Here is a 253,551-nt window from a genome sequence, read left to right on the forward strand (position 1 = left end):
GAGGAGCAGGGTCAATGGCAGGAGGAAAGAGCCGCTGAAGGAGGCACCTTTCATGCCGAGCCCCAAGGCTATAAATAACCAGGCAGCTGCTCAACAGCTGGTTCAGAGAAAGGTCTGGGCTGGGGCCAGCGTTGGGGAAGAGTACCACAAGAGAGCCCCCAACTGGGTGCACCTTTGAGTGCCCAGGAGGAACCCTAGCTGGCCCTGGAGGGAGCTGCAGGCCGCCTCCTTACAGCTGGAGCCCGCAGCTGGTTTGTGACTGGACAAGAGAGACACAGGGTCTGCTGTGACCCTTTGCAGCTATGGAGACTGTCTGATGCCCTGACCGTGTTGTTAGCACATCAGCATTTGCTTTTAAAGAAAACAAAAAAACCTTTTTTTTTTTTTTAAATTGAGTCATAACTTACATCAGTGAAGCACACATAGCTCAATGAGTATTTACCCATTGATACACCTACAAAATTATCATCCAGATCAAGGTATAGGGCACTTTGAGAACCTCAGGGGACTCTCTTGTGCCCATGTAGTCAATACCCCCACCATCCATGGTTAACCATTTTGTCTCTGTCACCATAGATGTCCTCTTCCTTGTAACTTCATAAATGATTCTGGAATCTCACGGTAAGTCCTGTTTTGTGTCTGGCTTCTTTCACTCATTCACATGCCAGGGAGGTTCCTCCACACTGTGGGTAGCAGAACTTTGTTCTTTGTTATTACTGTTTAGTACTGCATTGTGTGAGGAGACCACGATTTATTTTTTTATTAATTTTTATTATCGAAAGTATTACAGATGTCCCCCCTTCTTGCCCCCATTGACCCCCCTCCTCTCTGCTTCTGTCTCCTCCCTGCCTTCACCACACTGATGACTGTGTCCACTGGTTGTACATATATGCATAAAAGTTCTTTGGTTTATCTCTTCCTGCCCACCCCGACCCCCTTCCTTCTGAGGTTTGTCAGTCTGTTCCCTACTTCTGTGTCTCTGGATCTATTTTGTTTATTATATTCCACAAATAAGTGAAATCAGGTGATACTTGTCTTTCTCTAATTGGCTTATTTTGCTAAGCATGATACTCTCCAGTTCCCACCATGTTGTCTCTTACATGCTGCTTAGTACTCCATTGTGTAAATGTACCACAGCTTTTTAATCCACTCTTCTACTGATGGGCACTCGGGCTGTTTCCAGATCTTAGCTATTGTAAATAGTGCTGCTATGAACATAGGGGTGCATATATTCTTCCTGATTATTGTTTCAGGCGTCTTAGGATATATTCCTAGAAGTGGGATCACTGGGTCAAATGGCAGTTCCATTTTTAATTTTTTTAGGGAAAAACCATATTGTTTTCCACAGTGGCTGCACCAGTCTGCATTCCCAGCAGTGTACTAGAGTCCCCTTTTCTCCACACCCTCACCAACACTTGTTTGATGTTTGTTGATGGCAGGTGTGAGGTGATGCTTCATAGTCATTTTAATTGGCATCTCTCTGATGATTTAGTAATATTGAGTGCATTTTCATATGTGTCTTGGCCACTTACATGTCTTTTTTGGAGAGATGTTGTTCAGGTCCTTTGCCCATTTTTTAACTGAATTGTTTTTGTCTTCCTTTTGTTGAGTTGTATGAGTACTTTACAAATTTTGGAAATTACCCCTTATCCAATGTGTCATTGGCAAATATGTTCTCCCATACAGTGTGTTTCCTTTTCATCTTGATGCTGGTTTCTTTTGCTGTGCAGAAGTTTTTTAGTTTTATGTAATCCCATTTATTAATTTTTTTCCACTGTTTCTCCTTCCCTAGGTGATTAATTGGTGAAAATTCTGCTACATATGATGTCTGAGATTTTGCTGCCTTCATTTTCTTCTAGGATTTTTACGGGTTCACGACTTACATTTAAGTCTTTTATCCATTTTGAGTTTATTCTTGTGTATGGTGTAAGTTGGTGGGAGACCATGATTTATTTATCCATTCTGTTGAGTATCCTTGGGCTGTTTCTAGTTTGGAGCAATTATGAATAATGCTGCAATGAGCAGTGTAGTCATTGTTGGCATATTTCAGAGTAAGTTTGGAAATAAATCCTGGAAGGAATCTAAACTGGTACACCCTCAATGGAGGGCAGTTTGACAATAGCTGTCAAAATTAGACAAGTATGTACCCTTCTGAGAATTTATTCTACAGATCTGCTCAAGCATGCAAAATACCTTCTGCACAGGGTTCTTCATTAGAGCATTTATTTGTAAAAGCTAAAGTTTTGCTGTTTCGTTGTTGTCAGTGTTCTTTATATATTCTGGATACTAGATGCTTATCAGATACATAATTTGCAAATATTTTTCCCATTCTATAGGCTGTGTTTCACTTTCTTGATAGTACCCTCTCATAACAGAAGTTTATCATTTTTATGAAGTCCAGTTCATTTATTTTTTTCTTTTGTTGCTGTGCTTTTAGTGTCATATCTAAGATTCTATTGCCAAAATTAAGGTCATGACGATTTACCCTATATTTCTTCTATGAGTTTTGTGGAACATAATCCCTTCTCATTAAGTGTGAGCTGCACATCATGATTTCTCTCCAAAGAGCACAGTGTGGAAAAAGGAATAAAGGAGTAACTTTACAGTGGAGAAGCCAGGTGATCGAGGTCAACATCAATAGTGATAAATTATATTGATAGCATGGACCCTTGATATGATGAGAATGGCACTCTCATGGGCTGAATCGTGTCCCCCTCCCCCAATTTATATGTTGAGTCCTAACTCCCATCACCTCAGAATGTGACTGTATTTGAAGACAGGATCTTTAAAGAGGTAATTGAGGTTAAATGAGGTCATAGGGATGAGCCCTGATCCAATATGACTGGTGTTCTTATATAAGAGGAGAGTAGCACACAGGCAGGCCCAGGGAAAACCATGTGAGGACACAGGGAGAAGACAGCCATCTGCAAACCAAGGAGAGAGGCCTTAGAAGAAACTGACCCCACTGACACCTTGATCTTGGACTTCCAGCCTCCAGATTGTGAGAGAATATTTTGTTGTTTAGGCCGGTCTGTGGTGTTTGCTATGGCAGCCCTAAGCAGACTAATACAGGCACTTTATCTCTGAGGTCTTCCTCTCAAAAACCCATAACCCCATTCCAATCATGAGAAGAACATACGACAAATCCCAATTAAAAGACAATCTACAAAATACCTGACAAATCCCCCTCAAAGCTGCTAAGGTTATCAAAGGTCACAGTTAAAAAAAAAAAGTCTGAGAAATTCTCGCAGGCAAGAGGAGCCTAAGGAGACTTGACAACTCTCTGTAATGTGGTGTCCTGGATGGGATCCTGGAACAGAAAAGGGTCCTAGGTGAAAACTAAGGAAATCTGAACAAAGTATGGATTTGAGTTAATTGTGACAAATGTACCACACTCTTGTGAGATACTAATAATAAGGGAAACTGAATGTGAGGGATGTGGAGAGTCTGTATTCTCTCTACAATTTTTCTGAAAATCTAAAACTAAAATAAAATTAAAAGTTTAGTTTTAAAATGAACAAAGGTTTGAATGGAAATTTCAACAAAGATGTACAAGTGGCCAATAAGCACATGAATAGATACTCAACATTATCATTCATTAGGGATATGTAAATTAAAACTACAATTAGATGCCACTTCATACCAATTAGAATGGCTATAATAAAAGAGAAATAAGTGTTGGCAGGGATGTGGAGAAATTAGAGTCCTTTTCCTGAGGGAAATTTAAAATGAAACAGCTACTTTGATGGAAAAAATGGACAGTTTCTTAAAATGTTAAGTATAAACTTATCATAAATATCCAGTAATTTCACTCTGATATACCTTCCAAGGAGAAATGAAAGTGAATATTCATAGACATGTTATTCATAATAACCAAAAAGTGGAAATAACCCAAATGTGTCATCAACTAATAACATAAATAGAAATGTGATATATTTATACAATGGAATATTATTCAGCAATAAAAAGGAACAAAGTTCTGATACATGTTACAATATGAATGAACCTTGAAAACCTGCTCAATGAAAGAAGCCAGATTATTAATTTCCATTAATATGAAATGTTCAGAAAAGGCAAATCTATAGAGACAGAAAAAAGATCAATGGTTGTGTAGAGTTAGGGATGAGAATGAGGATTGAGTTCAAATGGTCATGGGCAAAATTTGGGGAATAGTAGAAATGTTCAAGAATTGGATTGTGATGATTGTACAACTATAAACTCACTAAATATCATTGAGTTAGCCCTGGCCTGTTTGGCTCAGCGGTTAGAGTGTCGGCCTGCAGCCCAGAGAGACCCGGGTTTGGTTCCCGCTAAGGGCATGTACCTAGATTGCAGTTTGTCCCCGGCCCTGGTTGGTCATGTGGGTGGCAGCCACTCGATGTGTCCCTTTCACGTTGATGTTTCTCTCTCTCTCTCTCTGTCTCTATCTGAACAAAAAATGGAAAAAAATGTCCTCGGGTGAGGATAAAGAAAAAAAAACAAAAATCATTGAGTTATACATTTATAGTGGGTGCATTTTATGGCATGTAATTATACTTTAGTAACACTATAAAAAAAGAAATAGCAAATTGGTGAGGCATAGATGAAACAAGACTGGCAAAATGTTGATAATTTTGTAAGCTGAGTCACAAGCAGAGCGGATTCATTATATTATTCCTTTTTCTTTATTTATATTTGAAATTTTCATAATACAAAGTTAAAAAAATTAATGAATCATTCCTTTTGCTTCCCCTGAACATGTAGTGTTCCCTGAGCACGTAGTGTTGGTATTATGTACATACCTTCCTTTCTCCCCAATGGATGGTGAGTTTTCTAAGGATAGGGACAGTTTCCTATTTTATTATTATCATTATTATTATTATCATAATAATTATTATTATATTTCCAGGGTCTGACTCAGAGACTGGCAAATAAATATTAGTTGACAAAATTTTTCAAATAAAATGGGGAGGGAGAAAAGAAATAATTGGTAACAAAGGGAAAGACCCCTTTGCAAAAGCTAACTCAATTTTCTCAAAAGGAAATATTTTAAGTACTCAGGACTGCAAGATGACACTTTCAAAATGTGTTTAGCTGTTGGGCTTTCTGTGACATTCTGTGCATTAAGGAGGGCCAACATTAGTATAAACCCATCAGCGATAGGTCCATGGTTCTAAAATTGTTATAAAATATTTAAAACACTCTACATGAAATAACACTGAACAAAACTGGATCCTTTCCAAGTTGGGATTTTATAGTGACTCTGATTTCATTGTGACTTTCCTCACCCATCACGTGAGAGTAGAAAATATGTTCTTTGACCTTATTCTGATAAATTTCCTGTTTTTTAAAAAAATGTGATTTTCTTGCCAATCGACTGTCCTCTGAGACACGCACTGAGCAAGAAAACTTAAAGAATCTTCCAGATTTGCTAACAAAGAAGTGCAACTCGCTTGAAAAAAACAGGCCTACCTAGTGAGAGAAGGCAAGAAGAAAGGTAAGTGCCTTTGATTACATACTCTCTAGGGGCCAAGCAAGAGCTAGGTCTTGAGAAGTTATTGCACTAACCTGCCCTACAGTCCTGTGAAATAGGCGAGGAAACAGGGCCACACAAGGGGCCCAGAGCAGTAGGACCCCCAGGACTCCCCAGCGTCCCCAGCGCTCCTTCAGCCCCCGTGGCTCCGGCTCTCAGGTCCGGCTCTCAGGCGCCACCTAGCGTTGGCCGCGCCCGGAGTCGGCCCCTCCCGGCGGGGCTCAGCCCCACCGTCAGCAGTCTGGAGCACCAATGTCCTGGGTCCCGGCAAAAAGGAAAGCAGGAGGAACACCTGGATTTCGCAGCCAGCCCTGGCCTTAGCGCCCCTGTGTGCGGAGTCCTGCAGGCATTGCGGCACGCTCCCTCTGGGGTTTCTGGCGTCACGGTGCCTGGGGCGGGAAGAGCTGGACTGGGACGGGGGACAGGGTCCTAGTCCCGCCTCTATCTTCCCCGCCTCCGTTTTTTCTTGCGCAGCAGCAGGCGAGAACGGCCCTGAGCACAAGGGTGGCGGGGGTGGGAGGGACTTCAGCTGAAAGTCCGAGTCCAAGTGCAGAGAGTACCTGCAGCCCCAAATCCATCCTGCAGTCCCTTAACCTTGGTGGGTGATTAGAATCACAGGGAAACTTTTTAAAGAAAAATAATCTCCGTTGCACCTTAGACCAATTGAACGGGGGTGGGGAGCATCAGCATTTGCCACTTATGATGCTTCTATAAATAGAACAGTACTTCTACAGGCGAAGAACAGTCTTAACTTCGAGTAAGCCCCAGTTCCTGTTTGCACCGGCGTCACTCTCAATTGCTTCTTGTGTCACACCTATCCACCGCCTTCCTCCAAAACGTCAGCTCTTTGAACTAACTTACCCTGAAAAACACTTGGTGTCCAACTCTGGTGGTGTCCCCTCCTGTACTTTTCTGTCACCCTGGACACTGGTAGCACAAGAAGGAGGACAGAGAAGCATTTACCTGCCTTTGCACGGACTGAACACTGACAGAATCAGGAGAGGGTGAAGAGCAGAGAACAGCGTGGCCTGGGGCAGGGGCAGGGGCAGCCAGGGCACCAGCGAGTAGGGCCCTGGCTGTAGAGACCGGGTTTCAGAGATGCAGAGCGGTGGTGACGTGAGACCACAGGTATGCTGAGCCTCTGAGCCCCAAGTACACATCACAGTGTCCCATCAGATACAAAACATGAATTCAAAGATGAAGTTATGAAGAATTTCAACGTGTTGACAGCAGAACTTTGAACCAAGCTCTGGTTTTGACAGCAGAACTTTGAACCAAGCTCTGGTTCTACATGGCTACAGAAGACCCATGCCCATGTCTGGGAGCCTGGCTAAACATATGGATTCCTGTGTCCTGCCCCAGACCCAGGAATCAGAATCAGAATCTCCAGGTAAGATATTCAGGAATCTGTACATTTAAAGAGTTTCCTGGGAGGTTTTTATCAGGTAGCTTGGAACAGTGGTTCTAGATTTCCAAACCTGGCTAATCACTGAATTTCTGGCCCCCTCCCCCACCGACTAAAATAGAAAATTCCTAAATGCTACTCTTCTCCTTTCCATACCCCATAGAATTCTACTAGATTTTTGGGACCACTCTGAGTTCAGATCCCACCTCCATCATTCATTAGCTGTGTGAATATGAACACGTTTTTTAACCTCTCTGTGACACTTTTCTCATCTGTAAAATGGGATGGTTGTGAGGATTCAGTAAATTAATATACACAAAATGCTTAGAATAGTCGGCTACAGTAAGGACAAAATAATTAACCCTCATTATTAACAGTTGTTCTTAGCCCTGGGCTGCGGATGAGAAAAACATTTATTTTTAAATACCAGTGCCGAAATCTCTCTCCAGAACAATTCGGTTAGAATCCACAGTGATTCTGAGGCCCACTGATACTGTATTGAAATTTGCTATGCTAGTTCAGTTATGTGTGTTGGAGCTTCTTCATATGCAGACAGACAGGTCTACTATATTTGGTAGCAGATATACAGGTCTACTATCATTCTTTTAAACTCTATTTTGAGATAATTACCCCATCATTTCTAAAGCTGTGTTATTTCATGGCACAGACATGGCCTAATCTAGTTAATCCCATGTTAATAGTGTCCATCCATATATACAGGCCATGTTCTTAGACATTCCTATCCAAGATGGATCAAATCTGGATTCATCCTGTTATGGGCCAAATTGTGTGTCACAGCCCACCCCCCTGACCTCAAATACATATGTTGAAGTCTTAACCCCCAGGACCTCAGAATGTGGCTTCATTTAAAGATAGGGTCTTTAAATAAATGACTACTTTTAAATGAGGTCATTAGGGTGGGCCCTCATCCAATCTGACTTCGATCCTTAGAAGAGAGAGGTTCGAACAGAAGGAAGAGCATGTGAGGACACGGCAAGAAAGGGCCATCTATAAGCCCAGGGAAAAGGCCTTGGGAAAAACTAAATCTACCGGCATCTTCATCTTGAACTTCCAGCCTCCAGAACTGTGAGAAGATAAACTTCTATTGTTTAAGGAACCCAGTCTGCAGTAATTTGTTTTGGCAGCCCTAGCAAACAAATACATTCCCCACCCACCCCAACTCCTGGTGGTCAAGGATGAAAAGAAGCCCAGGAGCCCACTATGCACATCTTTTCTTTCCATCCAGTTGGTTGCCCTTTTGTGCAAACTCACCACAGCACCTGGCACATAGTCAGCACAGAGCCATTTTTAATACACACACAGTACCTGGATACAACAAGTGTATTCCCTCTCTCAAATCTGAGTGGCATCCCCATTCTTCAGATCAGGAAACTGAGGATTAAAAAGGATATGTAACTTGTCCAAGGTCACACAGCGTTTAAACTTTGGAGCCAGGATGAATGACTCAACCCCAAGTAGTTTGTTTCCAGATTTCATGCTCTTTTAAATTTGTTTAATTAAGTTTGCTGAGGTATAATTGATACATATTAAAATGCATAGATTTTATTTTTATCCTCACCCAAGGACATTTTTTGTTCAGATAGAGTGGGAGGGAGAGGGGGGGGAGAGAGAGAGAGAGAGAGACATCGACGTGAAAGGGACACATCAAGTGGCTGCCACCTGCACTACCAACCAGGGCCAGGGACAACTTGCAACCGAGGTACGTGCCCTCAGCAGGAACCGAACCCAGGTCTTTCTGGACTTCAGGCCAATGCTCTAACCGCTGAGCCAAACCGGCCAGGGCAAAATGCATAGATTTTAAGTCTATAGTCTGATGAGTTTTGACAAATGTGTGCCCCTACAGAACCACCATTTCAATCAGGCTATAAAACATCATCTCTCCAGAAAGTTCCCTCATCTCTTTTATAGTCAATTCCTCAACCCTTACCCCTGCTCCAAGCAACTACTGATCTAATTTCTAGTGCCTGTTCTAGAACTTTGTGTAACTGGAATCATTCATTATGTACGCTTTTGGGTCTCGCTTCTTTTGCTCAACATAATCTCTGAGATCCAATAATGTTTTTCGGTGTACAAACCGTTCTTTCTTTTTTATTGCTGAGTAGAATTCTGTCATATGGATGCATCACAATTTGTTTATCCATTCTTCAGCGGGTGAACTTTTGGGCTGTTTCTACTTTTTACCTATTATAAATAGTTTCTGCTATGAACATTTATGTACAAAGCTCTTTGTAGAACATATTTTCATTTCTCTTGGTAACTACCTAGTAGTGGAATTGCTGGTCATTGATAGGTGTGTTTAATATTATAAGAAACTGTCAAACCATTAAAGTGGTTGTACCATTTTACATTCCTACTAGCAGTATTGGAGAGTTCCAGTTGCTACACAACATCATCAACCACTTGGTATTGTAAATTAAAAAAAATTTTTTTTGACTGGCTGGTGTGGCTCAGTGGACTGAGTGTCATCCCATGGTTTGAGAAGCCCTAGTTCAATTCCCAGTCAAGGCACATGCCCAGATTGTGGGATCGATCCCCAATAGGGGGCATGCAGGAGGCAGCTGATGGATGTTTCTCTCACGTCGATGTTTCTATCTCTCTCTCCCTCTCTGTCTAAAAAAGCAATAAAAAAAAACAACACACACACACTTTAAAATTTTTAGTCATTCTAGTGGGCGTGAAGAGGTACGCATTGTGGTTTTAATTTGCATTTTCCTAACTCTAATGACTAATGATCTTAAACATCTTTTCATATGCATATTGGCTATTTATATTTCTTCTTTTGTGGATTGTCTGTTCAAGTCTCTTCCCCATTTTTAGAGTACTTTTTAAAAATTGAGATATACTTCACATAACAAAATTCACCATTTTACAGTGTACTCTTCAGTGGTTTTTAGCATATTCACTATGTTGTGCAACCATTACTGCTAATTTCAGAACATTTCCATCACTCCAAAGTGAAACCCCATACCTATTAACTTGTATTCATTTCTAACTGGGTTGTTTATACTGTGTTATTGGGTTACAAAGGATTTTATATATTCTGGATACTATTCCTCTGTCAGATATACATGTTGGAAATATTTTCTCCCAGTTCATGGCTTGCCTTTTCATTTTCATTTTCTTAATGGTGTCTTTTGAAAAGCAGGAGATTAAAATTTCAATTCTATTTTATCATTTTTTTCTGTTATGGTATCCTAAGAAATCTTTATTAACCCCAAGGTCATGAAGATTTTCTCCTATAAGTTGTATAGCTTTAGCTTTTATGTTCATGTCTATAATCCATTTTGAGTTGATCTTTGTATAAACTTTATTCTTTCCATTCTGATATCCAGTTATTTGTTGAAAGGACAAGTGAATTGCTCCATTAAATTGCCTTGGTACGTTTGTCAAAAATCAGTTTGCCAACATTAGACCAGTATCAGTTTCCTAGTTTTTATGTTATATAAGATATTACCATTGGGGGAAACTAGGTAAAAGTTACACAGGACCTCTCTCTATTAGCTTTGCAAATTCCTTACCAATTTGGATTCATATTATTTATTTTTTTTATTTATTTTTTTACCCTCACCCGAGGACATTTTTCCATTCTTTGTTCAGGTAGAGTGGGAGGGAGAGAGAGGAACAGAGAGAGAGAGAGAAACATCGATGTGAAAGGGACACATCGAGTGGCTGCCACCCACACGACCAACCAGGGCCGGGGACAAACTGCAACTGAGGTACGTGCCCTTAGCGGGAACTGAACCCGGGTCTCTCAGGACCGCAGGTCGATGCTCTAACCACTGAGCAAAACCGGCCAGGGCCATATTATTTATTTTTTTATAACCTATTGTAATGGCTAGGACTTCTAGTGAAACATTGACAAGAAGTAGTTAAAGTGAACATCCTCACCCTGAACCGAATTGTAGGAAGAAAAGATTCAGTCTTTCACCATTAAATTTGATGTCCACTGTAGGTTTATCATTTTGAGAAAGTTCCCTTTTATTCTTAGTTTGCTGAGAATTTTTTTCTCATGAATGGATGTTGAATTTTGTCAAATGCATTCTCTGCATCTACAGTATTGAGATGATCATATGACTTTTCTCTTTAATTCTATTGTGATGGATTACATTAATTGCTTTTCAAATGTTGAATTAGCCTTATATTCCTGGGATAAACCTCACATGGTCTTGTTTCTTTGAATATATTACAAGATTTTATTTGCTATCATTCTCTTGAGGATTTTTGTATTAGTGTTCATGAGGGATATTAGTCTGTAGGTTTTTTTTATATAATGTCTTTATCACAGAACCCTACTTCCTCCTTAAATAAAATGTGAGGGTTAGGGAAGTCCTCCCCACAGAGACTATTTCCAAGTCTAAAATTCTCCCCAGGTAGGGTCCTGCTCCCAGACAGGCCCTTTGTAATAACCAGCCAGTATTGATGAGATGAAATAAGCTGGCTAAGAGTCCCCTCTGAGTCTCTTAGTATGTATATTTGATGGGTTAAAATGGAACTAAGGTTTGAGCTTCTACTATACAGGCTCAAGAACTCAATTTTATCAGATCACCCAGAGGTGATAATTTTTAGGGAATTGCATCATACTGTACAAGCCTGTAGAGACTAAACAATTAGTTAAGAGTGTAATTTTATTAATATATAATGGAAGTATACCTCTCTTGAAATCTGAATATCCATGCCTTTTATTCAAGAAATCCACTCCCTGTCTTGATCTCTAAATACTCAAGAAACCAAACTCGGCCGGTGCGGCTCAGTGGTTGAGCGTCGACCCATGCACAAAGAGGTCACGGGTTCGATTCCCGGTCAGGGCACATGCCCAGGTTGTGGGCCTGATCCCCAGTGGGGGGCATGCAGGAGGCGGCCAGTCGATGTTCTCTCTCATTGATGTTTCTGTCTCTCTCTCCCTCTCCCTTCCTCTCTTTATAAAATCAATAAAGAAAAAAAATTCTTTTTTTAATTCTAGAAACCAGATTAGTCATGTGAAGACTTCTTAGCATGCCCAGAGGCAGAGCACAGGGAGCTGGGTATTCTCTGTTTGTTTTGTCCAGTTTGAGGTGGAACAAGGAGTCATCCCTGTTCCTGGCTGGTGATCCTCCAGTCACAGTGCCCCTCTGCCACTGTTAGTGCTGAATAAACAACAGCAAATTCTTAGTCTTTGGCAATCGTTTTCCCAGACTCAGTCCAGGTCACTCCCTTCCCTTCCCTTCCCTTCCCTTCCCCTCCCCTCCCTTCTCTTCCCTTCCCCTCCCCTCCCCTCCCTCCCCTCCCTCCCCTCCCTCCCTCCCCTCCCTCCCCTCCCTCCCCTCCCCTCCCCTCCCTCCCCTCCCCTTCCCTTCTCTTCCCTTCCCTTCCCTTCCCTTCCCTTCCCTTCCCCTCCCCTCCCCTCCCTCCCCTCCCCTCCCCTCCCCTCCCCTCCCTCCCTCCCCTCCCCTCCCCTCCCCTCCCCTCCCCTCCCTCCCTCCCTCCCCTCCCCTCCCTCCCTTCCCTCCCCTCCCCTCCCCTTCCCTTCTCTTCTTCCCTTCCCTTCCCTTCCTTTCCCTTCCTTTCCCTTCCTTTCCCTTCCCTTCCCTTCCCTTCCCTTCCTTTCCTTTCCCTTCCCTTCCCTTATGGCCTTTGTCATGTTACAGTTCATTAAACAACTGCTTATTTTACATTCTATTTCTTATTGTCTCTCTCATGAAGACTTAAGACACCCTGATTCTAAGTGTGGAAAACAAATATTCTTTATCTTTCAAAAACCATTGTGAAATATGACACCCATACAGAAAAGTGCACAAAACAAAGAAGTACTACCCAATGGTTATCATAAAGCAAACACCTGTACAACCACTACCCAAGTCAAGAAATAGAACATGCCAGCACCCCAGAACCCACTGCATGCCCTTTCCTGTTGCATTTGTTCTCTACTCCCATCCACCTTTCTAATCATTTCCTTGTGTTTACCTATAATTTCTCACCAAAATATGCACTTCTTTTTTTTAATCCTCCCCCGAGAATACTTTTCTATTTATCTTCAAATAGAGTGGGAGAGTGAGAGAGGGAAAGAAAGGGAGAGAGAGAGAAACATCAACGTGAGAGGGACACATTGACTGGTTACCTCCCACATGACCCCAACCAGGGCCAGGGATGAACCGCAACTGAGGTACATGCTCTTGGCCAGAATCGAACCCTCAACTCATTGGTCTGCAGGCCGACACTCTACCGCTGAGCTAAATCAGCCAGGGCCAAAATATGGATTTCTAAACCCTATGGCTGGGTGTGTGTATGTGTGCATGTGCGCAAACATCTGACCTCTTCTCGAGTCATTCATATGGTTGCACATTGCTAACTTATTTTCATTCCATCCTCTGGATATAACACAATTTATTTATCCATTCTATTGTTGGTAGACTTTCTAATCATTTCCATTTTCTGTTATCAATTTGTCAAGTTCTGTATTTGAAAAACTTTTGAGATTTTGGTTAGAATTGTATTAAATCTACAGGTCAGTTTTTTGAATTGATGCACTTATAGTATTAAGCCTTCTCATCCATGGATAAATATCACCATTTACTTAGGTCTTTTTAAAATTTCTTGCAGTAACTAGAACAAATATTTCAAAAGTTCATATGGAATCAAAAAAGACCCCAAATAGCCACAGCAATCTTGAAAAAGAAGGACAAAGTAGGACAAAGCTACTGTAATCAAAACAGCCTGGAGATGGCGGTGGGCAGGACCAGAGGGAGGGTGAGTGTGTGAGAGATTGAGCTAGTGCGTGAGAGTGTGAGTGGATGCAAAGGTGGACGACCAGACCCCTGCAGTGCAGAGACGTGGAGCAGAAGGTTCCTGTGCTGTGGACCGAGCAGCCGGCTACCGAGGTAAGAAGCCCTTCAGGGCGCTTCTCCCTGCGCCACAGGGAGGTCCCACCATTTTGGAAGATCCCGGGTATTCCCTGGGAGGAGACAGTGGGAGCAGCTAGAGCCCAGCAACCTGAGCCACCAGCACACCTGGCACCAGTGGACACTCTGTGTCAACACAGACCTGTGTACAGTGAGGGAGCTCCCAAGGTGCTGGTCATGGAAGCAGGGGACAGCCCTGAGCTCAGCATCATCCCACATAGTAGCAGCCCGATCAGAGTCTGGATATACCTCCAGCAACAGAGGCTGGGGAGCAGACATCCATCCCCAGACAACAGAAGCACAGACCAGCAGATGAGACCCATCCCCAAAATCTACAGTGAAAGCTGAGCAGGAGTTGAGCCCCACGGGGCAGCAGCACTCCCCAGCAGCGGGACCTGGGGCTCCACAGAGCCCTGTGCGGTCCAGTAGCTCACAAGTGCAGTGGGAAGCCAGAGCCCCAGAGAGACTGGTGTGATCCAGCTGCCTGCCCGTGGGAACTGCAGGGTACAGGGGCACCAGAGAGGCCTGTGAGACGCAGCAGGGACTGTGTGATCCAGTTTCCCACAGGACCTGTGGGGTGCTGAAGCACCAGGGAGGACTGTGCCATCCAGTTACCCGCGGGATCTGCAGGGTGTGGGGGCAACAGAAAGGCCTGTGCAACCCAGCTGCACACAAGATAGGCTTAGAGGATGTGAAAAAGGAGGCGGAGTGAATAGAAGCCATGCAGATGATTTCCCAGGACCAAAGGGGAATTACAACTAAAATAAAGACAAATCCTCAGAAAAAAAGCAACAGAAAAGCAGCAGATCAGGACCATATAACCAGGGACACTGGTAGGATCTGCAGAGGTGCGAGAGGGTGGTGGGCTGGGAGCCCACGGACAGCAGCAGTCTTAGCTGTGAGCAGTGCCCTTGGAGAATAAAGACCAAGCCTGCTCCACAGCCCAAAGAGCAAGAACAGAGTACTAAAATAGCCACAGCCACTCACCTAGGGGCTACGACAGAGGGAGGGCACACTGGGCTGAAATTCAGTGGGGACACCCGGGATTTGGAGGGCACTCAGAGTTTTTGCTGAGTTGCGGCCACAAAGGACGATGGCCAGTGTGCTCCTTCCCCGAGCTGTGGGGAAAAGCAGCAGCTCCCCCCGCCCCCTCAGAGATTCAGCCTTTCCCAGGTGAGGCAAAGAAATAAAAATTGAGGCTTATTAACAACCAGCATCTATCCCACTCTCTGGAAATCCCCTTAGGCAGAACACCAGGGCTACGTTCCAAGGCACTGAGTAACTGAGACTACTAGCCACCAGGAAAAAGCTAGAGGATAACTGAACCTTTCCTGGGCTTGCAAATCTACCCAGGAAAGTAAGACTTGACAGTGGTGTTTAACGTGGGCCCACCCAGGCTCATCCAAACCCAGTACAGGGAGCCACAAACAACAGAACACCAACACCTACAGGGAAAATTTGGCAGGCTCCAAAACCCACTGAGATAGCCAAAATGGTGAAACAAAGAAACAAATCCCAAATGAAAGAACAAGCGAACTCTATCAAAGATGAGATCAATGAAATGCAGCTAAGCAAATTATCAGAGGTAGCGTTCAGAGCCATGATCTTGAGGAAGCTCAATAGCATGAGTAAGGACATAAGCACCATGAGTAAAGATATAGAAACATTGAAAACCAACCAAGTGGAAATGAAGAATGACATAGCAGTAATTAAAACACATTGGAAGGACTAAACAGCAGAGTAGAGGAAGCTGAGGACCGAATCAGTGAATTAGAAGACAGGGTAGAAAAAATCAACCAATCAGAAAACCAAAAAAAAAAAAAAGATTAAAAAACAGGAAGATAGCTTAAGAGAACTGTGGGACAATTGAAAACATAATAACATTCGCATCATAGGAGTACCCGAAGAGGAAGAAAATGGGCAAGGGTTAGAGAATATATTTGAAGAAATAATGACAGAAAACTTTCCTAACTTGGTGAAGGAAGAAGGCATTCAAGTTCAAGAAGCACAGAGAGCCCCAAGTAAGAAGAACCCAAACAGCCCCACACCAAGACACATAGTAATCAAAATGCCAAAAATTAAAGACAAAGAGAGAATCCTAAAGGTAGCAAGGGATAAGCAACAGGTTGCCTATAAAGGAAACCCTATAAGGCTCTCAGCTGACTTCTCAACACAAACACTACAGGCCATGAAAAACAAAGATCTGAATCCAAGACTACTCTATCCAGAAAGGGTATCATTCAAAATAGAAGGTCAAATAAAGAGCTTTCCAGACAAAAAAAAAAAAAGGCTAAAGGAATATATTAACACAAATCAGCACTGCAAGATTGCTAAAAAAACAACAACAAAACAACCTGCTGTAATTAGTAGCAGAAATAGGAAGAAAAATGGAACCACAGTAAACAAAAATGGCAATAAATAAGTACATATCAATTATCACCTTAAATGTGAATGGTTTGAATGCTCCCATAAAAAGACACAGAGTAGCTGACTCTGTGTCCTCACCTGAGGACATTTTTCCATTCTTTATTCAGACAGAACAGGAGAGAGAGAGAGGAGAGAGAGAGAGAGAGAGAGAGAGAGAGAGAGAGAGAGAGAGAGAGAGAGAGATGAGTGGCTGCCACCCGCACACCCCAACCAGGGCCAGGGACAAACTGCAACCAAAGTAGATGCCCTTAGCGGTAACTGAACCCCGGTCTCTCTGGACCACAGACCAATGCTCTAACCGCTGAGCCAAACCAGCCAGGGCATTGACATCTTTTATTAGCTTCAGAAAGTTATTTATTCTTTCCTATGAGTTATTGTATAGGCATGTCCAGTTTCATCAAACACATTTTTTGCAAGACTTGAGATGATCATGAATTTTCTTTTAATTTATCAATGTGATGAATTCTATTATTGATTTTCTAATGTTAAATCAATGTGCATTCTTAGGATAAATTCAATTTGATCATAGTATATTGCTTAATTCAGCTTGTTTTATTTTAAGATTATTGCACCTATATTCGTTAATGAAATTGGCCTGTCTTCTCTTTCTAGTACTACTTTTTCATTTTTATCCTTACCCAAAGATATGTTTACTAATTTTTTTAGAGAGAGAGGAAGGAAGGGAGAGAAAAGAGAGAGAGAGAGAGACAGAGTCAGAGAGAGAACAAGAACATCGATGTAAGAAAGAAACATTGATCAGTTCCTTTTCATACACTCCCTGACAAGGGATTAAACATGCAACCTAGGTATGTGCCCTGACTGAAAATAGAATGTACAACTTTTTTAGTGTATGGAAGGATGCTCTGACCAACTGACCCATCCAGCCAAGGCTCTAGTACTATTTTTGTTGGGTGTTAGTATAAAAGTTATGCTAGCCTTCCAAAATTAATGGGAATTTTTTTCTGTTTTCTGGAAGATCTATATAAGAAGCCATCTTTCCTTTCTTCAAGCCATTTGGGTCTTGAATTTTGACCATCAGACATTTTTAAATTGCAGCTTTAATTTCTTTAATAGTGATAGGACTAAGATTTTTTGTTTCTTTTTTTGCTGGTTAGGTTGTATTCTTCTATTAATCTTTCCATTTTACCTACATTTTCAACTTTATTGGCATAAAGTTGTTAATAATATCCTCTTATTTTTGTGGTGAAGTTTCTTTTCATTTCTTATGATTGCTTTTTTGTGCCTTTTTCTTTTCATTTTATTTACTTTTTAAATTGTTGTTGTTGTTGTTACAGATGTTTCTCCTTTTTTACCCCATTGGCACCCCTCTCCCCATCTCCCCCACCCCCACGCCCTGTCCCTGGCTTTGTTGTCCATGTCCATTGGTTATAAGTTCTGTAGTTTATCTCTTCCCATCCCCCTCACCCCCTCTTCTGAGGGATGTCAGCTGTGCCCTTCTTCCATGTTTCTGGGTCTACCATATTCCTCAGACTGTTATGTTCATTATATTCCATATATAAGTGAGATCATGTGGTATTTGTCTTTTTCTGCTTGGCTTGTTTCACTTAGGATACTACTTTCCAGGTCCCTCCATGTCGTCTCAAAGGATAAGAGATCTTCCTTTCTTACAGCTGCATAGTATTCCATTGTGTATATGTACCACTGCTTTTTTATGCATTCGTCTACTGATGGACACTTGGGCTGTTTCCAGATCTTAGCTATTGTAAATAGTGCTGCTATGAACATGGGGGTACATATATTCTTTCTGACTGGTGTTTCAGGCTTCTTAGAATATATTCCTAGAATTGGGATCACTAGGTCAAATGGCAGTTCAATTTTTAATTTTTTGAGGTAACACCATAGTGCTTTCCACAGTGGCTGCACCAGTCTCCATTCCCACCAGCAGTGTACTAGAGTCCCCTTTTCTCCACACCCTCACCAACACTTGTTGTTTGATGATTTGTTGATGGCGGCTATTCTGACAGGTGTGAGGTGATACCTCATTGTTGTTTTAATTTGCATCTCTCTGATGATTAGTGACACTGAGCATTTCTTCATATGTCTCTTGGCCATTTGTATGTCCTGTTTGGAGAGGTGTCTAGTCAGCTCCTCTGCCCATTTTTTAATTGGGTTCTTTGTCTTCCTTTTGTTGAGTTGTATGAGCACTCTACATATATTGGACATTAACCCCTTATCTGATGTATCATTGGCAATGATGTTCTCCCATACAGTGGGTTGCCTTTCCATTTTGGTGGTCATTTTTTTTTTGCTGTGCAGAAGCTTTTTAGTTTGATGTAGTCCCATGTGTTCATTTTTTCCTTTGTTTCTGTTGCCTTAGGTGATGCAGCAGTGAAAATTCTGCTGCGTATGATGTCCAAAATTTTGTTGCCTACATTTTCTTCTAGGATTTTTATGGATTCACGGGTCACATTTAAGTCTTTTATCCATTTTGAGTTTATTTTTTGTGTATGGTATAAGTTGATGCTCTAGTTTCATTTTTTTTTTTTTTTCGCATGTAGCTGTCCAATTTTCCCAACACCATTTATTAAAGAGGCTGTCTTTACTCCACTGTATGCTCTTGCCTCCTTTGTCAAATATTAATTGAGCATATTGCCTTGGGTCCATTTCTGGTGTCTCTATTCTGTTCCACTGGTCTATATGCCTGTTCTTGTGCCAGTAGCAGGCTGTTTGGATTACAGTCGCTTTGTAATATAACGATATCTGGTATTGTGATCCCACCTACTTTGTCCTTCTTTTTCAAAATTGCTGTGGCTATTCGGGGACTTTTTTGGTTCTATATGAACTTTTGAAGAATTTGTTCTAGTTTTGTGAAATATGTCGTTGGTATTTTGATGGGGATTGCATTGAATCTATAGATTGCTTTGGGTAGTATGGATATTTTAATGATGTTAATTCTTCCAATCCATGAACAAGGTATGGGCTTCCACTTTTTTTATATCTTCCTCTATTTCTTTTTTCAATGTCCTGTAGTTTTCTGCAAGTAGGTCCTTTACTTCTTTGGTTAAGTTTATTCCTAGGTATCTTAATTTTTTTGCCGATGGTAAATGAGATTGTTTTTCAGTTTCTCTTTCTGTGAGTTCATCATTGGTATATACAAATGCTGTCGATTTCTTGAAGTTAATTTTGTATCCTGCTACTTTGCCAAATTTATTTATTAAGTCTAGTAGATTTTTGATGGAGTCTTTAGGGTTTTCTTTGTATAATATCATGTCATCTGCAAATAATGACAGTTTCACTTCCTGCTTTCCAATTTGGATCCCTTTTATTTTTTCCCCATGTCTGATTGCTGTGGCTAAGACTTCCAGTACTATATTAAATAAGAGTGGCGAAAGTGGACATCCCTGTCTTGTTCTTGTTCTTAATGGAAATGTTTTTAGTTTCTGCCCATTGAGTATGATGTTGGTTGTAGGTCTTTCATATATCGCCTTTATTATATCAGGATATGATCCCTCTATTCCCACATTGCTGAGCGTTTTTATCAGAAATGGATGCTGGATTTTGTTGAATGCTTTTTCAGCATCTATTGATATGATAATGTGGTTTTTATTCTTCATTTTGTTTATGTGGTGTATCACATTTATTGATTTGCGAATATTGTACCAGCTTGCATCCCTAGAATGAATCCCACTTGGTCATGGTGAATAATTTTTTTGATGTATTGCTGGATCCAATTTGCTAGTATTTTGTTCAGGATTTTGGCGTCTATGTTCATCAAGGATATTGGCCTGTAGTTTTCTTTCTTTGTAATGTCTTTTTCTGGCTTTGGAATTCGAATTATGCTGGCCTCATAGAACAAGTTTGGAAGTCTTCCTTCTTCTTGAATTTTTTGAAATAGTTTGAGGAGAATGGATGTTAGTTCTTTTTTGAATGTTCGGTAAAACTCCCCGGTGAAGCCATCTGGGCCTGGGCTTTTGTTTGCTGGGAGAGTCTTGATTACCTCTTCAATTTCCTTAGTTGTTATTGGTCTGTTCAAGTTTTCTGTCTCTTCCCAGTCCAGTTTTGGGATACTGTGTGTTTCTAGAAATTTGTCCATTTCACTTAGATTGTCAAATTTGTAGCCATATAGTTGTTCATAGTAGCTGTTAACGATCCTTTGTTATTTCTGTGGTGTCGCTTGTTACTTCTCCGCTTTCATTTCTGATTTTGTGTATTTGGGTTATCTCTCTTTGTTTCTTGGTGAGTCTAGCTAAGGGTCCATTAATCTTGTTTATCTTTTTGAAATACCATCTCTTTGTTTCATTGATCCTTTGAATTGTCTTTTTGGTGTCTATGTCATTTATTTCTGCTCTGATCTTTATTATTTCCTTCCTTCTACTTGGTTTGGGGTTTTCTTTTTGTTTGCTTTCTAATTCTTTAAGTTGTGAGGTTAGACAGTCGATTAGAAATTTTTCTTGCTTCTTGAGGGAGGCCTGTAGTGCTATGAACTTCCCTCTCAGAACGGCTTTTGCTGCATCCCATAGATTTTGTGTTGTTGTGTGTTCATTTTCATTGGTTTCCAGGATGTTTTTAATTTCTTCCTTGATTTACTCAGTAACCCATTCATTGTTTAATAACATGCTATTTAGCCTCCATGTGTTCAAATGTCTTTGCATGTTCTTGTTGCAATTGATTTCTAGTTTCATGCCATTGTGATCTGAGAAGATGCTTGATATGATTTCAATCTTCTTGATCTTGTAGAGATTTAGTTTGTGTTCTAACATGTGGTCTATCTTTGAGAATGTCCCATGTGCACTTGAGAAGAATGTGAATTCTGCAGTTTTGGGGTGTAATTCTCTGTAGATATCTATTAAATCCATTCGGTCTAGTGCTTCATTTAGAGTCTCTGTTTCCTTGCTAATTTTTTGTCTAGAGGATCTATCCAGTGGTGTTAACGGGGTGTTGAAGTCCCCTGCTATGATTGTATTGCTGTCGATTTCTCCTTGGAAGTCCTCCAGAAGATTTTTAATAGATTTTGGTGCTCCTATATTGGGTGCATATATCTTTATCAAGGTTATATCTTCCTGTTGGATAGATCCTTTCAATATTATGTAGTGGCCTTCTTTGTCTCTAGTTATGGCCTTCATTTTGAAATCTATTTGATCAGATATGAGTATTGCTACCCCAGCTTTTTTTTGCTTTCCATTTCCTTGTAAAATTTTTTGCCATCCCTTCACTTTCAACCTAGGTGAGTCTTTTGTTGTGAGGTGGGTCTTTTTAATCATTCTCACTGGGGGTTTTATCAATTTTATTAGTCTTTTCAATTTTGGCTTTGTTGATTCTCTCAGTTGTGTATTTTCTTCTATGTTTATGCTTTCAAATTATTTCTTCCCATCTACTTTTTAAAAAAAATCCTCACCCAAGGATATGTTTGCTGATTTTAGAGAGAGAAAGTGAGAGTGAGATTGAGAGAGAGGGAGACATTGATGTGAAAGAGAAACATTGATTGCTTGTCTCCCATATGCACCCAACTGGAGATTGAACCCACAACCTAAGTATGTACCCTGACCAGGAATCAAACCCACAACCTTTTGGTTGGACTACGCTGCAACCAACAGAGCCATCCAACCAAGGCTCTTCTTAAAGAAGAAACTTTAACATTTCTTGCAATACTGATTTGTTGGTAATGAACTTCTTTAGCTTTTCCTTGTCTGGAAAGCTCTTTATATATCCTTTGATTCTAAATGATAGCTTTGCTAGGTAGAGTAATCTTAGTCGTAGGTCCTTGCTTTTCATCACTTTGAATATTTCTTGCCAATCTCTTCTGACCTGCAAAGTTTCTGTTGAGAAGTCAGCTGACCATCTTATAGGAGTTCCCTTGTATATAACTATATAACTGCTTTTCTCTTGATCCCTTTAAGATTCTCTCTTTGTCTTTAATCATTTTCATTTTAATTATGATGTGTCTTGGTGTAGGCCTCTTTGAATCCATCTTATTTCCCGAACTTGTATATCTATTTCCTTCACCAGGTTAGGGAAGTTTTCTGTCATTATTTTTTCAGATTGGTTTTCAGTTTCTTGCTCTCTTTTCCTTCTAGCACCTTCATGATGCAAAGGTTGATATGCTTGAAGTTGTCCCAGAGGCTCTTAACACTATGCTCATTTTTTTTTATTACTATTGTTTTTTCTCTTTGTTGATCTGAGTGGTGTTTTCTGCTTCCTTCTCTTCCAAATCATTGATTTGATCCTCTGCTTCATCTACTCCACTTTTGATTCCCTATAATGTATTCTATATTTCTGACTATTTTTTTTTATGTTTTCTATCTCCATATTTGTGTTTTCTATCTCTTTGTTGAAGTTCTCACTGAAAGCATTGAGCATCCTTATAACTAATGTTTTGAACTCTACATTTGTTAGATTGCTTGTCTCTGTTTTATTTAGTTCTTCTTCTGGAGCGTTGGTCTATTCTTTCATTTGGGACATGTTTCTTTATCTCCTTATTTTGGCTGCCTCCCAGTGTTTATTTCCATGTTTTAGATAAATCTTCTATGTCTACTGGTCTTGGTAAAGTGGCCTTATGCAGTAGATGTCCTAAAGAGTCCAGTGGCACAGCTCCTGGTCACCCATGCTGGGTGCTCCAGTTGTACCCCCTCACCCCCATGTGGGCTGTGTGCACCCTCCTATTGTAGTTGAGCCTGAGTGCTATTGACACATCAATGGAAGGAATTTACCTCCTGGCCGATTGGCTGAAAAGACTGGCTGTGAGCAGTATAGAAGATCTTCTGTACAAGGGCCAACCCCACAGAACAGGACTCACTTCGGCAGGGCTCTGGTGCCCACTGAGTCTGCCCCTTGAGTGTGTCACTTGTGAAAGTGGTTGGGCGGTTCTTTTTTTTTTTATGCTCACCTGATGACATTTTTCCATTTTTTGTTCAGATAGAGTGGGAGGGAGAGAGAGAAAGAGAAACATTGACATGAAAGGGACACATTGAGTGGCTGCCACCCACACGACCCAACCAGGGCTGAGGACAAACTGCAACCGAGGTACATGCCCTTAGCGGGAACCGAACCCAACTCTCTTCGGACCACACGCTGACGCTCTAACCGCTGAGCCAAACCGGCCAGGGCAGGGTTGTTCTTCAGTGTGGTCTGAAGCTGTCCACCTGGGGCTCTGTCTCTGGGACCTCCTGAGAGGTACAGGCCAAGGACAGCTGGCACTTGTGCCCTGCCCAGGGCTACTGCCCTGTCCTGCCCTGTCATGAGTTAAAGAACAGTCTGAAGCCCTGGCCGGTTGGACTCAGGGGTTAGAGCATTGGCCTGTGGTCCTGAGAGACCTGGGTTTGGTCCTGCTGAGGGCTCATACCTCGGTTACAGTTTGTCCCCGGCCCTGGTTGGGTCATGCGGGTGGCAGCCACTCGATGTGTCCCTCTCACATCGATGTTTCTCTCTCTCTCTCTCTTCCTCTCTCTCCTTCCCACTCTATCTGTACCAAAAAAAAAAAAAAGGGAAAATGTTCTCAGGTGAGGATAAAAAAAAAAAAAGAAAGAACAATCTGCAGATGGCTGCTACTTATGCTGGGCTTGGAGGTGCCCAAGAGAGGCCAAGCTGGGAACCTTGGCCGGCCGCCTCTGGTGCCAGGCCTGGGGCCCTGGGTACACAGAAGCCAGATGTTGACTCTCTGAGAGATTTTAGGAAAGTTTGCAGCATGAGCCAAGTCAGGCCATTTTTATGGGAAAGCCACTGGAAATGGCCTTGGTGGGCTAGAAAATTGGATGGGGTGGGGTCTCAGGGAATCACCAGGGTGGGGTGAATAGTGTTAACCAGGTTGATAGAGACTCAGATACAGGGTCTGCCTGCTGGCTCTGTGGGAGGAGGACTCAGAAAAGGAACAATGGACTCTGTCAGCACTTCTGTCTTGGAGAAAGCACCCCCCATCCCAGCTCTTGCCCTGATACCAAACAATTCAGTTCCTTCCCATATGTCTCTGGCATCTTTCAAGATGCTTACCAGCGCTAGAGCTCAGAACTAGTGAGTCTGAATAAGTCTATGTGCAGGCCCTTTAAGAGGAATGCCTGGGCCCAGCTGGTGTGGCTCGGGGGTTGAGCATTGACCCATGCACCAAGAGGTCACTGGTTCGATTCCCGGTCAAGGCACATGCCCGGGTTGTGGGTCTGATCCCCAGTGGGGGGCATGCAGGAGATGGCCAATCAACGTTTTCTCTCATCAATGTTTCTGTCTCTCTCTCTCCCTCTCCCTTCCTCTTTAAAATCAATAAAGAGAAAACAATTTTTTAAAAAAGAGCAATGCCTGGGACCTCAGAGGCCTTCCATCTCACTCAGCTGCAATTTCCACTGGTTTTTATAGCCAGAAGTTTTGGGGATTTCTCTCCTCAGCACTGGAACCCTGGGCTGGGGAGCCAGGTGTGGGGCTAGGATCTCTGGCTCCTCAGGGAGAACCTCTGCAGCTAAGATATCCATCCCAACTTTTAACTGTCACACATGGGTGTGGGACAAGCCTGTTTCATGTCTCTGCCCCTCTTACCGCTCTCAACATGTGGCTTCTTCTTTATATCCTTAGCTATAGGACTTCTGTTCAGCTAGACTTCAGGCAGTTGTAAATAATGATTATTCTCTAGCTTAATTGTAATTTTGATGTGGTTGTGAGAGGTTCCAAGCAAGTATCATGTTTACCTATGCCATCATTTTGACCAGAAGTCTGACCATGTATTATTTTAAAGTGCATTTTGGAACATATTACTCAGAAGTGTAGTTTTGAAAGATATAGAGATATTCCAATTCTTAAATTCTTAGCCTATTTACAGTGTGGTTAGAGAACATATCTGTTATATATCAATCCTTTGAAGTTTGTTGGGACTAGTATTTTGGCCCAGCATATAGTCAAATTTGATAGTCAAATTTTAAAATGGACTGTATCGCCCTGGCCAGTTTGGCTCAGCGGTTAGAGCGTCGGCCTGGGGTCCGGAGAGACCCGGGTTCGGTTCCCGCTAAGGGCACATACTTCGGTTGCAGTTTGTCCCCGGCCCTGGTTGGTCATGCGGGTGGCAGCCACTTGATGTGTCCCTTCACGTCGATGTTTCTCTCTCTCTCTCCGTTCCTCTCTCTCCCTCCCAATCTATCTGTACAAAAAAATGGAAAAATATCCTCGGGTGAGGATAAAAAAAATAAAATAAAATAAAATAAAATAAAATAAAATAAAATAAAATAAAATAAAATAAAATAAAATAAAATGGACTGTATCTGTCCAGCCGGTGCAACTCAGGGGTTGAGCGTAAATCCATGCACCAAGAGGTCGCCAGTTTGGTTCCCGGTCAGGGCACATGCCCAGGTTGTGGGTCAGATCCCCAGGAGGGGGTGTGCAGGAGGTGGCCAGTCGATGTTCTCTCTCATCAATGTTTCTAGCTCTCTCTCCCTCTCCCTTCCTCTCTCTCTCTCACATCAATAAAGAAAAATAATTTAAAATAATAAATAAAATGGATTGTATCTTCAAGCCCTGGCTAGGTAGCTCAGTTGGTTAGAGTGTCATGCCTGTATGCCAAGGTTGCAGGTTCAATCCCCAGTCAGGGCACAACCAATGAGTGCATGAATGTGTGGAGCAACAAATCAATCTCTCTCTTTCTTCTTCCTCTTTTTCTCTAAAAATCAACAAATTAAAAAATAAAAATAGTCCTGACTGGTTTGGTTCAGCAGTTAGAGTGTCAGCCTGCGGTCTAGAGACACCCAGGGCACGTACCTCGGTTACAGTTTGTCCCCGGCCCTGGTTGGGTTGTGCGGGTGGCAGCCACTCAATGTGTCCCTTTCACATCAATGTTTCTCTCTCTCTCTCTTTCTTCCTCTCTCTCCCTCCCACTCTATCTGAACAAAAAAATGGAAAAATGTCCTCGGGTGAGGATAAAAAATAAATAAATAAAATAAAATAAAAATTAAAAATAAAGTGGATATATCTTCTTGAAAATAATGTATTCTGCAGTTGTTGGGTACATTGTTCTACATGTATCCATAAATTTGTTAATTACAATGTTTCAACTCTTCTACAGTATTTTTGATGTCTTGTCTACTTGTTGCACTAATTACTGAAAAAAGTGCATCATAATTTCCCACTACAAATATGGACTTGTCTATTCTTCATATAATTCTTTCTATGTATGCTCTATCATGTTACTATGTTCATATAAATTTAGAATAATATTTCATTATTGAGAATGACCCTCTTTATTCTAGTGATGTTTTGTATTTTAAAGTATGTTTGCTATTAGGATTGCTACACTAGTTGTTCTAATAGTATCATAATGGTACATAATTTTTTATAATTTTCCTTTCACTCTTTATCCCTATATTTTAGACATGTCTCTTGTCCTTAGCCTGTATCAGATTTTGTTTCTATTCAGTGTGATAATCTTTATCTTGTAGCTGGAGCAGTTGACCTTCTTACCTTTAATGTAATGATTGATCTTACTGTCTTTACCGTGATGGGCTTTCTGTGCATCTCCCCTGTTCTTTGTTCCTTTATTTCTTTATTGCCTTGGTTTAGTTTGGTTGAGTTTCTTTTTCTTTTCAACAAAAGACGAATATTTATAGAGCGCCTTTTATGTGCCAGGCACTGTTAGAGAACACCCCTAAAGAAAAAAGAGAGGCAGAAGATGCAGATTCTGAGGGAGAGGAAAGGGGCAGTTGAGGGAGAGAAGCCCTCAGGGGCGAGGCCTCAGGCCTCCTCTTCAGCCTCCTCACCAGAATCCTCCTCCTTTACTGGGGTGGCATCCTGGTACTGCTGACACTCAGAGACGAGGTCATTCATGTTGCTCTCAGCCTCAGGGAACTCCATCTTGTCCATGCCCTCACGTGTGTTACCCATGGAGGAAGGCCTTCTGGCAGAACATGGCAGTGCACGGCTCTGAGAAGCACCTGGACAGCTCTTCGTAGGCGGTGCTGTTGCCAGTGAAGGTGACCGCCTGGAGCGGAATGTCACAGACAGCTGTCTTGACATTGTTGGGGATCCATTCCACGAAGTAGAAATAATAATTTCCCTAATCTTCTCATTCCCCAATCCCTATGGTAGGTAATCTAGGTAACCACTCATCTACTTTCTGTCTCTATGAATTTGCCAGTTCTGGACATTTTGTGTAAATAGAAACATAGAAACATACAATATCTGTCCTTTTGTGTCTGGCTTCTTTCACTGCGCATCATATGTTCAAGGTCTATGCATGCTGTAGCGTTTGTCAGAATTTCATCCCTTTTAATGACTGACAGATATTCCCTTGTATGGATAGACCACATTTTGTTTATCCATTCACCAGCCTATGGACATTTGAGTTGTTTCCACTTTGGGCTATGATGAATAATACTACTGTGAACATTTGTGTACATGTTTTTGTGTGGATACAAGTTTTCATTTCTCTTTACCCAGGAGTGGAATTGTTGGGTCATATGATAACTGTATGTTTAACCTTTTGAGGAACTGCCATTTTGGCTTTCAAAGCAGCTGCACCACTTTACATTCCCACCAGCAGTGTATGAGGCTTCCAATTCCTCCACATCCTCACCAACACTGCTATTGCCTTGTTATTATTTTTTGTTGTTTTTTTATTGTGGCCATCCTAGTGGGTATGAAGGGGTATGTCAGTGTGGCTTTGATTACAATTCCCTGGTGATGAGTAATGCCCCCATATCCTGACCCGCCTGAAAGAGCAATACTGCCTTTGGTTGTTACTTCTGGTTCTGCGTCCAGCTTCCCTGCATCACCTTCATCCACCTGATGGAGGTGAACTGGCTGAACTTCTTCTGCAGGAAGAAAGAAGGACATTTCCAAATCTTTGTCAGCAAGACTAGCAAACGCTTAATCCCATCTTTGTTAGAATTTTCCCTCTATTTCAGCTTTCCCATTAGGGACAGGTTTCACAATGTTCTTTAATGCTCAGAGTCACTCACCTCCTTTCTTCCCCCCGCCTTCCCCATTAAACAAGGGCAACTTACCCAATTTATATATGATTTTTTTAAAAACCTCCCTGCCAGGGACCCACTGAAGATTAGCAAACACCATGTAGGCCCTCCGCTGAAGTCTCCTGTGGGCTCACCTCCTTGTGCCCCTCCCACACCAGGACAGGTTTTCCTAGTTCTATGAGCTGGCTTCCTCCCTGCCCTCTCCTGAGGTCTGGACTCTGGCCAGCAAGTTGACTTCCTGTATGCTGATTGATAGCATGTGGGCTTGGTGACTGTGCCCAGGGTTGTGCATGGCAGGGCCCCCATCACAAGCAGGTGAGGGTTGGCCCACTGCCAACAGCTCAGGGGAGGGAACACTCAAACATGTGCATTGTACCCCCAACAGAATTGCTTTCAGCTCCTCAGAAATATCTGGCTGAAACCTTCCCAGTTTAGGCAACCTTACAATTGAGTAGGAGAAGACCTCTCTTCTTTCTCTCCTACCTTTAGTGTGGTGCTAAGGAAAGGATAAAATGTCACAGCATTTTCATTTAGCACCATGCCCTTGGATTAAATCCCCTTTCCCTACTCTTTGTCCTACCACCTTTACAGCCAGTCAAGAAAGATTAAATATAGGGTATCCCCCAAAAACGTATACACAAAAAAGTGTAATTATAAAACCAGTGTTTATTAAAATACATTTCATTTTCAAAATGTAATAGAATCTACAGACACCCTGTATACATTCTGGGGGGACAAACACCCTGTATTTCTGGAAGGGAGGGGAATATCCCAGTAGAAGAGTCAAATAGAATGGCTAGAAAAATCTAACAGTGGTTTGTTTTTGGTCCGTGGCAATGCCAGCTGGCCAGGCAAACCCCACATGAAAACCCAGCCAAGGGGAAGCCATCAATGTGTTGTAGTTCATGTGTCACCTAGAACCAAATCAGAACAAGATTTCCTCCCCTCAGGACACTGGTGTTTCAAAATCTCTAACAAGAACCTTCCTGGATTATAATGATTATAATGCAGGTATGAACCGCTGTTAGAAAATTTGAAGGTGATTTGTTCCCTTTATAGAATGATTTGCCAGAGCATTCCTCATGAAGAAAGCTGCCCCCAGAGATTTCAAAAGGGCATCGGATTGATATTCAAAAAGCCATTTGGCTGACAAACGTTCATCTGAGTGTCTCTTGGGTGCTAGGCACCATTCTAGCTCTCAGAGTAAGCACGGCAGAGCTCTCCTCTTCAGGAGTGTCCATGCCAGTGTGGGCTTCAGTCAACAAAAAAGCCAATGGGTTATTTTAGCTGGTGATAAAAGGATAAAATAAGATAATGTGGTAGAGAGGACCTGGGGTGAGGCTGGGGTCCCAAGGAGGTGACACTGAGTCACACTCAAAGTAATGGAAAGGAGGCAACCTTGTGATGGTCTGGCAGGAGACTGTTCTGTGTGGAAGAAACAAAGTGGTTTTGCATGTTTGAGGGGCATGAGGAAGACAGGAGCTTGTAGCATAATAAATGGTTATGCAATGGAGGTGGGGTATATCACGAGTCTTATAGCTGGTAATGGGTTGGAATCCTTACTCTAAGGATAAAGGGAAGCTGCTGGGGGGGGGGGGGTTAAGTGAGAAGTGGTATGTACTGATTTACAGTTTGGGGATCCCAATTGTGTTTGTGTGCTGAGACCTTGGTATACAATATTGCCACATGATTTGGATGAAACTGGATGTCAACCAATTTCTTTGATCCTTGTATAAAAGAGAGAACAGGCCTTCCCCAGTGTGACAGCCAGCATCTCTGGTGGACAAGCCCTGGAGGCACATGGGGGGAAAAGAAGAGGAAGCTGGGGAACCTGGCAGGAGGGCTGGCCCCTGAATGAGTATAACCCACAGTCCAAACCTCAGTCCCCTGAGGAGAGGCTTGTTGAGAACTCAGAGTGGAAAGGAGATAATCAGACTGAGTGTCTGTCAGGCTTCTGGCCGTTCATGTATGTTATGTCTGTGAATCCTAACAAATACCTTGAAATGTGTGTTTCAGTTATCCATTGCTGTATAACAGATTACCCCCAAAATGTGATGACTTAAAGAACAAACATTTATTATGTCACAATTTCCACTGGTCAGAAATTTAGGAGCAACTTAATTAAGTGATTCTTGTCCAGGGTCTCTCATGAGTTGCAGTTGAGATGCTGGCCAGAGCTGCCATCATGTAAAGGCTCGACTGGGGCTGGAGGACCCACTTCCAAGATGGTGCCCTCACATGGCTGTTGGCTGGAGGCCTCAATTCTTCAGTGGGCCTCTCTTCATAACACGGCAGCTGGCTTTCCCCAGAGTAAGTGATCAAGAGCAAGAGAGGGAGCAGGCAGGAAGCCACAGCACCTTTTAGAACCAGTTCTCCAAGGTCACACACTATCCCTTCTGTTTTATTCTATCAGAAGTGACTTACTAAGTTTGGCCCACTCAAGGGAAGAGGAACTAGTCTCCACCTCGTGAAGGGAGGAGTATCAAAGAATTTGTAGACATACTTTAAAACCATTACAATAGCCCTGGCTGGTTTGGCTCAGTGGTTAGAGCGTCAGCCTGCAGACCAAAGAGTTGTGGGTTCAATTCCCGTCAAGAGCACATACCTCGGTTGTGGTTCATCCCCAGCCCTGGGGGGTTCGTGGGGGAGGCAACTGGTCAATGTGTCTCTTTCACATCGATGTTTCTCTCTTTCCCTCTCCCTCCCTTCCTCCTACTCTTTCTGAAGATAATTAGGAAAAATAAATAAATAAATAAATAAATAAAACCACTACAATAGGCAGCATCATTCCCATCCCAGGTTGAGAGTTTTGAATTAACTTGCACCAGGTCACACTGCAAGGAAGTGTCAGGAGTGGGACTGAACCCAGGTCTCCAGAGCCTGATGCCATGCTGCCCGGGGAGGTAGCCACAGCCCAGGTAGCTGCTGCACTAGTAGAGTCCACAGGCCTCACCAGTGCTCTCGAGGAGAAGTCCGTGTCTGCGAGAGTGCTCAAACAATTGGCCGCCGCTGTTCGCCAGGCCTTGTCTGTTCTCTCCAGGCATGGCAGCTGCTCTAATGGCCAGAGCAGTGGCTGTGCCATTTTATAGGATCAGCCAGCCACACATTTGTTTTATTTACGGTACATGTACCCCTCTTTCCCCCAGTTCTCTGGGTACCCCACACAAGTGCTGGGTGCCAGGCCATTTGACAAAGCCACCTGTTACAGGGTGGGCTTGCTGGGCCTGGTTCCTCCCTTCCTCGGGTGACTATTTTCCAGACCCACCAGCTCAACTTGCATTTCCAAAAATGTCAGAGTTCAGCCATGGGTCCAGTCTAAGACCAAATCTGGGCCCCAAACTTGGGTTTCCCTATGGGAAAATCAAGACAGTACAGTAAGGGCCAAAGGGAGTGTGTGCCCAGGGTGCCCACTGAGCTCAAACACAAACTCAAATCCAGATGCTACATATAGCATGGTGCCTGGGTGAGGGCTGGCTCAAGGCCTGAAGGGGCCAACCCACCAGGTAGATCTTAGGGCTCTCAGTGGAGTGAGGCTGGGAAGGTGGGACCGGCGGCCTCCTTTCTCTGCCCTTGGTCCATCCCGGGAGGTGCTTTGGAGTCTTGCAAGAGCCGAAGGGGATGTGGTGATGGTATGTGATAGAACTTGTTTGATCACTTCCAGCTATGCAATTAAGAACAGACTGATGCTGTGGGGAATCCGCGGCCAGCTGCCTCTCCACAGTACAGGAAAAAATGCTCTGACTTCTGAGCTTTAGATGATCCATTTATAAAATGGGAATAATAAGAACAGCATCTACTTCCCAGGGCTGTTGAGAGGATTAAACAAGATAATGTGTGGAAAGCTCTTAGCTTATCCTTGGCACATAGTAAGTGCTCAGAGGACAACAGCTGTCCGAGTTCATCGCGACCATTCAGCGGGGTGGCCTAGTTTCATACGCTTGTGTTGATGCTGGTCTAGGAATGTTTTTATGGGGCTGGCCTGCTCTCCATTAGTACTGTGCCTCATCAAGGAATGCCATGATCCCATCAATATCGACTCTTACTCTAATGGCCTTCAATTTGCCCTCTGCAAGTCAGACTCCTGAAGAGTCTGGAAGCAGAGGGAGGGAAGGAGTCAAGGCCCTGGTAGGAAGCAGAACAGGAGAGAGTGGGGCCCACCTGCATCAGACCTACCAACATCCAATGGCCGCTCGCGTCTACTTGCCCTGGAACCATTTTACACTTCAAGATGTGTCTATGTAAGTAGGTAAATATTGTTAGTGTGGGAGATTGTATATGTCACCATTTACCTGTGGGCTGGTTGGAAGTATTGAGTAGCAAAGGGAGGACAAAAGCACCCATCAAAGTTCATGACTGGATGCATGCTGGCATACATGGAGAGACAGAGGGAAGTGGGAAGAGGAACAGAAGTTGGTAAAGAGAAAGAAGAGGACACCAATTATCAGGACAGGGTGACCAAGGAAGCAGAAATTCTGGACCGTGGTCCTAGCTCCACCTCCTAAGAAGAAGTCAAGCCCCGGCACCTATAACTCTCAGCAGCTTTTCTACAAAGTAGCTCTGTTCTACCTGACCTCTTGAACAAATCAGCCTGCCAGCCTATATTTGGGGTGCCGAGGCTTATTGTGCACTTCATGGAATAAGATGTCAGCATTCCTATTAATCTGCTATTTGCCAACAAGCCTTTATTATTTACCTCAGAGATAGAACAGAGAGGCCATCACCTGTACAGGGATATATAAATGTACACAACCACATATGTGGCATTTAAAGGCTTCTATGTTTCATGAGTCATGTGGACCAAACATGATTCTGTCCCTTATTTAGAACCCTGCAATAGACAGGACTCCACAGTTTTTGCTGGGGCTAGCCTTAGGCACATCACTAAACATCCGTATGCCTCAAAGTGAGGAAAAGCCATAAGTACACAGTGAGGTAATGATCAAGGCATCCCTCACAGATTCCCAGCTCCACTCGGGCATCCTGAAGCCACCTTATGGCCACTCACACCAGGACACAAAGGCAGGAGTCCCTACTCTCATGAAATCCTACATAGAGTTCCAACTGTGTGCCAGGCTTTCTCAGTGGCTGCAATTTGGGGGAGGCTGACATGGGTGATGGGGTCTGTGTTTCCTCCCGCACACCCTGTGTTGCAATCAGCACCAGCTCTGTAAGCTAGTGGCAGGTGGGGCTATTCATGCCATCTCTGCTTCTGAGGGGCCCTTAGAAGCCCAGACACAATGCAGTAGAGATCCCTGTCCTCCGAGAGCTCACAGTTTGTTCTTACTATTGCCATAGAAATGGAAGCCTAGGCTGCTGCAGGGGTTCAGTTGGAGACTCCAAAAATATGTCCAGCCCTGGCCAGTTTGGCTCAGCGGTTAGAGCGTCCACCTGCGGTCCGGAGAGACCCGGGTTCGGTTCCCGCTAAGGGCACGTACTTCGGTTGCAGTTTGTCCCCGGCCCTGGTTGGTCATGTGGGTGGCAGCCACTCGATGTGTCCCTTCACGTCGATGTTTCTCTCTCTCTCTCTCCCTCCCACTCTATCTGTACAAAAAATGGAAAAATATCCTCGGGTGAGGATTAAAAAAAATATATATATGTCCACCTGGAATCTCAAAATGTGACCTTATTTGGAATAAAGATCTTTTCAGAAGTCATTAGAGTAAGGACCTCAAGATGAGATCATCCTGGATTATCTGTGAGGGCCCTGATTCCAATGACAAGTGTCCTGACAAGAAAAAAAGAGATATTTGAGACACACAGGGGAGATGGCCGTGTGAAGACCTGAAGACAGAGGCACGGATTGGAGTGATGTGGCTGCAAGCCAAGGGATGCCAGAGCCAACAGAAGGTGTAAGAGACAGGAAGGATCCTCTCCTAGAGCCTCTGGAGGGAGCATGGCTTTGCAACACTCTGATTTCAGATTTCTGGTTTCCAGAATTGCAAGACTGTAAATATTTGTTGAGTTAAGCCCAAAATTTCTGTTGTTTTAACCAAGTTGGTAAATTGTCTTGGCAGCCCCAGAAAACTAATGCAGGTGCTGTTATGGAAGGCTGGAGTCTCAGGGAGGCAGACTCTGAGATGGAGATGAGCATGCAGGAGGTATATTAGGAGTGCTCTTGTGGGGAAAGTAAGGAGGCAGGACTGGGCAGAGGGAGAAGTTCAGCTGGATGTCAGAATGGCACTTGAGTAGGGTTGGGGTGACCAGCTAAGCCTTCTACACCTGCATCTATTACCTAGGACACAAACTCCCTAGGAAGGGGATATGACCTTGGATGAGGCAAGTGTCCTCAGTCAAGGGAAATTCCCAGAGCATTCACACAGTTGAGGGACTAGATCCTTTAGGCCTGAAAAGGATAAGAGGTGTGTAGTCATGGAAGTGTCCCTGTAGCCCTGATCTCTTTTTGGCCAACAATGGGCAAAGGGCTCTCCCACTTCAGCAGAAAGAGGGCTGCCTCACTCTGATCTAACGCAACCTAGAATGCAGCATCAACTTTGTGACAGTCCCAGCCCAACTGTCAGTGTGAGGCTCCAGGATCACCTGGTTTATGGACATCCCCTATGAGGGAACCTGCCTGAATAACAGTGAGTTATAGTCACAGGGACACAAGAGGAGCCTCAGCACATATTCCTGATTCCCTGGCCTGATCCCTCTCCATAGTTGACTATGTAAACTCTTGGCCAACCTAGCAGTAATGTCACTAATTACATATGCTTGTCATGGATGCTGATGGTGCGTTACACAGTGAGGATTACTCATGGCACCAAGTACATGTCAGGAGAATCTTGTTAAAAATGTGTTTGCTCAGCCCTGGCTGGTTTGGCTTAGCAGAGAGCGTCGGCCCGAGGACCAAAGAGTCTGGGGTTTGATTCCGGTCAAGGGCACGGACCTCAGTTACAGTTTGGTCCCTGACCCTTGTTGGGGTCGTGTGAGAAGCAACCAATGGATGTGTCACTCTCACATCCATGTATCTCTCTCTCTCTTACTCTCTCTTTCCCTCCCTTCCTCCCACTTTATCTGAAGATAATGAAAAAATATCCTCTGATAAGGATTAAAAAAAAGTGTTTACTCACAACTTAACTTCCATCCACACTTGTTCTCCATCCACACTTGGTCTTTGTCGTGTGTTGTATGGTCATCTGTTCTTAACATCAGATGAAATTCCTGCTGATGGCTCCATGGGATCAGGTGGAGTCCCAGTGGTGGCTGAGCATCTTGACTCAACCCACTGCAGGCCTTGCCTGCACACAAGTCATCAGTAGGTGTCTAGGCGACTCCTTTGGCCTTTTCTTAAAGCTGATGATGTTCTTCAGTAGTTTGCTTGTTTTTTTAATGGGGTGGACCACAATTGAGGTATGTGTCCTTGACCAAACTGAACCCACGACTCATTGGTCCACAGGCCAATGCTCTAACTGCTGGGCCAAACTGGCCAGGGCTCTTCAATAGGTTTTAATCCTTCATTTAACGATGCTTCCTTTGGTCACTGGGTTTTTCTCATGAGTTTTAAAACCAAATCTTCTTAAATTGCTCAAGTGATACATGAATTTGTGTTTAGTCTTTTCCCCTTCTAGTTTTCTTTTTAATTTGTTCTTTCTTTATTGATTTGAGAGAGAGAGGAAGGGAGAGGGAGAAAGAGAGAAACATTGATGAGTGAGAACATCCATCAGCTGCCTCCTGCATGCCCCCCACTGGGGTTTGGGCCCACAACCTGGGCATGTGCCCTGATCAGAACCGAACTGGCAACCTCTTGGTGCCTGGGTTGACACTCAACCACTGAGCCACACCTGCAGGGCTCCCCTCTAGTTTTTGACCCAGACGCAGAGGACTAAGTGACTCGTGGTCTTCGGTTCTGGCTCCATCTCAGCAATGGTGTGTGCAAGGCCTCTCTTTCATGTTATAAAGACGTGGCCAGCATGCCCACGGCAGACTGCAAGGCCACCCGCCTGCGATGTGACCATTTCCGCTTTCCCCAGACAGAAAACGGGATGTGGGTGGCGGTCAAGATGGCGGCACCCGCCCCGCGGGCAGCCATGACCCGGAGCTTCTGGGGCAGGGGCCAAGCATGGAGGCCTGTTGCTAGGAAACAGAAATTCCCAGGCTGCCTTTCCTATGCAGACTCTGACTTGACAGATCTCTGGCTTCAGTTACTCCAGCCTGTGGAAGTGGCAGGCAGCAAGTAGATAGAACGCGGAGCCAGGCCAAAAATCCCAAATCTGGCAGACAAAAGTGGATGATTACTCATAGTCTACACTCTCTCTCATGCCAATAAGAAGCGGCCTGTTGAAGATGTGCAGCCTCCAGAAGGGCTATTCTCCCCAATACTCAACTCAGATGTTTCCTCAATGGACCACACAACCAGGGCTCTGAGAGAACAAGGGCTCTGGGACGTTCTTGCAGAGAGCAGAACCGGGGTAGGGGGGTGGACGTCGGAATGTACCTATGGTGGACTGGTGACCACTCTTTCCCAATCTCCCCTCTCCCAGTGAGAGTTATTTGGGGTGGTTTTCCTGACCCCCTTCTAGAATACCCTATTCATGTGCTGGGGTTGGTTGAATTCATCATTCAGCAATAGGTGGCCAGATCATGACGACTGGGATCCCAGACCTAGCAGAAAGGAGAGAAAATCACCCAGACATTACAGCCTTCGAGTAGGATACTGTGACTGGATAAAACTTTGACTTGTCTGCTCTGGGGGAGAGAATAACACATTTTATGTATATAAATGCATTTTTGGCCCTGGCCTGTTCGGCTCAGCGGTTAGAGCATTGCAGGCGGACCAGAGAGTCCCGAGTTCGGTTCCTGCAAGGGCCCGTACCTCAGTTGCAGTTCTCCCTGCCCCAGTTGGGGTCGTGTGGGTGGCAACCAGTCGATGTGTCTCTTTTGCATGGATGTTTCTCTCTCTCTCCCTCCCACTCTTCCTCCTGCTCTATCTGAAGATAAATGCAAAAATTCCCCTTGGTGAGGATTAAATAAATAAATAAATAAATGCATTTTTGTAGCTGTAAGGAAGGAGGGTGTGTAAAGAGAGAAGGTGTGTGTGGCTGCTAGGCATTCTGAAAGGGGTAGGGGAGAGCTGTGTTCCCAGACTTGGATCCCTTTGCTCATCTCTGGTTACTGATCTCTGATTTTCTTTTGCAGACCCACCCATCCTCCATTCCCAGCTCAGATGAGGCTGAGTAAGTGAATCAGGATGAAACCCATCTGGGTATTACACTCTCCCGGCAGGAATGATGGGTTCAGGAAAACACAAGGCCCATCAAAATTCAAGGAGGCTTTTGCTGGGACTTATGGGAAAGAGTCTTCAGCTACTAATGTTGCAGCTACCACCTCTGTCCTACCACCACATGAGACCTGAGACTGAAGTCAGCACAAGGAGGGCCAGAGAGGAGCCAAGCTTTGATTGTATTATTTGAAACCCTGAAGCCAAAGGCATCTGAAGCCAGATCTACTTACAGATTCAGGCCTGGCTGTATCATTTGCAGGGTCTGATGCAAAACAATAATATAGACCCCTTGTTCCAAAATCAGGAGCAAAGTGCCATTAAATGTACTGAAATATGAAGCTCTTGTCTCTCTCCCAGGGTTTCTCCCTCTCAACTTCTTGTGATATTATTATTACTAATATTTGCTATTGAATGTCATTCTAAATCAAAAGAAATTACAGTTGTAAATTATCAGCATGAATTTTGCCCTCATCTTTACATTGTACAAGACCAGTTTTAAATGCAGATATGAGCATTTAACTCATATGTGAAATTACTAAAATTGCATAATTTGTATTACATTGCACAGCACATGCATGCATTTTGTTCTTGCTAGAACAGTAGAAATACTGCTCAAAAGCTAACTCAACTGTTTTGTTTCACTTCTTGATTGGAGCACCCTCTATTCACACTCTCAACCTCCAGCTTACGGATTCATAAAGGAAGGATGGAAAGGAGGAGAAACCACAGCTGTACCTTTCCTTCTACATCCTCGTTTTCAGTGTAATTGGTTGGCAGGTGCAAGGATATGACATGCAATTATGGAAGGTAGGAGACAGTTCTTTGAGCATTCTGTTTCTTAGAATACCATTGCCTTCTTTCTGCATTTGAAGCAAATTCTGATTCAGAAGGTGTGGCCTCTTGGGGGTGTCAGTGCCACCGAATTACTCAGTCACGGATGTAAAATACCTTCTGCTCACTTTTAATCTTGCACCGTCCAGTACACCAGAAGTTTGAGGTTTCGATTCTAGGTCAGGGCACATACCCAGGTTTCATGTTGGATCCCTGGCTGGAGTGCAAACAGGAGGCAACTGATTGATGTTTATCTCTCACATCAATGTTTCTCTCTCTCGCTATCTCTATCTCTCTCTCTCTCTTTCTCTCCCCATTCCCCTCTCTCTCTCAAATCAATAAAAACATATCCTCAAGTGAGGATTTTAAAAAAGAAAGAATTGCCAGTGACAGCAGACCATTGCCCCAAGCACAGAGCCCTCTGACCCTCTGAGTGCAGGCTGCAGGCCTCTGAAGCCAGCCCCAGACTTTGCAGCTTATGTGAGACCATAACTTCTCTTTGGTTAAGACAGATGTGCTTTTAGTTACCTACAACTAAAAGAATCCTAATGGATAAGGATCTCTCAAACATAGCTTCTGTTTAACATTCATTCATTCAGCAAGCATTTTCTAACTGTCAGGCTTCACAATGAGGGCAGTCAGTGTGATGGTTGCAGTGAACTGGGGCAGCAGACTCCGGGCGGGATGCAGAGGCTTGGCCGCCTGGCTCTCCCTGAAGGATTTGCCTCACATGGAAGCAGATGCCACCTTAAACCTTTTTAAACCTGGGAGGTGGGGGAGGTGGGTAGGACTTTGTTGGGCAGGTGGAAAGGGGTAAGGGGGTGGGGGTGGGAGGAAGAGCAGCAGATGAACCTGGAGGAGGGAATGTGTGGTTTGGGGGAAACTGCAAATGGGGGCTGTAGCAGATGGTACAATTGCCACACAGCTTACTCGTAGGACAATGATTGTCAAGAACATCCGAAGACAGGTATTTAGGGCCTTATGTTCTGAACTTAAGATTTTCTTTTCTTCTGTTTTTTTTTGTTTTGTTTTGTTGTTGTTTTTTAGAGAAGAAGGAAGGAGAGGGAGAGAAACATCGATGAGTGAGAACATCAATTGGTCGCCTCTTGCATGCCCCCCACTAGGAATCGGACCCACAACCTGGGCATGTGCCCTGATCAGGAATCGAACTGGCGACCTCTTGGTGCATGGGTCGACACTCAATCAGTGAGCCACACCAGCTGGGCTGAACTTAAGATTTTATTCTATTTATTTTTTTATTAATTTATTTTTGTTACAGATGTTTCTCCTTTTGCTCCCCATACACCTTCCTGCCCCCTGCCCCCCCACCCCCTGCATTGTTGTCTATGTCCATTGGTTATGCATACATGCATATAAGTTCTTTGTTTCATCTCCTCCATCCCCCCTACCTCCCTACCCTGAGGTTTGTCAGCCTGAACCATACTCCTTTCTATGTCTCTGGGTCTATTTTGTTCATCAGCCCACCTTGTTCATTATATTCCAAAAATAAGGGAAATCATGTGGTATTTCTCTTTCTCTGATTGGCTTATTTCGCTTAGCATGATACTCTTAAGGTACATATATACAATGAAATACTATGCAGCTGAAAGAAAGAAAGATCTCTTATCCTTTGAACTTAAGATTTTAGGTGTTATCCTGCAGGCAACTAGAATAGCCTGAAAGGGCTTTTAAGCCATTTTTACTTGTTTGTTTATTTGAAGGATCTTTTTGGAAGTGGTGCATAGAATAGATTGGAGCAAATAAGAAATAAGATGAGGACACTATTATAAGAGTCCAGATTAGATATGGGATCCTCAATAGTAGCAATAGGGCTGGAAATAAAATTGATTCAATGTCGGGTGAGGGGGCAGGGTTGTTTAGGACCCTCCTGTGTCTCTGATTTAACACCTGGGCAGATGCACTGAGCCAAGGAATACAGGTGCAGGTCTGGGGTCAGGTTGCGAGCTAGGGAAAATGGACAGGTTGGACAAGCTGGGTTAGAGGTGTTGTGGGTCAGCCAGGTAGAGATGCCTAGTAAGAATTTGATTGCACAGGTATAGGCCTTGGGAGGAAGATGAGAATTTGGGAGTCTCCAGAAAATAAGCGGGAGTTGAAGCCATAGGTGGTTGAGATGATCTAGATAATAAGAAGAGAGAAGAGCTGAATTTGGAGGCCTGGGTATGTCAGTTTTTTAAAATTTTCCCCTCTTTAAATTTTTATTTTTATCTAAGATATACATCAACATAAAGAGTAAAGGAATTTTACAAGATTCATTACAAAAAAGATTATTCTCTGCCCACACACCTAACTTTTAACTCTTTTAGCTGATTTCTCCCGTTATTTACCTCCCTATCACTATATGTAATATATTTATATTCCTTCTTCTTAGCTTTTAAATTAGAGACACTTTCTATTGTAGAAGACCAGCATTTCACTTTCACGCACCTCCTCCAATACACGCTCTCACTCACACACACATCCCCTGCCCTTATCATCCAAAATTAAATATATAGGTTTTTTTCTTTCTTTTTTGTTAGATCAGTGTTTGGGTTTTATATTATTATATAGCACACTATTCTAACCTCTGAGCCACATGAATGCTACGATTACTTTTTCTTTCCTGAGCAACATTTTTTCCTGTTTTTTATTAATTTTGGGTTTTGGTTTGGTTTTTGGCTTAGTTTTTTTGTGTGTGTTGTTTTTAATTTACTGATTTGAGAGAGAGATTTATTGTCTCGCTTCTCTATGCATTCATTGGTTGATTCTTGTATGTGCCCTGACTGTGGATTGAACCCACAACCTTGGCATATTGGGACAATGCTCTAACCAATAACCTACCCGACCAAGGCAGTTTTCCTTTTTTTTAAATTCTCACCTGAGGATATTTTTCCATTGATTTTTAGATAGAGTAGTTGGGAGGGAGAGAGAAACATCGATGTGAGAGAGATATATCAATTGGTTGCCTCCTTCACGGCCATAACCAGGGCCAGGGATGGAACTGAGGTATGTGCCCTTGACCAGAATCAAACCCGCAACTCTTTGGTCCAAGGGCTGACACTCTAACCGCTGAGCCAAACTGGCCAGGGCAGTTTTCTATGTCTTTTGCTGTTGTATTTGTTTATTATTATTATTATTTTTAAAATCAGTAATACAACTACAGACTCTCTCCCAAGTAGGTAAAAATCTCTCAATATGTTCAAACACATTTTCTTGTACATTCTCACCTGAGGTTATTTTTTCATTTATTTTTAAATAGAGTAGAAGGGAGGTAGGGAGACAGAGGGAGAGAGAGAAACATGGATGTGAGAAGACAGATCGATTGGTTGCCTCCTGAACAACCCAGATGGCCCAGGGATCAAACCTGCAACCAGGCACGTGCCCTTGACCAGGAATCAAACCCAAGACCCTTCAGTCCACAGTCTGATGCTGTAATTGCTGAACCAAACTGGCCAAGGCCAAACATATTTTTAAAGTCAATTTTGTCTCGAAGAAATCTACCCCAGAGTTTGCTGGCTTCTTCAGCAGGACTGACTGTATAGCAGTCACCCTGGGACCTCCTTTCACCCTCACTGAAGCAGCAAAATTCTAGAAATGACCCCAGTGAACCTGGCCCTTGATACTTTACACATCAAAAGGGATGTTACAGGTGTGATTCAGGTTCCTAGTAGGGGAGAGTTTCCAAGTGGGCCTGACCTAATCACATTACTCTTTCCAAGCAAAGTTTTCTTTTGGCATGTGGTAGAGGAGGAAGTCGGAGAGACTCCAAGAGGGACTCAATGTGCTGGACTGTGACATTGCAATAAAAGACTTATACATTTGGCCTTCTTCCTAGTTTCTGGCACAGGGCTCCTAAAACTCTTGTAGTTTCCTGAGTGATAGGGATGAGAGGATCATCTGTTGGTATTCATAATAAGCCTCCTTCAACCATACCTGAGTTTATGCTAATGAGATGACCCTAGGTGGGCCCCTAGATAAGTTTCAGGATCAGGGCATGTTGCAGGAGAAACCAACCCTGTGGTCAGAGTTGGAACTTTCAGTCCCACCCCCCAAACTTCTGGGAAGGAAAGAGGGATGGAGTTCATCACCAATAGCCAATGATTTAATCAATCATGCTGATGGGTTGGTAACACATCATGTACCTCTTTAACTGGCTGTTTTATTTGTGTCATTTATAATATTCTTTATAATAAACTAGTAATAGTAAGTAAAGTGTTCCCCTGAGTACTGTGAGCCATTATAGCAAATTATCCAACCCAAAAAGAGGGTCATGGGAACCCTCGATATGTAGCCAATCAGATGAAAGTGTGGGTAACCTGGGAACCTACTACTTGCAATTGGCATCTGAAGAGGGAGGCAGTCTTCTGGGACTGAGCCCTCAACCTGTGGGATCTGTACTAACTCTGGGTACTGTCAGAATTAAATCATAGGATACCCAGTTTGTGTCCATAGAGAACTGGAGAATTGTTTGGTGTGGAAAACATACACATTTGGTGTCAGAAGCATTGTGAGTAGAGAGATTTTCCCTTTCCTGATGTTTTCTGTTGATGAGATGGAGAGGGCAAGGACCTAACGGTGGTTAAGAGCTGACAAGATACCCCCATGTTCATAGCAGCACTATTTACAATAGCTAAGACCTGGAAACAGCCCAGATGTCCATCAGTAGACGAATGGATAAAAAAGCAGTGGTACATATACACAACGGAGTACTATGCAGCTGTAAGAAAGAAAGATCTCTTATCCTTTGAGACAACATGGAGGGACCTGGAAAGTATTATCCTAAGCGAAACAAGCCAAACAGAGAAAGACAAGTATCATATGATCTCACTTATTTGTGGAATATAATGAACATAACAGTCTGAGGAATGGGGTAGTCCCAGAGACGTGGAAGTGGGGTACAGACTGACAATCCCCAGAAGAAGGGGGGTGGGGGAGAGATAAACCACAGAACTTACATGCATGTATGCATGACCAATGGACATGGACAACAAAGCTGGGGATAGGGCAGGGAGGGGAGGGAAGGGGGGAATTAGTGGGGGGAAAAGGAGAAACATCTGTAACAAAAATAAATTAATTAATTTAAAAAAAAAAAGACAATGGGGCCTTTAGTCCTACAACTACAAGGGACCAGATTCTGCCAATAACTGAGTGATCTTGGAAGTGGATTCCTCCTCAGATCCTCCAGGCAAAAATGTGGCTCAGCTAACACCTTGAATTCAGCTTTGAAAGACCCCAGACAGAAAACCTAGCCAAGCCCTCGCCCTGATAACCTCTGACCTATGGAAATGGGAGGTCAATGGGCATTGTTTTAAACTGCTAAATTTGTGGTAATTGTCACACAACAACAGAGAACAAATACACCTGTCCTGGGGGGGGGGGGGCATCACTTCTCTCCTGAATAGCCTCTCATTTTACTGTGTCTCATTTCTTGTTTACTCCCTGGTTTAAGTTTGGCACGTCTACCAGTAACTTCCAAAGAAAAGTGCTTCAGGAGCAAATTTGCATGCCTAAAATTGCCTTTATTCTTTACTCACACTTAATAGAAAGTTTGGCTGGGTATACACTTCTAGGTTGGAAACCATTTTCTTCCAAAATTCTGAAATTATTGCTTGTCTTCTAGTTTCTAGTGTTGCTGTTGAGAAGTCTATTGTTATTCTGATAGTTGGCTCTGTCCCCCTAAATTTTAGAATTTTCTCTCTGCCACAGTATTCTGAAATTATACGATGATGTGCCTTATGTGTATCTCTTTTCATCTAACCAGCTGGGAAGAGTCACCCTGAGACATGGGCAAGAGAGTGTCCTCTGTCCTAGGCCCTATACTTCAGAGAGACCCTCTCTGGTTGTGCTTCAGCCATGTTTCTTTCCATAGGACAAAGAATCTACTGGGCAGCTCAGATCCCACACTCTGACAGTAACCTAGGTACATACTTGGAAACCAGGAATTCCTTGTCCAAAGTGTCCAAAGCCCATTTTCAGGAACCATTTGGTCATCTTCCCTAGATCTGATCCAGGTACAGACCATAACACTCTTATTTGCTTATGCTCTGGAGTGACCAAGAAACAGCTCTTTGTGGAGATAGCAATGGAGCTTGGAATGTCCACATGCATGCAGCTGAGGCCTCTTATGGTGTGGGACACCTCTAGGAGTTGGAAGAAAAGGAGAGCAGGTGAAGGAATGTCAGCAGGAGCCAGCAATCTCCACCCTTCCATCTTCTGGGGCAGAACTCCAAATAGCCTGAGTATTCTATATTAGAACCTGGCCTTCCAGGTAGTTCTGAAAGTATATTTGTCAAGGTAGGAGGATAGAACATATTTTACTTATTAGTTTGTTAGCTTTGTTTATAACTTAAAAAATTTAGACATATACCATATTGGCCTTCATTTATACTCCTATCCCATACCCTACAAGTGTTAGGAGTAGGCTTAGAATTGGGCATTGGTGGGTATTCATTCATCTGGAAATTTGTGTCTATTCATTCTGGGAAATTTTCTAGAGTTATTTCTTAGATGATTTCCTCTCTGCCACTTTCTCTATTTTTCCCTTCTGAAGCTCTGATTATTTGTATGTTGGACTGTCTATGTAAGTTTTCTAATGTTCTTAGCTTTTTTTTTTTTTTATTTCCTTTTCTTTCTGTTTCTTTCCTTCTCTCTCTCTCTGATATTTTTTCCTCCTCCAACCTTTCCATTTAAAATTGTTCATTTCTGCTATCATATTTTTAGTTTCCAAAAGTTTTTTAAAGTCCTTTGAGCCATGGCTGGGGAGCTCAGTTGATTGGAGCATCGTCCCATACAACAAAAAGGTTGTAGGTTAGATTCCCAGTCAAGGCACATACCTAGGCTGTGCATTTGATCCCTGGTCAGGATGAGTAGGGGAGGTAACCAATCGATGTTTCTCTCTTTCTCTGTCTCTCCCCCATTCTCTCTCTCTCTCTCAGATCAATAAAAAAAATCCTCTGATAAGGATTAAGAATGATAATAATTATTATAATAACATAATAAAGTCCTTTGAATGTTCCTTTTAAAAATGCAATCTCTTCTTTTTGTTTAATGCGTTATTTTATTTTCTCCCTGCATGGTGTATATTCCCTCCAGACTGTTCTTTTTTATTTTTTGTTTGTTTGCTTGCTTGGTTTTCTTTTAGAGGTGGTGCAATTATAAGATGTGTTTCTCAAATGTCTGATTATCCTTGATCACCTACTCTTATTTGAGAATAGGCTGCTGAAAGGCAGACTGGAAGCTCTGTGCATGTGGAAGGGCCTTGTCACATTCACGGCTGTCCAGCTGGCTGAACCCCAGCTGTGAACACCTTTAGTTCTGTTATCTTGGTCTGGTCAGAATCCTCAGAGAAGACCTTCCCATCTCCTGCCTGGATAGTCTGGGCCTGAATGCCACTTCACAGGATCTGAGTCAGGGAAGAGCTGCTGGGATTCTCTGCATTCATTTGTAAAATTGCATTTACTATTTCTGTTTTCAGTATCTGACCTTTGCTTTTATAGCATCCAGTGTTCCCCAGTCCAGACAGCCTCCCTTTGACCCCATCCAGCATCTGTCTTCTTTAACTTAGTCATGATACTTTTTAGTTTCATTCAGGTCATAGCATGTATCAATAGTTATTCCCTTTCATTGCTGAATAGTATTCCATTGCATAGATATACCCCATTTTATCCAGTCCTTTACACTGTTTCCAATTTTGAACTATTGTGAATAATGCTGCTAAGCATCTCTGTGCAAGTCTGTACATAGATACATATTTTCATTTCACCACTATTCATCTCCAGAGCTTTTTCATCACCCCATCCTGAAAATCTGTACCCATTATACACCAATTCTCCATTCTTCCCTCTGCCCAGCTCCTGGTTACACTATTCTACTTTCTGTCTCCATGAATTTGATATTCTAGCTACCTCATGTAAGTGGATTCATATATTAGTCCTTTTGAATCTGACTTATCTCACCTGGCATAATGTTTTCAAGGTTCATTCATGTTGTATCATGGGTCAGAATTTTCTTCCTTTTTATTATTATTTTTTTTTATCCTCACCCGAGGACATTTTTCCATTTTTTACTCAGATAGAGCAGGAAGGAGAGAGAGGAAGAGAGAGAAACATCGATGTGAAAGGGACACATCGAGTGGCCGCCACCCACATGACCCAACCAGGGCCGGGGACAAACTGCAGCCAAGGTACGTGCCCTTAGCGGGAACCGAACCCAGGTCTCTGTGGACCACAGGCTGACACTCTAACCGCTGAGCCAAACCGGCCAGGGCAGAATTTTCTTCCTTTTTAAATAATATTCCACTGAATACATATACCACATTTTCTAAAACTTATACTACATTTAAAAATGTCTAGTCACTTTATTAGTACACCTGAAACCAATATAATATTGTATGTCAACTTTAACTGAAAAATAATTTTTTTGTTTTGTTAGTCCTCACCCAAGGATATTTTTCCATTGAGCTTTAGATAGAGTGGAAGAGAGGGAGGGTGTGAGGGAAGGAGGGAGGGAGGGAGGAAGGGGGAGAGAGAGAGAGAGATTGGTTGCCACCTGACCTGCAATTGAACTCATGACCCTTTGGTCCTTGGGCTGACACTCTAACCACCAAACCAAACTGGGCAGGGCTAAAAGAGAAATTAAAAAAAAAAATAACATACACCCTGGCCGGATTGGCTCAGCAGTTAGAGCATCGGCCTGTGGACCAAAGAGACCCGGGTTCGGTTCCCGCTAAGGGCATGTACCTCGGTTGCAGTTTGTCCTCGACCTGGATGGAGTTGTGTGGGTGGCAACCAGTCGATGTGTCTCTCTCTCATCGATGTTTCTCTCTCTCTCTTCCTCCCTCTCTCCCTCTCGCTCTATCTGAAGATAAATGCAAAGGTGTCCATGGGTGAGGATAAAATAAATGAATAAATAAAATTAAAAAATAAAAAATAATATACACTACAATTTGTGTTTCCATTTGTGTTTCAATAGCCCTTTGGGTTGTTTTCATATTTTGGCTATTGTGAATAATGCTGCTATGAAAGTGGGTGTACAAATATCTGTTTGAGTCTCTGCTTTGACTTCTTTGGGGTATATACACAGAAGTGGAATTGCTGGATCATAGCGTAATTCTATATTTAATTTTTTGAAATAACATCATATTGTTTTCCACAGCAGCTGCATCATTTTACGTTCACATAAGCAAGGTGGCATAAGAATTCCAATTTCTCCACATCCTCACCAACACTTACTATTTTCTGTTTTTGTTTTGTCTTTTGGATATATATGTATGCCATCCTAGTGAGTGTGAACTGGTGTCTCACTGTGGGTTTGACTTGTATTTCCCTAGTTCTTGGTGATGTAGTAGCTTTTCATGTGTTTATTGGCTGTATGTATATCTTCTTTGGAAAAATATCTACTCAAGTCCTTTGACCATTTCTTAATCAGGTTGTTTGCTTTGTTGTTGCTGAGTTTCAGGATTTCTTTATATATTCTAGATATTAATCATTTACAGATAAATGATTTGCAAATATTTTTTCCCATTCTGTGGGTTGCCTTTTACTCTAATGATAGTGTTCTTTATGCATAAAAATTTTCAGTTTTGATGAAGTTCAATGTATCTGCTTTTTTTTTTTTTTCACTTGTCTTTTGATGTCATATCTAAGAAGATGTTTAACTTTTCATGCATTGTCCAACTGTTTTTCCAAAGTGGCTGCACCATTTTATAATCCTACCAGCAGCAATACATGAGCCCTGTTTCTCTATATCCTTGCCAACATTTGTTATTGACAAGGTTTTTTGTTTTGTTTTTTCCTCACCCGAGGACATTTTTGCATTTATCTTCAGATAGAGCGGGAGGGAGAGAGGAAGAGAGCGAGAGAAACATCGATGTGAGAGAGACACATCGACTGGTTGCCACCCACACAACCCCAGCCGGGGCCAGAGATAAACCAACCGAGGTACATGCCCTTAGCCAGAACCGAACCCAGGTCTCTCTGATCCGCAGGCCAAAACTCTAACTGCTGAGCCAAACTGGCCAGGGCTGGTTTTTGTTTTTTATTGTAGCCATTCTAGTGGGTATGAATTATTTCTCATTGTGGCTTTAATTTGCATTTCCCTAATGATTAATGATTTTAAGCATCTTTTCATGTACTCATTTGCCATTTATATATTTTCTTTGGTGAGGGTCTAATCAAATCTTTTTCCCATTTTTTTATTTGACTATTTGTCTTCTTACATAGTTGCAAGAATTCTTTGTATATCCTGGATACAAGTCCTTTAGCAGATATGTGTTTGGAAAAGATTTTCTCCCAGTGTGTTACTTGCCTTTCCATCTTCTTAATGGTGTCTTTTGAAGAATAAAAGATTTACCTTTTGATGAGGTCTAATCAATTACTTTCTTTTATGTACAATGCTTTTGTTATCATGTATAAGAACTCTTTGACTAATGGGCAAAGGTCACAGATTTATCCCATTTTTCTTCTAAATGTTTTATTGAATTTATGCCTTTTTATTTATTTATTTATTTTGAGATTTGATGTTTGTTCTTATTTATTTGTTACTCTTAGAAAACTCTTGGGGTTTTTGTTTTTTATTTTTAAAATTTTATTTTTCAGTTACAGTTTACATTCAATATAATTTGTATTAGTTTCAGGTATACTGCATCAAAGTGTTCCCCCAATATGTTTAGTATCCCTAGCACCATACAGAGTAATTACAATATTATTAGCTATGCTGGATTTTACATCCCCATGACTATTTTGTAACTACGAATTTGTACTTCTTAATCCCTTCATTTTTCCCACCTAGTTCCCCAAACCCCCACCCCTCTGACTACCATCAGTCTGTTCTATGATTCTTTTATGATTCAACCATTTCTGTGGTGTAGGATTCTCCACTGCGTTCTCCTCTTTTAGGCTTAACTGGAACAGGGTCAATGTGTCCACCTCTACTTTGGCTCAGAGGAATATTCCCACACAATTCTCTTCTGTTCTGTTGCCACCTTGGCCAGGGCGCAAGTTTTCCCTTGTCATCCTCAGCCACATCCTTGTTGTCCACATTCCCCACCTTCAATTCTAGAGGAATAAAAATGCCCAGGACTCTCGCATGATTATCCTCGATTACTGGGTCAGCTCATCTTGACAACATTTCCACTCCTCTTTTTAGTACTTAAGACAGAATGCCCTTTTTGTCTTTTCCATTTTGAAGACTTCTTGGAGTTCTTCTTTTCTTTTCTTTATTATTTTTTAAATTTATTTTATTTTTGTTACAGATGTTTCTCCTTTTTTACCCTATTGACACCTTCTTCCCCATCCCCCCCGCCCCGTCCCCAGCTTTGTTGTCCATGTCCATTGGTCATGCATACATGCATATACGTTCTGTGGTTTATCTCTTCCCACCCTCACCACCCCCTCTTCTGAGGGTTATCAGTCTGTACCCTACTTCCATGTTTCAGGGTCTACCGTATTCCTCAGACTGTTATGTTCATTATATTCCACAAATAAGTGAGATCATGTGGTATTTGTCTTTTTCTGCTTGGCTTCTTTCACTTAGGATAATACTTTCCAGGTCCCTCCATGTCGTCTCAAAGGATAAGAGCTCTTTCTTTCTTACACCTGCATAGTACTCCATTGTGTATATGTACCACTGCGTTTTTATCCATTTGTCTACTGATGGACACTTGGGCTGTTTCCAGGTCTTAGCTATTGTAAATACTGCTGCTACAAACATGGGGGTACATATATTCTTTCTGATTGGTGTTTCAGGCTTCATGGGGTATGTTCCTAGAAGCGGGATCACTGGGTCAAATGGCAGTTCAATTTTTAATTTTTTGAGGTAACACCATATTGTTTTCCATAGTGGCTGCACCAGTCTGCATTCCCACCAGCAGTGTACTAGAGTCCCCTTTTCTCCACACCCTCGCCAACACTTGTTGTTTGATGATTTGTTGATGGCAGCCATTCTGACAGGTGTGAGGTGATACCTCATTGTTGTTTTAATTTGCATCTCTCTGATGATTACTGATGTTGAGCATTTCTTCATATGTCTCTTGGCCATTTGTATGTCCTGTTTGGAGAGGTGTCTATTCAGCTCCTCTGCCCATTTTTTAATTGGGTTCTTTGTCTTCCTTTTGTTGAGTTGTATGAGCACTCTATATATTTTGGAAATTAACCCCTTAACTGGTGTATCATTGGCAATGATGTTCTCCCATACAGTGGGTTGCCTTTCCATTTTGATGGTTGTTTCTTTTGCTGTGCAGAAGCTTTTAAGTTTGATGTAGTCCCATGTGTTCATTTTTTCCTTTGCTTCTGTTGCCTTAGGTGATGTATCAGTGAAAATTCTGCTGCGTATGATGACTGAAATTTTGTTGCCTACATTTTCTTCCAGAATTTTTATGGATTCACGGATCACATTTAAGTCTTTTATCCATTTTGAGTTTATTTTTGTGTATGGTGTAAGTTGATGGTCTAGTTTCATTTATTTGCATGTATCTGTCCAATTTTCCCAACACCCTTTATTAAAGAGGCTGTCTTTACTCCACTGTATGCTCTTGCCACCTTTGTCAAATATTAATTGAGCATATTGCCTTGGGTCCATTTCTGGTGTCTCTATTCTGTTCCACTGGTCTATCAACCTGTTCTTGTGCCAGTACCAGGCTGTTTTGATTACATTGTTGTTAATTCTCACCCAAGGATCTTTTTCCATTGATTTTCAGATAGAGTAGAAGGGAGGGAGGGAAGGAGGGAGTGGGAGGGAGGGAGTGAGGGAGGGAGAGAGGGAGGGAGGGAGGGAGAGAGAGAGAGAGAGAGAGAGAGAGAGAGAGAGAGAGAGAGAGAGAGAGAGAGAGAGAGAAGAGAGACACATTAATTGGCTGCCTCCTGCACGACCCCGACTGGGACTGGGCATTGAAACTGCAACACAGGTACATGCCCTTGACTAGGAATCAAATCTGTAACCTTTCAGTCCATGAGCCAATGCTCCAACCACTGAGCAAAACTAGCCAGGGTGAAAATCTCATTTTTGACTGGACTCAGACTTAGAGGTAGAAGCTCTCAGAGAGGACAGCCTACGTCTCTTGGCGATCTGTTCCTGGCGTTTTTCTTTGGCCTCCTTCATTCTCTTAGCTAAAAGTTTAGCATATTCTGCACTCTCGTCCTTATTTTTCTTAGTACCTCGTTTCTTCATAGTAATGTGCCGATGTTCGTGTTGCAGGACACATGGAGTAACAAGGCGCTGAATCTTGGGTGCTTTAGTCCTAGGTTTCTTACCTTCTTTGTTTAGGGGCTTTCTCACAACATATGAGTGGACATAATCTTTTTTAGAGAGATTGGGAAGTTTGCAGATTCTGCTGGTTCTTTTGGGACCCAGGCAACAAGGCACAGTGGTATCAGTGAGACCAGGAATATCTTTCTCCCCCCTCTTTTTTTTTTACAATGACCAAGTTGAGAACACTGAGATTGGCATCCGCAATGCAACCCTGAACAGATTTGCACTCTCTCTCCAGTTCTACTTGGTCTATAGCAGGAATGCCCCTTACTCAGGAGCAGGTGGACACGGCCATGGATCAAGATGCCCTGCTTCATGGGGAAAACTTGTTTCGAACCACATGGTCCATCCATTCTTCACCCAGAGCATCAGCAGCAACTTCTGTGGCCATACACTTCTCATAAAAGGTATGAAGTTTACGTTCAGCATCCATTTAAGTGAGTTTCTGGCAGCCAGTGGCTGAGGAAAAAATGTTCAGTTTCATCCTGAAGCAACTGACCACCTGGAAGGCACCACAAAAAAGAGCTATGCTTTTTTAATTTTTAAAAAAACTTCTTTATCAGGTGAAATGCCACCATTTAATTTTTTTTAATTACATTAATTAATTTATTTTGGTCCTCACTCAAGGATATGTTGGTTGCTTTTTTAATTGATATAGAGACAAAAAGAGAGAGGGAAACATTGACATGAGAGAGAAACATCGACTGGTTTTGCCTCCCGCATGACCCTGACTGGGGATCAAACCTGCAACCTAGGTACGTGCCCTGACTGGGAATTGAACCTGCAGCCTTGTTGTTGTACGGGACAAAGCTCCAACAAACTGAGCAACCCAGCCAGGGAAAAAATTAAGTTTATTTTAAGATACTTTGCCCTGGCCTGTTTGCCCTCAGCAGTTACAGCATCGGCCCACAGACCAGAGAGTCCTGGGTTCGGTTCCCACTAAGGGCATGTAACTCAGTTGCAGTTTGTCCCCGGCTGCGGTTGGGGTAGTGTGGGTGGCAACCAGTCAATGTGTCTCTCTCACATCGATGTTTCTCTTTCTCTTCCTCCCTCTCTCCCTCCCACTCTATCTGAAGATAAATGTAAAAATGTCCTTGGGTGAGGATAAAAAAAAAAAAAAAGATACTTCAAGGAGGAAAGGAGAAACAAATATAGCATGATGTGAATAAGTGTTAAATCAAGGTAACAGGTGAATGGGAATTCATTACACTTTTTGTAGGTTTGGAACTTTTTATAATAAATATATATTTTCAGTATCATTTCAGTAGGGTACTTTGAGGGAGTAGAACTAAATGCATATGTTTGATTGGTCACCTTCAAGAAGGAGTCTTTTTTTTTATCCTCACCCAAGGCCTTTTTTTTTTTTTTTTTTGCATTTATCTTCAGACAGAATAGGAGGGAGAGAAGGGGGAAGAGAGGGAGAGAAACATAGATGTGAGAGAGACGCATTGAGTGGTTGCCACCCACACGACCCCAACCGGGGCTGGGGACAAACTGCAACCGAGGTACATGCCCTTAGTGGGAACCGAACCCGGGACTCTCTGGTCCACGGGCCAAAGCTCTAACCACTGACCAAAACCGGCCAGGGCTCAAGTAGGACATGCACATATTAATGATCATTATATTTTTCTAATGAGTTGAACCTTTAATCATTACAAAATGTCCCTCTTTTTATCTGGTAATAATTTGTGTCTTGAAGTGTATTTTATCTAACATTAATATAACCCCTGCAGCCCATAACTATTGCTTGTATGATATATCTGTTTCCATCCATTTACCTTTTTTCTGCTTTACATTTTTATTTCTTAAAAAATCTAAAAATGACATGTCTGTTGTAAGAATACTTTATTACATATGTATACATTTTAATTGAAAATATTACTGTAATTCATGAGCATACAAAAGGAAATATAAGAAGTACCTTTTCGAAATACAAATAGAAGAAAAATTTCTCAGAGTATATTTGAAAAATACCTGTACCTAACATCATATTTAGTGATAAAAGACTGAATGCTCTCCTCCTAATATCAGAATAAGAAAGAATGCTTGCTCTCAGTTCTTCTGTTCCACATTGTACTAGAAGTTCTCACCAGTATAATAAAATAATTTTTAAAAAGAAAAACTTATACAAATTGAAAAGGAGTGATGAACTCCTTTAGCTTTTCCTTGTCTGGAAAACTCTTTATATATCCTGCAGTTCTAAATGACAGCTTGCTGGGTAGAGTAACCTTGGTTGTGGGTCCTTACTTTCATCACTTTGAATATTTTTTGCCAATCCCTTCTGGCCTGCAAGGTTTCTGTTGAGAAATCAGCTGACAGTATGATTTAGCTTTTCTCTTGCAGCTTTTTAAATTCTATCTTTTTAAATTTCATTTATTTTATTTTTCTTTGTTGATTTTACAGAGAGAGAGAGAGAGAGAGAGAGAGAGAAGAACGAAGAGGGAGAGAGAGAGATAGAAACATGGATGAGAGAGAACATCAATTGGCTGCCTCCTGCATGCCCCCCACTGGTATCAGGCCCACAACCCAGGCATTTGCCCAGACCAGAAATCAAACCAGCGACCTTGGTGCATGGGTCAACACTCAACCACTGAGCCACACCAGCCAGACTAAATTCTCTTTGTCTTTAACAGTTTTAATTTGATTTGATTTTTTAAATTTTCACTGTTGAAAGTATTACAGATGTCACCCCTTTCCCCCCACTGACCCCCCTCCTCCCCACTCCCACCCCCTCCTACTTTTCTTAAACTATTGTCTGTGTCCATCGGTTATGCATATATGCATATAAGTTCTTTGATTGATTTCTTGTCAACCCCCCCAACCCCCTTACCTCTGAGGTTTGTCAGTCTGTTACAGTTTTAATTTTAAATATAATATGTCTTGGTATGGGCCTCTTTGGGTTCATCTTGTTTCCAGGACTTGAATGTCTATTTCCTTCAACAGGTTAGGGATGTTTTCTGTCATTTTTTCAAATAGGTTTTCAATTTCTTGCTCTCTCTCTTCTCCTTCCAGGACCACCATCATGCAAAAGTTGGTATGCTTGAAGTTCTACCAGAGGTTCTTTACACTATCTTCAATTTTCTGGGATTATTTTTGCTGTTCTGATTGGGTATTTTTTGCTTCTTTATATTCCAAGTCATTGATTTGATTCTCAGCTTCATCTACTTCACTGTTGATTCCCTGTAAATTATTCCTCATTTTGGTTAGTGTATCCTTCATTTCTGACTGGTTCTTTTTTATGGTTTTCATGTCCTTTTTATGGTTTCCATGTCCTTTCATTATGCTGTTGAACTTCTCTCTAAGTTCAACTACTCTTTCCCTAAGTTCATTGAGCATCCTTATAACTAGTGTTTTTAACTCTGCATCTAGTAGATTGCTTTTCTCCATTTTGTTTAGCTCTTTTTCTAGAGTTTTGTTTTGTTCTTTCATTTCTTTGTCTCCTCTTTTTGGCAACCTCCCCGTGGTTCTTTCTGTGTATGAAGTAGAACTGTCATGTCCTCTGGGCTTGGTAGAGTAGCCTAATGTAGTAGGTGTCCTGCAGGGTCCAGTGGCACAGCCTCCCTGTTCACCCAAGCTGGACACTCCAGGTATGCCCCTCCCACCCCTGTGTGGGCCGTGTACACCCTGCTGTTGTAGTTGAACCTTGATTGCTGTTGGCATGTCAATGGGAGGAATTTACCCCCAAGCTGATCAGCTGCAAGAACTGGCTGTGACCACCAGTCACCATGGAGGATCAGCTATTCAGGGACCCACCCCACAGAGTAGGACTTACTTCAGTGGGGCTCTGGTGCCCGCTGAGTCCGACCTTTGAGTGTGTCACTGTGGAGGTGGTTAGGTGCTTCCACATCGTCTTAGAGTGCACTGGCTCTGGGGCCTCCTGGGAGATGTACCCCAATGTCAGCTGCCACCTGTATTCTGCTCAGAACCACCTGGCTTGAGCTACAAAGCAATCTGAAGATGGCTGCTATTTGTGCTGGGCTTGAAGGTACCCAGGAGAGGCCAAGCTGCAAACCACGGCCTGCTGCTGTTAGTGCCAGGCCTGGGACCACATAGCGTATGGGGCATGCTAACGACAGATGCTGCTTGTTTGAGAGATTTTAAGAAAATTTAAAGCAAGAGCCAAGACAGGCCATTCATATGGAAAAGCCACTGAAAACAGTTTGGGTGGGTCTGCAAATTGGGTTGGGCGGAGCCTCAGGAAATCACCTGGGTTGGGCATAAAGGTTGATGAAGACTCAGATATTGTGCCTGCCTGCCAGCTCTGTGGGGGGTGGGAGAGGGCTCATCAAAGGAACAGTGGCCTCTGCCAGCACTTTTGTCTAGTAGAAAGCTGCCCTCTCAGCTCTCGCCCTGATGCCAGACAATTTAGTTTCTCCTCATATGTCCCTTTTGAGCTGTATCTCAGAGCTGGAGCTCAGAGGGAGTGAGTCAGAGTAAGTCTGTTTGTGAGCCCTTTAAGAGGAACTGTGTGGGACCCCAGAAACACTCCGTCTCATTGAGCCTCAATTCATACTGGTTTTTACGGGCAGAACTTTTGGGGACTTCTATTTCTGGCACTGGAACCCTGGGCTGGGAGGCAGGGTGTGGGGCTGGGACCTCTGGCTCCTCAAGGGTCCTCCATAGCCAAGATATACCTCCCAATTCTGGGGGAGTGTTTAATCCTCACCCAAGGATATTTTTCCATTGATTTTTAGATAGAGTGGAAGGGAGGGAGGGAAAGATAGAGAGAAACATCAATGTGAGAGAGACCATCAACTGGCTGCCTCTTGCACGACCCTGACCAGGGCTGGGGATTGAACCCGCAACCCAGACATGCGCCTCTGACCAGGTATCAAACTTGCAACCATTCTGTCCTCAGGTTGAGGCTCTAACTATTGAGCCAAACTGGCTAGGGCATACCTCCCAATTTTTTTAAAAATAAATTTTCTTTATTGATTTTAAAGAGAGAGGAAGGGAGAGGGAGAGAGAGATAGAAACATCGATGAGAGAGAACATCGGTTGGCCACCTCCTGCATGCCCCCGACAGGGGATCAGGCCCACAACCTGGGCATGTGCCCTGACCAGGAATCGAAGTGGCAACCTCTAGTGCATGGGTTGATTTTCAACCATTGAGCCCCACCAACCAGGCAACCTCCCAATTTTTATTTACTACACATGGGTGTGGGACCAGTTTGTGCTGAGTCTCCATCCCTCCTACTAGTCTGGATGTGGCTTCTTTAAATCCCCAGTTGTAGGACTTCTAGTCAGCTAGATTTCAGGAGTTTCTGAATGATGGTTGTTCTGTAGTTTAGTTGTAATTTTGATGTGGTTGTGGGAGGATGTAAGTACCATGCTTACCTATGCCACCATTTGACTGGAAGTCCTCCATCCATTTACTTTTATCCTGTATGTTTTTATTTAAAGTCAATTGTTCTTAGACTGCAATGAGTTTTGCTTTAAAAATTTTTTATTCTAATAATGTTTGCCTTTTAATCAGAGAGCTGAGCTTATTGATATATCATGTAATTATTTCTGTGGTTGGATTTAGGTTTACCATCTTACCAATTGTTTGCTGTTTGCCCTCTCTAATTTCTAGTGTTCCTCCTTTCCTACCTTCTTTTGCATTAATTGAATATTTTTAGCAATGCCCCTATGCAATACTTCTTTAGTATTTGCTCTAGAGATTGCAAAGTACATCCTTAATTCTTCCCAGTGTATTTAGGGTCAGTGTTATACTGCTGCACCAGAAATGTAGGAACTGTTAACTGTACAGATCCATTTACTCCTACCCCATCCTTTATGCTATAGTTGTCATATATATTATATCTACGTCCATTGTAAACGTTATAATCCAATTCTTTAATGTTTGCTTTAAATAGTTATATGTATTTTAACAAAATTAACAATGAAAAATATTATTTTATATTTACCCTCATATTTACCATTTTCAACATTCTTTCTTTCTTAAAAGTTTAATTTCCAGGTATTATAATTTCTCTTCAGTCTTTACAGAAAGAACTTTCTTTTGCATTTTTATAGCAAAGGTTTGCTGGCAATAGATTCTCTTAATTTTATTTGAAAATATCTTTACCTTAAATATTAAAGGTTTTTACTGGTTACAAATTTGGGGTTAATAAATTTTTTTCCCTCTTAAAATTGTAAAGGTGTTATTCCGTTGCACTCTGGACTTCATTGTTTCTCATGAGAAGTAAGTATAATCCAGATCCTTTTTTCTCTGTTTCTGTAGTGTCACTTTTCTTTTGTCTGCTTTCAAGATTGTCTTTTTATCTTTGGTTTTCAGCAGTTTGATTATGAAATGTATAGATGTTGTTTTGTTTGTGTTTATCCAGCTTGGATTTTTCTGAGTTTCTTGAATCTGTTAAGTGTGTGTCACCAAACATGGTGAAATTATATCCATTATTTCTTCCATATTTTTTTTCTGTCATTCTCTCTCTCCTCTCCTTCTAGGACTCCAGTTACTCATGTGCTAGACCATTGGATCTTATCCCACAAGTTACTGAATCTATTCTTTTCTTTATGCTTTTTTTCCCTCTCTAAGCTTCAATATACATAGTTTTATTTCTCTGTCTTCTAGTTTGTTGATCTTTCCTTCTAAAATGTCTAATCTGCCATTAAGCTCATCCAATGAATTTTTTTTTATTAAATATATATTTTTCTAGAATTTCCATTTAATATTTTTCATTGGTTTCTATTCCTGTCCTCTTTCCTGAGATAGTCTATATCCTAAATATTTGTATGTGTGTGTATCTATATCAATATATCTATATAAATATATAAAATATACACACACACATATATATATTCTTAAGAACAGTTATATTATGGACTGAATTGTGCCCCCCCATATTATATGTTAAAGCTCTAACCTCCAATATGACTGTGTTTAGATATGGGGCCTTCAAACAGGTAATTAAGGTTGAATGAAATCATAACAGTCGGGCCCTAGTTCACATGACTAATGTCCTTATATAAAGAGAAAAGGAGCCCCGGCCGGTTTGGCTCAGCAGTTAGAGCGTTGGCCTGTGGTCTAGAGAGACCTGGGTTCAGTTCCTGCTTAAGGGCACATACCTCAGTTGCAATTTGTCCCCGGCCCTGGCGTTGGCCTGTGGTCTAGAGAGACCTGGGTTCAGTTCCTGCTTAAGGGCACATACCTCAGTTGCAATTTGTCCCCGGCCCTGGTTGGGTCGTGTGGGTGGCAGCCACTCGATGTGTCCCTTTCACGTCAATGTTTCTCTCTCTTTCTCTTCCCCTCTCTCCCTCCCGCTCTATCTGAACAAAAAATGGAAAAATAAAAATAAAAAGAGAAAAAGACTCCAGGAATGTGCATTTGCATAAAGGAAAGGCCATGTGAGGATATGGAGAGAAGGAGGCCATCTGCATACAAATAGAGACACCTTGGGAGAAACCAACCCTGTTGGCACATTGTTTTTTTGTTTGTTTGTTTTTTAGAGAGAGGAAGGGAGAAGGAGAGAGAGAAACATTGATGAGAGAGAACATCGATTGGCCACCTCCTGCCTGCCCCCCACTGGGGATTTGGCCCACAACCTGGGCATGTGCCCTAACTGGGAATTGAACCTCTTGGTGCATGGGTCGATGCTCAACCACTGAGCCACATTGGCCGGGTCCTGCTTGCACCTTGATTATGGACTTCCAACCTCCAGAACTGTGAGAAAATTAATTAATCTCTGTAGTTCAAGCCATCCAGTCTGTGGTATTTTGTTATGGCAGCTCTGGGACACCAATACAAATGATAATAACTCCTGTAAAATCCAAGACATTAACTCCTGTAATGTCTTGTTTATCATAGGATTAGTCTCCATTGATTGTCTTTTCTCTTGAGAGTAGGACACATTTTCATAAGTCCTTGCATGTCAAGTAAAATTGAATTGTGAATGATATGTCTCAGAGACGCTGAATCTGTTATTCTCCCCCTACGCCAAGAGTGTTGATTATTTTTATTTTTATTTTTTAGCAGGCATTTAACTTGATTGGACTCAGTTTGGAAGTTCTGTCTTTGCCAAAACGGCAGTGGTTGAAACCTCAGGTCAGTTCTTTGAGCCTTAGCTTGGAACCCTGTGCATGCTTTCATTGCTCATGAGTCAACCAGAGATTTGGGCAAAATTTATATGCAGAATTTGGAACACTCCATCTCTGTTTCTGTTCTGTCCAGGTTGTTCCTCCTTCCTTTCCAGCAGTTATACCTGTCACAAGTTGTTCTCTGGTTCTTCAAACCAATAAAGCTATGTTTTCTACTGGAGTTTTAGCCATCTGGAGTGGCAGTTTCTGTAGCCTTCCCTCAGGCTAAAAAACCATGAAAAATGTGAAACATCTAAAGCAGTTTCATTCTTTCAAGTGTTAATGTCCCTCCAGTACTGCTTTTGTTTTCTCTCAGGGGCTTTTAGGTAGTTGTTTTTTAATGTTTGGTCCAAAATTTGTAGTTGCAAGCAATGGAAGCTTTGGTCCAGTTGAAGCTCCTTCCCATACCTGCATAGAAGTCACTGGAATCAATCCAAGTGTTTCTACTTTCACTTCCTCTGCCTTGGTGTAAACCACCACAGCAGCAACAAAACTAAAGCAGTAACTTCCAAACCAGTTTTTCCTAATACTCTTATCCCCATCCAGCTCATTCTCCACATCCTTAGAACACTTCAGTAGGTTGACCTTAGATCCCCTGTTCTTACTCTACACACCGCCTGGGATATTTCATCCACTTCTGTTTTCAGTTGCCATCTCTTTGCTGATAACTCCTAAATGTGCACCTCCAATCCAGAGCAATTCTTATAAATGCAGCTGCCTGCTGGACATGTCCTTTCGCCTCTGTCAAAGGATCTTTTAACATCATGTCCTAAGTGAATATTATCATTTCTCCTCTCACAGTTAGTTTTCTTGTGTCTTCTATCACAATGAATACCCCCATGACCCACCCAGTTTCCCCTACCAGAAATCTGGGAGTTATTCTTGATCCCTCCACTTCAACACTTAATCTCCAAACCCTCTTGGTCTTTGTTTCTTTCATCTCTCTCAAACCTACCCATTTTTCTCCATCTTCATTGCCACTGTTGCCACAATCACAAGCCTGGGTAATTAGGCAATAAACTGGCCTTCCTATTTCTGGTCTTGTTCCTTTAATCCCTTCTACAATAGACAGAATGACCTTGGTGCTTCTAAGTCCCTGATTTTTCCATATACATTGTTTATTCAACTTGTGAGTTTCTTTTTTAAATGCCTTATGGGATTTTGATTGGGATTGCATTGAATCCATAGATCAACTTTGGAGAAATTGACATGTAAATATTGAGTCTTCCAATTCTTTCTTTCTTTCTTTCTTTCTTTCTTTCTTTCTTTCTTTCTTTCTTTCTCTCTTTCTCTCTTTCTCTCTTTCTCTCTTTCTTTCTTTCTTTCTTTCTTTCTTTCTTTCTTTCTTTCTTTCTTATTATTTTTTTTATCCTCACTCAAGGACTTTTTTGCATTTATCTTCAGATAGAGTGGGAGGGAGGGGGGAGAGAGAGAAAAACATTGATTTGAGAGAGACACACCGAGTGGTTGCCACCCACATGACCCCAACCAGGGCCAAGAACAAACTGCAATCGAGGTACATGCCCTTAGCGGGAACCGAACCTGGGACTCTCCAGTCCGCAGGCCAACGCTCTAACCACTGAGCAAAAACAGCCAGGGCGAGTCTTCTAATTCTTGAATATGGTATCTGTCTTAGTTTATCCATGCTACTATAATAAAATACCACAAGCCAAGTGACTTACACACAACAGCAATTTATTTCTCAGTACTGGAGAATGGAAGTTGAAGTTCAGGGTGCCAGCATGGTCATACAAGGGCCCTCTTCCAGTTCAAAGACTTACACAGTATCCCCACTCAGAGGAAGGGCCCCCCCAACAGTCCCCACCTTCCAATACATTAAATTGGGCACTAGGATTTCAAAATATGACTTTGGGGGAGACACATTTGGAACACAACAGTAACTCTCTTCATTTATTGGGTCTTTAATTTTTCAGAAATATTTTGCCATTTATAGGGTACATGTCCTGCTCATCTTTTTGTTAAATTAACTAAATATTTCATATTTTATACTACTTTAGATGTTATCGTTAATTAACATAAATTTCCAATTTGTTGTTACTAGTGTATAGAAATGCTATTGATTTTTATAGTGTATTGACCTTGTATCCTATAACCTTAATAAACTCACATGTTAATTCTAGAATGTTTTTTCTAGATTCCTTAGGATTTTGTAGAGACAATTAATTATGTTACCTATGAATAAAGATACTTTTATTTAGGCCTTGGTTGGGTAGCTCAGTTGGTTAGAGCGTCATCCCAGTATGCCAAGGTTGCAGGTTAGATCCCTTGGCTGGAAACATACAAAAATCAGCCAACGAATGCATGAATAAGTGGAACAACAAATTGACCTCTCTCTCTCTCTCTTCTTCCCCTCTCTGAAAATCAACAGAAACAAAAAAGATACTTTTACTTCTTTCTTTACTATCTGTATCCATTTTATTTCCTGTCCATGTTTTGTTGCACTGGATAGGAGCTCCATTGCAATGTTAAATAAAATGTGTGAGACTGGATATCTTTGCCTTGTTTCTAATCTTAGGAGAAATAATTGAATCTTTCTCCACTGAATGTTAGTTTACCTGTAGGTTTTATGTAGATGCTTCTTATCAAGGTTAAGTAGTTCCCTTCTATTTCTATTCTATTTGCTGACAGGTTTTTTTTTCTTCTTCTTTTTAAAAAAAAAAAATCATGAATAAGTTTTTCATTTTGTCAAATTTGGAGGGGCTTGCATCAGAAGAGATGACCACAGGTTGTGTGTGTGTGTGTGTGTGTGTGTGTGTGTGTGTGTGTGCTTAGTCAGTGTATTAGTGTTCTGAGGCTACCATAACAAATTACCACACACTAGGTGACTTAAAACAATAGAAATTTATTTTCTTATAGTTCTGGAGGCTAGAAGTCTGAAACCAAGGTACTGTGGTAGTTTGTGTCAAGAAATTCATCCATTTCATCTAAATTTTTGGATTTTTTGCCAAGAAGTTATTCATAATATTTTCTTATTATCCCTCCCACCAGGGTAGGTATGGTTTCTCCTCTTTAATTCCTGATATTGGAAATTTTCCTTTTTTTCCCCTAAAATTTTATTAAGTTTATTGATATTTTCAAAGAACCAGCTTCTGATGCCAATTTTCTGTTTTCTTTCACTGATTTCCACTCTTATCTTTTTTTTTTAATCTTCACCTGAGGATATTTTTCCATTTATCTTCAGATAGAGTGTGTGTGTGGGGGGGGGGGGGAGAGAGAGAGAGGGAGAGAGGGAGGGAGAGAGAGAGAGAGAGAGAGAGAGAGAGAGAGAGAGAGAGAGAGAGAGAGAGAGAGATTGGTTAGCTCCTGCACAACCCTGACTAGGTCTGGGGACCAAACCGCAACTGAGGTATGTGCCCTTGACCAGATCAAACCCACAACTCATTGGTCCACCGGCTGATGCTCTAACTGCTGAGCCAAACCAGCCAGGGCTCCACTCTTATCTTTTCTTTTTTCCTTCTTTCTTTATTTTATTTCCTTTTTTCTGCTTATTTTGGTATTAACTTTCCTTTTGTTTCTAGTTACTAAACATGAAAACTTAGATTATTGAGACCATTATCCTCTTTTTAATATAAGCACTTAATACTAAAAATCTCCTTCTAAGCACTACTTTAGGTATATCTCACACACTTTGATGTGCCATAGTTTTGTTTTTATTCAGTGCAAAATATTTTCTAATGTCACTGTTATTTCTTCTTTGAACAATGGTTGTTTAGAACCATGTTATTTAATTTCCAAGTATTTGGTTATTCTTCAAATAGCTTTCTTTTTTAATTTTCAGTTTTCATTATGGTAAGGAGATGTATTTTATATGATTTAAATCCTCTGACATTTATTCAAACTTATTTTGTGACCCAAAATATGGCTTATCTTGGTAAGTATTTCATGGGTGTTTTAAAACAATGTGTATTCTATGGTTGTTAGGTGTGAGACTCTAAAAATGTCAGTTTAGTCAAATTGGTTGACAATACTATTCAAGATATCCATATTGAGTCTATCTACTTGTTCTATCAATGATTGAGAAAGGAATGTTGAAATCTCCAAGTCTACTTGTGGATTTTTCTTTTTATTTATCTTTTCAGTTCTATCAGTTTTTGCTTCATATGTTTTGAAGCTCTGCTATTAGGTGTTTATACTTTTAGTTTAATTATGTACTTTAATTAATTACTTCTTTAATATCAGTATAAATTATTCCTCTTTATCTCTTTTAATATTCCTGCTTCTGAAACTTACCTTGTCTGATATTAATATAGTCACTCTAGCTTCCCTTTGATTAATGTTTGCATGATCTGTTTCTTTTATTTTTAATGATCTGTGTGTTTATAACTAACATGTAATTAGAAACTAGAAATTAAGCCCTGGCCAGTGTGGCTCAGTTGGTTGGGTGTTGTCCCATGCACCAAAAGGTTGCTGGTTCAATGCCCGGGTTGTAGGCTTGATCTTTGGTAGGGTATGCAGGAGGCAACTGATGGATGTTTCACTCTCACATCAATGTTTCTCTCTCCCTCTCCCTTCCCATCTCTCTAAGAATCAATACACACACACACACACACATAAATATATATAATAAATTATAAATTAAAATTTCTTGTAGATAGCATATAGGGTATCATGATTTTTCATTCAATATGTCCATTTCTTCCTTTTAATTGGGGTATTCAGGCCATTTACATTGATAAAGCTATAATATTGAGCAGAAATTGATAAAATAGAAAACAAAGAACCAGCCTGGCTGGTGTGGCTCAGTGGTTGAACATCAACCCATGCACCAGGAGATCGCTGGTTCAATTCCTGGTCAAGGTACATGCCCCAGTTGTGGGCCAAATTCCCAGTGGGGGACATGCAGGAGGCAGCCAATTGATGTTCTCTCACATTGATGTTTCTATCTCTCTCTCTAAAATCAATAAAGAAAAAAATTTTATTGAAAAAAAGATCCAATAAAGTAGATCAACAAAAACACAAGTTAGTTTTTTTTTCTCTTTATTAATTTTAAAGAGAAAGGAAGGGAGAAGGGGGGAGAGATAGAAACATCAATGAGAGAGAACATCAACTGGCTGCCTCCTGCATGCCCCCCACTGGGGATCTGGCCCACAACCTGGGCATGTGCCCTGAACGGGAATCGAACTGGCGACTTCTTAGTGCATGGGTCCATGCTCAACCACTGGGCCACACAGGCTGGGCATTAGTTGTTTTGTTTTTAATCCTCACCCGAGGATATTTTTCCATTGATTTTCAGATAGAGTGGGAGGGAGGGAGGGAGAGAGAAACATCATGTGAGAGAGACACATCGATTGGTTGCCTCCCACATGATCCCAACCAGGGCCAGGAATCAAACTGCAACAGAGGTACATGTCCTTGACCATAATTGGACTGGAGACTCATAATCAAAACTCTAGTGAGACACAAAAAGATAGAGAAAGTGTAAATACAAAGATAGCTGCAGATATAGCAGATGTTTTAAAAATAAGAGATTTCTGTGAACAATTTACCAATACTTTTAAAAGCAGATAAAATAAGCATTTTTAAAATCTTTATTGTTGAATGTATTACAGATGTTCCTCATTTTTCCCCCATTGACCCCCTCCTCCCCACTTTTGCCCCCCTCCTGCCTTTTCCCACACTGTTGTCTATGTCCAATGGTTATACATATATGCATATAAGTTCTTTGGTTTATTTCTTCCCACCCCCGAAGCCCTCCTTCCCTTTGAGGTTTGCCAGTCTAGCAACCAATTTGTTCTTCTTAATCCCTTCATCTTTTTCACCCATTCCTCCAACCCCCCTTCCATCTGGCAACCAACAAAATGTTCTCTGTATCTATGAGAATGTTTCTGTTCTGCCTGTTCATTTTGTTTCTAGATTCCATTGTCAGTAGATATGTATTCATTGCCATTTTGTTTGTTCATATATTTTATCTTTTTCTTCAAAAATACCCTTCAATATTTCATACAATAACGGTTTGGTAGTGACGAACTCCTTTAACATTTACTTGTCTGGGAAACTCTTTATATGGCCATCGATTCTAAATGACAGCTTTGCAGGATAGAGTAATCTTGGTTGTAGGTTCTTGCTTTTCATCACTCTGAATATTTCTTGCCATTCCCTTCTGGCTTGCAAAGTTTCTTTTGAGAAATCAGCTGACAGCCTTATGGAAACTCCCTTGTAGGTAACTAACTTATTTTCTCTTGTTGCTTTTAAGATTCTCTCTTTGTCTTGAAACTTTTGCATTTTGATGATGGTGTGTCTTGGTGTGGTGTGGGCCTCTTGGGATTCATTTTGTTTGGGACTCTCTGTGCTTCCTGGACTTATATGTCTATTTCCTTCACCAAGTTAGGGAAGTTTTCTGCCATTATTGTTTCAAATAGGTTTTCGATTTCTTGTTCTCTCTCTTCTCCTTCTGGCACCCCCAAGATGCAAATGTTGGCATGCTTGAAGTTGTCCCAGAGGCTCCTTACACTATCCTCATTTTTTTGTTGTTTTTTTTTTTTTTTTTATCCTCACCTGAGGACATTTTTGCAATTTTTGTACAGATAGAGTGGGAGGGAGAGAGAGAGAGAAAGAAACATCGATGTGAAAGGGACACATCGAGTGGCTGCCACCCACACGACCGACCAGTGCCGGGGACAAACTGCAACCGAAGTACGTGCCCTTAGCGGGAACCGAACCCGGGTCTCTCCAGACCGCAGGCCAATGCTCTAACCGCTGAGCCAAACCGGCCAGGGCATATCCTCATTTTTTTGGATTCTTTTTTCTTTTTGCTGTTCTGATTGGGTGTTTTTTGCTTCCTTATATTCCAAATCAATGGTTTGCTTCTTGGCTTTACCTACTCTACTATTGAATCTGTGTAAATTATTCTTTATTTCAGTTAGTGCCTCCTTCATTTCTGATTGGTCCTTTTTTTTATACTCTTGAGGCCCTCACTAAGTTTGCTGAGGTTCTCACTAAGTTCAATGAGCATCTTTCTAAGCAGTATTTTGAACTCAGCACCTGTTAGGTTGCTTATCTCCATTTCACTTAGTTCTTTTCCTGGAGATTTTTTCTGTTCTTTCATTTGGGACCTGTTTCTTTGTCTCCTCATTTTGGCTTCCTCCCTGTGTTTGTTTCTATGTATTTCTTAAAGGGAGGTATGGGGCTAGCTGAGACCAGATGCTGCTTGTTTGAAAGAATTTAGGAAAACCTGAAGCAGGATCCGAGACAGGCCAATCCTATGGTAAAGCAACTGACAACAGTTGGGTGGGCCTGAAATTTGGGTGGGGCGGGGCCTCGGGGAATCACCAGGGCAGGGCAACCAGTGTGAGCCAGGTTGCTGGAGTCCCAGATATGGTGGCTGTCTGCCGCCCCAGGGAAGGGCTCACCAAAGGAACAAAGGCCTCTGACAGCATATTTGTCCCGGAGAAAGCCCCCTCTCCAGCCCTTGCTCCAATGCCAAACAGCTCAGTTCTTCCCTGTATGTCTCTGGCGCCCCTTGAGCTGCCTCCCCTCCAAGATTAGAGGGAGTGAGTCCAATAAGTCCATGCTCGGGCCCTTTAAGAGGAGCTGCCTGGGGCTCCAGCCCCCTCAGCCTCCCTGAGCCTCAGTTCCCACTGGTTTTTCCAGCCAGAAGTTATGGGGATTCTCTTCCTGGCACTGCAACCCTGAGCGGGGTGCCTGGTGTGGGACGGGACCTCTCAGTCCTCAGGGAGGACTTTCCCAGCCGAGGTGTCCTCCTGATTTTTATTCGCCACATGTGGGTGTGGGACCAGCCCCTCCTACCAGTCTCAATGTGGCGTCTTCTTTAATTCCGTAGTTGTAGGACTTCCATTCAGCTTGATTTCAGGCGGTTTTGAATAACAGTTGTTCTGTAGTTTAGCTGTAACTTTGATGTGGTTATGGGAGGATGAGATACTGCGTTTACCTACACCGCCGTCTCGACTGGAAGTCCCTAAAAATAAGCATTTTGGAAAATGACTTAATGCATGTATTATAACCATAAACATTTTATGATGATTATTATTTTTAATCTTCACCCAAGGATATTTTTCTATTTATCTTCAGATAGAGTGGGAGGGAGAGAGAGGGAGAGAATGAGAAACACTGATGTGAGAGGGACACATAGATTGGTTGCCTCCCACACGACTCCAGCCAGGGCCAGGGATGAACCATAACCAAGGTACATGCCCTTGGCAGGAATTGAACCCGAGACTCATTGGTCCGTGGGCCAACACTCTAACCGCTGAGCCAAATCAGCCAGGGCATAACCATAAAATATTTAACTAAGTAGTTAAAATCCTACCCACGAGAGGAAAAAATATCAAAAACAACCACACACACAGTTTGTCTTATAGATGAGTTCTACTGAACATTCAAGGAATGAATAATTATATCCACTCCCATACAAACTATTCCAGAGCCCTGGCCGGTTTGGCTCAGTGGTAGAGCATCGGCCTGCGGTCCAGAGAGACCCGGGTTCAGTTCCCGCTAAGGGCATGTACCTCAGTTGCAGTTTGTCCCCGGCTCTGGTTGGGTCGTGTGGGTGGCAACCACTCAATGTGTCCCTTTCACGTCGATGTTTCTCTCTCTCTTTCTCTCCCTCCCCACTCTATCTGAATAAAAAGTGGAAAAATGTCCTCAGGTTAGGATTAAATAAATAAATAAATACAAAGGAAAGCTATTCACCTAAATAAATAAATAAATAAATAAATACAAAGGAAAGCTATTAAACTAAAAGGACAATTTGAATAAGGATATTACAAGCCAATCTCATTTATGAAATGATGCAAAAATCCTAAATAAATATTAACAAACCAAATTCAGCAATATATTTACAATGATAACAACAGGAAAACAAACAAACTCACAATCAAATTACTATATTGTAAGTTTTATTCCAGGAATAGAATGGAGGTTTAACATTAGAAAACCTACTACTGTTATTTCATAGCATTAATACATTAAAGGAGAAAATACATAGATTCATCTTATCCTGAAAAACTATGTAATAAATGCCAACACTCTTTTTAATAACTCCCAGTAAACAAAGATGAGAAGGGCCACCTCCTTAAACCATCTCCAGTGTTAGCACTAATCTAAGCCACTACCACCTACCTTAATGTACTAATCTCCTTCCTAGAATTCTTGCTTCCAACTCTGCCCACCTCTACCCCATCCCTGACCATATTTACGCTCAATGAAACATACAAAGAAATCTTTTAAAAATATATATATATATCTTCGTTGAGATATAATTCCCTTATAATAAAATTTACCTACTTAATTTTTATAATTCAATGTCCTTTAGGATATATACAGAGTTGTGTGCATCTGTTATCACAATCAATTAAATTTTTTATTTTTATTTATTTATTTATTTGTTTGTTTGTTTGTTTATTTATTTTTTATCCTCACCTGAGGACATTTTTCCACTTTTTATTCGAATAGAGTGGGAGGGAGAGAGAGGAAGAGAGAGAGAGAGAAACATCAACATGAAAGGGACACACTGAGTGGCTGCTACCCGCACGACCAACCAGGGCCAGGACAAACCGCAACCGAGGTACATGCCCTTAGCAGGAACCGAACCCAGGTCTCTCTGGACCGCAGGCCGATGCTGAGCCAAACCAGCCAGGGCATCACAATCAATTTTAGAACATTTTCATTACCCGAAAATAAATCACACACCTCTAAGTCAATAACCACCAGTTTCCCATTCTCCTGCAACCCTGGATAAGTACACTTTCTGTCTCTATAGGTTTGCCTACTCTGGACATTTAATATAAATAAAATCATACAATGTGTGGCCCCATGTGACTGGCTTCTTTTGATTTGCACATTGTTTTCAAGGTTGATCCATACTGTAGCATGTATCTGCTTCATTCCTTTTATTGCTGAATAATATTACATTGTATGACTATACCATGTTTTATTTATCCATTCTCAGTTTGTGGACATTTTTGGCCATTGTTTGGAATAATGCTACCATGAACACTCATGTACAAGTTTTTGTGTGGATACATACTTTCATTTCTCTTGGAGGTAAACTTAGAAGTGGAATTAGTGGGTCAAATGGTAACTCTATGTTTAATCTTCTGAAGAACTGCCAGACTGTTCCAAAGTGGCTGCACAATTTTACACTTTAAATTTCTGCACATCTTGCCAACACTTGTATGTTCTGTCGTTTTGATTATAGCCATCCTTGTGGGTATGGACTGGTATTTCACTGTAGTTTGATATGTATTTCCCTGATAGCTAATAATGCTGAGCATCTTTTCATGTGCTTATTGGCCATTTGTACATGCTCTTTGAAGAACTGTTTATTTAAATCCTTCACCCATTTTAAAATTGTGTTATTTATACTTTAATATGGAGTTGTAATAGTTCATTATATATTCCAGATACAAGTTACTTATCTGATACATGATTTGCAACTAAAGGGGTCTTTTTAAAACTTAATTCAGATTACATCATTCCTCAGCTTTGGCATTTCCCAGTGGTTCCCATCTCACTCAGAGCAGAAGCCAAAGTCCTCAAAATGCCCTACAAGACACTACAAGGTCCACCATTATGTCTCCGACCTCTTCTACCACTCTCTCTCACTCACTCCTTCCCAGCCATTTGTCCCCTTGCTGTTTCTAGAACATGTCTGGTCTGCCGTTGCCTTTGACTTTTGTTCATCTGTATCCTCTGCCTGGAGGACCGTTCCTCTAGGAGCCCTCAGAGCTGACCTCTTCCTAGACTCTGCTCAAATACCACTTTCTCAATAGCAATCTTATATTAAAATTTCCCTTGCCTCACATTCTCAATCTTGTTTTCACCATGCTTTATATCTTTTCTCAGAAGCCACTTATCCTTTTCTAATACACTATAGAATTTATTTGTTACATTTATTATTTATTAGCTGTCTCCCTATACTAGAATCTCTCTATAAGGATAGGAACTTTTTACTGTTTTGTTCACTGTATTGTAAGTTTCTAGAATAGTGCCTGACCTATAGATGGCTCATAATAAATATTTTTAAAATAAACAAGTGAATTATTGTAATAATGGGAGAGCCACAGATAATTTTGAAAGAGTCATGGTCTGATTTATATTTTTTAAAAAATCATTGTGAACATTGTGTTGATTATAGACTGTAGAAGGGCAAGGCAGAAGCAAGAAGACCAGTTAGGAGAGTATTGCAGTGATCTAGGCAAGGGATGGTGCTGACTTGAACTAGAGAGGTAGCAGCAAAGTGATGGAGAAGGATTGACTTTTGGATATGTTTCTGAGGTAGGGCCTAGAGAATTTTCTTTTTTTTTTTTTTTCCTCACCCGAGGACATTTTTCCATTTTTTGTTCAGGTAGAGTGGGAGGGAGAGAGAGGAACAGAGAGAGAGAGAGAAACATCGATGTGAAAAGATCACATCAAGTGGCTGCCACCCTCACGACCGACCAGGGCCGGGGACAAACTGCAACCGAGGTACGTGCCCTTAGTGGGAACCGAACCCGGGTCTCTCTGGACTGCAGGCCGACGCTCTAACCGCTGAGCCAAACTGGCCAGGGCGGGCCTAGAGAATTTTCATCTTTATTTATTTATTTTTTAATATTTTCATCCTCACCTGAGGACATTTTTGCATTCATCTTCAGATAGAGCGAGAGGGAGAGAGGGAGGAAGAGAGAGTGCGAAACATCGATGTGAGAAAGACACATTGACTAGCTGCCACCTACACGACCCCAACCAGGGCCGGGGACAAACTGCAACCGAGGCACGTGCCCTTAGTGGGAACTGAACCCGGGTTTCTCTGGACTGCGGGCCGACGCTCTAACTGCTGAGCCAAACTGGCCAGGGCTGGGCCTAGAGAATTTTTTAAAAAAATGGTTGGATGTGGGGTGAGAGAACAAGAAGTATCAAGAATGACTCCACAGTTTTTTGCCTAAGTAACTGGAAAAACTGAATTGCAATCAACCAAGAACGAAAAGACATTGGGTAGAACAAGTATTGTGGAGGGAATATCAGGAGGTTAATTTGGAATTTGTTGATTTTGAGGTATCTATTTTATCTCTGTCTGAAGTTCAGGAGAGAAGTTAATTTGGAAGTCATGGGCATTTAGATGTATTTACAGCCATGAGATTAAATAAAACTACCAAGACTAGGTGAAGACAGAGAAAATATCTAAGGAAAAGGACTGAGCCCTGTGGCATTCCATTGAGAACTCAGATGAGGAGGAACCAGCAAAGTAGACTAAGAAAGAGAGACCAAGTAAAGCTAGGAAGAAAAGTAAAAGAGTGTGGTGTTCTAAGGGCCAAGTGAAGAAAGTAGATCAAGAAAGAGGGTGTCATTGGCTGTGTCTGATGCTGTTAATAGGCCAAGAAAGATGAGAACTGAGGATTAGCTATTGCATTTGGCAACTTTGAGGTCACTGATGTCCTTGACAAATACAGTTTTCAGTGGAATGGTGAATGTAAAAGCCTATCTGGAATAGATTTTTTTTTAAATGTGGACTTTCTTCTTCCTGCCATGATGAAATAGTGTTTATTGGACTAGCCCTGCAAACATAACTGACTGTAAAACTGGAGAAATATTTGAGGCAACTGTTTTCAGGTATTATACATCAGGCAGTGCAAGACTATGATCTCTAATTGAAGGGAAATTCATGAGTGAACCCCACAACTGCCAGGCTCTCTGCCTCAGGACCATTTCTCAAATTCGGTCAAAGAGCTGGATTCTGAAAAAGCATAGTGGCCACACTAAAATGAGGAAACAGGCCGTGGCCAGTTTGGCTCAGTGGTTGGAAAGTCACCCCGTGGACCAAAGATTTCAGTCAAGGGCACGTACCTCGGTTGCAATTCAGCCTTGGGCCCTGGTCAGTGTTGTGTGGGAAGCAACCAATCGATGTGTCTCCCTTACATCAATGTCTGTCTGTCTGTCTGTCTGTCTGTCTGTCTGTCTGTCTCTCCTCCCCTTTCCCTCCCTCCCTCTCACTCTATCTGAAGATAAATGGAAAAATATCCTCAGATGAGGATTAAAAATAATAATAATAAAATAAAATGAGGAAACAGAAATTAGGGCTAAGCAGATCTAAAGTAGCTAAAATCTATGGAGTGAGGCATTAGAGAGGAGGAAGCTCTGGAGAGAGGGGACCTCATAAGTCTTGGGGGGAGGGTGTTCCCAAAGAGTCCATGACTGGGGGCTGGGCTGTACATGAGCAGGATTAAATTACCCACAGGCTTACCAGAGGGTGGCTGTTCCAAACTGAAGGATCAAGAAGTGCTAGAGGAAGAACAGTGCTGGCAGTAATGGAGCTCTGGTCCTGCTAGAGTAGAGAGATCACATTAATATCTCATCAAGACCCTGGGCATCCAACTGAGACATAGGACCTTAGCAGTAAGAACCATGCCCTGGCCTAGAGCAGGTATCAGCAAACTTCTGAAAAGGGGAAGATGTTAAACATTTTAAGCTTTGTGGGCTATCTGATCTCTGCTCAACTCCTCAACTCTGCTGTTGTAGTGTGAAAGCAGCCATAGACATTGCAATGAATGGATATGATTGTGTTCCAATAAAACTTAATTTACAAACAGGTGAAGATGGGAGAATTTGGCCCACAGGTTTTAGTTGGCCAAACTCTGCCTGAGAATAAGATGGTATTCTATACTCATTATAACAAAGTCCAACACCAAACCACAGAAAGGTTCATAGCACAGGCAGAGTTTCAAGTTGAGTCCTGCCAAGTCAGAGGGGCTAGAGAAAACCTTGAGTTTCTACAGATCTACAATAACGTGTGAAAACAAGCCTTTGACATTCAAAGTGATCAGCCAGTGGTAGAACTGTCTGCTAGAATAAGAATCAATACTTTTCAGAGGAAAATAATAGAATCCATTATCTCAACAATGTGTTAATAACAATATCTATTCTTCAATAAAAAAAATCACTAAACACACACACACACACAGGTGAGGGGAGAGAAAAAAAATGATCTAAAGTCTAGAAAAAAAGTAGTCAAAGAAATTGAACAAAAGATGGTCCAGATATTGGACTTAGCAGATAAATTAAAGCAGCTTTTATGCATATATTTTTAAAGAAAAATTAGTGTGATAAATGAAAAGAAAATGTGAACTTTAAAAGTGAACCAATAGAGAATTTCGGCAGAGAAATTGAAAATATAATACAGAACTAAATGGAAGTTATAGAACTAAAAAAAATAAAAATAAATGAAGAAAATCACTGGAAGGTCTTAACAGTAGATTGGATATGGCAGAAGAGTCAGTAAACTTGAAGATACATCACAGAAATTATTCACTCTGGAGAACAGAGAGAAAAAGATTGGAGAAAAATGAACAAAGCTTCAGGAACAATATCAAGCAATTGGACATCTATATAAATGGAATCCCAGAAAAAGAACAGAATCATATGGAGGCAGAAAAAATAAAGAAAACAAAAGCTGAGAGAATGTGTTGCCAGTAGACTTGAAATGTTAAGAAATACTAAAGGAGCCCTGTCCGGTTTGGCTCAGCAGTTAGAGTGTTGGCCTGCGGACCAAAGAGTCCCAGGTTCAGTTCCCGCTAAGGGCACGTAACTCAGTTGCAGTTTGTCCCTGGCCCCGGTTGGGGTCGTGTGGGTGGCAAGCATTCGCTGTGTCTCTCTCACATCAATGTTTCTCTTTCTCTCGTCCTCCCTCTCTCCCTTCTGCTCTAAGATAAGTATAAAAATGTCTGGGTGAGGATAAAAAGAAAAAAGAAAAAGAAAGAAATGCTAAATGATATCCTTCAGGCTAAGAGAAAATGATTCTCAATGAGAGCCCAAATCAACAGGACAAAATGAAGAGCACTGGAAACATAAATAAGGGGGCAAACAAAAGATATTGTTTCTTGAATTCCAAAATGGCAGCGGAGTGAATGGAAGGTATACAGACCATCTCCCAGGACCAAACTGGAATTACAACGAAAATAAAGACAAATCAATGAGAAAAGGCAACAGAAAAGCAGCTTGCGAAGACCATATAACCAGGGACACTGGACTAGATCCTGGTAGGATTGCGGAGGCACGAGAAGGGGGCTGGGAGCCCACAGACAATAACGACCTTAGCTGTGAGCAGCGTCCTCGGGTTAAACTCCTAAGCGGCTCCACAGTGCAAAGCCAGGACAGATGCTAAAATAGCCACAGCCACTCACCTTGGGCTCCGGCAGAGGGAGGGCGGACTGGACTGGAATTGGGTGGGGACACTTGGGGTTTGGAGGGGGCTCAGAGGTTTTGCTGAGTTACAGCCACTCAGGACGGTGACCATCTTACTCCTTCCCAAGCCTCTGGGGAGAGGCAGCGGCCCCTCCCTCGGAGATTCAACCCCACCCAAGTGGGCCATTGAAATGCAAATTGAGGTTCATTAACAACCAGCATCTGCCCCACCCTCAGGAAATCCCCTTACACTGAACACCTGAGGGACTTTTTCATTCAACTGAGAACCCAAAGCTCTTCAAGTAACCGCTACTCATAGCCTCCAGGCAAACAGCTAGAGGATAACTGTACAATTCCTGGGCTAGCAACTCTAACCAGGAAAGTAAGACTCGACAGTGGTGTTTAACGTGGGTCCTCGCTCGCTCATCCAAAACCAGGAGAGGGAGCCACAAACAGCAGAACACCAACACCCACAGGGAAAATTTAGCAGGCTTCAAAGCCCACTGTCATAGCCAAAATGGTAAAACACAGAAACAAAAGTCAAATGAAAGAACAAGAAACCTCTACCAAAGATGAGACAAATGTGGAGCAATTAAGCAAGTTAACATAGGTAGAAGTCAGAGCCATGATCTTGAGGAAGCTCAACAGCATGAGTAAGGACATAGAGATGTTGAAAATCAACCAATTGGAAATTAAAAACCACCAAGAAGAAATCAAGAATGACATATCAGAAATAAAGAACACATTGGAATGTCTAAACAGCAGAGTAGAGGAAGCTGAGGACCGGATCAGTGAATTAAAAGACAGAGTACAAAAAATAAACCAATCAGAAAAACCAAAAGGGAAAAACTATTAAAAAACAGCTTAAGAGAATTGTGGGACAACTAGAAACGTAATAATATTTGCATCATAGGAGTCCCCAAAGAAGAAGAAAATGAGCAAGGGTTAGAGAATATATTTGAAGAAATAGTGACAGAAAACTTCCCTAATTGGTGAAGGAAGAAGGCATTCAAGTTCAAGAAGCACAGAGACCCCAAGTAAGAAGAACCCAAACAGGCCCACACCAAGACACATAGTAATTAAAATGCCAAAAATTAAAGACAAAGAGAGAATCCTAAAAGCAGCAAGACATAAGCAACAGGTTACCTACAAAGGAAACCCCATAAGGCTCTCAGCTGACTTCTTACAAGAAGCACTACAGGCTAGAAGGGAATGGCATGAAGTAATCAAGGTCATGAAAAACAAGGACCTGAATCCAAGACTACTCTACCCAGCAAGGCTATCATTCAAAGTAGAAGGTCAAATAAAGAGCTTCCCAGACAAAAATGGCTAAGGGAATACATTAGCACCAAACCAGCAATGCAAGAAATGTTAAACAGACTGCTGTAATTAGTAGAAGAAATAGGAAGAAAAATATAACCACACTAAACAAAAATGGCAATTAATAAGTACATATCAATAATCACCTTAAATGTAAATGGACTGAATGCTCCCATAAAAAGACACAGAGTAGCTGATTGAATAAGACAGCATGACTCATCTATATGTTGTTTACAAGAGGCCCACCTCACAACAAAAGACTCACATAGGATGAAAGTGAAGGGATGGAAAAAAATCTTCCAAGCAAACGGAAAGCAAAAAAAAGCTGTGGTAGCAATACTCATATCTGATAAAATAGATTTCAAAATGAAGGCCATAACTAGAGACAAAGAAGGCCACTACATAATATTGAAAGGATCTATCCAACAGGAAGATATAACCTTGATAAACATATATGCACCCAATAGAGGAGCACCAAAATATATTAAAAATCTTTTGGAGGACTTCAAAGGAGAAATCAACAGCAATACAATCATAGCAGGGGACTTCAACACCCCGTTGACACCACTGGATAGATCCTCTAGACAAAAAAATGAGCAAGGAAACAGAGACTCTAAATGAAGCACTAGACTGAATGGATTTAATAGATATCTACAGAGAATTACACCCCAAAACTACAGAATTCACATTCTTCTCAAGTGCACATGGGACATTCTCAAAGACTGACCACATGATAGGACACAAACTAAAACTCTACAAGTTCAAGAAGATTGAAATCATATCAAGCATCTTCTCAGATCACAATGGCATGAAACTAGAAATCAATTGCAACAAAAACATAGAAAGACATTTGAACACATGGAGGCTAACTAGCATGTTATTAAACAATGAATGGGTTACTGAGGCAATCAAGGAAGAAATTAAAAACATCTTGGAAAACAATGAAAATGAACACAAGACAACACAAATTCTATGGGATGCAGCGAAAGCAGTTCTAAGAGGGAAGTTCATAGCACTACAGGCCTACCTCAAGAAACAAGAAAATTTTCTTTTTCTTTTTCTTTTTTTTTTATGAATTTTTTAATTTATTTTTTTGTTACAGATATTTTAACTTTTTACCCCATTGGAACCCCCCACCCCACCCCACCTCCGCCCCGTCCCCGGCTTAGTTGTCCATGTCCATTGGTCATGCATACATGCATATAAGTTCTGTGGTTTATCTCTTCCCACCCCCCCACCCCCTCTTCTGAGGGATGTCAGTCTGTGCCCTACTTCCATGTTTCTGGGTCTACTGTATTCCTCAGACTGTTATGTTCATTATATTCCGTATATAAGTGAGATCATGTGGTATTTGTCTTTTTCTGCTTGGCTTTTTTCACTTAGGATACTACTTTCCAGGTCCCTCCATGTCGTCTCAAAGGATAAGAGATCTTTCTTTCTTACCGCTGCATAGTACTCCATTGTGTATATGTACCACAGCTGTTTTATCCATTCATCTACTGGTGGACACTTGGGCTGTTTCCAGATCTTAGCTATTGTAAATAGTGCTGCTATGAACATGGGGATACATATATTCTTCCTGATTGGTGTTTCAGGCTTCTTAGGGTATATTCCCAGAAGTGGGATCACTGGGTCAAATGGAAGTTCAATTTTTAATTTTTTGAGGTAGCACCATATTGTTCTCCATAGCGGGTGCACCAGTCTGCATTCCCACCAGCAGTGTATTAGAGTCCCCTTTTCTCCACACCCTCGCCAACACTTGTTGTTTGATGATTTGTTGATGGCGGCCATTCTGACAGGTGTGAGGTGATACCTCATTGTTGTTTTAATTTGCATCTCTCTGATGATTAGTAATGTTGAGCATTTCTTCATATGTCTTTTGGCCATTTGTATGTCCTGTTTGGAGAGGTGTCCATTCAGCTCCTCTGCCCATTTTTTAATTGGGTTCTTTGTCTTCCTTTTGTTGAGTTGTATGAGCACTCTATATATATTGGAAATTAACCCCTTATCTGTTACATCATTGGCAATGATGTTCTCCCATACAGTGGGTTGCCTTTCCATTTTGATGATTGTTTCTTTTGCTGTGCAGAAGTTTTTTAGTTTTATGTGGTCCCATGTGTTCATTTTCTCCTTTATTTCTGTTGCCTTAGGTGATGTATCAGTGAAAATTCTGCTCCGTATGATGTCCGAAATTTTGTTGCCTACATTTTCTTCTAGAATTTTTATGGATTCACGGGTCAACAAGAAAATTTTCTAATTGACTGTCTAACCTCACAACTTAAAGAATTAGAAAGCAAACAAAAAGAGAACCCCAGTGTAAGTAGAAGGAAGGAAATAGTAAAGATCAGAGCAGAAATAAATGACATAGAGACCAAAAAAAAAAAAAAAAAAAATTCAAAGGATCAATGAAACAAAGAGCTGGTTTTTCGAAAACATAAACAAGATTAATGGACCCTTAGCTAGACTCGCTGAGAAACAAAGAGAGAGAACCCAAATACACAAACTCAGAAATGAAAGGACAAGTAACAACTGACACCACAGAAATACAAAAGATTGTTAACAACTACTATGAACAATTATATGGCAACAAATTTGACAATCTAAGCAAAATGGACAAATTTCTAAAACACACAGTCTCTCAAAACTGGGCCCGGAAGAGAGAGAAAACTTGAACAGACCAATAACAACTAAGGAAATTGAAGAGGTAATCAAGACTCTCCCAGCAAACAAAAGCCCAGACCTCGCTTCACAGGGGAGTTTTACCAAACATTCAAAAAAGAACCAACATCCATTCTTCTCAAACTATTTCAAAAAATTCAAGAAGAAGGAAGACTTGCAAACTCTTTTTACGAAGCCAACATAATTCTAATTCCAAAACCAGAAAAATACAGTACAAAGAAAGAAAACTACAGGCCAATATCCCTGATGAACATGGATGCCAAAATCCTGAACAAAATACTAGCAAATCAGATCCAGCAATACATCAAAAAAATTATTCACCATGACCACGTGGGATTCATCCCAGGGATGCAAGACTGGTACAATATTCACAAATCAATAAATATGATACACCACATAAACAAAATGAAGAATAAAAACCACATGATCATATCAACAGATGCTGAAAAAGCATTCTACAAAATCCAGCACCTATTTCTGATAAAAACAATCAGCAATGTGGGAATACAGGGATCGTATCTCGACATAATAAAATCCATATATGAAAGACCTATAGCCAATATCATACTCAAAGAGAAGAAACTATAAGCATTTCCCTTAAGAACAGGAACAAGACAGGGATGCCCACTTTTGCCACTCTTATTTAACATAGTACTGGAAGTCTTAGCCACAGCAATCAGACATGAAGAAAAAATAAAAGGGATCCAAATTGGAAAGGAGGAAGTGAACTGTCATTATTTGCAGATGACATGATATTATGCATAGGAAACCCTAAAGAGTCCATCAAAAATCTTCTAGACTTAATAAATGAATTTGGCAAAGTAGCAGGATACAAAATTAATGTCAAGAAATCGACAGCATTCTTATACACTAATGATGAACTCACAGAAAGAGAAACTGAAAAAACAATCCCATTTACCATCGGCAAAAAAATTAAGATACCTAGGAATAAACTTAACCAAAGAAGTAAAGGACCTATTTGCAGAAAACTACAGGACATTGAAAAAAGAAATAGAGGAAGATATAAAAAAGTGGAAGCACATACCCTGTTCATGGATTGAATTAACATCATTAAAATGTCCATATTACCCAAAGCAATCTATAGATTCAATGCAATCCCCATCAAAATACCAACGATATATTTCACAGAACTAGAACAAATACTTCAAAAGTTCATATGGAACCAAAAAAGACCCCCAATAGCAACAGCAATCTTGAAAAAGAAGGACTAAGTAGGTGAGATCACAAAACCAGATATCAGGTTATACTACAAAGCGACTGTAATCAAAACAGTCTGGTACTGGCACAAGAACAGGCATATGGACCAGTGGAACAGAACAGAGAACCCAGAAATGGACCCAAGACACTATGCTCAATTAATATTTGACAAAGGAGGCAAGAGCATACAATGGAGTAAAGACAGCCTCTTTAATAAAGGGTGTTGGGAAAATTGGACAGCTACATACAAAAAAAATGAAACTACACCATCAACTTACACCATACACAAAAATAAACTCAAAATGGATAAAAGACTTAAATGTGACCCATGAATCCATAAAAATCCTAGAAGAAAATGTAGGCAACAAAATTTCGGACATCATACACGGAGCATTTTCTCTGCTTGTCACCTAAGGCAACAGAAACAAAGAAAAAGATGAACACATGGGACTACATCAAACTTAAAAACTTCTGCACAGCAAAAGAAAGAACCATCAAAATGGAAAGGCAACCCACTGTATGGGAGAGCATCTTTGCCAATGATACATCAGATAAGGGGTTAATTTCCAAAATATATTGAGTGCTCATACAACTCAACAAAAGGAAGACAAAGAACCCAATTAAAAAATGGGCAGAGGAACTGAATGGACACCTCTCCAAACAGGACATACAAATGGCCAAGAGACATATGAAGAAATGCTCAACATCACTAATCATCAGAGAGATGCACATTAAAACCACAATAAGGTATCACCTCACACCTGTCAGAATAGCCGCCATCAACAAATCATCAAACAACAAGTGTTGGCGAGGGTTTGCAGAAAAGGGGGCTCTAGCACAACTGCTGGTGGGAATGCAGACTGGTGCAGCCACTATGGAAAACAATATGGTGTTGCCTCAAAAAATTAAAAATTGAATTGCCATTTGATTCAGTGATCCCACTTCTAGGAATATACCCTAAGAAGTCTGAAACACCAATCAGAAAGAATATATGTACCCCCATGTTCATAGCAGCACTATTTACAATAGCTAAGATCTGGAAACAGCCCAAGTGTCCACCAGTAGATGAATGGATAAAAAAGCAGTGGTACATATACACAATGGAGTACTATGCAGCTGTAAGAAAGGAAGATCTCTTATCCTTTGAGACGACATGGAGGGACCTGGAAAGTAGTATCCTAAGTGAAAGAAGCCAAGCAGAAAAAGACAAATACCACATGATCTCACTTATATATGGAATATAATGAACATAACAGTCTGAGGAATAGGGTAGTCCCAGAAACATGGAAATAGGGTACAGACTGACAACTCTCAGAAGAGGGGGTGGTGGGGGTGGGAAGAGATAAACCACAGAACTTATATGCATGTATACATAACCAATGGACATGGATAACAAAGCCGGGGATGGGGCAGGGGGGATGGGGAGGAGGGTGTCAATAGGGTAAAAAAGGATAAACATCTGTAACAAAAATAAAATTTTAAAAAAATCAATGGAAAAGTATCCTCAGTTGAGGATTAAAAATAATAGTAATAATAATAATTTTCACTAGTTTCACAGGGAAGCAGGTCAATTGAGCCTCCTACACTGTCCATGGGAGAAGTCAATCTCTGCCTTCATTATTTTGGCTTTAAAATAACATGTTGATATTTAGAAGAACAAGTCCCTCTCTTATTCTTCTTCAAAGTGCCTTTGTTATTCTTGGTTCTTTGTTCTTCCATATACATTTTGGGACAAGCTTGTTAAAGTCCACAAAAAGCCTGCTGGGATTCTTATAGAATTCTGAATTTATAGTTCAGTTTGGGGAGAATCCATCATTATAATATTGAGTTTTCTCATTCATTAACATGGACTGTTTCTCCTATTGATGTCTTTTTAAAAAGTGTTCAAAAAGAGAGGTACATCTGTAACAAAAATAAATTAATAAAAATTGGGGGAAAAATATATTGTTTCTTCCAATAATTCCTATAATTCATTATAGAAACAGTTGACTATTTAAATAACAATAACATTGTTAGATGAGGTCTATTCATGTCTGTTGAAGTAAAAGACAAGACAAATCACATAGGAATAAGGGGTGAGTATATAGATTTAAAAAAAAGAAAATTGGAGGAAAGAAGTAGGAGACTCCATGTATGAATGATTCTTAAAAGCAGTTTTGCAACAAACTGGAGCTGAGACATGAGTGGTAACTGATGGAAAATGGAATCACAAGAAGGGTCTTTTTTCCCCTCTTTTTGAAATGAGAGAAATAAGAGCATATTTATATGTAGAAGAAAATGATCTAGTAGAGAGGGGGAAATTGATGACATAGGTCAAAGAGAGTTCTTGGACATATGAGCCTGAGTAAGCAGAAAGAAAGATGAATCTCGAGAGGTAGAGGGATTGACTTTAGGTATCAGCACCAGCAAGAAGGCTAATAGGTAGGTATATGGGCACCAATGCAAGCTTATGGGTGAATGTGTCTCAGGAAGTATGTAGAAGTTTTATTGTGATGGGCTAAATTTTCTCAGCAAAGTAGTAAGAAGTCATCAGCTGAGAATGAGGATGGGGAAGGAAGTGTTGGAGTTGAGGGGAAGACAGTGGGAGAGTGAACAACTATGGAATTACAGTATGACTGCCTAGTGGCAGTAAGCACTCATTCAAGACTGTGATAATTAATGAAAGCAACTCTTGGGTGCAAATGAAGAGTGGGCAGGAAGCTGGAGTTACCCCAGGTAGTGGTTTTGCCGAACAAGTACAATAATGTGAGAGAGGAAAAGAGAGAGTGTGTGTGTAGGGCAGTGTTTGTGACAGTTCATGGAACTCAAGCAGGGTAAGAAAAGGAAAGGGGAGTCTAAGGGGGTAAGGAATAATGGAAAGGGGCAGTATTCATGGATTGAAGGTCTTCATAAGCTCTAAGTATTGTTCAAGTCAGGATGCTATAGAAAATTAGATTTTTTTAAATAACATTTTTTTAAATTTTATTATTTTTTATTAATTAATTTTTGTTACAGGTGTTTCTCCTCCCCCCCGCCCCACTGATTCTCCTCTCCTCCTCCCTCCCCACCCTGTCCCCAGTTTGTTGTCCATGTCCACTGTTCATGCATACATGCATATAAGTTCTGTGGTTTATCTCTCCCCCACCATTCCCTCTTCTGGGGATTGTCAGTATGTACCCCACCTCCACGTCTCTGGGACTACCCCATTCCTCAGACTGTAAATAACATTTTTTAAAAATGGGAGGAGATCCAAGAATGGAGTCATCATCATCAGCTTCATTATCAACTCCCACCCTCAGCCATTTTCTCTATAATCTCACCCCCTTCTCCCTCAGCCTGCTCAGCCACTCCATCCTCACTTGCCTCCTTTCTCGTGTTCAAACAGCCAAGGACATTAGTGCTGCAGGGCCATAAGCTGACTGAACCCTGTGCCTGGAGAGCTCTTCTCTGGAAACTCACACAACTCCTTTCCACCTTCAAGTCTCTACTCCAATATTATGTTCTCAGCAAGTCTTGACTAACTCCATCCCCTTATTTAAAATTGCAACTATCTCCACATTGACACTGAATCCTCTTTAACCTACTGTATTTTTTTCTGCATAGTACTAATCACTTTTTCACATATACTGAAAATTGACTCATTGATTATGTTCATGTTCTCTCTCTGCGTACTAGAATATAAGGTTGTGAGGGCAGGGACCTTTGTTTTGTTCACTGTAGTATCCTAAGTGCTTAGTATGGTGCCTGGCACATCATAGGTGCTCAATGAATATTTGAGGAATGAGTGAATAAAGCTACAAAAACCATCATTCTTACTCAAGTCAGTAACAAAATGTAGATGCATCCATCACCATTTGTATTTAATATTATTGTGGAGGTTCTAGCCAGCAGTGTATAACAAGATGAAATGAAAATTATGAGTATTGAACAAGTGAAAAAAAACTTCATTCTTTTATTTTTTAACACATGAGCTGATGGCCTACATAGAAAATCCAAGAGATTCTTGAGAAAAAGTATTAGTGTTGTTAGAACTAATAAGAGAGTTTTAGCAAATTTGTTGAATCAGCCAAAGGATGTGCAGGACCTTATGAAAAAAATTATGAAACTTTATTACAAGACATAAAAAAATTTAAATAAATAACAGCTATATCATGTTTGTGGATGGAAAGACTCAATATTTCAATAGTTTAAAAACTTTTTACTATGGGAAGTTTAAAAATACACAAAGTATGCCCAATCATATAATGAATCCTTGTGTGCCATCACTCGGCTTCCATAACTATCAACTCCTGGCCAATCTTGTTTCATCTGTTTCCCCACCTACTCCTCCCAAGCATCATATTATCCCATCTACAAATACCTCAGTCTGCGCCTGTAAAATATAAGGGCTATTCAAAAATAGATGACAAATCATTATCACACCTAATCAAATTAACAATTTCTTAGTATCATTTCATACTAATCAATGTTTCAATTTCCAATTGTCTCATTATTTTAATTTGTTGAAATCAGGGTTCATACAACATCCACATACAATGGTTGTTATGTTGAACGGGATCAAAAACAGTCAAGTATAGGCAGTTTCATATAGTTTGACTTAACAAGAATCCACATCTTACATGGTAATGATATACACCAACTTCGTGAAAGTGGCAACTTTGTGGGAGGGAGGCAGGAAATGAGGGTGCAGTGGCTTCAGCTCTGTCTCTGATGTTATTTCTTTTATTTTGAACATTCTTTTTTTTTTTTTTTAATTTATTGGTTTGAGAGAGAGAGAAACATCGACTTGTTGTCCCACTTATTTGTGCATTTATTGGTTGCTTTTTGAATGTGGTCTGACCTGGGATTGAACCCACAACCTTGGCATATCAGGAGGAATCTCTAACCAACTGAGCTACTTGGTCAGTGCACCATGTTATTTCTTTTTTTTATCCTCACCCGAGGACATTTTTGCATTTTTTTGTTCAGACAGAGAGGGAGGGAGAGAGAGGAAAAGAGAGAGAGAGAAACATCGATGTGAAGGGACACATCGAGTGGTTGCCACCCGCACGACCAACCAGGGCCGGGGACAAACTGCAACCGAGGTACGTACGTGCTCCTAGCAGGAACTGAACCCAGATCTCTCTGGACTGCAGGCCGATGCTTCAATCGCTGAGCCAAACCAGCCAGGGCTCTTGCTCTCTCTCTCTTCCTCCCTCTTCCTCCTACTCTATCTGAACAAAAAATGGAAAAATGTCCTCGGGTGAGGATAAAAAAACCCCACAAAACTAAAATAAAGATTTGAAGCTGATGTGGCAAAAATATTAACATTGCCTAGCTTAATAATGTAGACACAACTTGTTTGAAAATTTCATTAGTGAAAATAAAAACCATGAATGGGAGAAGAGGAAGTGTGTTGTCAGTGTAGGCAACTTGGTCAAGCAATTTGACTGGGAATAGAAAAGATGGGGTCGTGCCAGGGTTAACTGTGGAGATTGTGTTTATTGAGGAGAAGTTATTGGGGGGAGGGGGTAAGAGATTAAAGGTTCAGGAGAGGGGTGGTGAGAAGCTAGGCCACAGAAGAGAGAAGAGGGTGTGTGTGGGATGGGGATCCCCTGTGGGTGAGGAGGACCTGGTGTGGGGAGAGGGTTGTGGCCTCTGTTTGGGGCCCCCTGAGTATGAGGTGTCCCCTGGGGTCTGAGGCAGCAGGCATCTGGTTATGCAATTGGAGATTTTGGGAAAAGTCTCTCCCTTCTCAATTTTCGTTCTTTCCAGTTCAGCCTGTGAATCTCAGTCTCTGTTTTCTGCCTGCCAGTTCATCCCTCAGCCCTCAGTTGGGAAATTCCAGTCACATCAAATCCACCCCTCCTGGACCCTTCCTCTTTGTGCCACCAAGCAGATCCCTTTGTGCTTTCCCAGCCAGACCCCTAACTTGTTTCCTTCTGCTGGGAAGCAGGGGCTCCCTTCATCATTCCTGGTCTCTCTTCCTTCTTTCTAAATCAACATGTTAAAAACAAGCTTTATTGAGATATAATTTACAAACCATACTATTCACCCATTCAAAGTGTACATTTCAATGGTTTTTAGTATATTCAGAGTTGTGCAACTAATGTCACCATTAATTTTCTAACATTTCATCACCCCAAAGGGAAACCATATCCTTTAGCTACCATCCACTATCTCGTCTCTCTCCCCAGCCTACTCCACCCACCATCCACCCTATCCTACAACTACTACTCTACTTTCTGTCTCTAAGGATTTGCCTATTTTGGGCATTTCATACAAATGGAATCATACAATACATGGTCTTTGGTGAGTGGCTTCTTTCAAGGTTCATCAATGTCATAGCATGTATTAGTATTCCACTCCTTGTATGGCTGAATAACATTTCACCGTGTGGATAAAACACATTATATTTAGCCATTCATCAGCTGATGGATTCAAATGAACTTTTCTAAGGAAATGATACCTGATTTATTTCTACCTCTTGTTCTTCTCCATGTCATTCTCTCAGCCCCTAAACAGTCTGTAAGTGGGGATTCCTTGGTCCTACAGCCTCTTAGACTGGAGAAGGTGAGGTCTGTGAAAAGAGCAAGCAGCCTTAGGTTTGCAACCAGTCGAGCCCCTTACTGACTGACTTGACCTCCTCAGGGCCTTATTTCCTCATCTATAAAATGAGGACAGTGATATTTCCTTCCAGGATTGTGGGAAGTGCTGATCCAAGTGCAGCATGTGGCAGAGTGGCCTGGCATACAGAAGGTACTCAACAGTGTTGAATCCCTTTCATGTGTCAACCTTGATCCCCAGCTAAGAGTATGCAGGCAGGAAACATACTTCCTTCCTTGACATTCCCCCATCAAATTCTGAGCGCAGTGTTCTTGGATGAGAGTCAGACTAAGGGGAGAATAAATAGAAAAAAAAGAAAAAGCAGATATCAGGAAATACCAGAGGAATTGATAAAAATTATACAAATGTGATAGAAAAAGGGACTGCAGAGAAAGTATGTTTTAGTGTTGAGAATGTTTAGGCAGGAGGAACATGAGTTTGGAGTTTGAAGACCTGTGCTTCTGGCCTGGCCCTGACATGTCCAGGTTATTTACCTCTGAGTCATTGGGAGTGGGTCCCCTCAGTTTCCCACTCTGTAAAATGGGACATGACCAATGCCATAGCTGCCCACTGATGGGGAGGCAGGGGGAGCTCATGTGCACACAGGTGTGCAAACTATTTATTAAGGGACCCCGAGGGCCAGATAGTGACCCTAGTGAACCAAGGCAGGCCCTGGCTGAGGTTCCTCAGTGACCTGACATGTTGTCCCCTTTGGCTGCCTTGGGCTGGAACCCACCCTAGAGGCTGGAGTCCTCTAGGATTCAAGGGGACCTGACAGTGTTCGTTCGTTCATTCATTCATTCATTCATCAAATTTTACAAACCTACTTCTTGGAAGGCATTGTACTATAATTAAGACATAGCTTTTGGCCTCAAGAAGCCCAAAGATTCATAGTGAAAGGAACACATATGGCAATTCTGATACAGGGTGCTGCCAGTCCTATGTTACTCTGACTCCATACACTTCCTACCTTGCTGTCTATGTATTCCTACCTTGATGTCTTGCACACTTCTGTTTATGGTTTCCAGGGCTTGCTATTTGGTCTCCTTGAATATATAGGGGTTTCTTTTTTTCTTTTTTTCCCCAAATGATGAGCAAAATGGCAATGACCTCAGGAGATTCTCAAGAAATATTTGATGGATAAATAAAAATATGAATGGATTTAAAAAATGACACAAAGGTATGCCCAGAGAGCTGTTGGAGTCTTCAAGTAGGCTAGAAGGGCTTCCTAGAGTAGGTGACATTTGAATTGGGTCTTGGAGTTTGCCAGGCATATATATTCTCAGCATAGGAACAGCATTTATAAGAGTATATAAAGGCCTGAATGATGAGAACTTCCTAATGGCTCAGTGGGTGTGGGGAGGTGATGGGAATGAGGTATGGGAAGTGGAAGGGACAGATGCAAGGAAGGGGTGGGGAGCACAGTACAAGATTTTGAGCAAAATAAATAGAAGAAAGTAGAAAGATCACAGTCTTGACACTCGGCAATCTCTTTTGACACACACACACACGTGTGTGTGTATGTATAGTATTTTAGACAGACTGTATGTGTCTTTTAAAGGAGAATATATATTCTACGTGTAGGAGCTTTAAACAGACTTTCCCTCTTTTCCAGAAAGTTAACTGTGGTGCTCCGTGGGGAGAAACGTGGAGCGCAAAAGACATTTAAGTGCTAAGCTGCCACCGTACCACCGGGTGATGCTGGACGACTCTGGGGCAGTGGGATGGGGAGGCAGAGCCATTTCCCCAGGTAAAGGGCGCAGGGAGACTGGGTTCGAGGTGGGTGGAGGGAGGAGTCTGCGCTGACTCACAGGTTTCTGGCTTAAGAAACCCAGTTGCTGGTGATACCTTTCAGATAAGGGTGAGGCACCAGCAACGTTTTGAAGAGGAGATAAAACTGAGAAGTGAACACTTCAGATTTTTTTTTTTGTGGAACTGTCCCACAGGGAGTGGTCACACGAGCCGGGCTTCCTGGGACCCCATGCCTGTCTGGAGCACCTGCGAATTCCCAAGTAGTGGTCGGGGTCCCTAAGTTCCGATGAAAGGGGCCTTCTGGGCCTGACGCAGGCTGGCCGCGCCCCAGCCTAGGGTGGGGCAGCGCTCACCACCTCCCCTTATAGGTGAGGGTGTCGACCCTGTGGACCCCGTCTCCATAGACTGGGGAACAGGGGCTCAGGAGTCTTGCGTTCCGCTCACTTCACTTTTGGGGAGGGGGTTGTTCGAATCTCGGTCCGGCCACTGCTGCCTCAGTTTCCCATATGCACAAGCTCGCAGGCGGACCTGAGGGCGGTCTGTAACCTGCAGAGGCCACGACACATCGCTGGTATCCGGCAAGGGAAAGTGACTAGGCCTGGTTCGGGTCGCCCCGGACGTTGCGGGCAGGGAAGTGAGTTGCCCGGACCCGGCAGTCTCCCCAGAGGCACCGAAAGGCCCGGCCGGCGCCGACTCCGCGCCTGGGGGTTTGGTCCGCGGCCAGGCAGCCGCCAACGGCCCGTGACAGGCCCCGCAGCCCAGTCGCGGTCGGAACAAAAGTGGCGGCTGGGCCGGGAGGCGGGGGTCCCGCAGGCCCGGCCACCGCCCGGCCGCTTGACACACCGCGGCAGCCCTTCGGCCCTTCCGCCCGAGCGCGCTCGGCTCTTTCCGCCACGGCCGGCGCAGGTGGAGGGGGCGGAGCGGGGGCCGTGCGTGGTGACGCCGCGGGGGGGTGACGCACCGGCGTGCCCCGCCCCCTCCCCCTCCCCGTTCAGGCTCTGGAAAGAGAAGAAAAAAAACTTTCTTTTTTTTTTAATTGAGGAATCAACAGCCGCCATCTTGTCGCGGACCCGACCGGGGCTTCGAGCGCGATCTACTCGGCCCCGCCGGTCCCGGGCCCCACAACCGCCCGCGCACCCCGCTCCGCCCGGCCGTCCCGCTCCGCCCGGCCCTCGGCGCCCGCTCCGGCGGCCCCGCTCCCCTCTCGGCTCGGCCTCCCGGAGCCGCGGCGTCGGCGGCGGCGGCAGCGGCGGCGGCGGCGGCGGAACGGGGGGTGGGGGGGGCGCGGCGGCGGCAGCGGCGGCTCCGCTTCGCGCATTGTTTTTCCTTACGGCGGCGGGCTGCGGGCGGGGAGCGGAGCTCGGAGCCCCCCGGTCGACCGGCCGCGAGCGAATTAATTAAGTGGGGCGCGGGGGGGGGGTAGCGAGGCGGCGGCGCGGCGGCGGCGGCACCATGTTCCTGGGGACTGCCTAAGCCGGCCGGCCGGGCGCCGTCGCTGCCAGCCGGGCCCGGGGGGGCGGCCGGGCCGCCGGGGCGCCCCCGCCGCGGAGTGTCGCGCTCGGGAGGCGGGCAGGGGATGAGGGGGCCGCGGCCGGCGGCGGCGGCGGCGGCGGCAGCGGCCGGGGGCGGGCGGTGAGCGCTGCGGGGCGCTGTTGCTGTGGCTGAGATTTGGCCGCCGCCTCCCCCACCCGGCCCTGCGCCCTCCCTCTCCCTCGGCGCTCGCTCGTGGCTCGCGGCTCGCGCTCGCTCCTCTCCCCTCGCAGCCGGCCGGGGCCGGCGCCGACCCCCGACCCGGAGCCCTCGCCGGCCCCGCCGTCCGCTTTCGGGGCAGTTTTTGCGAGCAGGTGAAAATGGCCGAGAACTTGCTGGACGGACCGCCCAACAAACGAGCCAAACTCAGCTCGCCCGGCTTTTCGGCGAATGACAGCACAGGTGAGGAGGGGGCCGGGCGGGGGGCAGGGGCCTCGGGGGTCCCTGTCAGACCCCCCGAAGGTGAGTGTCCCTGGATAGCAGAACGTGGCGGCCGGCCTGCGGAGCCCCCCCACAGCCCGAACTGGAGACCGGCGAGCCCCTTCTCCGGAGCCCCGCCGAAGAGGGGAAGTTTGTGGGGAGACTGTCGTGGGGCCCGAGTGGTGGGGGCAGATGCTGGGGTGCACTCGGATTTCCCGGAGTTGGTGAGCCCTCCTCGCGTGGAAACCGAGTGTTAGTTCCAGAGAGAAAAAGTAAAGTGGAGCGTGTTTATTTTGCGTAGTGATTCCATACGCCTTCCTCTGCTGCCGTGTGTCAACACACGCGTGGCTGTCCGGAGGGGGGTGACAGCGGAGGGTAAGTTTGATGGCTAGAGAAGGAAATAGTACAGCGGAAAGGAGACCCCGAGTGTTTTCTGAATTGGTGACACATTCACAAGGCTGCGACCAGAAGACAGAGCAGCGGCAGCCTGTGAGTTACAACTTAGAAGTTTCTTGGAGTATTTTGAAAACTCTTTGTTCTTTGGTCACCTAAATTATTCCATTTTTCACAACCCCAAACTTCGGTAGCAAAATGCCCTAAAAAAGTTGCTGTAGTGTGTTTAATTTCATAGAAGTGTAACTTTAAAAGAAAGTTACATAGCAGATTCATTTGCGCAGCATTCGCCATTTGAATTCATGTTGCTTTTACAGTGTAGGTATATAAAAATTATGTTAAGGAATGCAGAAAGTATGATTTTTAAAAATTTCTTTTAGCAGGATATTGAATAAATCATCTTTTTCTCATTAAACAGCTTCCTTGAAAACTTTCGTAGGTAATCATATCATTTGCCTAAAAGTATTTTAGTTTTCTATCCATTTAATAATTCTGGCTTCTTCTGGGCTGATTCATAGCATTATGAACTAGTTGTATTTCCTCTTTTAGAGCTCTCCTTTGCAGTAAAAACTTGTAGCCACTTGGGAACAGTTCTGTCTGCAGCGCGGCTTGCATTTCTCCAGTATAGTTTTGCCGTAGCAGCATCTGAAAATCAGTTTATAATGAATGGGTCCAAATTGAATTACATTGCTGCAGCAATCCCTTCAGATTTGCAGTAGACACAGCTGTTCAGCTTCTACAAATATTTCTATGATTGACCACTAGCATATTTCTACTAATGGTCTGAAAATCTATTTCTACTGTTGAAACAAAATTTGAATTTTATGGCTTTGGTTTTAATACAATTCCTAGAATATCAGTTAACATAGAAGTGAGAGAAACAACTTTTAAAAAAACTGTCATGAGAGTCTTGTCTAATTAAAATGAAATTTGTTGAACAGTGGGGAGGAGTAAATAAGTCTCATGGAATATAAAAGTATCTAATACTCTTTTAAAAACTGATAGAGAGTTGAGTTTCATGTTAATTTTGTAAAATCGACTAATCTGAAGTGAGAAATTTGGAAACAGCTGTGATTTAAATGCTCTTTTACTGCAGAACAGATCTCCTTTGCTTCATTTATCTTGCCATTTTTGAGTGAAAAGCCCTTAATCATATGAATCATAGATCATACCAGGCAAGTTCAGCTTTGAAGCTTGTTCTCTGACACTGTTAAGGTTGCTATTGTTGAGTGAGGTTATTGCAGACTTTGTATTATACAGAGGAAGAAATTAGTAACACAAGACTTAACAAAGAAGCTTGTCCTGCTATATACATCTAGTTGTTCCCAAGATAGAGTTCAAAGGATGGCCTTTTGGGTAGTTCGATACTTGGACAGTCAGATTATTTAGTGTGCTGCTAGTCACAACAAAATTTATCAAAGGATTTTCCATTCTTGCCCACTTTTCCCCCTTTTTCAGTTTTGATCCTTGTAAGGTATGGGGGCCTCTTTTACTTTACCAAACATAGGACAAAAAAGTCAGTGTTTAATATCTCTAATTTAAATAATCCAAAGAATAAAATTTATACATTAATTACATCAAGCTATACATTGGTCACATCATTTTATCGTGAAAGGATATATTAGTGTGGGGGGCCAAGGAAGGGATCAGCAAGCATATTAAGCAAGATACAACCTTGTCTTCTGTAACTAGTAGTCTAAGACAGATGTTAAGGCCATAGATTAAGCAAATAAAGGGCTAATGGAATTACGTTACATACAAAGGAGTGAAGGCATTTGGTTAGATGAGAAAGTGGGGAGAGACGCGGGAATAACATGTTTGAGATACTAAACCTTAGTTTAGTGAGAGAATGTGTGTTTGAATCTTCTAGGAGAAAACTGGGCCAGTTGGAGCAAGGTGTGATAAAATTTGAGGCAGTGGGGAGCTCTGTGCATGGGAAGAGCTGAAGGGGTTGGGATTGGGAGGAGGCCTTGGTGGCCTGAGAAATGAGAGCTGCTTGGACTGCCACGATGCAATGCATGTCTGTAGGGACTGGCTTGTGGAATCATTGGTATCTGTTAGATGAGTCTGTAGGCTGGCATTGGCCAAGAGAACAGAACTCCTGCTGTTGGGGAGCTACCAGCCAGAGTGCTTGCAGTCTACCAGGAGGAGCATGGATGTGCATAAAACATTCCACAATGAAGTAAGGCAGCATCTCTTGATGAAAATGCTATTGCCTCTGATGGCAGGCAGGAGAGGTCAGGAAAGGCTTCTGAGGAGAGCATGCAGAGGTGATGCAGAAATAAGGAAATGTGTCCCAAAGGAAAGCGGCAAGAGGAAGAAGGAAAACGTAATTTTCACACCATCCAAACCTCAGCTCTGGAGTGCCACAGAATTTGATGGTATTAGATGTTGTTAAAGTAGCATTTTCTTTACATTGAGGGCTTCAGCGGTTCTCAACCTGTGGCTTCTAGGACCCCCCCCCCCCTTTGGGGGTCAAACGACCCTTTCACAGGGGTCGCCTAAGACATAACAGTAGCAAAATTACAATTATGAAGTAGCAATGAAAATAATTTTATGGTTGGGGTCACCACAACATGAGGAACTGTATTAAACAGTTGCAGCATTAGGAATGTTGAGAACCACTGGCTTAAACACTTTCTCGCAACTGTAGTCTTCCTTTACTTGGCACCTTTTATAAGAAGTAGGACTTTGTGTTACCAGTATATAGTTAGTTGTGTGTTTTGGAAACTTCTTTATTTAATATGTCCAAATTATAACAGCATATTAGTCTTTCAGCAGCAGGGATTCATGATTTAACAGTGTAGGAGAAATAAATATGCAGGCAGGCAGTAGACTTTTTTCCTCAGCTTAATTGAGGCCAAATTTACATACAACTAATAGATTTTATTAAAAAGTTTAATAAAACTGCCTTCTAAAAATTTAAGATAGGTATATTTCATCTGTATAAGTGTCCCTAAGCAGCTGTGATTACATTTATAATGTGAATCCCTGTAAATGCAATAGAAAACCATATTTAAAGAAAGCTTGTGGTAAATATGCTTATCAACCAAAATACCTTTTACAACAAAATGATGATCTTTTTTGTATGTGCAGTGCTTTATGTGTCAGAGCGGTTTTCTCTCCATCGCCTCACTTTGGTCCTCACAGCATCTTATGAGGTAGGAAGGGGAGATACTGTTCCTGTTGTTTCTAGGTGAGGAACCATACTTGAGAGAGATAATCAGCCTAAAGTAACATAGAGAGAGACATCGATTAGTTGACTCCTGCACAACCCCTAGCCAGGGTCTGGGATTGAACTGTAACCGAGGTACGTGCCCTTAACCGGAATTGAACCTGAGACTCTCTGGTCCACAGGCTGACGCTTTAACTGCTGAGCCAAACCAGCCAGGGCAAGTTATTTTATTATTTTTTTTGGTGGTACGTGCCCCTATCGGGAACCCAACCCGGGACTCTCTGGTCCACAGGCTCAACCGCTGAGCCAAACTGGCCAGGGCAAATTATTTTATCTTTTAACTAAATTCTGGTTAAATAGGAAATGTAAGTTTCGTAGAGACTTCTAGGGCTAGGACTTGTCATGTCTTTGCTTTGCTTTTACTTGATAGAAAAATAGGGGCTTTTGAATAACTGAGAGGGATGAGAACAATGGTTTCATTTGGATTTCCTCAGGGGTGATACAGTAGATGAGTATGAATTCCATAAAGGTGCTTTAGCAATTGATCAAAGCACCTGTTTAACGTTCGAATTTGATTCTGTAATTCTTAAACGTAACTGAAATTGAGTTATAAAGGGACTGAGGCTTAATCCTACAGTCAGAAGTTGATGCTTAGATTGTTAGCCAGTGTTTTTACAACTTCTGACTTGTGTGGTTGTGGTTGTGTAACAAAGTATGCTATTACTTGGGGCTACATAAATGCCAATTTTAGCATGTTTGAAAACAAAATAGTTAAAAATGATTTTGCCAAAGTTTTGTTAAGATGAAATGTATCTGTTGTGTAAAGCAAGATTAGTAAAGCTTGCTTTATAAGCCAGTTCAGTTCTTGGGGTAACATTAGTCAGGACACCACCTCTTTTTTTAAAATTGATTTTAGAAAGAGGGGATGGGGAAGTTGTTCCACTTGTTTATTCATTCATTGGTTGATTCTTGTATATGCCCTGACCAGGGATCAAAACCACAACCTTGGCAAATCAAGTCAGCGCTCTAACCAACTGAGCTACCCCTCCAGGACAAGATACCCCCTCTTTATCTTATTCAAACCAGCACTTCAGTATATTCCAAGGAACTAGAGGGCATGTGAAGAGGTGTTTCTCGGATGACGTTGGGAATAGCCAAGGAATTTAAGTGCAGTTCTTCCAGAACCATTGTGTACTAATGGGTGATGAGTCTTAAAGAAAGGGGCTGTAGTTTGCACCATTTCCAAACCTTTTTTATGTAATACATGGGTGAACAAACTTTCTTTCAAGGGCCAAAGGATTTCATTTTTGGTTTTTAAGGGCCCAATGGTCTCTGTTTCTCAGTGCCACCATTTTAGCATGAAAGTAGTCCTGGGCAGTACTACAGGAAGGGTGTGGCTGTGTGCCACTAAAACTACAGTTTGGTTCTCGGGCCACAGTGTGGGACCCTGATGTAATGTGGGACTGGTGCTCTGAGGATCCATTGGGGGGCATTGGACTGCCAGAGTTGCCCTAATTTTAGCTGTCTCTGAAGAGGACTTCAAGGACAAGATCAGTTGAACAGCAGCAGCACAGGTTTTTTGAGCATCTACTATGTGCTCATCTGACTGCTGACGCTCAAGTACAGGGAGCAGGGGTGATAAGTTCTTGAGTTGCAGTGAGCCACATAGGGAGCCACAGACAGAGCCCCTCTGTCTTCTAAACATAGGTACGTACCGCATAATTTAAAATCAGATAAGCTGAACAAAAACGGTTACCTTAATTAAGGTGATTTTGTTCCTTTGCTGGCACATGCTAGGCTCTCCAGAAATAGTTGAAGGAGTGAGTGAATGAAAGTGCAGTATTTATCTTTCAAAGTTCTCATACTTTTTTCTCATAAGATTTTGCTTTTAAGCTAATTGCTACATATCTTAAGATCTGTTTGTCCTAATCCCAATTTCTGTGCATTTTCAACTGTGGACCATCCTGGCTGGTTTTAGGAGTGCTCGGGCTAGAGCCTATTTGGGGCTCTCTCAGGTTGCTCAGGTGGCCCTTGGTAGTGGCAGCACAGGCCATGGTGTTGACTGGGACAGCATGGGGTGCGAAAGCACTGGCTTTGGAGCCAGGCCAAGTGGGTGCAGTTTTCCTCCCCCACCCCCGTTGCTAGCATCATGACCCTGGTCAAGTTAGATCAGCTCTCTGAACCTCAGTTTTCTTATCTGTAAAATAGATATAATAACCATTTCCATCTCAAAGGCTGGTTATGAGGGTAGTATGAGATGATGTGTGAAAAGTACCTAAATGCTCAGTGCATGGTGGTTGGTACTGTCGTTACTAGGGAAGGTGGTGTGTCCTGTAGTCCATACTCACTGGGAGTGCTCATCTGATTGGAATAGAGATTTGTTTGTTGATGGTTCTGGAACAAACAGCAGCCTTGTACGCATATCTACACAGTCCCATGAGCAGGCAGATCTATTGTAACGTAGCCTACTCAGTGAGTATATAGCCAAGAATTATATAATAAATACTATTGATTTTTTTGTCTCCACTTTTCTTTTTTTTTTAGTTCCCACCTGAGGATATTTTTTTGACTTATCTTCATACAGAGTGGGAGGGAGAGGGAGAGAAAGGGATGAGAGAGAGGAACATTGATGTGAGAGGGACACATCGACTGGTTGCCTTCTGCATGACCCCGACCAGGGCCAGGGATGAACCACAACCAAGGTACAAACCTGTGACTCATTGGTCCACGGGCCAGCACTCTGCTGCTGAGCCAAACAGGCCAGGGCTTTGTCTCCATTTTCAAACTTTTTTTTTTTTTTTTAATCCTCACCCGTGGACATTTTTTCCATATTTTGTTCAGATAGAGCGGGGGTGGGGTGGGAGAGAGAAACATCGATGTGAAAGGAACACATCGAGTGGTTGCCACCCACCTGACCCAACCAGGGCCGGGAACAAACTGCAACCGAGGGATGTGCCCTTAGCGGGAACCAAACCTGGGTCTCTCTGGACTGCAGGCCTACGCTCTAAGCGCTGAGCCATACTGGCCAGGGCGCAATTTTATTATTTTAAAATAGGAATACAGTGGCTATGAAATTCTAAAATTGAAAAACTTGTGTGGTATGCTCTGAAAATTCCTACTAATTTTGAAGCATACTTTGTGGGCTGTTTAAGTATCAAATGAGGATGTGATTCTTTTTCTTTACTGGGTATATTGCATTTCAGTCTGAGGTGCCTGTTAGGCAGTAGCAGTGTACAAAGGATTCTGATCAATGCCTTTGAATAGCTTAGAACTGTGTTGACAAGATAAGACTTAGTGGCAAAACTTGAAAAAGAATACATAATACAATCAAATGCTAAAATGTATGAGTCAGAAAGGGAACCCCGAAGAGGGCTTAATGTATACACCCACTATTTACTGAATCCCTGTGTGTGCAGAAGCCCAGGACTAGGTATCTGAGTGAGGGATAGCACATTAGACTTTGGGGATGGACGAGGGGCCTTGGCTCAGAAAAGCATCCACCAGGGGTAGCCTGGTGGGCCCTCTGCTCCTGGATTCTGATGCCAGCTGGGCCAGAGCAAGGAGCCAGATAATTGGGAAGCCTGCTGGTTTTCCGTGCCTACTTACTGATGGGAAAGACACTTTGGCCACCCACAACAGCTTTGTCTCTGTGAGTGTGATTATCCAGTGTCTCTTACCAATGTCCATCCCCTGGTTTTCAACACATGTGCCTGATGTTCCTTCAGCTTACTCTGAGGCCTTTTCCTGCTGGTGCCTCCCTCCTCAGAATTCCATTCCATGGCTAATGGGCTTCTTAGGTCTGGTGTGCTTGTCCATAGCTCCTGCATGAACTGGGGTAAGGGATTCCACATTTTGCCAATTCAGTCTTAGGCTTAACTTTTCAGAAACAGGCTTGCATGGCAGCATATCACTGGTGCCAAAGTGTAAGCTCTCTGTCAGTGCTTATTGGGGGGCTTTTGCATATTCAACTTTGCATGGAGGCCCTGATCCTTTGACAGGAGGGCTGGGATAGTCATGCACACGGTCCAGTGGGAGCAGAGCAGAACTTTGACTGGAAAAGAAGTGACTCACTCAGATTTGATGGAAGAACTCTTTGGACATGGAAAAGGGTGCAGGAAAGGCATGGAAGTAAGCAACAGTGTTTTGTTTTTGTTTTTTTCCAAGTTCTTAGACAATTTTAAGAATGACTTGCTGTCTTTGAAAAACTGCCTTTAAGGTGTTTTCTGGTTCTAAATTTGGGAAGCAAGGCTATTTTTTAACTCTATGTCTAAAAGTCTAATTCCTTTCTTTTTAAACATTACCCTTAGAAAGACTTGGATAGCATCCCATGTGACGTTTTCCCCCGTGTTTCATTTCCATTAATCAAATGAATATTTAGTTGAACCATAGCTAAGAATAGTAATATCTAATGGTGACAAAATGTTTCACTTTATTAAATCTGACTTTCCTATTTCTAGGTGTCCCATCTGTTACAATGTGAAGATCTCTTAATTTACCAGTCTTTCTAATAACACCTGTGCCTTACTGTATACAGTAGGTGTTTCTTTTTTAAAAATTCTCATCTTGAGGATATGCTTGTTGATTTTAGAGAGGAAGGGGGAGAGAGAGAAAGAGAAAGAAAGAACATTGATCAGTATGTGCCCCAGCCAGGGATTGATCCAGTAACCTACGTATATGCCCTGACTGGGAATTGAACCTGCGACCTTTTGGTATAAGGGATGATGATGTTCCATCCAACTGAGCCACACCAGCCAGCCCAGGGCTGCAGTAGGTGTTTCTTTTTTTTGTTTTTTAAATCCTCACCCTGGGGGTATTCCCCCCATCAATCTTCAGATTAAAGGGGGTGGGAGGGAGAGAGAGAGAGAGAACACTGATGCAAGAGAGATGCATTGATTGGTTGCCCCAAATCGCAACTGAGGTACATACCCTTGACCGGAATTGAACCCGCAACTCTTCGGCCCGTAGGCTGATGCTCTAACTGCTGAGCCAAACCGACCAAGGCAATAGGTGTTTCTTAACAGTTGTAGCTGTTTAACAGGGTTGTACAATTCTGTTGTAAAGCAGATTTTCTTTTATAATTTTAAAGCTTCCCTTTGCACTACCCCCCAAATATTTTGTTTTTCTTATCAGACCTATATTACCTGTACATGTTTTAACTATGTAGTTAGTATAACCAATGAAATAGCAAGAAAAATAGGTGACTATCAATAGTCAGTAGAGAGAGAATTGTGTAATGTTTAAAGTGGATTTGGTTATTTGATTACAAACTGAATAATGACACTCAGAAACTATAGAAACCTATCAAATTAGAGTTTGCTTTGACAGTTATGGAATATAAGCGCTTGACCCAATGCCTTTGGATTAAAATATTTTGAGTATTTGTCACCTGATTAAAAGTAGAACCTTTTAACCATGACTCAGAGTTGAAGGAAACGTCAGAACTTTTTATATGGGATGTGAGCGGTGTGGTCACAGGGAGGGAGCCCTGGCCTCTGCTCAGAGTGAACACTGAATCTTGACTCCCAGCTCATCAGCTCTGTGACTTGAGGCCCATGACTTTACACTGGGGCTTTGGCCTGGGTTGGGGGAGGGTGTCTCATCTCTATAATGAGTTTTTTTTCTTCTAGAATTTTCCATTTCTCTTTGACTAGCTTTGTATATTGGGGCTACTTTGGTTCCTGGCATATAGCAGGTTATGACAGCTATTATTAATGTTTAATTGTGTGGGTAATTACATATGTCGCTTAACCTCTTGGGCTGGTGAAGGTTGGGATTATGTAGGCTAGGGGTCTAACCCAGAACCAGATGCTTGGAAGTTTCTTGCTGAGTAAACGAGAAGATACCTCCCCTGCCTGTTTTGCTTCTAGCACCAGGGCTAGTATAGTCTCAGTACCAGCTTGCAAAAGAATGAATTGAAAGCTGAGATTCAGGAATCCTACAAAACTGGTAATAAATAGTTTGACACCCTTTACTCAGCCTGTATTTGAAGTTAAAAGCTGTTCTTTATTGGAAAATTGAAGTTTAAATGGAACTGTTTTTCCTAGTATTTCAGAACAAGGACTTGATTTAGGTTAGGATTTAAAAAGGAAAAGTGAGTATGGCGAAATGACAAAAATAGTCTTTCTTTTTAGAAAACAGAGTTAGGGGAGAAAATGGCCTTGGGATCACTATGCAGTTTAGTAAGGGTGATTGGTGGAAAGAAATATCAGTGAAATTTAATTTCCTCTTTGGTTCAGTTACCACTGGTCTTGAAAAGAAGAGATTCAGCCTGCTGTATTGTGGGAATTTTCTCTTCTTGAAAGTAACAAAAAGGCATAAAGTACTGATAGATTTTCTGTGTCGTTTTAGTTGTGCCTCTACTACTATTGGGATTGTTTTTTGTTTGAAGAGCACAGCCTGCCCAGAGTTGAGCTTCTCTTAAAAAAAAAGAAAAAAGATCTCTGAGGAAATGATTTGAATTATCAAGAGATAATTCAGTGTTTTAGCGCACAGTGGTGACTTTTCAGTCTAAAAGTTTAAGGAAAAACTGATTCTTTTCCAACAGTAAGAGAGTGAATTTAATTTTCTTTGTTTAAAATGCCTGTAGTCTTGCCCAGCTGATGTGGCTCAGTAGTTGAGTGTCGACCTGTGTGCCAAGATGACACCAGTTCGATTCTTGGTCAGGGCACATGCCCAAGTTGTGGGCCCAATCCCTAGTGAGGGGCATGCAGGAGGTGGCCAATCGATGTTCTTGCTCATCGATGGTTCTATATCTCTCTCCCTCTCCCTTCCTCTCTCTAAAATCAATAAAGATAAAATAAAATGCCTATAGTCCCGTGATCATCTCTAAGTCAGCACTGTCTGGTAGAACTTTCTGTGTTCTATATCTGCACTGTCCAATACTGGAACCACTAGCTACTTGTGGCTATTGAGCACTTGAACCATGACTCAGAATTAGAATTTAATTTTTTTTTTTTTTTTATCCTCACCCGAGGACATTTTTCCATTTTTTTGTTCAGGTAGAGTGGGAGGGAAAGAAAGGAAGAGAGAGAAACATTGATGTGAAAGGGACACATAGAGTGGCTGCCACCCCCACGACCCGCCACCCGCACAACCCAACCAGAGCCAGGGACAAACTGCAACCGAGGTACATGCCCTTAGCGGGAACCAGACCTGACTCTCTCTCGGGACTGCAGGCCGACGCTCTAACCTCTGAGCCAAACCTGCCAGGGCTAAAATTTAAATTTTATTTAAACATAAATAGCAACTTGCTTCTGTATTGTACAACACATCCCTAAATACATTTACTTAAAATATTTGTGATCTAAAAGATAAAGTTCTTTAAAGGAACTGTCTTTTAAAGATAGAAGGTGCTTTCAGAAATACTCAGGGCTGCCCTGGCCGGTTTGGCTCGGCGGTTAGAGCGTCGGCCTGCAGTCCCGAGAGACCCGGGTTCGGTTCCCACTAAGGGTATGTACCTCGGTTGCAGTTTGTCCCCGGCCCTGGTTGGTCGTGCGGGTGGCAGCCACTCGATGTGTCCCTTTCGCATCGATCTTTCTCTCTCTCTCTCTCTCTCTCTCCCGCTCTACCTGAACCAAAAAAAAAGAAATACTCAGGGCTTTAAATTTAGGATTATTCACTTATTTAGAAAATATGTTACACTGTGGTATCAGCCTTGGAGACCTATTAGGGACACAACAGATCCAGTGTCTGCCTTCATGGGAGGCATCTGTAGTCAGGTGAGACTTAGTACCTAGTACCTCGGTTCATGCATGATCAGGGTGTAGGATCAAGTCTGTTCTGAGTGTTGGAAGGCCTTCTTGGGGAAGTGTCATTAGCACTGAGACCTGAGGATGAATAGGAGATTGGAAGGAGGGGATACTATTCTAGACTTGGAAACAGCATAAATAGCAAGTGTGAAGTGAAGGTTTGGAGGTATAAACTCTTGAGTATGTAACAGTTTTTGCAAACCCAGTTTTGTTTTTGGTTTACATTCAATGGGCTAACATTTAGAAGCAGTGTTGGTCTTGCTTCTGAGAAGTGGAGACTGCTGGTGTGGACCTGCTCTGGGCATTTGGGTGGGCCTGGGCTCCAGCCTCAGTTTTACCATTTAATTCCTTTATTCAACAAATATTTAAATACTTATAAAATTCAAATTAGTTATATGCTCTTATGTGTGGGATACTACTAGGCTGTGGTGATAACTGGTGGCTCTGTCCACTTGGAACTCAGAACATAGGGGTGTAGGCAGGCATTCCAGCAGCCCCACCAAATGCCTATCTAATTGCAAATCAGAGTTGTGACAAGAAGGAACTGAATGCTTCAGGTGGGACGGTTAGGAAAACTTCTTAGTGGAAAGCACACTGGAGCTCTTGCAGGATGAACTATGAGGAGGTCAGGCTGGGCATCTGAAGACAAGGTAAAGTTGTGGAGAGCCTCCAAGTGTCAGACCAGGGAGTCCAGGTCATTCTTTTTTTTTTTTTTCTTAATCCTCACCCAAGGACATTTTTGCATTTACCTTCAGATAGAATGGGAGGGAGAGAAGGAGGAAGAGAGAGAAACATAGCTGTGAGAGAGACACATCGATTGGTTGCCACCTGCACGACCCCAAATGGGGCTGGGGATGAACTGCAACCGAGGTGTGTGCCCTTACTGGGAACTGAACCCAGGACTCTGGTCTGCAGGCCGTTGCTTTAACCGCTGAGCCAAACTGACCAGGGCCAGGTCATTCTTTTAGGGCTTTAAAAACAATACACGTTTTTAGAATGTGTAATTGGAGGGCAATTGGAGAAGTCTAGATAAACTTTTTCAAGATATGTGTTTTTATCTTAGTTCCTATCTGCAAGGAGAGTTGAAAACCCTCTCTCTTCTCCCACAACCCATTGTGGGAGGAAAAAGGCACCATGAAAAACAGTTTAAGAAAGTTGTTTAAATTTTGTTTTGAGTGATTAAAATACTCGTAGGGTTCAAAATTCCAAAAAGCACGAAAGAATGTTTAGTGAAACGCCTCCCTCTCCTGTCTGTTTCTGGACTCACCCAGATCTATTCCCCACAGGCAACCATTATAGATTATTCTAGAGACATGCTGTGCATATATAAGCATATGCTCTCTCTACTTTTTCTTCCCAAAGTGACTCGTTATACATGTTGTTCCACTATAAGTACATTTTGGACTGATTAAAATCTCAGAGCTTTTGGAAATAACTAATATACAAAGAGCAGTCTTCATTCTAAAAATCCTTTTTTTAATGGTAAAATATTTTGGTGCCATACTTAATTAAGTAACACAAAATTATTTTAGTATTTTCACTATCCTATAAATCAGAAGAAGTGAAAAAAATTTAATTCCATGTCATCTCGAAGAATATTAGAAGTTTTGTTACTGTCATCATGTTACACATCATGCAACTAGTTTACACCAGAGTTCTGTTTAGTTTCCCAGCTTTTCTGGAAAAGATTCTTAAAACCTGTAGTTTTTATTACCCACCTTATTAGTTGATATAAAATATCTGGTCCAGTCGGGGTGGCTCAGTGGTTGAGTGTCGACCCATGCACCAAGAGGTCGCTGGTTCGATTCCTGGTCAGGACACATGCCCAGGTTGTGGGCCTGATCCCCAGTGGGGAGCATGCAGGAGGCAGCCAGTCATTGTTCTCTCTCATCCATATCTCTATCTCTCTTTTCCTCTCCCTTCCTCTCTCTCTAAAATCAATAAAGAAAAAAATTTAAAAAAAGAAAGAAATATCTGTAACTTCTACATCAAGCAGATAAAGTAGAAATCAGTCTTTTGCTTGGAAGGACTACTAATATTCATATTAACTCCAGACCTTTTCATTAATTTAGTTAATTAATCTAGAGATTGCAAAACATTAAGGTGACCCAAAAGTCCTTAAGAGCTGAATCCTCTGCTATTGCAGATGTGGAGGAGGAAGAGTGATGGGTGTTTAAGAGAGAAGATAAATTTGAGAATCATTGCATAAAAGAGATGAGGGGAAAAGAGATGGAGAACAAAAATTATAATTAGATTTTTAAAAAATCCTCATCCAAGGATATTTTTCCATTTATCTTCAGATAGAGTGGGAGGGAAAGAAAGGGTGAGAGAGAGAAATACATCGATATGAGAGAGACACATTGATTGGTTGCCTCCCCCATTACTCAGCCAGGGCTGGGGACGAACCACAACTGAGGTACATGCCCTTGACTGGAATTGAACCCATGACTTATTGGTCCACGGGCCGATGCTCTAACCACTGAGCAGAACTAGCCAGGGCATTAGATCTTTTTTTTTTTTTAGGTATAAGAAGATATTTACTAATGTGTGCATAGATTTCCAAAAGGAAATCTCTAGAAATTGTTTTTCTTGGATGTGAGAGACGGGATGGTTTGGGAGGGCTCTCTACTTTCCACTTTATATTCCTCTGAATGCTTTGGGGAAAAAAAAACTATAGTCCAGCCGGTGTGGCTCAGTGGTTGAGTGTGACCCACGCACCAAGAGGTCGCCATTTCGATTCCTCATCAGGGTACGTGCCCAGGTTGTGGGCCCAGTCCCCAGTGGAGGGCACGCAGGAGGCGGTCAATCGATGTTTTCTCTCATTGATGTTTCTCTCTCTCTCCCTCTCCCTTTCTTTGTCTCTAAAGTCAATAAAGAAAACATGTTTAAAAACCATTAAGCATAATTTTTGTCATGAAAAAACTAGTTAAAAAGTAAATCAAACCCAAAGAAAACATCTTTAGTATTTGTGGTTAGAAGAATCTGTGTAATGGGGAGATGTGGCGTTTTGGTTAGTTCCTGTTGCAAAACCTTTAGACCTTTAGCAAGAATGATTTGAACAAAGTGTAAATTAACTTAGAGGTGCCATCCAAAGATTTGAAAATGTGATTGTGTTTTAGTGTGATGTCCAATCATCACTTCTTTGCACAAGCTCTGTTTTTAACAGAATCCTTTTATTAGCGGTTTCTTCATTGATGTGCTGCTGGAAGCTATAAGACCTGATAGCCAACTAGTATTTACTTGAGTATTTTGAAATAATGTCAACTTTTCTGATGTGAGCAACTTTTATCTTACTACTTTGTTGGGCTTAAAATGTAGCTTGTCACATTCCTTTAAGAAAAAAATAGTACTTTTGAAAAGTCCTTCTTTAAAATACTTTATATTCTTGCTTTTTCTGCTCATTTAAACACATAATATTTGAAACTAATATTAAGCCCATTTCAGATTTCATCCTCAGTCAGTAAATGCTCCAGCTGGAACCAGGAACTCCTAGAAGTGTTCCAGGTGTTGTCGCCTGGACCTGGACACACCAGGGGTTGCCTTTAAAAATTCAGTTTTTTAAATTACCTAAATGGGTAGTTCATGGTTCAAAAATCAGAGAACACAGATTTGTAGAGTGAGAGCCTTCCTCCATCTACCTCGTCCCTGGATGTGAGTAGATTGTGCTCTTCTCTAGGGTTTGTCTCTTCAAACAGACACTGTCTATTCTTAGCTTTCTTGCCCCCTTCCTGCCCTTTCCTTCTTAGCCAGGGTAACACACTATACACATTGTGGCATACCTGTGCATAGCAGCACTCAGAGAGCTTCTTCATTATCTCTTTCTGTAGTTGCTAATGTTCTGTTACACGAGATCGGCCAGAATTCATGCAATCTGTTCCCCACTTTTAGACATTAGGTTATGTCCAGTCTAATCTTCTCAAAATAGTGTTTCGTTGAATACCTCTGCACAATTATGTGTATATCTATATAACAGATTCCTAAAAATGGAATTAATGGTTAAAAGGAATATACATTTGTAATTTCGATCACATCATCAAATTGTTCTCTAAGAGCTTGTATGTTGGTGGATTCTTAAAGCTTTAAAAGCAACACACATATCCAGCACAGACATCACTAGATATTTTGTGTATATTATTTATAGTTGATGATACATTATTCTTCAGCTTGTGATCTCTATCATTTTGTGTGTCTCAGTTGCTTGTGATTTATCTATAATTTTAGTGTGTACTATATTTTTCCTTTAAGACTTTTTTTTTTTTAGAACAGTTTCAGGTTCACAGAAAAATTGAGAGGAAGGTGCAGAGGTTTCCCACATGCCCCCTGTTTCCACTGTGCACAACCTCCCCCATTATTAACATCTGCCACCAGAGTGGTACATCTGTTACAACTAATGAACCTATGTTGATAATCACCCCAAATCCTTAGTTTGCATTAGGGTTCATTCTTGGTGGTGTACATTCTGTGTTTGGACAGACATATAATGATATATAGCCATCGTTATAGTATCATAAAGAACATTTTCACTGCCCTAAAAATACCCTGTGCTCCACCTGTTCATTCCCCACACTCCCTAACTCCTGACAATCACTGATTTTTTTTTTTACTGTCTTCATAGTTTTGCCTTTTCCAGAATGTCATGTAGTTAGAATAGTATACTACAGTGTTTTCAGATTGGCTTCTTTCACTTAGTGATATGCATTTAAGTTTCTTCCATGTCTATTCATGGCCTGGTAGCTCACTTTTTTTTTTTTTTTTTTCTTTTTTTTATCCTCACCTGAGGACATTTTTTGTTCAGGTAGAGTGGGAGGGAGAGCGAGGAAGAGAGAGAGAGAGAGAGAGAGAGAAACATTGATGTGAAAGGGACACATCGAGTGGCTGCCACCCGCACGACCGACCAGGGCCGGGGACAAACTTGCAACCAAGGTACATGCCCTTAGCGAGAACCAAACCCGGGTCTCTTGGGACCGCAGGCTGATGCTCTAACCGCTGAGCCAAACCGGCCAGGGCGCTCATTTCTTTTTAGTACTGAGTAATAATTCCATTCTTTGGATGTTGGTATACTTTTTGGACTTAATGCATTCGTTTCTTGTTATGGGCTCTCGTATATCCACACATTTTCATATGTTGTACACTGACAGAATACAGTCTTTCCCCTTCTGACTTGGTGTTGCTGCTTGCCAGCTATAGATACCAGCATTTATGCCAGAAGACCTAGTCTCTGGACATCTACTTGCTTTTACTTACCTGAGGTGGTCCAGAACCTGGGGTGCGGGTTACTTCTGCAGAGGTTGAATCCTAGCTTAGCCCCCACATTCCTCTTCCAGGACCTATAATTGGATTGCAGTGTAGAGATAGGCAGCTGATGACAGCACCTCACCCAGGCCCCTCTCAACTGTGGTGGTGGAGAATAGTGAACCCTTTTTTGCTCCCTCTGCTCCAGAACATCTGGTTACTGTTTAGGGGCTGCTGGGTGATAACGTGGTCAGTCTGTTGGTGGTTTACTGCTGTGACAGCACCTCCTGTTTGTTCCACCTTTGTCCCATGAAGTGTTTTCTCTACGTTTCAGGGCTGAGGGAGACAGCACGTAAAATTGTCCTCGCTGTCTGGGAATAGCACTTTCCTAGATCTTCTAGGTGCAAATGAAGATAGGAGACTGGCTGCAGTTCCAGGACTGATGATTTTAGGGTCCAGTGTGACAAAGAACTTTCAGTCAGGACTGTCATGGGTTCTTTAATTGGAAGGTAAATAGCAAATATTTAGTGAGCAAGATTTCTTGATACCTGATGCAGAATAACCATGATGTGCATTTACTCCCACTGTAGGAAGACCTGGGAGAAGGCAGATTGCCCAGCCAAGCCCACTTTGGCTCTTGAGCTTATAGTGATTCCAAGAAGGTCAAGATTTTGTGATCAATAAAAGTTTACTGTTCAGAATGGAGTAAAACCTCATTATTCTGTACTAATTAGGGTGTGATGTAGGGTGTAGAAAGAATTTTTGCTTTCATTTTATTTATTTATTTATTTATTTATTTATTTATTTATTTTTGTTACAGATGTTTCTCCTTTTTTTCCCCATTGACACCCTCCTCCACCTTCCTCCCCGCCCTGTCCCCAGCTTTGTTGTCCATGTCCATTGGTCATGCACACATACATGTAAGTTCTGTGGTTTATCTCTCCCCCCAACCCCCTCTTCTGGGGATTGTCAGTCTGGACCCTACTTCCACGTCTCTGGGTCTACCCTGTTCTTCGGACTGTTATGTTCATTATATTCCACAAATAAGTGAGATCATATGATACTTGTCTTTCTCTGTTTGGCTTATTTCACTTAGGATAATACTTTCCAGGTTCCTCCATGTCGTCTCAAAGGATAAGAGCTCTTTCTTTCTTACAGCTGCGTAGTACTCCATTGTGTGTATATACCACAGCTTTTATTATCTATTCATCTACTGATGGACATTTGGGCTGCTTCCAGATCTTAGCTATTGTAAATAGTGCTGCTATGAACATGGGGGTACATATATTCTTTCTGGTTGGTCTTTCAGGCTTCTTAGGGTATATTCCTAGAAGTGGGATCACTGGGTCAAAATGGCAGTTCTATTTTTAATTTTTCGAGGTGACACCATAATGTTTTCCATAGTGGCTGCACCAGTCTGCATTCCCACCAGCAGTGTACTAGAGTCCCCTTTTCTCCACACCCTCACCAACACTTGTTGTTTGATGATTTGTTGATGGCCGCCATTCTGACAGGTGTGAGGTGGTGATACCTCATTGTTGTTTTAATTTGCATCTCTCTGATAATTAGTGATGTTGAGCATTTCTTCATATGTCTCTTAGCTGTTTGTATGTCCTGTTTGGAGAGGTGTCTATTTAGTTACTCTGCCAATTTTTTAGTTGGGTTCTTTGTCTTCCTTTTGTTGAGCTGTATGAGCAATCTATATATTTTGGAAATTAACCCCTTATCTGATGTATCATTGGCTCTCCCATAGAGTGGGTTGGTTGCCTTTTCATTTGGGTGGTGGTTTCTTTTGCTGTGCAGAAGGCTTTTATTATTTTCTAATAGTCGTAAAAAGAAATGAAGGTTAGGTGTCTTGGGAACTTGTTTATTTTATTATTATTGTTGTTGTTATTTTTAATCCTCACCCAAGGATATTTTTTCTGTTTATCTTCAGATAGAGTGGGAGGGAGGGAGGGAGGAAGGGAGGGAGGGGGAGAGGGAGAGGGGGAGAGAGAGAGAGAGAGAGAAACATTGATGTGAGAGAGACACATCGACTGGGCCTCCCGCATGACCCAACCAGTGCCGGGGATGAACTGCAACTGAGGTACGTGCCCCTGGCAGGAATTGAACACATGACTCATTGGTCCATGGTCTGATGCTCTACCGCTGAACCAAACTGGCTAGGGCAGGAATTTGTTTAAATGCCTAGATAAAAATTATAATGGCTAAAATGCTAACAAAACAGTGTTGTTTGTCTTTTCCTTTTCATTATTATTTGTATTTTAATTCTCTGTTGGAGAATTGTTTCAGTATTTATTTGCACAATCTCCAAGCGTTTTCCAAAGTTTTATCCTGTAATAGTCGGAGATTATTAGGGCTTTACCATAGAGAAATGACAGTCATTGGCCGTGAACAGTGTACCAGGCATGAGCTGCCAGGTCAATAATGTGTAACCTTGGAAGATGGGGCTGTGATAGTGATAATAATGCCTAATGTTTATTGAGTCATCACTTATGCCAGGCTGAGTGTTGTATACACATTGTATGATTTCATTTTTTCATCAGTGATTCTAGAAGCAGGCACTAATATTTCCATTTTAGAGCTGAGGACGAACACATTAGGGAGGTAGTAGTAGTAAGTGACAGAGACAGCTGATTCAAGACCTGGCTTGGTACTTTTCTCACTACCCTAGACTATGCTTCAAGTACTGTCAGTATCTAACTGGTACTATATTAATAAATGCACCGTGGAGGTCCAGAATGGTCTTCCGAGTCATCTAAGAATAATAACCCTGTGAAAAGTGTCTATCATTCTGTGGATTCCGCATCTTTAGCCGTGAGCCTTTCCAGGATGCATTGGTCCTTGCTGGATCAATTTTTTGTATCCAGTGTTGACTTAGGAGTTAAAAATTCTTTGTAAAATTTTTCAGTGTGGATGAATAAAAGTCTTTTAGCTTTTGGAAGATTTAAAGAAGCATTTTGAATAGTCAGAGTACAAGCAGTATTGAAGAAAATCTAAAGAAATTATGGGAAAAGCCCTGGCTGGCTTGGCTCAGTGGTTAGAGCATCGGCTTGAGGACCAAAGAATCTCGGGTTTGAGTTCAGTCAAGGGCGTGTACCTGGTTGCAGTTCGGGGTCGTGTGGGAGGTAACCAATCAATGTGTGTGTCTCATGTTGATGTTTCTTTTTCTCTCTCCCCCTCCCACTCTATCTGAAGATAAATGGAAAAATATCCTTGGGTGAGGACTTAAAAAAAAAGAAATGATGGGAAAAAATCAAAAAAAGACTTTTTAAAAAACGAAATAAGGACTGTGGAAATAAGGGGTCCATGTGAGGGGAGTTTTCATACTCTGAAGTAGAGAAACATGAATACAAAACAGCAAATAAACTCTTACATAGTTTGTTTCTCACATTACCATTTCTCATTCTACATTATGCCATTTAATCTTTGCATCAACCATGGGATAGAGAGTCACTGATGCTGAGGTATAGCTGGAGAGTAAAATAAACCTAATTGGTCCCCTAGAAGATAAATAGGTATAAAGAAAAAAAAGTAGAACAGTGTAACATTTCAGGATAATTCATTATTGAAATTTATTTTCTTTGTTTCTGTTTTAAGTAAGTAGTAATAAATGTTAATCTTACCACCTTACCTCTTTGGCTAGACAAGTAGCTTGTTAAAGTTGATAGTGTACATCCTTTGTAACTCTGGCACTCTTCTCTGAAATTCACTCACTCATTCAGCATGTGAATGTTTGTTGAGGGCTTAATATATGCCAGGCATTTTATGCTAGTCACTGAGTGGTCAGGATCACTACTTTGGTGGTGCTTTACAACCTCATGAGTTATAACAGGAAGTTGATAGTATGATTTTAAGACTCATTCATTATGTCCATAGACTATAGAAGAATCCATACTTCTGGCTAATAGAAGGTGTGATAAACTGGTCTGTATGTGCTTTAAAAGAAAAATTTTTATTTTTACCAATACAGATAATATGGGGCTCCAAATGCAATTCAAAGAAAAAATACAAGGTATTATGACAGAAGAGATATTAGAAAACCTGAAGAAAGGTGTGTTTTGTGGATGATTTGTTTAGTTGACACATTTAAAAGTTTTTTCAAATAAAACTTATCAAATGTTATTGGCTGGACAGATTGATTCAGCCACTTACCTGTAAATTTTGATTCTGTAAAATGAAAAAAAAATTTTTTTTTTCCAGAATACCTGAGAGTAGTTCATTCCTTATTTTAAGGTGATATGCTGATTTCTGATGATGATTAATAGAATGGATTTAGAACGTGTGGAATACCTCTTGTCTTTCAGTGTTCAGAAGCGATGGTTACCTGGAAATAAATTTCTGGGTCCAGCCTAGAAGTGAAATGTACCTTGTGATCATGTATGATGAAGACCTGTTTTCCAAGGCCAGCTGAGTTTGATTGTGACTTTCTTCTTCCCAAGCCACTGTTGTAGGCACCCCAGTCTTGTATGAGTGCTATAGAGATTGAGAAGCTAATAGTGTCTTTTCTCTCAAGTCAACTTAATGAAAGGGGCCAACTCTGGGGTTGGCAGCTGGGAAGCTCCAAAAGAGAAAATTCCTGTCTCTAGCTGTGAAAGTGTGTCAGACTTTTTTGCTGTTTGCTGTGTGACAATCTCCCACTAAGGATGAACCCCTAGACAGCAGGATGCCCACGAATCTTGTTCAGCCTCAGCTTTGTGCTCTCCGGTCTCCTGGGCCCCCTGGTGACTTGGCAGGGAGAATCTACCTAGGATTGGAAATGATAGTGCTCAATCTTGAATCGCAGGAATTTCCCGTGATTCAGATTGCTATTGCCCAACCTGGGTGTTGGGACACTTTGGTGTGTAGAAAGCATAGCTGTGTTATGTTGCAACATCCTGGCTTTCCTTCTTCAGTCTCCTTTGTCAATTTTTTAAACTAGAGAATAGGGAAAAGTGGTTACAGTACAATGGTGAAAAGAAGGGTGATGGTGTGGGTATGGATGTGCCTTCCACAAACCCTAGCCAACTTATCTTGTCTTTCTAAAAGCCACACCTGGTATATTTGGTTGTATACATGTTCATATGTGCTTGGACTGGTAGATGAGGACATAAGATAAATTAAAGTTTTTGTGCAAGATAGAAAAAGCTAACCTGTATCTGTGGCACAAAGTGTCCAGCTTTCATTGTGTAACTCTAGGTTACTGTTGTCCCTGTCTCACAGATGAAGGAATTAAGACTCAGAGATTAAATAATTTGTCCAAGGACATGGGGTTTGTTAATTCGGCCGGAATTGGGTTTGAACACGTGTTCTAATTCCAGGTGTTCTTTTCCAATTTCTACACCGGACTAGGGACCCTAATGCGAACACTGCCGTATTTATCTAACTGTTGTTTTGGGTTTACCTAAGTAAAAATGTGTGTGCATGTAGACAAAATCTGGAAGGCAACAAACAAAAATGTTAGTTATGTTCGAGGCTTGTTTGTTTTTACTTATTTCATGTCCTTTTTGTATCTGGAGACTTGTGAATCTTCACATTCAGGACAATACAGTAGCGTAAAAGCTATGGAATGGAAGCTGCAAAACCATGTTGAGACCTTGCCAGCAGCAAGGTCTTTCTCAGAGCTTTCTGGTATATTCAGGAGTCAACTCCTATTGTCCTGTAACTATGAGAAAGCAACTCCAAATTGAGGGACATTCTACAAAACAGCTGGTCTGTACTCTTTAAAAATGTCAGAGCTATGAAAGACAAAATCTGAGAAACCTTTCTATATGAAAGGAGAAAGCAGAAACATGATAACTAAGTGTGCCGCAATCCTGAATTGGGTCTTGGATCAGGAAAATAAATGCGGTAAAGGGCATTATTGGGACAACTGGCTAAATCTGAGTAAGGGCAGTCAATACAGTAAGTATTGTATCAATGTTAAATTTCCTAAAGTTGATAAATGTACTGTACTGTGCTTATGTAAAAGGGTGTTTTTAGGAGATGCAGAGTGAAGTACTTGGGCGGAAAGGATCATACTGTCTGCAGCTTACTCTCACAGGTTCTGCAAAAACAAAGAGTGTGTTTGTGTCTTTGTGTGTATGTGTGTGTGTGTACACCATTCCAGGTCTAATTCCTTATAATCAGGCAGGAAGAAGTACGTATGTGTTAGAAGTAGGTTATTACTAGGCATGTATGTACAGAGAACTTTGGAGCCTGAAAAGAGGGATTGGTCAGTTCTGCCAGGGTAGCCTGAAAAATGTCTTCATAGTTGCTGTGTCTAATCCTAGTGAGGGCTGGGGCTGGGGTTTTCTAGTGAGAGAGTGCATCCAGAAGAAAGATTGCTAATGCATGTGAGAGCTCATTGTTTTTGGCTGGCAGGTAGGGTGCATCAGGAGGTGCTGGAGGAGAGAAGGGCTGAGAAGTAGACAGGGGCCACATCGTGATGGTCTTGTATGTCTTACGAAGGAGTTTGAACTGTGTCCATAGACATGATGTAGATAATCTAGATGCCTTCAGCTGCAAGGTAACATCAAACTCCAGCTAGAATGACTTAAATGATAGGAAATGTATTTTCTCATGTACAAGAAGTCTAACTCTTTCTGGAACTGGTGGAGCAGAAGGCACCATCATGGGAGTTGACATCTGCCACAACAAAAACCAAAACGTTTGGTGCAAGGAGTGTAAGAGCCAGGACATCTACCTAAGGCTGTTGGTCAAGCTATGTAAGTTTCTGGCCAGAAGAACCAACTCTAGCTTCAACCAGGTGGTGGTGAAGAGGTTGTTCATGAGTCATACCAACCAGCTGCCTATCCTTTTCCCAGATGGTCCAGAAGATGAAATTTCCTGGCCAGGAGGGCAAAACCTCTATGGTTGTAGGAACTATAACCAATTATGTGGGTGTCTAGGAGGTGCCCAGGCTGAAGGTGTATGAACTTGGTGTGAGCAGCAGTGCCTGGAGCCGCATTCTCAAGGCCAGGAGCAAGATCCTCACCTTTGACCAGCTGGCCCTGGACTTGCCCAAGGGCTGTGGCATAGTCTTGCTTTCTGCTCCTTGCAAGGACTGAGAAGCATGCAGGTATTTCAGTAAGGTCCCAGGAATCCCTCACAGTCACACCAAACCCTACGTATGATCCAAGGGCCAGAAATTTGAACGCATAAGAGGCTGACAGGCTAGCTGCAGCTACAAAAACTAACCCCAGATCCTCCCTTGTCATTAAAAAGATTTTGGGTGCTAGGGAAAAAAAGTCTGAAGATAGGGAGATTTCAGGGTTGGATAATTCAGCTCAGAGATGGCTTCATGAACCCAGGTGTTTGCTTTTTTTTTTTTTTTTTTTTTGCTGCATTCATCTTTAGTGTGTGAGTGATGTCTCCTAGTTGAAGAGGGTGGCAACAGTTCTGTGATGAAATATAGTGAGAGGGGAATCTCTTTCTTAGCATCCCTTATTAGGAAGGAAAACCTTTTCCAGAATTGTCTTGACCAACTTGCCTTTAATGCCCTTAGCTAGAATTGTGTCACCTGCAAGGGGAAGATGATTGTGGTGGTTGGCTTCTCCAGTTGCACTCCCTCCTGTGGCTAGAAAGGTATTACCCTTCCTGAGAAGAAACTCTGACAGTTAGCAAAAGGGGGTTGTTGTATAAGCAGGTATCAGGGTCTGTCACCATAGAGAAAAAGAATTAATCTGCTATAAGTGAGTGGTGGAAAGAGGAGTGGCTTTGTTAAATTTTTTAAAAAGTCACATGCACACATATCCCCTTCACTACTTCACCAGGACAACTCTTTATTTTTGGCATATTACTTTCCAGCCCCTGCCCATATGCACATACTTTAGTTCTAATCTTACTCTAAGTGCCATTTTGCATACAGTTTTCATTGGCATGTTTTACACACCATATAAACATTTTCCCAGTCTTCATAATGATTCTAATGTATAATGTTTTATTGTATTTTATAGCAATTTATGAAACTTATTATTAGACAATAATAATAAAGGCTAATACTACTACCCACCGTTTAAGTGCTTTCCATTTGTTCATTTAATCCTCACAACAATTCTATTGGGATGTGATGGCTATTGTCACTCCAGTTTCCAGGTAAGAAAGGCACAGAAGGTCTAAGTAATTTACCCAAGGTCACACAGCTGACTAGTGGGGAGCTAGCAGCAGAGCTAAAGTTCTGATAGCTAGAGTCTATAACCATCAGGATAAACTGCCTCTGGATATTGTTATCCCCTTTTTTGATGTTACAGATAATATGGTGATGAACATATTTCTACATATCCTGTCCTTGCACGTGCATGCATAGCCAGGTTGTTGTGGGTTGAAGAATGCATGGTCAGTGAGGGACTACAGACGACATATATAGACCACATGTTAGGGAAATGTTACTTTGAAAGGGCCAGAAAAAAGGAGTTGCTTTAATTTTTTATGTTTGATTACCAGGAAGGATGATCTGTTTTGTTTATTGTTTAATCTTTCTTTGTGATGCTTACCTGCTTTTGTTCTTTGTGCATTTATACTTGGGAGTCAGGGTGCTTCTCATACTTATGTATGATTGACATTAACCCCTTTCATATGATACAAGTATTAAGCTGTTTTATTTTCTTTAAACTATTTTTTGTTTCTATGTATGTCTTTATTATTTTCTACAGCTTCAGCATTTTGAGAAATTTCATTCTGTTAAAGGCTAATTTTTGTTAATTTACCTTTTAAATATGTAATTACTTGGGGTTAGGCTTTACTTTTTTTTTTTATCCTCACCTGAGGACATTTTTCCATTTTTTTGTTCAGATAGAGAGAGAGGGAGAGGGTGAGAGAGAGAGAAAGAGAGAGAGAGAAACATCAACGTGAAAGGGATACATCGAGTGGCTGCCACCCGCACCACCCAACCAGGGCCAGGGGCAAACTGCAACCGAGGTACATGCCCTTAGCAGGAACCGAACTCGGGTCTCTCCAGACCGCAGGCCAACGCTCTAACCGCTGGGCCAAACTGGCCAGGGCTAATTTTTAAAATTGCTATTTATCTAACCTGATGCACAGTTGCTTTTTACACAATACATTTTTAAAAGCTTTTTTACCTTATAATTGTGTGTGTGTGTGTGTGTGTGTGTGTGTGTTTAACTCCCCATTGTTTTCCTTTAATTTGTGTATCTGTGTTTGTCCCCATACCACACAATTTGAATGTTCTTTGAAAATATATAATCATCCCTGGCCAGTTTGGCTCAGCAGTTGAGCGTCGGCCTGCGGACCAGAGAGTCCTGGGTTTGGTTCTCGCTAGGGGCACGTGCTACCAAAAAAGAAAAAAGGAAGAAAGAAAATACGTGATTGAATCAAACAGGGCTGGCCCTTTTCTCATCCGTTTAACTTCTTCTTTTTCAGATTTTGAAAAGTATTTTTTCATGTTTTATTTTCCCAATGAACTTTCAAATCATTTTGACATTACTCTTTAAGACGTACTAGTGTTCTGTGTTACATATGCCTCTTTAGGTTAAGATTGTAGTAGTATATGACAGTTGGAGAGCTATTATGGTTACTTAGTTTCTCATTTCCATTTCTGTTTAATTTCTAGATTTTGGACCATTGTTTGACTTGGAAAATGATCTTCCCGATGAGCTGATCCCCAATGGAGAATTAGGCCTTTTAAACAGTGGGAACCTTGTTCCAGATGCTGCTTCCAAACATAAACAATTGTCAGAGCTTCTGCGCGGAGGCAGCGGCTCTAGTATCAACCCAGGAATAGGAAATGTGAGCGCCAGCAGCCCTGTGCAGCAAGGCCTCGGTGGCCAGGCTCAAGGGCAGCCGAACAATGCGAATATGGCCAATCTGGGTACCATGGGCAAGAGTCCTCTGAACCAGGGAGATTCTTCAGCCCCCAGCCTGCCAAAGCAGGCAGCCAGCACCTCTGGGCCCACTCCCCCTGCTTCCCAACCACTGAATCCGCAAGCACAAAAGCAGGTGGGGCTGGTAACCAGCAGCCCTGCTACATCGCAGACAGGACCTGGGATCTGCATGAATGCTAACTTTAACCAGGCCCACCCAGGCCTCCTCAATAGTAACTCTGGTCATAGTTTATTGAACCAGGCCCAGCAGGGGCAGGCGCAAGTCATGAATGGATCTCTTGGGGCTGCTGGCAGAGGAAGGGGAGCTGGAATACCGTACCCTGCTCCAGCCATGCAGGGGGCCACAAGCAGTGTGCTGGCTGAGACGTTAACACAGGTTTCGCCACAAATTCCCAGTCACGCGGGACTGAACACAGCACAGTCAGGAGGCATGACCAAGGTAAGTGAGCATCAATGCTTTGAATGCTTCCTACTAACTGGGGGCTTCTCCCTCCAAGTAACATGGTAAAATGGGGTGACGTGCACCTTCCTGTCCTCCTTCAGGCTTTCTTTTCTTGCCCATCCCACTTGGAAGAGACAGATTTGGTATCTGGAGTCATTCTTTACAGGATAAAGATCTCTGCCCCATGTATTTAAAATGGGAATTCTTAAAGAAAACAAACGTAGAATAGCATGCACACCAGGCAGTTGAAAACATAGGGAATGTGTTTGGACTGATTGCTAGTTTTCAACCTCTGAGGAAAATGTGTGGAAATAGGACCACATGGTTGAAAGAGGCAGCTTCTGTTGAGAATCAGTTTGTTGGATCAGTGAATCTTGTAAAGGCTGCTTTACCCAGCTGGCCTACTTCTTACTTTTATATACCCTTTCCTTTTTACAGCCACCCTTAGGTAAAGTGTCTGTGGCCACAGTGTCCATTTTACCAACGAAAAAGTTGTATTCTAAGCTGGTCAGTTACTTGCCATGGTTAACAGAGAAGAGGTGCCAGAGTCATTGGGCAGTGTAGGTCCTTGGGTCCCAGAGGAAACTTAGAGCAGTGCTTCTCAAAGTGGGGTCCTCATCAACATCACCCAAGAGCCTGTTAGAAGTATAGAGCTGCTGACTCAGAAACTGAAGGTGGACCCAGCACTCCAGGTGGTTGTGAAGCCTGAGCAAGGTTGAGAGCTCTGCTGTAGGGAAAGGGCTAGGCTGGAGTTTATAGCCACCAGCCTTGTAATTGGTGTGGAAAGTAGGAACCACACTTGGAGAACAGGGAAGCAAATGCTCAGGTAGTTATGAGACAACTGGAAAAGATTGGAGTTGACAAGGGAAGAAGAGTGCAGTCCTGCATTCCACTGAAGAACAAATGCTGACAGAAGCTCTTAGACAAAGGCTTCTAAACTACAGCCACCAGGGCATCTACTTCAAGCAGTATTTGGTGCAGCAAATTTCAGAATAGAAAAATGGTTTGGGCTGTTCTTTGGATTTCATTTGTCCCATATAAGGAAGAGAGAGAAATTAGAATAGAACATAATTTCCCCCCAAGGTTTGATTTTGAGCATTAGGTGACAGATATGACTGTCTTAGGTATGGAGCAGATTTTTTTTTAAACTTAAGAAACAAAAATGAAGTACTTCCCTATACTGAAATTGCATTTATCTCTTTTGAAACATGCAAAGAAGAATGTGAACTTAAATTTTAGTTGTCCCTGGCATTTGAAGAGTAGGGGTTCATGTATGCACATGTCTTTTAGAGTTGGATTGACAGGATTTCTGATGGTTTTAAGATTCTTGGCTAGATTGGTGTTTGTTCCTTCTTCATTCACTAATCATTCCAATTCATACTACCCAGTTATAAAAAACTTTTTATTTTGGAGAATTTAAATCTTATACAAAAGTAAACATAATAGCATGATGCAAAACTTCTCGATCTTTTTGGTCTTAGGATTCCTGGATAATCTTTAAAATTATTGTGGGCCCAAATGAGATTTTTTAAAAATGTGGATTATTTCTATCAATATTTGCCACACTGGATACTAAAACAAACTTTTAAAACACAAGTACACATTACATTAGCCATTAAGCACAGTGACACCACATGTCACAGAGCCTCTGGGAGACAACTCTGTGTTCTTATGAGAGAAGGCAGGTGAAAAAGCAAAGACTGTCTTAGTATTTCATGAAAATAGTTTTGGCCCTTGATCATACTTGGAGAGCCATTGATAATATGTATTCCTAAAAGTTAGACTTGCCATACCCAAACATTAGTGCCATTCTCACATGTAAATGCATGAACAATTTTTTCACGTTGTCAAATGTCCACTAAATATTCAAATTCCCAGTGGTCTCCTTTGTTATAATTATTTTTTTCAGATTATTTTTCAAGATCTGAAAAACCCATATTTCAGATAGGGCTCTTAAAAATCTGTTAATCTCTAAGATCCTTAAAGTTTATTTGTTGAAGCATCTGGTGATTTTGCTTGCTATTTGTTTTTTGTTCTGGGGAGTTTCCTGTAGTCTGGGTTTTGCTGATTTCACCTCTATCACTTAATGTTCTTCTGTCTACCCAGGATTTTTATTCTGTCCAGGGGTTCTTTTCCTTGTACAGAGTGACCTTTCTTTCAAACAACTGTTTGTAAGTATTTACTATGTGGAAAGTAAACTACATTAGTGTTGTGAGGGTAGTCATCTCTATTGCCTATAGGTGCCCCAAGAGGCCCATGGTGAAGGAGAGGCAGGGACTGGCATTTGGAAAGATTGTCATGGCCTTTGAGTGGTGGGCAAATGGTAAGAGCAAGAGGCAAGTTCATTTTCAGCCATTCTTCTCTCTAACAGAATGGTATCAGAACCAAGATTTTAAAATGCACACAGAAAAAAAAAAACATTTTTAAAAGATAATTTTGTTTTAAAGATTTATTACACAGGAATTTCATATTTTCTATAAAATAATTCAAATAATAAAAGGAGCAGCCCCTCACACCTTATAGATAACTACTTCTATATAGATACATTTATTAACACACACCCCTTTTGAATACCAAATGAAACCCAACTATATAAGGATCTTGCTGTTTTGCCTAACAGCATACATATAACATACATACACATAACCACTTGTCAGTGTACACAAATTTTTGTTTCCTACTGATAGCAAAGTATTTCATTATATGATGCACCATAATTTGTTTATCTACTCGTCTGTGGACTCTTTTCAACTTTTCATTAGTTCAAACGATGCTACAATGAATGTATCCTTGTCTAGCCATATCCACATGCATCATGGGGTAGATAAATTTGAAAAGCAAGGTGAACTAACCTAGTTAGATATCTCTCCTAAACATAAAGAGTAGTATAGTATAACCAGTCTCCCCCTTTTTCCTTTTCTACCTCCCCCCTTTCTTTCTTTGTCTTTGTGTGTGTATACATGTACCTCCTTCCTACCATTTAACGATGTAAGGTGGAAGTTACTCCATGTTAGATGGAGCTTTCAGTTCTTCTTACTAGATAATAATCCAGTAGTAGTTTCTGTTTTGAGTATATCATAATTTATAGGACTAGTGCCCCATTGGCTAGACATTTCGGTTGTTTCCAGTGTTTTGCTGTTTTGACAGTTTTGATCTGTATTTACATATTTGTACATCAGAGTGACTCTAACTGCTGGATAAATTCTTCCGAATAAAATTTCTGGATTAAAGGATATTGACATTTTTAACATTATTATCATTATTATTATTATCATCGTCATCCTTATCCGAGGACATTTTTGCATTTATCTTCAGATAGAGTGGGAGGGAGAGAGGGAGGAAGAGAGAGAGAGAAACATCGATGTGAGAGAGACACATCGAGTGGTTGCCACCCACATGACCCTAACCGGGGCCAGGGACAAACAGAAACCGAGTACATGCCCTGAGCGGGGACCAAACCTGAGACTCTCTGGTCCGCGGTCTGATGCTCTAACCGCTGAGCCAAACCAGCCAGGGTGGATATTGACATTTTTAATAAGCATAGATATTGCCAGATACTCCAAAAACATTGCAAATTATACCCTCACCAGCACCAAATGAATCCCTGTCCCCCCAATTCTCACCAACACTGATGTCACTCTTTATTGATTTGCCATTCTGCTAGGCATATAGTCTAAGTAAAATATCTCTTTGTAAATTCATGGGCATTTGTAGTTTGCTGTTGATTACATTGTTTTTCTGATACATTGTTTCCCTTTTTTGTTGGTTTAGATTCTTAATTTTTTTTTTCTTTTTTTTTAATCCTCACCCGAGGACATTTTCCCATTTTTTGTTCAGATGGAGTGGGAGGGAGAGAGAGAGGAAGAGAAGGAGAGAGAAACATCGACGTGAAAGGGACACATCAAGTGGCTGCCACCCACACGACCAACCAGGACCGGGGACAAACTGCAACCGAGGTACACGCCCTGGTCTCTCTGGACCGCAGGTCAGCACTCTAACCGCTGAGCCAAACTGGCCAGGGCTCTTAATATTTTTTGTATAGTAAATGTTTATTTCTTTTAATAAATGCAAATTCTCCCTCCTTTTTTTATTTGCTAAAGTCTGTTTTACTAGGAATATGGCCACACAACTTTATAAGGGGATATTTTGTGATAGATGTATTTTTACCAAATAGATGTTTTCAGTTTTTATAAAATAAATATATCCATTTTTTTCTTTAGTGGCTTTTAAGTTTTATGTCATGTTTTAAAATGTTTTCTCTATTATAGAATTAAGAAATATTATTGTGTATTTTTTCCCTTATATGTTGGATCTTTAACTGAGAATTTACTTTGGCTTGAGTTATAAAGGTCTAGCTATATAATTTTTTTCTAAATTATAGTCATCCCAGTATTATTTATTTAGATATTGCTAATCCAGCTTTTTTCCTACTAATATGATGCACCATTTTTGGTGTGTTTTATTTAGTTTTTACATAAGGTTTGAGTCGAATTCTGGACTCTTTCTTTGTTTCATTAATCTTTGCTTATTCTGTGCCAGAAATTTATTATCATACCTGTGTAATGAGTTTAATATATAATGGAGCTAGTTGCTCTTTATTCTTTTTCAAGAATTCAATATTTTCTTTACTATTTATGTATAGTTCTCAACCCTGTCTATATATCAGAATTACTTGCACATCAAAATGCGATGGCCTGAACCACTGCAGACCAATTAAGTTAGAATCTCTGAGGTATGGCATGGACATTAATATAGTTCGTAGTTCCTCATGATTTTTATGGCAGCCATGGCTGAGAACTGCTGTTTCAGATAAACTTTAAGACTGTTTTTCAAATCCTTAAAAACAAACAAATAAATAAAATTCATAGGATTTGATTGGGATTGTATTGAACTTTATAAATTACTTAAGGAGGAATTTGACATTTTAGCAATTTTATGGCTTCCTGAGTTGTCGTGTCGTATATATGCAAGTTGTCTTTCATTGGAGTCTTAAGTTGCTTAGAAGTATAATAGTTTTCTTTACATAGGTAATACACCTTTTTTTTTTTTAATTTTTTTATTCTTTATTGAATTTTAGAGAGGAAGGGTGAGGGAGAGAGAGATAGAAATAACGATGAGAGAGAATATCTATTAGCCATCTTCCATCAGGGATTTGGCCCACAACCTGGGCACCTGCCTCGACTGGGAATTGAACTGGCGACCTCTTGGTGCATGGGTCGATGCTCAACCAATGAGCCACACCCGGCTGGGCAATACATCTTTCTTATTAAGCTTATTTCTAGATGTATTAATGAATTTATTGTTACTATTGGTAATGAGTTGTTCTGTTTCATCACCTAACTTAATATTGTTTTAATACAGAAAAAATAATGTATATATGTTGTTTGTATATATGTCACTTTGATAATTTGTCCACTTTATGGAATTCTCTTATTCTAACACTTTTTCAGGTGATTCTGTTGGATTTTTCTAGTAGACAGTAATCTTTTGTATTATTGATAATTTTGTTTTTTCCTTGCCAATATTTCTACCAGTGTTTATGCTCTTAGGCCCCTGTCTTAGATCTGACTTAAATAGAGATGTATATCTAGTGTTATTAAGTGTAATGTGAGGGTTGGTCTGCAGTCATTTAAATTTGGGGAATAATCTATTCCTTATTTATAATAAGGATTTTTGTTGCTGCTATTAATCCTCATCCAAGGATATTTTTTCCATTGGTTTTTAGAGAGAGTGGAAGAGTGGGGGAGAGACATCAATGTGAGAGAGACACATTGATTGGTTGCCTCCCACATGTACCCCAACCAGGGATGGGGATCCAACCTGGAACCCAGGTACTGCGACCCAGATATGTGTCCATGACTGCGATCAAACCCGCGGCCCTTTGGTATGTAGGCTGACACTCTAAATACAGCTACACCGGCCTGGGCTATTAAATGGATTTTATCAAATTCCCTGTTGACATCTGTGGTGATTACCCTGTGATTTCTCTCTCTCTCTCTTTTTTTTTTTTTTGGTTAATCTTCACCTGAGGATAATTTTCCATTGATTTTTAGGTAGAGTAGAAGGGAGGGAGGGAGGGAAGGGGAGGGAGTCAGAGAGAGAAAGAGAGAGAGAGGGGTGAGAGAGACATATCGATTGGTTGCCTCCTGCATGACCCTGACCAGGACTGGGGATTGAACCTGCAACCCAGGTACGTGCTCTTAACCAGGAATTGAACCCACATCCCTTCAGTCCATGGGCTAATGCTCTAACCATGGAGCAAACCAGCCGGGGCTGATTTCTCTCTTTTGCTTTATTTATGTGACAGATATCTCAGTAGGTTTTCTAACATCAAATTGAACCATCTCTGTAATTGTGAAATTAAAAGTTAATATATTGCCCTGGCCTGTTTGGCTCAGCGATTAGAGCATTGGCCTGCGGTCCAGAGAAACCCGGGTTCGGTTCCTGCTAAGGGCACGTACCTTGCTTGCAGTTTGTCCCTGGCCCTGGTTGGGTCGTGTCAGTGGCAACCACTCGATGTGTCCCTTTCACATCGATGTTTCTTTTTTTTTAATCCTCACCTGAGGACATTTTTCCATTTTTTGTTCAGGTAGAGTGGGAGGGAGAGAGAGGAACAGAGAGAGAGAGAAACATTGATGTGAAAGGAACACATCGAGTGGCTGCCACCCGCACAACCAACCAGGGCCGGGAACAAACTGCAACCGAGGTACACGCCCTTAGCGGGAACTGAACCCGGGTCTCTCAGGACCGCAGGCCGACGCTCTAACCGCTGAGCCAAACCGGCCAGGGCTCACATCGATGTTTCTCTCTCCCTCCCACTCTGTCTGAACAAAAAATGGAACAAATGCCCTCGGGTGAGGATAATAAAAAAAAATTAATGCTGAATTTTATTTGCTAGCCTTTCATTTAGAAGTTTTGCTTCTCAATAACCAATAATGAGGTTTTGATATCAGTGTTATGTTAACTTGATCAAAAAGAGTTTGGAAGCCTTTCACACCTGTACGTTCTCTGGAATGGTTTAGCATTTGAATGATCTTTTCCTGTACAATTGTATGGGCTTGAAGCTGTTTTTCCTAGGGAGTGACTTAAGATTATCTTTGACAACACTCTTGTTCTGGTTTCTGTAAATATGACCCTTTTAGACTTTATGTCTTTTGGGTTTATATATTTTTCTTTTAGAAAAGTCTAAATTTACTTCCAGAGAAAAGCTAAAAATATTTCTCTTTTACTTATAAAAAATATGAAGTGGGTACTATGTACTACTTTTCACATGTTGCAGATTAAAAAATGGAAGCACATAGAACAGGAAAGTTGAATAACCTTTCCATGATCACACAGCCAGTAAGTATCAGAACCAGGATTGGCTCTCAAACAGTCTGGTTAAGGGTCTCTTTTGGACTTTCTGGACGTTTGTGATTATTTCCCTTTTCTCATTCCTGATTTTGTGTGATTCTTAAAGAAAATATTTAAAATAGAAAACATAAGCCATTCAGCAACATGACAATAATGTTAACAAGACATGATATGATTAAAAAAATAAAACAAAATGATTTCTCTATTTCAGCAGTAGCAAAATTTGATACGTTATTCTTTTTTTGGTAGCATATTTTAGTTTTCTACTGAAAATAACTCACATGCTTGTGTTTTAGAAGGAAAGCAGAAAAGATACATTTAAGTGGGATTTACTAGCCATACAAACACTCAAGTTATTCTCCTGGCTTCAGGTGCAGAGAAATGTTGCTCTGCACAGAGAACATGGCAGAGGGAAGCCAGAAGCTGGTAGAAAGAGGAAGATGTGTGATATCTAGCTGAGTTCAGAAATCTAAGGTTGATAAAAAATGTGCTTTTGCAGCCTTAGAAATGCTTTTAGTTTTTTCTTATAAGTAACACAACTGAAAAGGGACCAAAATAGTTTGTACAGTAAACCTTCTTCACATAGAGTTAGATAAGTGCTTATTTTGTGATAAGGGTTTTTTTTTAGAAATGGTCAGAAAATGTAGAGCTTGTTTTTGCCTGGAGCTCTCCCTAAGGAGTAAGGTTTTTTTTAATTTAGATTCAGACCCGCTGGACCCAATCAACCAACATTTTGGTCAGATAGGGTAAAGCAGTGGTTCTGAGATTTGAGTCTACAGAAGAATCACTGCAGGCTTATTAACTCAGAATCCTGGGCTCCTCCCCAGAGTTGCTGATTCAGCGGGTTTGGGATGGGGCCTGAGAATTTATATTTCTTGCCAGCTCTCTGGTGACTCTAGTTGTGCTGGCCATGGACCATGCTCTGAAAACCTGTATACTGGTGGAATAGATTAACCAGAATATAGTCAGTAAAGAATTAGTAGAGCCAAGTCAGCTATTAAAGGAATGCATGACTCATCCACGTTCTCAATTTTGGAATGATAATTGGACATTTTTAATATTTAATAGCAAAGAGAAATAATACTATACGTTTGTTTGATACTTTTCTCTTTTTCATGTATTGCCATCTTATATAATCCTTAAACTAATGCAAAGAAAACAAAGGAATGTTACATTAAGTAAATACTAATTTGGACTTTTAAAAAAGATCACAATGGAAATAAATGGTTTGTCTATAGACTGAAAAGACTAAAAGTGCTCATCAGTAGATGAGTGGAAAGAAAAGCTGTGGTACATTTACACAATAGGATATTATGCAGCTGGAGGAAAGAAAGATTTCTTACTCTTTGAGATGGCATGGAGACCTGGAAAACATGCTAAGTGAAATGAATCAGTCAGAGAAAGACAAGTATCACATGATCTCACTTATTTGTGGAATATAATGAACAAAATAAGTTGATCAAAATAGATGCAGAGACATGGAAGTAGGGGACAGACTGACAAACTTCAGAGGGAAGGGTGATAGGGCAAGAAGAGATAAAGCAAAGAATTTATATGCATATATGGATAACCAAAGGTCATAGACAACAGTGTGGTAAAGACAGGAGGGGACTAGAGAGAGGAGGAAGGGTCAATGGGGGAGGGGAGAGGAAATCTGGAATACTTACAAGAATAAAGATTTAAAAGAAAAGATCACAATGGGAACAAATGGTTTGTCTATAGAATGAAAAAATTGAAAGCTTTGAATTAATACAGTGTGCTGTGAGATTTACAGAGCTCCTGTAGGCACACGTTTTTGGTAGAAATATTAAGCAGTCTTGTACTGGTTCATTACTGTGACTTTAATGTAAGGTGATCATAGTTGTCCTTTAGAATGTGATTTAGGGTGTGCCTGACTTCACCTGATAGTTATCCATGAATTTATTTCATTTTAAACCATTTTAATTAGTGAGGTTATGTGAGATATAATGAGATAATATATAACTGGATATTATTGTAGTTAGTAGTAGTAGAAGTAGCAGCACTGACTGCTTTACCCAGATGCAGTATAGCTCAGTACTTAAAAGCAGAGCTTGGGCTCTAAAGTAAGCTGCCTCAGTTCAAATCCAGACACTACTAATTATTATCCTGGGAAAATTGCATAATCATTCTGGATCTTGGATTTTTTTTCTCTTTTTAATGAGGATGATGGTAGTGCCTGCCTTTGAAAATTGTGTGGGTTGAAAGGGGATCATATCTTTCTCATAGAATTGTGTTGATTAAATGAGATAGTGTATGTAAAGATTTTTTTTAAAATTAAAAACAATACTTTCATTAACAAGTTTGGGACACAATGGGCAACTTCACAGACCAACAGAAATAAGATAGTCCCAAGACACTGAAATGTAACATTGCAGCAGACAGGTTAATGCCTTTTTTTTTTCCCCCATTTATCTTCAGATAGAGGGAGGGAAAGAGAGAGAAACATCGATGTGAGAGAGAGGGAATCGAACTTGGGACTCTCTGATTCTCAGGTTGACACTCCAACTGCTAAGCCAAACTGGCCAGGGCGACAGGTTAATACTCTTTACTCTCATCCTGTCCCTCAGCACTGTCTTCTGCAACTTTCTCATAATCCTCAAGGACAGCCATGTCCTCATGGACCACTCCATTCTTCATGCCCTGACCCATGTACCAGTGAACAAATACGCACTTGGTATACATCAGATCAGACTTGTAGTCCAGGTGAGCCCAGCTGTGATGTTCAGCATGCATACAGCTTTCTGTACTTCATCCAGGTCTCCACCAGTTACCACTGAGGGAAGCTGATAATTAATGCCAGCTTTGAAGCCAGTGGGGCACTAGTCCACAGTTGGATGGTATGCTAGGACTTAATGGTGGCAGTGGCAGCATTAACATCTTTGGGAACCACGTCGCCACAGTACAGCAGGCAGCAAGCCGTGTATTTACCATGGCAAGGGTCACATTCCACCATCTGGTTGGCTGTCTCAAAACATGCATTGATGATCTCTGTTATAGTAAGTTGTTCATGGTAGGCTATCTCAGCAGAGATGACAGAGGCATACTGTGGCCAGAGGGAAGTAGAGGTGGGGATAGGGTACCAGGTTGGTGTGAAATTTAGTCAAAATATTATTCAGGGCTTTATCAAACCTTACGGGGAGCAGTGATGGAGAACACAATATGGCTAATAAAGTAGTATTTAGGTTGGGTGTTTAGTATCAAGGTTTTTATGACAGATGTCGTAGATGGCGTCATTGTCGACCATGAGGGCACGGAGTGCTCCAGGGTGATGTGGGTGGTGAGGATGAAGTTGTAGAGCTGTGGAAACCTGGGAGGCTGGGTAGATGGAGAACTCTAGCTTGAACTTCTTCCCATAATCATCAGAGCTGGTAAACCCAGAACCAGTTCCCCCACCAAATCTAGAAAACCAAGAAGCCCTGAAGACCTGTGCACTGGTAAGCCAGTTTCCAAATTTGGTCTAAGACAAGGTCAGTGATCTTGCCAATGGTAAAGTGCTCATGGGCATAGTTACTGGGAGCATCTTCTTTGATTATGATGAGCTGCTCAGTGAAAGAGCTGTTGGTACGTACCAGTGTGAACTTCATAAATGACCATGGGTTCCAGGTCTGTAAATAGCACCAGTGAACAAATGCACACTTGGTATACATCAGCCCTGACAGCACCTGTTTCACTGAAGAATGTGTTGAAGGAGTCATCTTCTCCAATGGTCTTGTCACTTGGCATGCTATGTTCTAGGCATTGCTGATCTGGACACCAGCCTGGCCAACATGAATGGAGATGCAATCACACATAACTGAGACCTGTAGGGCTCTGTTGGTTTGGAGTTGGTGAGGGGTGGGAACAAGGACCTCCCACTGACAGACTACCAAGGAGTCTGAGGGAGAAATCCGTAAAGTTCTTAGCACAGTGCCTGGGTTTACTGAAAAACTTTTAGAGAAAATTGGTTAGTTGGCTAGGTACTTTCTTACATAAAGGATTAAGATAACCACAAAATATTTTACGTGATAATGAGACTGCTTTCTGATGTTTTCAATGAATATTTTCTAATAAAAATAGTTTATGCTTATTAGACAAAATTTGAAATTCTAGAGAACACATTGCCCATAATTCTATCATCCAGCAGCGTTAACTTTTTGATGCTTTTCCTACCAGTCTTTTATCTATAATTATCTCTTTATAAAGTCAAAGTTGGAGTCGTGTTTTTTTTTTCTAGTTCTTTTTAACTGATTATTTTCTGTAACAAACTGAACGTATGTTTTGCATAATAGCAACATTGAATACTTTGATTTAATAAGCTCCCTGGTGACTACTTTGAAGAGTATTATGTACTTGTAAGAAAAACCAGTCAACCTGTTATTTCCAACTAAAGGTCAACAATTGGGATATGGAGTTAAAGACCTACATGTATTAATTTTTTAAATATTTTATTTTAATTTTATTACTGGAGGTATAATTTACATAGAAATACACATGTTTTTTCTTACATGTTACAGTTTGATGTATTTATCAAAACTCTTGCCTGTATAACCCACAACCTTACCAAGATACAGGTCATTTCATTACCGCAGAAAGTTTCTTTATATTTCTCCCTTTTTCTGTCCTTTCTACCCCTACCCCAATAATCACTACTGATTTCCTTCACCATAGGTGATTTTTACCCATTCTCAAGCTTTGTATAAATGGAATCATACAGTATGTACTTTTTTTGCAAGGCTGCTTTTGCTTACAGAATGTTTTGAGATTTATTCATGTTGTTGCCTGAATCAGTAGTCTTTTGTTTTTGTAATCTTCACCCAAGGATATATTTTTATTTCTTTTAGAAAGGGACAGAGAGAGAGAAAAACATCGATTGGTTGCCTCCCTTATGCACCCTGACTGGGGATCAAACCCACAATCTAGGTATGTGCCCTCACCGGGAATCAAACCCACAACCTTTAGGTGTATGAGACGATGCACCAACCAGCTGAGCCACCTGACCAGGGCATTAGTTCTTTTTATTGCTAAATAGTGTTGTTGCTTTTTAATTTATTTTTTTCTTTATTGATTTTAGAGAGAGTGGAAGTGAGAGAGAGAAACATCCTTGAGAGATAACATCGATTGGCTGCCTCCTGCATGCTCCTCACTGGGGATCATGCTCACAACCTGGGCATGCATCCTGACCAAGAATCAAACCAGCAACCTCTTGGTGCATGGGTTGATGCTCAATCACCGAGCCACACCAGCCAGATGCTAAATAATATTTTATTGTGTGAATATGCCATGATTTGTTCATTCAGTCTCCTATTCATGGACATTGTGGTGATTTCTAGTTTGGAGCTATTAAGAATAAAGTTTCTGTGAACATTTTATACAAGTCTTTGTGTGGACATACAAATTTTCATTTCATAACTAGGAATACATAACTAGTAATGGATTTGACCAGATAAGGAGAAGTCTGTTTCTGGACTCTAATGTAGGAATCAGCAAGCTGTGTAGCCCATTGATCAGATTTGGCTTGTTGACTATTTTTTATGGCCCATAAACCTAAGAATGGTTTTTATAGTATTTTTAAATTTTTTTAAATTGATTTTTAGAGAAGGAGGGAGGGAGGGAGAGAGAGAGAGAGAGAGAGAGACTTGTTGTTCCACTTATTTATCTGTTCATCGGCTGATTCTTATACATGCCCTGACTGGGGGATTGAACCCGCAACCTTAACATATTGGGACAACGCTCCAACCAACTGAGCTATTCGGCCAGGTGCTTTTTATAGTTTTAAAGGGTTGGTTTAAAATAAACTAACAGATAAAAGAATGAGGGATGGGAAACAGGTTGCCTGCTAAGACTAAAATATTTACTAACTGGCCTTTTATAGAAAAAAAAGTTTGTCACCCCTCTTCTAGTCTATTCAGTTCTGTTCATGTTTTGTTGTTGTTGTTAATCTTCACCCAAGGATATTTTTCTATTGATTTTTAGAGAGAGTAGAAAGGAGGGGGGGAGGGGAGAGAATACCATGGATGTGAGAGAGACATCAATTGGTTGCCTCTCACATGACCCTGATCATGTTGGGGATAGAACTGGGAATCGAACAAGTAACCCTTTGGTCCTCGGGCTGACTCTCTAACTGCTGAGCCAAAGTGGCCAGGGCTATCTATATCTGTCCATTTCTTTAGTGTTATATAGTAAGCATTAAAATCAGGTTTCTTGGTTTCTCATTTTCATTTCTGTTTAATTTCTAGATTTTGTATCATTGTTTGACTTGTTTTTTGCTAATAAGGAGAAACAATTTATTTTTTTGTATTAACATTATATCCTATGATATAGTTCTGTTAGTCATTTGGTAGATGCCTTAGAATTTCCCAGGTCATGTTGTCTTTTTATTTTATTTTATTGATTTTGGAGGGAGGAGGAGGGAGACAGAGACAGAGAGAGAAAGAAACATCTTTTTGAGAGAGAAACCATTGATCGGTTGCCTCCTGTATGTACCCTGATGGGAATTGAACCTGCCACCTTTTGGTGTACAGATGATATCCAGTGAACTGAGCCACCAGGCCAGGGTCAGTCATGTCGTCTTTGAATAGAGATAGTTTTACTTCTCCTTTTCTAATCTGCATGCCTTTAATTTTTCTGGCTTAACTGCTCTGTCTAAGATCTCTAGTACAATATTTAATAAGAGTAGTGAGCCCTGGCCAGTGGCTCCGTGGTTAGAGCATTGGCCCGCACACCGAAGGGTTGGGGTTTGATTCGATTAAAGGCATGTACCTAGGTTGCAGGTTTGATCCCTGACCCCAATCAGGGCATGTGTGGGAGGCAACTAATACATGTGTCTCTCTCATATCCATGTTTCTCTCTCTCCCCCCCCCTCCTCTTCCTCCCTTCTACTCTCTCTAAAAATCAATGGAAAAATATCCTCAGGGAAGATTGACAAAAAAATAATAATAAAAATAAATAAAAATCATGAGAGCATACATCCCTTATCTCATTCTTGATCTGTGGAAGAATGTATTCAGTTGTTATTATTATGTATGGTGTTAGTTATAGGATTTTAAAGATATTCTTCATCAGGTTGAGGAAAGCCCATACTGTTCCTAGTTTGCTGAGTCTTTTGATTATAAATGCTTGCTAAATTTTGTCAAATACTTTTTCTGCATCTAATGAGATGATCTTAGGGATTTTCTTTATTCTCGTAATGTGAAGTACATTTTTCTGAAGGTTGACCACTTTATATCCCGGGGTTAACCCCTCTTGATCATAATGTATTACCCTTTTTATATATTACTGGATTTGATTTATTAAAATATTGTTCATGATGTATTCATCTGTATTCATGAGGGATTTGGGTCTGTATTTTTTTTTCTTGCAGTGTCATTTAGTTTTGGTATCAAGAATATACTGACTTCATAAAATAATTTGGGAATTATTCCCTCTTCCCTTCTTTTCTGAGAGAGTTTGTCTAAAGTTAGTAGTATTTATGCCTTAAATGTTTGATAAAATTTACTAGTGAAACCTGGGTCTGGAATTTTCCTTGTGGGAAGGTTTTAATAATGATTCAATTTGTTTAATAGATATAGGCAATTTAAATATTTTATTTCTTATGTTAATTTTGGTAATTTGTGTTTATCTGGCATAAAGATGTTCTTAATACAATAGCTCCCTAACTTCCTTTTTTTTTTAATCCTCACCAGAGGACATTTTTGCATTTATCTTCTGATAGAGCAGAAGAGAGAGAGAAACATCGATGTGAGAGAGACACATCGAGTGGTTGCCACCCACACAACCCCAGCCGGGGCCAGGGACAAACTGCAACCGAGGTATGTGCCCTTAGCGGGAACCTAACCTGGGACTCTCCGGTCCACAGGCCAATGTTCTAAATGCTGAACCAAACCGGTCAGGGCTCTTTTCTTTTTAATGCCTGTAGAGTCTGTAATAATGTAATGCCCCCCCCCCCCCATTTCAGTTTGATATTGATGGTTTGTGTTTATCTTTATTGTTTTTCCCTGATCAACCTAGGTAGGGCTTTGTCAACTTTATTGATATTTTCAAACAACCATCTTTTTTTTTTTTTTTAATTGGTTTTTTAGAGAGAGGGAAAGGGAGAGAGAGAAACATGGATGTGAGAAAGAAACTTTCATCAGCAGCCTCCTGCACACCCCCTACTAGGGATTGAGCCCACAACCCAGGCATGTGTCCTGACCAGGAATTGAATTGGGACCTCTCACTCCATGGGACTGTGCTCAATCCACTGAGTCACACTGGCTGGGCTCAAACAACAATTTTTAGATTTGCCAATTTTCTCTTGTGTTATATTTCATCTATTCTGTTTTTATTTTCTTCTATTTACTTTGGGTTTTCTTTGCTCTTCCTAGCCTCTTGGGGTAGGCACTTTTAATCAATTGATTTTAGACTTCACCAGTATTAACATTTGAGCAATAAATTTCACACTAAATATTGTTCTGTACTGTATCACATAAATGTTGATGTGTTTTGGTTTCATTATTTAGTTCAGAATATTTTTATATATTATGATTTCTTTGATTTGTGTTTTTCTATAGAAGTATGTTGCTTAATTTTCAAATATTTGAGAATTTTGCAAATATTTTATTATGGATTTCTAATTCCATTGTGATCAGAGAACATGCTCAGTATGATTTTTATGCTTTGAAGTTTATTGAAACTTGTTTTATGGCCCAGCACATGGTCTGTCTTGATGACTATTTTACATATGCTAAACAAGAATGTGCCTCCTCCAGTTGTAGGGTATATTTTGTGAATGTCAGAGTAAGTTGGTTGATTGTGTTCAAATCAGTTATGTCCTTCCTTACTTTGTCTCTTTTATCAGTCAGTTACTGAGAGAGGAGTATTAAAATATCCAACTATAATTATAGATTTCTTGATTTTTCCTTTAGTCAGAATGAAATCTGACTACTTATTTCATATGGCTTGAAGACCCTTTCATTAGGTGAATATACATTTTGGGTTAAGTCTTCCTGATGATTTGAACCTTTTTTTCATTTTACGTGTTCCTCTTTGTTTCTATCAATATTCTTTGTCTTGAAACCTACTTTGTCTCATTAGCCTAGCCACTTCTTTTTAATGATTAATATTTGCAAATATATCTTTTGTATCCTCTTGTCTGTGTCTTTTTATATTTTAATTAATTAATTTTTTTGTTGTTAATCTTCACCCAAGGATATATTTTTATTGATTTTTTTTTTTTTTTTTAAGAGAGAGTGGAAGGGAGGGAAGGGGAGAGAGTGAGTGATGTGAGAGAGACACATTGATTGGTTGCCTCCTGCAAGGCCCTGGACCCCAAGCATCTAACTTACAACCCAGGTAGGCTGGGCATCTAACCTGCAACCCAGGTATGTGCCCTTGATCAGTAATTGAACCTGTGATACTTTGGTCCGTAGGCCATTGCTCTTCCCACTGAGCCAAACTGGCCAGGGCTCTTGTCTGTGTATTTAAAGTGTCTCTTTTGTAAAGAGCATATAATTGGAACTGACTTAATTCTGACAATTTTAACTTTTTCTTTAATTCTGTTTTTCAATTATAGTCTGTATTAAAAATTTTGTATTAGTTTCAGGTGTGTGCTGCATAGTGGTTAGACAATCATGTCCTTTACACAATGATCCCCTGATACAATCTTAGTCTTTTAATTTATTTACATTGAATGTTGGTATAGTTGGATTTAGATCTTCCATCTTGCTACTTGTTTTCTATTTGTCCCTTCTATGTTTTGTTTCTTTCCTGGCCTCCTTTTGAAGGCTAATTCTTAACATCTCTGTCATCTCAGTGTTTGTTTCATTTGGTTGGTCATTTGTTTAAATATATAATTCCTAGTTATAGGTCACATTTTCCCTCCTCTTGTATGTTCAGCAATTTTTGACTGTGTAGTGAACATTGTGGGTATGTTGTTGAATATGAGTTTTGTTTGTCTCCCTTTACAGAGTTGTTTTTGTTTTGTTTTTTTATCCTTACCTGAGGACATTTTTGCATTTATCCTCAGATAGAGCAGGAGGGAGAGAGGGGGGAAGAGAGAGAGAGAAACATCGATGTGAGAGAGAGACATTGAGTGGCCACCACCCGCGCAACCCCAACCAGGGCCGGGGACAAACTGCAACGCAGGTATGTGCCCTTAGTGGGAACCAAACCCAGGACTCTCCTGTCCGCAGGCCAACACTCTACCGCTGAGCCAAACTGGCCAGGGCTTTTACAGAGTTTTGGGTGTTTTTTTTTCTGGCAGACTTTTAACTCAGATCAGTTTGATCCTTTCAAGGTTTGTTTTTAAACATACTTAAGGCATGTCTTGAGGAGCCTTGCTTCTTAGACATGGTCTTTTTGGGGGTCTCAATTCAGTTCCTGGGATGTTCAGGAAGATCTTGAACCTCTGACTGGTCAGAACTTCTATGTTTCCAGCACTGTGCCTTCTCTGAAATCTGTTCAGTGCACAATTCCACAGGTTCTCGTAAGCCGATTTTCAAACTCTTCCCTGGGACTATTCTCTGTTGCCTGTGGATCTCTGCATTTTGTTATTTGTTGCCTGTGGTTTCCTTGGTGGGTAAACTTGTCTGATCTGAACAAATAAATATAATTTCCAGGGGTAGGGAGTCTGAACCTGAGAGTTGGATCCTCAGGCCAGCTCCCACCATGGCAAACATGCCAGCCTCAGAGGTGGGCAGAAGGAACAGGCTTCCCCTTGAGTGTCAGGGGACAGCCCAGATAACGAGGAAATTTGGAAACATCGTTCATTGTACCTAAACTTTAAAGTCATCCTGTAGGTGACTTTTCACTCGATCAGTGAAAAGTTTGGTGCTCAGAAATCGAATAGTTTGTGTAGGGTCACATTGGGAGATAACTGCCCAGTATTTACAACCCAGGGTCAGTCTGAAGTCTCTGCTGTTTATATTCCTCTTGTGTGCTTTTCCTTCAGTACAAACATTTTAGGAATCATTTTGAAACCCAGCCATTAACCTATCTTTCAGACTAGCATAGATTAAGGCAGTGCCTCCTAAACTTGAATAACTCACCTAGTGTTCTTTTTAAGATGCAAATTATGATTTGGGGTGGGGCGATGTGTATGCTTTTCTAACAGCTCTGGGAGGAGCTGGTTCTGTGGCTGTGCTCTTCAGGCTCTGGAAGATGTCTGTCTGTCTTGATGGTGTCCTTTGGGTTAGATATGTCACACTTTAAAAGTTATCTCTGTTACTTCCTTTATTCAGTGTACAAAGTTGGGAAGTGCTAAACCTAACATTCTTTTTTATTAAATATGTTTTTGTTGATTTTTTTTAGGGAGAGAGAGAAACATCGGTGTGAGAGAGAAGCATCAGTTGGCTGCCGCCTGCACGCCCCCTACTGGGAATCAAGTCTGCAACCTGGGCATGTGCCCTGACTGAGAATAGAACTGGGACCTCTCAGTCCATGGGACGACACTCAATCCACTGACCCACATTGGCTGGGCTGGTTTTTTCCCATTTTAAAAGTAGGCTTTTATTTATTTATTTAATCCTCACCTGAGGATATTTTTCTGTTTATCATCAGATAGAGTGGGGTGGGGGTGAGAGAGACACCTTGACTGATTGCTTCCTGCATGACCTAACCAGGGCTGGGGACAAACCGCAACTGAGGTACGTGCCCTTGACTGAAATTTAACTTGAGGCTCATTGGTCCGTGGGCCAATGCTCTAATCACTGAGCCAAAACGGCCAGGGCGGACTTTTATTTTTTAAAACCATCTTAGATTTACAGAAAAATTGAAAGATATTACAGAGGGTCCTCACATAGTTATCTCTATTATTACATTTGTCACAATTAATCCTTTATTATTAACTGAAATCCATATAGATTTCCTTAATTTTCTCCTAATGTCCACTCTGTTTTTTTGTTGTTGTTTTTTTTGTTTGTTTGTTTGTTTTTATCCTCACCTGAGGATATTTTTCCATTTTTTGTACAGATAGAGTGGGAGGGAGAGAGAGGAAGGGAGAGAGAGTGAGAAACATCGACGTGAAGGGACACATCGAGTGGCTGCCACCCGCACGACCAACCAGGGCCGGGGACAAACTGCAACCGAAGTATGTGCCCTTAGCGGGAACCGAACCCGGGTCTCTCCGGACCGCAGGCCGTCGCTCTAACCGCTGAGCCAAACTGGCCAGGGCGTCCACTCTATTTTAGAATCCCATCCAGGATACCACATTATGTTTGATTGTTATGTTGCCTTAGGTTCTTCTTGTCTACGATGTTTTCTCAGACTTTGCTTGTTTTTACTGACCTTGACAGTTTTGAGGAGTACTGGTCAGGTATCATTAGGATGCCCCTCTATTGGTATCTATCTGATGTTTTTCACATGATAAGACTGAGGCTAATGAAGATATGGAAGGAAGATCATGAAATGTAATTTTTATTGTATCATATTAAGGGTGCATACTACCAGCATGACTTATCACTGTAGTTGATGTTGCCCTTGATCACCTGGCTGAGGTAGTGTCTGTCTGGTGTCTCCACTGTAACATTCCTCTTTCTTCCACCTTCTGTCCTGTCCTCTTTGGAAGGAAGTCGCTATGCATAGCCCACACTTAGAGGATGGGGATTGTGCTCTACTTCCTGTAGTGAAGTGGCTACATAATTCATTTGGTGTGCTTCTGCATGGGAGATTTGTCTCTTCATAGTTTTTTTTAAATGAATGAAATTAAATTTAATAGATTAAAAATCTGTCTTATACATGATAACATCTATCTTGCTTTTTTTAAATGTGGTATTAAAATAAATACATATAGACTTGATTCATTTATTTATAATTTCTATTCATATGACTTTATGTTTTTAATGATTTGAGAGAGAGAGAGAAATATCAATTAATTGCCTCCCATATGTGCCCCATCTGGGGATGAAACCCACAACCTGACCAAGAATGTGCCTTGACCAGGAAGTGAACCTGCAACCCTTTGGTGTACAGGACGACACTCCAGCTAACTGAGCCACCCAGCCAGGGCTATTCATATGACTTCTTAAATCCCTATATGTTTTTTCTATTACAGTTGTTCTCTATCGTTTGTGCATACTTTTTTTTTTTTTTTTTTAGTTAATCCTTACCCGAGGATATTTTTCCTTTGATTTTTCTAGATGGAGTGGAAGGGAGGGAAGGGGAGAAGGAGAGAGAGATAGAGAGAGAGAAAGACATCGATTGGCTGCCTCCCGCACGACCCCAACCGGGGCTGGGAATCGAACCCGCAACCCAGGTACATGCCCTTGACCGGGAATCAAATCCATGATGCTTTGGTCAGTAGGCCGACACTAACCGCTGAGCCAAACCGGCCAGGGCTGTGCATACTTTTGAAGATACACATGAACTCTGAAAAGTTTGCATCTTACAAGAGGTTCAAATAGTGAGTGTGACTGAATCTCAGAAACAGTTATATCTTAGTTAATTTTAAAAATAAAGATGTACTGCCCTGGCCAGTTTGGCTCAGAGGTTAGAGCGTCGGCCCACAGACCAGAGTCCCGGATTCAGTTCCCACTAAGGGCATGTACCTCACTTGCAGTTTGTCCCTGGCCCCAGTTGGGGTCGTGTGGGTGGCAACCACTTGGTGTGTCTCTCTCACATAGATGTTTCTCTCTCTCTCTTCTTCCCTCTCTCCCTCCTGCTCTATCTAAAGATGAATGCAAAAAAAACAAGTCCTCGGGTGAGGATAAAAAATAATAAAAATAAAGATGTACTGACTCACAAATGGAGTTTTTCCTAAGCATCTTTGATCATCTTTGATTTTCGGTAAAATTCCTTCTCCAAAAATCCCCCTCCCTTTTTATGTTGTCTGCTGAGGAATTAAGCACCTTTCCTGAATGTTATAATGAGGCAGGTGTCCAGACTGCTCTAAATAGTACCTGATCAGAGCTATAAATTCAACGTTGTTGACATTTTCTACTCAGGAGGTGCAGTGGATTGTATAGTTATCAGTGGATGATAATTCAAGGCAGTAGTTCTGTATATCTACACCTGTGCATATTATTATATATTTTAGGGTAAGCATATGGTACTTTGGTTTGTGGCCTTTGGAAATAGTGCCACATGGTCTGAAATAACATTATTGCAGTGGTTGCTTTGTTATTTACCAAGTGGAAACTTCGTGTCCTCAGTGAGCCATATTATTCATTTTGTTTCTTTGCTAAATGTATGAGGAATGAACTGGAAAACAAGTAATCTTAAATCCGTTCTAGCCCTAGCTTGGCAGTTCAGTTGGTTAGAGCATCTGCCCGATATGCCAAGGTTTCAGGTTTGATCCCTGGTCAGGGCACATACAAGAATCAACCAATGAATTCATAACTAAGTGCAACAACAAATTGATGTTTCTCTGTCTCCCACTCTCTCTCTAAAATCAATAAATTAAAAATAATTTCTTTTGCCCTGGCCGGTTTGGCTCAGCGGTTAGAGCGTCCACCTGCGGTCCGGAGAGACCTGGGTTCGGTTCCCGCTAAGGGCATGTACCTCGGTTGCAGTTTGTCCCTGGCCCTGGTTGGTCGTGCGGGTGGCAGCCACTCGATGTGTCCCTTTCACGTCGATGTTTCCCTCTATCTCTCTTCCTCTCTCTCCCTCCCACTCTATCTGTACAAAAAAATGGAAAAATGTCCTCGGGTGAGGATAAAAAAAAATAATAATAATTTCTTTTAAAAACTCCTTTGTAGCCCTGGCCAGTTTGGCTTAGCGGTTAGAGCGTCAGCCTGCGGTCCAGAGAGACCCGGGTTCGGTTCCCGCTAAGGGCACGTACTTCGGTTGCAGTTTGTTCTCGGCCCTGGTTGGTCGTGCGGGTGGCAGCCACTCGATGTGTCCCTTCACGTCGATGTTTCTCTCTCTCTCCCTTCCTCTCTCTCCCTCCCACTCTATCTGTACAAAAAATGGAAAAATATCCTCGGGTGAGGATTAAAAAAAACTCCTTTGTAGAACAAGGCAAGAAATAGATAATACTGGGAAATACCAGCTTCAAATATTGTCTTAGAATTGACTTTGTAAATTGTTACAGTAAGGATGCATGCCTGTCTTTTTTCAGTATTGTAGAAAATCTATTCACTTTAGAGAATCCTGTCTGATGATAGAGGTTTTTTTGTGCTTTATTTTTAGAAAGAGATCTCAAAGCCACCTCAAGATTGCACAGTGCTTTGTGGTTTTTAAAGTGTTTTCCTTTGTGCTATTCCATTTCAGTCAGAAACAGGAAGTCCGAGCAGCCCTGTGTGCAGGCTTTCTAGGGTGTGTGATCTCAGTGGTGAGCAACCGTATTGATAGGGGAACAGAATGGGGGGGGGGGGATGACACTGGGGCATAGAGATAGGGACAGACCAAGGGGAGGGTAAAGAGCATGTTTTCTCCATTGTAAACAACCTTGCACATTTTGCTTGGAGATTTACTATGGAATAGGAGGTGCTGGTCTGCTTGGCAGTTACAGTTGTCGGTGTGGCTGCATCTAGGTATGCTGCTGCTACATGTGGGTTCATTGAAGGAAAGGTGTGCAGTGGTGGGAACGGCTGAAAGATGCTGTGACTCTCAGATCAAGTTTATCAGGATCTGATTGGAGAGATCATAACAGCTTTCCTTCCTGTCTGTTGATGTTGTGAATGATGCTCTTCTGAGACAGTGCTTACCTTTTATGAGTGATCAGCAGCATTAATAATCAGTCTACTCCTGCTCTCTCCAGTCTCAATGTTCATTTTAAGTAGTACTTTAGAGTTATCAGTGAACTCTAAGCCAGATTTCTGGCCATCAAGTCCTATTGTTGCAGATATCTGAGTAGAGATAGACTTTAAAACTGCAAGAATAACTTCTCTAGGCCTAATAGATACCCAGGTCCCTTCCTAAGATGTTTTTATCATGTTCTCATTCATAGAAAACAGAACAGCAGCCACCACCATGAATGTTACTATTAGTGTTTAGCCTGCCTCTCAGGGCCCAGCTGAGGTTTGACCTCTTGAGCTGTCCTTTGGGCCAGGACCCCTGTCTCCCTTTTTCAGACTGCATTTAGCAGTTGGTATCAGTGCCACCTGCTGACAGCTCGCATCTGGTTTCTTTGTAATGTGTGTCTCTTACCTTGGACTAGGGAGGACTTGGCCCTGCATACTTTGAGCCTCCACCACCCCATAGTATCTCCCTGCTGGAAAATGCTTAATAAACAGCACCCTCATGGTTGATAGCGCAACTATTTTCACAGCCTTTTCAACTTCCACTATCCCGAAGATGTGAGCATCATTGCTAAAAGCTGAGAGAAAGCTAGGAGGCAGGTAGGCTTTAGTGAGAGTTGGACAAATGTCAGAGCTGCTGGATTGTCTCCTTGCAGGGGAAGGTCTGTGCTTACATAGGTACTTTCCAATTATAAATGCAACTTGTTATCTGGAAACTAAACACATTCTGGTAAACCCTCATGATCTGATCTCCTGCTCTCTAAGTTTAGGTGCCAGATAAATTTGGATGAAATGGTATCCCTTGCCTGAACTGTGAGCCAGAATACAGAGTCTTTATTGTACCAAGTCAGCCATGTAATTTCCAAGTTGATAAATATAAGCTGTTAGAGATATATACACCTTTTTATATCCTGATTGGCGATTGACTATGTTTGCTTCATGTTTCCCTCCTTCCAGCCTTCTTTGCAAATAGTGGTGGTAGATGTCTGAGTGGCTGAGCCTCGTTCAGGCTTTTTTCTGGTCATGTATATAATATGTTAAAGCTAAGCGTGACAACTTATAGCCGTGTTATAACCAGGGTGACTTTGATTTAAATTACCACCCAGGAGTAATCTCTAACAGTCATAATCAGTTTGATCGACCTAGTTTTATTCACAGACGGCTTAAATTAGTATTTTAAATACAGCTGTGCAGTCAAACAGTGGGCTGTCTTGTCATTACGAGCAATCAGAATGTTTGAATAGAGAATGACTTTTAAAAACAACCTTTTCTCCTTATGATAAAATAATGCATTATATAGAGAATTGAATAATATAGAAAATATTGAAAAGTAAAAATAATTTCTAGAGCGTTAACTCTGTCAAATACTTTGGTGCTTGCTCTTCCTTGTTGTGTGTGTGAGTGTGTGTGTGTGTGTGTGTGTGAGAGAGAGAGAGAGAAATGGGGATTATACTTTTTGTATCCTTTTTTAAAAATGTACAAGGAAAATTTTTTCCCTTGTTAGTAATGAGTGTCTTTTATAGTAAAATAACTTTTACTTTTGATATCGCCACCACTGCCTTACTTCGGTGTCATACTTTCCTGTTCCAGGTGTTTTAAGTTTTATCTTTTGGAATGAGCTACAGAATGTATAGAGTATTAAGATAGCTCTGGGTGTCCACAAAGTCTTACCTGTGTTCCATCTTCTCACCAATGGGGATGACCAATACTGCACTAAGTGTATTTGTTAGGACTTTTTTGGTTAGAAGTAGAGCTACATGTGTTCTAAACACTGATATGTCTTTGAATAAGTGTTATGGTTTGTGATTTATGGCATTAAATAAGGCAGGTGGGACCTTACTTTATTCCCTTTGGTCCTCTTCTTGAAGCCCAAGAGGTTGGCTAGGAGGAGGCCACAGGAAGCCCTGAGTTTGTATCCTCACACTTGCCTCCTGGGGCTCATCTCCATATGCTGTTCCTCCTGCCCTGGCAGTGAAGCTGACAGTCTAGTCTGTCTGTTTCAAGAACTGGTTCAGTTTTCCTGCTCTCTTGTAGAGGAGAAACAAAATTCTCTGAAATGTCACCTTTCTTTCTCCTTTAAATTTTACTAGAAATAATTGTGGACTCTCTTTTCTAAAGCTTTCTTTGCATGTTCAGTCCCATCTTTACCTCTCCTTTCCCTGAATTCCTGCATTACCTGTATAGACATTACCTTGTTCCTCCATTGCTTCCTCTGTTTCATCACTTTTCTAGTGGATGAAATCCATATAGGAGGAACAGGAGAGCTCTCGCTGCAGAGGGTTTGGGGTAAAGGCTTAGTTCATTTAGTGACTTATTTTTAAAGCTTAGATACCTATTCTGTATTCTGTGCTATAGCTGAGCTTCATTGTAAATTAAAATTCATCTTTGTAAGATTTTTTTCTCATTTTGTCCCTTTTTTCTTGTCTTTTTCCCTTTCCTCTTCTATTCTCTCTTTTTTTTTTATCCTCACCCAAGGACATTTTTCCATTTTTTATTCAGATAGAGTGGAAGGGAGAGAGAGGAAGAGAGAGAGAGAGCAAAACATCGACGTGAAAGGGACACATTGAGTGGCTGCCACCCGCATGACCAACCTAGGTCGGGGACAAACTGCAACCTAGGTACGCTCCCTTAGTGGGAACCGAACCCGGTTGGACACGCAGGCCGACGCTCTAACCGCTGAGTCAAACCGGTCAGGGCTCCTCTTCTATTCTTTTATCTTTTCATCTTTCCTCTTCTTTCTCCATGGCCACTGTGGCTTGCTTTGGCTTTGCATCACTTGAAAGGAGTACTCAATCCTTTTCTACCTTAAAAGATATTAATACTTGAAAGAATTAGAAGTAATCAATGTAAATTTAACCACCATCACCTTGGATTATTTTGCCTTTGCTTAGCAGTAATATCTGTAACATACTCTGGAAAATTGTGTGAAGGGTGGAAAGCCTGGGCCCTGTGCCTTTTGTAGTACCCTCCAAGATCCTCAGTCTTCTAAACAGGCCCCTGGCCACCCCACAGGCTCCCTGCAGGGCTGGCTCTCTTGGTTTGAGCAGGCTCTGAGTCCTCAATTGTTCCTCACTGCAAAAAGCTGGACCTTCCAGGAGTGTAGACTTCATGTAATTCAAGCACCGATTGTTTAAAATAAAATTCATCAGATTTTTGGGTTAGAAGGAAATTTAAAAATCACCTAGTGGTTATCTGAATGCTTCATGTTTTACAGCTGAGGGGAATTAAGACTTAGAAGGAATTTGACAGCCTCACATCTGATTAACAGCAGAACCAGGATTACAAATGTTTTCCCTATTGACCTTAGTCCAGTGGTTTTACTTGTACATTAATGCAGACTGCACCCTGGAGGCTTGATGTATCTAACTGTTGTGACTGCCAAAGTATGCCAACAGCATTAGGGAACCAGCTTTGTTGCTAGAAGTTTCTAGAGCAATTGGGTGAATACAGATGAGTGATCCCCTTTCCTGTCACCTTCCCTTTAGGAGTTTCCACCCTATTTTCTAAGTCCCATTCTGATCACATATCCAAATGAAAATACCATAAGAGTTCCTAGGTACTTTTACCCATCTCCCACTTGTGATTTATCAGTCTAAGGAAAATGTTCAGACTTTGGGGCTGTTTATTTTCCTGAACTCTTTCAAAGTTGGCATTGTAAGAGTTGAGTCCAGTTAGAGATGGACTGCTCATGTGCCTGGGATCTTCAGCCCAGTTCTCTTATTCCAGGTGACTGTGGATGGCCGGGCAATGTCTTTGGCATCGCAGTCTGTTATGTATTTTACTTACTCTTTATTTGCCAAGTTGAGGTACTGGAAGGATTCCAAGAGCATGTGGGTGATAGCAGACAACTGAATACAGCCATGTGTCTTTCCATGAAAACTGCTTTTCTTGGCTTTCTCCCAACAATAGTAGGTTGCCAAGAGAAAATGCTTTTGGCTTTATGAATGATATGGCCATACTCCGGGTTAGTTCTGGTTCTTTATGTTATTGGAAAGAATGAACGCTTCTAGCTCTTTAATTATTTAGCAATTTTTTCTCCTGATGTACTAAATTGTATTGTTTTACACACCTTATGTGAATTTGTGGTTTTACATGTACTACCAATGTGTGAAGAAAGATGCTAAAAACTTCAGGTTAATAAACTTGTTTAGTTAGGTTGAAGCTATATCTCAAATGAAACATTTGCTGCTATGTCATGGCTCATTTCCAAGTGGGAGTTGCATCCATTTCTTTTTGTGGGAATGTTCTTTCTTTGAATCCTCTATGTTTTGTTTTCTTTTCTTTTTAATATTTATTTATTTATTTTTAATTCTCATTTGAGGACTTTTTTTTTTTCCGATATTTTGTTCAGGTAGAGTGGGAGGGAGAGAGAGAGAGAGAGAGAAACATCGATGTGAAAGGGACACATCGAGTGGCCGCCACCCACACGGCCCAAACAGGGCCGGGAACAAACCGCAACCGAGGCACAAGCCCCCAGTGGGAACCGAACCCTGGTCTCTCTGGACCACAAGCCAACGCGCCAACCGCTGAGCAAACCTGGCCAGGGCTCATTCGTTGATTCTTATATGTGCCCTGACTGGGGATTGAACCTGAAACCTTGGTGTATGGGGACGACACTAACCAACTGAACTATCTGACCAGGGCCCATGAAGTGATGTGCTTTAACCAGATATTCTTTCAGGTCCTTCCCACTGAAAATTCTGTCTTGTCCAGTGGTCTCTACTAAGCTTATTGCTGAAGATCATATTTTGTTTGTTTTCTGACCAGCCTCAGTAGCCCCCCCACCCCCCACTCCCCATACTTCCTCTGATTGCTGTGCTGTGTGGTGTGGTTTTAAGCGTCTATCAAGGTGTGAGGAAAACTGAAGAACTCAGCTTTAAAAAAATATATGTGTGTAGTGGTCTCATCAAAACCACATCAAACTCGGCACTTGTTACCTCTTAAAGCATTTTGAAGGCCTGCCGACTCGAGTAAAATTGTGAAGTAGAAGCGTGTTTCTGCTTTTCCGCCTCCAGTGCTTTATATCCTCCCTGTATCCTCCTGTTCCACATACTCTCCTCTGGTCACATCATGTGTCCCCATCAGGCTTTTAGCTCATACATGATTATGATCTTATCTTTCTCATGAATGTGTGTTTCAAGAGACATTTGGAGATAATATTGGGTAGAGTTCATTTGTGAAGGTAGTTGTTTCATTGAGTGGTTGATGTCTTTGGAAAGAAAGCTGTTTACTGGAAAGGGCCCATTTATAGGAGTGTGTGAGGTCTGAGGAGAGCTTGCCCTTCCCTAAGAGCTGTGAGGGGGGCAGGGGTGGTCCTTATGTAGGGGCAGGTGCTCTTAATCTCTAGGGGATCTTAGGATCCCCCTTGGAAATGTAATAATGAACCTTTTCTTTTAAAAAATGCACCTACCACAAAATTTGGACAGGTGTAACCACCTAATTTACCCTCCACACACACACCCTCCCACACCATGGAATTCTCAGACAGTCCCTGGCCCACACCTCATCCCATGGGTGTTTGGATTACTACTGATAATGGGAGAGTAGTTATCACCTGTGGCGGCCCTAACCACAGAGAAAGCATTTCTCTGTCCCCCTTTCCTACAAAAGAGCAAGAAAATATATACTTGTTTCTATTGTAGAAACCTTTTCTGGGGAGAAATTTTCATTTTGATGATCTGTTCTATACCTTTTCAGTTTGGTCTAAACTTTCCAATATCAGTATTCCATCTCCTTAAACTCTAGTTAGTTCTTTGGTTTTCAGTTTACTGCCTCGTTTTTAAAATTACATTTTATTTTATTTTATATTTTTACACACCCTTTATAAAAAGGAATTTAGCCAGCCCTGGCCAGTTTGGCTCAGTGGTTAGAGTGTTGACCCATGGACCAGAGTCGCGGGTTTGATTCCAGTAGAGTGCATATGCCTTGGTTGCAGTTTGGTCCCCAGCCTTGGTCAGGGTTGTGCAGGAGGCAACCAATCAATCTGTCTCTCTCACATTGATCTCTCCCCCCTCCTCCCACCTCTGTCTGAATATAAATGGAAAAATACCCTCTGTGAGGACTTAAAAAAAAAAAAGGTAATTAGTCAGTAGCACAGGTATATTGTAAGATTTCAGCAACTTTCCATTCATATTTGCAAATTGACATGTTAGTTTTTTTCTAAGACTTTTGTTTTTATTTAATTATCAAGCTTACTGCCTTAATTGATGAGATTAGTGGTAGAGATATTTTCTGGGTTAGTGGAGAGACTCTTCCTGTTCTTTGGGAGCCCAGAGCTTGTTTTCTTATTAATATATTAATAGTTATCATGTCATGGCACAAGTAGAAAACTAAAATATTTGTCCCACACACTGAGGTCAGCAGAGGGAGCTGTTTGCAGTGAGAGGTGACTACTGAGGTTGATGAATCAGTATTTTAGCACACCAATTGAGAAGCTCTGAGTTGGGGTTTGGCTGGGACCTTGCACCAAAGCCAAGGGTTTGGTGGCCTACCAGTGATGTAGCACAGAGGACCTGTTTTACAATCAGACAGGGCTCCCATATATGCTGTGATGATACGCAAAGCTATCATCATCCTGTGAAACCAACTCCAAGGGTATATTATGTTCAACCTTTTAGCATGAGCAGTTCACTTGCATGCCTGTTCATTCCAACTAGTAGCTGAAATTCTTATGGTAGACATTGAGAAGATAGAAAGGAGACTGTTACTCCTACCTCTCTGAGTCCCCCTCCAACCGATGGTGACCCTCATTTGAGCCTGGCTTAGGTGTCTGGCCCACAGTTCTTTAATTGCGTCTGTCCTCAGGGCCAGTATAAGGGTTTCTGTTCCCAGGTACTACTGATATGTGGTCTCTTAAGAGTGTTCATCTATTTGGTTTCTTCTCCAACTACTAATTAAGCACCCACTATGTGTTGGTTGGGGCCCAGGAATACAGAGACATATGTTCCAGGAAGGTAAGTTTTGTCCTGATTTTGTGTCCATGACAGATTCAGGATGGATTGTCATAGTATTATTATGGCAGATAATGCCATAGAGTCATGTAGTGTGTTATACTTTCCATAGCATACCTGTGGTATATGTCTTCACCAGAGTGGAAAAAGAACCAACGTGTACCCCTCTTCTGTGGATAGCTGTCACTCACCTACTTGCCAGACAGCTCAGGACTTTAGCAGTTTTTAATGATAGGCCAAATATTGCTAGAATTTACTCCAGATGCTATCTTTGCTTTGATAATAAAGGCTAATATAGGCCTTGTTTAGTTTTTTTTTTTCCCCCAACTAATATGAAGAGGTTTTTTGATCAGATCTCATGCTTTTTGAGTCCCCATCCTTCGAGAGAAGGCAGGCAGGCAGGCCTCCAGATCTGATGATAGTAGTTTTTTCCTTCTTACCTAGTTTGTCCTTTCCATGTACCAGGGAGTAGTGTGGCTCACTTGGTTGGACCATCATCCAGTACACCAAGAGGTGGCAGGTTCGATTCCCGGTCATGGCACATACCTGGGTTGCAGCCCAATCTGTAGGTTCTCAAATGATTGATACACTTGGTTACAAGAGTGCTTTCTCATGGGAGAATGTGGTAGAACTATAAGGCATTCTTTAATTTAGATTTCATATAGGAGAGCTTGTCTTTTTAGGTACTTAATATAGTTAGCTTTTTCTCTTTTTCTGTTGGGTTGTGTGCAGGAGGCAGCTGATTGGTGTTTCTTTCTCTCTCTCTCTCTCTCTCTCTCTCTCTCTCTCTCTCTCTCTCTCTCCCTTCATCCCTCCCACTTCCTTTCCCTTCCTCTTAAAAAAAATGTTTTTATTCTCTTGTTGAAATGGCAGGCACAGACAGCAGACAAAGTAGGTTCTCAAACGATTGATACACTTGGTTACAAGAGTGCTTTCTCATGGGAGAATGTGGTGGACCTATAAGGCATTCTTTAATTTAGATTTCATATAGGAGAGCTTGTCTTTTTAGGTACTTAATATAGTTAGCTTTTTCTGTTTTCTCAGGTTGAACTTGAATTAATGCTGAAAGGGGCTCTGGAAGAAAAATAAGAGTAAAAGGAAATTTTAACATGTATGGGTTGCTGCTGAATAAGGCAGAATATAAATATTCCATAGGCTTTCATTTGTTCATACTTTATATAAGTTTTACTATCAACTTAACAGTTTGCTTCTGCTGTTCTGCTTTTTGAATTCTATTGAAAAGATTATATGGTGGTTCTCAAGCAGCCTTAAACCAAATCCTGATAAACTTCAGTTGAAAATAAAGCCAGGTTTACTAAATTGTTATCAAATAACTCAGGAAATTAGGATAAATATTTTTACATCTTGATTTAACTATTTTGTTATGAGTATGATGCTTAAAATATATGTGTTAGCCTAGACTTGGGAATGTTTAATCTGATCAAAGGACAACAGATGTGGAACAGGAATTCAGAAATCTAGAAGACTCTAAAAGCAAGCTAATGGCTTTTACCAAACTGCACACTAGGACTAGAGAACACCCTTCTAGTTCTACTAGGCTCTGCCAGGAGATGATTTGGGACCTGGGCGAGGGCCTACTTAGGAGCTGGGCAGCAGTGGTCTGTTGGTGGACTGTCCTTTGGCCTCCTCCCTGTTAGCTCTAACTGGTTACAGAGAGGCTAGCATTGTCCTTGACTAAGAGACCCGAGCCATGACCTTAGCGTCTGAGCTCATGCAGGTAGCCTAGACTTGCTTTGGTTCTTCTGTGGAATGCGTTTGTTGTTCTAGGCTGAGGAAGGGTAATATTTCGTATTTTTTAAATGTATAGTTAGTCCCCTGTGAGCTGGATGTTCCTAACTGTGCCATCTGTGATCTTTGACTTTGATTATACGAATCGAGACCATGTTGAGATAGTTTTCTGCACTACTGGATGACCAAAAGGAAAAGATGGAAAGAATTCCTGATGAAATGTATCAGTGTTCTGCCCTGGCCAGTTTGGCTCAGCGGTTAGAGCGTTGGCCTGCCGTCCGGAGAGACCCGGGTTCGGTTCCCGCTAAGGGCATGTACCTCGGTTGCAGTTTGTCCCCGGCCCTGGTTGGTCGTGCGGGTGGCAGCCACTCGATGTGTCCCTTTCACATCAATGTTTCTCTCTCTCTCTCTCTTCCTCTCTCTCCCTCCCACTCTATCTGTACAAAAAATGGAAAAATGTCCTCGGGTGAGGATAAAAAAAAAAAAAGAAATGTATTAGTGTTCCAAAATACCCTAAAAACTTTGGCTCAGACAGTTAGAAAGTGCTTTGTCCCAGAAGTTCACCAAGCAAGTAGTATTCAAGGGACAAGACAGACCACACACACCCCCATTTTCACCCTGGCAAGGTGATCATATGAATGTTGTCAAAAATACTTACTGCCCTGGCCGGTTTGGCTCAGCGGTTAGAGTGTTGGCCCACAGACCAATGAGACGGGTTTGATTCCGGTCAAGTGGCATGTACCTCAGTTGCGGTTCGCCCCCGGGCATGGTTGGGTTGTGTGGGAGGCAGCCAGTTGATATATCTCTCTCATATCGATGTTTCTCTCTCTCTCTCTCTCTTTCTCTCTCTCTCCCCTCTCCCATTCTGTCTGATAAATAGAGAAAATATCCTCTGGTGAGAATAAAAAAATTTTACAATGTTTTAGAAACAGATTTTTCAAAACATGTTGGGTGAACTTTGAGACTACAGGAGCCCTTTGGGAGCTTTTTGGTCTTTTGGTATTTATTTTCCTTTCTACACCGAAGGGGTGGCTACCTTGGATGGTTGGTGTGACTGGAAGAACAGGTTGTCTGTCCTTCCTGCACGCCCCCTACTGGAGACGGAGCCTGCAACCTGGGAATGTGCCCTGACCAGGAATCGAAACAGCAACTTTTGGTGCACAGGATGACACCCAGCCAACTGAGCCACACCAGCCAGAGCTAATTAAGCAAGTCAGTTGTGGTGAAATCATCACATTGTGTGTGTGTGCCTTGAACTTGCCTGTGGCTACCATTGGTACTATTTAGGCAGAGAGCTGCCTAAATTATTGGTTCTGCTAGTAGCAAAAAAAGTGGTCTCTTTTAGTTGACATCCAGTAATGGATAAATTGGAAAGCCTGTTGCTTGAGTGGATTGGTGGGTGGTGCAAGGTGTGGTGTGTATTTATCATATCATTTCTGCTTTTACTATATGTTAGTGTTATTTTAGGTTTTATTTGGTATGTTTTTTTAGTTTGGGAACACTAAAATTTTTTTCTGTATAAATTAATGGTGATTTCTTCTTCGCTTTAAAGCAATTTGTCTTACAAAATGTTTCATATGAACTCTCTACTTTCACATAGTGGGGGAAACCTGAACTGGCTAACTGCAAGGCTGGATTCAAGGAGGGGTGAATGAATGCATGTGTCTTCTGAATATGTGGTCCTAGTAAAGATATTTTAAATGAAATTTAAGAAATAGCCGTGGCTGGTTTTGCTCAGCAGTTAGAGCGTTGGCCTGCGGTCCAGAGAGACCCAGGTTCAGTTCCTGCTAAGGGCATGTACCTCGGTTGCAGTTTGTCCCCGGCCCTGGTTGGGTCGTGTGTGTGGCAGCCACTCGATGTGTCCCTTTCACATCGATGTTTCTCTCTCTCTCCCTCCCACTCTATCTGAACAAAAAATGGAAAAATGTCCTCGGGTAAGGATAAAAAAAAATAGAAGTTATAACTGTGGTGGTTTTTTTCCCCAAAATTCTTGGGCCTCTAAGAAAAGTGTTTCAGCAGTTTAATTTTATGCAGTAAAACAAAAATTCTGAGAGAAGTCATTGTTGCATAGAATTTATTTAGTGTAAGTAGTACTTTCTAAAAATACAAATTCTTGCTTCAGATCTGAGTTTCAGATAACAACTGCAAAAACCTAGTTGAAAATCAGAAATGCCCTTTATATTAACAGTTTACTGAGCTACCATCTCACCTTGATTAAGTCAGGAGAACTCAAAGTTGAGCCTAATTAGTAGGCATTTTGAATAATTTTTTTGTTTATTTTATTCAAGTTGAATTTGAGTTTCAGTGGAATTTAAATTTGTTTCTGTTTACTGAAGTAAAGCAAATAGGTCCAAAATGGCAGGGTAGAGTATGTTCACTTTTAAAAAGGTGAGAAATGTCAGCTGTAAGGGCTTCATGTGGAAATCACCTGTGCATATGAAATTGCACAGAACAAGATCATTTTTGTACACTAGTTTTATTTGTGTTTTTATATGGTTATTTCAGAAGAAAAGGGCCAGTTGTGCAAAACATTGCTTTGTTTGCAACCTAGAGTTTAGAGTTGAAAAAAATAATGCAATCCATCTTGTTCAAGACACTCGTCTTACAGGTGAGGATCCAAACTTATAGAAAGGGATTGTAAGTTACCCAGCATGAATGGGCTAGAGCAAGCTAGATAGAGCGGCAGTCACCATGTGAGGATGGTGGAGAGAACTGAGCTGGGATTTCTTGAAAGAGTACACCCTCCTCTAGGAGGTCTTCCCTGGGGGTCCCCTTTCTCCCAGTTTCAAACACCAAGACACTTGAAAAATAGAGTGAGCAGTACACAGCAGGTGGAATGTTGTTACATCTTTGTGAAAGAGCAAAGGAAGGCAATGAGAAGAGCTATTCTTTTAATGATTGATTTCTGTTTATCCAGAGGAATTAGGTGAGCATCAGAATATCAGTGTGAGGTTTCCTAAATTCACCTCTGTGGAAATTGTTGCTTAGGTGTTCATAGGGAATTTAGTCTGGCTCTGTTGACTGGAATGGATGGAATCCTGATATGTGTTGGTTGCAGGCCCTTACAGAGGCATAGATGGGGATTCCTTCTTCCTGTTCTTGCCTTAATGTACTATACACTTTATATTATTTCACTAATTTAAAATAAACTTTATTATGGAGAATTTCAAACTTGTTTAATATTAGAGAAGATAATATAACAATCCCTCACGTGCATACCTGTCACCTGTTTGGGAGTTACCAATATATAGACAGTGGTTGGTCATCTGGGCTTCTTTCCTGTCAGTACCTCTTGCCTCATTAAGTTATTTATTTATTTATTTATTTTTAATAATTTTTCTTTATTGATTTTAGAGAGAGAGAAAGGGAGAGGGAGAGAGATAGAGACATCAATGAGAGAGAACACTGATTAGCCACCCCCTGAACAGCCCCCACTGGGGATTGGGCCCGCAACCCAGGCATATGCCCTAACTGGGACTCAAACCAGGGACTTCCCAGTGCATGGGATGACACTCAACCAGGGAGCCACACCAGCGGGGCTCACTAGGTTATTTTAAAGCAAATCCCAGACATTATATCATTTCTTTGTCAGTTCTTCTACTATGTGTTTTGAACTTATGGAAATTTAGCTTTTAATCTGATGGGGAAACTTGAAAGAAACTTTTAGAGAGTAATTAAGATTAAGCTGAAGGAGCTCCCCTTTGTTAGTGATTCTGCAGTGTTTTGTTTTCCAAATGATTTTCTTAATGTGTTAGTACCACTGTTGTGGTGGGGGAATCGGGTGGCATGTATGGTTAAGGTTAAGGATGAAAACTGCTGGCTCTTTGGGTGGTGTTTAGGAGGAGGAGACTGATGTAGCTGTTGAGAGCATCTTGGTTAGTCTTCTGTCTTAGTGTATAGCTGTTTGAACAAGTTCCTCTGTTCATAATTCTGACTGTGAACTCTGAGAATAAGCCTTTAATTTGTAATTGATATGAAACTTTCATAGGAAATAACAGCTTTTGCTTCCCTGGGTCAAAGTGAGCAGTTTGGAGGTCCTTTCTTTATATATGTGATTGCCCCAACACCTGATGTTGCCTCTTTTTTGTTTCAGATGGGAATGACTGGTAACACAAGTCCATTTGGACAACCCTTTAGTCAAACTGGAGGGCAGCCAATGGGAGCCCCTGGAGTGAACCCCCAGTTACCCAACAAACAGAATGTGGTCACTAGTTTGCCTCCCTTCCCTGCAGACATCAAGAATGCTTCAGTCACCAATGTGCCAAACATGGTAAGTTGCCCTTGGCTCTCAGGGCTGTGGGTACTTTGCTGTATGGATTTTATTGTGCTCACAGTAAAGATCTGCAACTAAAAATGTACCGTAGGTGATAGGAAAATAATCCATATTTCTTATGAGTAGCTCTCTCCCAGTGAGTTTACATTTTCTATGATGAGCTGGCAATCAGAGGGCTAGGTTGAGGTTATTCAGCCAGTGCTCCCAGGCTCCCTTTGTGGAGGGAGAGGGTTCATGACTGTGAATTGCTGTACCTTTCTCTTCAGAGTCACCCTCTTGGTTTTAGTAGTGTAGCCAAAAGAATCCAAGAGGCAGGCTTTTCTCATACTGTCTGTTAGTGGTTGAGGTTGTCACTAAAAGCCTATCAGTTTCTGTTACAAAAGATGTTCATCTTCCAAAGACTGTATTTTGTCTATGAGACATGGTTGTTGTGTCTGACTTGATAGGTGGTTTCACGTGTCTTCATTCTCCCCGAGATTTCCCACCTATAAAATAGGGGTTATCCTTGTAACCTCTTGGCCTAACAACCAAGATATAACGGGAAAATAGCTCCTTTTGCATTGCGAAATAGAATCTCTCTTAATTCCAAAGACTAAGGGTGTGTGTGTGTGTGTGTGTGTGTGTGTGTGTGTGTTTGTCAGACCTCACTGTGCACACATAGCTGCTAAATATCTGATATGCCTTTGGTGGCTGATTGAGGCCAGAAACAGCCAACTCTGTTATTCCCTGGGCCTGTTGCTGGAAACCTGCCCTTTTAGGATTGTCCAGTTCTAGCCTTACACATCCAAAACATAAAACAACGCTCACTGCTCCCCTTCTGAGCTCTGGAGGTAGCAGTCTGCATCTGGCACCCACATTCTCCCTAAATCTCACTTGCCTTGCCTTTTCCATTCCTCACTAAGAGAATAGTAGCATGGACTCCAGTGCTGGTGGTCATCACCTGAGCTTGCTCAGTGACCTAAAGCACATTTTGGCTTTAGAGAAAGAGCATTTACGCCCTGGCCGGTTTGGCTCAGCGGTTAGAGCATCGGCCTGCGGTCCTGAGAGACCCGGGTTCGGTTCCCGCTAAGGGCACGTACCTCGGTTGCAGTTTGTCCCCGGCCCTGGTTGGGTCGTGTGGGTGGCAACCACTCGACGTGTCCCTTTCACGTCGATGTTTCTCTCTCTCTCTCTCTCCCTCCCACACTCTGTCTGAACAAAAAATAGAAAAAATGTCCTCGGGTGAGGATAAAAAAAAAAAAAGAGCATTTACTTTTTCTCAGCCATTTGTATTTTATAGTCTGGTAAACTCTGACCTAATATTTTCCTCCTTTTCTCTTTTCAAATCTTCTCCAGCTCTTCTTCCCTATCCTCTCTCCTTTACCCACAATTTGGTGGCAAAATCCTTTTACTCCACATTCACTGCCTTCCTGTGCTGATCCAGAGGACTGAACTTCCAAAAGTGCTACATTTGTCAGGGTTAAATTCAGACTTAACTGGAAAGAGGTTTCTGGTTCCTTTTACCTGTGCCAGGGTTGGTGGAGACAGTGGGGATGGCCCCTTGGTCTGGAGCAGGGATTCTCTCTCCCTCAGCACTGTTGACATGCAGGGCTTGATCATTCTCTGTGGTGGGGGCTGTCCTATGTATTGTGGGATGTTCAGCAACATCCCTGGCCTCTACCCACTAGATGCTCATAGCACTCTCTCCTTCCCCCTTTCTTCCTCCCCACAATGGCCCCAGGTGAGAACCCCTGCTCCGGGGAATACTGGTTAGCAACAGCATCTCATCTTTCTGTCTTCGTGACATCTAACAGAAATAAAACCAGTTTTTTTTTTCTCCTTAACTCTTTTTTTGTCTCACCCTTCTCCCTTTTTCCACCCATTCCCTTGGCATCTTTACTGCTTTCCTAGCTGCCACTTTCCCACCAGGGCACTTGTGGACTTTGAGAGATTCACAGCAGGTACCTTTGGAGGGCAGACTTTGGGTGAGCTACTCAGACCTTTAAGAGGGTGGGAGTGCTTTACCAGCATGTATGTCGGTAAGGCAGAGTAACCCAGGCACAGCCTTCGTGCTGTAGGTTCAGAAACGAGAGGTGTCTGGGCAGAGAATTGGGGCAGCCAGCACACATAGTTTACCTGACATCTTTCTGAGTGCCATCATGTCCTGTGTTTTACCTTGTTCTTAAAACAGGCTCTTTGAAAGACATCATTACCTGTCCCATTTTACAGATGAGGAAGTTGAGGGTCTGAGGGGTTTTGGTTTGTTTAAGGCTCTGTGTGCAAAGCCCAGAGCTCTTTTTTTTTAATCCTCACCTGAGGACCTTTTTTTGCATTTATCTTCAGATAGAGCAGGAGGGAGTGAGGGAGGAAGAGAGAGAGAAACATTGATATGAGAGAGAGAGACATTGAGTGGCTGCCACCCACACAACCCCAACCGGGGCTAGGGATAAAACTGCAACCGAGGTACACGCATTTAGAGGGAACCAAACCCCGGTCTCTCTGGTCCGCGAGCCAACACTCTAACCACTGAGCCAAATCGGCCAGGGCAGAGCTCTTTTGTTTTTCTTTTTTTTTTAATTTCTCTTTTTCTTTATTGATTTTTAGAGAGAGAGGAAGTGAGAGGGAGTTAAAGATAGAAACATCGTTGAGAGAGAACATTGGCCGCTTCCTGCATACCCGCACTGGGGATCGGGCCTACAACCTGGGCATGTGTCCTGAACAAGAATCGAACCAGCAATCTCTTGGTGCATGGGTTGATGCCCAACCACTGAGCCACACCAGCTGGACCAGAGCTCTTTTTAATTATGTCTGATGTCATTTTTAGCAGCTCCGAGTCCACTGGGAGTGCTTCACTAGCCTGTACTTACATCATTTGTTTGCAGTTCCTCGATCATGTTATGTGATCTTCCTTGAATTTTCTAAATTGCATCTGGCCCTTTGGAATCATAGATCTGGCACAGTGAGGGAAAGCAGCTACTAAAAATCTAAGTCTTGTTAATGAAAAAAAGAAATACAAAGCCTTGAATTTATTTGTGAGTTTTGGGGAGTAATTTTTTGAAGCCCAACTGAATTCAGTGTACCCAAACAGTTAGGGTCAGGATTCTGATGCTGTGTTTGAGCTCTTCACTGAATGATTTAAGCCAGTTGGTCATTAGCCACTGAGCCAAATCGAAGAAAAGGAGCTCTTTTCTTTTTCTTCTCATTTCTAGAGGATTCCAGTATCATTGGGCCGTGTTAGGAAAGGGGGGATGTGGACATTCCTTTAATTTGCCACATTTGTTGAATGTCCTCTCTGGGCCCACTGGAATATAGATGTGTGTGATACAGACTTTGCCTTCTTTCATGAAATTTGGGGGAGGTGGTAATGGAGAAAAAATAATTACAAAACATAAACTGCCTCAACAGATCTAAGTAGCATGGAGTGGTTGAGGTTGATACAGGAACCTCCTTAGATAGAGCCATCAGAGAAGGCTGCACTACAGAAGGAGATTTTGAGGGCAAGATCAGAAGGAGAACAGAAGCCACGAAGACCCTAGCTCACTAGGAGTGCATTGGTTTGTATAGGAACTGGCAGAAGTCCAGTGGGAAAGATGACTCTCATGTGAAGGGAGAGCAGTGTTAGTGGATGTTGGGGACCAAGCAGGAGACAGCTCAGGGAGGGTTATAGGTGGCAACAACCACTGCAGTAGTCTGGGCTAGAGGAGATGGTGGCCTGGAGGTGTTTGATCACAGTAGGGTCAGGAGTCTAGATGAGGTTTGCCACTAGAGCGGGTGTGTGGGGTCACCATGTGAGACAACTGGTGGGTGATGGTACCATTTACAGAGTTGAGGAGGAACAGACTTGGAGGGGAGTGACCAAGGGGGAGGCATCAGTAATTCCATTTCAGATGTGTTCCTTTTGAGTTGCTTGTGAGATGTCCAGGTGGGGGTGTCAGGCAGACTGGTGAGCATACAAGTAGAGTGGCTGCTGTCCACATGGGAACTCTGATAACCATATTGCAGCAAGGGCTGTGAAGTGAACAAGCTCATGCAGGGGGCAGAGAACCAGGAGAGAGAGGAGGTCAAGGAGGAGCCACAAAGGGGACAGCAAGGGAACGATGTTCCTGCAGTCAAAAGAGGAAGATGTTTGAACAGAAGGAAATGATGCAGTGGAGATCATTAAGATGAGGGCAGAAGAGCATCACTGAAATGTGCAGGCAAATCTTTGTCTACTGAGAGTTTAACCTGTAGTCATGGAGAACCTGCAGATGAGGGTACTCTGTTGTCATCTTCTGAACCTTTCAGAGCTCCTGTAGTATATGGTGTCATTGTTGAGGGCATACATATTCTCAGTACAGTGTTCAAAAGCAACTAGCACATTTTCCTAAATTTTCAGATATATCTCATTGCACCTCTGTATTTGGCCATTTTATTTGTGATTTCTTACCTTTCTATGGACTTTGGAAGTTTGTTAGAAATTTCACCGTATTTCGTGATTCTAAGATGCACATTTTTTTTTTCACATTGTAGCATATATGAAATTAGGATGTTTTAGAAACAAGTTTTAGATCTTATAAAATAGTATGTATGCTCTTTTAATTGCTCATAATTTGAATTGAATGACACAACTATTAAACGTATATTCACCCAACCTGTGTGGCTTAGTGGTTGAGCATCGACTCATACACCAAGAGGTCGCCAGTGCGATTCCCAATCAGGACACATGCCCAGGTTGTGGGCCAAATCCCCAGTGGGGGGCATGCAGGAGGCAGCCAGTCAGTGTTCTCTCTCATTGATGTTTCTTTCTCTCTCCCTTTCCCTTTTTCTTTCTCTAAAATCAATAAAGAAAAAACAAATTTTAAAAACAAAAACATATATTCACTGTCTCTGGCCAGTTTGACTCAGCGTTTAGAGCGTCCATAGAGTTTTGGGTTCAATTCCTGGTCAAGGTCATGTACCTGGGTTGCAGGTTCGTCCTGGTCGGAGTTGTGTGGGAGACAAGAATTGATGTGTCTCTCTTCACATCAATGTTTTTCTCTCCCTTTCCCTCTCACTCTCTCTCTCTCTTCCTCCTTTTCTTCCACTCTATTTAAAAAATCAATGAAAAAATATCCTCAGGTGAGAATTGACAACAACAAAAAAAACATATATTTACTGTACGGTTTTCCAGGACAGCATACATGGATAGAAGAATTTTTGAGGTATTTAAATTTTATTGATAAAAACTGGAGCAAGTTTGGGGGGGGATGGAGATTATGTCCTCTTTCTGTGGACTGGGGTTGAGGTCTGATTGGCTGTCTCAATGGAGGCGTGTGCCCCAGAATGTGGGAGGAAAAGTAATTCCAAGGCAGTTCTCTGGAAGATGAGGACACCTGATTCCTAATGATGTTGGCCTTCTATTTTTATCAGAAAAAGTCTTAACACAGAGTGAGAGAGAGTTTGCAGGAGGGAGGAAAACTCAGGCTCCAGGTGGGACTGGAGTTGTCAGGTCATTGCTGACCTTCATGACAGTTTGGTCTGGGTTGCTTTCAAAGGAGCATTGTTTAGAAGTGGGACACATCTTGGGTTTATCTAATCCGAGAAAGTTTGGTGCCCAAAGGAGCCTCATGATCAGGTTCTTCCAAGGAGTCTCCTGTTGGGCCCTAGATGTGGTCTCCTACAAGGGTTAATTCTCATAGGAAGTTCTTGTGTGTGACTTTTGTTTTTTGTTTGTTAGAGAAATTAAGAACTACATTTTGGAGACTTTACCATTCTTAAAGTTGTAACACAGATTTATCAGGAGTGCTGCTTATTTAAAACTGCTCGTGAGAGTGGTGTTAGGATTTGTTTTAGTCGTTGTGAAACATTTGGAAAAGGCTCCCAGGCAGTTACTGGTTCAGATCTCTAAATGGAAGGAAAGTGTGACTGGTGGAAGTCTGTTCCTGCAGGGGAGGGTTGTAGAATTGTCTTTTGTGTCCCGCCTGAATTAACATAGTTGGGACAGTGCCACTGGCAGCATGTGGGTGGCAAGTCATCAGCCATGGTGGCCCTTGCAGAGGTAACTGTGCATCTCAGAATTAATTCTGTCTGTGTTTCTCAGAACATACATGTCTGTGGGCCCACACTGCATCAGAGTGACTGGTTTCTGGGCCCCACCCAGTCCTCCTGGTTCAGAAGCTCTCAGAACAGCGATTTTCAGCCTTTTTCATCTGATGGCACACATAAACTAATTACTGGAATTCTGCAGTATACAAAAAAATATATTCTGTGTTTTTGCCAATATAACAAAAAACAATTAGGTATAATTTGATTAATTCACATAGAACAGCTATTGTGTAGGCACTTGTCATTGTTTTATTTGACAGTCTAAGGGAAAAGAGGTCCGTGCCCCTGACTATAAATAGTCAGGTATTACATGTTTAAAAATTTCTTGGGGAACACCAGTTGAAAATCGCTGTCTTAGAGGAAGGGTGAGGACTCTCTGTTTTCGTGGTTACTATTATTTGTGAAACTTAATTTTTTTTTTTTCTCAGTTTCCCAATTTATATCATCTAATTCCCTCTATGGCAATTCAGAATAATTGCCAAATAGATGGGCTTGTTCTTTTTCTTACACTGGAATCTGCAGTTTTAAACAAGCTCCTCCAGTGACTTTGATGTAGAACAGTGATTTTCAACCAGTGTGCACATGAATTTTTAAAACTTGTAATACCTATTTAGTCAGGGGCACTGACCTCTTTTCCCTTAGATTGTCAAATTTAAAAAATGACAACAGCCAACACAACAGTAGCTGTCTCGTGTGAATAAATCAAAATTATACCTATATTTTTTTGTCAGATCAGTATACAAAGTTTTTTTGGTGTGCTGCAGTTTTAGTTATTACTTTATGTGTGCCATGAGATGAAAAAGGTTGAAAATTGCTAATGTAGAATGTTTTCAGAGCCATTGTTCACTGCTGTTTGAGTGACCTGATGCCCAGCCATCCTTCTTTGGAGTGGGCTTACTTTATTGGTCGTTATGTCCACTGCAGTACTTCAGAAAGCTTCCCTTTCTGCCCCCTCACCATTATTTGTCTTGTTCTCTCATAATTTTCTGTCTCTTGCATCCAGTCTCTGATCACTGAGGGATCAAGGTGTGAATTGACCAAACAGAGTTAAACCTCAGGTACCCAAGGGCTTCCCTGCAGAAAAGCTCATATTTCCGTAACATTGCACACTAGCCCCTTGTTCTTCACAAGCGGAGATTTAAACTCACTGGTGGTCTCATATTTCCCTGTGTTCTATTCCTTCTTGTGGAAACGATGAGTGAGCAGTTATGTCAGCTCTTCACCACAAGAGCAGATTCTGTAGAAATTCACTCTATGACTATGAATTGTGCCTTAATAATTGAATTGGAAAACATGGGGAATAAGCATTTGCCCACAATTATTAGTAATCTAAGTGTTTGTATACCTTTAGGAATTTATTTCTGTTACTCTCATCTTAATTTGCCTTCACCTGAGAAAATGTGTTTAAGGGACCTTTGAAGAATAACTTTTAGTCTAAATTCTTATCAGTAGCTATATAAATCCTTTCTACTGCTTAAATTCATCTCCTTTTGGCTGGAAACACAGCCTAAACACAAAATATGATTTGTTACAAATATCAGGAAACTATAAATTGAGAAAATTTAATGAAGTTCTTTGGTGTCAGGCACAACCATAGGTATTTTAAGTATTCAATTAAGGTCATTTAACTTTGTTTCCAATATGGGTTTCCATTAACCAACCATGTCTTTATTAGAGTGTGATTAGTGTTGCCCTTTCTTCAGTGAAACCTTCTAGGTGGAAGTATAAATTATCTCCAGAGACATTCAGCTCTTTCACTTCACATAGAGACCCAATAGGAAGGTTCCTCTTGTCTAAACAAGCTGTACTGCATACCTTCAAGCAACCAGCGTCAGAACTTCTGCCTGCCTATTAGAAGCACCTACTGGGATATTTACCAGGCATTTCTGAGAAATGAAGGGACTGTTGGACGAACTTGGTAGATAGTACATTTTATGGGTCTGGATGGGGACAGTCATAGCTACCAACAGTATAAATATAGTGCTTTATCATATCTGAAGAGTCATGAGCCATGGCAGTCTTTTCACTGTCCTAATCACTCTAATTTCTTTTTACCTTTTCCATAATCATCTGACATGGCCCTAAGGCTCAATTCATTAAAACCAATTTGTTAGTCAAATGATTAATTTACCAAATTATCAAATGCTTAACTGTAGCCCTGGCTGGTGTGGCTCAGTTGGTTGGGCATTATCCTGTGCACTAAGAAGTTATTGCTTCAATTCTTGGTCAGGGCACATGCCCAAGTTGCTGACTCCATCCCCAGTAGGGGACGTGCAGAAGGCAGCTGATCGATATTTTGCTCCCACTTTGATGTTTCTTTCTCCCTCCCTCTCCCTTCCTCTGTCTCTAAAAATCAATAAAAATATTTTTTTAAAACTTAACTGTAATATTTTTGAAGAATCTGTCTTTATATATTGATAGTATGCAAGAAGAGTATTTCTTAAAGGTTTTTAGTAAGTTGGTAATTCTTCTGAACTGGGCATTTGGTCAGTGGGCCTGATGTCTTTTAAGACCCTTTAATTCAGTTGAGATCTGCTTGTCTGGTTGGCCCGTCATCCATTGGAACTGATCCAGCAACTTCTACCTTGTAGGGGGTTTTTGTTCAGTAGCAGGTAACCATTCACTCCACCTTGGCAAACGAAATCTCCAGTTCACAAGGCATGATCTTGGGACATGGTAGAGAGGTGGTGTGGGGGGGTGCCTGTCCACTTATCAGTGCTGCTGCTACCTTTGCCCTTTATCTCACCCATCGAGTTTTCTTTCTTTTTTTTTTTCTTTACTTATTTTTTATCCTCACCCGAGGACATTTTTCCATTCTTTGTTCAGGTAGAGTGGGAGGGAGAGAGAGAAACAGAGAGAGAGAGAGAAACATCGATGCGAAAGGAACACCTCGGGTGGCTGCCACCCGCACAACCGACCAGGGCCGGGGACAAACTGCAACCGAGGTACGCGCCCTTAGCGGGAACTGAACCCGGGTCTCTCAGGACCGCAGGCCGACGCTCTAACCGCTGAACCAAACCGGCCAGGGCTGAGTTTTCTTTCTTGACTTAGTCATTTGTTTTCCACTGTAAGATCACACTGTTCAGATTGGGAAGGTTATTTAAAAATCATTTTGTTCCAACTTAAGATAATTTAAAATTATTTTCCTATTGAGTTTAAAGCTTAAATTGTAAGGTAATCTCTTTTTTTTTCTTTAATCAGTAAACACCAAGCAAAAAGAAGAAAGCACAAGAAACATTATTCTGTCCATCTAAAATAAACTCTGTTTTTTACCAGTTGATCTTTATCATCTCAGAGGTGATTTTCACTTCTTCCCAGTTTGATAGCTGTGAGCATTTAATGAGTATTTCCTTTATTTTATGACTCCAAAGCTTTGCATACCCAGCTGTTCTAGGGCCCTTCTGGAGGAATCAGAACAAGCAGACGTTGCAAAGCAATCCCTTGTCACACCTGGTGTTCGCTTTGGTGTCATTTTCTGACTTTAGCTGGAGGTTGGGGAGAAGTAAAGTTTCCGGTGGGCCAGAGGAAGGCTGTCAGAGTAGTGTGGGTCTGTACCCAATCAGTGATACAGAATTTTGGGCCAGGTTGTTCTGAAGGGCCATCTGTAGGGATCCCAGCCTGATGTGGATTTGGGGTAGTGGTTTGTGAGGCGGGAGGAAGTACTTTCATTCTCCATTCTGTCTTGGTCAGGTTCTGCTTCCTATTGTTTGCACTGGAGTCCCTTGCAGACATAATCTGTTCTGAGATACTTAATGGAAAATAACTTATTTTCCTAGAAAGAATGCCAGGATAAGCTGTTGTACAGTATGTACTCCTGTGCACATCTGTGATTATATCCTTAGGATGGAATACAAGGCATATAGAAAAATGGGGTTGGGCCCAGCTGGTGTGTCTCAGTGAATTGAGCATCACCCCATGGACTGTGAGATCCCGGTTCAATTCCTGGTCAGGGCACATGCCCAGATTTCAGGCTCGATCCTCAATAAGGGACATGCAAGAGTTAGCCCGTCAGTGTTTCTCTCTCATCACATCAATGTTTCTGTCTCTCTCTCCCTAAAAAATCAATTAAAAACATATATTTTTAAAAATGAGATTGGTGTTGATTATACAAATCTATATAACAATAGCAATCCAAATAAAAGTACATGTTAGATTCCTTCAAAAAATTACAGAATATCACAGAAATAGAAAAGATTTGCCTTTCAAGATCATTTGATGGACATGGGTAAATGATTGTTTTAACTATGGCAACAAAGATACATGCAAAGAGCATGTGGCTGAATCTAGGAAAGATGGGAGTGGGGTGAGTGAGCTGTACCCCCGCAGCCACTAGGCCAGTGTGCTTTGTGTTCACCTGCTGTTACTTGTGGCTCAAAATGCTAACTTGCAGGGGGAATCACAGTTGAACCAGTGTGACTCCCACACCATGCTAGCCTTCTCCTTCTAGAATTAGGATTTACATGTGAGCTGATTTGAGTTCCAGAAATGCATATTGCATATATTTTAAGGCTTTTGATGGATTCTATTACATTGCCTTCCAACACGTACTAGATCACCAGTATTACAAGATGCTCCCAAGGCTGGGAGTTTGTCACTCAGCTTTGATAGCAGATGATGGTGTCTTATTAAAGTACTGTAAGTTTAGAGATACACATTTTTTTTGTTTGTTTGTTTTTATCCTCACCTGAGGACATTTTTGCATTTACCTTAAGATAGAGCAGGAGGGAGAGAGGGGGTAAGAGAGAGAGAGAGAGAGAGAGAAGCTTCAATGTGAGAGAGACACATGGAGTGGTTGCCACCCACATGACCCTAACCAAGCCGGGGACAAACTGCATCCGAGGTATGTGCCCTTAGCAGGAACCAAATCCTGGACTCTGGTTCGTGGGTAGATGCTCTAACCACTGAACCAAACTGGCCAGGGCTACATTTCTTTTTTGATTTGCTTAGTTCCTGTCCTTTGCCAGTTTTTCTGTTAGAGTCTCTTAGAACACTTTATAAAGCAAGGTGATCCAAACCTTTATCAAGGTGGGTGGCAGAAATGTTACCCACCTACTGCTAGACTGCCTGTTCTACCACTGAGTGTACCACATGGGCAAAGAACACACCTTTGGGCCTCAGTTACTTCTCCTGTAAGGTGGTGCTGGCCCTGAGTTAGTTTCTCCCTTGGGGGTTGGGTATTAAATGAGCACTGATCATAGAGCTTAGTGTGAAGTACTTGAGAAATAAAGACTGGCCAAGAGGAAGAGAAGACATAATACCTGTATTATTATTTGCTTTGTCTTGTGTGTTCAGTATTTTTTCCTAGTTTATTGATTTTCTTTACATTTGTTCTCATGGCTTTGGTCCTGGAGGGGAGTGTAAATTCTCCTGTAGTTTGTCCTCTTGCACGTCCTTCTTTGGCATGGCCCACCACTACATCAGAATCACCTATGGGCCTTTTCCTTTAAAAGTTTTGTTTTATTGCCTTGGCCGGTTTGGCTCAGCGGTTAGAGCATCGGCCTGTGGTCCAGAGAGACCTGGGTTCGGTTCTGCTAAGGGCGCGTACCTCAGTTGCAGTTTGTCCCCGGCTCTGGTTGATCATGCAGGTGGCAGCTGCTCATTGTGTCCCTTTCATGTCTATGTTTCTCTCTCTCTCTCCCTCTCTCTTCCCCCAACTCTGTTGAACAAAAAATGGAAAAATGTCCTCGGGTGAGGATAAAAACAGTTTTTATTTTCACTGTAAAAGTACATACATGTTCATTTTGGAAAATCTGGGAAAAGTATAAAGCTAAAATTAGTACTGCATCCCCTATGGAACTTTAACAAGTAGAACTGCTTCTGGCTCCACCCTAGATTTTCCAATTATAGTTTCTGGGAGGAAAGAATGGGCAATCTGTATTTGAGAAGGTTTTTACTGGGGATTGGTTAGGAACCATTGCCACACACACTTTTTTTTTTAAATCCTTACTCGAGGACATTTTTGCATTTATCTTCAGATAGGATGGGAAAGAGAGAGGGAGGAAAAGAGAGAGAAAGAAACATTGATATGAGAGAGACACATCGACCGGCTGCCACCCGCACAACCCCAACTGGGGCCGGAGACAAACTGCAACTGAGGTATGTGCCCTTAGTGGGAACTGAACACAGGACTCTCTGGTCTGCAGGCCGACGCTTTAACCTCTGAGCCAAACCAGCCAGGGCTACATAAATATTTTTTGATGACAGTCTTTACCACCTTTGTATTACAAAATACTCATCTTAATTACCTTCTACTACCTTTACAATTTTATTTTTTATCTTGCGTCTTCATCATTTTCTACTGATTGTTCTGAATTATTTTTTCCCCCAAAGTAGAATTTTTTTTTGTTTTAAAAATAGTAGATGCTTGTTGTAAAACATTCAAACAATGCATGCTCCCATCCCTGTCCTGATATAACCACCAGATAATATTAGGGTTTTTTCTAAGAACAGATACAAACATATAAAGTTAATAAAGAAAAAAACGAATGACTATAGTACTATTCTATAGCTTTTTTTTTTTTTAGCTTATTATGTTAGAAACAGCTTTTCATGAAAGTATAATGGTCTAATGTAGTATTATTATTATTATAATCACTTTTTTATATCTCACAATTTTTTATAGGTCAGGATTTGGGCAGACCTCAGCTGTGCCATTCTTTTGCTCCACATGGCTTTGACTGGGGTCTTTAGAGGTGGTTCTTATTTTTCATGACTGAATATTATTTCATTACGTCTGTTGCCATAATTTGTTTAATTAGTCTGCATTTGAAAGGCATTTATAAGTTTTCCAATTCTTAATTTAATCAAAGTGTGATGCCTATTTTTGCCCATAAGAAGTGGAACTACTGGATCAAAAGAAATGCACATTTTTCTTTTTGATACATGCTACTTTCCAAGCCATACTAAATTGCTTCATCACCAAAGCAATTTAAAGAAATTGTCTGAGAATTGCTGTTTCTTTATATCCTCATCAATACCACTTATATCTTTGTCATATTGACAGGTGAAAAATGCCTTTTTAAAATTTCATTTCTTGCCCTGGCCTGTTTGTTAAGTGGTTAGAGTTTTGGCCCACAGACCAGATAGACGTGGGTTCGGTTCCCGCTAAGGGCATCTACCTCGGTTGCAGTGTGTCCCTGGCCTTGGTTGGGGTCTTGTGGGTGGCAGCCACTTGGTGTGTCTCTCTTTTTTTTTTTTTTCCTCACCCGAGGACATTTTTCCATTTTTTGTTCAGGTAGAGGGGGGGGGGGAGAGAGGAACAGAGAGAGAGAGAGAAACATCGATGTGAAAGGGACACATCGAGTGGCTGCCACCCGCACAACCGACCAGGGCCGGGGACAAACTGCAACCGAGGCACGCGCCCTCAGCGGGAACCGAACCGGGTCTCTCAGGACCGCAGGCCGACGCTCCAACCGCTGAACCAAACCGGCCAGGGCTGGTGTGTCTCTCTTACATCAATGTTTCTCTCTCTCTTCCTCCCTCTCTCTCTCTCCCGCTTTATCTAAAAATAAATGCAAAAATGTCCTCGGGTGAGGATTAAAGAAAAAAAATTTTTTTCATTTCTTTAATGATTAGTTAGATAGAACTTTTTTAACAGCTCTTTTGAGATATATTCATATACAATTTAAATCCCCCTCTTTAAAGTATACAGTTTAATAGTATTTAGTATACTGTGCAACCACCATCACAATTTTAGAACAGTTTTATCACTCTAAAAACGAAACCCTCTACTATTAACTCCCCATTTCTTCTGATCCCTCAGCATTTTCTGCCTCTATGCATTTATCTACTTTGGGCATTTTATAGAAATGGAATTATACAATATGTGCTCTTTTGTGGCTGGCTGTTGTCACTTAGCACAGTGATTTTCAACCTTTTTCATCTCATAGCACACCAAAAAAATATTTTTTTTTTGCTGATCTGACAAAAGAATAGGTATAAATTTGATTCATTCACATTAGGCAACTATTGTGTTGGCTGTTGTAATTTTTTTTGTTTTTTTGGACAGTCTAAGGAAAAACAGGTCAGTGCCCCTGACCAAATAGTCAGGTATTATTGCATGTTTTAAATTTTTTTGAGGCATACCAGTGTGCCTGCCGCAGCACACCGGTTGAAAATTGCTGACTTAGCAAAATGTTTTTAAAGTTTATCAGTTGATGGCCATTTGAGTTGTTTTCTGCTTTTTGGCTATCATGAATAATGCTGTTACAAACATTTGTGTACACGTTTTTTATGTAAACATATGTTTCAGTTTTCTTTGGTATATTATTAGGGTAATTGCTGGATCACATGACATTCCAGTAGTGTACGAAGGTTTCTGTTTTTTTCACATGCTCACCAAACTTGTTACTCTCTTTTTTTTTTTATTGTAGCCATCCTGGTGGGTGCAAAATGGTATCTCATTGTAGTTCTGGTTTGCATTTCTTTAATGGCTAATGTTGTTAAGCATCTTTTTGTCCACTTTGAAATTAGGTTATTTTTTTTGTAATTGAGCTAGAAGAGTTCTTTGTATGTTTTAGATATAAGTCCCTTATTACATCTATGATTTGCAAATATTTTCTCTAATTCTTTGGATTTTCTTGCACTTTCTCCATAGTGTCCTTTGAAGCATAACCATTTTTAAAAAATTTTAAAGATGTTTAAATTGATTTTTAGAGAGAGACAAAAGGAGATGGGGAGAGAGAGAGAGAGAAACATTCATGTGAGAGGGAAACATCAATTGACTACCGCCTGCACGCACCCCCCCTGACTGGGCATCAAGCCCAAAACCCAGTTATGTGCCCTAACTGAGAATTGAACCAGCAATGTTTCAGTGCACTGGATGACACCCAGCCAACTGAGCCTTACCAGCCAGGGCACAATTTTAAATTTTAATGAGGTTCAATTTATTTTTTGTTGTTTTTTTGTGCTTTTGATGACATATCTGAGAATCCATTGCCTAATCCGAGGTCATGATTATTTACTCCTATGATCTTTTTCTAAATGTTTTTTATAGTTTCAGCTCTCACATTTAGGTCTTTTATTCATTTTGAATTACTTTTTGAGTTTAAGGTGAAGAAGGGGTTCACCTTCATTTTTTTTTACATGTGGATATCTAGTTGATCTGTCCATTTCATCACCGTTAAGTGAAAAAGCTATTTTTTTCTTCATTGAGTTTTCTTGACACTGAGGTGTAGAACATTTTATATAATAAGTGCTACAACCTTTCCGGAAAACAATTTGGCAACATACAGGGTGGGGCAAAAATAGGTTTATACTTGTTCCTATGAAAACTAATACAATGAATAATAATGCAAGAATAAACTGCCCTGCTTAGGTGGCTCAGTTGGTTGGAGCATCTTCCCAAACACCAAGAAGGGTTTCGGATTCAGTTCCTGGTGAGGGCACATATCTAGGTTTTGGGTTTGTTCCCCTGTCTGGCGAGTACTGGAGGCAACAGGTCAATGTTTCGCTCTCACATTAATGTTCTCTCTTTCTCTCTTCCTCCCTCTCTAAAATCAATAAAAACATCCTCAGATGAGGATTTTCAAAAAGAAGAGAAAACTAATAAACTGTTTTGTGTACTCTAAACTGTACATCTACTTTTGCCTCACCTGTATATCAGGAGCTTCTATTTTCACTTTTCAAAAATAACCAATTTTTCCTTTTTTAAACCTTAATCTTATGTCTTTATGTTAAGTTTTTTTATTCTAAAAATATTCTTTATTTTTCTAATACTTTTATTCATTTTAAACTATTTTTATGCATTCTAATTTATCTGAAATTTATTTTTGTATTTTAAAGTTATATAGGAATCAATGAACATGTTTCTTTTTCTAGACGTATGTAAAGAAATCTGTAGCTTTATAATTTTGGTATCTGGTAAGAGAGATTTCTCTTTTATTCTTACTATTTTTCAAACAAAATTGCATAAAATATATGCTCTGTGCCAGTTTTGGTTCTGTAGTTTTAAAGGGAGGTTCCTGTCTAAGCACTTTTCTTTCATTCTCAGTGCCCGCCTGGGCAGTGGGGACTAAGCAGGGAAGTTTATAGAGTCTGAGGATGCTTCTGACATAGATTTCAGTCCACTTAAAGTTCATACAACCCTTTCATCTCATTGAGCAACAATCTGAGAGAGGAGAAAGTTAAACACACCCCATGTTGGTAAGCACTTTGCAAACTGGATTAATGCTGTACAAGTATACAGATTTATATGGGGAGGGTGCCATGAGACATATCTTCTTTTCCATTTTGCTCTTGCTTCAGCTTCATCCTCCAGTTTGCTTTTGAGATACATGCACATCTATAGATAGATAATAGACCACATTTTGAATATGCTGTATAGTTTCCAACCATGCTAGTTCTATATGTTGAGGTTTAACATATCATCAGGTATAATTCAAAAGACACTGTTGCCCTGGCCAGTTTTGCTCAGCGGTTAGTGTCAGGACCAGAGAGACCCAGGTTTGGTTCCTGCTAAGGGCATGTACTTTGGTTGCAGTTTGTCCCCGCCCCTGGTTGGGGTTGTATGGGTACCAACTAGTCGATGTGTCTCTCTCACATCAATGTTTTTCTCTCTTTCTCTCTCTCTCCCTCCTGCTCTACCTGAAGATAAATACAAAAATGTCTTCGGGTGAAGATTAAAAAAAAAAAAAAGACACTATTAAAGACATCCCTGCCCTGGCTGGTGTGGCTCAGTGGAGTGGTGAGAGCATTGGCCCGAGCCCCAAAGGGTCTTGGGTTCAATTACTAGTCAAGGGCATATACATGGGTTGCAAGTTGGATCCCTGGCCCTGGTTAGCACACATACGGGAGACAGTTAGTGGATGTGTCTCTCTCACATCGATGTGCCCACCCCACCACTTCCTCTCTCTCTCAAGTCAATAGGGAAAAAAAAAATTGTAGATGAGGATTTAAAAAAAAAAATAGGCCCTGGCCGGTTTGGTTCAGCAGTTAGAGCATCGGCCAGCAGACCAATGAGTCGCGGGTTCGATTCCAATCAAGAGGACGTACCTTGGTTGCAGTTCATCCCCAGCCCTGGTTCGGCATAGTGCTGGAGGCAGCCAGTCGATGTGTCTCTCTCTCTTTCCCTCCCTCTGTCTCTATCTTAAGATAAATGAAAAAATATCCTTGGGTGAGGACTAAAAAAAGAAAGAAAGAAATAGCCCAGCCAGTGTGGCTCAAGGATTGAGCGGCATCCCATGCACCAAGAGGTCGCCAGTTCAATTCCTGGTCAGGGCACACGCCCGGGTTTTAGGCTTGATCCCCCGTAGGGGGCATGCAGGAGGCAGCCAATTGGTGTTTCTCTCATCAATGCAACTATCTCTCCCTCTCCCTTCCTCTCTCAAAAATCAATAAAAACATATTTAAAAAAGAAATAGCAGGCTTGGTCTCTTCAAGTCAGTGTCATAAAATAGAGAGGAATCATGATAAAATTGAGGGTGTGGGCCTCAATTGGGTCCTGATTAGTGCAAACCAGGTATAAAAGTCTTTTCTTTTTTTTTTTAATAACTAGAGAATTCATGTATGGATTTAGGTATTCGCAGATATTAAAGAATTATCAGTCATTTTATTAGGTGTTCGTTTCCCTCTGCTTTTCTATGTTTGAAATTTTTGTAGATGCAAAAGAAAGAGACCTAAACAAGGATCACCTTATATTTCTCACATTCTGTATATCATTCCTGTTCATTTCTGGTTGGACATTTTTTTTTTCCAGAATAAACTGATGGAGGAGGAGACTTTTTTTTTTTAGGAAGGAATTTTTTTTTATTTTTTAACTATGTTTTTTATTGATTTTTAGAGAGAGAGGAAGGGAGAGGGAGATAGAAACATCAGTCCATGGGACGATGCTCAGTCCACTGAGCCATACTGGCTGGGCAAGGAATATGTATTTTTGATACATCTTTATTGTTGAAAGTATTAAAAATGTCCCTCCTTCCCCCCATTGACATCCCCCTCCCCACTCTTGCCCCTGCCCCACCTCTGCCTTCACTGCATTGTTGCCTGTGTCTGTTGGTTATGCATACAAGTTCTTTGGTTTATCTCTTCCTGCCCTGCAGTGTACTAGAGTTCCCTTTTCTCCACACCCTCTCCAGCACTTTTTGTTTGATGATTTGTTGATGGCAGCCATTCTGGCAGGTGTGAGGTGATGTCTCATAGTCATTTTAATTTGCATCTCTCTGGTGAACATTTTTTTTATATGTCTCTTGGCCATTTTATAGTTTTTTTTCTCTTAATTCCAAGTGCATGGTTTTGATTCGTAATTTGAAGAGTCACAGTGGTGGTTTACTTTAGGGAAGGCAGAGAGGGTTGTTAAGAACACTAGAGTTCATCTGAAGAATGTTGGTAGTTTGTAAAGAATAAGAAGACTCCATAGATCACGTTTTCTATTTTCTTTGCAGTTAAGAGGTACAACCAGTCTGGCTTGTTATTTTATGTTTTTGTTAATCCTTACCCAAGGATATTTTTCCATTGATTTTTTTTTTTTTTTTAGATGAGGGAGGGAGGAGGGAGAGAGAGAGAGAGAAACAGACAAACATTGATTGAGTGTCTCCCACATGATTCTGACCAGGGCGAGATATCGAACCTGCAACCCAGGTACATACCCTTGACCAGGCATCAGACCCATGACCCCTCGGTTTGACACTCTAACCGCTGAGCCAAACCTGCCAGGGCTGGCGTGTTGTTTTTAAAGGATGAAAGCAGCTAAACTCTATTTCCGTATCTTTATCAGATCAGCAAATACTTTTTGAAAATATTGTCAGCTGTCTGAGTAGAAATTATAATGGAAGGAAAAGCATTTTATAAGCATTAGCAATTGTACTGGATGGTTGTATTAAGGATAAGTATCAGTCAGCTTCCGGTCAAGACGATGGCACAGGTAAACATGGTACTCGCCTCCTCTCACAACCACATCAAAATTACAACTAAAGTACAGAACAGCCATCCTTCAGAACCACCTGAAATCAAGCTGAATGGAAGTCCTACAACTACAAAATTAAAGAAGCAGCCACATCGAGACTGGTAGGAGGGGCGGAGGTAGACGGGCTGGTCCCACACCCACGTGTGGTGGATAAAAATCAGGAGAGAGACCTCAGTTGTGAAGGTCCTCCTTGAGGAGTGACAGGTCCCGGTCCCACACCAGGCACCCAGCTCAGGGTTCCAGTGCCAGTCAGGGAAGTCTGTAAAAACCAGTGGGAACTGAGGCTGAGGGAGGTAAGGCTGCTGGAGCCCCAGGCAGCTCCTCTTCAAGGGCCTGTGCACAGACTTACTCGGACCAGCTCTCTCTGAGCTCCAGCATGGAGAGGGGAGGCAGCTTGAAAGGCAGCAGACACATATGGGGAAGAACTGAATTGTTTGGCATCGGGGTAAGGACTGGAGCGGCAGCTTTCTCCTAGGCAGACATTCTGGTGGAGGCCTTGTTTCTTCGGTGAGCCCTTCCCCCACAGGGCAGGCAGACGGCTGCCATTTCTGGCACTCCAACAGCCTGGCTCACACTGTGTGCCCCGCCCTGGTGATTCCCTGAGGCCCTGCCCCACTCAACTTTCTGGCCCACCCAAATTGTTACCAGTGGCTTTACCATAGGATTGGCCTGTTTGGGCTCTTGCTTCATATTTTCATAAATTCTCTCAAGCAGCATCTGGCCACAGTGAGTCCCATACCTCTTGCTAAGGTGTCCCAGGTCAGGCACTAGAAGCAGCCAGCCTTGGTTCACAGCTTGGCTTCACCTGGAAGTGTCTCCCACATGATTCTGACCAGGGCGAGATATCGAACCTGCAACCCAGGTACATACCCTTGACCAGGCACAAGAAACAGCCATCTGCAGATCGCTTTGTAGCTTATGCCTGGTGGCCCTGGGTAGGACACAGGCAGTGGCTACCTTGCCCCAGAGCCAGCACACCCAGTAGACAGCTTCAAACCACATCAAAGCACCACCACCGAACCACCTCCACAAGTGACACACTTGAGGAACGGACTTGGGGCACCAGAGCACTGCTGAAGTAAGTCTTGCTCTGTGTGGTGAGCCCTTGCACAGCCAGTCATCCAAGGTAGAGGTTGGTGGTTAGTGGGCACAGCCAGTCCTTGCAGCTGACCAGCCTGAGTAAACCTTCCCACTGATGTGCCACCACCAATCAAGACTCAATTACAACAGAAGGATATAAAAGTCCACACAAGAAGTGTACCTTGAGGGCCCAGCTGGGTGATCAGGGAGGCTGTGCCACTGGACCTACAGGACACCTACTACAACAGGCCATCCTAGGAAGTCTTGGTGACATAGAAACTCTACCTAATACATAGAAACAAACACAGGGAGACAGCCAAAATGAGGAGACAAAGAAACATGTCCCAAATGAAAGAACAGAACAAAACTCCAGGAAAAGAACTGAATGAAATGGAGATAAGCAATCTAACAGATGCAGAATTCAAAACATTGCTTATAAGGACACTCGGTGAACTTAGCGAGGGCCTCAAGAGCATAATAAAGGACTAGTCAGAAAAAAAAAATGTCCAACCAGAAATGAACAGGAATGATATACAGAATGTGAGAAATATAAGGTGATCCTTGTTTAGGTCTCTTTCTTTTGCATCTACAAAAATTTCAAACATAGAAAGCAGAGGGAAACGAACACCTAATAAAATGACTGATAATTCTTTAATATCTGTGAATACCTAAATCCATACACGAATTCTCTAGTTATTAAAAAAAAAAAAAAGACTTTTATACCTGGTTTGCACTAATCAGGACCCAATTGAGGCCCCACCCTCAATTTTATCATGATTCCTCTCTATTTTATGACACTGACTTGAAGAGACCAAGCCTGCACTAACTGAAATAAAGAATACAGAGAATCAGTAGTAGAGTAGGTGAAGCCAAGAAGCAAACCATCGATTTGGAATGTAAGGAAGCAAAAAACACCCAATCAGAACAGCAAAAAGAACAAACAATCCAAAAAAAATGAGGATAGTATAAGGAGCCTGTGGGACAACTTCAAGTGTGCCAACATTCCCGTCATGGGAGTGCCAGAAGGAGAAGAGAGGGCAAGAAATTGAAAACCTTTTTGTAAAAATAATGACTGAAAACTTTCCTAACTTGGTGAAGGAAAGAGACATACAAGTCTAGGAAGCACAGAGTGTTCCAAACAAGATGAACCCAAAGAGGTCCACATCAAGGCACATTATCATCAAAATGCCAAAGGTTAAAGACAGAGAATCTTGAAGAAGAAGATTAAAAAATATGAACAATAAAATGGCAATAAATACATATCTATCAGCAATTGAATCTGCAAACAAAATGAGCAAGCAGATCAGAAACAGACTCATAGATACAGAGAATTTTTTTGGTTGCCAAATGGAAGGGGAGTTGGGTGAAAAAGATGGAAGGATTAAGAAGTACAAATTGGTTGTTAGACTGATGAACCTCAAAGTGAAGGAGGGAGGTGGGGTGGGAAGAGAGAAACCAGAGAACTTATATGCATTTTTCATAACCAATAGACACAGACAGTAGTGTGGGGAAAGCAGGAGGGAGTTTGGGGGGGTGGTGAAGAGGGACATCTGTAATACATTCAACAATAAAGATAAGTTTAAGCCCTGGCCGGTTTAGCTCAGCGGTTAGAGCGTCGGCCTGCGGTCCCGAGAGACCCAGGTTCAGTTCCCACTGAGGGCATGTACTTCGGTTGCAGTTTGTCCCCGGCCCTGGTTGGTCGTGCGGGTGGCAGCCACTCAGTGTGTCCCTTTCACATCGATGTTTCTCTCTCTCTCTCTTTTCCTCTCTCTTCCTCCCACTCTATCTGTACAAAAAATGGAAAAATGTCCTTGGGTGAGGATAAAAAAAAAAAAGATAAGTTTAAAAAAAATCACTACCATCAAAAAAAAATTAGGTGTCACCCAAGCGGTGTGGCTTAGTGGATTCAGCATCGATCCATGGACTGAGAGGTCCCGGTTTGATTCTTGGTCAGGGCACATGCCTGGGTTGTAGGCTGGATCCCTGTGCAGGAGGCAGCCAGTTGATGTTAGCGGTCTCACACTGATGTTTCTCTCTCTCTCTCGCTCTCTCTCTCTCCCCCCCCTTCCTCTCTCTTAAAAAAAAAATCAATAAAAACATTTTTTAAAAATAAGTGTTGTATTAATTTTTAGGACAGGTAATGAATACTATAAGTATTGTCCTTCTGGTCACAAGATCATGAAATTCAGAGGGTGACTCTCATTATTCTTCTGCACCAGATATTTTTCAGTTATGTGAACCATATGAAATTGACAATGTTTGGCCATTTAGACCTACAGAAACAATAGCTTCATATGGTTTAACCTAATATAATACATAGCTTTTTCTATATTTTTATATATTGTAGAATGAGTTGGGTTTGGGTTACTACAGTTAAGATTAAGCATCATTTTCTTGCTGTGAGACAATCATACACAAGCGAACTTGAATCAGCCTTGCTTCTCAGTTGGTTTATTTCTTTGCTTCTTTATCTTTCTTAAAAGTCTCTGATAAATTAAAGAGAACCACACCAGCTGCCTTCTCTCTGTGGCTGATACTATCCATCAACTTTAACATTAGTTTGAAAAATAATTAATGAACATGAATTGGAACTCTAAAAGCTTATTAAAATGTTTATTAATTTGTTTTATTTTAGTCTCAGATGCAAACATCAGTGGGAATTGTACCCACACAAGCAATTGCAACGGGCCCCACTGCAGATCCTGAAAAACGCAAACTGATACAGCAGCAGCTGGTTCTACTGCTTCACGCTCATAAATGTCAGAGACGAGAACAAGCAAACGGAGAGGTTCGGGCCTGCTCTCTCCCACATTGTCGAACTATGAAAAATGTTTTGAATCACATGACACACTGTCAGGCTGGGAAAGCCTGTCAAGGTAAGTGCCATTTTCTGAATTCCTACTGGCAACGCTTTGGATGAAATTTGTCCTTGTTATTAGGCAGCTCTCTTGTTATAAGGTTCTTGCAATCTCTATCTTCACACACCATCCAGTCAGATGCCACTGGAACACTTAACTGCTGAAGAGAAAGGCGATTTGGTTTTATAATAATATTCTGTGACTTTATACTAGATGAGGCTGTGCATTGCATTTGTTCTTTTCCTCCTTCCTCTGTCACAGAAGACACGTGTCACTTCTTAAGCACAGTCTTCATTATAAATGTCTATAGCATGGTTCTCTTTTGGGCAGGGTAGCGCACACATGCATGCACACACCCTTTTCGCACCAAGAGCATCTCTCTTGCAGCTGTGTCGTGTTCAGACTGCCAGGGCCCACTGCCTTGCTCTTCCACACTTGCGTCTTGAAGCTAATCAGGATACCAGGGAAGTTGTCCTGGGAACTGTGTGCACCGTATCATCTCTGCCACCTCCCTCCCCTCAAGGAGGTGGTGACTCCGGCACATCATGTGCCCCCCTTCCCCCTCTTCTATGGCAGACCCCTTGATTCTACCAAAGAAAGTGTTTCTTACTAACTACTATACTTTCCGCTAATCTTGACCCTCTTTCTTTTTCTTTCTTGTGCTCCTAAACCTTGGGGAGAATCTCTCCCTGATCTCCCTCTCTCCCTTTGTGACATTTGTGAGTCCCCAGCATAACCCTTACCCTGATGGAGAAGCCGAAAAGGGTTATGTCACCTTTAGAAAGAAATCGCAATGCCTTCGTATGGAAGCGAAGATAAAGACTGAGAATAATCAGGTTTAATTACCCTCTCAAGTACTTTGAAGGAGGCCAGGCCTCCTTCAGAATCTCCACAGACTTCTCATTTGCTTCTCTATCTGTATTTCTTCAATAAGAGTATTTAGATGGTTTCATCCTTAAACATAATGTAACATTTTTATTTTATATAGTGATAGTACAGAATTATTCTACCTTTCCTTCCAGTTGTTTGGTACTTCAGGTCAAAAAGCTTTTGTTTTGTTTTTGTTTTGTGAGCTGAACCTTAATCACCATCATTCATAACATTGCTTCTATGGGAAGTTTTTGTTTGGAATTCTCAACAGTCGACTTACAAACCTTTTGGAAAACTGCCTGTTTGTAAGTTGAGGACTGCCTGTACTGTGTAATGGTTACCCTTGTTACCATTTTCTTATGGAACCTGGCATTATAATTTAGGTGTAATTGAAAGTGTGACGATTTGGATAGAAAAATAACATCTCGTTGTTTTTCTGGTCATAGTTGCCCATTGTGCATCTTCACGACAAATCATCTCTCATTGGAAGAACTGCACACGACATGACTGCCCTGTTTGCCTCCCTTTGAAAAATGCCAGTGACAAGCGAAACCAACAAAGTAAGTGAGCATTGGGGGTAGAGAAGCTTGGAGATGAGAAAATAAGCTATTTCTGAAGAGAATACAGAAGCATAGGTAGGAAGCAGGGCAGAAATTATGAACCACAAAGTATAGTAGCAAGTAAAGACATACAGTGACAAAGGATGAAGCAAAGCTTAGTGAGTGGACAGATTCTCATTGTGCTCAGTGGGCGTGGTCATTTTGGAATTTCATTCCCTGCCACCACCACCCCTTTGTGTTAGAATTGGCAGCAGTGGAGCAGTGGAAGAGAGGATCATCACCAACTGGACCACTCTTCCTATTTCTTGACAGATACTCAGTATCTGAGGATTTGAATGTTGCGTCATTATAATTGCAGTGACTTTGGGGGTGGGGCAGGGGAAATAGAGGGATGCTTCTTTTGGAATCGGAATCCTCTTATCCTAAAGTAAATTTGGGGTCTGTGTCATAGACGAGTCAGTCAGGCCGGGTCAGTATAGAATCCCACATGTAGACATTTGGGAAGTTTCCATCCTCCATGGAGCTGCAATTCCCAGTCCTATTTACATAACCAATAATTTATTCAGTACAGATTGAGAGTCTGCCCCAGACTGGCCGCATTCTGATCATTCCCATTGTTTTGCCTTCTTTGGCTTCATCTGTGTAGCCTTTAGCTGATTGATCCATTAAGCAGTGATCCCTGTTCAGGAGGCTTGTGTGTGGCTCCCAGGGGTTCCCTGTAGCCATCAGAGCAGTGAAAAGATGAGCATCTCTTCCCAATTTCAAGTCATTTCCTGTCATTTTAGAGGTAAAATTGTGGTCTTGGGTGTGTCCCTGAGTTTGGACAGATAGAATGTGCTCTTTGATATCATGTCTGACTGGAGCTGCTCCCTGTGACTTTGAGCACAGCATAGTCTTTCTAGTCTTTCTCCATCTTGTCAATGCCATCTTGCCACCCTCCCCTGTTTGTGGTTACGTGTTCATTACTCTCATTCTTCGTGATCATCTTCATGACCCCATTGCTACCTGGAGAATGTTTGCTGCTTTTCTTTCTGGTTGTTTGCGAGTGGCACAAGGAAAGATGGAAAAGCACATTGTTCCTATGTGTCAGGGAGTGGAGCACCGGTGATACCCATGTGCTTTTCCTTTAAGTCCAACTCGCCTCCATCCTGAGAGGATGCCTAGTGTGCTGACTCTGCTCAACAGTGTCCATGTCACATAGGAGAGACATTCTGGGGTCATGGGCCTGTTAGTGGCCTTTCCTCTCCACAGGAGTCATACTTAAGTTTCCTTTCAAAGTCACTTTCCAAAATAAGTTAAATTATGTTTTGATGACCAAAGTTTGAATTAATAACAATTTTTCTGGATATATCTTATATAAAGTGAAAGTCTAGGAATCTGGGTCTTCTAGAACACAAGATATTTGGGACAGGATGTGAGGGCGATCTGGCTGCGACATCTGTCACCCCATTGATCGCCAGGGTTGATTCGGCTGATCTGGCTGGCTAGGCGGGTGTCCCCCTCCTCCCTCAACCGATCCATGTTCGTCCCTCCCGAAGCTGCACGCTCGGTCGAAGAGGTCGACCTTCCCCCCAGAGGAGAGGACCGGTCTTCGGTCAAGGGTATATGAGTAGCTGCGCTCCCCTGCTAGAACCTCCAAACAAGCTCTCAAGATATTTGGGACAGTAGTTCTAAAAGAATATAGTCTGTTTTTCCTCCAAGTTAGTATAAAGCCATTTTTTAAACTATTATATTGTGATGGTTATAATTTCTTGTGTTTTAGGAAGCATTTCAGTAATAGGTTTTTTAAGGGCTAAAATTCATTGTCAGGTTTGTAGTTGTACAGTATTAATTCTGTGAATATTGAGCTAAAGACTTCATTCTGAACTTTTAATTTAGAGGTATGGCTTTTCTGGGACCTTTTTGTTTTTAGTATATATCACCATGACGATTGTAAACTTTTAGGATTTCTCTTTTTAAGAAACACTTATGTGGTTTTCGTTTTTAAAAAACTGTATGTGGTTTTGTGTGTGTGTATGTTAAACATCCTTGTAACTGCCTGGCTGTTGTGACAATTAATCCGGTGCGTGCTCTCTGAAGTGGTAAACCACAGTGTTTCTACTAGTCATAATGTAAGGTGTTACCAGGACGATTTTATAATGTAAAGTCATGGAGCATATTTAGATTAACTTTGTGCAAAATTTTAGTAATTTTCATGAAAGAAATAAAAGCTTCTATTTAGAAAATTATTGAATGCTTCTCAGATTAAGTTTCAACTTTGAGTGTGTTCCTTTGGCTGTAACAGTAGTTTTGTGAGTATAGAAGAGTTTGATGTAAGTGAGAAAGTTTCAGTGATATCTTTCCTGTAAATGTTTGTTGGTGTTTTTCGACTCTCTTAAAACAAATTGTGCTTACCATGTGTGTAATAGAGAAGAAATGTGTATTCGACCTTCTAGTACCTTAAAGTCGGGTTCCAGAGTCAGAATATCTACATTAAAATGATGTGATGATGATATCACTCGCAGGTACCAAGGCAGAAAGAAGTCACTAGTATTAGCAATCCTGGAGGAGAGGATCAGAGTTTGCTGGGAGAGTAAGGCTTGATGGAACCCAATTTCAGTAAAGTAACAATAGAAGAACATTCTAGATAGCACAGTGTTAGCACAGCTGACATGCCTGTAAGGGCAGGATCTGACAGGACTCAGAGGTTCCTGTGCAAACGAGGTAATTCAGGGAGAGAGGGACTATTTGTACCTAGGTGGTGAGGCCCCCTGGGGGACTGTCTCAGACCCAACTCTGCCCACTTGTGGAGCATGTGCCCTGTGACACCAAGGCTATGTGCTTTCTAGGCAGGGTTTCCCACAGATGCTTACCTTACCCTGATGCACACATTTTACTATCTGACTTCTCTCATTGATGTTTCTAGGAACCTGCTAGAATCACCTATAGAGCTAGTCTGATGTTATTTGGAATGAAACTCAGACCATTGGTTACCTATTTAGCCTTGTAGTTGAGATTTTGATTTTTCTGTTTTCTAGAGATTCTGTAATCACTAATCTCAGGCTATTCATCCCTTACAGAGATAATCTGATTTTATTGAATAATTAGGCCTTCTTAAGGAGTATATCTAATGTCAGTCCTGGCATCTGACTCCCAGTAGATTCTAGCTCATAGGGTGGCATGGAGGACTAGAGCTGTGTGTGTGTGACCAAATTTCCTGTTAGAACTCATGCTGCATCATCAGTGAGGTTTTTTTCCTACTCCGGGTGTAGTCCTCAGACCAGGGGCACAGACACCCCCACCCCAGGCTCTATATTAGAATCAGCATTTTAACAAATTTCCAGGTGATTGGCACATGAACAGCTGAGATGCCCCTCTTTGAATGCCTTGAAGGAGCTGGGTGTTTGTCCTGGAGTTGCTGAGGAGATTTTAGTCATTCTCTGGGGGAAACCATGGGTTTTACAACTCAGAAATCCACAAGTCTGTCAAGGGATACTACAGGGTCAGTTCCAGAGCTGAACTGAATCCATTTACTCATTCAGCATGAGCCCATTGACAGTGTGTCAGTCAGCAGTCTTCCAGCCTATTGCTTTGAATACCTCCACTGGCTCGCTACCTAGCCTGGTCGTTTGTTCTAATTTTAGGCACCTCTGGTTGTTTTAAATACCTTTCTACGTGATATTGAGTCCAACTCTACCTCCTTAAAACTTTCATTCTTAAAGAGGTGCTTACTCAGTAAGTGTTTGTTGAACAGGCTCTTGTTCCACCTGAGAGCTCTTCAGAGATTCTCACACACCTCTTTTGACAGACTGTGATTGTGGGGAGCAGAGGAGGCAGTGGAACCTAAATGTCTGTAGGGACAGAGCAATGGGCTTGTTTGTCCCTGATTTATGTACCAAATAATCATTGGTTATATATTTGATCCGAATAGTGTTGTCCTTGCTCTTCTGGGTAACATAGTGTTGCCCCCTCCTGAGTCATTTAGCTTCTAAAGAAAACCTGTTGGAGGGTTTGTCATTCTTACTCAGTGATGGCTTGATGGGAGGCCTAGCAACTGGGACCAGGGTGTTCTCTTTTATCCTGTCCTGTACTATGCACAAGAATATGGTGGAAAGGAAGGCAGGCCTGACACGCACGGCACCTTCAAGGCATCGTGTGGGAGCAACTCTGCAGAAATGTGTGCAGGCTGGAGTAACTTCCAGCACAACTTTTTCAATAGAAATCTTAATAATGATTAGATAGTAGTTGCTTTGCCTGCTTTGTGGTATGTCTCCCACTACCCTGACAAAGCTTTGGAATTTAATATGTCAGTTTTTACTGGATTTCCAGTTGAGTTCAGTTTTCTTGAGAATGATTGTGGACTGAAGTTCCTGGCTAACTGAATTTGCAAGTTGGTAGGGTATATTATGCATGGAACCTACAGTAGAACAATCTTTGTGCTCACTAGGGAAGGATTGCCTTGGATCTACATGAAAAGGGACAGTGAGTCCTGGAAATAGACTATTATGAAACATAGCCTTTTATTTAATAGGTCATGGGCTCCTGATGAAGCTGTAACAAAAGGGCAGTGGAGTTGTCGGGAGTGATTTGAAGATGTGCTGGTAGCAGGAATGCCACTAATACAATACTGTGTGACATGACAGTTGATTGTGTATGAACTGTATAGCAATAGCTCTAAGAAAAGAAAAAAGATGTAAAAGTGGTATAAAGAACAAGAGGTTTTGACATTTAAGGGAGTAAACGTCAATTGACTAATTAGTCAATTGATTAATGTGGAAAGCCTCGTTCTCGAAAAGGCCAGATGAAGCATTGCTGTTCTTAGCACTTCTTTAATTTTTGTTCAACCTGAAGAACTCAGGGCTGGGGAGAGGAGGCTGTCTGAGGAAAGCCAGTCACTCTGCTAGACTGGTACAGCTCACTTGAACTCTGAAGGGGAGTTTACAAGGCCCTGTGCTAGCACCTCGACATACAGAGTCCAGATGAATCAAATGTTGGTCCCACCTTCAGGGAATATACAGGGAAGATGAGATGAGCATGATCATCACTGTCCAGAGCTGCTATTTTACATTTGTTAGGTGATTAGTCTTTTGTCTCTCCCAACTGACTCTGTGATTCATGAGTGCAGGCTTTGTGCTCATGCTATATCCTGAAGCCTAGCACGGTGCCTGACATATAGTCTGTACTCATTTAATTGGTGGAGTGGGCAAGTGAACATGTGAAGTGTAGATGTCCAAAGAGAAGTAGAGATCCAGTAGGTGATGTGAGAATTCAGGGAAGATGACTGCTGCCTGAGAAAGATCAGGAAAATGTGAATGGAGGAGTGGTAACATCTTGAGCCCCCAAAACAGAGTTTATGGTTGCTTTTACCTGGTAGCTCACCTTTCTGTCAACCATCACCTCTATTGTAAATGTCCGTGTTCTCTTACCCTGAAGTAGTATGTCATCTATTAGCATTTGGACTCAAAGTGAACCATGCTTAAATGTCAGACATTTTTGTTTGTACTTTGTTTTCCTTGCCTCTGGTTGTTAGAAATGTCAAGTTCCAAATGTCTTCTGATGGGTATATGTTTTTTTTTTTAAATATAGTAATGTTTTTATATTTAGGAAATAAATGCTTTTTAGTACAAACACAAACTTCCATGGGAGGCTCTGGCTGTCTTGGAAGTGACCTTGGACTTAGGAATGGCATTCATTCTAAGGTGGGGCATTTTGGCTAAAAGGATGGCATTTGGGGAAGTGTGGACGAAAGTAGAATATAATAGAACTTTTCACTAAAGCACAACTATTTCATCTTCACCCAGAAATGGAAGGCCATATACATACCTTGTGTTTTTCTTAATTTCTCTCCACAATTGATCATTATGTGTAACAAATGTAGTCTGGGTATCTTCTTTCTTATATCACAAGGTGATAGAAAAATAAATCATCTTACCAGTATTACTTTCCTTTTTACATCATAGTACTTTTAGAAAATATAGCACATTGATTTTAAGAGTACAATGGGCACATCTTTAAAATTTTGGGACATACTATTAGAAAAATTAAGATATTGTATATGATTTATTTTACACACTTGTCATAAAGTACACCTTGGAATAGCTTTTCATTTATAATAAACGGTTGGTGTGTGTAATTGTGACTAATGAGTGTTAATGAGTTTGAGATCTGAATATATTTATTAGAAAAGTTAATAGTATGAAATGTGTAATTACCAAGTTGTTTTACACATTTTGGTTTAATTAAGTTACTCTAATAAATATTTGAGTTGTTAATGTTATAGTTGCACTGATGCTTGAATGTGAGAATATAACTCTTACACATCATGGTCTGATTTTGAAAGAAGGCCTTAATGTGTAGTGTCTTATGTATTAAAGATCATATGTTATAGTATCAATTTTAGCAGCTGCTATTTATAATATGGCTCTAAAGTTTGGGGAATTTGGACAGAAAGGAACTCTTAAGAATAGGAATAAATAGTAAGTGTTCACCAAATAAGAACATTTGAATAGGTGAATGGACAGATGGACTGATGAATTGAACTTGAATGATCAAGGATTTGCAAGTTTGGTGTCATCTGTCAGTTAACTTTGAAGCTCTTGGGATGAGGTTTTTTATGTTGCCACAGATTTTCCTTTAGAGAAGCTAAGGGTGGCTGTGGGAGGCAGATCCAGTTCCTGAATATTGGTGGCGCTGCGGTGACACCTGGGTAAATTAAAATCCTTGTAGAATCACCAAACCTTTTTTTATCTATTAATTTCAACTAGATCAGTCAGTCAGTCAGTCAAGGACATTCCTTCTTGACCAGCTTTACATACTCAGAAAGCTTAGCATGGTGCCTTCCTGCATAGGAAACTCTTAGGAAAGAAAGGTGTGGTGGTAATGCAGTCATTGTACATATAAGTTTCAAGGAATTATGATTTTTGATATTTAGAACATCATATCACATTTATTTATAAGTGATTGAGTATCACCTCTGCTCCTTCTAGTAATCCTTCTGTACCTTTACAGGTGAGCAGTGAAGGACCCAGGGGGCGTGGCAGCAGCAGTGTAATGCCTGCCTCTTAGTTCATCTCAGTGGTGGCTGATGACCAAACACACATATTAATTTTTATTAAGTGATCTCTGTTATTATGGTCTGTTACTTTCTAAGAGAGAAGCTTGGATTTTTTTTTTTTTTAAGTGTTTTTGCTCCTCAACTACTGGCGTGCAGAATAGATGAATAGAATAGGATCCTTCTCTCTTTACACCTCCTTGTTTGGTAGTCTTGTCCTAATGTTTCATGACATACGTAGTCTTCTGATAAATTTTTACTTCTCAATAGTTTTAAAATAATTTACAGACTTCTCCCTTTTACTTACCTTTTTTGTTTGTCTGTTTGTTTGTTGTTATAGCTATCCTGGGGTCTCCAGCTAGTGGAATTCAGAACACAATTGGTTCTGTTGGTACAGGCCAGCAGAATGCTACTTCTTTAAGTAACCCAAATCCTATAGACCCCAGCTCCATGCAGCGAGCATATGCTGCTCTTGGACTTCCCTACCTGAACCAGCCCCAGACGCAGCTGCAGCCTCAGGTTCCTGGCCAGCAACCAGCACAGCCTCAAACTCACCAGCAGATGAGGACTCTCAACCCCCTAGGTACGTGAAGGAACTCTTGAGAACTTCTTTGTGCTAATGCAGCAGTGGGAATGACAAGTCTTCCTGGAACCAGAAGCTGTTTTCAGTTATTGTTTTTACTTTAAATTCAAATTAATATATGTATATATTATGGTGATGGTATTATCTAAATAATTGGGGGGAAAATTTCCAAGAAAAGGCAACCGTGTCAATGCATGGTATGTGTTACAGGCTTATAAAAAGAAAAGCATTGCCCGGCCAGTGTGGCTCAGTGGTTGAGCATCAACCCATGCACCAAGAGGTCACCAGTTTGATTTCCGGTCAGGGCACATGCCCAGGTTGTGGGCCTGATCCCCAGTGGGGGGCATGCAGGAGGTGGCCAGTCGATGTTCTCTCTCATCGATGTTACTATTTCTCTCTCTCTCTTTAACATCAATAAAGAAAAGGTATTTTTTAAAAAAAGAAGAAGAGCATTTGCAAGTGAACCAACATTTTCTTGTGCCACTTCTGTCTGGAATTTTCATAAAGGGCATTTCATATGGCTCATAATGCCAAGTCTCACAAGTTAGAATTATAGTTACACCACTTGAATTAACTCCCAGTAGACCATTTATTTGATGGAGAACTTGTAGATGGTCTACTATTTCTATCAAGTCTTAATTATGGGTTATCTCACAGTTGGAAGTGACCAGCTTGGACATGGACAGGTTAACAAGAGTCTCAGAAAATCTCTTCTGTTTCAGCCTTCTCCGTGTATTAGTATTGCCTAGTATAATCTTAACCCATTATTTGCCAGTTTGGTCTTTTGTTTTTACACATCTCCACAATTTTGGCCACCTCTGCATATTGTTTGCTTAATACTTTTCTTTAAATTGACTGTCCTTTCAAACTTAGGCTTAAGCCAAGCAGTTATGTCATTCATGTTAAATCAAGGTTATTGTAAATGACAGTTGAAAACATCTCATTTGTTGCTTTTTGGAAAACAATTGACCTAATGCATATCTAATGTCTACTGGCCAGGAGACTGGTTTAGAGTCATAAGACCTGAGTTCTAATCTAATTCCACTCCTGTTGATGATTTAATTTGGGATAAAACTATTAACTTCCCTTATACTGTAAAATGAATACTATAGACAAATTGACCTTTTATGTTTTTAACTTACACTAAATATTTATGGTTTTGTTTTCTGATATGCAAACAAAATTGATGGCACATATATGTGACAAGTTAGCTTAGTTGTTTAGGTCATGATATTAATGAAACCAGAATCAAAATCTGAATCTAAAATGAATCATTTCTAGTTGTCTTCATAGCCTTAGAGTACACTTATGATGCCATCCAGCCTCCATAAAAATGTCTTATTTTAGTTTTACAGCACAGTGGGAAGGAGTCTGCAACTGAACTTGTACAAGTCAATCACCATTATTGAAAATATAACTCCCGCCGTGGCTGGTTTGGTTTAGCAATTAGAGCATCAGCCTGTGGACCAGAGAGTCTTGGGTTCAATTCTGGTCAAGGGCACGTACCTCGGTTTCTCTCTCTCTCTCTCTCTCCCCCCCCCCCCCCCTCCCTCCCTCCCTCCCTCCCTCCCCCCTCCCCCTCTCTCCCACTCTATCTGAAGTTAAATGGAAAAATGTCCTCAGGTGAGGATTAAATATATATATCTCCTAGAGTTCCTGCTGTAGTGTTTATTATTATAACTCACTAAGAATTGCTTATTCTTTTTTTTTTTTTATCCTCACCCGAGGAAATTTTTCCATTTTTTGTTCAGATAGAGTGGGAGGGAAAGAGGAAGAGAGAGAGAGAAAGAACCATCCACATGAAAGGGACACCTTGAGTGGCTGCTTCCCACACAACCCAACCAGGGCCAGGGACAAACTGCAACTGAGGTATATACCCTTAGCCGGACCGAACCCAGGTCTCTCCAGATCGCAGGCCGATGCTCCAACCGCTGAGCCAAACTGGCCAGGGCAGAATTGCTTATTCTTTTAAAGAATTTTTTTTTTTTTTTTTATCCTCACCCAAGGACATTTTTCCATTTTTTGTTCAGGTAGAGTGGGAGGGAGAGAGAGGAACAAAGAGAGAGAGAGAAACATCGACGTGCAAGGAACACATCGAGTGGCTGCCACCCGCACGACCAACCAGGGCCGGGGACAAACTGCAACCGAGGTACGTGCCCTTAGCGGGAACCGAACCCGGGTCCCTCTGGACCGCAGGCCGACGCTCTAACCGCTGAGCCAAACCGGCCAGGGCGAATTGCTTATTCTTAATGGTGACTTATTGTTTATCTGTTATCAGAACTCTTAAGTGTATATTATAATTTAGGAATTGATTTTTTTCTGTCTTTAAAGGAAATAACCCAATGAACATTCCAGCAGGAGGAATAACAACAGATCAGCAGCCACCGAACTTGATTTCAGAATCAGCTCTTCCAACTTCCCTTGGGGCCACAAAGTAAGACCCATGTTTCAGTTGACTCCTCTGTGAGTGGCAGTGACACATGAAAGTGGGCTGGTAATCACAGCAAACTCGGTGATTCTTTCTGAATGTGCAGTAGAGAAAATAGTTGGGGTGGGGGCTTGCTATTTTTCTTTTAATTATAAATGTAGGACAGATAAGAGAACATAGTTTCTGTTTATATCACTTGGGTCTCCTAACTTAAAAGTCTTGTATGGTTGAAGGCCTTACTTAAATGATGTGCATTTGAGTCACTTCAGTAAGTGGATAAAGTGTTCTTGTTCTTCCCTTAGCCCACTGATGAATGATGGCTCAAACTCTGGAAACATTGGAACCCTCAGCACTATACCAACAGCAGCAGCACCTCCTTCCAGTACTGGTGTTAGGAAAGGCTGGCATGAACATGTCACCCAGGACCTGCGGAGCCATCTAGTGCATAAACTGTACGTTCTCACCTCATCCATTATTCACGTGATGGAAGTATTTTGTGGCTGATGGCATTGTGACAGTTTTGCAATTTCATTGATATCTGATTTAATTCCTGAGTGGTCCTAAGTGATAATACTTTAGCATCTGAAGGGAGTCACATCCTTGTTTAGGAAGCCATAGCCACTGTTGGCAGGCCAGAGAATCCCAGACTCTGCATCCCCAGAGGGGGGCATCAGAGCATTCATGGCTCTACCCTGCAGAGGAGCATGAACTATGACCCTTGTCACAGAGGCCACTCCCAACACAGCCAGATATGTCCTCTGAACTCTGGGATTAGCTCAGAAGCTTTGCCTTATTTTATGGCTCAAAGTTATAGTTGTGGAGACCCCTGAGAATTTGGGCCTAGTGGATACAGATGGCATGATAGTACCATCGTATAGTCAGCGAACATACAGAAAGTTAATAGTTAACTTTCTTGAGCTGGTTAAATTACATTGAAGGCAAAGTTAACCAACAGTTCCCTTGGAGTTTTCTTTTTTCTTTATTATTTTAACCAAAAATTTTTGTAGTAAGTAGTTTAAAAAGTAAGAATTCAAAGTCATATTATTCTTGCCTGGCTGGTGTGGCCCAGTTGGTTGAGCATTGACCCACTCACCGAGAGGTGGCTGGTTCGATTCCTGATCAGAGCACATGCCCAGGTTGTGGGCCAAATCCCCAGTGGGGGGCATGCAGGAGGCGGCCAGTCAGTGATCTCTCTCATCGATGTTTCCTTCTCTCTCTAAAATCAATAAAGAAAAAAAAATTAAATATAAAAAAAATTATATTATTCTTGAGATGACCCAGCATTTATTGTTAATAGCAAAATATTGTGTTGGGCTTGTAGATAAATCAATAGGTTAGTATAGTCTCTAGAGAATGACTTTATTTGTGTACTCATATCTTAGGCAGGAGATATTTGGGATTTCTCTCAATAGTGTATCACCCACATAGGTAAATGAGTTTTTCTTTCCAGGTCACATATAAAATGGCAAGATACTGATATTATATTGAGAGTGGGTTGATAGACTATGTTGTTCTTTTAGTGTCCAAGCCATCTTCCCAACACCTGACCCTGCAGCCCTGAAGGATCGCCGCATGGAGAACCTAGTGGCCTATGCTAAGAAAGTGGAAGGGGACATGTATGAATCTGCCAACAGCCGGGTAGGTTGCCATACATGTTCCAGCCTGCATAACACCTACAGTAGATATAACTACATCAGTCTGGCTTACTTGTCTGGAAATGGGGAATATGTTAGTTGGGTACACCCATCACCTTGAGGAGGCTAACCAGAGAGCATTAGCAGATAAGACATGATGTCTCTACACAACTCTCCTAGTTTACTACAAATCACCACTACAGTGGTACATGAGGTGTACAAAATTGAATTTTATCTATGTATGTCATGTCTACGTCCATGTGGATGTTGTTTATAATTCTTGTACTATGTTACTGCCACCACCAGTGAATATCCAAGAAGAGATTCAGCTGTGGAATGAAATGAAATGTGCCTTTATTACCTACTGTCTATTAAGTCCTGTAATGTAACTAGGAGTTCAACAAGAATTTGGGCCTTTGGTTTATGAGTTAGAAGTGTTGAATACTTACCTTTGCCAGTGTACTTAATAATAAAAAATTTATTAGTTTGTTAGAACATACAAATTCATTTTTTACAGTTTTAACTGTCTAATAGTAAATGTTACTGCTTTTCAGGATGAATACTATCACTTATTAGCTGAGAAAATTTACAAGATACAAAAAGAGCTAGAAGAAAAACGGAGGTCACGATTACACAAACAAGGCATCTTGGGTAACCAGCCAGCCTTACCAGCTCCTGGGACACAGCCCCCTGGGATTCCCCAGTCACAACCAGTGAGACCTCCAAGTAAGGACTTCATGTCTTTCTGCCAGCCCTTAGTCTGTTTGCTTGATTTTTCTTATGTGTTTAGTGTGTGTTTCAAGTATATGAAATTGTGTTCTCTGAAAACCCACATTTTGGAGACTGATACATTGGAGACTGTGCATTGGCCTGTGTTTGGACATTGAGTCTCTCTCATGGAGAGACCCTTTAAAGGGTTTGCTGGCATCAGAATGCACAGTGCTTTGGGACCTGTTGACTGGTTTTTCTTTATGTTTGAAGTACTTAAGATAAAATTCCTTATTCCTAAATCAAGAATTATTTTAAATAACTTTTTTTTTTTCTGCCATTATAGATGGACCCATGCCCCTGCCAGTGAATCGCATGCAGGTTTCTCAAGGTATTTAACTATTGCCGTGAATCATATTTTGGTTTACCATTCAACAGCCACAAAGTGTATTGGTTTTTTTCCTCTTTTTCTCTGTATTTCATTGTAGCTCTTCTTTTCCATTCCTTTTTGCTGATGAGCAGAACTCATTTCCGCAGACAGTATGAATATTAAGAGATCGTAGGAAAGATCTCCAAGGAGGTCAAAAGCAGAATTTAGCCCCTTTTTTTTTCGTGGACAAGAGAGGTTATTACTTTTTAGGAAGAGTCTCATTAAAAAAAGCATTGTAGGTGAGGGAAGGAAACACTTTTGATTGTGTGAAAGGAGAACATCAGGCCTGTCCTGGGGCAGTGAGCAGTACTGGGGGTGAGGTGGGGAAAGTGCAGTGGCTGCTTTGGGCTCTGTGAGTGCAGGTAGTCAAGACCAGCCAAGAAGGTTTGTACTCACAAGAGTCTGCATCAGGCTGGGGTACTGGCAGCTGATCTGAACAACTTTTAAAGATTGTTCTCAGGTTGAAATTCTATGGTTTTTGCTTGATTGAAGCTATCGTAGTTTGGGGACAAGATGCATTTCAAAACTTTCACAGTTTTTGTCTAATTGATACTTGAACAGTAAGGTGTTTTTTGCAGGTTGTGAAATAAGGTGGTGACATTATCCAGAAGATTCTAAAGCATGGCTTGGTTGTGTTATTAGAGTAATTTGGGAGGGGAGAAGAGGTCATTTTTAAAGTTGCAGTAATCTTACTGAATACTGAAAAAGACATGGTAGATAAACTGATATTAAAGAGGAACCAGTTTACTGAGGATTGTGGAAAATTACAAAGAATGAGAGGCCGTGGTCTAGAAATGCTTAGCGGCTAGTGAGGTGCCTTTCATGGTGTGACATTCCTGCGGACGGTGGGCAGCCCAGGGGCAGCAAAGGTACTGCGAAAATGAGATTTTTCTAGTCTGTAGAGAGAAGGCTGAGGTTGAGAACTGGCCACCTTTGGATGCTTTCTGAACATTTAACTTGCTTGCAAAATTAAAACCATATTTTGAGTTTTATCCCAGATTCTAACAATAAATATAAACCCAGCTGAAGAGCTAGGAGGCCTGGATGGGGGTGGGGGGGATGAGAACGGGCTTCCTGCAGAAGAGAAGATGGAAGCCAGATGCTCCAGAAGGCGTTAGTGAGAGGTTGGCTCAGACTGATGCCCTAGCCTTAGTTAACACCTCTTCCGTGGTTGGTGAGAACACCTTCCGGATGTAGTTTTGTCTCCTTAGTTGCTTTGATGCTTTTCCTTCAGTGTGCTGACATGCTGATCAATGCTTCCTCAGCTGTGTTTTTTTGTGGTTTACCTGACTTTCTACCCTCATCTCCTAATTCTGCTCTACCTCCCACTCCCACGCCCACCATACCACCCTCACCACATTTTTCCTAGGTATGAAAATTCTGTTACTTAACCATCTTATCTGATTAGCTGGGTGATTTCATTTGTATGTGTTGTGTATGTGTTCCATCTTATTTTGCTTTGAGTTTATTGGGTAAGTTGTAATTCTGTTTTCCTGTAGATGCTTTTCCTAATGAACCATTGTGGATACATTTACAGGGATGAATTCATTTAACCCGATGTCCTTGGGGAATGTACAGTTGCCACCAGCTCCAATGGGACCTCGCGCAGCATCCCCCATGAACCATTCTGTCCCAATGAACAGCATGGGCTCCGTTCCAGGGGTAAGTCCTGCTTGCCTTAGCTGTGCTCAGAAGGCCTTGCCCAAATAAGAAAAATTCTATAAGCAGTGCAATTGTAGACTTTCTAGAATCCTATAGTACCTGTTCCTTTGGATTTGGGTTATGCTTTATTTCCTTCTTCTTCCCCCTGCCTCTCTCTCGGTCTTCATTATTATAGTGAAATAAAATTTTTTTCTCCTCACTCGAGGACATTTTTGCATTTATCTTCAGATAGAGCGGGAGGGAGGGAGGGGGACAGAGAGAGAGAAACATAGCTGTGAGAGAGACACATTGACTGGTTCCCACCCACAGGGCCCCAACCAGGACCGGGGACAAACTGCAACTGAGGTACATGCCCTTAGCGGAAACTGAAACCAGGACTCTCGGGTTCGTGGGCCGGCACTCTAACTGCTGGGCCAAATTGGCCAGGGCTATAGTGAAAATTTTTTGACCATTATTTATTTTTATTGGAATGTCAAATTCATAGGGGCTTACGACTCGTTGAGAAGATGGAGTTCTATAGATGTAATAGGCAGCCTCAGATTTGTGCCGAGAGGGACTTGTCAGAGTCTGTTGACTCCTAGAGCTTACTCTCCTGTGGCTGCTTTCTAAATGCTTCAAAGAACTTATAAAGGCATATTTTGAACTTTAAATTGTAGTACGCTATTGATTTCTATCCAAAGGACAATCTGAAGCCGACTCATTAGAGACTTTGCATGAGAAAGCTGGCAAAGTGCCTGGGAGCTATAAGATCTTAGTGAGTGGTGTTTCTCTTCCTGAGAGGGAGGAAGGATTTGAAGAATTCTAGCTCTTTTAGTTTATCTGGAATACTTTGGCCTTTGTCCTCTAAACTTTCAATGATGCTTGTTGTCTTTTAGATGGCCATTTCTCCTTCCCGAATGCCTCAGCCTCCAAACATGATGAGTGCACATGCAAACAACATGATGGCCCAGACGCCTGCGCAGAACCAGTTTCTGCCGCAGAACCAGTTCCCTTCATCCAGTGGGACAATGAGTGTGAACAGTGTAGGCTTGGGGCAACCAGCAGCCCAGACAGGCGTGTCACAGGTACCGTTTGCCTTTGGGCCACCTACATTGATATTGCCCCAGGTTCCTACTAACCTGAAAATGTCTTACTTATTTCATGGAAATTAGAACTCTACACATTTCATTTTGATCTTTTCATCTTTTAGCATCTCTTGAATTTTTCCTCATTTTATCCTGTAATTTTTACCTTATTTAGAAAGACTTTTATCATTTTGGGGTGAACTTCATGTAAAAGTGGAATGGTTTGTAGGTTTTTTGGTTGTGTACTTTTACATTTTGATTTTTGGGTTTCTTGTCTTTTTCTTGGTTTTTTATTTGTGTCTTTTAAATTCTAAGTTTCATATGCAATCCTGAGAGACATTGAATTTTATTTTATTTTATTTTTTTATTTATTTTATTTTATTTTATTTTTTTTATCCTCACCCAAGGACATTTTTCCATTTTTTGTTCAGACAGAGCAGGAGGGAGAGAGAGGAAGAGAGAGAGAGAGAAACATCGATGTGAAGGGACACATCAAGTGGTTGCCACCCGCACGACCAACCGGGGCCGGGGACAAACTGCAACCGAGGTACATGCCCTTAGCGGGAACCGAACCCGGGTCTCTCCGGACCGCAGGCCGATGCTCTAACCGCTGAGCCAAACCGGCCAGGGCGAGACATTGAATTTTAAAGAGTAAGGAAGGAAGGGATCCCATGAGTTCATTGCTAATGTTTTGATTTGTGTATCCTATTGCCTGTCTCTGAACTGCCCAAGTGAAGTCAGGCCAACTAGATCGGTTGAGTAGTTGTCCTCTTATTCAGTGTGATTTTACTCAGTCAGTCTAAAGCTGAAGAGAACTATTTTCAATTCATTTTACTGCCTTATACTTCTTTTTGTTAATTGTTATATTAGAATGTTGTGCTTATATATGTACACGTATTTAAAATGGGCTGAATCTTCCCCCAAAAGATGAAGTTCTTGTTTTTAATTTTTTAACATAAAGGAATATTGAATAAAAGTAATTGACTACACTAGATGTACTAATAGTAAATGCCTATTCACTAATTCTTAATTTCCATAACATGTCATTGCTCTAGAGCAGGAATCAGCAAATTTGTCCTGAAAATACTTTTGACTTTGTGGGCCATACATAAACTCTGTCTTAACTGCTCAACTCCAGCGTTGTGGGGCAAAAGTAGCCCAGCCATATTCATTCCTACGTAAATGAATGGGTGTGCTATGTTCTAATAAAACTTGAGTACACAAACAGGCAGCTTAGCTGTGTTTGGCCATGGGCAGTAGTTTTCAGACCTTCATTCTAGACCAGTGGTTTGGAATCACTTTTTCAAAGGTCTACAAGTATTCTGAAGCATGTTCTCAGTTGAGACCATTGCACTGAAACATTTCAATATTTCAACAACTTATTTTTTAAACAAAGATAAATACCTTTTCTGTTTGTCTAAGCTGTGAGTGGATATTATGGAACAAGAAGCTAGTAAGTTGAGTGGATATGTTTGTTTAAACCAGAAGTTTCAACAGTTATATAAATCAAAGTAAAAGAAACAATCATAGCATTAACTTTATTGGAAAGTGCACATTATAATAAGTGTACAACTGGATGAATTTTTGCAAATGGAACATGGCCCTGAAACCAGCAGACCTCTTCAAGAAACCATGATTAGATTTTCATGCATTTAATTCTTTAAATCTGTTGCTACATTTTCAAATGGGGGAAGTAATTTTAACATACTCTGTTCCCTCTGTTAGGGACAGGTTCCTGGTGCTGCTCTTCCTAACCCTCTGAACATGCTTGGGTCCCAGCTGCCTTGCCCACCAGTGACACAGTCACCATTGCACCAAACGCCACCTCCTGCTTCCACAGCTGCTGGCATGCCATCTCTCCAGCATCCAACAGCACCTGTGATGACTCCTCCCCAGCCAGCAGCTCCCACCCAGCCATCAACTCCTGTGTCATCTTCCGGTCAGACTCCTACCCCGACTCCTGGTTCAGTGCCCAGTGCTAGTCAAGCCCAGAGCACCCCTACAGTCCAGGCAGCATCCCAGGTGACCCCACAGCCTCAGACCCCAGTTCAGCCTCCATCTGTGGCCACCCCTCAGTCATCGCAGCAACAGCCAACGCCTGTGCATGCCCAGCCTCCTGGCACGCCGGTGAGTCTCTCTGTTGTCTTCTTTCGTCTGAGACTCTTATGAGAACTTTCCCATAAAAAAATCTGTCATGATGGCCCTGGCCAGGCAGATCAATTGGTTAGAACATCATCCCCATATGCCAAGGTTGCAGGTTCATTTCCTAGTCAGAGTACATACAAGAAACAACCAATGAATGCATAAATAAGTGGAACAACAAATCTCTCTCTCTTCAGTCCTCTCTTTCTCTCTCTAAAATCAGTAAAGATTTTTTTTTAAATTCTGTCATAAAGTTGGTATAACCCCAAAAAGTAACTGCACTCTAATAGAACCATAATCAGCTGTGTTTTGTTTCCAACATTGGCTTCAAAGGTTGTTTGGCAGAACATGACTTATAATTATCTTCCCTAATTAAATGAATTTGCAAAAATCAGCAATTATAGAGAAATAATATATGAGTCTTCTGTAGAATTTTAAAACTACCTATAAATAAGAGAAGTCTGTTTCCCATTATCTGTCCCAGATTGATGTCTTCTGAGTTTTGGTAGTTTTTCTCCTAACATCATAAGGATGTGGTCACGTTCCTGATTGTGTATGCTTTGACCTTGCCTATCAGCCTTGTTTTCAGACTAGAAGCCTTTTCTTTTTTATGACAATATGGCATACCCAAGTTAGTGTTTCCTGTGACTCAGATCTGCCCAGTCTTCCAAGGACCTGCCGGGAGTGTCCAATCTGTGTGCTTTTCTAGGCTGGGCTGACCCAGGGACCTGAGGCTACTCTCTTGTCACCTCTACTTCCCTCCCCCAGTTATGAAAATCTTAGTACCCATTTTTTTACCAGTCTAACTTAGAAAACCCTCTCCCCTGAAATACATTAACTTTATTCTTGGGGACTGAAGGTATTTACTTCTAAAATAATCAAAATTAATCCCAACAATTTCAAGATAACATTACCATTTGTATTTCTCCAAAGCCTTTCTAATTTTGTATTATCTTTTGTTTGTTTACTTTAAACTGCATTGGGTAAGACTTTGAAATTTTAGAATTCTTTTAGTGGTTCTTTCTCTTAATGTTTGTCTATTCCTTTGCCACTATTGCCACCACTGTTCTTACAGTTAGCAAGTTAATTATATATTCTTGTTTCATATAGGCACTTTATTTCCCTTCCTACATATATACTTATATATTGATAATTCAGCCTTTAGCCATAAACATTAATGATCTTACTGGAAGGAATTAATTTTAAAATAGGAGATTCTGTGGCTTAGGTAGAAAACTTGCAGAAAACAATTTTATATCCACATGTAAAAAGCTCTGCTTTTCCATCTCTGTATTCTTGGCAAGAAGTCAGTTGTGTTTCTGCCTAATGTTGTCTTCCTTTAGAACTCCTCTTTGAACTTTTTTTCTTTCATTCTCTCAAATGGGGGTGCTTATTAGGTTAGTATTGAGAAATGTTAACACAAAACTGTATATTGGGTGAGCAGCAACAGAGTTTAAGATCATTATATTGTTTTGTTAACAGAGATAAATGATTGTTTTTTTCTACAGCTTTCCCAGGCAGCAGCCAGCATTGAGAACAGGGTACCCACTCCATCCTCAGTAACCAGTGCTGAAACCAACTCTCAGCAGCCAGGACCCGAAATACCAATGCTGGAAATGAAGAGTGAGGTCAAGACTGAGGACACCGAGCCTGATACCAGTGAAGCCAAGGGAGAGCCTGGGTCTACGGTAGGTGCCAGGGGTCCATCATAGATATCCCTGCTTTTTGTTTTAACATCCTCTTTAATCTGTTTGCTACTCAAACCCACAATCAAAAACAGATTGGTTATTTATTTTTAGAAATAGGTATGGGTTTTGTTTTGTTTTTGACAGAAATAAAGAACACTGGCTTATATTTTATTTTTTTAAATGCAGGGCTTGGGAGAACATTGTTTCGAAAACTAAAATTGTAATGATAACCTTTTAAAGATTTACTTTTTTTTATTTGTTAACCCTTACCTGAGGATGTTTTTCTGATAGAATGGAAAGGGGAGGGAGGGAGGGAGACACATCAGTGTGAGAAAGAGACATCAGTTGGTTGCCTCCTGCACAACCCCAACAGTGCTGGAGATTGAACCTGCAACCCAAGTACATGCCCTTGACTGGGAATTGAACCCGTGACTTTTTCATCCGTGGGCTGATGCTCTAACCACTGACCTAAACCAACCAGGGCGTAAAGGTTTTCTTTTAAAGATATCTGTGTTTTATTTTTTCCCTTATCTGCCCATGCGCCACACACACACACACACACACACACACACACACACACACTACCCCAATCCCCATTGGCAACCATCAACTCATTCTCTATATCTGTGGGTCTGTTTCTGTTTTATTTTTTCATTTATTTTGCTTTTTTATAAGTGAGATCATACAGTATTTGTCTTTGACTTTTCTCACTTAGCATAATACCCTCTAGGTCCATCTATATTGTCAAAAATGGCAAGATATCTTTTTGTTTTATTATTGCTGAATGGTATTCGTGTGTGTGTGTGTGTGTGTGTGTGAGAGAGAGAGAGAGAGAGAGAGAGATCATCTGTTGATGGACATCTGGGTTACTTCCATATCTTAGTTATTGCAATGAATTCTGCACTGAACATACAGGGACATATGTTTTTTTTCAAATTAAGATTCATGTTTTTTTCAGATAAATACCCAGAAATGGAATTGCTGGATCATATGGCAGCTCTATTTTTAATTTTTTTGAGGAATCTCCATACTGTTGCCTGCACTAATTTAAGTCCCACCAATAGTATACAAGGGTTCCCTTTTCTCCACATCTTCACCAACACTTATTTGTTGATTAATTATTGAAAGCCATCTGACAGATGTGAGGTGATAGCTCATTATGGTTTTAGTTTACATGTCCCTGACAGTTAGTGATGTTGAGCATCTTTTTATATGTCTATTGGCCATCATATGTCCTCTTGAGAGAAATGTCTACTCAGGTCCTCTACTCATTTTTAAATTGGATTATTTGGGGTGGGTTTTGTTTGTTTGTTTTTTGAGCTTTATGAGTTTTTTATATATTTTGAATATTAACCTATCAATGTATCATTTGTAAATATCTTATATCATTCAGTAGGTTTTTTTGTTTGTTTGTTTGTTTTTATCCTCACCAGAGGACATTTTTTCGTCTTTTGTTCAGATAGAGTGGGAGGGAGAGAGAGGAAGAGAGAGAGAGAGAGAGAGAGAGAGAGAAACATCGACATGAAAGGGACACATTGAGTGGCTGCCACCTGCATGACCCAACCAAGGCCAGGGACAAACCGCTACTGAGGTACATGCCCTTAGCAGAAACCGAACCTGGGTCTCTCTGGACCGCAGGCTGACGCTCTAACCACTGAGCCAAACTGGCCAGGGCAGTAGATTATTTTTTGTTTTGTTTTGTTGATGGTTCCTTTCACTGTGCAAAAACTCTTTATTTGATGTTGTTCTGTTTCTTTTTCTTTTGTATCCCTCTGTCGAGAAGATAGATCCCAAAAGATACTGCTAAGAGCTGTGGCAAAGAGTTTACTGCCTGTGTTTTCTTCTAGGAATTTTATGGTTTCAGGTCTAACTTTTAAGTCTTTAATTCGTTTTGAGTTTATTTTTGTACATGATATAAGAAAGTAGTCCAGTTTCACACTTTGTATTTATCTGTACAGTTTTGCCAATGCCACTTATTGAAGAGACTGTCTTTACCCCATTTTGTATCCTTGCCTCCTTTGTCATAGATTAATTGACGATATAAATGAAGAATTCTTGATTCTCTATTGTTTCAGAATCTACATATCTGTTTTTATGTCAGTACCATACTGTTTTCATTATTGTAGCTTTATAGTATAATTTGATATTAGTAAACGTAATACCTCATTTTATTCTTTCTCAAGATTTCTTTGGCTATTACGGGTCTTTTGTAGTTCCATATAAAATTCAGGATTAGTTTTGTTTGTTGTTTTCTTTTCTTTATTGATTTTAGAGAGAGAGGAAAGGAGAGGGAGAGAGAGATAGAAACATCGATGAGAGAGAACATCGATTGGCCACCTCCTGCATACCCCCCACTGGGGAATTTGGCCTGCAACCTGGGCATGTGCCCTGACCAGGAATCGAGCCAGCGACCTCTTGGTGCATGGGCCAATGCTCAACCACTGAGCACACTGGCCAGGCTAGGATTAGTTCTAATCCTAAGAAGAATGTCATCGGTATTTTGATAGAGATTGTATTGAATCTGTATATTACTTTAGTTGGTAAGGACATTTTAACAATATTATTATTATTATTTTTTTTTTATCCTCACCTGAGGGCATTTTTCCATATTTTGTTCAGATAGAGTGGGAGGGGGAGAGAGAGAGAAACATCGACGTGAAAGGGACACATCGACTGGCTGCCTCCCACACGACCCAACCTGGGCCGGGGACAAACTGCAACCGAGGTACACACCCTTAGTGGGAACCGAACCCAGGTCTCTCTGGACCGCAGGCTGACGCTCTAACCGCTGAGCCAAACCGGCCAGGGCAACAATATTAATTTTTTCAATCCTGAGTAAGGTATATTCTTCCATTTATTTATATCTTGTTTAATTTCTTTCTTTGGTATTTTACAGTTTTCAGGTCTTTCACCTCTTTTGTTAAATTTATTACTAGGTATTTTATACTTTTTTTTTTTTACTGATTTTTAAAGGGTGAGAAAGAACCCTGGCTGGTTTGGCTCAGCAGTTACAGCGTCGGCCTGCGGTCCAGAGAGACCCAGGTTCAGTTCCCACTAAGGGCACGTACCTTGGTTGCGGTTTGTCCCTGGCCCTGGTTGGGTCATGCGGGTGGCCACCACTCTGTGTGTCCCTTTTATGTCAGTGTTTCTCTGTTTCTGTTTCTCTCTCTCTCTCCCTCCCACTCTGTCTGAACAAAATATGGAAAAAATGGCCTCGGGTGAGGATTCAAAAAAAAAAAGAGTGAGAAAGAGACAGAGACATAGATTTGTTGCTCCGCTTATCTATGCATTCATTGATTGCTTCTTGTATGTGCCCTGACCAGGGAACGAACCCCCACAACCTTAGCATATCAGGAGGATGCTCTAATCAACTGAGCTACCTAGCCATTGTAATATTTTATACTTTTTGATACAGTTGTAAATGGGATAGTTTTCTTAGTTTCTTCTTCTGATCATTTGTTATTAGTATATAGAAACAACAGATTTCTGTATATGATTCTGTTGATTCTGTGTCCTGCAACTTTACTGAAGTCATTCATTAGTTCTAATAGTTGAGTTTTACTTCTTTCTTTCTAATTTGGATATCTTTTACTTCTTTATCTTGTATGATTGCTGTGGCTAGGACTTCCCATATTTTGTTGAATAGAAGTAGTGGTAGTAGACATCCTTGTCTTGTTCCTGATCTTAGATAAAAGTCTAGGACCAGATGGCATCTACTAAGATTCAAATAATTATATCTATCTTTCTTAAACTAATTTTTTAAAAATTGAAGAGGAAGGAATGCTTCCAAACTCATTTTATGAAGCCAGCATTACCCTGATACCAAAACCAGATAAAAATATAATAAAGGGAATTACAGGCCGTTATCCTTGAACATAGATGCAAAAATTCTCAACAAAATATTAGCAATCCAGATTCAACAATACAGTAAAAAGACTATATATACCATGACCAAGTGGGATTTATCCCAAGAATGGAAGGATGCTTCAGCATTCGTAAATCAATTAATGTGATACATCACATTAACAAAATAAAAGGATTAAAGCCATATGATCATTTCAGTAGATGCAGATGACAAAGGCATTTGACAAAATTCAATGCCCTTTTATGATAAAAACTCTCAACAAACTAAACTTAGACAGAATATCAACATAATAAAGGCCATATATGACAAACCCACAGCTAATATACTTATTAATGTACTCAATGGTAAAAGGTTATATTTTAAATGTTTGAGTCATTCAGCAACTTCTTTGTTGCCATTCTTTATTCATTTATAGTTCTGTAGGGTTAAATTGCACAAGGGTTTTATTTGTTTAGTAGTCAGCCTGTGGCAGAAGTTAAAATCTAGCAGACTGTGGTTGAATCCAGTCTATAAATGTGTTTTATTGCCCTGGCCAGTTTGGCTCAGCAGTTAGAACGTCAGCCTGCGGTCCAGAGAGACCCAGGTTCGGTTCCCACTAGGGGCATGTGCCTTGGTTGCAGTTTGTCCCCGGACCTGGTTGGGACGTGTGGGAGGCAGCCACTCGATGTGTCCCTTTCACATAGATGGTTCCCACACACACACACTCTCTATCTGAACAAAAAATGGAAAAATATCCTCGGGTGAGGATTTTTTAAAAAATGCATTTTGTTTGACTCACAATGTTTTTTTAAAATGAGAAATTATAAATTAAACTCTAGTTTTTTGGATTTTCTTGAAAATGGTAGGTTCTGTCAGCATTGTTTTTGCAGTCCTCTGTGGCAGCAGTCTGGGTGGGAGCACCAGCATGACCTTTAGATGGGCCACGGGCTCTCCAGTTTGCCAGTTTCCACTACTTCCTGTCTATACCTCACCTCCTGCTGCATTCATTTACTTTATCTGCCAGGCCCTCTGAGCAATTTGGTTTTTATCCCTGTCCCAGTTTTCCAGGAGATTTTTGTTCTAAACAAGAAATACCTATATGTAAAACTACTGAGCAGATGATGGTAGGTATTTATCTATGCAATATTTTAAGCACTCCAGCATGTAAAATTTAAAATTAAGACTATAATTGTATTGGTACTGTATTAAAGCAACTCAACTGCTCTATTCCTTCTTGTGGGAGAGAAAAGGAATGATAAATGCAGCTGTGAGTAGGAGAAGGTTTTAACAAGCCTGTAGATTTCTTTTTTCTAATTTTTTTTCTCTTTATTGATTTTAGAGAGAGGAGTGGAGGGAGAGGGAGAGATAGAAAGATCAATGAGAGAGAACATCAATTGGCCACCTCCTGCTTGCACCTCACTGGGGATTTGGCCCACAACCTGGGCATGTGCCCTGACTGGGAATCGAACCGTTGACCTCTTGGTGCATGGATTGGTGGTCAACCACTGAACCCCACGAGCTGGGCAAGCCCATAGATTTTTAAGAGCCTTCCTATAACTCTTGGGTTAGAATAAAGGTTTTTTTATTTTTTATTTTTTTATTTTTTTATCCTCACCCGAGGACATTTTTCCATTTTTTTGTACAGATAGAGTGGGAGGGGGAGAGAGGAAGGGAGAGAGAGAGGGAAACATCGACGTGAAGGGACACATCGAGTGGCTGCCACCTGCACGACCAACCAGGGCCGGGGACAAACTGCAACCGAAGTACGTGCCCTTAGCGGGAACCGAACCCAGGTCTCTCCAGACCGCAGACGGACGCTCTAACCGCTGAGCCAAACCGGCCAAGGCTAGAATAAAGGTTTTTTTATATCTATGTATCATTATCTCTAATTTTGTTTTTCTTTTTTAAGATGATGGAGGAGGATCTACATGGATCTTCTCAAGTTAAAGAAGAATCAGACACAACAGAGCAGAAATCAGAACCAATGGAAGTGGATGAAAAGAAGCCAGAAGTAAAAGTAGAAGCTAAAGAGGAAGAAGAGAGCAGTGCTAATGGTGCGGCCTCCCAGTCAGCATCTCCTTCGCAGCCACGCAAAAAAAGTAGGTTGTGTTTTCTTGAACTTACTGAACTGTGCTGCTTTGCCACTGTGTTGTGATTCCACACTGTGGATTAAAAGCTAAAGCAGAAAAGGAATTTCATCTCCTCTTTTATTTTTTTCCCTTCCACTCCCCAAGTAGAAATGGTAACACCAAGCTGGACTCCTGCCTGAGAACCTACAGGTTCATGGCAGGAATGAAAAACAAGCCTTGTGCCCTGGCTGGTTTGGTTCAGCAGTTAGAGCATGGGCCTGCTGTCCAGAGAGACCCGGGTTTAGTTCCTGCTAAGGGCACGTACCTCAGTTGCGGTTTGTCTCCGGCTCTGGTTGGGTCATGCAGGTGGCAGCCACTCGATGTGTACCTTTCATCCTTTCATGTCAATGTTTCTCTCTCTCCCTCCCTCTCTCCCCCTCCCTCCCTCCCTCCCTCCCTCCCCCTCCCTCCCTCTCTCCATCTCTGTCTGAACAAAAAATGGGAAAATGTCCTTGGGTGAGGATTTAAAAAAAACAAAAACGAGCCTTAGCTCTACCTTGACTCTAGGGGGCAGCCCAGGGGCACAGCTGTTTTCTGAGATATCATGGCTGTGGGATTGTTCAAATTACATCTGAGTCCTTGAGCAGGCCAAGGATCTTGGGTTTTACTCAGCAAGGCGTGAACAACTACTGACACAGTTGAGCAGGAAAATGACCAAAAGGTATGGTGTCTGGGAAATTATCATCATGCCAGCAAATGTGTAGGAGTTTGTAGGTTTCTGCTGCTACAGATAGGAAACGAAGTGCCCAAAGTAACGGGGTAGTTGAGTAGTGGGGCCTAGTGACCTAGTGCAGCAGGATGGCATGGGGGCAGGTAAATGAAGATGCTTTCGGTTGCGAGCTGTGTGGGGTGAGCCAGCCTCGCAATGGATATGATTTTTTTTTAAAATTGTATTTTAGAGGTGTCTAAAAAGTAGAGAAAGTAGCTGGGTGTTAAAAAATTGTCACATGGCCCTTGGAAATGTGAGAATGGTACTCAGGAAGTTTTGGCCTGCAGGTGTTGCATTTGAGAAAGATAGCAGAGAAATGGTGGAGTCTTTTGTATAGTTTTTACACTGGAAGACACCCTGGGGATTATGGAGTAGAGCAGTTCTTAAATTTTTGCTCTCTTTAAAAAATATATGTGTTTTCATTGATTTCTTTAGAAAGAGAGAAACATTGATGTGAGGTAGAACTGGGGATCAAGCCTACAACCCGGGCATGTGCCCTGATCAGGAATCGAACTGGGACCTCTCAGTCCATGAGACGATACTCAATCCACTGAGTCACACCAGCCGAGTTCCGATCTTTTTATACTTTTTAAAAATTGAGGACCCAAGCCCTGGCCAGTTTGGCTCAGCGATTAGAGCGTTGGCCTGCGGTCCGGAGAAACCCGGGTTCAGTTCCCGCTAAGGGCACTTACCTCGGTTGCAGTTTGTCCCCCACCCTGGTTGGTCGTGTGGGTGGCAGCCACTCGATGTGTCCCTTTCACATCGATGTTTCTCTCTCTCTCTCTCTTTTCCTCTCTCTCCCTCCCACTCTATCTGTACAAAAAGAAAATGGAAAAATGTCCTCGGGTGAGGATAAAAAAAAAAAAAATTGAGGACCCCAGCCCTGGCTGGTTTGGCTCAGCAGTTAGCATGTCGGCCCATGAACCAAAGAGTCGCAGGTTCGATTCCAGTCAAGGGTACGTACCTTGGTTGCAATTCAGTCCCCAACCAAGGTCATGGGAGAGGCAACCGATTGATATGTCTCTCAAATCGATGTCCCCCTCCCTCCCACCTGAAAATAAATGGAAAAATGGTGAGGATTTAAAAAATTTTTTTGAAGACCCTGGAGAGTTTTTGTTTGTGTGGATTATCTATTGCCATCTACTCTGTTAGAAATTAACACTTTTAGTTGATTAGGGATTTTTTGTTGTTGTTGTTCATTCTCACCTGAGGATATTTTTTCCATTGATTTTTTTTTTTTTTTTTTTTTTTTTTAAATCCTCACCCGAGGACATTTTTCCATGTTTTGTTCGGATAGAGTGAGAGAAAGAGAGAGAAACATCGACGTGAAAGGGACAATTGAGTGGTTGCCACCCACATGACGCAACCAGGACCAGGGACAAACTGCAACCGAGGTACGTGCCCTTAGCAGGAACCGAACCCAGGTCTCTCTGGACTGCAGGCCAACGCTCTAACCGCTGAGCCAAACCGGCCAGGGCTTTTCCATTGACTTTTAGAGAGAGTGGAAGGGAGCAGAAGAGGAGGGGGGGAGAGAAAGAGAGAGAGAGACATCAGAGAAACCTCAGTGTGAGAGAGACATTGATTGGCTGCCTCCCACATGCTCCACAGATGGGAAGCTCCCCGGCTGGGACCAGGAATCGAGCCTGTGAACTTTTGGTGCTCAGGCTGACTCTAATCACTGAGCAACACCAGCCAGGGCTTGGTTAGGAATTTTTTAAGTATTTAATTCATTTAAAAATAGAACCTATTACATAACACCCATAAATAACACATTTTATGAAAAATAACTTTTTCAAAAACAATTAGTACTTAGTGAGTATAAATGGCATTGTCGTTTTACTCTTTTTTTTTTTTTTTGTGACTCAAAGAAATAAGTGAACACATACAGCTAGATTCTTATTTCTGTTCCTGCCTTTACTCTGTTATATTACATTGTTTGATTGAAGTACATGAAGAGAATCCAGTTCCACTCCTGATAGGTAGTTGATAAAGGGAAGAAAAACAGCCTTGTCAAGTAATTGTGAAGTTCTTTTTGATATTATGCCAAAACTTAGCAAGTGAAAGTTTCTTAAAGATTAGTTGTGTGAAATATGAATACTTAGCACTGAAATGTGCATACTCTGACATTAGAATCAATTTGTCTGTTTTGTACTTTGAATGGATCTTTACCCTTGAATGATTTTCTTTATAACACGATCCTTTGGTCATCTGGATATTTGGCTCAGTAACTTATGCAGATCTTCCGAATGTTGGCATACTTCAGTATACAATAATATTTAAAATCACATTCTTTAACATCACTATGAATTTCTTCAAAAAAGTTTTGTAAATGTTGAGATGTTAAGCTCGTGTGGTAGATAAAAGTTTTTTCAGAATTCTAATTTTTTATGAGAGTCCAGTTTTTTTTTTAATGTGTTTATTGATTTTTTTTAGAGAGAGAGGAGGGGGTGGGGAGAGAGAGATAGAAGCATCTATGAGAGAGAAGCATCAACATAGATCAGTTACCTCCTGTACACCCCCTACTGGCAATCAAGCCTGCAACCCAGGCATGTGCCCTGAATGGGAATTGAACCAGTGACCTCTTGGTGCATAGGTCAGTGCCCAGCAACTGAGCCACACTGGCTGGGCAGAGTCCACATTTTATCTTTGGTAACAAATACTGTCATTTGTCCTTGAAGTAACTGGCCCACTTTATTCATTTTTGAGAAAATGCCTGCCACATACCCAGATCTGAATAATTATGACTTGTCTGTCAGTCTTTCCAGTTTTATATATTTCATTTAAAAAAAGAAAACAACAGTGACTTCAGCTCTCAACAAGTGCTTTATTGCAAGACAAGCATTGCATACAGCAGCAGAAGTGCTTTATACCAACTTCCCATTTTGTCATGCAGGATAAAAAACATGTAGCCAAGGGTTGAGGTTTAATAAAAGTAATAACTTTCACTACTTCATCAAGAATACTCATTTTTTTGTTAATCTTCACCTGAGAATATTTTTCCATTGAAATCGAGAGAGAATGGGGGTGGAGAGGAGAAAGAAACAAACATTGATGTGAGAGAGATGCATCGACTGGTTGGTTGTCTCCTCCACAACCCTGCCCAGGGCCAGGGATTGAACCTACACCCAAGTATGTGCCCTTGACCAGGAATCGAACCCACAACTCTTTGGTTCTCAGGCTGATGCTCAAACCAGTAAGCCAAACTGGCCAGGGCTGAAGAAGCAAACTTTGTGGCATTTTGCCTCATAATATGTATACAGTTTTTAGAAATGCCAATATTACTATGTTTTCATAAACCCTAGATTTGTAGCTTTAGACTATCCATGGAATCTGCTGAATGAGAACCCTTGGAACCTTTAAGGCTGGGAGGGAGATGATTCAGTCCCTCTCAGAAATGGCCCAGGCTTTCGTTTTTGAAGTGTCATTAAGCGGGGGGTGGTCTGGGTGCCTTATAAACAGTGTTGTTTTCTCATGCCTTCTAACTGTAGTCTTTAAGCCGGAAGAATTGCGGCAAGCCCTTATGCCAACCCTAGAAGCGCTGTATCGACAGGATCCAGAGTCCTTACCTTTTCGCCAGCCTGTAGATCCCCAGCTCCTAGGAATTCCAGTAAGTTCATATAGTAAAAATATATTATAACTTTACCAGTCTAACTCATGCGTGTCCATGTTGTTTCTTAAAATTGGGTAAAATAACTTAGTTTTGAAGGTTTTTCTATAAGTATTTTTAAAAAGTTTGCTACCAAAACAGTAATACACCTCTGTCTTACTGAAATGGGTGTTTTCCACCTGTTTTGTGAAGCCATAGGGTCTATGGAGGGGTTAGGGTGAGTCAGAAGGGAGCATGCCCTGGGTGCACCACCCACTTGCTCTGGCATACAGTCTCTGGCAACTTACTTTATATGTAGTGTTTTATGTAAGACTTTGTCTAAAAAATGAATTTAAAGAATTGGTGAACATCAGTTATAAAACACATGGGCCTTCTCTCACTTTGCTATTTCTGGGTAATCTTGCAAAGGCCATGGTGACCCAACAGATTCTATTAAGCTGTTTTTGTGTTTATCTTGGAATTTCATTTTGCTTAGTTGGACCAAGAGTGAATCTCTGGAAAAACATATTGTTTGATAAATTTGCTTACCATTGTAATTCAGTGCATGAAAATTCTTATTTTTAAAATCTTATATTAGCCCTGGCCGGTTTGGCTCAGCGGTTAGAGCGTCGGCCTGCGGTCCTGAGAGACCCGGTTCGGTTCCCGCCAAGGGCGCGTACCTCGGTTGCAGTTTGTCCCCGGCCCTGGTCGGTCGTGCGGGTGGCAGCCACTCGATGTGTTCCTTTCACGTCGATGTTTCTCTCTCTCTCTCTGTTCCTCTCTCTCCCTCCCACTCTACCTGAACAAAAAAATGGGAAAATGTCCTCGGGTGAGGATAAAAAAAAATAATAAATAAATAAATAAAATCTTATACTAAATAGTGCATTTTTTTGTCTTCTTTTTGTTTTTTTTAATCTTAAACCTGAGGACATGTTTTTATTGATTCTTAGGGAGAGAGAAACATTGATGTGAGAGAAACATTGATCAGTTGCCTCTCGTATGCACCCTAACTGGGGATTGAACCTGCAACCTTCTGGTGTATGGGATGGTGCTCCAATCAATTGAGCCTGAGCCACCCAGCCAGAACTAAACAGTGTCTTTTTTTTTTTTCTTTTTAATCCTCACCTGAGGACATTTTCACATTTATCTTCAGATAGAGCAGGAAGGGAGAGACGGGGGGGGAGAGAGAGAGAGAGAGAGAGAGAGAGAGAGAGAGAGAGAAACAGAGAAACATCGGCATGAGAGAGAGACACTGAGTGGCTGCCACCCACACGACCCCAACCAGGCCGGGGACAAACTGCAACCGAGGCACATGCCCTCAGGAGGGAACCGAACCCGGGTCTCTCTGGACCACGGGCCGACGCTCCAACTGCTGAGCCAAACCGGCCAGGGCAACAGCGTCTTTTATTAAACAAGTCTTTTAATTTTTTTTTTCTTTAACTTTGCCTGTGAAGGAATTTGATCACATTTGAAAATGTTAATTATAATTTTAGATAGTAAAATCAGAGGAAGATCAGAAGTTATTTTGTTTTCAATTCTCATTTCTTACTGTTGGAAACAGAAGTTGTTCTGGTACTTTCTATTTTATTTTAAGATAAGGCTGACATTTGGAATTTGAGGTACCCACTAGATTGAGACCATTTTGTCTTTAAGGATTATTTTGACATTGTGAAGAACCCTATGGACCTTTCTACCATCAAGCGAAAATTGGACACAGGGCAGTACCAAGAACCCTGGCAGTACGTGGATGATGTCTGGCTGATGTTCAACAATGCCTGGCTCTATAATCGCAAGACATCCCGGGTCTATAAGTTTTGCAGTAAATTGGCAGAGGTCTTTGAACAAGAAATTGACCCTGTTATGCAGTCTCTTGGATATTGCTGTGGACGCAAGGTACAGTTTAAACTTTTTCTGGACACTGAACTTTCCTGGTTAGTCCAGCAGTTTGATGGTATGATAGACTCAACAATTTGGCCACACGTGTGTGTTGGGAAGTGCCCAAATGGAATAAAAGAGTTGATTGCTTGAAACTATATAATGGATGATCAAAGCTGGAAGTGCTTTAGGGGGAAGGCCTTGGGTTAAGCATTTCTGGCCGCTCTTGTGTACATTCACTATCAGTAATACGTGTCTGTTAGACACTAATTCTTTCATGTTGAATCCAAAAGTGTCTTTAAATAGCTGTGAAAGTTGTTAGAAAACTGTCCAGTGAACCAACAAGTAATTTACTAGCTGAATCTAACCCTCCATAGTAGACTAAAATGTTACCTGACAATAAATGGGATATATTTTTAGTTTAGTATTTTCTCCTTTGCTTTCGCAGTATGAGTTTTCCCCACAGACTTTGTGCTGCTACGGGAAGCAGCTGTGTACAATTCCTCGAGATGCAGCCTACTACAGCTATCAGAATAGGTAAGCATTGGGCAGCTTCCTGAATTACAGGACAAAAGTCTTATGGCAAGGCATGTTTGTCTGCTTATAGCCCAGGTACATTATTTCGTTTCCTGACATTCCAATGAAAGGGGCTACAATTTCAGTGTTTTTTGGTCACTCAGATAGGTTCACAGTCTCTTAATTTTAAGGAATGCGTTTATGGTATAAAAATTTAAGCTCACAACTGCTTGCTGTACTACTTGAATACATTCTTTCTTAAGCCATGATCTAGATTCTAAAAGGTAATTGGAGTTGAGAGTAACTCTTAATAAAGATTGACCTCCCTTTTTCAAGATACTAACAAAGTTGAAATATTGTATTTACTAGTCCCCATGTAAATATTTGCTTAATTTGGTCTGGACAGTCTGATGGAAAGACTTGCATTAGTGTTAATTCATTAAATAAAACTATATAGACTTTTTGTTTTTAATTAGTAGTACAGTACAGAATGAGATTTGGTGTTTTTAAGGAGTTCAAGAAAAACTTTTCTATCTGAAGATGGCCATTTCAGGGTTTTGTGAGTGGTAGGTATGCTTGAGAAATGTTTGCCATTCTCTTCAAATGTTGATGGATTATAAAGAATGTTATCTCCTATCTTAAGTAGAGAGAGAATGAAAATATTTTTTGTTGTTGGTTCCCCACACAAATAAGGCTTTCATATTTTGGGGATTATTTTGAAAATTGTTTTAAGTAGCCACATATTGCCATAGAATGAGGCAGTATGCCTTGAAGCACAGGTTGTAAATCTTTGTCAAATTTAGTTACATTGCCTCCGTTTTATGAATCGACAACTAGATTCTTTATGCGACCACAAAAAAGCTTCATGCCTAAGTTCAAATATTAAATGTCAACATTAGAGTTTGTGATGTTTTGATTATTTTTATCTTGTTTGCTTAGTAATTACTTTATGTTCTGATACTTTGAAGAAGATAAGTAGAGGGCTTTTTATTATTGTTTGTTTAGAGGTCCATGCACAGGCTTGAATAATTTGGAATTTTGAAATTATTTTTCTTCCAATTATGTTTTTAAAGAATTTTAATTTTTTTAAAAAGTATATAACCATATTCAATGTTATTAATAACTTAAATCAAATTTCTACTTAAAAAAAAAACAAAAAAAAACTTCTTGACCTAAAAATTTTTAAGAAAACGTTTCTAAGCCTTGTCCGGCTCACTTACCTGAGTACTGTTTGGTGTAGTGAAATGCTGATGTGAGAGAAAAGATGGATGTCCCCAGAAAGGAACCTCTACTGGAATTGCAGCCTGTACAACTGTCATGCTGAAAATATTTCATATTTGGAATTTAATTTCTGTCTTAGGTTGTCCTCCTATCAATGGAAACGTTTTAAGACAAAGTTTGAAATTATACCACAGCCCCTTTGTAATGGAATCTCTCCCATAGTGACAAGTGTTCTGAAAGTTCTGGTCCATCCATTATAGTTTTAGCTTCGTAACCTTCAGCACATCCCACAGTGTATCAAGCTTAACCTTCTTGTTTGTGATATGGGCACAGTAACCCTTCCGTGACAGTCTCAGTTGTCAGTCTTTAATGAAATAATAAATAGTGTTTGGAAACTGTTATGTGCCAAGGAAAATATAATCATGAAATTTTAAGAGAATAGGTTAAAATACTCTAATAAAACGTCCCTGCTACTAGGTGGCCAAAACAGTTTGGGTATAGAAGGAAGAACAGGCAGCACATTGCTTACCACTATCTCTTAAAGTTTTGAGGCCTTTTCATTGTTGGTTTCATTCCGAGTCTTTTGGGACCCTGCCTTTGCTAATTTGCACAGATTCTGGTCATATTTAAGTTGAGAGCAATTAAAGTTCAATAAATTGATAGCATCATGGTACATTACTTACCCCTGGAGAAGGTTACTGATGGAGTGTAAACAGGATTGTTTTGAAAGTTCTGAAATATTCAATTTTAATTCTATATAGAGCTTCATTTTTACTGAACAAAGTAATGTATTTTTCTTAAGAATAGAAACAAATAAAAGTTGAATTTTTTAAGAATAACATTTTGTAAGTGTAGGCATATTACCTTAATCTCACTAAATGTGCTTTCTAGAATATTGAACTTGAAGAGATTAACATGTAATTATAAGAAAGCAATGGCCTAATTCTGTGTTGGACGTTTTAACTGCTTATATTTTTATTCTCAACTTTGACTATTTATGAACACTGTGCTGTTCTTATGAATCATTATTTTGGCACTTGTAGCCCTAAACTGTTTGGGCACTAAAACAATAGAAAATCCTAGAGACCATTTAAACAAGTGAAACCAATGTATAAAATAAATCTATGGTTATATTTTCACTTGTTTCCATACTTGAAAACTTGAAAGAAACTCATGTTGGGAAAACTGTTCTATAAATTTTCTAATTATTATCTATAGGTAAGATAGATGTTATCTATAGGTACCCCAGTTATTTGTATATACTGATATGGGACTTAAAACAATCTGCATTTGAAAATTACTCCATACATTAAATTATCCTTACAAATAAACTATGCAGTTACATTGTGTTAACTTTAGGTACCCAGATGTACATCATCATCAGATTATGTGAAGTATTTCTCCTTTATAATTCCATGTTCATCAAACTGCCTCCTTCACACAAGGCAGAATGTCAACTAGGCTTTTACAGTGAAAAGTGAATTTCTGAATCGATTTGTATTTCCAGGGTGAATAAAGTTTGGACTAAGTAATAAGATATGGGCCGTATGATGTTAACATTGTCACCCACTGATTGCCAGGGTTGTTGCAGCTTATTTGACCAGATGGGTGACCATGCTCCCTTCTGTCAACTGTGGTCATTTCTAGGAAGGTTATTAGAGTGAGTCCCTGGGCCCCCTCTTCCTCCCCTCAAAAATCTCAACAGGTTTGATTCTCCCATGTCTCTGGCATTGCTTTGGGACAGGCACTAGTGTGTGTTAATTCTCTGTCCCTCTCAGTTACTGATCCTGAGGTTTTTCAGGGATAGGAGTTAGTTACACACAGAGCATAGGTTTCTGCAGCCACTTCATGGGCAGCCACTCTGCCATCAATGATTTGTCCCAGGCTCGTTCACTCCATTGGAAAATAATGGGTTTATGATTCTTGTTTCCTAGATATTGCTGGACTTGATGTCCTGCTTGAACAAAAGCTAAGAATTTGTTCAAGATTTTAAAACCATTTAGAGGCTCGTATGTAATTATTGTGGCAGTTTTATTTCAAAATGTGTTCAGTGGTGCTTTTCTGGCTAGTCCACAGTGGCTGTGTCTTTAAACATAAAATGAATGGGAACACTCAATTCCTAGTTTTATTTTTTAAAAGGGAACTATTTTGCATGGACGGGATATCTTTTTTGCCTGTTGTTCTGGTTGCCACTGAATTGATTTATAGTTTCTGTACTTTCATTCTTTCTTGCCAAGAGATGATCATGTCCTCCTGCACATGAAAATTCTTTCACTACATGATTTTAAGTCTTCATAGGAATATTTACAAAGTAGTGAATAGCCAGAATATTGCTATGGTTCATTCAGGAGGAAAAAAAAGATAATATACAGGGGTGGGCAAAATAGGTTAAATTACGAACCATCATTACCTAAAACATAAATCATAAGTACTAGGATACAAAATAGTAATAAGAACACAAAGACAAATAATACAAATAAATAATACAATAATTAATAAGTACATAATAAATAAGCTTTGTTTCACATATTCACAACTATAAACCTACTTTTGCCCACCCCTGTATATATTCTGAAACAATGTAATCTGTTTGTTTCTGGTCAGGGTTTTTAATCTTGGCAGAATTCATTGATTTACTTAGTCCTAAATAAACAGGTCCCAACAAGAAACTTTCATTAATCCAATTGTTATCCACAGGAAATTTGTCATGTTCTTCATCAACAAAATGAAAAACTGTATAATCTTGGGGTGTGTGCATGCTCTAAAGTTTTATGCCTTTAATTTACTATATGCATTTAGCCAGTGAAACATAGCAAACAGAATGCTCAATGTGTTCAATTAAGATTAGAATTAGAACTTGTGGAGGACCTATTTTAGTAATGAAGAACAACTAGCCAGGTGGTGCTGACTCAATCATTTGTAGTGTGTGTGTGTGTGTACGCGCGCGTGTGCGTTGTGTGAGTGAAGCTGTAAGCTGCTGCATCTCCTTCTGTACTCTTGGTTCAGTGTGGCACTCCAAGTCTTGTCATAGTGTCTTTAACACTAATCCTCTTGGCATCTTGTAGACATAGTTTTGAGCACTAAAATTGCATTTTATTGTGCTGCCGTCACTACCTTATACTCATCCTTTTTGCTTGTATAAGTCACCTCCATTCTATTTTTACAGTATTGTGTGCCCATCTTGTTTTATGCAGCATCAGCGTGCACTTTTGTTGTTCTCATTCGTGTCCTTTCCAAACATTTAATAGTTTTTATTTTAATTGTTCTTATTTGATAGCTTGAGCCGAGGCTCTGTATTATCTTACAAGAAATTGGGGTTATGGATAATTTCTCAAATGCAGATTGTGCTTTAAAGATTAACTCTCTAAATTTGCTTAACTTGGATTGTCACCAAGTCAGAGCATCTCAGATTGATGAATGATCGGTCCCAGTACCAAAAAGTTTAAATCAAAGCTTAGAGTTGAATTTTAAGTCTTTAATATTGTTTGTGGATTTACATATATTGTATTGTTTATACAATATATCACAGTTTTTTCTTTGTATATTCTTATTGATAAATGGCTGGAAAGTCTTTGACCCCGATTGCATTTCTGTTAAATGTTTGTCTAGAATATGGATTTGGTTTCATTTGTATTGTAACCCAATTAAGTGATTAACATGAGAAAAAAGATGGGAAAAAAATTAAAACCAGTTTTGGGTGCTGAACATTTTTTATACCTTTAAAGATCTGGCTGAAATACCAGAAATAAAATCTCTGAATTGCTGTCAAGCATAAATTTTCCATTTTGAAAAATAAGCTTTTTCTGTTTAAATTGTTTTTTTAAGGCCTTTTGTCAGACTGTTTTGTTCAATGTAAATTTTTTCCATTTCAAACCCTGAAATTATATTTGATTTTCTCTAAGTAATAACAAAATCCAAACGTCTAAATTTAAGCTCCTTATAATTCTAGTATTAACAACTCTTTGCAAACATTTGCATCTTGGAGCTGAACTGAGCCCTGTCGTTGTTAGTGATGATGGCCTGTGATGTGTGCAATGAGACCGAATGCTAATCAATGCTTTGCCTTGGCTTTCTGCTCTGTGTTGTCTTGGTGTTTGCGTCTTACCTCTATGTCTGTGCTATTTGTTCCCTTCCCTGTTCTCTAATCCTGCCCTTCCCCACCTGCCCCTGTTCCTCTCATTGTTCTCACTGACCCATCAATCAACCAACAACGCCCCCCCTTCGTCGTGGTGATCTGCCCTGCTCTGATTGGTGGCTTCGTTGCTTGGGTGGCTGTGTGTTATGATGGACCAGTTCACCCAAGTATGGCCTTCTTGCTGACAGGTATCATTTTTGTGAGAAGTGTTTCACAGAGATCCAGGGGGAGAATGTTACCCTGGGTGACGACCCTTCACAACCCCAAACGTAAGTACCATCCTGTCATTTTTCTTGGGGGTTACTCTTTAATTATTTTTGTTTCTTGTTCATAAGTAAAAGGGAAGTACCACTGCTGTTTTGACTTGTTTGTAGTATATTATATCATATTAACTATTCTCACATTCATACTTTACATGTAGCTGTTTTAGCTGAACACCAGTGCCACTTCCGTGTTCTTCCCTGCACTCAAGACTGTGATGCCATGCAGTTCACTGGTCTCTCTTGACCGTGTTGTGACCCTTCTTTTATTTATTTTTTTTCTTTATTGATTTTTAGAGAGAGGGAGAGGAGGAAGAGGGAGAGAAAGATAGAAACATCGATGAGAAAGAATATTGATTGGCTGCCTCCTGCATGCCCCCCAATGGGGATTTGGCCTACAACCTGGGCATATGCCCTGACCAGGAATCAAACTGGCGACCTCTAGGTGCATGGGTCAACGCTCAACCATTGAGCCACACCGGCCAGGCTGACCTTTCTTTTAAAACACTTGGCTTTTCCTAGTGGCTGTCATCCTCCATTTTGGGAAATTGTGGATTTTCTGTTACACCTAAGAAACCAGGTAACCCTATTCACAGAACTGGCAGTAGCAAAAAAAAAAATGGGTCTTGTATACCTACCTTCATCTTGATCTTTTAAGTTGTGAAGCAAATAGAACACAGATAATGAGCTCCCAGAGTGTGAATGTATCTCCTTCCTTGCTGGAGACTTGACTCTTGCTCACTAGGTCCAATGCAGACAGGCCTGAGTTGGCTCATTCATTCCTTCACTGAGTCTACCTTTTCGTCCCGTTGCCTGCCTTCTGTGGTCAGCTCATTTATATGCTTGAGATGCCTGAAAACCTGGCAGCCACCATGTCTGCCCAGGACTACTAGTGTTCTGGATTCTCTCTTTTCTCTGGACTCTGCCATGATTCCTACCACACTGGCTAGACTGCTAGTGCAATGTCCCCCCACAGGCAACAGGGCCTCCCACTAAAGCAGTTTCCAGCAATGTAGGACACTTACTCTATGACACATGGTTCCTTTATTCTAATGCAAAACAAACCATAGCCACTTACATGACATACAAACCAAAATGACAGATAGTTTACCTATTCAATTTATTTTTCTATTCCTTGTCATCTTAATCTTTTGGTCCTATTGTATGATTAATAATTGGATTGTATAATTCTGTAAATCAGAAGTAATTCACATATACACTGATCATAACAAAAGGACAGTAGAAACCAAATACTCAGCCTTTTAAGAGTAAAATAGCCTCACCCTGGCCAGTTTGGCTCAGCGGTTAGAGCGTCGGCCTGCGGTCCAGAGAGACCCGGGTTTGGTTTCCACTAAGGGCACGTACCTCGGTTGCAGTTTGTCCCCGGCCCTGGTTGGTCATGCGGGTGGCAGCCACTCGATGTGTCCCTTTCACGTCAATGTTTCTCTCTCTCCCTCCCACTCTGTTTGAACAAAAAATAGAAAAAGGTCCTCTGGTGAGGATTTAAAAAAAAAAAAAAAAGGTAAAATATCCTCAGGTAGATGCTGACCTTGTATCATTGAGGGAATATTATAATTAAAAGAACTGGTTATGTCCTGGCTGGGTGACTCGATTGGAGCATTGTCCTATACACCAAAAAGGTTTTAGGTTCAATTCCCGGTCAGGGCGCCTATGTGGGGTGGGGGGCAACCGATTGATGTTTCTCTCTCCCTCCCTATTTCTCTCTCTAAAAATCAATTTTAGCCCTGGCCGGTTTGGCTCAGCGGTTAGAGCGTCGGCCTGTGGTCCCGAGAGACCCGGGTTCGGTTCCCGCTAAGGGCATGTACCTCGGTTGCAGTTTGTCCCTGGCCCTGGTTGGTCGTGCTGGTGGCAGCCACTCGATATGTCCCTTCACGTCGATGTTTCTCTCTCTCTCTCTTCCTCTCTCTCCCTCCCACTCTATCTGAACAAAAAATGTCCTCGGGTGAGGATAAAAAAAAAAAAAAAAAAAAAATCAGTAAAAATCAATTTTAAAAAAACTGCTTACACCAGTTATCAGTTAAATCCAGTAGCCACTCACTATGTAGATTTGATTGAAAATTAACAGGTTTTAATTTCAACACAATCTTGCCGTCATATTTTGACTAGTCCTAATTAAATCTTGTAATAAGTGTTGGTGATAGTGAGGAGGAAATATTCTGAGAAAGAGAAAAATAAATGGTAATGCTTTCTGTAGAATTGAATTTTATATGTCCATGCCATCATTGCATTTACTTGAGATTTTAGCCGACCATTACTTTCATTTGAAGAACTAGTAATAAAATAATATCCCAGAAACTGTAGTTTATACTCAACAGATAATTCAGTTAATTAACATTTTTTTATTTTTTTTAAACAAGGACAATTTCGAAGGATCAGTTTGAAAAGAAGAAAAATGATACCTTAGATCCTGAACCGTGAGTATATAGCTATTTCTTTCTGTCTTTTAGATTTTAGTTTCGGGTCAGGGAATTTTCTCCTTATGATTGAGTTGTGGGAGCAGACATGATAATACTTTGCCTTTGGTGGAATTTTATTGTGTGAAGTTATTTTAGATATGAATTATTCTTTAACTCACACAAAATATGTATGTCTCTGTGACATGTTCTTCAATTACTGAATTTTAACAGTGATAAGATTTAGATGGATGTTTGGTTCTATTAGAACCTCTCTAGTAAGTTGGTCATTGGTGTTTTTAAGAAGCCATTTAGTGTGAATCTTTAGAAACCAAAGGTAGGAATATTTGGTGGAGTATTGCTAGGGAAATTAAAAAACAAAAACCGCCCTGGCCAGTTTGGCTCAGAGGTTGGAGCATCAGCCTGTGGACCAGAGGAGAGTCCCGGGTTTGGTTCTCACTAGGGGCACATACCAAAAAACAAAACAAACAAACAGAATACTCTTAGAAACCACTTTGTGAAAATAAATAATGGGAAGCCTGATGTATGTTTTTGCCACTGTTTTTGGTATGGTGTATTTTCAAAGGGCATTGTCAGATATTTGAATTTCCTTCAGTGCTCTGTGAGAATGCTGTGTTTGCAAAGTTTGCTTTGTGATAGTCCCTAACAAGGCTTCAGAGCTCCTTCAATATGGCATCCCCTTTCAGGTTCCCAAAACCAAGTCCTGAGAGCATCTCAGTGTGTGGAGAGGCCCCTTGTGTTCTATCCCTATGGTGAATGCCCTTTCAGAGCTGCTTGGTGAACACAGGCTCCAGCACCATTGGGTATTTGGGAAGTGTGGCTGTGGTGCGTCCAGAACTGAGAAACAGGTCCTCCCCTCTCTTGGCCCAACCCTCCAGCTTTAAGAAAGCCTATTGCTGCAGTGGAACACACAGACTTTCCACCCAGGCTTCATTTTGAAACCTGACTTTATTTTGGGGAGCTTACTTGTCTCCTACTAGCAGTGCCCAGACTGGGTACACATTGACTGCCAGAGCTCCAGCCTGAGCAAAATGCCTAGTGCATGAGGGAGTACCTCCCCAGGGCTTTAATGACCAGTGGATTGTTTATCCTGGTTGTCTAGTTCCCTATTCATATATGTTCTCCCCTGTTGTTTTTCAGTTTCACGATGATTTATATTCATCTTTCAATTTCAAAATAGATTATACTGGAATATTCATTGCTAGGCAGTGGGCAACACAGGTGAATCAAGGCAGGGGGCTTTGTCCTGCAGTACAAGAGACAGATGGATTGTGGCACAGACAGCAGGAGGCAGTAAGATGGTCCAGAGTTGAGGGGTCCTGTTCTAAGGCATAATGGTATTCCAGAAAAGGTGACACATCTGGGAGCAGGTGTTGGGAAGAGTAAGAGTATTCTAGACACAAAGGAGTGAAGGAACATAAGATACTCAACAGCACCACAGGTAAGCTCAAGTGGTTGAGAGGTAGGGGAAGTGGATGGAGCCCCATGAGATGTGGAGGAAAGGCACTAGGTGCAGAGCCCCTTACACTGCTCTTTGACTTGTAGATTTTCTCCTGGGTGTGCTGGGAGGTTTGGGGGGATATCATTGGCTTCTGTTACGAAAAGATCACCCTGGATCTATGAGGTGGATTCACCAAAGAGGGAGACTTTGCTCCCTAGTAGAGAAGGTAGTTTGCTCTCTAGTAGGGAAGCAGCTTAGGCAGGAAGTGGAAAGCCAACCTGAATAGCTTTCTGGTGGAAAAGACTACATTGGGAGGTGAGGAAAGGGCCAATCCAGATGGTAGCTAGCGGGTGAGGAAAGGGCCAGTCTAGGTGGCAGTTTAGGTAACCGCATGAATAAAAACACAAGAAGGAGAGTCAACCAATTGGTTAGTAATAGAAGGGGAGAGAGGTCGAAATTCAAAATTGATAGACGGGTCTAGAACCATATATCCTTTTTTTTTTTTAAATTCCTCTTCCTTGACATTGAAGGGAAGGACTTAAGAATGTGAATGTCTTTGGAGCAGGCACAGAAACTGAGGAAGTTATTGCCTACTGACCTTTTAAATTCTTAACCGAGCTCAACTGCTGAAATTTCAGAGAAGGAGCTGGTTGGCAGTGATGGAGTCCTTGGGGAGGGAGTGAAGGTTCAGCATGGGGTTGCCAGAGTATACTCAAGACAGCCAGTTAATGGTGGTGGTGATTTGCACAGTTTTGCATGTGTGTCCTCCAGCAGAGCAGGAACAGAGAAGCTGGGTTAGACTCGATTTGTGGTTGAAGCCTTGCTCAGCAAGGACAGTGGAAAGATTGGGGGCTTGATAGACAATAGTGAATGCTTGTGTCAGGGAACAGGCTCAGTATCCAGGCTTATTGGAAGAGCCTGAACTCGAGAATTTGGGGGAAATGTACTTTTAATAGGTTTTGACCTTTAATTAAGTATGTTCGCAATTAAGCTTTCCAGGTGAGCTTGGATGGGGACTGCAGCAGAGTGGGCAAGTGCTCAGTATCCCCTTGCTCTCCAGTGTTTACTTGAATAAGGACTGCCATTTACCAGTCAGCTTGGGACTTCCCACCTTTGTGACTAAGAACAGACATTTCTTGTGCTTAGGCATAAGAATAAGTGTTTATGCCCTGGCCGGTTTGGCTCAACGGTTAGAGCCATCGGCCCGCGGACTAGAGAATCCTGGGTTCAGTTCCCGCTCAGGGCACGTACCTCCATTGTAGTTTGTCCCCGGCCATGGTTGGGATCGTGTGGGTGGCAACCACTCGATGTGTCTCTTTCACATCAATGTTTCTCTCTCTCTCTTTCTCCTTCTCTCCTTCCTGCTCTATCTGAAGATAAATGCGCAAAAAAAAAAAAAAGTCAAGTGAGGATAAAAATAAATAAATGTTTATAACACTGAAAGTAATTGTTCTCTGTTACTAAAGTCAGTTTAGGCATGTGCAGTTTCTTAGGGCAAGTGTTGGTCTTCAAGATGTGTAGTACTGTCAGAAATACTGGCCCATAAAATGTACCTTTATTATAGCACTTTTTAAAAGTAGGGTTCGTGCCCTGGCCAGTATGGTTCAGCGGTTAGAGCGTCGGCCTGCAGTCTGGAGAGACCTGGGTTTGGTTCCCGCTAAGGGCGTGAACCTTGGTTGCAGTTTGCCCCTGACCCTGGTTGGTCGTGCGGGCGGCAGCCACTTGATGTGTCCCTTTCACGTTGATGTTTCTCTCTCTTCCTCTCTCTCTCTCTCCTACTCTATCTGAACAAAAAATGGGAAAATGTCCTCAGATGAGGATAAAAAAATAAAAAATAAATAAAAGTAGGGTTTGTTCCTGATTACAAAGGAGATTGGGAGAAGAGGAATGAGGCATGTTCAAAGAAGGGGAAAAAGTCAGCTTTTTCTACAGAAAATATACTGGTGCATTTTTAAAGTACAACTGAATCAGTCAACAGATGCATTAATGCCAGATGCTCGAAGTAATCAAGAGGAAAAGGTGTGAACAGACCACTCTGTTGTGTGGTTCTGTGTGCATTTCAGTGTGCTTTCTTTGTCTTCTAGTTTTGTTGATTGCAAGGAGTGTGGCCGGAAGATGCATCAGATTTGTGTTTTACACTATGATATCATTTGGCCGTCAGGGTGAGTAATTTCCTGTGTTCTTGGGAAAAGTAAAGCAGTTTTGCAGATTGGAGGGGAGGGTGCCTGCTGCTGCTGCTGCTTCTGCTGCTGCATTTCATTCATTGTTGTCAGCAAGAATTCAGCAATTAAGATAGATGGCAGTTGGTTCTAAATTTTAAGTCTTAACTGTGTTTGCCTGCTTTAGGAATTGTAGAATCAAAGCAGTCTGCCTCTTCACTTTTGTATAATGATGTGATTTAAACTGCCAATGAAGTATTTTAATGCTGCATTTCCCTAGTTTGGCAACGTATACTGTTTTATATAATCTGATCACGCCCATTATGTTTTTACAGCTTTGTGTGTGACAACTGCTTAAAGAAAACTGGCAGGACTCGAAAAGAAAACAAATTCAGTGCTAAGAGTAAGTTGTGAAAGGATTTCTGTCTCCTGGTCTGTATATTGTAGAAGTTTGTATAATTATCCAGTTTTCCTTTGGTTCCTCAACACGTGGCTCTAAAGCTAATTTATCTGTGAGTTTGTATTTTTCTTGTCTTCCCCTAAAGAGAACCATTTGACCTGATCATTATGTCAGAATCAGCTTTATGATCAATCTATGTTTGAGATGAAAGTTTAGAAAGCTTAGATATATAGGAAACTGTAAATTCTGAGAGAGCAAGTTTGTCAGCAGATCCTTCTCAAGGAGCTTAGACCTCCTCCAAAACACACACGCTCGTGTGCACACACACGCTCGTGTGCGTGCGCATGCGCGCGCGCTCTCTCTCTCTCTCTCTCTCTGTATCTCTATCTCTACCTCTATCTCTATCTCTCTGATGTTCTGTCTGGGACCTTGTATGGGGAGCTGCTTGCCCATTACTAGCTATGGACCCTGCTGTTGTGAGGGGTGACCCTCTTGGGTTCCCCGGGAATTGGCCACCATCCACCCAGGATTGGTAGGAGCCTAGTCTGCACAAAGACTTGTTGGGAATGTCACTGCTGCATTTAGAGTGGCTGTTACTATCTGTTTATGATAGCAGTCCATTGCTACTAAAAGTAACTTTTCATAAGTAGTTCTGATTTTTTTTTTTAACAGCTGTCATTCTTTTCAAAAGCGTATGATATGTAACCTTTTTCACTTGGTTCTCAAGTAGTGGGGCCACCTTCCACAGCATGGCCTTCCCAGGCTGTCCTTTTACTGAGTTAAATTTTTTTTCTCTATTGATTTTTAGAGAGGAAGAGAGGGGAGAGACAGATAGAAACATCGATGAGAGAGAACATCAAGGGGCCGCCTCCTGCATGCCCGGCACTGGGGGTTGGGCCAGCGACCTCTTGGTACATGAGTTGACGCTCACCCACTGAGCTACACCAGCCAGGCCCTTTGGCTGAGTTGATAACGAACCTGGATAGGAAAGCTACCTGCAGCAGAGCCTTAAAGCATACCTACCCAGTACTCCCTGCAGCTCTCACCTTTTTCCAGCAGAACAAGTGACTGGCACTCTGCTCAGGATGTCCACAGCAAGCCTGAGGCCATCTGAAGTGCTGGGAACAGAAGAGAGGGAGAATGGAGGGAGAGAACACATGCAGGGTGAAGAAGGGGAAGTGAAGCAGGCAAGGAGGAAACCACTCCATAGGCTTCCAAGTCATTGTCAATTCAAGTTTAAACTCTGTAGTTACTAAAATCTATAGTTATCCTATATCTTAAACTCATTTTTGTAAAACATTTTGAAATGCTGAGGAACTCTTTGCCTATTGTAATATTTCTCTTTAGATTCGAGTTTCTCAGCTGAGCCACTGTTGACAGTCGGGACCAGATAATTCTTTGTTATGATAGCTGTCCCGTGCTTTGTAGAATTTTAGCAGCGTCCCTGGCCTTGGTCCACTAGATCAGTGACACTACCCCTACCCTCACCCTCATGAGTGGTGACCATCAGAAATATCTCCAGACCTTTCCAGATGTGCCCTGAAGGGGCACATTTGCCCCCAGGTGAAAAGCCCTACTTTAGAGGATCCATTCTGAGTAAGGTCACTAAAGTAGGTCAGCAACTTAGAAACACTTGCCTAGGCCATAGCTGTGGTGATCAAATGAAATTACCAGGAGAGTTAGGCCTCACTAGAAGAGTAGCTTCAGCTGGAAGGCAAAAGGGTAGAGATGGGGGTATGGGGGTCACAGAAGAGTTCAAGAGCTGGCCCAGCTCCCACACCACCCCAGTGTCCAGAGAATAGTAGAGAAAGACACATGGACCTTTGATAGATGATCTTTAGGGTTTAAGATCGAGGATATTTGCTTACAGAAAAGGACCTCAGAAGTCTAGTGTCAGTGACCCCTTATATTTTGGTTTGAATAGTCTTTGCGAGTTTTGTAGATCACAAAGAAAAGTTGGCCTCATTCATATTTACACTGAGTACTAGAAATGTCTTTCAGCTGCTAATCAGTGAATGATAGTCACAACTGACCATCCACCCAAAGCCACCTCCCTACCTTACACCACACATGTAACTCAACTTCGGGTGGTTAAAGGGAACACCTGCAAATGCACTCAAGGTCACAGTAAGAGTGTTTTTACTATGTTGGGTTATTAAAAACCTTCCTAAAAAAAAAAGAAGAAGAAGAATGAGAAAGCAATAGGCTAAAGGATTTGATCACAGAAAGAGAAATAAAAATACATGCCACCCCACCCCCATCCCCCACCAAGGCTGGAGGAAGGGCCTGCTGCATAAATACCGGGAGACCTGAAATACCTTCATGTGTGCATCACATGGATGAGAATCGCTCTGCTTTCCTCCAGGAGAAATTGCATCCCCAGTTATTTGTATCTCTGAGCTTGTGCTGGCTGCTTTCTGTTTTCATTGTACCTTCCTATATGTAATACCTGTGCTCTTCTCATGGGGAGCAGCTCTCCAGCCCTCTTTACATTTCACAGTACTCAGTTTGGTGCTTATTGTCACAGATTGTCTTAAGTATCTCGTTTTTTAGTGCAGGTAACTCAGGTGATTTGAAGAAAAAAGTAAAGGCCTAGTTTTATTTTATTTATTAGTTCCGTTTATTGATTTTTAGAGAGAGAGGGAAAGAGAAACACTGATGTGAGAGCAAGCGTAACATAAATTGGCTTCCTCCCAAAAACCTCCACACCAGGGATTGAGCCCAAAACCCAGTCATTCCCTTGACCAGGAATCAAACCGGCAACCTCCTGGTGGTGTACAGAACAACGCCCAGCCTACTTAGCCACACTGGCCAAGGCAAAAGACCTAATTTTAAAGGTCCTTCCATTTGCTTTTTGAAAATCATAGTATGTGGGTCATATTTTCATAAGGAAAGGGGGATTCCCTCACTACAGTGGCCCGTGTTAGCTGTGTCCTCCCTTCTGAATTGGAAACTGCCTCATGAGGGAACAAAACGTACTCAGCAGCAGCATGGAGAGGGAATGGGGGAACACAGACAACAACATGAAACTTTTCTTCAGGGACTTCACAAAGACAAGACAAGTTGGCCTGTGGGTCCCTTGCAGCTAATGTTGCATTTCTCAGGATAGCTGTCTCAGGTATGGGGTATGCATAATATAAGAGGTCCAGAGTGTACAGGGTACATCTTCATCAGCATGTACTATAGATCACAAATCCACTCCCACTCATTTTTATAGCTTTTCAAGTTTTTATTTTCCTGTGAGGTTTTTATTTTATTGCCATTGTATTTTTTTTCCTTTTTAAATCATTTTTCTTGAGGTGTAACGTACATCAAAAAAACTCTACCACTGGTATGTTTATTGTAGAAAAGTGGAATTAGTCTAAATGTTCCATATATTTCTTAACCTCAGTTAAGAATCTTCTGAAATGCTAAATAGCTTTTAAGAAACATTTCTGCCCTGGCCGGTTTGGCTCAGCGGTTAGAGCGTCGACCTGCGGTCCGGAGAGACCCGGGTTCGGTTCCCGCTAAGGGCACGTACTTCGGTTGCAGTTTGTCCCCGGCCCTGGTTGGTCGTGCAGATGGCAGCCACTCGATGTGTCCCTTCACGTCGATGTTTCTCTCACTCTCTCTCTCTTCCTCTCTCTCCCTCCCACTCTATCTGTACAAAAAATGGAAAAATATCTTCGGGTGAGGATAAAAAAAAAAAAAAGAAACATTTCTTACTTGGCTGGTGTGGCTCAGTTGAGTGCCATCCCATGCACCAAGAGAGGTCATAGGTACCCATCAGGGCACATGTAGTTGGGTTTGATCCCCATAGGGGGTGTGCAGGAGGCAGTCGATTGATGTTTCTCTCTCACCAATGTTTTTATCTGTCTCCTTCTCCCTTCCTCTCTCTCTAAAAAATCAATTAAAAAAATAAAACAGCCCTGGCCAGTTTGGCTCAGCGATTAGAGCATTGGCCTGCAGACCAAGAAGTCTCGGGTTCAGTTTCCGCTAAGGGCACATACCTCGGTTGTGGTTTGTCCCCAGCCTCAGTTGGGGTCATGTGTGTGGCAGCCAGTGGCTGTGTCTTCCTCACATTGATGTTTCTCTCTCTCTCTCTCACCCCCTCTCTCCCTCCCGCTCTATCTGAAGATAAATGCAAAAAAAAAATGTCCTTGGGTGAGGACATTTTTTTTCTCATTAGTGTTGTAAATATTTTTATTTATCCTCACTCAAGGATATTTTTCCATTGATTTTCAGATAGAGAGGGAGGGAGGGAGGGAGGGAGAGAAACATTGATTGGTTGCCTCCTACACGACCCCAACCAGGGCCAGGGATCGAACTGCAACCGAGGTATGTGCCCTTGACCAGAATGGAACTTGTGACTCTTTAGTCTGAGGGTTGATGCTCTAACTGTGGACCCAAACTGACCAGGGCTTGTAAATAGTTAAAAATCAATAAATATAAAGAAAAAGCTTTAAAATCTCATTATATATAAATAATCGTTATGAACCTTGTGTTACTCTCACTGTTAGTCTTTTTCCTGTGTGCAAGGAGTTTTTTAATGCTGTGACTAATGTTATGCCTCTGGGTAGCTTGCTCTATATCCCCTGTCACAGTGGGCCATGCCTGGGCAGTCCCTCGGAGAAAGGGTTGTGGAAGGGAGGAGGAGCCTACCCTGGAATGGAGCTGGGGCAGGTCTGGGTACCAAGACAGTGTCCGTGTGCTTGCCCTGATAGGAACACACAGAATCAGTTGGCCTTGGGATGTTCTGACCATGCGCTCTGTCTTAACTCTGTAGTGGGGACTCTCTCAAAGCTGGGCAGAAAGGGAAGAATGAGTCAAGGAATTCATGTTCACCAACCCTGCCCTCTTCCAGGAAAAACAGTGGCAGGCTCCTTGCTTCCATTAGAGTTGTGGTGTTGCACAGCTGTGAACCTGAACAGCCATGTGTGGGAGTACCCAGGACCAGCTCTCTGCCTCACTAGGGCCTTGGAGGGGGCGAGCAAAAGGCTGATGGGCACGGCATGGCTCTCCTCATGACTGCCTCTCCCACTTTACTCCACAGCCCATCTTCTTTCAGATTCAGGTCCACCTTCATGGCTCTTCTGCCACTTATAATTCAAAAAAGACAGAACTATCTGGGCCCTTGATGGCAACTTTTCAGGTGTAGAATGCTTGTGATCCCAGAGTACCCCTTTCCTTCATAAAACACTCACCTCATAGGACAGACTGGAGCCCTTCTAGATTTAGAGAACATTCTTTTATTTTTATCTTCGCCCAATGATGTTTGTATTGATTTTGAGAAGGGGGGGGTGGCGGCGTCAAGAGAGAAACAGCAATTGGTTGCCTCTCCTATGCACCCCAACCGGGCATTGAACCTGCAACTTAGGTATGTGCCCTGACCGGAAATCGAACCCACAATCTTATGGTGTATGGGATGACGGTCCAACCAAATGAGCCATCCTGCCAGGGCAGAATGTTAATTTTTTTTAAATATATCAGACTGCCCTGAAGGAAAAAGGTGCATTCTTTGGCCTCGGTTGCCTTCTCCATAGTCCTTCTGAAGCCCTCTCACCTGCTCGTACTAAACTTTTCAGGACTGCAGACCACACGGTTGGGAAACCACTTAGAAGACCGAGTCAACAAGTTTTTGCGGCGACAGAATCATCCTGAAGCCGGGGAAGTCTTTGTTCGAGTGGTGGCCAGCTCAGACAAGACTGTGGAGGTCAAGCCTGGGATGAAATCACGGTTTGTGTGCAGACATTGTGCCATTTTCTAAAACAGCACTGTTCCAGTATTTACCCCACCTCGCTAACAAAAGCCCTGCTTTCTGGCAAGGCTTTTGCATAATTTAAAGGCTTTTCAGTGGTTAGTATGTAGCAGATCTTTCTCTCCATCCCAAATTCATTAGAGAAGGTAAAACTCCCAGTCGCGGGAAAGTGTCACAAGGAATGGGATCACAAATCCAAGCTGCTTGGGCCAGTGGGAAGGGAAGAGTTCTGGGCTGGTAGTCAGAAGAAGTGACAGGCCTTTATGTCCTCTGTCCTAAGCGGGTTTAGAGCAGTACATCTAGATTGGAAAGTACCTTATAAACAATGATGCGTGCAAATATTATATTCTGACTTTTGTTTCAGGTTTGTGGACTCTGGGGAAATGTCTGAATCTTTCCCATATCGAACCAAAGCTCTCTTTGCTTTTGAGGAAATTGATGGAGTGGATGTATGCTTCTTTGGGATGCATGTCCAAGAATATGGCTCTGATTGCCCCCCTCCAAACACAAGGTAGTCCTCTATCTCTTTTTAGGGGGCGTTATTCTGTTATAACAGACTGAGGCTCTGTGTGTCTTAGAGAACCTATGTACTTTAGAGCTGGGTTTAAATGAAATAATCCAGGCTTGATTAACCAAACTAATTAGTTTAGGTTTCCTCTAAGCCAGTGAAAAGTCAAGGGTTTTTAACAACTATTTCAAGTCTGTTTTGTGTTTTGAGTTCTTGTGGGTACTGGTTCCGGTCTTGCTGTTGTCCCTGTCTTAACTTGGGGCAGGTAGACCCACAGAGAATGGGTTGGGGACCACTCCATGAGCCTGGACATTCTCTGATACACCTAGAAAAATGAAGCACCTCTGTGAAGAGTTCTTTCATGTTCATTCTAGAATCTGGGTGAGAGGGAATTGAAGAAAAGGCTTTTCTTAGTTTGCCCTGATCTTTCCATGGTTCTCCATGGTGAATGATGCCAGTGCTTCGCAGTTTGGTGATAGAATTGGAGTTCATTTTATTGATTGGCAGTGGCAGTTGGCAGTGGAAGTTTTCTTATGTTTGTGGCCAGTGTAAATGCTATCAAAACAAAATTTATTTCTGTAGCTTCTTTTAAATGGTGTTTGCTTTCAAGTTTGGGGGGGGTACCCTGAACTTTCAATTAATTTCTCTCCCCTACCCCACTCCCAGGCGTGTATATATATCTTATCTGGACAGTATTCATTTCTTCCGGCCCCGATGCCTTCGGACTGCCGTTTACCATGAGATCCTTATTGGATATTTAGAATATGTGAAGAAATTGGGGTGAGTTGCATTCAAATTTTCTAGAACTAATAAAAGCTGTTTTTCATTTCCACCATATGTTTAATTTGTGAAATAATGAGAGTGTTTCTATTTTAACATCCTTTGCTGGATTCTGAAGTCTCCAGAGCTCCTCTAGGTGCTCTCAGGACTTCTCAGCACAGTGCATGTGCTTTTCCTGCCTTCTGCATTCTTTCAGTTATTTTTCCATTCTCGTTTCTTTTTAAAACAAATTTTATTGAAGTATATTTTATACATTATAAATTCACCTATTTCAGGTGTACACTTCACTGACTTTTAGCAACTTTATGGAGTGGTGTAACCAGCACCAGTAATCAGTCTCAGAACATTGTCATCCCCCAGTAAGATCCCCATGCCCATTTGCTGTTAATCCCTGTTCCACACTGCCCCCATCGACCACTAATCTACTTTCTGTCCCCATAAATTTGCCTTTTCTGGGTGTTACATATGAATGGAAACCTCCAAGCTGTAGTCTCTTGCATATGACTTTTTTCTCTTACCACTGTTGTTGTGTTCTAGATCTGTCATATTCCTTTCCCAATTTTGAAAAAATTGGAGGTTTGATTTAAGTGTCTTAAACAGAATAAGATTTATTTTAACTTTAACCCTTAACAGGAAATACCCTTTTCTATGTGCAGAAGAAAATAGATAAGAAATTCAGTGCAGCACTGGCCAGTTTGGCTCAGCAGTTAGAGTGTCGGCCCATGGTTAGTGTCAGCCCACGGACCAGAGAGTCCCAGGTTTGGTTAAGGCAGTGATTCTCAACCTTCCTAATGTTACGACCCTTTAATACAGTTTCTCGTGTTGTGGTGACCCCCAACCATAAAATTATTGTCATTGCTACTTCATAACTGTAATTTTGCTGTTGTTATGTCTTAGGCGACCCCTGTGAAAGGGTCATTCGACCCCCAAAGGGGTCACAACCCACAGGTTGAGACCGCTGCAAGGGCACGTACCTCGGTTGCAGTTTGTCCCCGGCCCCGTGTTGGGGTTGTGTGGGTTGCAGCCAGTCGATATGTCTCTCTCACATTGATGTTTCTCTCTCTCCCTCCCCCTCCTCTATCTTAAGATAAATGCAAAAATATCCTCAGGTGAGGATAAAGAAAGAAAGAAAGAAAAAAAGAAAAAAGAAATCCAGTGCGTCCCTAGGTAGAAGCCATCTGATACACCTGATGAGTCTGTCTCCCCAGGCTTTCTCCTGTGCTCACAGGTTCCTGCACAGCCTAGGCCCCTGCCCAATGTACACACTTTGAGAAGGAAGCATCTTAGGGCTGACTTCCAGGCGTGCATTTGTGCAATCTAGAGAGTTTTGGCCTTAGCCACACATCCCCCACTCCCAGCACACTGGTTTGGAACCTCTCAAAGCGACTTATACATTCTGCCACAAGCACTGTGGTCATTTCTTTGCTTTCTCTTTTCTTTATGGTTATTTCTGTTCTTGCTTTGGTCCCTGTTCCTCACCTGTTACTCCTTGAAAGCAGGGACATTTTGCTCAACACTTTCATCTGAATTATGTGTGTGTGTCCTGCAGGTATGTGACAGGACACATCTGGGCCTGTCCCCCAAGTGAAGGAGACGACTACATCTTCCATTGCCACCCCCCTGATCAAAAAATCCCAAAACCGAAGCGCCTGCAAGAGTGGTACAAAAAGATGCTGGACAAAGCTTTTGCAGAGCGGATCATCCATGACTACAAGGTACCCGTGCTTGCTGAAGGAGGGCGTGCAGTGGCTTTGTCACCACTAATTTACGTGTGTCTTCCTCTCACACTCACATATGCTAGAATTATATTCACCTATGAGGATTATAAAGCAAAAAAAGGGGGGGTATGAGATGAAAATGTAGAATTATCTTCTCTGTAGTCTATCAAGATTTTTAGTTGACAGTCTGAAAGCAGTGCTTTTGTGTTACTTGTGTAAATTGGCTGACTGTGGCCATTGTACACCAAGGCTGCACCGAGATCCTCTTCAGTGTCATGGTCCCGCTCTGCACCCTCCTCAGGAGCTTCACTTGAGTCCCCTGTATCACTGCTATGCTTTCTTCACTCTCCAGGACATTTTCAAACAAGCAACTGAAGACAGGCTTACCAGTGCCAAGGAACTGCCCTATTTTGAGGGTGACTTCTGGCCCAATGTGTTGGAGGAGAGCATTAAGGAGCTAGAACAAGAAGAAGAAGAGAGGAAGAAGGAAGAGAGCACTGCGGCCAGTGAAACCACAGAGGTAAAGGCCCCATGTCCCCACTCCCACCCCTCACGGAATGTCTGGTGGCCCCAGATATGTGCGCTGAAGGACGAGTTATGACAGGTTGGAGAGTGAACTTGTGCTGTTGAGTTCATTGGATATGGCCTTCATTTTTGTGGTGAGGTAGCATAACCCCACCTTGTCACCATGTCTGACAGGTTTGGGGCCTAGGAGCACAGTCCACATTGGTTACTGAATGGGTTGAAATGTGGGCACTGGAAACCCATCACCTAATAGAACGGGACAGGAGGTGCTTGCTCCAGCATCTCTGGGCAGAACAGAAATGGCCAAGACACAGAAAGATGAGAGAGGTGGGCATCCTGCCAGGGAGCCCAGGACAGAGACAGAGACACAGATGCATCACAGCCAGGGGCCAATTTAAAAAGTACTTTACGCTCTGGCCAGTTTGGCTCAGCGAGTCCTGGGTTCGGTTTCCGCTAAGGGCACGTACCTCGGTTGCAGTTTGTCCTCAGCCCCAGTTGGGGTCATGTGGGTGGCAACCAGTCAATGTGTCTCTCTCACACTGATGTTTCTCTCTCTCACTCTTCCTCCCTCTCTCCCTGGGATCCACTGTATCTGAAGATAAATGCAAAAATGTCCTTGAGTGAGGATTTTTTTAAAAAGTACTTTACACACACACCCACTGCTCTCCTGTGGTGTTCACACTCGTGCATTCACTCTGTTTCCTAAGTCCCTGCTGTGCACAGGTATGGGCCTGAGCAGTACAGTGAGAACTAAGGAAACACCATCCCAGCCCTTGAGGGGTATACAGTCGTCCCTCGTTTATCGTAGTTAATTCGTTCCAGACTCTAGCAGTTGCACCTGGGGTTGAAGGATTCCTGGGGTGCTCGAATACACAGGCCTACGGTCCATATGTACAGTAATTTTAATTATAATACAGGGGTGTATAATTGACTCAGACAACTGAGCGCACGCCCTATCATTTTCACTGTCTCAATCAACTTTTTAATGAATATATTTGAAAAAAACGTGATAGAGTGAAGCCATGAAAGTTGAAGCACGAAGTGGCAAGGGCGACTATATGTTCTAGTAGGAGAAACAGAAACGCATGCCCAGCACACTCTGAGGTAGTGGTGAAAGCTGTGGAGAAAAGGAAGCACAGGGAAGAGGAGGGATGGGGGCACTTCCGGGAAGGGCAGAGAGAAGGGGTTTGTTGGGGCAGAGGCATCTGAGCAGAGACTAACCTGATGAGAAGGAACCCACAGGATCCTGGAGAGAAAGAGCTTCAAGCAGGAAGAGGAGAGACATAGGCATCAAAGTTGTGAGCAAGTGTGCCATGCTTTGGGGTGTCAAGTAAGACATGGTGGTTTCAGTTTGGCTTGTAGCTGTACAGGCTGTGAGAGAGATGCTGTGTATTTTGAGAGTCGCAACCCCAGAATTTGGGGTGGATTTTTGTGGCATGTAAGGAAAATCCTGGGTCAAGGCTGCCTGCTATCTGTTGCTGCCTCTACCTGACAGATGAGAAGAGGGAGAGCATATTTGGGGGAAGAAGTCAAGAATTGGCTGCAGACATGTTCATGTCGAAATGTCTATAAACATCCAAGGGGAGCCCTGGCTGGTTTGCCTCACCGGTTAGAGTGTCACCTGCAGACCAAAGGGTAGTGGGTTCGATTCCCAGTCCAGGACATGTACCTGGGTTGCAGGTGCTATCCCTGGCCCTAGTTGGAGTCGTGCAGGAGGAACCAATTGATGTGTGTCTCTCACATCGATGTTTTTCCCTTCCTCTGCCTCTCCCTCCCAGTCTAAAAATCAATGGGAAAACATCCTTGGCTGAGGATTAACAACAACAACAACAAAAATCCAAGGGGAGCTATGCAAGCCTGGGGCCCTCACAGGTGCACTTTGGGGGCTATGTGGGGCTGGCATTTAAAACCAGGGGTTGCTTAGTGGCTGCTATGTACCAGGAAAGGTGTGCTTCACCAGTAGGTCTCACACTCAACTAACCTTAGAAGAGTGTGCCTGACTTTAGCAGAAATTCAGAGTCAGTGGGAGAAGGACCAGAGCTGATCTGTGAACTCGAGGTCCTCCTATGTGTCCTCCACTGCCAAACACCTCTGGATGGGAGGTGGTCTAAGTCAGAATGTGCATCCCAAGTTGTAGAGGACTGTGGGAGGGTTATGGCAGGGGGAGGAGAGTCTGCCTTGACGTTGGAGATCCCATTAGAGAGGAACTTTATGCAGGGGAGCAATGCAGGCCCCAATCAATAGGTCCTGTCCAAGCCCTGGCCTGTTTGGCTCAGAGGTTAGAGCGGTCCAGGGACCACATGCCTGCCTCTGGCCTGGTGGTGGTGGGGTTTTCTGGGAGATAGAAATAGTCAAGGGCTGGCACCTGAGCTGGCAATTGCTAACCATGGACTCGCATGTGGTGGAGAGCACAGGACGTGAAGGTGAGGGATGGAGACGCCATTCTGTGTGTCTAGTTTACATAACTAAGGATTGGCTTAGGTATGGACAAAACTTGTGATGGAATACTGCTTTGCCATTAAGTGGTCTTTGCCCTGCCAGTGTAGATCAGTGGTTACATCATTAACCCAAGGACTGAAGGATGTCGGGTTCAGTTCCTGATCAAAGGCATGTACCTGGGTTGCAGGTTTGATCCCCAGCTCCTGGTCAGGGTGTGCATGGGAAGCAACTAATCAATGTGTCTCTCACATCAATGTCACCTCATCCACGTAGTCTCCTTCTGTTCTCTCTAAAAATCAATGGAAAAAATATCCTCAGGTGAGGCTTAACCAAAAAAAAAAAAATGGTCTTCAGTGAGAGAAATGGGAAGATGCTTGCCATAGTGGGGAAGAAACAGGATGCAACCTCAACTCACGTGTGTAACCCCAACTTTGTAAAGAAAAATACACAAAGTAAATATGCATAGCTGCTATTGCTTTGGTGGCATATTATTTGTTATTTGGCTACATTTTCTAAACTGTACAGTGAATTTATTTCATAACTTTTAACATATAGGCTTTATGTGTTAGAATAAAGGCTTACAGAAAACTTGAGAGGATGGTACAGAGTTGTGTGTATTTTAGTACCAGTTTCTCCTGCTGGCATCTTACATTGATGTGTTGCATTTGTTACAGTTGCTGAACCAATATTGATACATCATTGTTAACCAGAGTCCAAAGTTCATTCAGTGTCCTTTTCTGATCTGGGTTTACATTACATCCCACTGTCAAGACCCCTTGGTCCCCTCCTGGCTCTTTCTCAGATGTGCCTCGGAGGTGGTGGTAGAGGTAGAGGTTTGTAACTTACTTCCCCTAGAGTGACACTCCTTTCAGCTGTGTGTGTGTCTGCCTCCCCCCAGCCCCTCTTCCTCTCCCTCCCTCTTTCTCCTTCTCTCGCCCTCTCTCCCCTTGTTAGAAACTAGGTCCTTCGAACCAGACCAAGTGAGTGTTCCTGCCTTGAAACCTAAATGACTAAGAGCCTGAGTTCTTCCCAGAGTAGGAGTATTTTAACTGATCAGCAGAACCCCTTACACTTAAGCCAAGTGCAGCACTAATGGTAGTTTGAGGCTTAGAGAATGGGAACAGGATATCAAGGAGATGTCCTACGTTCTTGCGGCCTTGCTTGGGATCTGGAGAGGCTACTTTCAAAACCCTGCTTTTGTCCTTGCAGCAGCTTCTTTTTTAGCACCTTTCCCGTTTCTCTCACACGTGGTGAATGGTTGGAGCCTTTCACAAGGCAAAGAATAAGCCAGTGGGCATGCAGGATATGCCATGGAGCTGCAGGTATCTAGTGGAATGATGTGGAACAATGTAAAATTGCTTCCTCTCCCTCATTCATTATATTTTAAATTAGCATCCCAGGTGTGTTCTTCCCTCAAGACGTAACGTGATCTGTGGCCTTCTTGGCACAGGCCATACTTGCTCTATATTTATCTATCACCACTGTGCCCATTGGGATTTTGGCTGAGTGCATAGGCCCTGCTTCTCCATCCTCATCATTTTTCCCCCAGCAGTTTCTCTGAAGGCAGCAATGTGTTTATAGCCCATACCGGTAGGGGTCTGCCCGGTGGTGCTTCCTAGAGTCCCCAGGGCTTGGAGCTGGGAGTCCTGACTGGATACTGGACCTGGAGGAGGAGGCTGGGCTTGTCTGACAACTCTGCATGTTGTTGCAGGGCAGCCAGGGTGACAGCAAGAATGCCAAGAAAAAGAACAACAAGAAAACCAACAAGAATAAAAGCAGTATCAGCCGGGCCAACAAGAAGAAACCCAGTATGCCCAACGTGTCCAACGACTTGTCCCAGAAGCTCTATGCCACCATGGAGAAACACAAAGAGGTGAAATGCAGGGCAGGCTGCAGAGCCCAGCACTTGTGCTCCTCTGGGCCAAGATGAAGGAGGGTGGGGGTTGCTGACGAAGCCACAACCCTGCCCCTGGCCAAGAGAAGGGAGAAGGCATGGTGGCATTCATCTGGTGCTTCCCACTATATGGGAAGACCAGCCCCTAGACAGCAAAGTTGGCTAGTTGGGTAACATCACCAAGTCATTTTATCCCGAGGGAGTTGGGCCTTTGACATACACCTCAGTTCTGCAGGCTGGGGTAGCCTGGGACCCTCCAGAGGCAGTTCTTCTCAGTACCTCTCTCTGTGGGCTGACATACTCCTTCTGTTCTTCCTGCAGGTCTTCTTTGTGATCCACCTCCATGCTGGGCCTGTCATCAATACGCTGCCCCCTATTGTTGACCCAGACCCCCTGCTCAGCTGCGACCTCATGGATGGGCGCGATGCTTTCCTCACCCTTGCCAGGGATAAGCACTGGGAGTTCTCCTCCCTAAGGCGGTCCAAGTGGTCCACGCTGTGCATGCTAGTGGAGTTGCACACCCAGGGCCAGGACCGCTTTGTCTACACCTGCAATGAGTGCAAACACCACGTGGAGACACGCTGGCATTGCACCGTGTGCGAGGTAAGCCCGTACCTCCCTCCCTGTGTGTGTGCTCTGACAGAACTTCTGGCAGAGTTGGTGTGGTCCACAAGTCTAGGGTCCCCTTGGCTGCTCCCCAGTCCTTTTCGGTCTATGCGTTTGCGTTTTAGGTTGAACTAATATATTAGTTGGCATTTCCTGGGGCGGGGGGAGGGGGAAGACCATTGGTTCTTCACAGTCTCCCTTCACAGACCATGATCTAGTCCTGACCAAACTGAACATGACAGTGAGACCATTGACCTGTGTACAGGGCCCACTTGACCCTTGGCAGGACAGGCTGGCCTTCCTGGAATTCAGCGAGCACTGACTTGTCCAGATGAGGAGACGATCACAGGCACTTGTTATTTTATTTCCTGTGTTTCATTAACCCTGGCTCTGTGTCAGCCATGTCTATAGTCCTGTGGTGCCAGAGCAGGAGTATGGAGAAAGTGGGAGAGATGCTGGCAGTGTTTTGGTCCCGCCAGGGCTCTGTCTGGTTTCCCATCCCTGTTATCAGCTTGGGTCCCTATGGTTGGAGGTCTGGTAACCCTTGTTTCTTGTCCTGGTCGGAACCTCTTGGCCACACCACACTGGCTCCTTCTTGCAGAGGTCTTGGCCCATGTGTGAAGGGCAGGGTCTGTCTCTTGCACAGACAAGTCCCTCACATGGAGTGAGTTAGGCTATTGTGGGTCCTCCATCTTCCCCCTGCAGTCATAGACTCCCTCCCAGTCCTCGCCTTGCCTGCCAGTCTTGGTCTCCAGGATGGTCCCCACAGTCATGGGCCCTACAGGACTCACTCTGTAATCTCTGAGGGGAAGAGCGGGGCCTTTGTAATGCCCTTGTCTTTACTTCCTGCTTTTTCCAGCCTCCTCTTGTTCTCCCTCTCATTTCCTACAGCCAGGATTTTCATATCCTTTCTATGAAAAGGTTATCAGTCCTGGCCATAGGCTCCATTCTCCACTCTAGCACCTATGTCTCAGTCTCTAGATGTAGGTGGCTTTTAGAAATCTGGGGAGGGATATACAGGGCCTTCTTCCTGGTGAAGGCCTCTCAGCCCCAGTGCCCTGCTGGACCACCCTGCAGAGCTCTGGGGATGCGCTAAGGGCACCCAGTAACAGCCCTGGACAATGGAAGGCCAGTCTCTAGGAATTCAGGTCTGTGATACTTCAGACACTCACTCAGGTGGCACTTGGGAGGAAATGGGCACAGTGCCAGTCATTCCTTCACTGTCAGGCTTCCCAGGCTGGTGGGATGGCTAAGTGTGATTCCCGGGGTGCAGAGGAAGGAAGGAAAGGGGGACCAGTGTCCACCAATGTACTCGAAAGCCTTGGGTGGACATGAAGCCACACATCATATGCATGGGTTGGGAAGGTCCAGGGGGCCCCTGGAAGAGAGCTGGGTGAGGGATGGTAGATTGATTTTATGGTCTCTGGAGCCTTTTGGGCCATGAGGGAGTTCCCAGAAGTGGGTTCCTGGGGGTAGGTGGGATATCTGGTAATGCTGGGCTACATGCTGATGCTGGCCTGTCCCCTTTCCGTGTCTGCAGGACTATGACCTTTGCATCAACTGCTACAACACAAAGAGCCACACCCACAAGATGGTGAAGTGGGGGCTGGGCCTAGACGACGAGGGCGGCAGCCAGGGTGAGCCTCAGTCCAAGAGCCCCCAGGAGTCGCGGCGCCTGAGCATCCAGCGCTGCATCCAGTCCCTGGTGCACGCCTGCCAGTGCCGCAACGCCAACTGCTCGCTGCCGTCCTGCCAGAAGATGAAGCGGGTTGTGCAGCACACCAAGGGCTGCAAGCGCAAGACCAATGGAGGCTGCCCCGTGTGCAAGCAGCTCATCGCCCTTTGCTGCTACCATGCCAAACACTGCCAAGAAAACAAATGCCCTGTGCCCTTCTGCCTCAACATCAAACACAAGCTCCGCCAGCAGCAGATCCAGCACCGTCTGCAGCAAGCACAGCTCATGCGCAGGCGGATGGCTACCATGAACACCCGCAACGTGCCTCAACAGAGTCTGCCTTCCCCTACCTCAGCACCACCTGGGACCCCCACACAGCAGCCCAGCACACCCCAGACACCACAGCCCCCTACCCAGCCACAGCCCTCACCTGTGAGCATGTCACCAGCCAGCTTCTCCAGCGTGGCCCGAACTCAGCCCCCCACCACAGTGTCCACTGGGAAGCCTACCAACCAGGTGCCAGCCCCACCACCCCCTGCCCAGCCCCCACCTGCAGCGGTGGAGGCAGCCCGCCAGATTGAACGTGAGGCCCAGCAGCAGCAGCACCTGTACCGGGTGAACATCAACAACGGCATGCCCCCAGGGCGCACAGGCATGGTGACCCCTGTGAGCCAGATGGCCCCAGTGGGCTTAAATGTGCCCCGACCCAACCAGGTCAGTGGGCCTGTCATGCCCAACCTGCCCCCTGGGCAGTGGCAGCAGGCACCCATCCCCCAGCAACAGCCGATGCCTGGCATGCCCAGGCCCGTGATGTCTATGCAGGCTCAGCCAACTGTGGCCGGACCACGGATGCCCAATGTGCAGCCACCTCGGAGCATCTCACCTGGCGCCCTGCAGGACCTGCTGCGGACCCTGAAGTCTCCCAGCTCCCCGCAGCAGCAGCAGCAGGTGCTCAACATCCTCAAGTCAAACCCTCAGCTGATGGCAGCTTTCATCAAACAGCGCACGGCCAAGTACGTGGCCAGTCAGCCCGGTCTGCAACCCCAGCCCAGCCTCCAGGCCCAGCCTGGCCTACAGCCCCAGCCTGGCCTACACCAGCAGCCCAGCCTGCAGAACCTGAATGCCATGCAAACCAGTGGGCCACGGCCTGGTGTGCCTCCACAGCAGCAAGCGATGGGAGGCCTGAACCCCCAGGGCCAGGCCCTGAACATCATGAACCCAGGGCACAACCCTAGCATGGCAAGCATGAACCCGCAGTACAGAGAGATGTTGCGAAGGCAGCTGCTGCAGCAACAGCAGCAGCAGCAACAACAGCAACAGCAACAACAGCAGGGCAGTGCCGGCATGGCCGCAGGCATGGCAGGACATGGCCAGTTCCAGCAGCCTCAAGGACCTGGAGGCTATCCCCCGGCCATGCAGCAGCAGCGGATGCAGCAGCACCTGCCCATGCAGGGCAATTCTATGGGCCAGATGGCAGCTCAGATGGGACAGCTCGGCCAAATGGGGCAGCCCGGGCTGGGCGCAGACAGCACCCCCAATATCCAGCAAGCCCTGCAGCAGCGGATTCTGCAGCAGCAGCAGATGAAGCAGCAGATTGGGTCCCCAGGCCAGCCAAACCCCATGAGCCCCCAGCAGCACATGCTCTCAGGACAGCCACAGGCCTCGCACCTCCCTGGCCAGCAGATGGCCACATCCCTTAGTAGCCAGGTGCGATCTCCGGCCCCTGTCCAGTCTCCTCGGCCCCAGTCCCAGCCTCCACATTCCAGCCCATCACCACGGATACAGCCCCAGCCTTCACCACACCACGTCTCGCCCCAGACTGGTTCTCCCCACCCAGGACTTGCAGTCACCATGGCCAGCTCCATAGATCAGGGACACTTGGGGAACCCCGAACAGAGTGCAATGCTACCACAGCTGAATACCCCCAACAGGAGTGCGTTGTCCAGTGAGCTGTCCCTGGTCGGCGACACCACAGGAGACACCCTAGAAAAATTTGTGGAGGGTTTGTAGCATTGTGAGAGCATCATTTTTTCCCCTTTCATGTTCTTGGACCTTTTGTACTGAAATCCAGGCATCTAGGCTCTTTTTATTCCTAGATGGAACTGCTACTTCCAAGCCACGGAAGGGTAGATTGCTGTTTAAAGAAACAATACAAAGAATATATTTTTTTGTTAAAAACCAGTTGATTTAAATATCTGGTCTCTTTCTCTCTCTCTCTCTCTCTCTCTCTCTTTCTCTCTCTTTCTCTCTCTCTCTCTTTGTTTTAATTTTTTGTTTTTGTTTTTTTGTTTTGGGGGGAGGGGGGTTTTGTTTGGATTTTTTGTCATTGCTGGTGACTCATTGCCTTTTTTTAACGGGAAAAACAAGTTCATTATATCCATATTTTTTATTTGTATTTTCAAGACTTTAAACATTTATGTTTAAAAGTGAGAAGAAAAATAATATTCAGAAACTGATTCCTGAAATAATGCAAGCTTATAATGTATCCCGACAACTCTGATGTTGCGGGAAGATTTTTTCTATTGTGAACTCTGTGGGCGTTCTCCAAGTATTACCCCTGGACGATAGGAATTGGCTCCTGCGTGCACACATGTACACACCCACACACATCTATCTATACATACTGGCTTAAGCCAAACTCTTGTCTTGCAGATGTAGAAATTGTTGCTTTGTTTCTCTGATAAAACTGGTTTTAGACAAAAAATAGGGATGATCACTCTCTTAGACCATGCTAATGTTAATAGAGAAGAGCATTCTTTCTTCTATGTGAAACTTGAAATGAGGAAAAGCAATTCTAGTGTAAATCATGCAAGCGCTATAATTACTATAAATAAGAAAATTCAAGAAGATTCAATCACTGTATAGGATGGTAAAGTACCAACTCATTTCTTATATCATATTGTTAAATAAACTGTGTGCAACAGACAAAAAGGGTGGTCCTTCTTGAATTCATGTATATGGTATTAACACTTAGTGTTTGGGGTTTTTGTTAATGAAAATGCTGTTTTCAACATTGTATTTGGACTATGCATGTGTTTTTTTCCCCATTGTATATAAAGTACCGCTTAAAATTGATATAAATTACTGAAGTTTTTAACATGTATTCTGTTCTTTAAGATCCCTGTAAGAATGTTTAAGGTTTTTATTTATTTATATATATTTTTGGAGTCTGTTCTTTGTAAGACATGGTTCTGGTTGTTTGCCCTTAGAGGAGAGACAGGGGCCGAGGTCCTGGTAGTCATACAGGTGGCAGCCGGGCTCAGCCAAGACCTGGAAGGTTCTCTTTCCAGTGACCGAGACGTTCAGCTCAGTGATGGCTGTACACATTCAGTGTTTATGGGGGAACTTCACCCACAGAGTTAGGAACACAAATGGGTCAGAAAAAGTACTTTGCCTCCTGTCCATTGCCCTTGTCTTAGCTACCCCATCCCCAGCAACCAGAATAGGGAGGGTTCCTACATTTGTTTTCAGTCCGCTATTGATGCAACGGGTGCTCCAGGGACTAGAAGTGGTTTTTGGCCTCCCCCTGAAATTTTTTGTTTGATAGAGGAGGATGCCACCATGCAATATGTCCTTCCACAGTGTCCGGCATTGGGCTGGACAGACAGAGATTTCACATTTCATTTCCCACTCTAGAAACAGTGAGGTGCTGCCCCGGAGGCTGCTGAGGTGCAACAACTGTGGAGCCCTGGCCACTAGCCTATCTGTGCTATGGTGAGAATAGGCCTCCAGCTTCCAGGGACACTTGCACTCAGGCACCTGGTCCCACCCCTCCCCTCTGCATCCAGTTTCAGGTGACCTCATTGAGAGGCTGACAACTTGAGTTCCTGAGTGCTGTAAAATCACATCTGAGAGGCCCACTAGCACCAGGAGAATTGAAGCTAGTCCTCTAGACTACCCCCTTCCAGGGCACTGGTTAGCTGAGTTCTCTCTCTTTTATCCTTAATCTCTCAACCAGGAGTGGTCTAGATCAGGAGTTTTGGTGTTAAGTTTTGAAATCATGGCCCAGATAGCTTCCCCTTTAGCCCTGTATTTACAGAAATATTTTCAAAATACATGATTTAGGAATCTAAATTTGAGGAAACTTTCCAAGAAATTTGTTTTAGCACAAGAGCTTGCTTAGAGTGTTGGGTCTTACTTAGAATCTTGTAGATTAAGCTAGGTAAGAATAAGACCATCTAGCACCACCAACCAACCCCTGTCTTCACCCTTTCCAAAAGAGAATGTAAGGACATGGCCCTCCAGTGGCCATCTGGCCATCCCTGGTCAGCTTGCCCACTTCTCAACCCATGACCCTCTTTCTCCCCCAATGGGAAAGCCCTGACCCCATGTTCAGACAAGAAACAAGAAGGGGTGAACCATCTGGGGCCCTAGAGGAGCCGCTCCAGGCCCAAACTCTGGATGTGCAGCCCTTTAACAGTGGGAGGCATCTTTTTCAGGTGATCCTGGAATCCAAACCTACCGACCTCATCTTGGAATCCACGTCCCTGCAGTCCAGATGTCAAAGGATGCAGCTGAGGGTGTGGTCTGTGGGTGCCCATCCTGCGCTTGGCAAACGGAAATTTCTGGAAGCTGGAAATCCCAGATGCTGTGTCTCAATGCTGTATACTGAGGAAGAGAAGAAAACAGTCCTATATTTGTGATCAAAAAGAGGAAACTTGAAATGTGCTGGTGTTTATAATAAAAGCTGGTAAAACTGCTTGGATTCAAAGATGGTTCCAGTTGGCTAATGACCCTTAGAATTAGCTTAGCAGCCAGTCAGGGTAAGACTGAAAGGGCTTGGTTGAGTTTTTCTAGTGCGTGTGTTTGATTATGTTTTTGAGAATTTAGCACATTAAAAGGAATTGAATGCAACCTCTAGAAAACCTGAGGTGGAGAGGCTTGTATTTGTAAGATCTCAGGCTGAAGACACACAACTTTCTTTTTGATTACTGTAAAATGAAACCAAAGATTTTATTTAGGCCAAAAAGAGCTTTTAGCACTGCACGAGAAAATGGGCTACTCTGAAAAAGGAAAGTCCGTTGATGAAGGAGCTGAGTTCTAGAAGGTAGCCTTTGTGCCAACAGGAAGTTCTTCACTCAAGAACAGTGCTGGAAGTAGACACTGCAGCCATGTCACCTTAGCAAATGGATGTGCAGAAGAAGCATGTAGGAATGGCAACAAAGCCCACTTGGGATGGTAAAGCCATACTGTACCTTCCCAGGATGTCCCATGTTGATTCCACTGCATGACTTGGGTACATTCATTGTGCAAAGTCAAGAATAGGGAAGGATCAGTTATACCAAATTGGAGTGAATGTAGCACCCAGGCTAACAGGCTAGACTGAGGACATTTGGATGAGAAGGCAAATGGTGCTTTCAGTGTGCTCGCACCTAGGATTTACTAAGATCTACTGACCACAATATCACTGGAATTACTTTACGAAACTGAAAAATTCAAAGGATGCTGACAGCTTAGAACACCTTGGCTAAGAAAATGGTGGAGATATGTTTGAGGGGATTCAGAGGAGATTGGAGTAAGAGATCTCATCATAGGAAGCATGGGCCTGAGGCCATTCTGTGAGGCTGAGAGGTTGAGAAACAGTACTGACAGCGTGGTGGTAATTGGGCACCAGAGCCTTGGCCTTAAGTGAGCTCCCTAAATTCTGCTTTCTTGTCTGAATAGAAGATAATTATTCTGGGTAACAAGTGCCGTTGAGGTGCATTATCGGCCCTGGCCGGTTTGGCTCAGGGACGATTAGCGTGTCAGCCCGCGGATCGAAGGGTTGTGGGTTTGATTCCCGGTCAAGGGCACCAGCCCCTGTCCGGGTGATGCAGGAGGCAACCAATCGATGTGTGTGTCTCTCCTTCCCTCCCTTTCACTCTATCTAAAAATCAATGGAAAAATATCCTCAGGTGAGGATTAACAAAAATAAAAATACATAAAAATTTAAAAAGTGCATTATCAATTCTTTTGCCCTGGCCATGAGGTAAGAGAATGGAGGCAGTACCTTGCCTGAGGTCATGAGCAGTGAGGACAGTTGGCGCGAGCCATGTTCCTGTGCCCAAAAGGAGCTTTTCCTCCTGGCCTTGAAAACTGTCCTACATGCCTGCCTCCCCTTCCTTATTACACCATGAACCCATTTTGGGGGTACCTTGGGGACATGGGAACATTACATTATAACCCCTTAAAAATCACAGACAGTAAATGGTAACTAAGTCTTTACAAAGGACTCTGTGTCTAGTGCCACTGGTTCACATTGGCATCACAGAAAAAGAAATGTTTGGCAGTGCTTGTCAGCCCTAGTGTACACAGCTTTAAACTCCCAGTGTAGATGACTTAACCCACCTCCCATCCAACGCCTGGAGAGGGCTGTGGCTAAAATGGACTTTATCATCTGATCCTGGGTCTCTAGGGCTCTGGCCAGCAACAAGGAAGCCTCTTTCAAATTGATTTAAAATAATAACTACTTAAGCGTATCGATGAAGTTCAAACTAAAAGATCCTCAAGGGAGGTAGTGGTGTTTACAGAATATTCTAAGTGAGGGTCCAGTAAAATGCCCAGAGAGGACAGTTTTGGAAAGAACAGTGAGCTATGTGCCCAGACTCATGTACCTGGCATGTTCCCCTCTTCTGTCAGAATGAGCAAGACTGCCAGGCTCCCTGAACCAGGACCCTTCCTTGTCCTCTCTGACCTCACCCAGAACCCCTCACATCTGGGCACAAGTTGGGGGCCCACAGAAGAGCGAAGGTTATTTCATGTGCTGCTGCACAAGGAGTGGCAGGAGATCTGATGAAGGGAGTCTTGGGGACCATAGATAAGAAATGTAGAGAAAGGGCAGGGAAGCAAAATAGGTCGGGGGCCATACAGGAAGCATTCAGAGTCAACAGGTTCAGCAGCCAGAAAACTGGTTGAGTGCAGGCAGAAGTGCGGAGAACTCTCTGGGTTTTGAGGGAGGCCCATCCTCACTGTTGCTGACCCTCTAGACCAGCGGTTCTCAACCTGTGGGTCACGACCCCTTTGGGGGTCGAACAGCCCTTTCACAGAGGTCACCTAAGACCATCGGAAAACATATTTCTGATGGTCTTAGGAACAAAGACACCACTTCTCTATCCATCTCCAGGCAGGTCCGCCCACATGCAGATACGCCCACATACGAGTACCCAGCGTGATGGCATACATCATGGCGCCAACCCCATCACATACACCCTGTACAAATACAGGTGTGTGTGACGGGATTGGCACCATAATGTACTTATGCAGACCAGTCACACGTGTAGAGAGCAGCTACTGTGTAGAAAGCAGCTACTCTGTTAAAAGCAGCTACTGTGTTGAAAGCAGCAGTATTGGAGGTAAAACGACACTTCATGAATTGTAATTACTGGGTAAATGTAAAATCATGTACTGTGAAATCATCAACTACTGCAAAAAATATATATATATCTGTATCATGGGAACTTAATCTGGATGCTGATTGGTCTTTTTATATTCAGCTGTCGTTGATGTGAATACTGCCCCCTTGTGATAGTAACAGGTATATATATATATATATATATATATATACACACACACACACACACACACACACACACAGAATGATAAATCACAGGAAACTTTAATGAACTGTATTGACTAAACTATGCCATGTATCATCTTTTGTGTTATTAAAGCTATTGTTATATATTAGTTTCATTGGCAAACCATCCCATGACAATGGCTCATGTAGAGAAGAATGTTAAGAAAAGAAAATATAATGAGGATTTCTTGCAGTATGGTTTTACATCAATAATTACAGCAGGAATTGAGAAACTGCAATGTGTTATTTGTTGTGAAGTTCTATCAGCCGAATCTATGAAGTCGAACAAACTAAAATGCCATTTTGATAGCAAGCATCCAAGCTTTGCCAGCTAGGATACCAACTATTTTAGAAGCAATGCTGATGGACTCAAGAAAGCCAGACTTGACACTGGTGGCAAGTACCACACACAAAATGTAGCAGCCACTGAAGCTTCATATTTGGTGGCACTCAGAATCACCAGAGCTATAAAACCTCAAACCATTGCTGAGGATTTACTATTGCCAGCGTCTAAAGACATTGTTCAAGTTATGATCGGAGACAAATTTGTTACGAAATTTAGTGCAATTTTCTTATCTAATGACACTGTCCACAGAAGAATAGATGACATGTCTGCTGATATTCTTGATCAGGTAATCCAGGAAATTAAATCTCCACTTCCAATATTTAGCATCCAGCTTGATGAATCTACAGACATTTGCAAACTGTTCACAGTTACTGGTTTACATGAGGTATATTAATGATGGCGACTTTAAAGATGAGTTTCTTTTTTGCAAACCTCTTGAAACGACAGCTACTGCACATGATGTATTTGACACAGTTGGTTCATTTCTGAAAGAGCATAAGATCTCTTGGGAAAAGGTTTGTGGTGTTTGCACAGATGGTGCTCCAGCTATGCTAGGATGTTGATCTGGATTTCAATGTTTGGTACTGAATAAGTCACCAAAAGTCGTCGGAACTCACTGTATGATTCATCAGCAAATATTAGCAACAAAGACGCTGCCACAAGAGTTATAAGAAGTAATGAAAAGCGTCATAAGTTCTGTCAATTTTGTAAAGGTGAGCACTTTAGACAGTTGACTGTTTTCACAACTGTGCAATGAGTTGGATGCGCCGAACAATGCTCTGCTGTTTCACACTGAAGCGAGATGGTTGTCAACAGGAAAAGTTTTAAAACATGTTTTTGAGCATCATGATGAACTTAAAACATTTTTTAATCAGAAAGCAAGACCGCAGTTTGAACCACTTTTCAGCGATAAAAGTAAACCACAGAAAATAGCTTACTTGGTTGACATCTTTGCCATCTCGAATGAGTTAAATTTATCAATGCAAGGACCAAATGCAACATGCCTCGATTTGTCTGAAAAGATCTGATCATTCCAAATAAAACTTCAGCTTTGGCAAAAAAAAAAAAAAGAATAAAAATAAAATTTACATGTTGCCTACCTATCTGCTTTCTTTGAGGAACATGACATTGAACCAGACAAAAGGATTACGATGATAATTTCTGTGAAAGAACACTTGCACATGCTTGCAGACGAAATTTCATCGTACTTTCCAAATCTACCTGACACCCCATTTGCACTTGCCAGAAGCCCATTCACAGTCAAAGTTAAAGATGTTCCTGAGACAGCACAAGAGGACTTCATTGAACTTATTAACAGCAATGCAGCGAGAACTGATATCTCTACGATTCTGGATCAAGTGTTTGCAGTCATATCCTGTTCTGTCTGAGACTGTGTTGCACCTGCTTCTTCCATTTCCAACAACGTATCTTTGCGAAACAGGGTTTTCCAGCTTGTTGGTAATCAAGTCTAAATACAGAAGTAGACTTGTTGTGGAAGATGATCTTCGTGGTGCTCTCGCAAAGACTGCCCCGAGAATTTCTGACCTTCGCACTGACGTTGGCTTTTTACACATACTGTCACAAAATGTAGCAATGTAGTTTACTGTTGTTATATTAAGACTGTTACCCATGCTACACCATGCTTCAAGACAAAATTTCACTTATTTGTACATAGAAATAAATATTTCACAATATAATATTACATATTGTTTCTGTGATTAATCACTATGCTTTAATTCTGTTCAATTTGTAACAATGAAAATACATCCTGCATATCAGATATTTACATTATGATTCATAACAGTAGCAAAATTACAGTTATGAAGTAGCAACAAAAATAATTTTATGGTTGGGGGTCATCACAACATGAGGAACTGTATTAAAGGCCTTAGGAAGGTTGAGAACCGCTGCTCTAGACAGTTGAGTTCAAGTAAGCAAGCTTTCTCGAAACACCGAGTTTGTTCACTCGGCAAGCATCTATTGAGCAGATCCTAGGCTCTGAGATACAACCTTTGAGAACTCAATCAAGAGACAGACAACTGCTGGAGCAAGGTGCTAGGGCTCAAAGCCAGGGCATGGAACCCAGTTTGTGCTGGAAACCAGGAACAGGTGTCTTAGGGCCAGTAATTTGCAAAGTGCTCCACAGTTTGGGAAGCACACACATTCATCTCCTCGGCACTGCCATGTGTTCCTTAGGACAGTGCTTCTCCAGCTCTAATGTGCATATGGATTATCTCGGATCTTGCTAACATCCTGATTCAGTAGGTACGGGGGTGAGGAGGTTGTTTCTGAGTCTAACATGCTCCCCTCTGAATGAAGCCTCTGCCACTGGCCCTCAGTTTATACACTGAGGAGTAAAGCTGTAGGGTACCATGAAAATACAAAACATCTTGATTTTGAAACTGCCTTAATCTCAATGTTCACAATAAATGTGGGTTTAGGGAGAGGGGGTTTGGTAAGGTGGTTCTTCAGACTCCTTCACAGCATTTCTGAGCTGGAACCTCCTGCCCCTTTTGTCTTCATGAGCCTTCCTCAGATCCCAGAATGAGAATGTGGCAGGACCATGGGCAGCCTGAGGTCCTTTCGATGGGTTAGGAATCACTGGGCAGAACCCAGACTGCAAATAGCCCCACAGGGCTTAAAATCCTGAGTTACCTGGAAAAGGTGCACGACCATTTTGTTGGCCCCAGGGATAGAGGTGCAGGGAGCCATCCCGTGACGTGCATTTGTAAAAATACAGATCATAAGGAAAATAAAAAAGGAAGTCATGCCTTGCTTGCTTTTCCAAAGAAACAGGAGGGGAGCCTTGCCCTGGCCAGTCTCCAGGGTGAGGTGACTCCATGAGGCAAGTTTTGGGTCAGTCCCATTCTTCTGTTTCCTGAACTGCAGGCACAACACCCACCGAGAAGAGACCTGCCTGATGCTGATGGACCACGGCACACTCTGCCCCAGGCCCAGGGGACATTGGCATCTTCAGGGAAAACATCAACAGCCTGCACTTCCACCCTGTCCTCTGATACTCCTCTGGACCAGAGAATCCTAATGGAGGGAACCATCTTCACACCCGAGGAGGAACGGTCTTGGCAAGGGGAACTCTGAGAACACTGCTCACCTGCTGGGGCCACTCAGGCAACTGCTCGAGATGCCACCTGGGTAGAGCCTCTGGCTGGAGTAGAGGCCCATGGCACCCAGGCAAAGGGTCAGTCTTTGAGGGAGGCAGGGCCTCACCAGCACAGACATTGACAGAGGAGCCCTGAAGCCACCAGGAGGCCATGTTGAGCAGGGAAAGGAGCCCATAGGCCAGGTCTTCCCAGAGAGCCTCTCTGCTTCCTCCAAGTGTCTGGGTAAGAATGTGGCTGTAGGAGTTACAGGGCCATTGGCTTGGGCCAAACACCCATATGCACATGCATGCAAGCACACATAGGATGGAATTGCTCTTTTACGCTGTAGAGTCTCTCAGACTAAACCAATTCTCACTTGTCTTCTCATAATAATAGATGAGAGAGGCTTAAAATTAGATAGACATTTTTTCTTCCAATGCTTAATCCACAAGCTGGGGGGAAATTGTGGTCTCAGCTCTTTGCCAGAACAGAAGACATCTTTCTTTTTGTTTTTATTGATTTTTGAGAGAGAGAGAGAGAGAGAGGAGGGAGAGAGAGAAACATCAATGTGAGAGAGAAACATCGATCAGCTGCCTCCTGCATGCCCCCCGTTGGGGATTGAGCCTCCAACCTGGGCATGTGCCCTAACCAGGAATCGAACCAGGGCCTCTCAGTCCATAGAACTGATGCTCAATCCACTGAGCCACACCAGCCAGGCCAGAAGGCATCTTTCATAACATGCCATCAAGGCCAGTTCACTGAGTGGTATCCCCCAGCAGACACTTCCAGAAATAAATGCAGGGAAGAGGTTGCTGCCTCTTCCACCCTGCCTTCCCCAGAGCCAGAGTTGCTCAGAAAAGGCCCCGCTAGTGATATTCCATGGTTGTCTGGACTCAACCCTGTCTTCCATTTATCATGCTGGACAAGGAGGCTGGGAGCCCACCAGATGGCCCATCCAGCCCCTCCTGTAGGGAGCACTAATGTTCACAGTGGAAGGGCCCTGAGAGAAGGGGTTGCCAAGGGTCACCTGGCTAGTGGATGGCCAAGGGAGTCCCCTAGAGGGGCCTGGATTGACTTCCAATGCTGTAAAGGATAAAAAGAGAGAAAGGGCCCTGGCCAATTTAGCTCAGCAGTTAGAGCGTCGGCCTGCGGTCCAGAGAGACCTGGGTTCGATTCCCGCTAGGGGCGCGTACCTCGGTTGCAGTTTGTCCCCGGCCCTGATTGGTTGTGCGGGTGGCAGCCACTCGATGTGTCCCTTTCAGGTCAATGTTTCTCTCTCTCCCTTCCTCTCTCCCTCCCACTCTACCTGAACAAAAAATGGAAAATGTCCTGGGGTGAGGATTAAAAAAAAAGAGAGAGAGAGAGAAAGGCCTTGGGTCCATTCACCCCTGAACCCGTGGGGGTCTGCGCAATCAACTAGCGACATTTCCCAGTGTCCCTGATGGTGGAATTAAAAGTGGTCACTAGCAAAGCAGAATGAGTAGTTTGGAAGATAAAGTTTGGAGTCATCCAATGAAATTAGAAATGTTCTAGTAAGTTCCAGGCCAGGTCCTGCTAAGTGGTTGCACCTGCTTCTGCCAAGGGCCACAGGTCTTGCTTCTGGCTGAATCTCACCATTGGCAGGTGTGCAAGTAGGGGGTCAAGGCTTGGGTTCCCACCAGATGTAGCCATGCTGCTGTGGGAGATCTCTGAAGTTGACAAGGGACTGACATTCATCTAACATAATGAGATAGTTGTTAAGTGAATCAGCAAAATAATAGGTTTCTGAGTTCCAACCAATTCTGAGTTGGCATCAAAGTCCTGCAGAGGATGAAAAGTACTTTAAAGAACGTGCAAAACCCTGCAGGTGCCACCTGGCCATTAGCTGCTTATCTGGATTTGAAGGTTCTGATGCTTCAGAAATCTAGGGACAGTTAACTACCTCTGAAGCTGTGGCCAAAGGCCTCCAAACTGCAGCTGCCCTTCTTCCAGACCAGGTCTGTACAGGTCTGCATCTGCTGGGGAAACCCTTGCACCTGAGGCCTGGGCACTAAGATAATTATAGAATATCTTTCAGATGACACCCAGAACTTGCAGAACTGTCTGGGAGTTTCTCTCCTTAATACAACTACATTTTAGCTTCAAAAAGGAACATGCCTAATAAGAGAATCCATGAAATTGGGGGTGTGTGTGTGCAGGGAATTGCATCATTCCTGGGTCCTTTCCAGGCCAAGAAGTATCCTTCAGCTACGAGCCGTTCTTCCTCTAGGAAAACACAGGGCATTGCCTCCTGAGGGAAGAAGTTTGTCTAGGAGTTGGTGCCTTGAACATATAAATGAAAAGGGAAGGAACTGAATTTGTTCTTTGCAGTGAGTATTTTTTAAAAATTGTGGTAAAATCCCTTCGCGTCGGTGTTTCTCTCTCTCTCTCCCTCCCACTCTATCTGTACAAAAAATGGAAAAGTATCCTCGGGTGAGGATAAAAAATAAATAAATAAATAAATAAAAAAAAATAAAAATTGTGGTAAAATATACATAACATAAAATTTGCCTTCTTAATCATTTTTTTTTAATCCTCACCCGAGGACATTTTTTTCATTTTTTGTTCAGATAGAGTGGGAGGGAGAGAGAGGAAGAGAGAGAGAGAGAGAGAGAGAGAGAGAGAGAGAGAAACATTGACGTGAAAGAGACATATCGAGTGGTTGCCACCCGCACGACCCAACCAGGGCCAGGGACAAACTGCAACCAAGGTACATGCCCTTACTGGGAACAGAACCCTGGTTTCTCTGGACCGCAGGCCGACGCTCCAACCGCTGAGCCAAACCGGCTAGGGCTACCATCTTAATCATTTTTAAGTGTACAGTTCAGTGGTATAAAATACATTCATAATGTTGTGCAACCATCACCACCATCCTCTCTAGAACTCTATTCATCTTGCAAAACTGAAACTTTGTCCCCATTAAACACTAAATACCTCTTCCCCCTCTCCCAGCCCCTGGCACCCACTTTTCTACTTTCTGTCTTGATGAATTTGATGACTACTTACTTCATGTTAATAGAATCATACAGTACTGTGTTTTTGTGACTGGCTTATTTCACTGATCATAATGTTCTCAAGGTTTATTCATGTTGAAGCATGTGTCAGAATTCCTAAGTCTGAATAATATTCCATTGTATGTATAGACCATATTGTGTTTATCCATTCAACCAACGATGGACACTTGGTTTGCTTCTACTTTCTGGATACTGCAAATAATGCAGTTAGCATTTTTTTTTTTTTTTTATGACCTCAGCTCACCCCAGCAGCAGGCTATGACTTTTAGAGAAGAGATGAACAGCTTTATCGTGGCCACAGTGATGGTGAAGAGACCCAGGGAGGCTCTCTCCCTTCTTCCCTTCTCTTCTGCTTCTCTCTCTGCTCTCCCTAAGCCAGGCTCCAGTCTCCATCCATTCAAATATATCTGCATCTAATTATTTTTCCCTTCTTCCATTTCCCTTGTGTGCATAGGGGCTGAAATCTGTCCATGACTCCATCAAGACTTAACTTGGATCCCTGTTCACCTTAAAAAGCCACTGATCCCCGGTCTCCGAGAGGACAGTATCACAAAGATCTGTTGCTTAGGGTATGCTTCTGAAGGTCACAGGTCAAGAGATGACAGAAGGTTCTGGTGTGTCTGGAACCTGGTAGGTTTGCCCTCCACAGACCCTGGGTCTTGCCTGTCAGGGCACAAAATCCCCTCATCCTTAACTGAAGCCTGGGCTTCCTTCATCCCTTTGCTAAATACCACATCCCCTTCCTGAAACAAAAGGGCTCCCCAATCTAGATCTGTTATCCCATAGACCAATGTGTCATCTCTTACAAAAGATTATTTCCTGCCCTGGCTGGTTTGCTATGCGGTACAGCATTGGCCCATGGACCAATGAGTCTTGGGTCTGATTCCAGTCAAGGGCATGTACCTCTGTAGCAGTTTGTTCCCAGCCCTGGTCGGGGTCATGTGGGAGGCAGCCCGGCAATGTGTCTCTCTCACACCGATGTTTCTCTCTCTCTTTCTCTCCCTCCCTCCCCCCCGCCCACTTATCTGAAGATAAACAGATAAATATACTCAGGTGAGGATTAAAAAAAAAAGATTATTTACTGAGTGGAGTAAACAATGAATGAAATGTGAGGCTGAGACCCCTTAATTCCCCTAGAGTACCGGCAGTTAACATCCTGAGAATGGCTATGTCTGGGACTGGCTTGGTATGTCTGCAGTGTGGTGAAGGAAGAAGAGAGGCAAGCGGCAGTTTATGCAGGGACTGGAACTGATTATAAGTGTTTGGAATTGATTATAAGTGTAAAGAGAAACCACTGGAGGACCCTAACTGAGGAGTGTATGATCCAGCTGGGTGCAGAGAATGGAGACTGGAGGGTGGGGGTTGTTAGAAGACTATTGGAGTCTTCAGGTGAAAGAACTTTCTGGTCTTCCATTCAAATCTGTCCACCTCTTATACCTTCTCAGTTGTTTAAGCCTGTTAGTTGGGGGTTATCCTTGACTTCTTCCACCTGGAAGCATTCCCTGACACCTCCCCTCCCAAGACCCAACTATGTCTAACCCCACACAGGACACTACTTTGCTGCTCCTGTTACAATCCTGCAACCCCCTTTTTGAACACTTATTTGATTGTGGCAATGAGTCTATTTTTTTTTTTTTAAGGAGAAAGGCAATTTTACTCTTCCACGAGAAATCAATTTTTTTTGGCAGTGAGTCTTTAGAGTGCCTCAGGCCCAGCCGGTGTGGCTCAGTAGTTGAGCGATGACCCGTGCACCCAGAGGTTACTGGTTGGATTCTCAGTCAGGGCACATGCCCAGGTTGTGGGCCAAATCCCCAGGGGGGACGTGCAGGAGGCGGCCAATTGATGTTCTCTCTCATCAATATTTCGATCTCTCTCGCCCTCTCCTTCCTCTCTCTCTAAATTCAATTAAAAAAAACAAAAATTAAAAATAAAATCAGTAGCCCTGGCCGGTTTGGCTCAGCGGTTAGAGCGTCGGCCTGCGGTCCCGAGAGACCCGGGTTCGGTTTCCGCTAAGGGCATGTACCTCGGTTGCAGTTTGTCCCCGGCTCTGGTCAGTCGTGCGGGTGGCAGCCACTCGATGTGTCCCTTTCACGTCGATGTTTCTCTCTCTCTGTTCCTCTCTCCCCCTCCTACTCTACCTGAACAAAAAATGGAAAAATGTCCTCGGGTGAGGATAAAACAACAACAACAAAAAAAACAACAAAAAATAAAATCAGTAAAGGAAAAAATGTAGAGTGCTTCAGAATCATTTGGGGAGCCGCCTGGGCCCCACTCAGGCAGTGCAGGAGGGTCCGTCTTTTACCTGGCTTGGAAGGCGGTGAGAAAGGGAGTTGGTTTGAATCCCCAACTAGACTCT

The 253,551-nt window shown here is 42.0% G+C and overlaps 1 protein-coding gene and 3 pseudogenes across 6 annotated transcripts; 2 read left to right on the forward strand and 2 right to left on the reverse strand.

Moving 5' to 3' along the window:
• Positions 1-26,896: 26,896 nt before the first annotated feature.
• Positions 26,897-31,178, reverse strand: LOC118642140 (annotated as a pseudogene).
• A 19,997-nt stretch (positions 31,179-51,175) lies between these two features.
• On the reverse strand, positions 51,176-51,911 carry LOC118642604 (annotated as a pseudogene).
• Positions 51,912-89,944: 38,033 nt separating this feature from the next.
• LOC118641604 (CREB binding protein) lies at positions 89,945-239,342 on the forward strand. 6 transcript variants are annotated; one of them, XM_036278906.1, is made up of 31 exons: positions 89,945-90,103; positions 116,199-116,908; positions 152,710-152,886; positions 175,548-175,788; positions 177,087-177,200; positions 184,571-184,813; positions 187,145-187,247; positions 187,544-187,693; positions 188,762-188,879; positions 189,430-189,601; positions 189,930-189,974; positions 191,551-191,675; positions 192,551-192,739; positions 194,465-194,866; positions 196,390-196,569; positions 202,323-202,512; positions 206,740-206,858; positions 208,491-208,730; positions 209,161-209,249; positions 214,743-214,853; positions 217,223-217,279; positions 220,805-220,882; positions 221,215-221,282; positions 226,844-226,994; positions 227,381-227,527; positions 228,191-228,304; positions 229,854-230,019; positions 230,375-230,542; positions 234,698-234,859; positions 235,202-235,483; positions 237,027-239,342. In XM_036278906.1, exons 1-31 carry the CDS (start codon positions 90,022-90,024, stop codon positions 239,169-239,171), a joined length of 7,338 nt encoding a protein of 2,445 aa, XP_036134799.1. In that variant the 5' UTR covers positions 89,945-90,021; the 3' UTR covers positions 239,172-239,342. The 6 variants fall into 6 exon arrangements, with proteins under 6 accessions (XP_036134799.1, XP_036134803.1, XP_036134797.1 ...); XM_036278910.1 differs by having other exon boundaries at positions 214,773-214,853; XM_036278904.1 differs by lacking the exon at positions 89,945-90,103 and adding an exon at positions 110,301-110,723.
• Positions 110,772-113,935, forward strand: LOC118641605 (annotated as a pseudogene).
• Positions 239,343-253,551: the final 14,209 nt, after the last annotated feature.

The sequence above is a fragment of the Molossus molossus genome, unplaced genomic scaffold, assembly GCF_014108415.1.
Source record: "Molossus molossus isolate mMolMol1 unplaced genomic scaffold, mMolMol1.p scaffold_m16_p_3, whole genome shotgun sequence".
Classification (NCBI taxonomy): Eukaryota; Metazoa; Chordata; class Mammalia; order Chiroptera; family Molossidae; genus Molossus; species Molossus molossus.

Coding starts and splice junctions, on each gene's coding strand:
- LOC118641604 (XM_036278904.1), top strand. CDS start 110,603: ATGTGCTTTAAAAGAAAAATTTTTATTTTTACCAATACAGATAATATG. Junction 206,859..208,490: donor CCCAGCTCCTAGGAATTCCA/GTAAGTTCATAT, acceptor TTTGTCTTTAAG/GATTATTTTGACATTGTGAA. Junction 214,854..217,222: donor GACCCTTCACAACCCCAAAC/GTAAGTACCATC, acceptor TTTTTAAACAAG/GACAATTTCGAAGGATCAGT.